The sequence below is a fragment of the Sebastes fasciatus genome, chromosome 15 (genome assembly GCF_043250625.1).
Source record: "Sebastes fasciatus isolate fSebFas1 chromosome 15, fSebFas1.pri, whole genome shotgun sequence".
Lineage (NCBI taxonomy): Eukaryota > Metazoa > Chordata > Actinopteri > Perciformes > Sebastidae > Sebastes > Sebastes fasciatus.
In genome coordinates this window covers 23,075,542-23,300,793 of record NC_133809.1, presented here as the reverse complement: position 1 = coordinate 23,300,793, position 225,252 = coordinate 23,075,542, and the positions used below count along the sequence as shown (strand labels likewise).

The window sequence follows — 225,252 nt, the reverse complement described above, 5'->3', positions numbered from 1 at the left end:
CTGTACCCCGCCTTCGCCCAATGTCAGCTGCGACCCCAAATGGGATATGCAGTTACAGATAATGGATGGATGGAGAAATACAGTATAGAGTCCTAATCCCAGAGTGTAGAATGTAAAGTCTTCCTCAGGCTGTTTAAATTCCTATTAACAATACTGAGCATATGACCTTTGGATTAGATGAGATTTATTTTGAACATGTAACAAATAATAAGAAAGCAAAACAAGAATAACCAATAAAATGAACAGTAAACATAAACAGAATCATCTGAATATTATAGCCTATGTTTGAAAATGAGTAGGCTGAAGTAAACACTTGCTGTATAGCTGTATATATAGAGTGCTACAGGAATCAGTCCTAAAACCCAGAAATGAGTTAGCATTTTAGCACTTCCAGTTCCCTCCTCTAGAAGTCACTGGGATTTTTGAATGGGTTTTTAGTTACATGGCTGAAATAATAGCTGTGGTTAACACAAGCGGGAGAGATTTTAATGTTTTGTTCTACAACATAAAATACATACCCCAACTAGAATGGCACTTGGAGAGCGCAGACCTCCGATTTTCAAATTTCAATCTCTCTCTCTCTCTCTCTCTCTCTCTCTCTCTCTCTCTCTCTCTCTCTCTCTCTCTCTCTCTCTCTCTCTCTCTCTCTCTGAGGGAAAGAGGCAGGGTCATGCGGCATCAACGCGTCATCAGTTACACTGCGCTGTGTTATACCCAGAGGTCTTAATGTTCTGATTGGAATCCTTAAAAAAATTCCTGAATCCGCCACCAAAATCTAATGGATTGTTCGTTGTGCCACACCACACCCCTCCAAAGAATTTCATTCAAATCATCACGGACTTTTGGAGTAATCCTGCTAACAGACAAACTAACGCCGGTGAAAACATAACCTCCTTCCTAGGCCTTCGGCCTTGGCGGAGGTAATAAATACCCCACTTGTTAATTTTTAAGCCTTTGTGTCTTTGAAAAGGCGTTTGCTAACAAGCAGCTAAATGAGACTACTAACAGTCATCACGCTGACTCGTCCGCCTTTACAGTCTCGTTGTTTATACTTACGTTCGTGCGACTGTGTTGTAGTTCGTTCGTAGCCTAACGTTAGCCTCTTACTTCTGGCGTTTACATTTACACTTCAAAAACCATAAATGCGGTGCTCATTTGTGGAGATTATCTTGCTGAACAAAATGTGAAAGTATCATAAACGTGTGTTTGCTACAGAGCTTATTTTCTGCAGTAATCCAAAACCCAATGGAAAAATCCCATTGGCTTTTTTGTTGAGAGAATCAAGGCAATGCTGACTTCTTGGTTGGCCTACAAACATGCGTCATCCCTGGAGCACTCTATAAGATCCTAGCCCTTTCAAGCCCTGGTGTCCTCAGGTACACCTGCCTGCCTGGCAATTCACATCTATCATACCCTCATGTGCTGGAGTACCTTAATTTACCCTGAAGGGTTGAACTGCCATTCAAAAAATGCCAGCATATGTTATCTGAGCTCAGTGAAACATTAGTTCACCCCTGAGCTTCATTACTATGATAAATTACACAATTATGCAGCTCATTAACTATAATCTGATATCATCTTAAAATAAGGAAACACTTAGTGTATTTAATTTGTAAAGTGGCTTATTTAACAAATGAACTGTCTTTGTGCATAAGAAATACACTGTGAAATGTGTTATTGTTTTAATGCCCTGTCATGATGGTTCATGATGTTCTATTATTAAACAGAACTGCATGAAAAATGTAATTTCACTGACCATCTGTAACCTGTGGCCTCGGTGAGCTGAATACCAATTAGCCGTGTGTTTTTAGCTTTGACACCGTCTAGTAGTGATTTATTCAAAGGCATCATTAGGCAACTTTGAGTTAAAAAAAAAAAATTGTATGCATATAATGGAATATTTGAATAACATAACAAACTACAGTAGCAAAAATGATCATACATTGGATTAACCCATTTGTGCCTGCAACTGAATGTATTTATTTCCTTTGGTGGAAGTGTTCTCTGGGCTTGCCCAAGGACAAATGTGAAGACATTTTCAAAATCAGTCAAACTGGCTGAAAAGTGTGTTTTTTCTTATCATACTATATCTAGTATTTGGGCACTACTGGTTTTGCAATAGACTCAATTTTATTAAAAATATATTATATTATATTAAAACAGTAGTACAATGTACCCAAATACTCGATATAGTATAAAAAGAAAATGGCTATATTTCGAAACTACAAGGAGCACAACCAAGTATTTAGTATTTATGAACTCATAACAAGTCCAATATCAAAGATATGCAGTGTAAAAAACAATATGGAAAACGTTTAATAAACACAATGATAGCGTTTTTCCTAATTTTTAAAAAATCCTGACTTTTACTATTAATAAAAGTGTGATTTTTCATGTGATCTAAACCTTTAAAGTTATACCGTTAGATACTTTCCCGAAGTACAGTATGTATGTACCAAATTTCAAGACTTAAGACCAATCAGAACACATGTTGTGGCATTTTTCCTTATCATATTAAACATAGTCTTTGGGCACAAATGGGTTAAACACCTATTAACAGTGAAAAACTGAACATTGCAAAACTATATTTTACAGGTGTTGGTTATTTTGTGTATCCTCTATTTAACCATAGTTAAGCATATACTCTGGTCTCCCTGAGACCACTATGAGCACAAAATATTCCTATATATGTCATACGTTTTTCTTTGGATGTCACTCGCTTCATTCTCTACAAACTCTGGTACTCATTTGTTGAAAGTTTTGTCTGAAACAGTTTTGCGTCGAAGCTAAACCAGTCACTGTGACAAGAGAGCATAGAGAGCCACCGCTGCTGAAGTCACTGCCGGCTGCTGCCACACACACAGCATCATCAAGTTGCATCAGCACCATGTCAAGCATGAATTTCAAGTGCACTGCTCAACTGTCAATGGGCCGTGACTCTCACAGTCGACTCCGCTGGCGCCATTGGACCCTGAATGCTAACTGGAGTATTTGTGATGAGGAGAAGTTTCCAGGGCAACTTCGGGACCGCTGCCATGGCCTTTTCCTCACTGTTAGTAATCCCTACAGTCTGCATCTAAAACTTTGAAAATAGGCCAGGGAGGATGGAGGCACAGCGAATGAAGCAGGACCACAAACCAATTAAAAGACCACAATGACTGCTGCCGATACCATGTTCTTAAAGAAACAGTGTGTAGCATTTACGATCTATTGGTAGAAATAGGAATGTAATATTAATAAGTATGCTTTCTTTAGTGTTTTAATTACCTGAAAATACGAATTTAGTTTTTGTTACCTTAGAATGAGCCGTTTATATCTACATAGAGAGCGGGTCCTCGTCAGAGCCGGCCGCCATGTTTCTACAGTAGCCCAGAATGGACAAACCAAACACTGGCTATAGATTGGGCCTTTTTTGCGTTTTCACATTTTTGTGCCGGCCACCGTAGTTCTCCTACAAACTTGGCACATGGGAGAAGTGGTTGGAATCTGCAACCTCACCTCTAGATGCCGCCAAATCCTACACACTGCACCTTTAAATAGTTGCACTCAAAAGAGTTGTTTTCTAGACTGAGGTCTAACACCACATACGGAGCAGGCCGCCATGTTCCTAGAGTAGCCCAGAACGGACAAACTAAACACTGTTAACTTTTCCTGCATAGGGCGGAGTCGATAACGTTACTCGCTCAGGAGTTAACCCTGGTCACTCCACTCAGCCGCCGGGAAACAAGACTCGGGAAACCTCTGTTGGACTTGAGTAACTGCAGCATTATTTCTGCACAAACTTCAACTTCCACTGTGCATTCACTTGATATTCTCAAAGCTAAACTAACTCTGCATCACTCACTTCCCATGTACACACACACACTACGAACTGGCTCTGCCACTATATACTCCAAATGACCTATGATACTCTTACAACAGCTCTAGATAAGGTCATTTGCGCTTTCGCGTCAGCCACTTTAGTTCTCCTACACGCTCGGCATACGGCAGAAGTTTCAGTTGGTTGTAATCTGCAACCTCGCAGCTAGATGCCGCCAGATCCTACACACTGCACCTTTAAGCAAAGACTACACTATTCAAAGTCTACAATATTTTTGACTGCTTGTTTTTAATGAATTTAATTAATGGGAGGATTGTATTTTAATTTAAAACAGTGGAATTTTGATGCAAAATCAATTCATTCTCTTGGAATTGCTGCATTTGTTGGATTTGCTCTTTGAATTAAATTCACACCAAGTCCAAATATTTGCATTGTGTTCAACTTCAGTGATCTTTCACCTGCTAATTTGGGCTGCTGACAAATAGCAAGCCGTCTTGACAGGTCAAGGAGAGCTGGAAAGTCTGAACTAGAGGATTTTTTTTGTAGTTTAGAAGCTGTGTTGCACCATCTGCTTTAATTTAATCTCCTCTGTCGAAGTATAAAGTGCTCCACAAATGAGGAAAGGTACCAGGCTTGCTAGCTCAGAGAGGGTTTTTTCCACTTCAGTAACTCTTCATAGATTGAAATGTACAATCCTGAGAACAAAATACCAGGGGGAGTAAACGTCCCAATACTGAGGAAATTGAAAGAAAGAAGCTCTTGTAACTGACTGGATGGGTTAGCGGTTACCTCACCAGCTAACTACAGTTTACAAACTGATTGCCCAAGTTTCTACTACAAAATATTAAATATTTAATATAATAAATATTTCTGACAAAACTGGCAAAAGCTTAACATAAAGAATGTGAAAGGGAAGGGTAATTCATCGTATATTCTTTCAACATGGCCGTAAATAAAGGCCATTATAGCACAAACTTAAAGCAATAAACTTTACGTGGTAACAGAAAAAAGAAAAAAACTATATTTAATCCCAGTTGTACACTTGACAATGTCAAGTCCTATCCTAGTCAAAATATTGGGAGTTATGGTCATGGTGTAGGCTAGCCTTTCTACAATTCCCAGTTACATTGACCTCTGGGCTCCTTGTTATTATTTGATTCGACTCTTGATGATCCAGTAATACTGATTTTATTGCACTTATTATCAGTCGCTAGTCCGGGACAACACTGTCATTAGGCTACACATAGGCCAACCTAAAATGAATTGTAATATTTTAGATGAAAATTCATTACAGCTTAATTTCCTACATTGCATATGATTATACCCTTGTTTATAAATGCCCTATACAATGTGTCCGTATTTTCTCTGGGATTGTTACACAGAGTTCCAGGACCTACAGATACCCAAGTGGCCGAGATAATGGGCAAGAAAAAAAAGTTATTTTTCAAACCAGTCAACCAAGGACAAGAGAAACACTGGATATCTGAGTTCCTCTAGTGTGGGCTGGTTTACTTAACCTTTCGCAATGGGCTCCCTGCTTTATCTGAATATATAAGGACAGGTTTGACAGTGCATACAGCACTAAGATAAGTCTTTATTGTTAGTGTGAAAATCTTTGATTCTTATGGTATAAACTGCCCACAAAAATGGCTTGCTATTTCAAGTTAATTGCTCTTGTTATGTTGCTATGCATTATTCTCCCAAGGTTTTCAACTGATGACGACAGACATTTCAACTGTAAGTAAATCCTTTTTTTATGTTTTTGCTTAAATCTCTTTTCATCTCTGATGTTTGATCATCTATGATAATAGTTGAAATATAAGGATTGGAAGAATTGATTGTCATAAAGAAAATAGTGATGCAAAATTTAAAAACTAATATTTTATTTTTAATCATATTTGGTTATTACTCACCTGCATCTGTTCAGGGAATAAGGTATACCCATGGAAGCAGGATAGTCAACATTCTTATGTCTCATTGAACCTTTTTTCCTTTATACATCTTGGAAAATAAAACAGCATTAGTTGCGAATACAGCATGTCCTTCTTTTGTATTCATACATCTGTTTTGCTTTAAAGCAATTCAGCAGATTTACTACCAAATCTGACAACGTGACTTACAAAAGAAAATGCTGCATGAAAGGCCGGGGAAGCTCCCACTCTTTTGTGTATTGAAAGTGATGATGCCTCAAATACATTAAAATATTAATTATTTGCTGACATTTAAAATCCCAATAAATTCAGAATCACCTTTATTGGCCAAGTGTGTGTGCACATACAAGGAATTTGACTCCCTGTGTTGTACAAAATTAGTGAATAAATAGGTATATATGTAAATAAAAAGCACCAATGACCAACAATAAATACGAAATAAAACATCTATATACAAGTCAAGTGTTCTGTAAGTTGTAAACATTACACAAAATGCTAAGAAATAAATACTGAATGGATATACATGGACTTAATTATGTGCATGTATGTATGTGTAATGATGTCTACATACTGTATATACAGTGTGTATTTATATTTACAGTGATAGATATGCATATATTTGTTTAAATTGTGAAGTAAAAACTGTAAAATTACAATCTATAAAGGCAACAGTGGCTTTTTTGCAATAGACTCTAATATACAGTCAGTGGTGGAAGAAATACTCAGATCCTGTACTTAAAAGTAGTAATACAACTATGAAAAATTCTCCATCATAAGCTTTTCATTCAAAATCCTGCTTATATAAAAGTAAGTAAGTATTAGCAAAATGTATCTAAAGTACTCAAACCAAGTACTCTAAATTTGTGTTCACCTATATTTTGTTTTTGGTGAAATATTGGCTATTTGAGCCTCAAACTGATTTTTTTTAATTAAACCATAGAAACAACTCAGACTTCTGAAAACATGTGACAAGGGACACCAAATAAGGATTCACAAGCCAAAAAGGTTGGGAACAACTGGTTTAATATATAACAATGCATTGTATTTTATAAACTTATTCAATGTTTTTTAATAAAGGCTAAAATCATAATCTGATAGTAAAAAATTACTATATAAATGCAGAGTAATAGCAAACAGTAGCATAAAATATCTCAAATTCTCTCTTCAAAATTGTAGTTTAACTACTGTAATTGCGTAAATATTTACTTTCCACCATTTTATACCACAGACTGTATATAAAGATGGACGACATGCCAGCTTCCCAAAAGTGAAGCCAAAACATCTTGATTGCCCCCTGGTGGCTGGCTGCAGTATAGCTCATAAATCCCACCCCCTCCATGTTAGTGGATGGGACATGAACCAAACTAAATCGTCAAAGTACATGTCAAATAAGTTTTTCCCAAAGATGTTTTTTGTCATTTTAGGTAGTTTCTATCACGCTGATGTATGTTCAAGTGTTTGCGCGTCGTCCATCAATATACAGCTTTATACAGATGATATTCTAGTCACAGATTTTCATGCTGTTCTGTTGTGATATTGCATATCTTCCAGCCACATCTGTCAGAGAACTGCTTTACTCCTCACATCAAGAAAGCCTTCAAATGTTACACGAAGCCTCACTCCACTCTAGACAACGGTAATGAACTATCAAATTGTCAGTCTCTGTTTTAACAAAAACAATACCTGTTCAAGAAGGAACAGATGGGAAACACAGCTTTTCCTTTAATCTGTCAATTTTCTGTGCCCAGACGAAGCTCACCCTCGTCTTCCACGCACTTGTTTACATTCCTTCGGCAAACCGAGCCTGAGACCCTGGAGATTTCCCGAGCTGCAGAGGTCTTTCAAACAACTCTGCAAGTCCTAAAGAACAGAGCCAGACAGAGATATAAAAGGGATGTCACGGCACCAGGTAGAATTGCTTTCTTTTTATTAAATCCAGAGGACCTCACCTTGAAAGAAATCTTTAGAGGCAGTTGGACATCAAAACAACCTTTACACAACCAACACTTCTAATTGGTCCTCTGTCACTGCTCTTGCCGTTTTAATAGTCTACCCAAACACTGGATCATTTAAACTTATGGATCACCAAAGTCCTAATAAAAGGAAATTTAAACAGACAGAAAGAGAGGCATTTTCAATTACAGTGTGTGTCCTTTCTGGTTTGATATGCTCCAAAGGTTAGCAAGATTGAATTCCATTCATTATTTTCTTGCTTTAACTTTAATTTGTCTCAATGCTAGAGCTGCTTTCCTGGGAGGACGTGGAGCTGATTGCAGAGCTGTCTCAATGTCCTCCTGTAACACATCCGGCCATCTGTCTGCAAAGTCATCTCAACAAGTACCGCTCCATATCTGGCGTCTGCAATAACAGGTATAGCTTAATGACTTCTTACTGTACCTTTCGAAAAAGTCAAAGAAGCAGAGCTATATTGTTATGTAGGTCAGCTCCCTGGCTCTGGAACTCCCTCCCCCAAGACATTAGAGACTCTGTGTCTCTCTCAATTATCCTATCCCATCTCAAGACTCATCTCTTCTCCCCCTCATTCATCCTTGTCTTGTCTGTTCTTTGTCTCACCACTGCTCCTTAGTGTTAAACAACTTTGAGTTCTAGAGAAGCGCTATACAAGTTCAATTTATTATTATTATAATCATTTATTACATGGCGTTGCTGAATACTCGATTCTGATTGGTTAATCATGGCGTTCTGCGTTGTGTTATTTCTATACAGCAGACCGTTGCTATGTATAACAGACCGTTACTATGGGCGCTGTTCGGATGTTTTTGTCAAATTATTGATTTCTTAAGTAAGTAGCCGTGTAATAAGCGGGATAACGTACAGCTAGCGGGTCATTGTTGTGAAAGAAACCCTTTCAGGGCGATAAAAGACCCCTCTGCTTCGCGTCAGGGTCACCCTGTCGGGGTTTCTTTTATAACAATGACCCGCTAGCTGTACATTATCCATTACAAAGTTAACAATGTACAGTACAGGAACCAGTGATGCAAGCAGACATTTTTTCCAAGGACCCCCCTCATAATCATAACAATTAATCGTAATCGAAAACCGTAATAATTATATGCTTACTTCCATTTGTACTCTCAGCCATTAGATCTATTTGTATTGTAAAATGTTTTAACATAAATACTTCAGACCTATTTCATAGTGATAAATAGAAACACATGTCAATTTGAATCATTTTAACACCTAATGAATCCAGACATTTAAAATGACCAGTTTAATGCTGACTTTCTGTAAGCGCTCCAACTTTAAAACAATAAACGTATTGTTCCTTAATTAAATCATTGGCAGAAAGCTCTGAACAAATCATAATAGAAGTTGTCATAACAGTGTTGCAAAACACATCATAGTACCTAAGCATATTACTTCAGAAAATGTTGTTGGAATATTTGCGTTAGAGTGAGTGAAGTGACTGATTCATGACAGATTTATATGATGTGTCACAATCATAACAGAGTTTCTATTGGCCCAAAGCTAACGTGGGTGGAAGTAATGGACACAATATGCTTGTTTTATTGATGCAAATGGTCCCCATCTATAGATACGCAATTTTTAATGATACAGCACAATTTTATAATTTATAGCAAATTATTTTGCGGATCCGCTGGCAGAGTGCCACCCGGGACCCCACTTTGAGTATCACTGCTTTACGGAGCTAGATTCAAAATAAATCACAAACAAGACATTTGAGAACGTCATCTTGGGCTTTGGGAAACTCTGATCAACATTTTTCACCATTTTCTGACATTTGATAGACCAAACAGCTAATTTATTAATCGAGAAAACAATCAACAGATTAACCGTCAATGAAAATTATTATTAGTTGCAGCCCTAAATTTAGTAAAATGTTCATTGACAATGTATCTCATTTGTTCAGCATCAGCTCTTAGCAACTAAAGGTTAAGGTTTAGGGAAAGATCATTGTTGTAGTTTAATACAGAAAAACTCCACAGTGATCTGATGACATGTTTATTAAAATTTAACCAAAACCCCATTGTTTTTCCCTAATTTTCAAAATCCACCAAAATGCTTTTGTTGCCATAACCACAACACATAGGACACAGAAACCTGTAAATTAACTGACTACACCCTGGATCACTATTCTATCAGCCAGTGATAGAGAGTATATCCCTGAATTAGCTCATCTAAGGTAGCATATTGGTCAGAATGTAGTATTCTAAACTCTTGATGACCTTTTTGGAGGAAAACGAATGATGTTGCATTCAGTGGCGGCATACACTGTTTCGTATTGCAGTATTTTTGGACACGCTTCATGATTCTTTTTGTCAGGCAAAATCCTCTCTGGGGAGCAGCCAACACTCCCTTGGTCAGGTGGCTTCCAGCTGAATACGAGGACGGAGGGAGAGAACCCAAGGGTTGGAACCGGGGACGGCTCCATAATGGATTCCAACTTCCCCCGGTAATCTACAAAATGCTGGTCCGACGGACACAAAAGTCTTGGTGGACGAAATTAGAAATGAGGACGAGCTCACCCTGCAAACCCAAGTTAATGTAGCTTTCCATTTATTTTTCTAACCTGTTTTACAGCAGATAAAGTCCACGGTAATTTAGGAACAGCAGAAGTGTGTGTGAGATGACACAGATAACAGTCGCATTTGAATATTGTGGCCCGAGACACTATTTCCCTAGCTTGAAAGGAGTTGTGGATAAACATTATTTCATTTAAACAGAAGATGAAACTGTTATGCTGATATTTGCATTGGATTTCAGTGTTAATTTATGCACTCGTTACACAGGGTGAGGTCCTTTTAGTGGAAGAACTCATCAAATATGCATCAGTTGTATCCAGCATGCAGTTTACTTCCATGTATAAGAGCTATAATTTACTAAAGTACTTTAGGTAATTAAGAAACTTTGATTCTTACTATTCCTTTTCTTAGAAAAACGGGTCAAGTAAATAATATCTCGGATACTTCATGTATTTCACAACTCATCTTTAATCAGTTGCCAAAGTCCTTTTTGTCGGAGGAATTAGGATATGAAAGAAAAGGCTTGCCAGAACATATCACAGCCCCTTCGTTGAGCTTAAGCCATTTATAACACGACTTAATAAATTAAAGAATGAACTAGTTCACACAAACAAGAATGCTATCAATCATAAACCCTGACTGGGACACGATAGGCCTTCCCCAGAAAATATGTTCATTTCCGTTAATGATGAGATAATAAAAACACTGACTGATAAATGGAAAGTCACTGCAGAGATGGCTGGGGGAAAAATGCAATTACACACTGTAAAAAGTTGTGCTCACTGTCATCCAAAATAACAAATCCTACTGTGTTAACAGCCATGGGAAGTCAGCAAGAAAATAGTGAGGAGCTCTACTAAACAGTCAGATGACGTCTATTCTCACATGCTGATGGAGTGGGGCCAGTACACCGACCATGACATAACCTCTACCCCTCAAAGCAATAGCAATGATGGTTCTTGGACTGGGGCGGATTGTTCGAACACATGTCAAAATGTGCATCCATGCTTTCCCATTGAGGTAAACTAAAACAGTCTTTGGACATTTTGCTGTCCCGTACTATATCTTGCTTGCTCTCTTGTTACAATCCTGTATTTTAAAGCAGTGGTTCCCAACCTCGGGTCAGGGCCCCCATCAGGGCAACGCCAAAGATCACAGGGGGTTCACCATGCAGTCAAAATTGTATTTGCTCATGTATAACTAAAATCATAATAACACAAACTGTATAATTTATACAAAAGTCTGGATATAAAACTATTTGAAATCAAACAAAATATTCAGCTTCAATCCTTATTTGTTGGCGTTTAGCCTTTCAATAACAACATTTTCACTCATTTGCCCTCCCGCTTCACACACACACAAAGGGGGAACCCGCCTGTATTAACTGGGCGGTCTAGCAGCAACCTAACAGCACCATAAATTGCAATTATTTAACCACAATAACTAAAAATCAATTTCGGCTCTAACACCATTATCGTAAATGAATTAAGGCGTTTCAAAATTAAAAGTACCTATTATGTATCTGCATTCGCTTGGTGAATCCGTCAAGATGTCATAACTTTATTTATGTTGACAAAACCGATGAGTTAAATTCAAGAAAGAAAGTTGATTTAATAAAAAAAGATGAACTCATTTAATACTCTGAATCAACTTATTCAAATTGAGGATTTTGTTTGAGGATTTGTAATTTTCTTTTATGGTGAGATTGTCAGCTTTTCTTAGACATAAGTAGAGGGGGCTTCAAGTAAAATAGGTTGGGAACCACTAAAGGAACAGTTCCACCTTGCAGGAAGTAGGCTTATTTGCTTTCTTGTTGAGAAGTTCGATACCACTCTCATGTTTTAGAATGGAGTCAATCTCCTCAACTCGGCAACAAATCAAATTCCCAAAATGTCAAACTATTCTTTTAAAATTCTACAATCACAAAACCAATACATTTGATAGATGGATCAGAAGAAGTTAAAGATGCTATTGAAGCAGCTTGTAATAATTACGTTTGTGTTCTCCACAGACAGATGATATTAAAACTGGTGCACAAGGCTGCATGCCTTTTCATCGCTCCAAACCGGCCTGCTATGTCAATTTTGGGTCTGATATTCGACAAGCCCTGCAGCGACAACAGATGAACGGCATCACATCGTTCATGGATGCTTCGGTTGTGTACGGCCACACTCCGAGGCTGGAGAGCTCCCTCCGTGACCTCGCTGGCCTCAACGGGAAACTTGCTGTCAACGAGCTATTCAGGGATCCCAAAGGAAGACCCTACCCTCCATTCGTATCCACTCTGCCATCAGCCTGCTTACAGAACCCGCACATGGAGAGAGTGGAGTGTTTCAAAGCTGGAGACAGTCGGATTAATGAGGGTCTGAACCTGATCGGTTTGCATACAGTGTGGCTGAGGGAACACAATCGGATTGCAGAGGCACTGAAAAGCATCAACGGTCACTGGAGCCCGGAGACTATTTACCAAGAAACTCGCAAGATTATCGGAGCTCTGCATCAGGTATGTGACTACAATTGTTTCAGCATGCCAAAATAAAAACCTCTCTAAGCTGATTTAATAAAAAACATGTTGACATAATTTGGGTAGCAGCTATACATTATTTTCATTATCTATTAATCTGTAAATGATTTACTTAATTGATCGTTTTGTTTATAAATGTTTGAAAAGTTGTCAAAAATGTTGACACACGTTAACGCATTTAAAGGAACAGTGTGTAGCATTTTATTAATATATTATTTATAGCATCATATTATATTAATAAGTATGATTTCATTAGTACATAATCACCTGAAAATACATATCATGTTTTTGTTTTTGAATGAGCCATTTCTATCTACATATGGAGTGGGTCCTCTTCACAGAGCTGGCCACCGTGTTTCTACATTAGCCCAGAACGGACAAATCAAACACTTTTTTAGATAGGGCCATTCAAGTTTTTGCATCGGCCACCGTAGTTCTCCTACACGCTTACCACACGGGAGAAGTTTCAGTTGGTTGCAATCTGCAACCACACTATTAGATGCGGCCAAATCCAACATGCTGCACCTTTAAAAGAAAATTAGACATAGAGAGGCGAAATCCCTCCCCTTCCAGTGGACTACCATGGGACTTTATTTCGAAAAAAAATATGGACGGTAGTCAACGGTGAGAGACAAATAATGTTTTGATCCCATTTGAATAGCGCCATGACATACACATATGATGTTTGGCAATTTAAAACATAATTTCGCAAGTCAAGAAAGTGGCAGTTTGTCATAGGTTTGTCGTAGCATCATTTAGTTTTGTGTCAAACCACTCCGTGATCTACATCTCTCGTCTCGCACAATATACGTCACAAACATTAGCTAGCTAGCTGGCTTAACTACGTTCCAAGCACAAATGAAATGTTATCTTCCCTGATGTGTTTCGTCCAGCGACTCCTGGTCTTTTTATCAGCCGGGAAGCGAAAGAATGAGCGAGAACCGTTGATTGTGTGAGTAAATCCAAGTATGAAACACTCTCTTCAGCGAGAGAAACGTTACTTACGCGACTTTTGGGTGTGTAGTCTTTCTAAATACGTATTTTCTTCTTATACTTCAACAGTTTTACAACAAACTGCAACTTTTTTTGACTTGCAAAATTATGTTTTAAATTGACAAACATCATATGTGTGATTCATGGCGCAATTCAAACGGGATCAAAAAAATATTTGTCACTGGCCTTTAACTACCATTCGTGTTTTTTCTGAAAAAAGCTTCTGTGGAAAGAACTCTTACATTTATTGCTGTGATTCGAAACTGCACAGTGATGAAATAAAGCTTTAAATCAATGTGCTGATATGCGTTGAATTTATAAAGCCGGCTATTCACCCAGTTTTTAATAGGGGTCAGGTACTTAACACATTAGATCCCCAGAACATTATATAAACATTTAAAGGAAAATTCAAAAGGAAAATGCATATGAAAAATTCTCTATATTTGGTTTAGCCTCAGTACATTAAGTCAGAAGAGCATCTTTGTCTCAGTTACTTTCTGCAGTTTTTGCGAGAGCTTCTGTTTGAAGATGTGTTAACGTCTGATTTAAGCCATTTGGGATGAATAATGCTGTAATAATGAATAACAAAATCAGTCACAAATTCAAATGACAGCAGCTGCATTCAATTAAAGGAGCACGAGACGAGCCATTCCACATAACAAAAATTGCATATCTGAAAACAGTCTAACCACAACATCTATTTAGTAGCTGTTCTGGAGCTTTTGATCATATCGCATACTCTTCATCAGCAGACGGAGTTTGTCAAGTTGTTGTGGAAGAGTAGATTTGAACCTCAGCTTTTGAGCCAACATGGACGAGAAGAAGTACTTAAAGTGCTCATGGAAAAATGGAAATTTAACCATCTACTATTCCGTGACAACTGATCATCTACTGAGGAAGATCATATGATATGATCAAAAGCTCTAGAGCAGCTACTGAATGGATCCAGCCCATTTGCACGGAAAGGCGTATAAATGCCACAATAATGCACAAGGCGTTTAGCGTGCAATAAGTACGCCTTTCTTGATTTCCACGTGTCATTTGTACACCATGTATCCTGTACTGACCGCAATGTAAACACATCCGCGTATAAATGCTACAGTGAGAGTTAAAATGTAGTCTAAAAAGCAAGACTTTTAACCAGGAGACCCGTGTTCGAGACCTTTGTTGACAGGTGTTTTGTTTTGTAAGTTACGTTAGTGACATTTGTCCCGTGACGATTGTTACTTGTTTTTTGTTGACGTTTGTGTCGTGTTTTCCGTAGTTGTTTCCATACGTGTTTTACTTAGTTCATTTACTTATTTTAAGCCCAAACATCACGTTGTCCCTTACCCTAACTAAGTAGTTTTCTTGCCAAAACCGCAGACGTTTGCGTGGCGTACAAATGACACACGAGAAAGCTAAAATGTGTACTCATGACACGCGTAATGTCTATGTAATGTCGTGGTATTTATACCTATATTTATGCCTTCCTATGAGACTGGGTTGATGGATTGCATTGTTTCTCAACTGTTTCCAAGGTCAAGAACTTTGAACCTCAGATCTTTGCTATTGGATGTAAAATATGTTGTCTAGATGTTGCAAAGCTGCACTTGTAAGCTTTCAGTGTAACAAACTGACACACTGATAAATATGCTGGCTATAGTGACTGAGGAATGGCTGCTAGTTTTAGTAACATGTATGTATAAGAATTCCCATGTCAGTTGAGCAAGGCATGATAAAGATAGAAGGGAAAAACTGCTTGGAAAAAAAAAAAAACCTTAGAGCTGAGGCTGTAAGAATCAACCAGCCGATGAATCCACTGCTTTGCTGTCATTGCAAACTCTCAGAAGGATCTTTTACAAATCACCTGAGTGGTGATGCTGTAGTTTCCAAACTTAGAGGCAAAGTTGGCTTCCGACTTTTCCTCAGTGAGCCCATTATTGTTTAAAGCAGCTGTAATCGATATTTTTAAATTAAAGGGAAAATTCACCATCTTTTATGTGGATGTTCAATCAGTGCTGATGGTAAATGTAGTGGATTGAAGCTATAAATTCCTGTGTGTGCTATATTGACAGAGAAAGCTGCGTTCGGAAATTCAGAAATTGGTTGTTCTTCTTGCATCTTAGGTCATCGTATGATGGTTGCAAAAAGAAGTCTGATTGTATAGAAGTCTATGAGAAAATGACCCTACTTCTCACTTGATTTATTACCTCAGTAAACATTGTAAAAATGAGTTTATGGTCTCTATCGCTAGTTTCAAGTCTTCAATACTATTTAGAGTCAAATAGACCATAAAGCAGGGTATGCTTTAGGGCGTGGCTACCTTGTGATTGACAGGTTACTACCACAGAGTTGTCCTGTCTGGGCATTGTCTGTGTTTTTGTCTTAGAACTTCAACCCTTCCACAGTTTGTTTTCAGTTAATCAAAGTTAATTATCACCTTTTTTGGTTGCTTGAAAATGTCTTATTTAGCATTTGGTTGTACTTAGCTCCACCCTCTCGTGTCACTTCTGGTTGCGAAAAAACAAAATGCCAATCTCAAGAGCTTCAAAATGGCAGTCCACAAACCAATGGGTGACATTGCAGTGACTACATACACTTCTTATATACAGTCTATGATTTGAATGGTGTCTTCTTCTTAGCTGATATCCATTTGAACCAAAGTGCAGCTAATGTGGTTCTGATTGGCTCAGTGCAAACCCTAGACACCGTTTCTGTTGATGGATGACACGAGGCTCTTCATAGCAGGCATTCATCCATCAGAGCCAAGCGGAAAAAATGTGTCAAATGATTGACAAGTTATGATAACAGTCTCATGACTGAGTCTCAGTCTCATTTCTCTATTGTCTGTGTGTGTTTAGTTTGTAATGTAGAAAGTGCGGTTTTGTTGCTGCGGTTACCTTTTTGTAGTTGTCAACAGCGATGCATGGTAGGCAGGATGATAGCAGCTATTTCTATTAGCTGGGATCATTATTAAAGGTGAAGGAAATGCTGGGTACATACTGTTTATTCTACATGAAAAAATAATTAACCAAAATATTTTTGAATTGAAATGATTCATTGCTTCTAGCGAAGGAGAGGAGTGGAACCTGGTGCTAGGCTGTAAAGTTTCTGACGCATTTCTGAGCAGAGGGAAAAATAGTCTGTAATCTGTCAGTATTCGGGGGCTGACATTTGACCACAGCAGCGGATTAACAGCTGCTATTTTCAGGTGACTCAGGGACGATGACAGAGAAAAGAGATTTACAGTATTAAAAAGAGATGGGTCCGAGGTGGATGGGTTCTTTAAATAATTTTTGAGGATGAAGTATAAAAGGCAGGTAGAGGATTTACATACTGTAGCTGTAACCATGACCAGCTTGGAAAAATCCCCTGTACTGGAAGTGGAGTGAAATGTGAGGCACTATCTGGTCTTACCAGCCTGCAAACCAGCAGACTGTAACATTATCGATTTTTTTCATAGAGAAAAAAAAAAAAAATCTTAAAGCTGAGATGAAGAATTAAAGAAGCACTAAAGCTCTGTGTTCTTTTCATAATCACATCTTCCATTTTGTTACACTATTGCCTCTTAGTCTTCCCCCTCCACTCTGTATATATATATAGGTCAGGGTCAGATACAGAACAGTGCCCTGCCCTTTATGGCTGTGCATGGCATGCAAATTTCATTGTTCTGGCACGCAATGATACTGTAACACAGGAAAGGTCATAAAAAAGGCGTACTGGAGATATAGAGTTAGAGAAATAATAATGAAAACCGCATGTCAGACTACTGTAAATTGGGATGTGTAGAGAATACAGCTTGTCTGGAATTAGATCCATTAATGTTATATGTAAAATGATTAAGTAAATTCCATTATGTGATGATAAAATGAGCATAACACAGTAAACGGCCTTGCCTTTAGCCTTACTATTTGATTTACAGCTTCGGACGAGTTAGCTCAATAAGTTTGAGGACTCTTTGTTTAGCTGCTTAGAACAACAAAATCATTTAGAGAAGCAAAAGAATGTTATCATGTTTTTTGCCCCATTAAGCTGTGGTAATGTGATACATGGTATTTTATGATTAAACTACAGGCAGGCATTATTTTTGCGTCTGCACTTCTTGCCCTTCATTATCTTTTGGGACAAGTATATGCTTTTTTTTTTTTTTAAACTAAAATGATAATATAAAGGATAATATGAAATCATATAATTTTAGCTTTAATGTACAAGTCACCATGATGTCACCCATTAGATTGTGGACTGCCGTTTTGAAGCCTTGAGTTCGCCATTTTGGCATACCCTGCTTTATGGTCTATTTGACTCTAAATGGGACCATAATTTACTAAATGAACATCACGCTGTATTGAAGAAGACTTGAAACTAGCGATTGAGACCATAAACTCATGTTTACTTCTGTACAATCTGACTTTTTGCTACCAGAGGAGTCTCCCCCCTGCTGGCTATTAGAAAGAATGCAAGTTTAAGGAACTTCCGCATTGGCTTGACTTTTCAGACCCGGTTTTTGCCCAGTGGTATGTACATAAAACCATGCGGCAAAAACAGTGCCAAAGTATGTAAAATTTCATTCTAACTCAACATTAAACCAGGTAACTCATTAGTGGAACAGCATCTCTTCTGCAGCTCTACTAATTAATCACTGTAATAACCTGCCTGTATATGGCTGGAATAACAACCTGCATAGTTTAACTTGGCATACATGGTGGTCACCCACAAAGCCAAACCACCATTTATGATAACAGCATGCCTAGTATAATCTAACTATACCATTGATAGTGGGCGCCAATCAGAAAGCCTTCTCATGTTTATGAATTAACAGTAGTGGAGGAGTTTATTGCTCTTCATAACATAACAAAATATTAGATGTATATTAGATGGTTATAGCTTAAATGAATGCCTAATGCAGCGTAGTTGTGTTATATTTTAATATTAATGTTGAAATGTCTGCCTGTAATGAGAAAAGTTTGCTAGTTATCCAATCCCACTTAGAAAGAAAACATCCAACTCTGCAGCCCTGTACAGCTCTCAGCAGCTTCCAGCTCATTGTTGTGGCTTGTCGGTCCATATGGTTGAATCCCAACAGCTCTCACCAAGCCCCCCATTTAAATCCTCCGGCAGCTGTTCCCAGCAAACAAGCTCACGCAGGGCGAGTGTAATGTAGGATGCTGTTTTCATACAGCATTATTCTTGACAAGTCACCGCAAAAGTACTGCTTTAATGCATTAAAAGATGTGCTATGGCAGTAATTACTTACAAAAAACCCCACTTCCAGGCCAAGGGTAGTGTGCAATTAGGCAGGAAATGAAACATAACTGTTAAAGTGTTTTCAAGCTGGTGCTATGAGGTGGATGCCAGTGAATGTGTACCTGTTTAAGGAATTTGCTACTGTGTATGTCAGACACAACTTTAACTGTTTACTGTGTGTCTATGTCAGACACCTTCTGCTTTTGCAAGAATGTAGTGGTTGATATTCCATTCCCTTCTGCTTGGAATGCGAGATATATTGTACTATAGAAAAAAATTACAATCTCATTTATCCACATGGTAATACAGATATTTTGCTTTCTTGTCACATTGTCAAACAGTAACATCTAAATATCACGTTGTGTTGCTTTTATGATTGGATATGGCATAATTTACAAAGAGACAGCTGCTTTGTTTAAATGCACTTAAAGTGGAAGTAGGCAGAATGTTTTTGGCATAGTTGAGCAAAAATTCCATTACAACCTTTCAGCATATTGTAATTCAAGTATTCTGAGCGAAAACTGGTCTTCACCTCCTCATGGCTCTGTTTTCAGGCTTAAAAAATGTAGCCCTTGATGGGAGACTTTGGCCAATCACAGGTCATTTCAGAGAGAGCGCTCCTATTGGCTGTTCATTCAATGGAGGCAGCTGTCAATCACTCGCAAACTCCGTCAAACTAGGCAGCGCTAATCATATATGAATTCATATTCTGTTACTGTAATGCCTATTTCTTATGTAAAATGTTTCCAGAAACATCTTGTAGTGTACTGTTTAGCTGTAAAATTAGAAAGTTTGCTCCGACTGGTGGGCGGTGCTTTGTATTTCCTCAACTGATCTCAACATGGCGGCTGGGTCACAGACTTTCTCATTTTACAGCTAAACAGTACACTACAAGATGTTTCTGAAAACATTTGAAGTGAGAAATAGGCATTATGGTAAAAAAATCTGAATTCATATTTGATCAGCGCTTAATAGTTTGACCGTCTGATCGGAGTTTGCGAGTGATTGACAGCTGCTCATAGACGAAAAAGGCTCCAGCTTGGCTCTGATTGGTTGTTTTCCTCCAGTCTGTGAAATCTTGCAGATGCTATAAGGAGCACCGGAGGACACAGAGACACATGATTTCTTTCAGATTACCTGCACTACTGTCAGGATATAGCGACCCTTTTGTAAAAATAACTTTTTTTTTAATCATATTTGCTCCAATCTTTCCTACTGCTGCTTTAAATAGGTTACTGTAAGGAAACATTTTAGTCTATTAGTGCTTGTTTTGTACTTTATGTAAAAATTTCCACCTGAATAGCACTATGGGTCCACTTTCGTGTCAGCAAGAAGCTTTCTGTTATTATTTGAATCATTATCTATTTCCTGTGTATAAAAAGTCCTCCTGCCCAGTCAGAGAGGGAGGCAGGCAGGTGAAACTATTCATACTTTCTTTCCAACTGACTGTCCGTGGGCAGCCACTTGAAAACAGTGGGCGAATGTGTGCTCTACATGGCTTGCCGAAAAAAATGGAAAGGTCAGAAGCCATTTCAATACACAGTGAAAGCCTATTATTTGCAGGAAACAGGAAATAGATCAACTAACAGCATCTGGTTTCATTCTGACTTGCATTTCAACCTCAGTGCACAGCAGTCAAGGCTGTTGCTTATCCAGTGTGTTGTGTAGGGGGATGATATCATTATGTTTTATTTAGTTTTTAAGTGGTCTGGACACAGCATCAGGAGAATTGTAAAGAGCTTTAACAGTTTAAATCTGCTCTGTTTGGAGTGTTTCAGTCCATTAACTAAGAGACATACAAGACATACAAATGTTTTCGCAGGTTGAGTAGCACTCCCTTATGATGAGTAAACTGAATTAATGTTTAAAATTGGTGGAGTGCCCCCATTAGAAAGTTTGGTGTTTGACAGCTGATCATCAAATCTTGTTGTCACATAGTCCTGGCTTGAAACTACGAGTCTGTTTTATATTGTAGCTAAAATAAAGAGACTAGAAGGAAGGTTGACATCACTCTAAAAGATTTCCACTGTGTTCCACTTTATAAAATGGTTACCAGAAATGTAGAATATATAGGATTTGTAGTCAACGGGTTAAAATGTGTGTACATGCGTGTCATGCAAGTAATTACTACATGGGTGTGGCGGTGGAATAAGTATTCAGATCCTTTACTTAAATAAAAGTAACAATACAACAATCTAAAAATGCCATATTAAAAGCATCTACAAAATCCTACCTAACTAAAAGTAAAGAAGTGTTATTAAAGCTAGGGTTGCTAATGAATTGAAATACATCCCAACAGCAATCAATAAATTAAATACTCTGACAAAAAGAGAACAAAAATCCGGTATATGTGGCTCTCCCAGGACTGTAATAAGCCTGTTTCTCAAAATTATCAACCCAAGCTTTAAAGTTTGAAAAGTAAAAGTACTAAATATGCAGAAAGATTGCCCCAGAAACTGATATATTACTATATATCACATTCACATTATTAGATTGTTACTGATGCAGCATTTAACTTTTGTAGCCGCTCGAGGCAGTTTATTCCAGTGCTTCCCAACCCAGAGGTCGGGCCCCGCCAAAGGGTAACAAGATAAATGATCATTGAAAAAACTAAGTTCTGATACAGTACCTACATTTGTAATGACATTTTGGACTTTTCCCTGTTTTTATTTTTTTGTGAAATATAGAACATTTTCCCTCTTTGGCCAGAGGGGAAATCACTCTTTGTTGGAACAACTATCAACTCATCTGCGATGTAACAAACAGCCCTAACTAGACATGACATTTTTGTAAACTGAAGCTTCCAACTGAAGCAGCATACTATTACAGTAATATACTCAAGTAAAGTACAAGCACATCAAAATTTTACTTTAAAGTACAGTGTTACAACCCGGAGTGGGGTAGGGGTAAAGGAAGTAACATTTGAGCCGATGTTATCAGGCAATCACTTGTTTATTAATTAGTGATTGAAATTAAAGCAATATAACACATACAATGGATGGAATTAGTACAACTGAAAACGAGGGTTTAGGGGTGGCCGAAACGGAGGAAACAAAAAGGCACACACCCTAGCCCTGAACGAGCCTAACCAGCAGACAACTCAAACAACTGTTCTACTCACAGCAAAATATACTAAACACGAGTACCTCAAACTAGTTAACAGCTAATATTACAATCTAAAGTCCACTGACTCCAGTGGACTTATACACAGGTTCTAGTTAACAGTTTCCACACACACAGTCGAGAGGCACGGGGAACAGATCAAATGAAATCACTGCCCGCCTTGGTCTGGTCACAGCTGGCCTTTAATTATTTCCCCCTCGGCCCAGCCGGCTGGTGATTGGCTAATCACTTGTGTCGTGGCAGAGGCAGGACCACAAACGGCGGGAAACAAAGGGCATCCCCCTGAGAGCGTTCCGGAGGCGTGGCCCCGAAGGGAATCTCCAAGACGTGACGTCGTCTTGGAGCGACGGGACAGCTGGACGCACCAAGAGAAAAAGAACACAGGGAACAGCGCCGCACAGCAACATACAACAATACAATACTAACAATACCGAACGGTCACCTCGGCGACCGTAACACCCCCCCACATAAATACAAACCCACCGGAGTTGTCACAACCTCACATCCAACCAATACTCCTTACCCTCTGGACAAGGCGTCGGCCACAATATTTTCTGAACCCTTTTTATGTTTAATCACAAGGTTGCGTTCCTGTACCAGCAGGGCCCAGCGCATGAGCCGCTGGTTGTGGTTATACATCCGCGACAAGAACACGAGCGGATTGTGATCTGTGTAAATCACCAGGGGCAGAGTACAGGAACCGAGGTATACATCAAAGTGTTGCAACGACCACAACAACGCTAACGTCTCTTTCTCAATCGTGGAATAGTTGAACTGATGCTGGTTAAATTTTCTCGAAAAATAACTGACAGGGTGCTCTATCCCATCTGCATCCTCCTGCATTAACACAGCCCCTGCGCCCACGGCGCTTGCGTCTACCTCCAACTTAAAAGGTCGGGCAAAATCGGGGGCAGCGAGGACCGGCGCGTGACACAAAAGGGATTTTACACTTTCAAATGCACGCTGGCACTCCGGAGTCCATTTAAACTCTACCTTGGGACTCGTGAGACTAGTCAGTGGGTGGACCACGGCAGAAAAGTTCCTACAGAAGCTTCTGTAGTACCCTGCCATGCCGAGGAAACGCCGCAATGCACGTCGGGTGCTTAGAACGGGGAACTCGGCTATCGCACTAACTTTAGCCTCGATGGGCCGGACCTCACCCTGACCCACTTGACGACCCAAATACGTGACGGTGCCTTTCCCGAACTCACATTTGGCTAAGTTCAGTTTGAGAGAGGCCCGCGCAAGACGACTGAGCCCTTCAGTTAAGCTGAGCAAGTGTTCAGACCAGGAAGAAGAGTAAACCATCAGGTCATCGAGATATGCGTTGCAGTTGGCCACACCAGCCAGAACAGTGTTTACTAACCGCTGGAAAGTGGCAGGAGCGTTGCACATACCAAACGCCATGACAGTGTACTGAAGAAAGTGGTCTGGTGTTACAAAGGCGGAGATTTCTGACGCGCGCTTAGTCAGCGGCACCTGCCAGTAACCTTTAAGTAAATCCAATTTTGTGACAAATTTAGCAGTGCCTAAATTATCCACGCAATCCTCCATCCGCGGCAACGGATATGAGTCGGGTACGGTGACGGCGTTTACTTTACGAAAATCAGTAATGAACCTGGGTGAACCATCTGATTTAGCCTCCAGCAAACAGGGGGAGCTCCACGAACTAGTGCTGGGCTTGGCCAGGCCATTTTCCAACAGATATCTTACCTCTTTTTTCATCAGCTCTTTTAATCTGGTTAACACGATAAGAGTGCTGCTTAATTGATCGGGCATCTTTTACATCTATGTCATGTTCTAGTACCGTGGTACGAGTGGGAACATCACCAAAAAGACACGGATACTCAGCTACTAAGTTAACAATGTCCTGCTGCTGTTCTGCGTTCAGATGATTAAGCAGATGTGGTAACTCTTTCAGCATCTCTGAATTTGGTAACCGCGCACTGTGCTGTGAGGAGGGGCGTACAGCCAAGCCATCCTCGTCACCAGGACTTTTTTCGGCTACAATGAGCGCGGAGCAACCACTTACTGGAGAGGGGTCCTGTCTTGGGGAGCGAGTTTTCACGTCACGAGAGTGATAAATTTTTAACATGTTCACATGGCAAACACGAGTTTTGCGCTTTCGGTCAGGAGTATTTATCACGTAGTCTGTCTCACCAAGTTTCTTTTGGATACTATACGGTCCGGAAAAACGCGCAGAGAGGGAAGAGCCCGGAATGGGTAACAGAGCCAACACTTGGTCACCCACTTCAAAGTGTCTGGCAACAGCGGATCGGTCGAACTGTTTTTTCATCTCCACCTGGGAGCTGGCGAGTGCGTCTCTCGCCAAACTACGAGCGTGATGCAAACGGTCACGGAATCTACTTACGTAGTCAAGCACATTACTCTCCTCGGACAACTCAGCCACGAGGAATCTATCTTTCAGCACCTTTAAAGGGCCGCGAACGGCGTGCCCAAAAACAAGCTCCCCTGGGCTGAATCCTAGAGATTCCTGTACGGATTCACGGGCGGCAAACAACGCAAACGGAATACCCTCATCCCAGCTTTTGTCTGACTCCAGACAGTATTTACGCAGCATGGATTTCAAGGTCTGATGCCAACGCTCCAGCGCGCCCTGTGACTCTGGGTGGTAGGCACTGGAGATCACATGTTTTACCCCTAAGGACTGAAGAATCTGTCCGAAGAGCTTGGATTTAAAATTGGTGCCTTGATCAGTCTGTACTACTTTTGGTAGACCAAAGGTAGTGAAAAACTTGGTCAGCGCTTTAACTATGGAACTGGATGTTATTTGGCGCAGCGGCACTGCTTCAGGGAACCGAGTGGAGGCGCACATAATGGTAAGTAGATACTGATTACCTGACTTCGACTTCGGTAGTGGCCCAACACAGTCTACTATGACTCTCTCAAATGGTTCACCGATAGCAGGTATCGGGCGCAGCGGTGCCGGCGGGATGGTCTGGTTTGGCTTACCTGCTAATTGACAAACATGACAAGTGCGACAATGGTTAACGACCTCAGATTTTAACCCTGGCCAGAAGAAGTGTTTCAGAATGAGGTTGTACGTCTTGTTAACTCCCAAATGCCCAGCCCACGGGCTTTCGTGTGCTAGAGTTAAAACATGCCCACGATAACTAACAGGAACAACAATTTGGTGGATGACATTCCACTCCACTCCAGCAGTTATCGTGGGAGACCATTTACGCATGAGAATGTCATCGTCCACATAATACTAGGCATCAGGGTTACTGGATGCATCACTTACCGTGGCAGACAAACATTTCCTCAGGCTTTTGTCTGCCCTTTGAGCAGCGATGAGCCGCTCCCGAGTTACAGGCAGCCGGAGCTCAGGAGATGCGGTGCTAATATTTACCTGTTCTTTTACCTCCTTAGGAGGAGAATGGGACGTCACAATGGCGTCTAGTTCGGTCTCACCTGCAAGGACTTTCAACAGCACACTGTCGGTTAGATCAACATCATTACTCCTGTCACTCTCTGCAGCACGCTTCTGTTTTTGAGCGCGCGTAATTACGCACGACGGGAACAAAGCCAGCAGCTCCGACTCATCACTGTTAGCGGCGAGTCTTGGGCTGACAGAGAGTATCGGTGCCCTGTCTAACACCTCAAGCGTAGGCGTCACCTTACCCCCGGCAATGTCATTCCCCATTAACATTACGATGCCACGGATTGGCAACGCCGGGCAGACCGCTACCGGGAAGAAACCGCTTATTAATTTGGACTGCACATGCACCCGGTGCACTGGCCGCGGAACACAACCCATTTCGATTCCACTGAGCATCGTACTGTAGCCACACGCCGATTGCTCTGAAAATGGTAACGATTTTGCAATTATAACAGACTGGGAACCCCCGGTGTCGCGCAAAATCTGTATGGGACGCTGATCACCTGGCGCGCCGGTTAGCGACACTAAGCCCTCCATAATAAACGGCCTGAAGCAGGGATCAGGACTATCATCATCACACGGGTCTGTGGGATTTCCAATACGCCCTGATTTAATTAAGCCGATGCCTTTAGGCTGGCGCACAGCCGGAGACGGCTGCTGCTCCTCCTTACGTTTCAATAACAAACAATTTGCAATGACGTGTCCGGCCTTGTGGCAGTAGTAACACTCCCTCTCCTCTCTGCGCACGAGAGGAGCTCTGCTAGGACCTCTATCAACAGAGGCAGCGGGAACGAAACGAGGCCTGTCAGAAAAAGAGGACGAAGTGAACGTAACCTTGTGTGTAAGCATATACTCATCCGCCATAACAGCTGCAGCAGACAGAGTGTTTACTTTCTGCTCATTCAAATGCACAACCATGCGCTCAGGCAAACAATTTTTAAACTCTTCCAACAACATTAACTCACGAAGGGCAGAAAAATCATTACATTCCTTAGCGGAACACCATTTGTCAAAGAGACTTCCCTTATCCCTCGCAAACTCCACATAAGTTTGGGTGGCGGACTTTTTCTGGGCTCTAAATTTTTGCCTATAAGCCTCTGGCACCAATTCATAGGCGCGCAGAATGGCGGCTTTCACAGTGTCATAATCTTTACTAGCCTCAAGAGGGAGCGCTGCTACTACCTCTTGGGCTTTACCAGATAACCTACATTGTAGTAGTAGGGACCACATCTCAACAGGCCATTTAAGAGCCAGCGCAATGCGCTCAAAGGCGCTAAAGTAACAGTCCACTTCGGTTTCTCGGAACTGTGGGACTAAAGTGATGTTTTTACTAATGTCAAAAGCTCTTGGTGAATAACTAGCGAGCATTGAGGGTGAGCCAGCTGACGCAGAAGCTGCCTCTGCCGTAAGAGTTTCCCTCTGTAAATCAATCTCCATCTGACGTAACCTTACGTCTTTATCTGCCTCTATCTCCAGTTTTTTAACTTGCAGGCGGAAGTCAAGCTCTGCCTGACGTTCCTGCGCATGAGTCTGAGCCTCGAGGTGGAGACGAGCAAGGCGTACTTTTAAACGTGCCTCGTCTCGAGATCCTGCAGAACCAGGCGATAGGGGATCGTATCGAGGGAGAGTAACCGGCGTCTTAACCCGGCCCTCCGCCTCGAAGGCAATACCCGGGGCTGGTTTCGGCTCTCGCTCAGCCACAGTACTGGGAGTTCCACCCTCAGCCAGAGCGACTTCCTCCTGCATACTGGACTCTGCAGGCGCCAACATCTCAATCACCCTCAGCTCAACAAGTTTATTCACCACTAACTGCTTTAGTTCTTTCTTAATTAGCTGCCTCGATGCCGAGAAACCGAAGTGGCTGGCTATGCTTAACAGGTCGTCCTTTCTACACAGCGCAAGTTGATCACGGGTGGGGGTTTGAAGAAAACGCTCTAAATTGAACGCCATAGCACCCCCGGTGCAAACAATCAATTAATTAATTTAAACAAGAAATTCTCGGGAATAATTAATATCCCGGGACGAGCCCCCATTTATGTTACAACCCGGAGTGGGGTAGGGGTAAAGGAAGTAACATTTGAGCCGATGTTATCAGGCAATCACTTGTTTATTAATTAGTGATTGAAATTAAAGCAATATAACACATACAATGGATGGAATTAGTACAACTGAAAACGAGGGTTTAGGGGTGGCCGAAACGGAGGAAACAAAAAGGCACACACCCTAGCCCTGAACGAGCCTAACCAGCAGACAACTCAAACAACTGTTCTACTCACAGCAAAATATACTAAACACGAGTACCTCAAACTAGTTAACAGCTAATATTACAATCTAAAGTCCACTGACTCCAGTGGACTTATACACAGGTTCTAGTTAACAGTTTCCACACACAGTCGAGAGGCACGGGGAACAGATCAAATGAAATCACTGCCCGCCTTGGTCTGGTCACAGCTGGCCTTTAATTATTTCCCCCTCGGCCCAGCCGGCTGGTGATTGGCTAATCACTTGTGTCGTGGCAGAGGCAGGACCACAAACGGCGGGAAACAAAGGGCATCCCCCTGAGAGCGTTCCGGAGGCGTGGCCCCGAAGGGAATCTCCAAGACTTGACATCGTCTTGGAGCGACGGGACAGCTGGACGCACCAAGAGAAAAAGAACACAGGGAACAGCGCCGCACAGCAACATACCACAATACAATACTAACAATACCGAACGGTCACCTCGGCGACCGTAACAACAGCGTGTAGGATTTGGCGGCATCTAGTGGTGTTCAGTACCCCTCCACTCATTCATCCCTTTCCAAGACTGCGGTAACGTGAGCCGCTGAGTGCAAAACCGTGGTAACCCCTTTTGCATCACTCAGAGGCCATCCTTACCATAATAACACTACTTCAGGAGCAACGGAAGTCAGACATCGGCTGGCGGTACCACGGTTTTGCATTCTGCGAATCACGTTATCGCAGTTTCACAAGCGTGTCGGAGAACTACAGTGGCCTTCAGGTAACGTAAAACACGAAAGGCTTTCTATAGAGCCAGTGTTTGGTTTGTCCGTTCTGGGCTACTGTAGAAACATGGTGGAGCAACATGGCGGACTCTGTGAAGAGGACCCGCTCCCTATTTAGATATGAAGGACTCATTGTAAGCTAACGAAAACACAATGATGCTTAGTTTCAGGTGATTATTCACTAATGAAAACATAGTTATTAGGGCTGTCAAAGTAACGTATTAACGCAATTTGCGATTTTTAGGTTGTAGCTGGCTCACTTTTAAAGCTAAAGTGAAGATATTGGTATCAAATGAAACTAGAAAAACCTACGGAATCCATTGCTACCATGTCATACTAGCTTGTCGCGAAGGAGGCTAAATAATGCTCCAAATTTGCTCTTAATTTTGGTAAAGAAAAAACGTATTGGCCATTTTCAAAGGAATCCCTTGACCTCTGACCTCCTTTATGATAAATGCAGTACCTGTGAGGGTTTCTGCATAATAGTTGTCATTGTTTTGTGTTATTAATCGATTTCCAGTAATAAATATATACACACATTTGCATAAAGGAAGCATATCTGCCCCACTCCCAGGTTGATAAGAGTATTAAATACTTGACAAATCTCCCTTTAAGGTACATTTTGAACAGATAAAAACGGTGCAATTAATTTGAGATCAACCCCAATTAACTATGGACAATCATGGGATTAATCACGATTAAATATTGTAATCGATAGTTATGAATATTATATTCCATTTCTGCTCATAGATCCCCTCAAAATGTTACACACTGTTCCTTTAAGTACAGTATTTGAGTAAATGCACTTTGCTACTCTCCACCACTGCATGGATGACTGTTCCCCTAACTTTAAGTCGTGAAGAGAAAGACTGCTCATCTCAGAAAGACTGACGTTGCAGCCTGGTGACTGCTCCTCAAATGGGACCAGGATTATCTCCAGGACTGTGGTTTAGGACTGAGTCAGTCTAAGCTGTGTTTTCTTGTCACAGTTGATATGTTGTGGCTCAGCTTCGGTTTATGCAGAATGCTGCTTGCATTCCACTAATACATAATAAACTCACATTAGAGTATTATATTTTAATGTGAGTGTTTTTCAATTGTTAAGTGTAAAGGTTGAAGTCAGCCCTCAAACCCTTTTTTAGAAACTCTTGCTCTTCAGTGAGTCGATTCAGCTAATGAAGTTAAATTATCCAGTCTACGCCATCATTCTTGCCTTAACAAGTTCATCTTAAACAGACTGTCTTTACACTAAAGGCAGATGTTGTTACATTAGTATCATCGATGCAACAAAAAAGTTAAACGTCGATGGTTCCAATGCTCCGTTTTGCATCGAAAACGAGGAAGCCACATGTGATCCCTCTAATGTGTGTCTGTGTGAGTGCATGCATGGGTATGCATTTGTGTGATATGTGTTAAGATTCAGGTGGTGAACTGAGGCCTTTATAAATAGTGATGAGGACAGATGAAATTCTCTGCGGTTAACTGTGAGGGAACAAATGTGCAATCATTTGTCCGAGCTCGGGATATTACTGAAACACTCATCTCACTGGAAGACCTATGGGAATTCCTTTTAGCTCGATGCATACACATATATCGTTAATAATTTCCAAGTGTCCAAATATGTCGTCGTAATCTCTTACGTTCTTATTCAATCTCTTGTGGCTTCGTGGCATGCTTGTGACGCACGTAATCCTTACATTTGAGATTTTCTTTCATGACTATCTAAGAGATTCTTTTTGCTCCTTCTCTTTTCTGACTCCCAGATCATAACCATGAGAGATTACGTTCCAAAAATCATCGGCCAGGAGGCTTTTGATCATTACATCGGACCCTATGGGGGATATGATCCCACCACAGACCCCTCAGCCTCCAATGTGTTTGCCACCGCTGCATTCAGGTTCGGCCACGCCACCATCCCTCCGATCCTCTCGAGACTGAACGAGAGCTTCCAGAAGCATGAGCACTTCCCCCACTTGAGACTGTTCAACACATTCTTCAGTCCATGGAGAATAGTCAAAGAAGGTCAGTACACTCTTATGGAGCTGCCTATTGGAACTAATAATGTCTCCTGCAAGCACACTAAACAATACTCTATTTAGGTCAGCTTCAGCATGACTTTGTTCGGTATGAATGTCTGTCTTGGTGTAATAATTACTTGCATGCAATTCAAGAGACTCCTGTATGTTAGACCACTGAATAGACATCTATAGTTATCTAGAGAATGAAAACTGTGTGTCATATATCTAGTACATGACATATCCAGTGTGCCCCTATAGTCCCAGGAGACTCGTTGCACAAGGTGCAATAATCCATTTGACACACTGCAGGGAACTTTTCCATTAAATATCAATTCATTACTTATTCATTACTTATTTCATACTTATGTGTTAGATAGTACTTCTTGTTCTTCTGTCATATACAGGAGATGCACAGTTAAAGGCGTACTTATAGCTAACAAATCAAAAGCAAACTTTGGTATTTTTCAATTTTATTTCTCGTTTTTGTAACCAAACCACTCGCCACCTCTGCTGCAGAGATGCAGCAAAACAACTTATATTGTGGCTATCAATGCAAACATCTAAAAGCTTCCCAAATAACCCTCCACCTCCAGCAAGTTTCTTGCTTATTGTTATTTCACTGAAGGATGTTTGAGGTTCACTGTGCAAAATGATGTAGCTTACTGTATGTGCAGAATTTAGTAGTATAGTATATCTATTTAATGCATTAACGGAACTTGCGAGGGTTGTAGCAGGCTCAGTTTTAAAGCTAGAGTGGATGTCATACTATAGTTTGTTGTAAAGGAGGTTAGATAACGCTCCAAACTTGGAAAAACATGGCATGGCCATTTTCAAAGGGGTCCCTTGAGCTCTGACCTCAAGGTATGTGAATGAAAATGGGTTCTATGGGTACCCACGAGTCTCCCCTTTACAGACATGGCCGTTTTATGATAATCACATGCAGTTTGGGGCAAGTCAGCATAGTCATAGTCAGTCAAGTCAGCATATTTTATGCTAAATGCAGTACCTGTGAGGGTTTCTGGACAATATTGTAATTTTTTTGTGTTATTAATTGATTTCCAATAATAAATATATACGTACATTTGCATAAAGCAAGCATATTGGTAAGCCTTTTAAAAACTTGATAAATCTCCCTTTAAGGTACATTTTGAACAGATTAGAAATGTGCGATTAATTTGCGATTAATCATGATTAACTATGAACAATCATGTGATTAATTGCAATGAAATATTTTAATTGATTGACTGCCCTAATAGTATTTTTTAACACCATTTAACCGTTTTTTTTGCCAACCTCCAGTGGCTGAAGTTTTTACCTTGCTGTAAAGATACAGAGGGATGTGTTCAGTAACCGTACCACCGAGCACAAGTCTATTCCTTTTATGAAACTGTGTGTTGTTATGATAAACAGAGTATTCATCCCCAACAGTCCATTCATCCCGTTTGCTCAAATAAAATTGTTTGGACACCGGTGAGCCCAGGGGAAGCAGAAAATCCAAGCTTAGGAGTGATATACAAACCTGTTTTTTGAACAGTATAAAGAAAGCAAACCATTCAGAAAAAAATTTACTCACCTCAACCATATATATATATATAGTATTCAGTTTTCCCTGTCTGCTTGGGATAAGGGATTACAGGCAAAGTAAAGGTGAGCATTCTGTTAAATTATTAAATGTTAACAGGAATCTTGTTATGCTATCTTGTTTTGTGCACTAGAGTATTCCTGCATCCGACAGAAATAAACCTGTGTCTTATATTGACTACGAAAAAAATAAGCAATGCTGTTTTCGTGTCTAGGTGGAATTGAACCAACCCTGAGAGGTGCATTGGGAACTGCAGCATCAGCTATTAGCGCAAACATGCTGTTGACAGAGGAGTTAACGGACAGGCTGATCATTTTTAAAGAGCCACAGTTCATGGACCTGGCTTCACTGAACCTGCAGAGAGGACGAGATCATGCTCTCCCAGGTAAGTGCTGGGCTGAGTCAGTGCTATGCAGATAAGCCTGACAAATCAGAGTGACAATCAACAATCAATTCCCTGTTTAATCCTAAAAGTTTAAAAAACAGTTCCCTTGTTCTTTCCTTTGTCAACTCACTCAAACCTGATGTAGGCAGAATGTTTTTGGCATCAAAATTCCATAATAACCTTTCATTATATTGTAATTCAATGTAGGCACCAGGTTTTGACAAGGAAGAAGAATGCATTGAATAAAAAAATAAGTTATCCATGATTCTGCTGCATCGATATTGATGAGCCACTTTTAAGGACATTTCGCTTGTCATGTCACACATTTTAAGCTTTTCGCGTGCCATTTAACGTTGTTCTCATTCCCAACTCGTCACATACGGACGCAGGGTCGCATTAAATACGTGGTTAACGTTGTGAATTCAAACAAAACTACTTGGTTATGTTTAGGCAACAAAAATACTTGATTAGGTTTAGGAAAAGATCATGGTTTGAGTTAAAATAAGGACGTTTGTACGTAAATTAAGTTCTGTATATAACTTAAGAAGTCAACGCTTGACTTTTGATTTCACACAGGACATGAATAGCGGTCTCCTGAGTGAAAGTTATTTGTTTGTTTGGCCCGTCCATCCACCTCATCGTCCTCCCTATGCAGACTTTCCCGTCACCTGACTTCCGGAACACTTGCTCTGAGCGTGAAATGACACGCAAAAAACAAAAAATGAGTAGTAATAACACGCGAAATTGCTTAAGAAATTGCCGTGTTATTCATACGCCATTTGGTGAGACCAGGCTGCTGTGCTAGCCAAGAATTAGTCCAGCACATAATCCTCTCTGAAAACAACTTGTCGTTTGAATGCTTATTTTATTATATATTTTATTCTAGTCATTTGTACAGGTTAAAGAAACGAGATATAGCGTGTTAATTAGTGAACTTTAGAGGTTCTGGTAGGAAGTTTGTCACCTTTGGATAGTTAGCTAACTGTTTTCCCCTGTTTCCAGCTAAGTTAAGCTAACCCTTTATTAACTCTAGAGATATGAGAGTTGTATCAATATTCTAGTTTAACTGTCAACAAGAAAGAAAAATGCAAATGAGCATACTGTTAAAGGGACTATTTGTAACCTTCAGAAATGCTTGTTAACAAGCGACACCTGTGGCTGTGAAATCAACGAAAGTCAGCGTCGAGCTCGCGCTTGCTCGCTCTAAATATACCTGAACGAGCATCGTTCAAAACAGTGAGACGACACACGTCAGCTAAAAGCACAATATAACTCTATATTTCACCTGCTTGGCAGTAACGATAGCTGACCAGACCAAGGTCTCTCCATGAACATGATTTAGATCTGATCCTAGTGTTGGCTTTTCCTGCCTCAGCCTGGGCTCTGCAGCGTGTCTCCCTGCTCTCTCCGCCCGCAGCCGGAGAGAGCAGAGGAGACACCGGCACCCGGTCAGTAACGAGACGATAACGTGTCTCTCTGTAGAGCTCCGTCACTTCACAAGACACGGGAAACCTCTGTTGGTCTGGAGGAGCTGCAGCATTTATTTCTGCACAAACGTCCACTGTACATTCACTAGATATTCTCAGAGCTACTAACTCTTCTGCAGTGTGTAGTGAGCGCGTTCACGTCTATAGGTGCAGCGAGCTGAGCGAGAAAGACGCGCTGTCTGAGTGAAGGCAAGCAGGCAGAGGAGGAGAGGCAGCGGCCACACGCGAACGCACATATGCAAGCGCGCATGTGTCCCGACCCGGTACATTTATACGCTTAAAAAGTACAAACAGTCCCTTTAAATTATATTGTTCTGAAATTACTTTTCAGGATACAATGATTGGAGAGCCTTCTGTGGACTGGAGCGTATTAACACACTGGATGGTTTCCAAGAGGTTATGAGGAACTCAAGGGTTGCAGAGAAGATAGCCCAAATCTACAAACATCCTGACAATATTGACGTATGGCTGGGAGGGCTGGTTGAATACTTGTTGCCGGGCTCAAGAACTGGTCCCCTCTTTGCTTGCCTGATCGGAAAGCAGATGAAAGCACTTCGTGATGGCGATAGGTACTTTCATATTTGCTTGATTTATGTATCAATATTATGTACCTCACCTTGGACCACAATGGCACGATTTAAAGTAAATGTCTTGGTCCAACTTTGAAGACTTTATTTAGTTATTGAAATGTTTGATTTGAAATTTTTTCAGGTTTTGGTGGGAGGCTGAAGGTATGTTCAGCCAGCAACAGAGGGCTGAGCTTTTAAAAGGTTCTCTGTCTCGGATCATCTGTGACAACAGCGACATAAGAGAAGTCCCTCCTGATTCTTTCAAGTTCGGGAACTACCCTTACGATTACGTCCCTTGTGATCATATGCCATCAATTAATTTGGAAGCTTGGAGAGAGGAGAAGAGCCGAGGTGGGCTTGAGAAACTGTCGGGCTATAGTCCTGATCCTGATATTTGAAAAATCATCCAAATTCCTTTGAGTTTTATTGTTCCTCTACACATTAACATGAAAAACATTTATCTCTCAATTCCAGATGTGGAACAGTGTGGCACTCCAAGAAAGATAAAGAACGGGGATTTTATTTTGTCCTCTACAAATGGCAAACTGGTCGCTCTGTACTCCTGTTACCATGGTTTCAAGTTAAAGGGTGCCGCTGCAATAGTTTGTGAGGGAAATCGATGGAGTGATCAACCCCCACAATGTACAGGTACGTGAACTATTTTTGCCATGGATTTGTTTCATGACATTTGTTTGTGATGACTATTTCATGTTGTCTATGTGGACTAGTTTAACATTAAAAGGGAGATTCCACTGTCAGCTGTTAATATATGTATTATCCTGATTGTATGAACTGCTGCATATTGAACCATACACATGGTACACATTATAAACCACAGACATCACCCAGCATATACTGTATCTATCCTTGGACATGCAGTACTGTAGTGCTCTTGTCTGACTGGAGCTTTACTGCTATCTGCTGGTACTAATGGAGAAATGGTCCAATAGGAAATATATTGGGGATAGGGTTGATTTATGATTTGAACCATCTGCCAGTGAGTCAGAGTCTGCATTTTTTAAGTCCCACCTGCAGCATTTGAATGCCACTCATTTACTATGTAGACAACAGGTTGTGAATGAGTTTAACCACCTGTCAAGCAGCCATTTATATCAGAGTATTCTATAAATCCCTGCAGAGATGTGGGTCTTTGTTGAGTTTGGTAATATATCACAGTGAACAGAATTTGTGAAAGTTTGATCATTGAGTGACATTGCAGTTAGGAACAGGGACTGATTTGAAAACTTTTTCTCAGTGGTGTGTTCGGGTGTTTGCGGGAATGTGGAAAAATTACATTCATCAATCAATATCAAAACCTAAGCACTGCATTCACTAAAGAGACATATTTCATATTTTTGACCAAACAACTTGTAATTTTAAGAAAATGTTTCCAAAATTATTTCACATATTTCTGAGAACACCTTCCTATAATTCTGCAGAAAAAATATGTTTCTATGAAATTTAACTTCATGTTATATTTCAATGATAGCCTAATGATAAGAAAAGGAAAAGCAAGCAATTTCGATTGCTTGCTTTGATGAGCTTGTACTTACCCCTTGGTCTAAGGCATTGTTATTGATGACTGATTGTCATTGATGTCACTGAGAAATATAGGCAGATCTTTAATATCTCAGCGATGATTGGGTATCTGAAGTCACTCAAATTGTTGCTGCTTTTGATCTACTTGAGATTGCTCAGTTTATTCCGGTAGATAATTATACAACAAACACCATCAATGGCTCCAAGTTGATTTCCTGTTGAACTGTTGCTATTATCAACAGCTGGCATGAAGTTAACTTGGATCCAAGGGCTTCCTCAGCAACACCAACCATCGAATGGGTCAATAATGAACACCATTTTGACAGATCACTTATCACTGATAATTAAATTATTCTTTTCTCAAAATTACAAGATATTTTATCTCACAACGTTGAGTGAGAAAATTCTCATATCTCTCATAATTCAGTGTAAGGTTTCTCTCAATTATGAGATGCTAAGTCAGTCATGAAAGTCACCAACAATGTACTGTGTATAGCAGGTTTCACTATTCTGCTGTTACTGAATCTCCCCACACACAGGGTTATACGATGCAATAAATCAAACGACAGCGAACATCTTAATGCGTGGCACCAGCACATTCTCATCCCAACTCATCATATAGCTACTTGGCATTCACACTGGAATTTTCCCCCTAAACATTCTGAACGTCACATTCGGAACATCATGTGCATGCTTCATACAAAGCATTCAGTTGTTTAGCTGTGATTTGTTTGCTCCACCCTTTGTAATGTACACCTGCAATCCTCACTTTTCTTTGACAGAGAGACAAAGGAGATAGGAGAGAGTTGAGCTCTATCTTACTGCCTTGGCGTCACTTTTCGGTCGCAGTAAACGTCCTTAATGTTGAATTAAACAAAAACACTTGCTTAGGTTTAGTTCAAGTTTAGTTTATTGATCACATACACATTGACATGGCAGTGAGATTCTTTGTTCCTGTTTGGTACTCTCTCATCCCTGTATAATAGACAATCGATCTCTCAATCAATTGAATAACAATAATAGGCAACAAAAACACTATAGATATAGCTTTAGGAAAAAACTACATGGTTGGGCTTAAAAGTACTACAATTGCACAGTGAAAATTAACGTTGGGAACACAGGACATGCACGAACAGCTGATTTTAACGTGACGCACAGGACACAAACAGCGGCCTTTTGGATGAAAGCCTTGTGTTTGTTGGACCCACCCACCTTGCCAATGGGTGCCTTGTGTGATGGTATTTAACGCCTCGCTATTTGGCGCCCTGGGAATGAGAACGGGCTGGTGAGACCCAGGGACGAAATGTTGTCCGATAGGGTGACTGTGGCCTAATATGTTTCTTTGACATGGCAGTGGGACAGTAGAAAAATAATCTCTTTTTATACAGTATTATATCCCTCTATATTGTGAGTGTATATCACTAGAACTTCAGAATCCAGTATGTCAAGATGTGTTAAGAGACAGGACAACATCATGTATTTTCCACTTTACTGAAGTAAGTTGGGTGTTGCCATTACAAAAGGACCTGCCAGTCTTTGTGAGGGAGAGGTATGAGACATGTCTGTGGTATGGCATGGTTGACTGCTATGTTGTTTTTGTTTTCACAGGGAATCATCACTAGGTTGTTCCAGCGGATCCAGAAATGCTTCATAGTTTTAAAACCAAGCTCAGGGAAATATTGCTATTCTTGCTCTTTTTTTCTCTACAATTTATGATTTTCTTGATTAATGGTAATGTTTTTTGAAAAATGTAATGAGACTTTAATTTTTTTAATTTTAAATCAAACTTATTTTAATGAAGATGATGATTTTATTTAACTGGTGATAATCTGTAACCTCTTTGACATTTGGTAGACCTTTATATTATCAATAATTGCAGCAAGTTGAATTTTGTTCAATAAAGATATATACACTAAACGAATGAGTCATATGTGCCACCTGTTACTGAATACGCACAAAGTAGAAAGTTGTTGAGAACATGATTGACTTCCTCTCTGCCTTGCAGTGTAACCTGAGAGCCAGTTAACAAAAACAGTGTGTATGTTGTTGGGCAGTACATGTGATGGATGCTTATTCAAATTACACTAGAACATCGAGGAGCCCTGGGAATTAAACTGAGAAATAAGTCACTAACAAAAACACATTCCTGCAAATTAGATCAGTAAAAGATTTAAAATTTTGTTTTGGGGGCAGTTAAGTTTTGTTTCTCGTTTGCTCACTCTCTAATTGGCATACTTTCTGTATCTTTATCTTGCTTTTTCTCTAGACTAGTCAGGAGACTGTCTAATTAGATGACATTATAAGAAATCCCATCCTTAAACTGGTACCAGCAACATCAAGAGCTGTGCAAACTAAGATTACCAGTATCTGCAAACCATTCGAGTCAAAATACCATTTGTGTTTCTGCATGCACCAGACAAATACTTTACTTTTAGTCCCTATAAAGTAGTATAAGGGCCATCTTAGCGTGCTTTCACGTCTTTAGTTTGGTTTGTTTGCATTGTTGCTTTTTAGTTCTGGTCTGGTTCCTGTTCACTCTGACTTTTACCAAGTGGAGTAAACATGATATCATATGGACTGAAAGGCAATTCATTGATTGGACAGTTTGGGAAATTGTCATCCTGCATCATCAGAACATCACTATAAATTGATGTGACTCCAGTGTTAATTTTAAAACAAATCAATACATACTGTATGTAAAAGGCACAACCACTTATTACTTTTCCAAACAATTTGGGTCAGTGGTTTTGATCAGTTTGCATTTATGCACAATGCACGAATACGTCAAATTGTTAAGGTCAGAAATGTACTCAAGTGAATACATTTGTTACTGCTTGACTTCATGCAGATGAACATTGTGGAATAATGATGAAAAATTATAATGGAAATGTCATGATTTAATTGTGAGTGGTGACGTAAAAATTTTGCAGAGCCAAACCATTTGGCAGGTCAGGTTATACGCCTATAGCATCTTTTTCTAAATAGATAAAGCCATTTTTCTCCAATTTAGAATACCTGTACACCTATTTATAGCTAAAATGCTTTTTGAGGCATTCAATTAATCATTCATTTATTATGTAAATTGGTGGAAGAAGTACTTAATTAAAAGTAGGGTAAAAGTCCTGCATTCAAATTTTTACTTGAGTAAAAGAACAGAAGTATTATCAGCAAAATTAACTTTAAGTATAAAGAAGAATAATACAAAAAATACCCCAGTTTATATTATTATACATACTACGGTATTGGATTATTACTGTTGACGCATTACCATGTAGGTTTTAATGTTAGAAATGGTTGACCTCGAGCAAATTTTCATCTATAACAATGCTTCATATTTTGTAAGATATGTTTTGTATTAAAACTTTGGAAAGAAAGTGTTGAAGTAACTGGTAACTATACAGTAGCTGTGAGATTTAATGTAATGAATTAAAAGTACAGTATTGTCTTCAGAAATGTATTGGAGTAAAAGTATAAAGTAGCATAAAACAGAATTACTCAGGTTATTACAAGAACTTGAGTAAATAATTCCACCACTGGTAATGATGGTGCACTCATTATGTAATTAGGATACATGAATGTTGAAAAAAATAAAATAAATCATGACATTTTAGCTTTCAATAATTCAATAAAACAGGAGTCCTTTAAAGTAATACTCTGCCTATGTATCTTTCAGTATCAAACAGTTGCTCTGTTTAGGCTTCCCAAAGAATAGCAGCTGTGTTCAGCTTACACTAACATCAATTACAATTGTTTCTAATGGCGATGAGTTTTACTTGGTGGAATAAAATACAAAAGCATCCAGCGAAACTTAAATCACACATAATCAACATTGCTAATTCACTTTGCCCATTTGTAGACCTCTAAACAAGCATTGTTTTACTTGATGTACCTCCAGAGTTACAGACAAATGTTAAGAAGAAGAAGAAGAAGGCATGCTTTCCAACAGGCCTTATACACATGCATTACGGAGAGATGTCAGAGCAAGGGAGGTGCCTCATAGGCCAGCGCTTCAAGCAGTTCGGGGTTCGATGAGGTGTGACCTACATGAAACCTGCCTTGGCGCTTGGTGCTCTCCGAGTGCACTTCTAGTTTCTATGAGTGGGACACCCTGTTTCTTTTGTTCCTCATTAATGTCAGGAACATTCTGGTCTGACTGCAGTTTTTATCTCGGGGTGTGTCAGATACACCATCAAGCAGGTGGTGCCATAGGGGATTATCAAACGGTGTATTCAGTGTTGACTGGCTGGTTGACATTCTCTTCATGTACTCAGCTGAAACTCTGAATCTTACATGTTTTGTTTTTCATGAACTAGTGTCATGGCATAACCTCCACATGCAGTGGCACAGGGCCAAATAGTGTGACTAAAACTTGTGTTAGTGTCTTCCAACATATAGACAGGGAGTGTCTTTTTTCTTAAAAAACAATAATATAGCTTAAATAAAGTGGAAATATGTTCCTTCTGTTCTGACCCATCTCTCAATCGCAAATCAGAAATGTGATGATTGATATTGCTAGTATTTACCTAAGTTAGTTAAGAGTTATAAACATGCAGCAAGACACCAAAACTCATCATTCTGGTTGTGCCAGCTGTGTCACATGAGAAACATGGCCTTGTGGCAGGTTTCTTTCTTCAGAACTGCTCTGTAGGCAAGAATACACAATTAGCTGAATGAATGAATCACTAAAGAAAAAGTTGAAGCCCAGTGAGAACAGGGCAGGGTAAGGGCCTGTCAATTCAATTCATTACCTTTCAGTTAAGAGGTTGTTTTTTTAACTAGAGAATTATGTCATGTGTGTGGGATCCTTTTAACACTATGGCATGATTAAGGTGTGACTGAACCTTAAGCAACAAGTCCGCAGCAAAACAGTAACAGAACTGCAGTGTTCGTTTAGTGTCTACATTTATTAGCCAGCCACTGTGCACTCAGAAGCATTTTAACAGTAATATAGCCCAAGACACAATGTGTGCACAAATATGTGTAGGTTGAAAGACACTAGACTGGAAACTTAAGAAATAGTGGCAGTTGTTCATGTAAACCATTTGTGAAGTGCAAGCCAATGTAGACAGCTGCACTAATAAAAAATGTAGTATTTGAACAAATGAGCTGAAGTACTTGGTCTGTCAGAGGGAAAAGGTCTAAAAGATTTTTATTTTATTTATTTATCAGTTTATTTGAAAGGGACAATACATAGACATTGTTACACTTAATTAAAGTGCAACCGATACAACGTATATAGGACTTCTAGCCATAGCTAATTTGCAGTCCATGTCCTTGGTTAGGCTTTTAAGAAAAAGAAAATAAATTAAAAAAATACAGAATAGCACATCATACATAAAATTACATAATACAACATCATACATTACAATCAATTTACATATGTAAGTTCCCAATCAATAATCAGTGATCACAGGTTTGGTTTAGTTTCAGCCAGTGTTTCACCTTTTCATTAAACGTTTTCAGATAAGGTTGTATTTTTATTTCCGTTGGTAGGGCGTTCCAGAAATGTGCTCCTTTTACTTAAAAAGATGACTGACTGAAGGTTGTTTTGCGCTGTGCCACTCTGCAGTTACCATGCGTTGATCCCCTGGTTGCAATTCTATTGGTATTCATTTTTGTGACATATGGACAAAGTCCAGCTGGGGCGAGATTGTTCACACATTTAAAAATCAATTTGATAAAAGAAAACTTGATAAAACTATCAAAACTGAGCAGCTTATCCTTTTTCAGAATTATACAGTGGTGCCATTTCATTTGTTTTTGATCCATTATTTTCAGAGCTGGTTTATATAGCAATGCAACAGGTTGGACAGTTGACTGTGAAGCTAACACAGTAACACAATAAGACAAGTGTGTGGTGCAAGGCCCAAAACAGTGGCCCACATTGCTGATGTGGTAGGCTTTGTGTTTATCCAAGTATAAAATGGAGTGGCAGGTGTTCACACTGGCATTTTCCTCATTAACATTCTGAACATCACATTCTGCACGTCATGTGCATGCTTCATACATACATGAAATTCAGCTATGATTTCTTTGCTCCACCCTATGTACTATACACCTGCGATCCTCACTTTTCTCTGACAGAGAGACAAAGGCGATAGGAGAGAGGTGAGCTTAATTTGTTGTACATCATTCTATGTTGAATCTTACTGTCTTTTTATTGTTTAAGCATTGGTAAAATTGTTTGTTCCAAGAAACTTGAATGAAAGATAATAAATATATAAATATATAAATATATATATATATATATATATATATATATATATATATATATTTATATAAATATTTATATAAAATGCCAAGGGATGCACCTGCTTCTGACTATTATTATTTTCCTTTTCCCTTGTATTCTTCTTCTTCTAAAATGCCAGTTAAATAAATTGAAGATCACTTAAGGTGTACAAAATTAAAAGGTGAGCAGAACAGCGTTCTCACGATGGGTGGCCCCAGAACGTCAGCGCAAGTTCTGCTACTGTCAGCTGTCGGGGTTGGTAAGTGTCCCCCTCTTTTATTTTGCACTATATCAACATTTTGATCACTTTTTTGCCAGTACAGATGATAAATATTTAAATTACAAATGTTTTTTTTTTTCATTCCCTCAGTCTGTATATCAACGCTGGTCTCTGCAATCGTAAGTCAATTTGCTTTGATTGTAGCACTATAAATGTTATACTCAGTTTCACATCTGTACAAAATACTGAATGAATATGCTTTACTTTTGTATTTCAGTCAAATACTACTTCAGGTAAGGAGAAACCTGTCTTTCTCCAACTTAATCTTTAATTTTGAAATTAATTATGTCCTTATAGTGTAATGACACTGTTCAAATTCTATGTAATCATTTATATTTTAATATTTGTAGTGCCAGGTTCGGTGACATCTGAAAACAGGTCAGTATGCAAATTAATAATAAAACTGTTATTTAACATTTAACCTAACACATTCACTCACCAATTTTCATCAGGAATATCATTTCAATAATAATTTCCATAATGTTCAATGTAATGTTCATTTTTGTTTCACCATTTTATTTTGTTCTTAAAGCAATGCAAGCGATGGTTTCCAGGAAACGTACCATGCAGTAAATCTTCGAAATGCCAGGAACATAGTGAGTCTTTCAGAATTCACATTAGTAGTAATTTCAAAAAGCCTAATGTAGCCAATGATGTGTGTAACTTAAGTCACCACCAAGCAATGGTGGTAAATTACACCCTCTTGTGTTCACATGCCAACATTAACCCATGCCCATCCCAAATACTGTACAGCTCCTATCAATGGTTGCAACTTTGTTTTATAACAGGGCAACAATGAGTCTGGATTCAATATCCTGGATACATTTGGAGACCTGGAAAGTCTAAGCCTGGGTAATCAGAGTGACCCAAGATTCGTCAGACTGTGGTTCACTATAAAGATGGCTCCTCTTTTGCCCTATGTCGACGAAAACTTCCTGATCAAGCTCAGCAGTCAGAACTTCAGCTGCAGTTCTTTCCAAGAATTGTAAGTGAATTTTAATCCATTTTACTGATGCATGCAGATGAATGCTGAAGTCTAACTGTTATTAAATTAACTTAATTGTTGTCAATGTAGGTAAAATAATGAATCGTTGCAGAAATATGTAAATATTTTATGTATGTTGTTAAATGATAAACATGCTGACAAGAGTTAAACATGCTGGAAATATAATTTTACCTTTTTAGATCATCTCTGATAAATGGAATTTTAACAGTGTCTGGTAAAAATGCTTGTGGATGCATTATTCTATTGTGGAAGAATAAAGAAATAGTATGAGGGTGCATTTATGCAAAATATACACTTGTTTTAAGGCTGCCTGGCAGATTTTATATCAATGTCCCCTCCAACTTTTAAATGCACATGCAAAAATGAGAGAAGGCCACCTTGCAAGCAATCACAAAAATGACATGTAAATTGCAACTCCTCTCTGTTTGAAAAATGTGTTTGGGACGGAATGCGTCAAAAGCCTTAGTTCATCTCATACTCACTGTACTCTTGTTTTTTCAACATGTTATTTTGTACTTGTACAAAATAATGACACTTGTGAAACCCATCAAAGAAGGAGGTGCAGTGTAGCACATCTGGTAAAATGGCATTTTTTTAAATGAAGGTTGATGATGAGTTCAGCAGTGTGCAGAAATGAAGAAAGTCCTGTAGATATTTAATTGAAAAAAAGAGTGCACATTAGCATATTAGCTTGCCCATGTTACCACAAATTATGACAAATAAACTAGCACAACAAATACATAAATTAAAAAAATCATCATGGATCAAAACAACAAAAATGCATCAAAGGTCACAGTGCTGAATTTGTGTGGTTAACGAAAAAGTCTGATGAACGAAATTATTTTCTTGGAAAGATGCGTCTTATTTTTCCTGACTGATGACTCATGATTAAAAATGTTGTTGTTGTAAGAAAAACATTGATGAAAATGTATTTTCAAGGATTGAGGCTATGAGCGATGAACTGAGGACATCTCAAAGAATTGATGGAAAACTAATCTACACGCACTTCATTCATGCCTACCTATCAAGAAAGGACTTACCAGGTAAGTCCAGGAAAAAGGACAAGAATATGTGCTAAATGGGACAGAGATAATTAATCAAGTGGTATTTAATGAATGACACAAACTAAGAACAATCAGAATTGAATGCAAATTAAATACTACTATGACCATATACCACTCATAATTCACCTCGTTGGCATACAAACATTTTTTTGAACTCTTTAATCTTATGGCTACATCTTTATCCTATTAAATAATTCACAGAGCCTGGATGCACACAAAATGTGAATGGAAGTGCAAAATGGCTGAAAAGAAATCTTGGAGATTTTTCAATCTTTGCAAGTCTTGAGGATCTTCAAAAAATTAACTACGATTTCTCTGCAGTGAGTAATACATTAATCTATGAATTCACAATATCAATATATATATATGTAATACCAGATATTGACGTTTGTATTTCCTTCTCTGAAAATAATGATGTATGAGTGAAAACAAAATAATTTCATGTTGTCACCAGAAAAAGGTTCTGGACGCCCTCTCACCAAACCAGAAAGCTGAGCTGATCCTGGATCCAGACAGTGGCGCTTTGGAGGATGAGGCCTTCGTAAGGGAGGTGTTGGCAAACTTGACAGAGTCCCCTGATGATGAGCAGCTCAATCAGTTTTTCCAGACTTTTGCAAACATCAACAAGCAGGTGAATGCATAACTTTAATATGGCCATATTTTCCCACAAAGATGGCTGGCAAACCGGCCATGTGAAACTTGTCCTGGGCTGGATTAATTTTTGCAGAATCGAATAAGGGGCAGAGAATTCACTCTAAATGATACATTTCTGATATGCTACTTGAATGATTGGCCAGCGATGATGGCTTGAGTGATGCCCCTGATGCACTAATTTCCAAAGTTGTGTCACTGAGCGGGCTCTCATTACAATGATTTCAGAAATGTCAAATGTCTCCCTGAACTGATATTTGAATCTTTTTATTTCCAGAAAAACATCACCCTCATCAAAAATCCAGATGTTCGAGACACCATCTTGAACCTGACCTTGACAGCCCTTGCTCCTAGATTTGAAACATATGAGCCTGAAGACTTTGAGCTGTGGTTCCAGGTCAATTTGTTTACTGTGATGGCAAGCCTCCACCCTGGCAGCTTGGTGGTGATCCCCAGTAACATCAGCTGTGCATCCTACGCAGCTATGTAAGAGATGATTTTTCTGAAGTCCACAGCTAGACATTTTGGGTTTGCATGATGATGTTAAACTTTGGCTCCAGACAACTCACAAGGATTTCTGTTTTCTTCCTTTAGACTCACTGGTCTTCAGCGCAGATTGGAATCCCTGCAACTCCACCTTTCCCAGGGTGTGAGATCAAGCATAAAGTCATTCAAGGAGACATTCACACGTACGTGGCAAAACGCTCCGATGACAACTTTTTTCAGAAAAGACGATTACCACTACTGTGATGATAGCTGTACTGATGCCATGCCTTCATTTCAATTTGCTCTCAAACAGGTTGCTCAGTCCCAGATTCCTTCATGGTGAGTTCATTTCTATGGGTGTATTACCTGGATTATACAATATTTGATCAAGATTTACAAGACACACGTTTGGCACATTAACTTTGTTAAGGAGAGCACATTAAATATTTTAACTTTAAGTAAATTTTGCCACTAGACTAACAATTATGCTTTGCTTGTCTCCAGTGCAAGGAGACCCCGGTTCGTGGTAAGTCTATAAATTACGAGCAATTTCAACTTTGATGACAAGATTGCATTCTGAAGGTACAATATCTGATACACAAATATTGTCTTTTCACAGAGGCCCTCATCTGTGCTGCAGTCAACAGGTAGGTGTATTACTGTTTTGTCCAGTGCTGGGTTTGCGTAGGTAAAGTTCTTTTACCCAATCTAACTAAGGTGACAATGGTTTACTTTTTTATTGTTCTCCTCAGATCACAACTTGAACAAAGCCTGTCTGTTGGCAATTCCTCTGAAGCCCTGTGCAATTTTAACATCACTGAGCATGCCTGTTCCTCGGTAAGATTGTTTTTTGTAAACTGTGAATCCCAGAGAAAGATTTTGCTTTTGCAACATTACCATCCTGATATAAATCTCCATAAGCTCTGAGTGTTTGCTTTATTTCTTTTCAAATTTTTTCGCCAAGGCTACACATCTCACAGCCAGAAACTTGGTCACACTACTGAACTGCTCACTGGAAGGCCAAAGGACATACCCAGTAGAGGTCTGGAAGCTTTTCTTCCAAAAAGCTTCTGCTGCACTAGACCAGGCTCTTGAGACATTCGCCACCATGGTAAATCCAATCCCACAATTTCACACAAAGTTAGCATTTCCCCATTGGAATTCTGTGTCAAACCAAAACGATTTTTCCAATTCCAGGCCCCCAACAACAGCAACCCATCCTTGTCACATGCGCTTGAGGCTCTTGGAAATGTGAGAATTGCCAACTTCAGCCAGGCACAACTGCAGAGTAATGCCTTTGTCAGCAGCTGGTTCCAGACAAAGATTCGTCCATTTCTGGCCTCTCCATCCCCCAACTTCCTATTCTGTCTTAGCTCCAAAAACTTCAGCTGCCATACGTACCAGACTGTGTAAGTAAATATGTGATATACTGTATTGCTCCAATGTGAAAAAGATTGCAGAGGAACCTGCCGTTTTCTAGTTGTTTAGATGTTAAAATCCTTCTCTCATATTTTAGCATCCAGGCATTCAGCAGCCAAAGGGCATCCATGGACAGAGAAAGACAGCAAGCAGTCTTCACTCATTTCATCAAGCCATTCCTTTCAAGGAATGACTCATCAGGTAAAGGCAGGCACTCGGGCTCAAATTGGTAAAGTCTTGATAGCATGTGGTGTTTATAGCTTGCCAATGTCTTAATTTCTGTCTTCTTTGCAGATCCTGGCTGTGTTTCATTTATCAGAGGTAGTAAAGAGTGGCTACAGGCAAACCTTGGCAACTTCTCTGGTTTTGCAACCCTGCAGGATCTGCAAGCCCTCAATGCCAACTTCTCCAGTGTAAGTGGCGACTGCGGTTGTAGTATTCCTCTCCCAAACTGAAATGTCTAACCTATGTTTTTGAAATTATTGCTGTTTGATTTCATAATGATTCCCTTTTGTAGGACGAAATATTGTCAGTGCTCACTCCTACTCAGATAGCACAGCTGACACTGAGCTCAGGGGCCTTGAATGACACAGACCTAATCGACGTAGTGTTTGAGCAACTCGAGGAGGGCGATGCTCTGGAAAATGTGGGTGAATTCCTGAACGAGCTGACAGCAAATGGAAAGGTAGGCTACTCTTGAGACCAGGTGTAGATGGACAATCCTGGGCTTTTAACCGAGCATAGTCTAGATATGTACCTAACCCTGTACATCAGTTGTAGGGGACTCATTCATATCAAATATTTTTTTTAAATCCGTTCATGCATCCAGTATGGTGTACCATGGTGTTTAAATCCTTTCATGTCCTCATTTGACAGGTCCCTGATTTCTACCCTGCTGTGAGAGATCGTGTGATGAATAGGACCTTCACTGTCATCGGTCCTCATTTCCCACGCTTCAAGGAAGACGACTGGTTTGATTGGTTCCATCTGATACTGGTTCCTGTCCTCCCGAGTTTCCGTCCAACGATGCTCAAGAATGCGACTGCAAACATAAACTGCACAAACTACCACATTGTGTGAGTAGCGTTTTACAAACAAGCAAGATTGCATTGCAGCAAAGCACAAATTGCTGATGAGAAAATGTATAAGAATGTTTCTTTTCGCCCTTTGCAGCGTGAGTGGGCTAGCCAAAGCTTACCCTGCATTGACATTGCATAGACGACAAGCAATCACAGAAGTTCTGCTGGGCTACCTGAGACAATCTGCCAGCGTCATCAACGAACCAGGTAGGGCTGACGCAGTAAACTCCACTATGTGGTTGCTTGTGTGGGTTTTGCCCATGGACTTGAAATTGTGAAAAAATATGTTGAAATGGCACTGAGAAGCAAAATGGCCCTTGACTTGATCCATGTATATCAATGAAAATAATGCTTGCTAAATGGAATGTATGCTAACGTCCATCTACGTGCCTTAGTTTGCAGGCAGGGAATTCAGAATGATGCCCAATGGCTTGAAGCAAACTTGGGTCCATTTTCCAAATACACAACATACTCTGTCCTCAAAGTCTTCAACCTCTCTGTGGTAAGTCATACATTTTCCTACCAATCTTTCTTGAAAAGAGCAGCACAATTTTCAGAACTTGGAAAATCTTCACATAGGGGTGGTTTTGCTATGTCAAAGAGAAATGCAATTCCTATATGCTCTTTATTTGTGTCATCAGGTGGACATTTTGGACCCCCTCTCACCAAACCAGAAAGCTGAGCTGATCCTGGATCCAGACAGTGGCGCTTTGGAGGATGAGGCCTTCGTAAGGGAGGTGTTGGCAAACTTGACAGAGTCCCCTGATGATGAGCAGCTCAATCAGTTTTTCCAGACTTTTGCAAACATCAACAAGCAGGTGAATGCATAACTTTAATATGGCCATATTTTCCCACAAAGATGGCTGGCAAACCGGCCATGTGAAACTTGTCCTGGGCTGGATTAATTTTTGCAGAATCGAATAAGGGGCAGAGAATTCACTCTAAATGATACATTTCTGATATGCTACTTGAATGATTGGCCAGCGATGATGGCTTGAGTGATGCCCCTGATGCACTAATTTCCAAAGTTGTGTCACTGAGCGGGCTCTCATTACAATGATTTCAGAAATGTCAAATGTCTCCCTGAACTGATATTTGAATCTTTTTATTTCCAGAAAAACATCACCCTCATCAAAAATCCAGATGTTCGAGACACCATCTTGAACCTGACCTTGACAGCCCTTGCTCCTAGATTTGAAACATATGAGCCTGAAGACTTTGAGCTGTGGTTCCAGGTCAATTTGTTTACTGTGATGGCAAGCCTCCACCCTGGCAGCTTGGTGGTGATCCCCAGTAACATCAGCTGTGCATCCTACGCAGCTATGTAAGAGATGATTTTTCTGAAGTCCACAGCTAGACATTTTGGGTTTGCATGATGATGTTAAACTTTGGCTCCAGACAACTCACAAGGATTTCTGTTTTCTTCCTTTAGACTCACTGGTCTTCAGCGCAGATTGGAATCCCTGCAACTCCACCTTTCCCAGGGTGTGAGATCAAGCATAAAGTCATTCAAGGAGACATTCACACGTACGTGGCAAAACGCTCCGATGACAACTTTTTTCAGAAAAGACGATTACCACTACTGTGATGATAGCTGTACTGATGCCATGCCTTCATTTCAATTTGCTCTCAAACAGGTTGCTCAGTCCCAGATTCCTTCATGGTGAGTTCATTTCTATGGGTGTATTACCTGGATTATACAATATTTGATCAAGATTTACAAGACACACGTTTGGCACATTAACTTTGTTAAGGAGAGCACATTAAATATTTTAACTTTAAGTAAATTTTGCCACTAGACTAACAATTATGCTTTGCTTGTCTCCAGTGCAAGGAGACCCCGGTTCGTGGTAAGTCTATAAATTACGAGCAATTTCAACTTTGATGACAAGATTGCATTCTGAAGGTACAATATCTGATACACAAATATTGTCTTTTCACAGAGGCCCTCATCTGTGCTGCAGTCAACAGGTAGGTGTATTACTGTTTTGTCCAGTGCTGGGTTTGCGTAGGTAAAGTTCTTTTACCCAATCTAACTAAGGTGACAATGGTTTACTTTTTTATTGTTCTCCTCAGATCACAACTTGAACAAAGCCTGTCTGTTGGCAATTCCTCTGAAGCCCTGTGCAATTTTAACATCACTGAGCATGCCTGTTCCTCGGTAAGATTGTTTTTTGTAAACTGTGAATCCCAGAGAAAGATTTTGCTTTTGCAACATTACCATCCTGATATAAATCTCCATAAGCTCTGAGTGTTTGCTTTATTTCTTTTCAAATTTTTTCGCCAAGGCTACACATCTCACAGCCAGAAACTTGGTCACACTACTGAACTGCTCACTGGAAGGCCAAAGGACATACCCAGTAGAGGTCTGGAAGCTTTTCTTCCAAAAAGCTTCTGCTGCACTAGACCAGGCTCTTGAGACATTCGCCACCATGGTAAATCCAATCCCACAATTTCACACAAAGTTAGCATTTCCCCATTGGAATTCTGTGTCAAACCAAAACGATTTTTCCAATTCCAGGCCCCCAACAACAGCAACCCATCCTTGTCACATGCGCTTGAGGCTCTTGGAAATGTGAGAATTGCCAACTTCAGCCAGGCACAACTGCAGAGTAATGCCTTTGTCAGCAGCTGGTTCCAGACAAAGATTCGTCCATTTCTGGCCTCTCCATCCCCCAACTTCCTATTCTGTCTTAGCTCCAAAAACTTCAGCTGCCATACGTACCAGACTGTGTAAGTAAATATGTGATATACTGTATTGCTCCAATGTGAAAAAGATTGCAGAGGAACCTGCCGTTTTCTAGTTGTTTAGATGTTAAAATCCTTCTCTCATATTTTAGCATCCAGGCATTCAGCAGCCAAAGGGCATCCATGGACAGAGAAAGACAGCAAGCAGTCTTCACTCATTTCATCAAGCCATTCCTTTCAAGGAATGACTCATCAGGTAAAGGCAGGCACTCGGGCTCAAATTGGTAAAGTCTTGATAGCATGTGGTGTTTATAGCTTGCCAATGTCTTAATTTCTGTCTTCTTTGCAGATCCTGGCTGTGTTTCATTTATCAGAGGTAGTAAAGAGTGGCTACAGGCAAACCTTGGCAACTTCTCTGGTTTTGCAACCCTGCAGGATCTGCAAGCCCTCAATGCCAACTTCTCCAGTGTAAGTGGCGACTGCGGTTGTAGTATTCCTCTCCCAAACTGAAATGTCTAACCTATGTTTTTGAAATTATTGCTGTTTGATTTCATAATGATTCCCTTTTGTAGGACGAAATATTGTCAGTGCTCACTCCTACTCAGATAGCACAGCTGACACTGAGCTCAGGGGCCTTGAATGACACAGACCTAATCGACGTAGTGTTTGAGCAACTCGAGGAGGGCGATGCTCTGGAAAATGTGGGTGAATTCCTGAACGAGCTGACAGCAAATGGAAAGGTAGGCTACTCTTGAGACCAGGTGTAGATGGACAATCCTGGGCTTTTAACCGAGCATAGTCTAGATATGTACCTAACCCTGTACATCAGTTGTAGGGGACTCATTCATATCAAATATTTTTTTTAAATCCGTTCATGCATCCAGTATGGTGTACCATGGTGTTTAAATCCTTTCATGTCCTCATTTGACAGGTCCCTGATTTCTACCCTGCTGTGAGAGATCGTGTGATGAATAGGACCTTCACTGTCATCGGTCCTCATTTCCCACGCTTCAAGGAAGACGACTGGTTTGATTGGTTCCATCTGATACTGGTTCCTGTCCTCCCGAGTTTCCGTCCAACGATGCTCAAGAATGCGACTGCAAACATAAACTGCACAAACTACCACATTGTGTGAGTAGCGTTTTACAAACAAGCAAGATTGCATTGCAGCAAAGCACAAATTGCTGATGAGAAAATGTATAAGAATGTTTCTTTTCGCCCTTTGCAGCGTGAGTGGGCTAGCCAAAGCTTACCCTGCATTGACATTGCATAGACGACAAGCAATCACAGAAGTTCTGCTGGGCTACCTGAGACAATCTGCCAGCGTCATCAACGAACCAGGTAGGGCTGACGCAGTAAACTCCACTATGTGGTTGCTTGTGTGGGTTTTGCCCATGGACTTGAAATTGTGAAAAAATATGTTGAAATGGCACTGAGAAGCAAAATGGCCCTTGACTTGATCCATGTATATCAATGAAAATAATGCTTGCTAAATGGAATGTATGCTAACGTCCATCTACGTGCCTTAGTTTGCAGGCAGGGAATTCAGAATGATGCCCAATGGCTTGAAGCAAACTTGGGTCCATTTTCCAAATACACAACATACTCTGTCCTCAAAGTCTTCAACCTCTCTGTGGTAAGTCATACATTTTCCTACCAATCTTTCTTGAAAAGAGCAGCACAATTTTCAGAACTTGGAAAATCTTCACATAGGGGTGGTTTTGCTATGTCAAAGAGAAATGCAATTCCTATATGCTCTTTATTTGTGTCATCAGGTGGACATTTTGGACCCCCTCTCACCAAACCAGAAAGCTGAGCTGATCCTGGATCCAGACAGTGGCGCTTTGGAGGATGAGGCCTTCGTAAGGGAGGTGTTGGCAAACTTGACAGAGTCCCCTGATGATGAGCAGCTCAATCAGTTTTTCCAGACTTTTGCAAACATCAACAAGCAGGTGAATGCATAACTTTAATATGGCCATATTTTCCCACAAAGATGGCTGGCAAACCGGCCATGTGAAACTTGTCCTGGGCTGGATTAATTTTTGCAGAATCGAATAAGGGGCAGAGAATTCACTCTAAATGATACATTTCTGATATGCTACTTGAATGATTGGCCAGCGATGATGGCTTGAGTGATGCCCCTGATGCACTAATTTCCAAAGTTGTGTCACTGAGCGGGCTCTCATTACAATGATTTCAGAAATGTCAAATGTCTCCCTGAACTGATATTTGAATCTTTTTATTTCCAGAAAAACATCACCCTCATCAAAAATCCAGATGTTCGAGACACCATCTTGAACCTGACCTTGACAGCCCTTGCTCCTAGATTTGAAACATATGAGCCTGAAGACTTTGAGCTGTGGTTCCAGGTCAATTTGTTTACTGTGATGGCAAGCCTCCACCCTGGCAGCTTGGTGGTGATCCCCAGTAACATCAGCTGTGCATCCTACGCAGCTATGTAAGAGATGATTTTTCTGAAGTCCACAGCTAGACATTTTGGGTTTGCATGATGATGTTAAACTTTGGCTCCAGACAACTCACAAGGATTTCTGTTTTCTTCCTTTAGACTCACTGGTCTTCAGCGCAGATTGGAATCCCTGCAACTCCACCTTTCCCAGGGTGTGAGATCAAGCATAAAGTCATTCAAGGAGACATTCACACGTACGTGGCAAAACGCTCCGATGACAACTTTTTTCAGAAAAGACGATTACCACTACTGTGATGATAGCTGTACTGATGCCATGCCTTCATTTCAATTTGCTCTCAAACAGGTTGCTCAGTCCCAGATTCCTTCATGGTGAGTTCATTTCTATGGGTGTATTACCTGGATTATACAATATTTGATCAAGATTTACAAGACACACGTTTGGCACATTAACTTTGTTAAGGAGAGCACATTAAATATTTTAACTTTAAGTAAATTTTGCCACTAGACTAACAATTATGCTTTGCTTGTCTCCAGTGCAAGGAGACCCCGGTTCGTGGTAAGTCTATAAATTACGAGCAATTTCAACTTTGATGACAAGATTGCATTCTGAAGGTACAATATCTGATACACAAATATTGTCTTTTCACAGAGGCCCTCATCTGTGCTGCAGTCAACAGGTAGGTGTATTACTGTTTTGTCCAGTGCTGGGTTTGCGTAGGTAAAGTTCTTTTACCCAATCTAACTAAGGTGACAATGGTTTACTTTTTTATTGTTCTCCTCAGATCACAACTTGAACAAAGCCTGTCTGTTGGCAATTCCTCTGAAGCCCTGTGCAATTTTAACATCACTGAGCATGCCTGTTCCTCGGTAAGATTGTTTTTTGTAAACTGTGAATCCCAGAGAAAGATTTTGCTTTTGCAACATTACCATCCTGATATAAATCTCCATAAGCTCTGAGTGTTTGCTTTATTTCTTTTCAAATTTTTTCGCCAAGGCTACACATCTCACAGCCAGAAACTTGGTCACACTACTGAACTGCTCACTGGAAGGCCAAAGGACATACCCAGTAGAGGTCTGGAAGCTTTTCTTCCAAAAAGCTTCTGCTGCACTAGACCAGGCTCTTGAGACATTCGCCACCATGGTAAATCCAATCCCACAATTTCACACAAAGTTAGCATTTCCCCATTGGAATTCTGTGTCAAACCAAAACGATTTTTCCAATTCCAGGCCCCCAACAACAGCAACCCATCCTTGTCACATGCGCTTGAGGCTCTTGGAAATGTGAGAATTGCCAACTTCAGCCAGGCACAACTGCAGAGTAATGCCTTTGTCAGCAGCTGGTTCCAGACAAAGATTCGTCCATTTCTGGCCTCTCCATCCCCCAACTTCCTATTCTGTCTTAGCTCCAAAAACTTCAGCTGCCATACGTACCAGACTGTGTAAGTAAATATGTGATATACTGTATTGCTCCAATGTGAAAAAGATTGCAGAGGAACCTGCCGTTTTCTAGTTGTTTAGATGTTAAAATCCTTCTCTCATATTTTAGCATCCAGGCATTCAGCAGCCAAAGGGCATCCATGGACAGAGAAAGACACCAAGCAGTCTTCACTCATTTCATCAAGCCATTCCTTTCAAGGAATGACTCATCAGGTAAAGGCAGGCACTCGGGCTCAAATTGGTAAAGTCTTGATAGCATGTGGTGTTTATAGCTTGCCAATGTCTTAATTTCTGTCTTCTTTGCAGATCCTGGCTGTGTTTCATTTATCAGAGGTAGTAAAGAGTGGCTACAGGCAAACCTTGGCAACTTCTCTGGTTTTGCAACCCTGCAGGATCTGCAAGCCCTCAATGCCAACTTCTCCAGTGTAAGTGGCGACTGCGGTTGTAGTATTCCTCTCCCAAACTGAAATGTCTAACCTATGTTTTTGAAATTATTGCTGTTTGATTTCATAATGATTCCCTTTTGTAGGACGAAATATTGTCAGTGCTCACTCCTACTCAGATAGCACAGCTGACACTGAGCTCAGGGGCCTTGAATGACACAGACCTAATCGACGTAGTGTTTGAGCAACTCGAGGAGGGCGATGCTCTGGAAAATGTGGGTGAATTCCTGAACGAGCTGACAGCAAATGGAAAGGTAGGCTACTCTTGAGACCAGGTGTAGATGGACAATCCTGGGCTTTTAACCGAGCATAGTCTAGATATGTACCTAACCCTGTACATCAGTTGTAGGGGACTCATTCATATCAAATATTTTTTTTAAATCCGTTCATGCATCCAGTATGGTGTACCATGGTGTTTAAATCCTTTCATGTCCTCATTTGACAGGTCCCTGATTTCTACCCTGCTGTGAGAGATCGTGTGATGAATAGGACCTTCACTGTCATCGGTCCTCATTTCCCACGCTTCAAGGAAGACGACTGGTTTGATTGGTTCCATCTGATACTGGTTCCTGTCCTCCCGAGTTTCCGTCCAACGATGCTCAAGAATGCGACTGCAAACATAAACTGCACAAACTACCACATTGTGTGAGTAGCGTTTTACAAACAAGCAAGATTGCATTGCAGCAAAGCACAAATTGCTGATGAGAAAATGTATAAGAATGTTTCTTTTCGCCCTTTGCAGTGTGAGTGGGCTAGCCAAAGCTTACCCTGCATTGACATTGCATAGACGACAAGCAATCACAGAAGTTCTGCTGGGCTACCTGAGACAATCTGCCAGCGTCATCAACGAACCAGGTAGGGCTGACGCAGTAAACTCCACTATGTGGTTGCTTGTGTGGGTTTTGCCCATGGACTTGAAATTGTGAAAAAATATGTTGAAATGGCACTGAGAAGCAAAATGGCCCTTGACTTGATCCATGTATATCAATGAAAATAATGCTTGCTAAATGGAATGTATGCTAACGTCCATCTACGTGCCTTAGTTTGCAGGCAGGGAATTCAGAATGATGCCCAATGGCTTGAAGCAAACTTGGGTCCATTTTCCAAATACACAACATACTCTGTCCTCAAAGTCTTCAACCTCTCTGTGGTAAGTCATACATTTTCCTACCAATCTTTCTTGAAAAGAGCAGCACAATTTTCAGAACTTGGAAAATCTTCACATAGGGGTGGTTTTGCTATGTCAAAGAGAAATGCAATTCCTATATGCTCTTTATTTGTGTCATCAGGTGGACATTTTGGACCCCCTCTCACCAAACCAGAAAGCTGAGCTGATCCTGGATCCAGACAGTGGCGCTTTGGAGGATGTAGCCATCGTAAGGGAGGTGTTGGAAAACTTGACAGAGTCCCCTGATGATGAGCAGCTCAATCAGTTTTTCCAGACTTTTGCAAACATCAACAAGCAGGTGAATGCATAACTTTAATATGGCCATATTTTCCCACAAAGATGGCTGGCAAACCGGCCATGTGAAACTTGTCCTGGGCTGGATTAATTTTTGCAGAATCGAATAAGGGGCAGAGAATTCACTCTAAATGATACGTTTCTGATATGCTACTTGAATGATTGGCAAGCGATGATGGCTTGAGTGATGCCCCTGATGCACTAATTTCCAAAGTTGTGTCACTGAGCGGGCTCTCATTACAATGATTTCAGAAATGTCAAATGTCTCCCTGAACTGATATGTGAATCTTTTTATTTCCAGAAAAACATCACCCTCATCAAAAATCCAGATGTTCGAGATACCATCTTGAACCTGACCTTGACAGCCCTTGCTCCTAGATTTGAAACATATGAGCCTGAAGACTTTGAGCTGTGGTTCCAGGTCAATTTGTTTACTGTGATGGCAAGCCTCCACCCTGGCAGCTTGGTGGTGATCCCCAGTAACATCAGCTGTGCATCCTACGCAGCTATGTAAGAGATGATTTTTCTGAAGTCCACAGCTAGACATTTTGGGTTTGCATGATGATGTTAAACTTTGGCTCCAGACAACTCACAAGGATTTCTGTTTTCTTCCTTTAGACTCACTGGTCTTCAGCGCAGATTGGAATCCCTGCAACTCCACCTTTCCCAGGGTGTGAGATCAAGCATAAAGTCATTCAAGGAGACATTCACACGTACGTGGCAAAACGCTCCGATGACAACTTTTTTCAGAAAAGACGATTACCACTACTGTGATGATAGCTGTACTGATGCCATGCCTTCATTTCAATTTGCTCTCAAACAGGTTGCTCAGTCCCAGATTCCTTCATGGTGAGTTCATTTCTATGGGTGTATTACCTGGATTATACAATATTTGATCAAGATTTACAAGACACACGTTTGGCACATTAACTTTGTTAAGGAGAGCACATTAAATATTTTAACTTTAAGTAAATTTTGCCACTAGACTAACAATTATGCTTTGCTTGTCTCCAGTGCAAGGAGACCCCGGTTCGTGGTAAGTCTATAAATTACGAGCAATTTCAACTTTGATGACAAGATTGCATTCTGAAGGTACAATATCTGATACACAAATATTGTCTTTTCACAGAGGCCCTCATCTGTGCTGCAGTCAATAGGTAGGTGTATTACTGTTTTGTCCAGTGCTGGGTTTGCGTAGGTAAAGTTCTTTTACCCAATCTAACTAAGGTGACAATGGTTTACTTTTTTATTGTTCTCCTCAGATCACAACTTGAACAAAGCCTGTCTGTTGGCAATTCCTCTGAAGCCCTGTGCAATTTTAACATCACTGAGCATGCCTGTTCCTCGGTAAGATTGTTTTTTGTAAACTGTGAATCCCAGAGAAAGATTTTGCTTTTGCAACATTACCATCCTGATATAAATCTCCATAAGCTCTGAGTGTTTGCTTTATTTCTTTTCAAATTTTTTCGCCAAGGCTACACATCTCACAGCCAGAAACTTGGTCACACTACTGAACTGCTCACTGGAAGGCCAAAGGACATACCCAGTAGAGGTCTGGAAGCTTTTCTTCCAAAAAGCTTCTGCTGCACTAGACCAGGCTCTTGAGACATTCGCCACCATGGTAAATCCAATCCCACAATTTTACACAAAGTTAGCATTTCCCCATTGGAATTCTGTGTCAAACCAAAACGATTTTTCCAATTCCAGGCCCCCAACAACAGCAACCCATCCTTGTCACATGCGCTTGAGGCTCTTGGAAATGTGAGAATTGCCAACTTCAGCCAGGCACAACTGCAGAGTAATGCCTTTGTCAGCAGCTGGTTCCAGACAAAGATTCGTCCATTTCTGGCCTCTCCATCCCCCAACTTCCTATTCTGTCTTAGCTCCAAAAACTTCAGCTGCCATACGTACCAGACTGTGTAAGTAAATATGTGATATACTGTATTGCTCCAATGTGAAAAAGATTGCAGAGGAACCTGCCGTTTTCTAGTTGTTTAGATGTTAAAATCCTTCTCTCATATTTTAGCATCCAGGCATTCAGCAGCCAAAGGGCATCCATGGACAGAGAAAGACAGCAAGCAGTCTTCACTCATTTCATCAAGCCATTCCTTTCAAGGAATGACTCATCAGGTAAAGGCAGGCACTCGGGCTCAAATTGGTAAAGTCTTGATAGCATGTGGTGTTTATAGCTTGCCAATGTCTTAATTTCTGTCTTCTTTGCAGATCCTGGCTGTGTTTCATTTATCAGAGGTAGTAAAGAGTGGCTACAGGCAAACCTTGGCAACTTCTCTGGTTTTGCAACCCTGCAGGATCTGCAAGCCCTCAATGCCAACTTCTCCAGTGTAAGTGGCGACTGCGGTTGTAGTATTCCTCTCCCAAACTGAAATGTCTAACCTATGTTTTTGAAATTATTGCTGTTTGATTTCATAATGATTCCCTTTTGTAGGACGAAATATTGTCAGTGCTCACTCCTACTCAGATAGCACAGCTGACACTGAGCTCAGGGGCCTTGAATGACACAGACCTAATCGACGTAGTGTTTGAGCAAATCGAGGAGGGCGATGCTCTGGAAAATGTGGGTGAATTCCTGAACGAGCTGACAGCAAATGGAAAGGTAGGCTACTCTTGAGACCAGGTGTAGATGGACAATCCTGGGCTTTTAACCGAGCATAGTCTAGATATGTACCTAACCCTGTACATCAGTTGTAGGGGACTCATTCATATCAAATATTTTTTTAAAATCCGTTCATGCATCCAGTATGGTGTACCATGGTGTTTAAATCCTTTCATGTCCTCATTTGACAGGTCCCTGATTTCTACCCTGCTGTGAGAGATCGTGTGATGAATAGGACCTTCACTGTCATCGGTCCTCATTTCCCACGCTTCAAGGAAGACGACTGGTTTGATTGGTTCCATCTGATACTGGTTCCTGTCCTCCCGAGTTTCCGTCCAACGATGCTCAAGAATGCGACTGCAAACATAAACTGCACAAACTACCACATTGTGTGAGTAGCGTTTTACAAACAAGCAAGATTGCATTGCAGCAAAGCACAAATTGCTGATGAGAAAATGTATAAGAATGTTTCTTTTCGCCCTTTGCAGTGTGAGTGGGCTAGCCAAAGCTTACCCTGCATTGACATTGCATAGACGACAAGCAATCACAGAAGTTCTGCTGGGCTACCTGAGACAATCTGCCAGCGTCATCAACGAACCAGGTAGGGCTGACGCAGTAAACTCCACTATGTGGTTGCTTGTGTGGGTTTTGCCCATGGACTTGAAATTGTGAAAAAATATGTTGAAATGGCACTGAGAAGCAAAATGGCCCTTGACTTGATCCATGTATATCAATGAAAATAATGCTTGCTAAATGGAATGTATGCTAACGTCCATCTACGTGCCTTAGTTTGCAGGCAGGGAATTCAGAATGATGCCCAATGGCTTGAAGCAAACTTGGGTCCATTTTCCAAATACACAACATACTCTGTCCTCAAAGTCTTCAACCTCTCTGTGGTAAGTCATACATTTTCCTACCAATCTTTCTTGAAAAGAGCAGCACAATTTTCAGAACTTGGAAAATCTTCACATAGGGGTGGTTTTGCTATGTCAAAGAGAAATGCAATTCCTATATGCTCTTTATTTGTGTCATCAGGTGGACATTTTGGACCCCCTCTCACCAAACCAGAAAGCTGAGCTGATCCTGGATCCAGACAGTGGCGCTTTGGAGGATGTAGCCATCGTAAGGGAGGTGTTGGAAAACTTGACAGAGTCCCCTGATGATGAGCAGCTCAATCAGTTTTTCCAGACTTTTGCAAACATCAACAAGCAGGTGAATGCATAACTTTAATATGGCCATATTTTCCCACAAAGATGGCTGGCAAACCGGCCATGTGAAACTTGTCCTGGGCTGGATTAATTTTTGCAGAATCGAATAAGGGGCAGAGAATTCACTCTAAATGATACGTTTCTGATATGCTACTTGAATGATTGGCAAGCGATGATGGCTTGAGTGATGCCCCTGATGCACTAATTTCCAAAGTTGTGTCACTGAGCGGGCTCTCATTACAATGATTTCAGAAATGTCAAATGTCTCCCTGAACTGATATGTGAATCTTTTTATTTCCAGAAAAACATCACCCTCATCAAAAATCCAGATGTTCGAGATACCATCTTGAACCTGACCTTGACAGCCCTTGCTCCTAGATTTGAAACATATGAGCCTGAAGACTTTGAGCTGTGGTTCCAGGTCAATTTGTTTACTGTGATGGCAAGCCTCCACCCTGGCAGCTTGGTGGTGATCCCCAGTAACATCAGCTGTGCATCCTACGCAGCTATGTAAGAGATGATTTTTCTGAAGTCCACAGCTAGACATTTTGGGTTTGCATGATGATGTTAAACTTTGGCTCCAGACAACTCACAAGGATTTCTGTTTTCTTCCTTTAGACTCACTGGTCTTCAGCGCAGATTGGAATCCCTGCAACTCCACCTTTCCCAGGGTGTGAGATCAAGCATAAAGTCATTCAAGGAGACATTCACACGTACGTGGCAAAACGCTCCGATGACAACTTTTTTCAGAAAAGACGATTACCACTACTGTGATGATAGCTGTACTGATGCCATGCCTTCATTTCAATTTGCTCTCAAACAGGTTGCTCAGTCCCAGATTCCTTCATGGTGAGTTCATTTCTATGGGTGTATTACCTGGATTATACAATATTTGATCAAGATTTACAAGACACACGTTTGGCACATTAACTTTGTTAAGGAGAGCACATTAAATATTTTAACTTTAAGTAAATTTTGCCACTAGACTAACAATTATGCTTTGCTTGTCTCCAGTGCAAGGAGACCCCGGTTCGTGGTAAGTCTATAAATTACGAGCAATTTCAACTTTGATGACAAGATTGCATTCTGAAGGTACAATATCTGATACACAAATATTGTCTTTTCACAGAGGCCCTCATCTGTGCTGCAGTCAATAGGTAGGTGTATTACTGTTTTGTCCAGTGCTGGGTTTGCGTAGGTAAAGTTCTTTTACCCAATCTAACTAAGGTGACAATGGTTTACTTTTTTATTGTTCTCCTCAGATCACAACTTGAACAAAGCCTGTCTGTTGGCAATTCCTCTGAAGCCCTGTGCAATTTTAACATCACTGAGCATGCCTGTTCCTCGGTAAGATTGTTTTTTGTAAACTGTGAATCCCAGAGAAAGATTTTGCTTTTGCAACATTACCATCCTGATATAAATCTCCATAAGCTCTGAGTGTTTGCTTTATTTCTTTTCAAATTTTTTCGCCAAGGCTACACATCTCACAGCCAGAAACTTGGTCACACTACTGAACTGCTCACTGGAAGGCCAAAGGACATACCCAGTAGAGGTCTGGAAGCTTTTCTTCCAAAAAGCTTCTGCTGCACTAGACCAGGCTCTTGAGACATTCGCCACCATGGTAAATCCAATCCCACAATTTCACACAAAGTTAGCATTTCCCCATTGGAATTCTGTGTCAAACCAAAATGATTTTTCCAATTCCAGGCCCCCAACAACAGCAACCCATCCTTGTCACATGCGCTTGAGGCTCTTGGAAATGTGAGAATTGCCAACTTCAGCCAGGCACAACTGCAGAGTAATGCCTTTGTCAGCAGCTGGTTCCAGACAAAGATTCGTCCATTTCTGGCCTCTCCATCCCCCAACTTCCTATTCTGTCTTAGCTCCAAAAACTTCAGCTGCCATACGTACCAGACTGTGTAAGTAAATATGTGATATACTGTATTGCTCCAATGTGAAAAAGATTGCAGAGGAACCTGCCGTTTTCTAGTTGTTTAGATGTTAAAATCCTTCTCTCATATTTTAGCATCCAGGCATTCAGCAGCCAAAGGGCATCCATGGACAGAGAAAGACAGCAAGCAGTCTTCACTCATTTCATCAAGCCATTCCTTTCAAGGAATGACTCATCAGGTAAAGGCAGGCACTCGGGCTCAAATTGGTAAAGTCTTGATAGCATGTGGTGTTTATAGCTTGCCAATGTCTTAATTTCTGTCTTCTTTGCAGATCCTGGCTGTGTTTCATTTATCAGAGGTAGTAAAGAGTGGCTACAGGCAAACCTTGGCAACTTCTCTGGTTTTGCAACCCTGCAGGATCTGCAAGCCCTCAATGCCAACTTCTCCAGTGTAAGTGGCGACTGCGGTTGTAGTATTCCTCTCCCAAACTGAAATGTCTAACCTATGTTTTTGAAATTATTGCTGTTTGATTTCATAATGATTCCCTTTTGTAGGACGAAATATTGTCAGTGCTCACTCCTACTCAGATAGCACAGCTGACACTGAGCTCAGGGGCCTTGAATGACACAGACCTAATCGACGTAGTGTTTGAGCAACTCGAGGAGGGCGATGCTCTGGAAAATGTGGGTGAATTCCTGAACGAGCTGACAGCAAATGGAAAGGTAGGCTACTCTTGAGACCAGGTGTAGATGGACAATCCTGGGCTTTTAACCGAGCATAGTCTAGATATGTACCTAACCCTGTACATCAGTTGTAGGGGACTCATTCATATCAAATATTTTTTTAAAATCCGTTCATGCATCCAGTATGGTGTACCATGGTGTTTAAATCCTTTCATGTCCTCATTTGACAGGTCCCTGATTTCTACCCTGCTGTGAGAGATCGTGTGATGAATAGGACCTTCACTGTCATCGGTCCTCATTTCCCACGCTTCAAGGAAGACGACTGGTTTGATTGGTTCCATCTGATACTGGTTCCTGTCCTCCCGAGTTTCCGTCCAACGATGCTCAAGAATGCGACTGCAAACATAAACTGCACAAACTACCACATTGTGTGAGTAGCGTTTTACAAACAAGCAAGATTGCATTGCAGCAAAGCACAAATTGCTGATGAGAAAATGTATAAGAATGTTTCTTTTCGCCCTTTGCAGTGTGAGTGGGCTAGCCAAAGCTTACCCTGCATTGACATTGCATAGACGACAAGCAATCACAGAAGTTCTGCTGGGCTACCTGAGACAATCTGCCAGCGTCATCAACGAACCAGGTAGGGCTGACGCAGTAAACTCCACTATGTGGTTGCTTGTGTGGGTTTTGCCCATGGACTTGAAATTGTGAAAAAATATGTTGAAATGGCACTGAGAAGCAAAATGGCCCTTGACTTGATCCATGTATATCAATGAAAATAATGCTTGCTAAATGGAATGTATGCTAACGTCCATCTACGTGCCTTAGTTTGCAGGCAGGGAATTCAGAATGATGCCCAATGGCTTGAAGCAAACTTGGGTCCATTTTCCAAATACACAACATACTCTGTCCTCAAAGTCTTCAACCTCTCTGTGGTAAGTCATACATTTTCCTACCAATCTTTCTTGAAAAGAGCAGCACAATTTTCAGAACTTGGAAAATCTTCACATAGGGGTGGTTTTGCTATGTCAAAGAGAAATGCAATTCCTATATGCTCTTTATTTGTGTCATCAGGTGGACATTTTGGACCCCCTCTCACCAAACCAGAAAGCTGAGCTGATCCTGGATCCAGACAGTGGCGCTTTGGAGGATGTAGCCATCGTAAGGGAGGTGTTGGAAAACTTGACAGAGTCCCCTGATGATGAGCAGCTCAATCAGTTTTTCCAGACTTTTGCAAACATCAACAAGCAGGTGAATGCATAACTTTAATATGGCCATATTTTCCCACAAAGATGGCTGGCAAACCGGCCATGTGAAACTTGTCCTGGGCTGGATTAATTTTTGCAGAATCGAATAAGGGGCAGAGAATTCACTCTAAATGATACGTTTCTGATATGCTACTTGAATGATTGGCAAGCGATGATGGCTTGAGTGATGCCCCTGATGCACTAATTTCCAAAGTTGTGTCACTGAGCGGGCTCTCATTACAATGATTTCAGAAATGTCAAATGTCTCCCTGAACTGATATGTGAATCTTTTTATTTCCAGAAAAACATCACCCTCATCAAAAATCCAGATGTTCGAGATACCATCTTGAACCTGACCTTGACAGCCCTTGCTCCTAGATTTGAAACATATGAGCCTGAAGACTTTGAGCTGTGGTTCCAGGTCAATTTGTTTACTGTGATGGCAAGCCTCCACCCTGGCAGCTTGGTGGTGATCCCCAGTAACATCAGCTGTGCATCCTACGCAGCTATGTAAGAGATGATTTTTCTGAAGTCCACAGCTAGACATTTTGGGTTTGCATGATGATGTTAAACTTTGGCTCCAGACAACTCACAAGGATTTCTGTTTTCTTCCTTTAGACTCACTGGTCTTCAGCGCAGATTGGAATCCCTGCAACTCCACCTTTCCCAGGGTGTGAGATCAAGCATAAAGTCATTCAAGGAGACATTCACACGTACGTGGCAAAACGCTCCGATGACAACTTTTTTCAGAAAAGACGATTACCACTACTGTGATGATAGCTGTACTGATGCCATGCCTTCATTTCAATTTGCTCTCAAACAGGTTGCTCAGTCCCAGATTCCTTCATGGTGAGTTCATTTCTATGGGTGTATTACCTGGATTATACAATATTTGATCAAGATTTACAAGACACACGTTTGGCACATCAACTTTGTTAAGGAGAGCACATTAAATATTTTAACTTTAAGTAAATTTTGCCACTAGACTAACAATTATGCTTTGCTTGTCTCCAGTGCAAGGAGACCCCGGTTCGTGGTAAGTCTATAAATTACGAGCAATTTCAACTTTGATGACAAGATTGCATTCTGAAGGTACAATATCTGATACACAAATATTGTCTTTTCACAGAGGCCCTCATCTGTGCTGCAGTCAATAGGTAGGTGTATTACTGTTTTGTCCAGTGCTGGGTTTGCATAGGTAAAGTTCTTTTACCCAATCTAACTAAGGTGACAATGGTTTACTTTTTTATTGTTCTCCTCAGATCACAACTTGAACAAAGCCTGTCTGTTGGCAATTCCTCTGAAGCCCTGTGCAATTTTAACATCACTGAGCATGCCTGTTCCTCGGTAAGATTGTTTTTTGTAAACTGTGAATCCCAGAGAAAGATTTTGCTTTTGCAACATTACCATCCTGATATAAATCTCCATAAGCTCTGAGTGTTTGCTTTATTTCTTTTCAAATTTTTTCGCCAAGGCTACACATCTCACAGCCAGAAACTTGGTCACACTACTGAACTGCTCACTGGAAGGCCAAAGGACATACCCAGTAGAGGTCTGGAAGCTTTTCTTCCAAAAAGCTTCTGCTGCACTAGACCAGGCTCTTGAGACATTCGCCACCATGGTAAATCCAATCCCACAATTTCACACAAAGTTAGCATTTCCCCATTGGAATTCTGTGTCAAACCAAAATGATTTTTCCAATTCCAGGCCCCCAACAACAGCAACCCATCCTTGTCACATGCGCTTGAGGCTCTTGGAAATGTGAGAATTGCCAACTTCAGCCAGGCACAACTGCAGAGTAATGCCTTTGTCAGCAGCTGGTTCCAGACAAAGATTCGTCCATTTCTGGCCTCTCCATCCCCCAACTTCCTATTCTGTCTTAGCTCCAAAAACTTCAGCTGCCATACGTACCAGACTGTGTAAGTAAATATGTGATATACTGTATTGCTCCAATGTGAAAAAGATTGCAGAGGAACCTGCCGTTTTCTAGTTGTTTAGATGTTAAAATCCTTCTCTCATATTTTAGCATCCAGGCATTCAGCAGCCAAAGGGCATCCATGGACAGAGAAAGACAGCAAGCAGTCTTCACTCATTTCATCAAGCCATTCCTTTCAAGGAATGACTCATCAGGTAAAGGCAGGCACTTGGGCTCAAATTGGTAAAGTCTTGATAGCATGTGGTGTTTATAGCTTGCCAATGTCTTAATTTCTGTCTTCTTTGCAGATCCTGGCTGTGTTTCATTTATCAGAGGTAGTAAAGAGTGGCTACAGGCAAACCTTGGCAACTTCTCTGGTTTTGCAACCCTACAGGATCTGCAAGCCCTCAATGCCAACTTCTCCAGTGTAAGTGGCGACTGCGGTTGTAGTATTCCTCTCCCAAACTGAAATGTCTAACCTATGTTTTTGAAATTATTGCTGTTTGATTTCATAATGATTCCCTTTTGTAGGACGAAATATTGTCAGTGCTCACTCCTACTCAGATAGCACAGCTGACACTGAGCTCAGGGGCCTTGAATGACACAGACCTAATCGACGTAGTGTTTGAGCAACTCGAGGAGGGCGATGCTCTGGAAAATGTGGGTGAATTCCTGAACGAGCTGACAGCAAATGGAAAGGTAGGCTACTCTTGAGACCAGGTGTAGATGGACAATCCTGGGCTTTTAACCGAGCATAGTCTAGATATGTACCTAACCCTGTACATCAGTTGTAGGGGACTCATTCATATCAAATATTTTTTTTAAATCCGTTCATGCATCCAGTATGGTGTACCATGGTGTTTAAATCCTTTCATGTCCTCATTTGACAGGTCCCTGATTTCCACCCTGCTGTGAGAGATCGTGTGATGAATAGGACCTTCACTGTCATCAGTCCTCATTTCCCACGCTTCAAGGAAGACGACTGGTTTGATTGGTTCCATCTGATACTGGTTCCTGTCCTCCCGAGTTTCCGTCCAACGATGCTCAAGAATGCGACTGCAAACATAAACTGCACAAACTACCACATTGTGTGAGTAGCGTTTTACAAACAAGCAAGATTGCATTGCAGCAAAGCACAAAATGCTGATGAGAAAATGTATAAGAATGTTTCTTTTCGCCCTTTGCAGTGTGAGTGGGCTAGCCAAAGCTTACCCTGCATTGACATTGCATAGACGACAAGCAATCACAGAAGTTCTGCTGGGCTACCTGAGACAATCTGCCAGCGTCATCAACGAACCAGGTAGGGCTGACGCAGTAAACTCCACTATGTGGTTGCTTGTGTGGGTTTGCCCATGGACTTGAAATTGTGAAAAAATATGTTGAAATGGCACTGAGAAGCAAAATGGCCCTTGACTTGATCCATGTATATCAATGAAAATAATGCTTGCTAAATGGAATGTATGCTAACGTCCATCTACGTGCCTTAGTTTGCAGGCAGGGAATTCAGAATGATGCCCAATGGCTTGAAGCAAACTTGGGTCCATTTTCCAAATACACAACATACTCTGTCCTCAAAGTCTTCAACCTCTCTGTGGTAAGTCATACATTTTCCTACCAATCTTTCTTGAAAAGAGCAGCACAATTTTCAGAACTTGGAAAATCTTCACATAGGGGTGGTTTTGCTATGTCAAAGAGAAATGCAATTCCTATATGCTCTTTATTTCTGTCATCAGGTGGACATTTTGGACCCCCTCTCACCAAACCAGAAAGCTGAGCTGATCCTGGATCCAGACAGTGGCGCTTTGGAGGATGTAGCCATCGTAAGGGAGGTGTTGGAAAACTTGACAGAGTCCCCTGATGATGAGCAGCTCAATCAGTTTTTCCAGACTTTTGCAAACATCAACAAGCAGGTGAATGCATAACTTTAATATGGCCATATTTTCCCACAAAGATGGCTGGCAAACCGGCCATGTGAAACTTGTCCTGGGCTGGATTAATTTTTGCAGAATCGAATAAGGGGCAGAGAATTCACTCTAAATGATATGTTTCTGATATGCTACTTGAATGATTGGCAAGCGATGATGGCTTGAGTGATGCCCCTGATGCACTAATTTCCAAAGTTGTGTCACTGAGCGGGCTCTCATTACAATGATTTCAGAAATGTCAAATGTCTCCCTGAACTGATATGTGAATCTTTTTATTTCCAGAAAAACATCACCCTCATCAAAAATCCAGATGTTCGAGATACCATCTTGAACCTGACCTTGACAGCCCTTGCTCCTAGATTTGAAACATATGAGCCTGAAGACTTTGAGCTGTGGTTCCAGGTCAATTTGTTTACTGTGATGGCAAGCCTCCACCCTGGCAGCTTGGTGGTGATCCCCAGTAACATCAGCTGTGCATCCTACGCAGCTATGTAAGAGATGATTTTTCTGAAGTCCACAGCTAGACATTTTGGGTTTGCATGATGATGTTAAACTTTGGCTCCAGACAACTCACAAGGATTTCTGTTTTCTTCCTTTAGACTCACTGGTCTTCAGCGCAGATTGGAATCCCTGCAACTCCACCTTTCCCAGGGTGTGAGATCAAGCATAAAGTCATTCAAGGAGACATTCACACGTACGTGGCAAAACGCTCCGATGACAACTTTTTTCAGAAAAGACGATTACCACTACTGTGATGATAGCTGTACTGATGCCATGCCTTCATTTCAATTTGCTCTCAAACAGGTTGCTCAGTCCCAGATTCCTTCATGGTGAGTTCATTTCTATGGGTGTATTACCTGGATTATACAATATTTGATCAAGATTTACAAGACACACGTTTGGCACATTAACTTTGTTAAGGAGAGCACATTAAATATTTTAACTTTAAGTAAATTTTGCCACTAGACTAACAATTATGCTTTGCTTGTCTCCAGTGCAAGGAGACCCCGGTTCGTGGTAAGTCTATAAATTACGAGCAATTTCAACTTTGATGACAAGATTGCATTCTGAAGGTACAATATCTGATACACAAATATTGTCTTTTCACAGAGGCCCTCATCTGTGCTGCAGTCAATAGGTAGGTGTATTACTGTTTTGTCCAGTGCTGGGTTTGCGTAGGTAAAGTTCTTTTACCCAATCTAACTAAGGTGACAATGGTTTACTTTTTTATTGTTCTCCTCAGATCACAACTTGAACAAAGCCTGTCTGTTGGCAATTCCTCTGAAGCCCTGTGCAATTTTAACATCACTGAGCATGCCTGTTCCTCGGTAAGATTGTTTTTTGTAAACTGTGAATCCCAGAGAAAGATTTTGCTTTTGCAACATTACCATCCTGATATAAATCTCCATAAGCTCTGAGTGTTTGCTTTATTTCTTTTCAAATTTTTTCGCCAAGGCTACACATCTCACAGCCAGAAACTTGGTCACACTACTGAACTGCTCACTGGAAGGCCAAAGGACATACCCAGTAGAGGTCTGGAAGCTTTTCTTCCAAAAAGCTTCTGCTGCACTAGACCAGGCTCTTGAGACATTCGCCACCATGGTAAATCCAATCCCACAATTTCACACAAAGTTAGCATTTCCCCATTGGAATTCTGTGTCAAACCAAAACGATTTTTCCAATTCCAGGCCCCCAACAACAGCAACCCATCCTTGTCACATGCGCTTGAGGCTCTTGGAAATGTGAGAATTGCCAACTTCAGCCAGGCACAACTGCAGAGTAATGCCTTTGTCAGCAGCTGGTTCCAGACAAAGATTCGTCCATTTCTGGCCTCTCCATCCCCCAACTTCCTATTCTGTCTTAGCTCCAAAAACTTCAGCTGCCATACGTACCAGACTGTGTAAGTAAATATGTGATATACTGTATTGCTCCAATGTGAAAAAGATTGCAGAGGAACCTGCCGTTTTCTAGTTGTTTAGATGTTAAAATCCTTCTCTCATATTTTAGCATCCAGGCATTCAGCAGCCAAAGGGCATCCATGGACAGAGAAAGACAGCAAGCAGTCTTCACTCATTTCATCAAGCCATTCCTTTCAAGGAATGACTCATCAGGTAAAGGCAGGCACTCGGGCTCAAATTGGTAAAGTCTTGATAGCATGTGGTGTTTATAGCTTGCCAATGTCTTAATTTCTGTCTTCTTTGCAGATCCTGGCTGTGTTTCATTTATCAGAGGTAGTAAAGAGTGGCTACAGGCAAACCTTGGCAACTTCTCTGGTTTTGCAACCCTGCAGGATCTGCAAGCCCTCAATGCCAACTTCTCCAGTGTAAGTGGCGACTGCGGTTGTAGTATTCCTCTCCCAAACTGAAATGTCTAACCTATGTTTTTGAAATTATTGCTGTTTGATTTCATAATGATTCCCTTTTGTAGGACGAAATATTGTCAGTGCTCACTCCTACTCAGATAGCACAGCTGACACTGAGCTCAGGGGCCTTGAATGACACAGACCTAATCGACGTAGTGTTTGAGCAACTCGAGGAGGGCGATGCTCTGGAAAATGTGGGTGAATTCCTGAACGAGCTGACAGCAAATGGAAAGGTAGGCTACTCTTGAGACCAGGTGTAGATGGACAATCCTGGGCTTTTAACCGAGCATAGTCTAGATATGTACCTAACCCTGTACATCAGTTGTAGGGGACTCATTCATATCAAATATTTTTTTAAAATCCGTTCATGCATCCAGTATGGTGTACCATGGTGTTTAAATCCTTTCATGTCCTCATTTGACAGGTCCCTGATTTCTACCCTGCTGTGAGAGATCGTGTGATGAATAGGACCTTCACTGTCATCGGTCCTCATTTCCCACGCTTCAAGGAAGACGACTGGTTTGATTGGTTCCATCTGATACTGGTTCCTGTCCTCCCGAGTTTCCGTCCAACGATGCTCAAGAATGCGACTGCAAACATAAACTGCACAAACTACCACATTGTGTGAGTAGCGTTTTACAAACAAGCAAGATTGCATTGCAGCAAAGCACAAAATGCTGATGAGAAAATGTATAAGAATGTTTCTTTTCGCCCTTTGCAGTGTGAGTGGGCTAGCCAAAGCTTACCCTGCATTGACATTGCAAAGACGACAAGCAATCACAGAAGTTCTGCTGGGCTACCTGAGACAATCTGCCAGCGTCATCAACGAGCCAGGTAGGGCTGACGCAGTAAACTCCACTATGTGGTTGCTTGTGTGGGTTTGCCCATGGACTTGAAATTGTGAAAAAATATGTTGAAATGGCACTGAGAAGCAAAATGGCCCTTGACTTGATCCATGTATATCAATGAAAATAATGCTTGCTAAATGGAATGTATGCTAACGTCCATCTACGTGCCTTAGTTTGCAGGCAGGGAATTCAGAATGATGCCCAATGGCTTGAAGCAAACTTGGGTCCATTTTCCAAATACACAACATACTCTGTCCTCAAAGTCTTCAACCTCTCTGTGGTAAGTCATACATTTTCCTACCAATCTTTCTTGAAAAGAGCAGCACAATTTTCAGAACTTGGAAAATCTTCACATAGGTGTGGTTTTGCTATGTCAAAGAGAAATGCAATTCCTATATGCCCTTTATTTGTGTCATCAGGTGGACATTTTGGACCCCCTCTCACCAAACCAGAAAGCTGAGCTGATCCTGGATCCAGACAGTGGCGCTTTGGAGGATGTAGCCATCGTAAGGGAGGTGTTGGAAAACTTGACAGAGTCCCCTGATGATGAGCAGCTCAATCAGTTTTTCCAGACTTTTGCAAACATCAACAAGCAGGTGAATGCATAACTTTAATATGGCCATATTTTCCCACAAAGATGGCTGGCAAACCGGCCATGTGAAACTTGTCCTGGGCTGGATTAATTTTTGCAGAATCGAATAAGGGGCAGAGAATTCACTCTAAATGATACATTTCTGATATGCTACTTGAATGATTGGCCAGCGATGATGGCTTGAGTGATGCCCCTGATGCACTAATTTCCAAAGATGTGTCACTGAGCGGGCTCTCATTACAATGATTTCAGAAATGTCAAATGTCTCCCTGAACTGATATTTGAATCTTTTTATTTCCAGAAAAACATCACCCTCATCAAAAATCCAGATGTTCGAGACACCATCTTGAACCTGACCTTGACAGCCCTTGCTCCTAGATTTGAAACATATGAGCCTGAAGACTTTGAGCTGTGGTTCCAGGTCAATTTGTTTACTGTGATGGCAAGCCTCCACCCTGGCAGCTTGGTGGTGATCCCCAGTAACATCAGCTGTGCATCCTACGCAGCTATGTAAGAGATGATTTTTCTGAAGTCCACAGCTAGACATTTTGGGTTTGCATGATGATGTTAAACTTTGGCTCCAGACAACTCACAAGGATTTCTGTTTTCTTCCTTTAGACTCACTGGTCTTCAGCGCAGATTGGAATCCCTGCAACTCCACCTTTCCCAGGGTGTGAGATCAAGCATAAAGTCATTCAAGGAGACATTCACACGTACGTGGCAAAACGCTCCGATGACAACTTTTTTCAGAAAAGACGATTACCACTACTGTGATGATAGCTGTACTGATGCCATGCCTTCATTTCAATTTGCTCTCAAACAGGTTGCTCAGTCCCAGATTCCTTCATGGTGAGTTCATTTCTATGGGTGTATTACCTGGATTATACAATATTTGATCAAGATTTACAAGACACACGTTTGGCACATTAACTTTGTTAAGGAGAGCACATTAAATATTTTAACTTTAAGTAAATTTTGCCACTAGACTAACAATTATGCTTTGCTTGTCTCCAGTGCAAGGAGACCCCGGTTCGTGGTAAGTCTATAAATTACGAGCAATTTCAACTTTGATGACAAGATTGCATTCTGAAGGTACAATATCTGATACACAAATATTGTCTTTTCACAGAGGCCCTCATCTGTGCTGCAGTCAATAGGTAGGTGTATTACTGTTTTGTCCAGTGCTGGGTTTGCGTAGGTAAAGTTCTTTTACCCAATCTAACTAAGGTGACAATGGTTTACTTTTTTATTGTTCTCCTCAGATCACAACTTGAACAAAGCCTGTCTGTTGGCAATTCCTCTGAAGCCCTGTGCAATTTTAACATCACTGAGCATGCCTGTTCCTCGGTAAGATTGTTTTTTGTAAACTGTGAATCCCAGAGAAAGATTTTGCTTTTGCAACATTACCATCCTGATATAAATCTCCATAAGCTCTGAGTGTTTGCTTTATTTCTTTTCAAATTTTTTCGCCAAGGCTACACATCTCACAGCCAGAAACTTGGTCACACTACTGAACTGCTCACTGGAAGGCCAAAGGACATACCCAGTAGAGGTCTGGAAGCTTTTCTTCCAAAAAGCTTCTGCTGCACTAGACCAGGCTCTTGAGACATTCGCCACCATGGTAAATCCAATCCCACAATTTCACACAAAGTTAGCATTTCCCCATTGGAATTCTGTGTCAAACCAAAACGATTTTTCCAATTCCAGGCCCCCAACAACAGCAACCCATCCTTGTCACATGCGCTTGAGGCTCTTGGAAATGTGAGAATTGCCAACTTCAGCCAGGCACAACTGCAGAGTAATGCCTTTGTCAGCAGCTGGTTCCAGACAAAGATTCGTCCATTTCTGGCCTCTCCATCCCCCAACTTCCTATTCTGTCTTAGCTCCAAAAACTTCAGCTGCCATACGTACCAGACTGTGTAAGTAAATATGTGATATACTGTATTGCTCCAATGTGAAAAAGATTGCAGAGGAACCTGCCGTTTTCTAGTTGTTTAGATGTTAAAATCCTTCTCTCATATTTTAGCATCCAGGCATTCAGCAGCCAAAGGGCATCCATGGACAGAGAAAGACAGCAAGCAGTCTTCACTCATTTCATCAAGCCATTCCTTTCAAGGAATGACTCATCAGGTAAAGGCAGGCACTCGGGCTCAAATTGGTAAAGTCTTGATAGCATGTGGTGTTTATAGCTTGCCAATGTCTTAATTTCTGTCTTCTTTGCAGATCCTGGCTGTGTTTCATTTATCAGAGGTAGTAAAGAGTGGCTACAGGCAAACCTTGGCAACTTCTCTGGTTTTGCAACCCTGCAGGATCTGCAAGCCCTCAATGCCAACTTCTCCAGTGTAAGTGGCGACTGCGGTTGTAGTATTCCTCTCCCAAACTGAAATGTCTAACCTATGTTTTTGAAATTATTGCTGTTTGATTTCATAATGATTCCCTTTTGTAGGACGAAATATTGTCAGTGCTCACTCCTACTCAGATAGCACAGCTGACACTGAGCTCAGGGGCCTTGAATGACACAGACCTAATCGACGTAGTGTTTGAGCAACTCGAGGAGGGCGATGCTCTGGAAAATGTGGGTGAATTCCTGAACGAGCTGACAGCAAATGGAAAGGTAGGCTACTCTTGAGACCAGGTGTAGATGGACAATCCTGGGCTTTTAACCGAGCATAGTCTAGATATGTACCTAACCCTGTACATCAGTTGTAGGGGACTCATTCATATCAAATATTTTTTTAAAATCCGTTCATGCATCCAGTATGGTGTACCATGGTGTTTAAATCCTTTCATGTCCTCATTTGACAGGTCCCTGATTTCTACCCTGCTGTGAGAGATCGTGTGATGAATAGGACCTTCACTGTCATCGGTCCTCATTTCCCACGCTTCAAGGAAGACGACTGGTTTGATTGGTTCCATCTGATACTGGTTCCTGTCCTCCCGAGTTTCCGTCCAACGATGCTCAAGAATGCGACTGCAAACATAAACTGCACAAACTACCACATTGTGTGAGTAGCGTTTTACAAACAAGCAAGATTGCATTGCAGCAAAGCACAAAATGCTGATGAGAAAATGTATAAGAATGTTTCTTTTCGCCCTTTGCAGTGTGAGTGGGCTAGCCAAAGCTTACCCTGCATTGACATTGCAAAGACGACAAGCAATCACAGAAGTTCTGCTGGGCTACCTGAGACAATCTGCCAGCGTCATCAACGAGCCAGGTAGGGCTGACGCAGTAAACTCCACTATGTGGTTGCTTGTGTGGGTTTGCCCATGGACTTGAAATTGTGAAAAAATATGTTGAAATGGCACTGAGAAGCAAAATGGCCCTTGACTTGATCCATGTATATCAATGAAAATAATGCTTGCTAAATGGAATGTATGCTAACGTCCATCTACGTGCCTTAGTTTGCAGGCAGGGAATTCAGAATGATGCCCAATGGCTTGAAGCAAACTTGGGTCCATTTTCCAAATACACAACATACTCTGTCCTCAAAGTCTTCAACCTCTCTGTGGTAAGTCATACATTTTCCTACCAATCTTTCTTGAAAAGAGCAGCACAATTTTCAGAACTTGGAAAATCTTCACATAGGTGTGGTTTTGCTATGTCAAAGAGAAATGCAATTCCTATATGCCCTTTATTTGTGTCATCAGGTGGACATTTTGGACCCCCTCTCACCAAACCAGAAAGCTGAGCTGATCCTGGATCCAGACAGTGGCGCTTTGGAGGATGTAGCCATCGTAAGGGAGGTGTTGGAAAACTTGACAGAGTCCCCTGATGATGAGCAGCTCAATCAGTTTTTCCAGACTTTTGCAAACATCAACAAGCAGGTGAATGCATAACTTTAATATGGCCATATTTTCCCACAAAGATGGCTGGCAAACCGGCCATGTGAAACTTGTCCTGGGCTGGATTAATTTTTGCAGAATCGAATAAGGGGCAGAGAATTCACTCTAAATGATACATTTCTGATATGCTACTTGAATGATTGGCCAGCGATGATGGCTTGAGTGATGCCCCTGATGCACTAATTTCCAAAGATGTGTCACTGAGCGGGCTCTCATTACAATGATTTCAGAAATGTCAAATGTCTCCCTGAACTGATATTTGAATCTTTTTATTTCCAGAAAAACATCACCCTCATCAAAAATCCAGATGTTCGAGACACCATCTTGAACCTGACCTTGACAGCCCTTGCTCCTAGATTTGAAACATATGAGCCTGAAGACTTTGAGCTGTGGTTCCAGGTCAATTTGTTTACTGTGATGGCAAGCCTCCACCCTGGCAGCTTGGTGGTGATCCCCAGTAACATCAGCTGTGCATCCTACGCAGCTATGTAAGAGATGATTTTTCTGAAGTCCACAGCTAGACATTTTGGGTTTGCATGATGATGTTAAACTTTGGCTCCAGACAACTCACAAGGATTTCTGTTTTCTTCCTTTAGACTCACTGGTCTTCAGCGCAGATTGGAATCCCTGCAACTCCACCTTTCCCAGGGTGTGAGATCAAGCATAAAGTCATTCAAGGAGACATTCACACGTACGTGGCAAAACGCTCCGATGACAACTTTTTTCAGAAAAGACGATTACCACTACTGTGATGATAGCTGTACTGATGCCATGCCTTCATTTCAATTTGCTCTCAAACAGGTTGCTCAGTCCCAGATTCCTTCATGGTGAGTTCATTTCTATGGGTGTATTACCTGGATTATACAATATTTGATCAAGATTTACAAGACACACGTTTGGCACATTAACTTTGTTAAGGAGAGCACATTAAATATTTTAACTTTAAGTAAATTTTGCCACTAGACTAACAATTATGCTTTGCTTGTCTCCAGTGCAAGGAGACCCCGGTTCGTGGTAAGTCTATAAATTACGAGCAATTTCAACTTTGATGACAAGATTGCATTCTGAAGGTACAATATCTGATACACAAATATTGTCTTTTCACAGAGGCCCTCATCTGTGCTGCAGTCAATAGGTAGGTGTATTACTGTTTTGTCCAGTGCTGGGTTTGCGTAGGTAAAGTTCTTTTACCCAATCTAACTAAGGTGACAATGGTTTACTTTTTTATTGTTCTCCTCAGATCACAACTTGAACAAAGCCTGTCTGTTGGCAATTCCTCTGAAGCCCTGTGCAATTTTAACATCACTGAGCATGCCTGTTCCTCGGTAAGATTGTTTTTTGTAAACTGTGAATCCCAGAGAAAGATTTTGCTTTTGCAACATTACCATCCTGATATAAATCTCCATAAGCTCTGAGTGTTTGCTTTATTTCTTTTCAAATTTTTTCGCCAAGGCTACACATCTCACAGCCAGAAACTTGGTCACACTACTGAACTGCTCACTGGAAGGCCAAAGGACATACCCAGTAGAGGTCTGGAAGCTTTTCTTCCAAAAAGCTTCTGCTGCACTAGACCAGGCTCTTGAGACATTCGCCACCATGGTAAATCCAATCCCACAATTTCACACAAAGTTAGCATTTCCCCATTGGAATTCTGTGTCAAACCAAAACGATTTTTCCAATTCCAGGCCCCCAACAACAGCAACCCATCCTTGTCACATGCGCTTGAGGCTCTTGGAAATGTGAGAATTGCCAACTTCAGCCAGGCACAACTGCAGAGTAATGCCTTTGTCAGCAGCTGGTTCCAGACAAAGATTCGTCCATTTCTGGCCTCTCCATCCCCCAACTTCCTATTCTGTCTTAGCTCCAAAAACTTCAGCTGCCATACGTACCAGACTGTGTAAGTAAATATGTGATATACTGTATTGCTCCAATGTGAAAAAGATTGCAGAGGAACCTGCCGTTTTCTAGTTGTTTAGATGTTAAAATCCTTCTCTCATATTTTAGCATCCAGGCATTCAGCAGCCAAAGGGCATCCATGGACAGAGAAAGACACCAAGCAGTCTTCACTCATTTCATCAAGCCATTCCTTTCAAGGAATGACTCATCAGGTAAAGGCAGGCACTCGGGCTCAAATTGGTAAAGTCTTGATAGCATGTGGTGTTTATAGCTTGCCAATGTCTTAATTTCTGTCTTCTTTGCAGATCCTGGCTGTGTTTCATTTATCAGAGGTAGTAAAGAGTGGCTACAGGCAAACCTTGGCAACTTCTCTGGTTTTGCAACCCTGCAGGATCTGCAAGCCCTCAATGCCAACTTCTCCAGTGTAAGTGGCGACTGCGGTTGTAGTATTCCTCTCCCAAACTGAAATGTCTAACCTATGTTTTTGAAATTATTGCTGTTTGATTTCATAATGATTCCCTTTTGTAGGACGAAATATTGTCAGTGCTCACTCCTACTCAGATAGCACAGCTGACACTGAGCTCAGGGGCCTTGAATGACACAGACCTAATCGACGTAGTGTTTGAGCAACTCGAGGAGGGCGATGCTCTGGAAAATGTGGGTGAATTCCTGAACGAGCTGACAGCAAATGGAAAGGTAGGCTACTCTTGAGACCAGGTGTAGATGGACAATCCTGGGCTTTTAACCGAGCATAGTCTAGATATGTACCTAACCCTGTACATCAGTTGTAGGGGACTCATTCATATCAAATATTTTTTTTAAATCCGTTCATGCATCCAGTAGGGTGTACCATGGTTTTTAAATCCTTTCATGTCCTCATTTGACAGGTCCCTGATTTCCACCCTGCTGTGAGAGATCGTGTGATGAATAGGACCTTCACTGTCATCGGTCCTCATTTCCCACGCTTCAAGGAAGACGACTGGTTTGATTGGTTCCATCTGATACTGGTTCCTGTCCTCCCGAGTTTCCGTCCAACGATGCTCAAGAATGCGACTGCAAACATAAACTGCACAAACTACCACATTGTGTGAGTAGCGTTTTACAAACAAGCAAGATTGCATTGCAGCAAAGCACAAAATGCTGATGAGAAAATGTATAAGAATGTTTCTTTTCGCCCTTTGCAGTGTGAGTGGGCTAGCCAAAGCTTACCCTGCATTGACATTGCAAAGACGACAAGCAATCACAGAAGTTCTGCTGGGCTACCTGAGACAATCTGCCAGCGTCATCAACGAGCCAGGTAGGGCTGACGCAGTAAACTCCACTATGTGGTTGCTTGTGTGGGTTTGCCCATGGACTTGAAATTGTGAAAAAATATGTTGAAATGGCACTGAGAAGCAAAATGGCCCTTGACTTGATCCATGTATATCAATGAAAATAATGCTTGCTAAATGGAATGTATGCTAACGTCCATCTACGTGCCTTAGTTTGCAGGCAGGGAATTCAGAATGATGCCCAATGGCTTGAAGCAAACTTGGGTCCATTTTCCAAATACACAACATACTCTGTCCTCAAAGTCTTCAACCTCTCTGTGGTAAGTCATACATTTTCCTACCAATCTTTCTTGAAAAGAGCAGCACAATTTTCAGAACTTGGAAAATCTTCACATAGGTGTGGTTTTGCTATGTCAAAGAGAAATGCAATTCCTATATGCCCTTTATTTGTGTCATCAGGTGGACATTTTGGACCCCCTCTCACCAAACCAGAAAGCTGAGCTGATCCTGGATCCAGACAGTGGCGCTTTGGAGGATGTAGCCATCGTAAGGGAGGTGTTGGAAAACTTGACAGAGTCCCCTGATGATGAGCAGCTCAATCAGTTTTTCCAGACTTTTGCAAACATCAACAAGCAGGTGAATGCATAACTTTAATATGGCCATATTTTCCCACAAAGATGGCTGGCAAACCGGCCATGTGAAACTTGTCCTGGGCTGGATTAATTTTTGCAGAATCGAATAAGGGGCAGAGAATTCACTCTAAATGATACATTTCTGATATGCTACTTGAATGATTGGCCAGCGATGATGGCTTGAGTGATGCCCCTGATGCACTAATTTCCAAAGATGTGTCACTGAGCGGGCTCTCATTACAATGATTTCAGAAATGTCAAATGTCTCCCTGAACTGATATTTGAATCTTTTTATTTCCAGAAAAACATCACCCTCATCAAAAATCCAGATGTTCGAGACACCATCTTGAACCTGACCTTGACAGCCCTTGCTCCTAGATTTGAAACATATGAGCCTGAAGACTTTGAGCTGTGGTTCCAGGTCAATTTGTTTACTGTGATGGCAAGCCTCCACCCTGGCAGCTTGGTGGTGATCCCCAGTAACATCAGCTGTGCATCCTACGCAGCTATGTAAGAGATGATTTTTCTGAAGTCCACAGCTAGACATTTTGGGTTTGCATGATGATGTTAAACTTTGGCTCCAGACAACTCACAAGGATTTCTGTTTTCTTCCTTTAGACTCACTGGTCTTCAGCGCAGATTGGAATCCCTGCAACTCCACCTTTCCCAGGGTGTGAGATCAAGCATAAAGTCATTCAAGGAGACATTCACACGTACGTGGCAAAACGCTCCGATGACAACTTTTTTCAGAAAAGACGATTACCACTACTGTGATGATAGCTGTACTGATGCCATGCCTTCATTTCAATTTGCTCTCAAACAGGTTGCTCAGTCCCAGATTCCTTCATGGTGAGTTCATTTCTATGGGTGTATTACCTGGATTATACAATATTTGATCAAGATTTACAAGACACACGTTTGGCACATTAACTTTGTTAAGGAGAGCACATTAAATATTTTAACTTTAAGTAAATTTTGCCACTAGACTAACAATTATGCTTTGCTTGTCTCCAGTGCAAGGAGACCCCGGTTCGTGGTAAGTCTATAAATTACGAGCAATTTCAACTTTGATGACAAGATTGCATTCTGAAGGTACAATATCTGATACACAAATATTGTCTTTTCACAGAGGCCCTCATCTGTGCTGCAGTCAATAGGTAGGTGTATTACTGTTTTGTCCAGTGCTGGGTTTGCGTAGGTAAAGTTCTTTTACCCAATCTAACTAAGGTGACAATGGTTTACTTTTTTATTGTTCTCCTCAGATCACAACTTGAACAAAGCCTGTCTGTTGGCAATTCCTCTGAAGCCCTGTGCAATTTTAACATCACTGAGCATGCCTGTTCCTCGGTAAGATTGTTTTTTGTAAACTGTGAATCCCAGAGAAAGATTTTGCTTTTGCAACATTACCATCCTGATATAAATCTCCATAAGCTCTGAGTGTTTGCTTTATTTCTTTTCAAATTTTTTCGCCAAGGCTACACATCTCACAGCCAGAAACTTGGTCACACTACTGAACTGCTCACTGGAAGGCCAAAGGACATACCCAGTAGAGGTCTGGAAGCTTTTCTTCCAAAAAGCTTCTGCTGCACTAGACCAGGCTCTTGAGACATTCGCCACCATGGTAAATCCAATCCCACAATTTCACACAAAGTTAGCATTTCCCCATTGGAATTCTGTGTCAAACCAAAACGATTTTTCCAATTCCAGGCCCCCAACAACAGCAACCCATCCTTGTCACATGCGCTTGAGGCTCTTGGAAATGTGAGAATTGCCAACTTCAGCCAGGCACAACTGCAGAGTAATGCCTTTGTCAGCAGCTGGTTCCAGACAAAGATTCGTCCATTTCTGGCCTCTCCATCCCCCAACTTCCTATTCTGTCTTAGCTCCAAAAACTTCAGCTGCCATACGTACCAGACTGTGTAAGTAAATATGTGATATACTGTATTGCTCCAATGTGAAAAAGATTGCAGAGGAACCTGCCGTTTTCTAGTTGTTTAGATGTTAAAATCCTTCTCTCATATTTTAGCATCCAGGCATTCAGCAGCCAAAGGGCATCCATGGACAGAGAAAGACAGCAAGCAGTCTTCACTCATTTCATCAAGCCATTCCTTTCAAGGAATGACTCATCAGGTAAAGGCAGGCACTCGGGCTCAAATTGGTAAAGTCTTGATAGCATGTGGTGTTTATAGCTTGCCAATGTCTTAATTTCTGTCTTCTTTGCAGATCCTGGCTGTGTTTCATTTATCAGAGGTAGTAAAGAGTGGCTACAGGCAAACCTTGGCAACTTCTCTGGTTTTGCAACCCTGCAGGATCTGCAAGCCCTCAATGCCAACTTCTCCAGTGTAAGTGGCGACTGCGGTTGTAGTATTCCTCTCCCAAACTGAAATGTCTAACCTATGTTTTTGAAATTATTGCTGTTTGATTTCATAATGATTCCCTTTTGTAGGACGAAATATTGTCAGTGCTCACTCCTACTCAGATAGCACAGCTGACACTGAGCTCAGGGGCCTTGAATGACACAGACCTAATCGACGTAGTGTTTGAGCAACTCGAGGAGGGCGATGCTCTGGAAAATGTGGGTGAATTCCTGAACGAGCTGACAGCAAATGGAAAGGTAGGCTACTCTTGAGACCAGGTGTAGATGGACAATCCTGGGCTTTTAACCGAGCATAGTCTAGATATGTACCTAACCCTGTACATCAGTTGTAGGGGACTCATTCATATCAAATATTTTTTTTAAATCCGTTCATGCATCCAGTATGGTGTACCATGGTTTTTAAATCCTTTCATGTCCTCATTTGACAGGTCCCTGATTTCCACCCTGCTGTGAGAGATCGTGTGATGAATAGGACCTTCACTGTCATCGGTCCTCATTTCCCACGCTTCAAGGAAGACGACTGGTTTGATTGGTTCCATCTGATACTGGTTCCTGTCCTCCCGAGTTTCCGTCCAACGATGCTCAAGAATGCGACTGCAAACATAAACTGCACAAACTACCACATTGTGTGAGTAGCGTTTTACAAACAAGCAAGATTGCATTGCAGCAAAGCACAAAATGCTGATGAGAAAATGTATAAGAATGTTTCTTTTCGCCCTTTGCAGTGTGAGTGGGCTAGCCAAAGCTTACCCTGCATTGACATTGCATAGACGACAAGCAATCACAGAAGTTCTGCTGGGCTACCTGAGACAATCTGCCAGCGTCATCAACGAACCAGGTAGGGCTGACGCAGTAAACTCCACTATGTGGTTGCTTGTGTGGGTTTTGCCCATGGACTTGAAATTGTGAAAAAATATGTTGAAATGGCACTAAGAAGCAAAATGGCCCTTGACTTGATCCATGTATATCAATGAAAATAATGCTTGCTAAATGGAATGTATGCTAACGTCCATCTACGTGCCTTAGTTTGCAGGCAGGGAATTCAGAATGATGCCCAATGGCTTGAAGCAAACTTGGGTCCATTTTCCAAATACACAACATACTCTGTCCTCAAAGTCTTCAACCTCTCTGTGGTAAGTCATACATTTTCCTACCAATCTTTCTTGAAAAGAGCAGCACAATTTTCAGAACTTGGAAAATCTTCACATAGGGGTGGTTTTGCTATGTCAAAGAGAAATGCAATTCCTATATGCTCTTTATTTGTGTCATCAGGTGGACATTTTGGACCCCCTCTCACCAAACCAGAAAGCTGAGCTGATCCTGGATCCAGACAGTGGCGCTTTGGAGGATGTAGCCATCGTAAGGGAGGTGTTGGAAAACTTGACAGAGTCCCCTGATGATGAGCAGCTCAATCAGTTTTTCCAGACTTTTGCAAACATCAACAAGCAGGTGAATGCATAACTTTAATATGGCCATATTTTCCCACAAAGATGGCTGGCAAACCGGCCATGTGAAACTTGTCCTGGGCTGGATTAATTTTTGCAGAATCGAATAAGGGGCAGAGAATTCACTCTAAATGATACGTTTCTGATATGCTACTTGAATGATTGGCAAGCGATGATGGCTTGAGTGATGCCCCTGATGCACTAATTTCCAAAGTTGTGTCACTGAGCGGGCTCTCATTACAATGATTTCAGAAATGTCAAATGTCTCCCTGAACTGATATGTGAATCTTTTTATTTCCAGAAAAACATCACCCTCATCAAAAATCCAGATGTTCGAGATACCATCTTGAACCTGACCTTGACAGCCCTTGCTCCTAGATTTGAAACATATGAGCCTGAAGACTTTGAGCTGTGGTTCCAGGTCAATTTGTTTACTGTGATGGCAAGCCTCCACCCTGGCAGCTTGGTGGTGATCCCCAGTAACATCAGCTGTGCATCCTACGCAGCTATGTAAGAGATGATTTTTCTGAAGTCCACAGCTAGACATTTTGGGTTTGCATGATGATGTTAAACTTTGGCTCCAGACAACTCACAAGGATTTCTGTTTTCTTCCTTTAGACTCACTGGTCTTCAGCGCAGATTGGAATCCCTGCAACTCCACCTTTCCCAGGGTGTGAGATCAAGCATAAAGTCATTCAAGGAGACATTCACACGTACGTGGCAAAACGCTCCGATGACAACTTTTTTCAGAAAAGACGATTACCACTACTGTGATGATAGCTGTACTGATGCCATGCCTTCATTTCAATTTGCTCTCAAACAGGTTGCTCAGTCCCAGATTCCTTCATGGTGAGTTCATTTCTATGGGTGTATTACCTGGATTATACAATATTTGATCAAGATTTACAAGACACACGTTTGGCACATCAACTTTGTTAAGGAGAGCACATTAAATATTTTAACTTTAAGTAAATTTTGCCACTAGACTAACAATTATGCTTTGCTTGTCTCCAGTGCAAGGAGACCCCGGTTCGTGGTAAGTCTATAAATTACGAGCAATTTCAACTTTGATGACAAGATTGCATTCTGAAGGTACAATATCTGATACACAAATATTGTCTTTTCACAGAGGCCCTCATCTGTGCTGCAGTCAATAGGTAGGTGTATTACTGTTTTGTCCAGTGCTGGGTTTGCATAGGTAAAGTTCTTTTACCCAATCTAACTAAGGTGACAATGGTTTACTTTTTTATTGTTCTCCTCAGATCACAACTTGAACAAAGCCTGTCTGTTGGCAATTCCTCTGAAGCCCTGTGCAATTTTAACATCACTGAGCATGCCTGTTCCTCGGTAAGATTGTTTTTTGTAAACTGTGAATCCCAGAGAAAGATTTTGCTTTTGCAACATTACCATCCTGATATAAATCTCCATAAGCTCTGAGTGTTTGCTTTATTTCTTTTCAAATTTTTTCGCCAAGGCTACACATCTCACAGCCAGAAACTTGGTCACACTACTGAACTGCTCACTGGAAGGCCAAAGGACATACCCAGTAGAGGTCTGGAAGCTTTTCTTCCAAAAAGCTTCTGCTGCACTAGACCAGGCTCTTGAGACATTCGCCACCATGGTAAATCCAATCCCACAATTTCACACAAAGTTAGCATTTCCCCATTGGAATTCTGTGTCAAACCAAAACGATTTTTCCAATTCCAGGCCCCCAACAACAGCAACCCATCCTTGTCACATGCGCTTGAGGCTCTTGGAAATGTGAGAATTGCCAACTTCAGCCAGGCACAACTGCAGAGTAATGCCTTTGTCAGCAGCTGGTTCCAGACAAAGATTCGTCCATTTCTGGCCTCTCCATCCCCCAACTTCCTATTCTGTCTTAGCTCCAAAAACTTCAGCTGCCATACGTACCAGACTGTGTAAGTAAATATGTGATATACTGTATTGCTCCAATGTGAAAAAGATTGCAGAGGAACCTGCCGTTTTCTAGTTGTTTAGATGTTAAAATCCTTCTCTCATATTTTAGCATCCAGGCATTCAGCAGCCAAAGGGCATCCATGGACAGAGAAAGACAGCAAGCAGTCTTCACTCATTTCATCAAGCCATTCCTTTCAAGGAATGACTCATCAGGTAAAGGCAGGCACTCGGGCTCAAATTGGTAAAGTCTTGATAGCATGTGGTGTTTATAGCTTGCCAATGTCTTAATTTCTGTCTTCTTTGCAGATCCTGGCTGTGTTTCATTTATCAGAGGTAGTAAAGAGTGGCTACAGGCAAACCTTGGCAACTTCTCTGGTTTTGCAACCCTGCAGGATCTGCAAGCCCTCAATGCCAACTTCTCCAGTGTAAGTGGCGACTGCGGTTGTAGTATTCCTCTCCCAAACTGAAATGTCTAACCTATGTTTTTGAAATTATTGCTGTTTGATTTCATAATGATTCCCTTTTGTAGGACGAAATATTGTCAGTGCTCACTCCTACTCAGATAGCACAGCTGACACTGAGCTCAGGGGCCTTGAATGACACAGACCTAATCGACGTAGTGTTTGAGCAACTCGAGGAGGGCGATGCTCTGGAAAATGTGGGTGAATTCCTGAACGAGCTGACAGCAAATGGAAAGGTAGGCTACTCTTGAGACCAGGTGTAGATGGACAATCCTGGGCTTTTAACCGAGCATAGTCTAGATATGTACCTAACCCTGTACATCAGTTGTAGGGGACTCATTCATATCAAATATTTTTTTAAAATCCGTTCATGCATCCAGTATGGTGTACCATGGTGTTTAAATCCTTTCATGTCCTCATTTGACAGGTCCCTGATTTCCACCCTGCTGTGAGAGATCGTGTGATGAATAGGACCTTCACTGTCATCGGTCCTCATTTCCCACGCTTCAAGGAAGACGACTGGTTTGATTGGTTCCATCTGATACTGGTTCCTGTCCTCCCGAGTTTCCGTCCAACGATGCTCAAGAATGCGACTGCAAACATAAACTGCACAAACTACCACATTGTGTGAGTAGCGTTTTACAAACAAGCAAGATTGCATTGCAGCAAAGCACAAAATGCTGATGAGAAAATGTATAAGAATGTTTCTTTTCGCCCTTTGCAGTGTGAGTGGGCTAGCCAAAGCTTACCCTGCATTGACATTGCATAGACGACAAGCAATCACAGAAGTTCTGCTGGGCTACCTGAGACAATCTGCCAGCGTCATCAACGAACCAGGTAGGGCTGACGCAGTAAACTCCACTATGTGGTTGCTTGTGTGGGTTTTGCCCATGGACTTGAAATTGTGAAAAAATATGTTGAAATGGCACTAAGAAGCAAAATGGCCCTTGACTTGATCCATGTATATCAATGAAAATAATGCTTGCTAAATGGAATGTATGCTAACGTCCATCTACGTGCCTTAGTTTGCAGGCAGGGAATTCAGAATGATGCCCAATGGCTTGAAGCAAACTTGGGTCCATTTTCCAAATACACAACATACTCTGTCCTCAAAGTCTTCAACCTCTCTGTGGTAAGTCATACATTTTCCTACCAATCTTTCTTGAAAAGAGCAGCACAATTTTCAGAACTTGGAAAATCTTCACATAGGGGTGGTTTTGCTATGTCAAAGAGAAATGCAATTCCTATATGCCCTTTATTTGTGTCATCAGGTGGACATTTTGGACCCCCTCTCACCAAACCAGAAAGCTGAGCTGATCCTGGATCCAGACAGTGGCGCTTTGGAGGATGTAGCCATCGTAAGGGAGGTGTTGGAAAACTTGACAGAGTCCCCTGATGATGAGCAGCTCAATCAGTTTTTCCAGACTTTTGCAAACATCAACAAGCAGGTGAATGCATAACTTTAATATGGCCATATTTTCCCACAAAGATGGCTGGCAAACCGGCCATGTGAAACTTGTCCTGGGCTGGATTAATTTTTGCAGAATCGAATAAGGGGCAGAGAATTCACTCTAAATGATACATTTCTGATATGCTACTTGAATGATTGGCCAGCGATGATGGCTTGAGTGATGCCCCTGATGCACTAATTTCCAAAGATGTGTCACTGAGCGGGCTCTCATTACAATGATTTCAGAAATGTCAAATGTCTCCCTGAACTGATATTTGAATCTTTTTATTTCCAGAAAAACATCACCCTCATCAAAAATCCAGATGTTCGAGACACCATCTTGAACCTGACCTTGACAGCCCTTGCTCCTAGATTTGAAACATATGAGCCTGAAGACTTTGAGCTGTGGTTCCAGGTCAATTTGTTTACTGTGATGGCAAGCCTCCACCCTGGCAGCTTGGTGGTGATCCCCAGTAACATCAGCTGTGCATCCTACGCAGCTATGTAAGAGATGATTTTTCTGAAGTCCACAGCTAGACATTTTGGGTTTGCATGATGATGTTAAACTTTGGCTCCAGACAACTCACAAGGATTTCTGTTTTCTTCCTTTAGACTCACTGGTCTTCAGCGCAGATTGGAATCCCTGCAACTCCACCTTTCCCAGGGTGTGAGATCAAGCATAAAGTCATTCAAGGAGACATTCACACGTACGTGGCAAAACGCTCCGATGACAACTTTTTTCAGAAAAGACGATTACCACTACTGTGATGATAGCTGTACTGATGCCATGCCTTCATTTCAATTTGCTCTCAAACAGGTTGCTCAGTCCCAGATTCCTTCATGGTGAGTTCATTTCTATGGGTGTATTACCTGGATTATACAATATTTGATCAAGATTTACAAGACACACGTTTGGCACATTAACTTTGTTAAGGAGAGCACATTAAATATTTTAACTTTAAGTAAATTTTGCCACTAGACTAACAATTATGCTTTGCTTGTCTCCAGTGCAAGGAGACCCCGGTTCGTGGTAAGTCTATAAATTACAAGCAATTTCAACTTTGATGACAAGATTGCATTCTGAAGGTACAATATCTGATACACAAATATTGTCTTTTCACAGAGGCCCTCATCTGTGCTGCAGTCAATAGGTAGGTGTATTACTGTTTTGTCCAGTGCTGGGTTTGCGTAGGTAAAGTTCTTTTACCCAATCTAACTAAGGTGACAATGGTTTACTTTTTTATTGTTCTCCTCAGATCACAACTTGAACAAAGCCTGTCTGTTGGCAATTCCTCTGAAGCCCTGTGCAATTTTAACATCACTGAGCATGCCTGTTCCTCGGTAAGATTGTTTTTTGTAAACTGTGAATCCCAGAGAAAGATTTTGCTTTTGCAACATTACCATCCTGATATAAATCTCCATAAGCTCTGAGTGTTTGCTTTATTTCTTTTCAAATTTTTTCGCCAAGGCTACACATCTCACAGCCAGAAACTTGGTCACACTACTGAACTGCTCACTGGAAGGCCAAAGGACATACCCAGTAGAGGTCTGGAAGCTTTTCTTCCAAAAAGCTTCTGCTGCACTAGACCAGGCTCTTGAGACATTCGCCACCATGGTAAATCCAATCCCACAATTTCACACAAAGTTAGCATTTCCCCATTGGAATTCTGTGTCAAACCAAAACGATTTTTCCAATTCCAGGCCCCCAACAACAGCAACCCATCCTTGTCACATGCGCTTGAGGCTCTTGGAAATGTGAGAATTGCCAACTTCAGCCAGGCACAACTGCAGAGTAATGCCTTTGTCAGCAGCTGGTTCCAGACAAAGATTCGTCCATTTCTGGCCTCTCCATCCCCCAACTTCCTATTCTGTCTTAGCTCCAAAAACTTCAGCTGCCATACGTACCAGACTGTGTAAGTAAATATGTGATATACTGTATTGCTCCAATGTGAAAAAGATTGCAGAGGAACCTGCCGTTTTCTAGTTGTTTAGATGTTAAAATCCTTCTCTCATATTTTAGCATCCAGGCATTCAGCAGCCAAAGGGCATCCATGGACAGAGAAAGACAGCAAGCAGTCTTCACTCATTTCATCAAGCCATTCCTTTCAAGGAATGACTCATCAGGTAAAGGCAGGCACTCGGGCTCAAATTGGTAAAGTCTTGATAGCATGTGGTGTTTATAGCTTGCCAATGTCTTAATTTCTGTCTTCTTTGCAGATCCTGGCTGTGTTTCATTTATCAGAGGTAGTAAAGAGTGGCTACAGGCAAACCTTGGCAACTTCTCTGGTTTTGCAACCCTGCAGGATCTGCAAGCCCTCAATGCCAACTTCTCCAGTGTAAGTGGCGACTGCGGTTGTAGTATTCCTCTCCCAAACTGAAATGTCTAACCTATGTTTTTGAAATTATTGCTGTTTGATTTCATAATGATTCCCTTTTGTAGGACGAAATATTGTCAGTGCTCACTCCTACTCAGATAGCACAGCTGACACTGAGCTCAAGGGCCTTGAATGACACAGACCTAATCGACGTAGTGTTTGAGCAACTCGAGGAGGGCGATGCTCTGGAAAATGTGGGTGAATTCCTGAACGAGCTGACAGCAAATGGAAAGGTAGGCTACTCTTGAGACCAGGTGTAGATGGACAATCCTGGGCTTTTAACCGAGCATAGTCTAGATATGTACCTAACCCTGTACATCAGTTGTAGGCGACTCATTCATATCAAATATTTTTTTTAAATCCTTTCATGCATCCAGTATGGTGTACCATGGTGTTTAAATCCTTTCATGTCCTCATTTGACAGGTCCCTGATTTCTACCCTGCTGTGAGAGATCGTGTGATGAATAGGACCTTCACTGTCATCAGTCCTCATTTCCCACGCTTCAAGGAAGACGACTGGTTTGATTGGTTCCATCTGATACTGGTTCCTGTCCTCCCGAGTTTCCGTCCAACGATGCTCAAGAATGCGACTGCAAACATAAACTGCACAAACTACCACATTGTGTGAGTAGCGTTTTACAAACAAGCAAGATTGCATTGCAGCAAAGCACAAAATGCTGATGAGAAAATGTATAAGAATGTTTCTTTTCGCCCTTTGCAGTGTGAGTGGGCTAGCCAAAGCTTACCCTGCATTGACATTGCATAGACGACAAGCAATCACAGAAGTTCTGCTGGGCTACCTGAGACAATCTGCCAGCGTCATCAACGAACCAGGTAGGGCTGACGCAGTAAACTCCACTATGTGGTTGCTTGTGTGGGTTTGCCCATGGACTTGAAATTGTGAAAAAATATGTTGAAATGGCACTGAGAAGCAAAATGGCCCTTGACTTGATCCATGTATATCAATGAAAATAATGCTTGCTAAATGGAATGTATGCTAACGTCCATCTACGTGCCTTAGTTTGCAGGCAGGGAATTCAGAATGATGCCCAATGGCTTGAAGCAAACTTGGGTCCATTTTCCAAATACACAACATACTCTGTCCTCAAAGTCTTCAACCTCTCTGTGGTAAGTCATACATTTTCCTACCAATCTTTCTTGAAAAGAGCAGCACAATTTTCAGAACTTGGAAAATCTTCACATAGGGGTGGTTTTGCTATGTCAAAGAGAAATGCAATTCCTATATGCTCTTTATTTGTGTCATCAGGTGGACATTTTGGACCCCCTCTCACCAAACCAGAAAGCTGAGCTGATCCTGGATCCAGACAGTGGCGCTTTGGAGGATGTAGCCATCGTAAGGGAGGTGTTGGAAAACTTGACAGAGTCCCCTGATGATGAGCAGCTCAATCAGTTTTTCCAGACTTTTGCAAACATCAACAAGCAGGTGAATGCATAACTTTAATATGGCCATATTTTCCCACAAAGATGGCTGGCAAACCGGCCATGTGAAACTTGTCCTGGGCTGGATTAATTTTTGCAGAATCGAATAAGGGGCAGAGAATTCACTCTAAATGATACGTTTCTGATATGCTACTTGAATGATTGGCCAGCGATGATGGCTTGAGTGATGCCCCTGATGCACTAATTTCCAAAGTTGTGTCACTGAGCGGGCTCTCATTACAATGATTTCAGAAATGTCAAATGTCTCCCTGAACTGATATGTGAATCTTTTTATTTCCAGAAAAACATCACCCTCATCAAAAATCCAGATGTTCGAGATACCATCTTGAACCTGACCTTGACAGCCCTTGCTCCTAGATTTGAAACATATGAGCCTGAAGACTTTGAGCTGTGGTTCCAGGTCAATTTGTTTACTGTGATGGCAAGCCTCCACCCTGGCAGCTTGGTGGTGATCCCCAGTAACATCAGCTGTGCATCCTACGCAGCTATGTAAGAGATGATTTTTCTGAAGTCCACAGCTAGACATTTTGGGTTTGCATGATGATGTTAAACTTTGGCTCCAGACAACTCACAAGGATTTCTGTTTTCTTCCTTTAGACTCACTGGTCTTCAGCGCAGATTGGAATCCCTGCAACTCCACCTTTCCCAGGGTGTGAGATCAAGCATAAAGTCATTCAAGGAGACATTCACACGTACGTGGCAAAACGCTCCGATGACAACTTTTTTCAGAAAAGACGATTACCACTACTGTGATGATAGCTGTACTGATGCCATGCCTTCATTTCAATTTGCTCTCAAACAGGTTGCTCAGTCCCAGATTCCTTCATGGTGAGTTCATTTCTATGGGTGTATTACCTGGATTATACAATATTTGATCAAGATTTACAAGACACACGTTTGGCACATTAACTTTGTTAAGGAGAGCACATTAAATATTTTAACTTTAAGTAAATTTTGCCACTAGACTAACAATTATGCTTTGCTTGTCTCCAGTGCAAGGAGACCCCGGTTCGTGGTAAGTCTATAAATTACGAGCAATTTCAACTTTGATGACAAGATTGCATTCTGAAGGTACAATATCTGATACACAAATATTGTCTTTTCACAGAGGCCCTCATCTGTGCTGCAGTCAATAGGTAGGTGTATTACTGTTTTGTCCAGTGCTGGGTTTGCGTAGGTAAAGTTCTTTTACCCAATCTAACTAAGGTGACAATGGTTTACTTTTTTATTGTTCTCCTCAGATCACAACTTGAACAAAGCCTGTCTGTTGGCAATTCCTCTGAAGCCCTGTGCAATTTTAACATCACTGAGCATGCCTGTTCCTCGGTAAGATTGTTTTTTGTAAACTGTGAATCCCAGAGAAAGATTTTGCTTTTGCAACATTACCATCCTGATATAAATCTCCATAAGCTCTGAGTGTTTGCTTTATTTCTTTTCAAATTTTTTCGCCAAGGCTACACATCTCACAGCCAGAAACTTGGTCACACTACTGAACTGCTCACTGGAAGGCCAAAGGACATACCCAGTAGAGGTCTGGAAGCTTTTCTTCCAAAAAGCTTCTGCTGCACTAGACCAGGCTCTTGAGACATTCGCCACCATGGTAAATCCAATCCCACAATTTCACACAAAGTTAGCATTTCCCCATTGGAATTCTGTGTCAAACCAAAACGATTTTTCCAATTCCAGGCCCCCAACAACAGCAACCCATCCTTGTCACATGCGCTTGAGGCTCTTGGAAATGTGAGAATTGCCAACTTCAGCCAGGCACAACTGCAGAGTAATGCCTTTGTCAGCAGCTGGTTCCAGACAAAGATTCGTCCATTTCTGGCCTCTCCATCCCCCAACTTCCTATTCTGTCTTAGCTCCAAAAACTTCAGCTGCCATACGTACCAGACTGTGTAAGTAAATATGTGATATACTGTATTGCTCCAATGTGAAAAAGATTGCAGAGGAACCTGCCGTTTTCTAGTTGTTTAGATGTTAAAATCCTTCTCTCATATTTTAGCATCCAGGCATTCAGCAGCCAAAGGGCATCCATGGACAGAGAAAGACAGCAAGCAGTCTTCACTCATTTCATCAAGCCATTCCTTTCAAGGAATGACTCATCAGGTAAAGGCAGGCACTCGGGCTCAAATTGGTAAAGTCTTGATAGCATGTGGTGTTTATAGCTTGCCAATGTCTTAATTTCTGTCTTCTTTGCAGATCCTGGCTGTGTTTCATTTATCAGAGGTAGTAAAGAGTGGCTACAGGCAAACCTTGGCAACTTCTCTGGTTTTGCAACCCTGCAGGATCTGCAAGCCCTCAATGCCAACTTCTCCAGTGTAAGTGGCGACTGCGGTTGTAGTATTCCTCTCCCAAACTGAAATGTCTAACCTATGTTTTTGAAATTATTGCTGTTTGATTTCATAATGATTCCCTTTTGTAGGACGAAATATTGTCAGTGCTCACTCCTACTCAGATAGCACAGCTGACACTGAGCTCAGGGGCCTTGAATGACACAGACCTAATCGACGTAGTGTTTGAGCAACTCGAGGAGGGCGATGCTCTGGAAAATGTGGGTGAATTCCTGAACGAGCTGACAGCAAATGGAAAGGTAGGCTACTCTTGAGACCAGGTGTAGATGGACAATCCTGGGCTTTTAACCGAGCATAGTCTAGATATGTACCTAACCCTGTACATCAGTTGTAGGGGACTCATTCATATCAAATATTTTTTTAAAATCCGTTCATGCATCCAGTATGGTGTACCATGGTGTTTAAATCCTTTCATGTCCTCATTTGACAGGTCCCTGATTTCTACCCTGCTGTGAGAGATCGTGTGATGAATAGGACCTTCACTGTCATCGGTCCTCATTTCCCACGCTTCAAGGAAGACGACTGGTTTGATTGGTTCCATCTGATACTGGTTCCTGTCCTCCCGAGTTTCCGTCCAACGATGCTCAAGAATGCGACTGCAAACATAAACTGCACAAACTACCACATTGTGTGAGTAGCGTTTTACAAACAAGCAAGATTGCATTGCAGCAAAGCAGAAATTGCTGATGAGAAAATGTATAAGAATGTTTCTTTTCGCCCTTTGCAGTGTGAGTGGGCTAGCCAAAGCTTACCCTGCATTGACATTGCATAGACGACAAGCAATCACAGAAGTTCTGCTGGGCTACCTGAGACAATCTGCCAGCGTCATCAACGAACCAGGTAGGGCTGACGCAGTAAACTCCACTATGTGGTTGCTTGTGTGGGTTTTGCCCATGGACTTGAAATTGTGAAAAAATATGTTGAAATGGCACTGAGAAGCAAAATGGCCCTTGACTTGATCCATGTATATCAATGAAAATAATGCTTGCTAAATGGAATGTATGCTAACGTCCATCTACGTGCCTTAGTTTGCAGGCAGGGAATTCAGAATGATGCCCAATGGCTTGAAGCAAACTTGGGTCCATTTTCCAAATACACAACATACTCTGTCCTCAAAGTCTTCAACCTCTCTGTGGTAAGTCATACATTTTCCTACCAATCTTTCTTGAAAAGAGCAGCACAATTTTCAGAACTTGGAAAATCTTCACATAGGGGTGGTTTTGCTATGTCAAAGAGAAATGCAATTCCTATATGCCCTTTATTTGTGTCATCAGGTGGACATTTTGGACCCCCTCTCACCAAACCAGAAAGCTGAGCTGATCCTGGATCCAGACAGTGGCGCTTTGGAGGATGTAGCCATCGTAAGGGAGGTGTTGGAAAACTTGACAGAGTCCCCTGATGATGAGCAGCTCAATCAGTTTTTCCAGACTTTTGCAAACATCAACAAGCAGGTGAATGCATAACTTTAATATGGCCATATTTTCCCACAAAGATGGCTGGCAAACCGGCCATGTGAAACTTGTCCTGGGCTGGATTAATTTTTGCAGAATCGAATAAAGGGCAGAGAATTCACTCTAAATGATACATTTCTGATATGCTACTTGAATGATTGGCCAGCGATGATGGCTTGAGTGATGCCCCTGATGCACTAATTTCCAAAGATGTGTCACTGAGCGGGCTCTCATTACAATGATTTCAGAAATGTCAAATGTCTCCCTGAACTGATATTTGAATCTTTTTATTTCCAGAAAAACATCACCCTCATCAAAAATCCAGATGTTCGAGACACCATCTTGAACCTGACCTTGACAGCCCTTGCTCCTAGATTTGAAACATATGAGCCTGAAGACTTTGAGCTGTGGTTCCAGGTCAATTTGTTTACTGTGATGGCAAGCCTCCACCCTGGCAGCTTGGTGGTGATCCCCAGTAACATCAGCTGTGCATCCTACGCAGCTATGTAAGAGATGATTTTTCTGAAGTCCACAGCTAGACATTTTGGGTTTGCATGATGATGTTAAACTTTGGCTCCAGACAACTCACAAGGATTTCTGTTTTCTTCCTTTAGACTCACTGGTCTTCAGCGCAGATTGGAATCCCTGCAACTCCACCTTTCCCAGGGTGTGAGATCAAGCATAAAGTCATTCAAGGAGACATTCACACGTACGTGGCAAAACGCTCCGATGACAACTTTTTTCAGAAAAGACGATTACCACTACTGTGATGATAGCTGTACTGATGCCATGCCTTCATTTCAATTTGCTCTCAAACAGGTTGCTCAGTCCCAGATTCCTTCATGGTGAGTTCATTTCTATGGGTGTATTACCTGGATTATACAATATTTGATCAAGATTTACAAGACACACGTTTGGCACATTAACTTTGTTAAGGAGAGCACATTAAATATTTTAACTTTAAGTAAATTTTGCCACTAGACTAACAATTATGCTTTGCTTGTCTCCAGTGCAAGGAGACCCCGGTTCGTGGTAAGTCTATAAATTACGAGCAATTTCAACTTTGATGACAAGATTGCATTCTGAAGGTACAATATCTGATACACAAATATTGTCTTTTCACAGAGGCCCTCATCTGTGCTGCAGTCAATAGGTAGGTGTATTACTGTTTTGTCCAGTGCTGGGTTTGCGTAGGTAAAGTTCTTTTACCCAATCTAACTAAGGTGACAATGGTTTACTTTTTTATTGTTCTCCTCAGATCACAACTTGAACAAAGCCTGTCTGTTGGCAATTCCTCTGAAGCCCTGTGCAATTTTAACATCACTGAGCATGCCTGTTCCTCGGTAAGATTGTTTTTTGTAAACTGTGAATCCCAGAGAAAGATTTTGCTTTTGCAACATTACCATCCTGATATAAATCTCCATAAGCTCTGAGTGTTTGCTTTATTTCTTTTCAAATTTTTTCGCCAAGGCTACACATCTCACAGCCAGAAACTTGGTCACACTACTGAACTGCTCACTGGAAGGCCAAAGGACATACCCAGTAGAGGTCTGGAAGCTTTTCTTCCAAAAAGCTTCTGCTGCACTAGACCAGGCTCTTGAGACATTCGCCACCATGGTAAATCCAATCCCACAATTTCACACAAAGTTAGCATTTCCCCATTGGAATTCTGTGTCAAACCAAAACGATTTTTCCAATTCCAGGCCCCCAACAACAGCAACCCATCCTTGTCACATGCGCTTGAGGCTCTTGGAAATGTGAGAATTGCCAACTTCAGCCAGGCACAACTGCAGAGTAATGCCTTTGTCAGCAGCTGGTTCCAGACAAAGATTCGTCCATTTCTGGCCTCTCCATCCCCCAACTTCCTATTCTGTCTTAGCTCCAAAAACTTCAGCTGCCATACGTACCAGACTGTGTAAGTAAATATGTGATATACTGTATTGCTCCAATGTGAAAAAGATTGCAGAGGAACCTGCCGTTTTCTAGTTGTTTAGATGTTAAAATCCTTCTCTCATATTTTAGCATCCAGGCATTGAGCAGCCAAAGGGCATCCATGGACAGAGAAAGACAGCAAGCAGTCTTCACTCATTTCATCAAGCCATTCCTTTCAAGGAATGACTCATCAGGTAAAGGCAGGCACTCGGGCTCAAATTGGTAAAGTCTTGATAGCATGTGGTGTTTATAGCTTGCCAATGTCTTAATTTCTGTCTTCTTTGCAGATCCTGGCTGTGTTTCATTTATCAGAGGTAGTAAAGAGTGGCTACAGGCAAACCTTGGCAACTTCTCTGGTTTTGCAACCCTGCAGGATCTGCAAGCCCTCAATGCCAACTTCTCCAGTGTAAGTGGCGACTGCGGTTGTAGTATTCCTCTCCCAAACTGAAATGTCTAACCTATGTTTTTGAAATTATTGCTGTTTGATTTCATAATGATTCCCTTTTGTAGGACGAAATATTGTCAGTGCTCACTCCTACTCAGATAGCACAGCTGACACTGAGCTCAGGGGCCTTGAATGACACAGACCTAATCGACGTAGTGTTTGAGCAACTCGAGGAGGGCGATGCTCTGGAAAATGTCGGTGAATTCCTGAACGAGCTGACAGCAAATGGAAAGGTAGGCTACTCTTGAGACCAGGTGTAGATGGACAATCCTGGGCTTTTAACCGAGCATAGTCTAGATATGTACCTAACCCTGTACATCAGTTGTAGGGGACTCATTCATATCAAATATTTTTTTTAAATCCGTTCATGCATCCAGTATGGTGTACCATGGTGTTTAAATCCTTTCATGTCCTCATTTGACAGGTCCCTGATTTCCACCCTGCTGTGAGAGATCGTGTGATGAATAGGACCTTCACTGTCATCAGTCCTCATTTCCCACGCTTCAAGGAAGACGACTGGTTTGATTGGTTCCATCTGATACTGGTTCCTGTCCTCCCGAGTTTCCGTCCAACGATGCTCAAGAATGCGACTGCAAACATAAACTGCACAAACTACCACATTGTGTGAGTAGCGTTTTACAAACAAGCAAGATTGCATTGCAGCAAAGCACAAAATGCTGATGAGAAAATGTATAAGAATGTTTCTTTTCGCCCTTTGCAGTGTGAGTGGGCTAGCCAAAGCTTACCCTGCATTGACATTGCATAGACGACAAGCAATCACAGAAGTTCTGCTGGGCTACCTGAGACAATCTGCCAGCGTCATCAACGAACCAGGTAGGGCTGACGCAGTAAACTCCACTATGTGGTTGCTTGTGTGGGTTTTGCCCATGGACTTGAAATTGTGAAAAAATATGTTGAAATGGCACTGAGAAGCAAAATGGCCCTTGACTTGATCCATGTATATCAATGAAAATAATGCTTGCTAAATGGAATGTATGCTAACGTCCATCTACGTGCCTTAGTTTGCAGGCAGGGAATTCAGAATGATGCCCAATGGCTTGAAGCAAACTTGGGTCCATTTTCCAAATACACAACATACTCTGTCCTCAAAGTCTTCAACCTCTCTGTGGTAAGTCATACATTTTCCTACCAATCTTTCTTGAAAAGAGCAGCACAATTTTCAGAACTTGGAAAATCTTCACATAGGGGTGGTTTTGCTATGTCAAAGAGAAATGCAATTCCTATATGCCCTTTATTTGTGTCATCAGGTGGACATTTTGGACCCCCTCTCACCAAACCAGAAAGCTGAGCTGATCCTGGATCCAGACAGTGGCGCTTTGGAGGATGTAGCCATCGTAAGGGAGGTGTTGGAAAACTTGACAGAGTCCCCTGATGATGAGCAGCTCAATCAGTTTTTCCAGACTTTTGCAAACATCAACAAGCAGGTGAATGCATAACTTTAATATGGCCATATTTTCCCACAAAGATGGCTGGCAAACCGGCCATGTGAAACTTGTCCTGGGCTGGATTAATTTTTGCAGAATCGAATAAGGGGCAGAGAATTCACTCTAAATGATACATTTCTGATATGCTACTTGAATGATTGGCCAGCGATGATGGCTTGAGTGATGCACTAATTTCCAAAGATGTGTCACTGAGCGGGCTCTCATTACAATGATTTCAGAAATGTCAAATGTCTCCCTGAACTGATATTTGAATCTTTTTATTTCCAGAAAAACATCACCCTCATCAAAAATCCAGATGTTCGAGACACCATCTTGAACCTGACCTTGACAGCCCTTGCTCCTAGATTTGAAACATATGAGCCTGAAGACTTTGAGCTGTGGTTCCAGGTCAATTTGTTTACTGTGATGGCAAGCCTCCACCCTGGCAGCTTGGTGGTGATCCCCAGTAACATCAGCTGTGCATCCTACGCAGCTATGTAAGAGATGATTTTTCTGAAGTCCACAGCTAGACATTTTGGGTTTGCATGATGATGTTAAACTTTGGCTCCAGACAACTCACAAGGATTTCTGTTTTCTTCCTTTAGACTCACTGGTCTTCAGCGCAGATTGGAATCCCTGCAACTCCACCTTTCCCAGGGTGTGAGATCAAGCATAAAGTCATTCAAGGAGACATTCACACGTACGTGGCAAAACGCTCCGATGACAACTTTTTTCAGAAAAGACGATTACCACTACTGTGATGATAGCTGTACTGATGCCATGCCTTCATTTCAATTTGCTCTCAAACAGGTTGCTCAGTCCCAGATTCCTTCATGGTGAGTTCATTTCTATGGGTGTATTACCTGGATTATACAATATTTGATCAAGATTTACAAGACACACGTTTGGCACATTAACTTTGTTAAGGAGAGCACATTAAATATTTTAACTTTAAGTAAATTTTGCCACTAGACTAACAATTATGCTTTGCTTGTCTCCAGTGCAAGGAGACCCCGGTTCGTGGTAAGTCTATAAATTACGAGCAATTTCAACTTTGATGACAAGATTGCATTCTGAAGGTACAATATCTGATACACAAATATTGTCTTTTCACAGAGGCCCTCATCTGTGCTGCAGTCAATAGGTAGGTGTATTACTGTTTTGTCCAGTGCTGGGTTTGCGTAGGTAAAGTTCTTTTACCCAATCTAACTAAGGTGACAATGGTTTACTTTTTTATTGTTCTCCTCAGATCACAACTTGAACAAAGCCTGTCTGTTGGCAATTCCTCTGAAGCCCTGTGCAATTTTAACATCACTGAGCATGCCTGTTCCTCGGTAAGATTGTTTTTTGTAAACTGTGAATCCCAGAGAAAGATTTTGCTTTTGCAACATTACCATCCTGATATAAATCTCCATAAGCTCTGAGTGTTTGCTTTATTTCTTTTCAAATTTTTTCGCCAAGGCTACACATCTCACAGCCAGAAACTTGGTCACACTACTGAACTGCTCACTGGAAGGCCAAAGGACATACCCAGTAGAGGTCTGGAAGCTTTTCTTCCAAAAAGCTTCTGCTGCACTAGACCAGGCTCTTGAGACATTCGCCACCATGGTAAATCCAATCCCACAATTTCACACAAAGTTAGCATTTCCCCATTGGAATTCTGTGTCAAACCAAAACGATTTTTCCAATTCCAGGCCCCCAACAACAGCAACCCATCCTTGTCACATGCGCTTGAGGCTCTTGGAAATGTGAGAATTGCCAACTTCAGCCAGGCACAACTGCAGAGTAATGCCTTTGTCAGCAGCTGGTTCCAGACAAAGATTCGTCCATTTCTGGCCTCTCCATCCCCCAACTTCCTATTCTGTCTTAGCTCCAAAAACTTCAGCTGCCATACGTACCAGACTGTGTAAGTAAATATGTGATATACTGTATTGCTCCAATGTGAAAAAGATTGCAGAGGAACCTGCCGTTTTCTAGTTGTTTAGATGTTAAAATCCTTCTCTCATATTTTAGCATCCAGGCATTCAGCAGCCAAAGGGCATCCATGGACAGAGAAAGACAGCAAGCAGTCTTCACTCATTTCATCAAGCCATTCCTTTCAAGGAATGACTCATCAGGTAAAGGCAGGCACTCGGGCTCAAATTGGTAAAGTCTTGATAGCATGTGGTGTTTATAGCTTGCCAATGTCTTAATTTCTGTCTTCTTTGCAGATCCTGGCTGTGTTTCATTTATCAGAGGTAGTAAAGAGTGGCTACAGGCAAACCTTGGCAACTTCTCTGGTTTTGCAACCCTGCAGGATCTGCAAGCCCTCAATGCCAACTTCTCCAGTGTAAGTGGCGACTGCGGTTGTAGTATTCCTCTCCCAAACTGAAATGTCTAACCTATGTTTTTGAAATTATTGCTGTTTGATTTCATAATGATTCCCTTTTGTAGGACGAAATATTGTCATTGCTCACTCCTACTCAGATAGCACAGCTGACACTGAGCTCAGGGGCCTTGAATGACACAGACCTAATCGACGTAGTGTTTGAGCAACTCGAGGAGGGCGATGCTCTGGAAAATGTGGGTGAATTCCTGAACGAGCTGACAGCAAATGGAAAGGTAGGCTACTCTTGAGACCAGGTGTAGATGGACAATCCTGGGCTTTTAACCGAGCATAGTCTAGATATGTACCTAACCCTGTACATCAGTTGTAGGGGACTCATTCATATCAAATATTTTTTTTAAATCCTTTCATGTATCCAGTATGGTGTACCATGGTGTTTAAATCCTTTCATGTCCTCATTTGACAGGTCCCTGATTTCTACCCTGCTGTGAGAGATCGTGTGATGAATAGGACCTTCACTGTCATCAGTCCTCATTTCCCACGCTTCAAGGAAGACGACTGGTTTGATTGGTTCCATCTGATACTGGTTCCTGTCCTCCCGAGTTTCCGTCCAACGATGCTCAAGAATGCGACTGCAAACATAAACTGCACAAACTACCACATTGTGTGAGTAGCGTTTTACAAACAAGCAAGATTGCATTGCAGCAAAGCACAAAATGCTGATGAGAAAATGTATAAGAATGTTTCTTTTCGCCCTTTGCAGTGTGAGTGGGCTAGCCAAAGCTTACCCTGCATTGACATTGCATAGACGACAAGCAATCACAGAAGTTCTGCTGGGCTACCTGAGACAATCTGCCAGCGTCATCAACGAACCAGGTAGGGCTGACGCAGTAAACTCCACTATGTGGTTGCTTGTGTGGGTTTTGCCCATGGACTTGAAATTGTGAAAAAATATGTTGAAATGGCACTGAGAAGCAAAATGGCCCTTGACTTGATCCATGTATATCAATGAAAATAATGCTTGCTAAATGGAATGTATGCTAACGTCCATCTACGTGCCTTAGTTTGCAGGCAGGGAATTCAGAATGATGCCCAATGGCTTGAAGCAAACTTGGGTCCATTTTCCAAATACACAACATACTCTGTCCTCAAAGTCTTCAACCTCTCTGTGGTAAGTCATACATTTTCCTACCAATCTTTCTTGAAAAGAGCAGCACAATTTTCAGAACTTGGAAAATCTTCACATAGGGGTGGTTTTGCTATGTCAAAGAGAAATGCAATTCCTATATGCCCTTTATTTGTGTCATCAGGTGGACATTTTGGACCCCCTCTCACCAAACCAGAAAGCTGAGCTGATCCTGGATCCAGACAGTGGCGCTTTGGAGGATGTAGCCATCGTAAGGGAGGTGTTGGAAAACTTGACAGAGTCCCCTGATGATGAGCAGCTCAATCAGTTTTTCCAGACTTTTGCAAACATCAACAAGCAGGTGAATGCATAACTTTAATATGGCCATATTTTCCCACAAAGATGGCTGGCAAACCGGCCATGTGAAACTTGTCCTGGGCTGGATTAATTTTTGCAGAATCGAATAAGGGGCAGAGAATTCACTCTAAATGATACATTTCTGATATGCTACTTGAATGATTGGCCAGCGATGATGGCTTGAGTGATGCACTAATTTCCAAAGATGTGTCACTGAGCGGGCTCTCATTACAATGATTTCAGAAATGTCAAATGTCTCCCTGAACTGATATTTGAATCTTTTTATTTCCAGAAAAACATCACCCTCATCAAAAATCCAGATGTTCGAGACACCATCTTGAACCTGACCTTGACAGCCCTTGCTCCTAGATTTGAAACATATGAGCCTGAAGACTTTGAGCTGTGGTTCCAGGTCAATTTGTTTACTGTGATGGCAAGCCTCCACCCTGGCAGCTTGGTGGTGATCCCCAGTAACATCAGCTGTGCATCCTACGCAGCTATGTAAGAGATGATTTTTCTGAAGTCCACAGCTAGACATTTTGGGTTTGCATGATGATGTTAAACTTTGGCTCCAGACAACTCACAAGGATTTCTGTTTTCTTCCTTTAGACTCACTGGTCTTCAGCGCAGATTGGAATCCCTGCAACTCCACCTTTCCCAGGGTGTGAGATCAAGCATAAAGTCATTCAAGGAGACATTCACACGTACGTGGCAAAACGCTCCGATGACAACTTTTTTCAGAAAAGACGATTACCACTACTGTGATGATAGCTGTACTGATGCCATGCCTTCATTTCAATTTGCTCTCAAACAGGTTGCTCAGTCCCAGATTCCTTCATGGTGAGTTCATTTCTATGGGTGTATTACCTGGATTATACAATATTTGATCAAGATTTACAAGACACACGTTTGGCACATTAACTTTGTTAAGGAGAGCACATTAAATATTTTAACTTTAAGTAAATTTTGCCACTAGACTAACAATTATGCTTTGCTTGTCTCCAGTGCAAGGAGACCCCGGTTCGTGGTAAGTCTATAAATTACGAGCAATTTCAACTTTGATGACAAGATTGCATTCTGAAGGTACAATATCTGATACACAAATATTGTCTTTTCACAGAGGCCCTCATCTGTGCTGCAGTCAATAGGTAGGTGTATTACTGTTTTGTCCAGTGCTGGGTTTGCGTAGGTAAAGTTCTTTTACCCAATCTAACTAAGGTGACAATGGTTTACTTTTTTATTGTTCTCCTCAGATCACAACTTGAACAAAGCCTGTCTGTTGGCAATTCCTCTGAAGCCCTGTGCAATTTTAACATCACTGAGCATGCCTGTTCCTCGGTAAGATTGTTTTTTGTAAACTGTGAATCCCAGAGAAAGATTTTGCTTTTGCAACATTACCATCCTGATATAAATCTCCATAAGCTCTGAGTGTTTGCTTTATTTCTTTTCAAATTTTTTCGCCAAGGCTACACATCTCACAGCCAGAAACTTGGTCACACTACTGAACTGCTCACTGGAAGGCCAAAGGACATACCCAGTAGAGGTCTGGAAGCTTTTCTTCCAAAAAGCTTCTGCTGCACTAGACCAGGCTCTTGAGACATTCGCCACCATGGTAAATCCAATCCCACAATTTCACACAAAGTTAGCATTTCCCCATTGGAATTCTGTGTCAAACCAAAACGATTTTTCCAATTCCAGGCCCCCAACAACAGCAACCCATCCTTGTCACATGCGCTTGAGGCTCTTGGAAATGTGAGAATTGCCAACTTCAGCCAGGCACAACTGCAGAGTAATGCCTTTGTCAGCAGCTGGTTCCAGACAAAGATTCGTCCATTTCTGGCCTCTCCATCCCCCAACTTCCTATTCTGTCTTAGCTCCAAAAACTTCAGCTGCCATACGTACCAGACTGTGTAAGTAAATATGTGATATACTGTATTGCTCCAATGTGAAAAAGATTGCAGAGGAACCTGCCGTTTTCTAGTTGTTTAGATGTTAAAATCCTTCTCTCATATTTTAGCATCCAGGCATTGAGCAGCCAAAGGGCATCCATGGACAGAGAAAGACAGCAAGCAGTCTTCACTCATTTCATCAAGCCATTCCTTTCAAGGAATGACTCATCAGGTAAAGGCAGGCACTCGGGCTCAAATTGGTAAAGTCTTGATAGCATGTGGTGTTTATAGCTTGCCAATGTCTTAATTTCTGTCTTCTTTGCAGATCCTGGCTGTGTTTCATTTATCAGAGGTAGTAAAGAGTGGCTACAGGCAAACCTTGGCAACTTCTCTGGTTTTGCAACCCTGCAGGATCTGCAAGCCCTCAATGCCAACTTCTCCAGTGTAAGTGGCGACTGCGGTTGTAGTATTCCTCTCCCAAACTGAAATGTCTAACCTATGTTTTTGAAATTATTGCTGTTTGATTTCATAATGATTCCCTTTTGTAGGACGAAATATTGTCAGTGCTCACTCCTACTCAGATAGCACAGCTGACACTGAGCTCAGGGGCCTTGAATGACACAGACCTAATCGACGTAGTGTTTGAGCAACTCGAGGAGGGCGATGCTCTGGAAAATGTCGGTGAATTCCTGAACGAGCTGACAGCAAATGGAAAGGTAGGCTACTCTTGAGACCAGGTGTAGATGGACAATCCTGGGCTTTTAACCGAGCATAGTCTAGATATGTACCTAACCCTGTACATCAGTTGTAGGGGACTCATTCATATCAAATATTTTTTTTAAATCCGTTCATGCATCCAGTATGGTGTACCATGGTGTTTAAATCCTTTCATGTCCTCATTTGACAGGTCCCTGATTTCCACCCTGCTGTGAGAGATCGTGTGATGAATAGGACCTTCACTGTCATCAGTCCTCATTTCCCACGCTTCAAGGAAGACGACTGGTTTGATTGGTTCCATCTGATACTGGTTCCTGTCCTCCCGAGTTTCCGTCCAACGATGCTCAAGAATGCGACTGCAAACATAAACTGCACAAACTACCACATTGTGTGAGTAGCGTTTTACAAACAAGCAAGATTGCATTGCAGCAAAGCACAAAATGCTGATGAGAAAATGTATAAGAATGTTTCTTTTCGCCCTTTGCAGTGTGAGTGGGCTAGCCAAAGCTTACCCTGCATTGACATTGCATAGACGACAAGCAATCACAGAAGTTCTGCTGGGCTACCTGAGACAATCTGCCAGCGTCATCAACGAACCAGGTAGGGCTGACGCAGTAAACTCCACTATGTGGTTGCTTGTGTGGGTTTTGCCCATGGACTTGAAATTGTGAAAAAATATGTTGAAATGGCACTGAGAAGCAAAATGGCCCTTGACTTGATCCATGTATATCAATGAAAATAATGCTTGCTAAATGGAATGTATGCTAACGTCCATCTACGTGCCTTAGTTTGCAGGCAGGGAATTCAGAATGATGCCCAATGGCTTGAAGCAAACTTGGGTCCATTTTCCAAATACACAACATACTCTGTCCTCAAAGTCTTCAACCTCTCTGTGGTAAGTCATACATTTTCCTACCAATCTTTCTTGAAAAGAGCAGCACAATTTTCAGAACTTGGAAAATCTTCACATAGGGGTGGTTTTGCTATGTCAAAGAGAAATGCAATTCCTATATGCCCTTTATTTGTGTCATCAGGTGGACATTTTGGACCCCCTCTCACCAAACCAGAAAGCTGAGCTGATCCTGGATCCAGACAGTGGCGCTTTGGAGGATGTAGCCATCGTAAGGGAGGTGTTGGAAAACTTGACAGAGTCCCCTGATGATGAGCAGCTCAATCAGTTTTTCCAGACTTTTGCAAACATCAACAAGCAGGTGAATGCATAACTTTAATATGGCCATATTTTCCCACAAAGATGGCTGGCAAACCGGCCATGTGAAACTTGTCCTGGGCTGGATTAATTTTTGCAGAATCGAATAAGGGGCAGAGAATTCACTCTAAATGATACATTTCTGATATGCTACTTGAATGATTGGCCAGCGATGATGGCTTGAGTGATGCACTAATTTCCAAAGATGTGTCACTGAGCGGGCTCTCATTACAATGATTTCAGAAATGTCAAATGTCTCCCTGAACTGATATTTGAATCTTTTTATTTCCAGAAAAACATCACCCTCATCAAAAATCCAGATGTTCGAGACACCATCTTGAACCTGACCTTGACAGCCCTTGCTCCTAGATTTGAAACATATGAGCCTGAAGACTTTGAGCTGTGGTTCCAGGTCAATTTGTTTACTGTGATGGCAAGCCTCCACCCTGGCAGCTTGGTGGTGATCCCCAGTAACATCAGCTGTGCATCCTACGCAGCTATGTAAGAGATGATTTTTCTGAAGTCCACAGCTAGACATTTTGGGTTTGCATGATGATGTTAAACTTTGGCTCCAGACAACTCACAAGGATTTCTGTTTTCTTCCTTTAGACTCACTGGTCTTCAGCGCAGATTGGAATCCCTGCAACTCCACCTTTCCCAGGGTGTGAGATCAAGCATAAAGTCATTCAAGGAGACATTCACACGTACGTGGCAAAACGCTCCGATGACAACTTTTTTCAGAAAAGACGATTACCACTACTGTGATGATAGCTGTACTGATGCCATGCCTTCATTTCAATTTGCTCTCAAACAGGTTGCTCAGTCCCAGATTCCTTCATGGTGAGTTCATTTCTATGGGTGTATTACCTGGATTATACAATATTTGATCAAGATTTACAAGACACACGTTTGGCACATTAACTTTGTTAAGGAGAGCACATTAAATATTTTAACTTTAAGTAAATTTTGCCACTAGACTAACAATTATGCTTTGCTTGTCTCCAGTGCAAGGAGACCCCGGTTCGTGGTAAGTCTATAAATTACGAGCAATTTCAACTTTGATGACAAGATTGCATTCTGAAGGTACAATATCTGATACACAAATATTGTCTTTTCACAGAGGCCCTCATCTGTGCTGCAGTCAATAGGTAGGTGTATTACTGTTTTGTCCAGTGCTGGGTTTGCGTAGGTAAAGTTCTTTTACCCAATCTAACTAAGGTGACAATGGTTTACTTTTTTATTGTTCTCCTCAGATCACAACTTGAACAAAGCCTGTCTGTTGGCAATTCCTCTGAAGCCCTGTGCAATTTTAACATCACTGAGCATGCCTGTTCCTCGGTAAGATTGTTTTTTGTAAACTGTGAATCCCAGAGAAAGATTTTGCTTTTGCAACATTACCATCCTGATATAAATCTCCATAAGCTCTGAGTGTTTGCTTTATTTCTTTTCAAATTTTTTCGCCAAGGCTACACATCTCACAGCCAGAAACTTGGTCACACTACTGAACTGCTCACTGGAAGGCCAAAGGACATACCCAGTAGAGGTCTGGAAGCTTTTCTTCCAAAAAGCTTCTGCTGCACTAGACCAGGCTCTTGAGACATTCGCCACCATGGTAAATCCAATCCCACAATTTCACACAAAGTTAGCATTTCCCCATTGGAATTCTGTGTCAAACCAAAACGATTTTTCCAATTCCAGGCCCCCAACAACAGCAACCCATCCTTGTCACATGCGCTTGAGGCTCTTGGAAATGTGAGAATTGCCAACTTCAGCCAGGCACAACTGCAGAGTAATGCCTTTGTCAGCAGCTGGTTCCAGACAAAGATTCGTCCATTTCTGGCCTCTCCATCCCCCAACTTCCTATTCTGTCTTAGCTCCAAAAACTTCAGCTGCCATACGTACCAGACTGTGTAAGTAAATATGTGATATACTGTATTGCTCCAATGTGAAAAAGATTGCAGAGGAACCTGCCGTTTTCTAGTTGTTTAGATGTTAAAATCCTTCTCTCATATTTTAGCATCCAGGCATTCAGCAGCCAAAGGGCATCCATGGACAGAGAAAGACAGCAAGCAGTCTTCACTCATTTCATCAAGCCATTCCTTTCAAGGAATGACTCATCAGGTAAAGGCAGGCACTCGGGCTCAAATTGGTAAAGTCTTGATAGCATGTGGTGTTTATAGCTTGCCAATGTCTTAATTTCTGTCTTCTTTGCAGATCCTGGCTGTGTTTCATTTATCAGAGGTAGTAAAGAGTGGCTACAGGCAAACCTTGGCAACTTCTCTGGTTTTGCAACCCTGCAGGATCTGCAAGCCCTCAATGCCAACTTCTCCAGTGTAAGTGGCGACTGCGGTTGTAGTATTCCTCTCCCAAACTGAAATGTCTAACCTATGTTTTTGAAATTATTGCTGTTTGATTTCATAATGATTCCCTTTTGTAGGACGAAATATTGTCATTGCTCACTCCTACTCAGATAGCACAGCTGACACTGAGCTCAGGGGCCTTGAATGACACAGACCTAATCGACGTAGTGTTTGAGCAACTCGAGGAGGGCGATGCTCTGGAAAATGTGGGTGAATTCCTGAACGAGCTGACAGCAAATGGAAAGGTAGGCTACTCTTGAGACCAGGTGTAGATGGACAATCCTGGGCTTTTAACCGAGCATAGTCTAGATATGTACCTAACCCTGTACATCAGTTGTAGGGGACTCATTCATATCAAATATTTTTTTTAAATCCTTTCATGTATCCAGTATGGTGTACCATGGTGTTTAAATCCTTTCATGTCCTCATTTGACAGGTCCCTGATTTCTACCCTGCTGTGAGAGATCGTGTGATGAATAGGACCTTCACTGTCATCAGTCCTCATTTCCCACGCTTCAAGGAAGACGACTGGTTTGATTGGTCCCATCTGATACTGGTTCCTGTCCTCCCGAGTTTCCGTCCAACGATGCTCAAGAATGCGACTGCAAACATAAACTGCACAAACTACCACATTGTGTGAGTAGCGTTTTACAAACAAGCAAGATTGCATTGCAGCAAAGCACAAAATGCTGATGAGAAAATGTATAAGAATGTTTCTTTTCGCCCTTTGCAGTGTGAGTGGGCTAGCCAAAGCTTACCCTGCATTGACATTGCATAGACGACAAGCAATCACAGAAGTTCTGCTGGGCTACCTGAGACAATCTGCCAGCGTCATCAACGAACCAGGTAGGGCTGACGCAGTAAACTCCACTATGTGGTTGCTTGTGTGGGTTTTGCCCATGGACTTGAAATTGTGAAAAAATATGTTGAAATGGCACTGAGAAGCAAAATGGCCCTTGACTTGATCCATGTATATCAATGAAAATAATGCTTGCTAAATGGAATGTATGCTAACGTCCATCTACGTGCCTTAGTTTGCAGGCAGGGAATTCAGAATGATGCCCAATGGCTTGAAGCAAACTTGGGTCCATTTTCCAAATACACAACATACTCTGTCCTCAAAGTCTTCAACCTCTCTGTGGTAAGTCATACATTTTCCTACCAATCTTTCTTGAAAAGAGCAGCACAATTTTCAGAACTTGGAAAATCTTCACATAGGGGTGGTTTTGCTATGTCAAAGAGAAATGCAATTCCTATATGCCCTTTATTTGTGTCATCAGGTGGACATTTTGGACCCCCTCTCACCAAACCAGAAAGCTGAGCTGATCCTGGATCCAGACAGTGGCGCTTTGGAGGATGTAGCCATCGTAAGGGAGGTGTTGGAAAACTTGACAGAGTCCCCTGATGATGAGCAGCTCAATCAGTTTTTCCAGACTTTTGCAAACATCAACAAGCAGGTGAATGCATAACTTTAATATGGCCATATTTTCCCACAAAGATGGCTGGCAAACCGGCCATGTGAAACTTGTCCTGGGCTGGATTAATTTTTGCAGAATCGAATAAGGGGCAGAGAATTCACTCTAAATGATACATTTCTGATATGCTACTTGAATGATTGGCCAGCGATGATGGCTTGAGTGATGCACTAATTTCCAAAGATGTGTCACTGAGCGGGCTCTCATTACAATGATTTCAGAAATGTCAAATGTCTCCCTGAACTGATATTTGAATCTTTTTATTTCCAGAAAAACATCACCCTCATCAAAAATCCAGATGTTCGAGACACCATCTTGAACCTGACCTTGACAGCCCTTGCTCCTAGATTTGAAACATATGAGCCTGAAGACTTTGAGCTGTGGTTCCAGGTCAATTTGTTTACTGTGATGGCAAGCCTCCACCCTGGCAGCTTGGTGGTGATCCCCAGTAACATCAGCTGTGCATCCTACGCAGCTATGTAAGAGATGATTTTTCTGAAGTCCACAGCTAGACATTTTGGGTTTGCATGATGATGTTAAACTTTGGCTCCAGACAACTCACAAGGATTTCTGTTTTCTTCCTTTAGACTCACTGGTCTTCAGCGCAGATTGGAATCCCTGCAACTCCACCTTTCCCAGGGTGTGAGATCAAGCATAAAGTCATTCAAGGAGACATTCACACGTACGTGGCAAAACGCTCCGATGACAACTTTTTTCAGAAAAGACGATTACCACTACTGTGATGATAGCTGTACTGATGCCATGCCTTCATTTCAATTTGCTCTCAAACAGGTTGCTCAGTCCCAGATTCCTTCATGGTGAGTTCATTTCTATGGGTGTATTACCTGGATTATACAATATTTGATCAAGATTTACAAGACACACGTTTGGCACATTAACTTTGTTAAGGAGAGCACATTAAATATTTTAACTTTAAGTAAATTTTGCCACTAGACTAACAATTATGCTTTGCTTGTCTCCAGTGCAAGGAGACCCCGGTTCGTGGTAAGTCTATAAATTACGAGCAATTTCAACTTTGATGACAAGATTGCATTCTGAAGGTACAATATCTGATACACAAATATTGTCTTTTCACAGAGGCCCTCATCTGTGCTGCAGTCAATAGGTAGGTGTATTACTGTTTTGTCCAGTGCTGGGTTTGCGTAGGTAAAGTTCTTTTACCCAATCTAACTAAGGTGACAATGGTTTACTTTTTTATTGTTCTCCTCAGATCACAACTTGAACAAAGCCTGTCTGTTGGCAATTCCTCTGAAGCCCTGTGCAATTTTAACATCACTGAGCATGCCTGTTCCTCGGTAAGATTGTTTTTTGTAAACTGTGAATCCCAGAGAAAGATTTTGCTTTTGCAACATTACCATCCTGATATAAATCTCCATAAGCTCTGAGTGTTTGCTTTATTTCTTTTCAAATTTTTTCGCCAAGGCTACACATCTCACAGCCAGAAACTTGGTCACACTACTGAACTGCTCACTGGAAGGCCAAAGGACATACCCAGTAGAGGTCTGGAAGCTTTTCTTCCAAAAAGCTTCTGCTGCACTAGACCAGGCTCTTGAGACATTCGCCACCATGGTAAATCCAATCCCACAATTTCACACAAAGTTAGCATTTCCCCATTGGAATTCTGTGTCAAACCAAAACGATTTTTCCAATTCCAGGCCCCCAACAACAGCAACCCATCCTTGTCACATGCGCTTGAGGCTCTTGGAAATGTGAGAATTGCCAACTTCAGCCAGGCACAACTGCAGAGTAATGCCTTTGTCAGCAGCTGGTTCCAGACAAAGATTCGTCCATTTCTGGCCTCTCCATCCCCCAACTTCCTATTCTGTCTTAGCTCCAAAAACTTCAGCTGCCATACGTACCAGACTGTGTAAGTAAATATGTGATATACTGTATTGCTCCAATGTGAAAAAGATTGCAGAGGAACCTGCCGTTTTCTAGTTGTTTAGATGTTAAAATCCTTCTCTCATATTTTAGCATCCAGGCATTGAGCAGCCAAAGGGCATCCATGGACAGAGAAAGACAGCAAGCAGTCTTCACTCATTTCATCAAGCCATTCCTTTCAAGGAATGACTCATCAGGTAAAGGCAGGCACTCGGGCTCAAATTGGTAAAGTCTTGATAGCATGTGGTGTTTATAGCTTGCCAATGTCTTAATTTCTGTCTTCTTTGCAGATCCTGGCTGTGTTTCATTTATCAGAGGTAGTAAAGAGTGGCTACAGGCAAACCTTGGCAACTTCTCTGGTTTTGCAACCCTGCAGGATCTGCAAGCCCTCAATGCCAACTTCTCCAGTGTAAGTGGCGACTGCAGTTGTAGTATTCCTCTCCCAAACTGAAATGTCTTATATATGGTTTTGCAATTACTGCTGTTCAACCCTTGATCACTTTCTGAATGATCCAGGAAATTCCCTATACTCACATAGTAACGAGAGTATGTGTTACCATTATTACCACATATATGATGCTAATACAGATTGGTTACAATTTCACTTCTATTACAGTTCCTAATCAGCCAATTTAACAGTATCTTAACTTTAGAATTCAGGTTAAAACCCCACACACCAGAGTTTGGTTTAAAAGTGAACCAACTAGGTACAGTTTTATAATCCGCACAAGAGTTTAACTGTCTGAGTTCACATCAGCCCATACAATCTGATTCCAACAGGCAAAAGGGTAAAAGTGACGGAGTTACTTGAACTCATTGGGCCCTTTTTGACACCCGACTCACAGCAGCGCACAGCACAGCACAATGCGACTGTCATTGCTAGTTTCAGACCAAAGCATTTGTCATTTTCACGCCCAGCACCCAAGTTGTGTAAGTAGTAAATGTACTTGCGCCCATCTGTGAGCCCATGGGCATGTTGGTCTTAAAATTAGGTGTTGTCAGGTGCATTGTTGGTGCATTGCTATCTTGAGGCAGTAGTAAGCCATTGCATCATTGAGCAACAAAAACCTTGTCTAAAGACAATGCTGCAGTATTTTCCTGCTATTTAAAGGGTGCATTATTCAGATTGTAAGATGCGCCTACTTGTGTTCTCAACACGTGTACACACTGCTTGTTACTCACACAGAGACACGCAGCCGCGTTTTCCTCCTCAGTTTAATAAGTTATCGGTGCATTTTCTCATATGTATTGGGAGATAGCGGAGGCAGAGGGTCCACTGACCAAGGACCACATACCTGTCCCTTCCTTCCCTTCACAATATACCCCGGCAACATGAATTAAGCATACCCTGTCAATGGAGAGCAACAAATAGTAAATACAGTGCCCTCCTAATCAGTCCAAAAAATATAAAACTAAGACAATTCTATGACTTTACCGAATAGTTATACTATTCATTTCTGCACAGTTGCTGATAAAGATTAGTGTACACTAATATTAGTAGTATCATACTATTTGATTAGATTAGATGTAATCATTTCCAAAATTCAGTGTTTTTTATCTCAGGAAATGTTCAACTTCAATCCATGTTTCTTGGCATTTAGCCTTTCAAAAACAACATTTTCACTGCCGAAAACCGCTTCTGCCACCCTAAGCTCCAAGGTGCAATAAAGAAACATACAGAATAGTCTGCCCCTGTATCACCCAATACATCCTGATTAAGTAAACACAGCGGCCGACTGCAAATAGTAAGACAAACAGTGGTAATGTTATACCTCTCACTAAGCATTAGTTTAGTTAGCAAACCATTGCATGCAAAAATCTTCAAACCCCCCACACACAGAACAATCATAACAACAAATCAGCAAGCAATTGATGAACAGCGTATGCTTAAATAGTTGATTGAAAATTGATTTAATTTATTTTATAATAGTAATTTTCTCACCACTTTTCCTTGATGTGAGAGGAAGAAATCCTCAAAGAACAGAAACTCCAAATCTTTGCCAGTCAGCTAAATCCCTAAAGAGCAGAAGCCAACAAATTGGAGAGTGTTAAAATATCTTCCATATTATACTCTTTGTATTTTCCAAGAGCAACCAAAACACACAGCTAAAATGGTTAGCTTTTTGGTAAGTGTGTATGTGTGTAGATCAGGAGGGTGGACAGAAATTCTGCTGCAGTCAGAGTGTTGCATGTGTGTAAGAGGAGACAAGAAATTACAAAATAATGATAAAATATCCAAAGCTACATGCAATAGAAATATTACACTTAATAATTTTACATTTCAGCTGCAACAGTAACTAACTCATTACTCAGGTCTGCATAGTAACCTTTCGATTAAAGGGTGAAATTGACTGACTGAGGTAAACATACCATCACTTGCCTTTATTCCTTCAAGGCAAATTATATGTTACATTATTAAAAAGGTCCAAGTCAGCTGATTAGCCTGTGTGACTACCATGGGAGGTCCAAAGCTTAACCTAAGCACATAACTGCATGCTATAATAGGTAAGAGGTCCACTGTTGGTGTTCACTTACTGAAATGCTGCTTGTCACTTTCAGGTGGAGATTGCAGATCTTCTCACTCTCCATCAGCTGGCCCAGCTCGCAGCAACTCCCTCACAGCTAAAGACGATGGAAGATGTGACAGAAATCATGACAGTCATCGACCCTGTTGACTTTGGTGCTTTCTTTGACATAGTCTCACCGGCCATTGAGGTAAACATCTGTAGCCTGTAGCTGACACTTTCTTTTTTTGCTTAATAATACTCAAATTAGTTCATTTTTCACTGTTTAACAGACGGGCTTTACTAGATATAACTTTGCGGTTTTGGTTCTTCCCTGTAGTTTGTGTTGGAGTGTGAGTCTGAACAGCGTAGCCACACGCGAGCGCACATAGGACACCGACCCGGTGATTTATTCATGTAAGAAGTTACAAACAGTCCCTTTAAAGCTAACATTAGCAAACATTGGCAAAGAAAAATTGTACTAGCTAACATCATTTTGCAGGCTAATGTTGGATAGTAATTCAACTAACATTAGCCCACTAATGTAGCAATTTATACAGGTTTTAAAAAGAAAAGTTTGGTAATTTTACACACATTAAAGTTGAACTTAAACACACTTTTTTCCAACATTACACACTGAAATATCAGTTTGTTATATTTACCTAGCTAAAATAATGTAGTGCACAGCTCTGCAGCTCTTACTAATATTTTGTCCAGCCATTTATATCACTTATAAAACTATTTTTGTAGCAGTAACTGTTAGCTAGCTTTAGTCTACTAGGGGCTCGTTGAACAAGCTAGTAAACAGAAAGTATGCTTGAACATAATTTTTGTCCAGCTCATTAAACTGTTATGTTGTAGCAGTAACATGAGTAGGACATTACCTGTGAACAACAGCGAATATTAGCGTTCTAGATATAGACACATATCTTGTCTTGCATCATGGCCTGTTGAACACACTGGCAAACACGCGCTAACATCATTTTTAAGGCTAATTTAAGATAGCAAAGTTAACTAACCAGCTGCTGTAGCAATTTAAACAGCTTTAAACTTACCTGCAAATGTCAAGGTTGGTTATTTTAGGTGCAGAATGGACTGGTCCTGTTTCTTCAGCACCGCATGCAGCTAATATTACACTGCAAGTCGGCTAGCAAGCCTGCTCAACTCTCATGGTGCCTTCAAATGAAACTCGTGAGCTTGTGTTTACATCATGGGATGTCGTGTACACGATTTGCTTGGCGTTTAAGTGGTTAAGTCGTGAGAACATTGCTGCTAAGCAACGGCAATATTAACGGAACTGTCGGCATTTAGAAGCCACAGAGGCTAACAATTTAGCAAGCTTGCAAGTGGTAACATAATGCAGTAAATGCAAAGGCATGATGACAGAGGAAAAAGATTAGTCAGTTGGGAATATCAACATTTTCCTCAGACATATTTAAAAAATGACCCAAGATAAACGATATACGACTAAAATTACAATATATTCATTTATTATGTACCAAAAAAATTAACTTCCATGGCCTCCACCGTTTCTGACAATGTCAACAAACGCGTCACAACTCGTGAACTCTGAGCTTTTAGAAACTTTATACTTCTTTCACACAGGTCATGAATGCCACATAAGAGGGCGTTCATATGGACTCTTCTTGTGAACACGGGAAACACGACCCCATTTGAAGGCACCATATTTGACTTGTCACTGTAGGAAAAGCACAGGTGTAAATAATGAAAGTAATCATGGCTGAATTCCATTTAGCTGCTTTGATTTCCGATTTTCTGGTAATACTGCTTGTTCACGATCATTCTCACCAGAACACTTGAATAGAACAGAGCCAATAGAAACACCTGTGCTTTTCCTACTATGACAAGTCAAAATGTCTGCTTTGAGCAAGGCCTAACAACCTCCCCAGAGGCTTAAAGATAAAGGGGTATTACTGGATATATCCGCAAAAAAAGGAGTTTTGTACAGTATCTTCAGTTGGATTTTTAAAAGCAACAAGGAAACACATATTTGGCTTTATAGGCTATAATTTGATAAATGACACATGAATGGTAACATGATTTACAAGATAAAATTTTTAGTATCATGTCATCAACCATTTAACTCAAATCATAGACTGTATGAATGACGCATCTCCACTTCCTCCCACTGTACAAAAGTTTAGGCAAAATATCCCGGATATGGGAGCTGCCATCTTGCGCTTCTGACGTCATTTAGAGCCATGATCTGCGCAGTAGTGATCGGTGGGTGGAGCGTATTGAGGTCCCACCAGCCACCTTCTACGTTAGCACCACAGTCGTTGTTTGGCTAGAAAGACACATCTTACCATAATATCTCTGTGCATTTATTATCAGATTGATGAATGTCCTATTACACAGACTTGTGATTCGTGTTTCAGAAACCTCATCTGCATGTCTGCTGACACTGATATGAAATGCACTCGATGTGCTCCGCGACTACATCAAGCTGTCAATCAAAGTTGTCAATCATGATGTCAAACCCCCTTTTTATAGCATCAAATAACTTATTAAATCTAAACTTATCAGAAAAATTCACACTTGAACATACATCAGTGTGATAAGAACTACCTAAAATGACAGAAACCATGTCTGGGAAAATTGTATTTGATGTGTATTTCGATTTTTTTAGTTTGGCCCATGTCCCATTCGCTAACATGGAGGGGGAGGATTTATGAACTATACTGCAGCCAGTCACCAGGGGGCAATTGAGATGTTTTGGGGTTAGGCATTGACCTCGAATGGTTAAGGTTATGATTGATCGTCGGACAGCGAGTCTCACAAGAGTTTTTGCAAGTTTCCGCAATTTGTGAGTTACCCTCTAGACACAACCATGTTTTGCTGTTATGTCGTCCATCTTTATATAGCCTACAGTCTATGGTTCAAACTCTTATTAATGCTATGTAAAATTCCCCCAGATCCACCCAGACAACTACACAGTGGAGGTGAAATCTGCCTTCCTCCAGGCAGTATTTGACAGAGGCAATCTATCCTCTCCAGCTATCAATGACACAGAGTTCCTGCTGTGGCTCAGGGTTCGGCTGAGCCCTCTCCTGGTTAACCTCTCTCCCAGCCTGGTGACACCTTTATTTGACATCGCTGAGAACAGGAGTTGTAACAGCACACAAGAGATGTAAGAATTTCTTTGGTCAGGGTCATGAACATTGTGACGATATGTTTTTTTTAAATTGACTGATTTTAATCTGAATTTAGGATTACATTGTTGGACACACAACACTTGACACTCAGCAACAACACCCAACGGGAGATCTACGAAAGCACCCTCCTCTTCCTCCAAGGTTTGTGCGAGAGATACACATCTATGACACTTTGTTGTGAAGTGGTTGTATGTATTTCAGTTTATTTTTTTCTCTGGCAAAATGTTCCCAAAATGAATAATGATTATTCTGTATCAGTGAACACAGTGATTTAATTTGTGTTTAAAACAGGTCCAACACCCCTCAAGTGTTACAGTGGTGGAAGCTTCTACATCTATCTGAGAAACACTTTCCTCAGCTTTGGTTTTCCAGATTTGTCCACGTTCACGTCTCTTCTGCCACAGACACGCGAGTCAGAGGTAAAAATACTTAAAACAATACTTACTTAAAGCCTTCTTTTTAAAATCCCACACAGGGTGAAATAAGAGTTACCGCCTGGTGATGGCTGTGATGCAAATGCCCACAGATGTTGTGCTGTGCCTGCAGTAATATCAATGTATATATAACTTTTTCAATATTTTTTTTTTTCTTCCAGCTCCTAAGTACCATTAGCACCTCAGAGCTGCAACAGTTCCTCAGTCAACCCAATGTGATCGATAACAACTCTGACATCTGTGTCATCTTCGACAACTACAACAACACTCCTGCCTTCCTAGAAACTGTATGTCCCTCTTCTGAATGGTGCCATAACACACATTATTACTAATGAGAGATACACCACTTTTACATTAGTAAAAGTGCTGATTTTGTCACCATATAAACAGTATTTATACTGTATATAATACAGAATTTGATCATCTGTTTAAAATGATAGATTTTACACAGGCCTCTCATTAATCATGTAAATACATGTGTATGCCATTAGGAGGATGTTCCAGATGATGTGAAGATGGTGACCCTTCCCTGTGTTTGGCCTTTGGCGCTGAGCAGCAACAGCATGTCTGAGGTTGATTCCTGGTTCGACCTGCGTTTGACAAATTATCTCAGATTCCTCAGCAAGAGCCTCATCAGCTCCGACGAAGTGCAAAATGCTTCATGTCTTGCCTTCCAGAAACTGTAAGTCTCTTGTTTTCACAGTGTGGGAAAGCTCAGTGACAGTATAGGGCTGTCATGAATTTTGTGTTTTTTATTCCTTTCAAAAGGGTCTCTGTAATGGGAAATAACTTCACATACAATAACTCAGAGTTTGGAAAGGGTGATGTATACACCACCATCAGCACCTACTTGAGAACTGGTAAGATGCATTTTTGGTCAAATGTACAATGGGTGTGGATCTAATTGTTTCAGTGTCAGCTCCGCTGGTCTTTAAATATTTGAGACATTATAGATCATATAAAGATATTAAATGATTGTTATGTTATGTTATTGTTACATACATTACATTGTTTGTTGAAAATGTTGTGGGTTTCTCCTGTTTCATAGGCCCTGACGCCAGATGTTACAATGCCAGTGATGCAGAACTCAATTCTACTGCCTGGTTTGCTAATTACATTGGCAGCTTTGTGACATTTATCACTGTGGATGATCTCACCACCTTCACCTCCACCAGTCAAGTATGTCCTGATATCCGTTCTATATAATGTATTTAAAGGTGCTACTTAAACTTGGAACAAAATATAGAGGTTGTTCATTTAATAAGACTAGCCATAGATTTCACAATTGCAATCAACTCATAATTAACTTATTGACATATATTTTTTTAAGGCTGAAGTGTTCTTGGTGGACCAAGCCAACCTGGAGCTCTTTAACAACACAGCACTCGCAGAAGATGTAACCGACTACTACATCTCACAGCTTTTTGAATTCAACCCATCCTTCAACCTTCTGAAGTGAGTATCCTATCCTCTAATTTGACAAAATCTGTAATTGTGACATACATATCATACATATCATACATATTATTAAGTGGGTGATTGTTTGTCATTCCATGAATTAAAATGGTTGATATTGATTTTTCATGTAGGGTTCCAGGCTTTTTCCTGTGCTCTCCTGAGGTCCCAATTTTTGCATATTCTTCAGTGAATGAAGCTGATGTCATGCTCATCTTGCATGAGCTGACTGAATTCTGCAACGGAACAGCGGATCCTGAGGTACCAGCTCCGATTATTTATACACAAAAACAGAATTTGAGTTTAACTTTTTCAAAACTGTCTTTCTATGGGTAAAACAAACAATTTCACTTATTACATCATTTGGCATTTTGCACATCACAGCATTTACAGCTTAAACTAGCTTGAAATGGCCGCCCAGTTGATGGGCCTTTTAATATACACCAAAGGGAACAAGATAACAGAACAAACACAAACAATGAGACAACCAATTGACCACAAATCTCAATTGCAAACACCAGATTATTACATTAATGACTACATGACAGTTTGAACTTGAATTTAAAATGATCCCAGTCATGATACATTTTATAGTGCTGTGGGTAAGGAGTTCAACTTATTGATCCTCTAGACATAGGAACACCTCTGTCCAAGGGAGGATTTAAAGACACGTTACAGTTCCCCAAAAGATGCACAGTGAGTTACTGAGCCGGAAACCCTGAGAGGAACCACCATGTCACACAGCACCGTAGATTCCTGGTTATTTAGGCATACATGGATGAGTTTAATATAAGCTTATTAATTGAATTATAAAAACGAAAAAAGGATATTTAATTTCTTAAAGGGGAACTTCAATATTTTTCAACCTGGACCCTATTTTCGCATGTTTTTGTGACTAATGGGGACAACAATTTTTGAAATTGGTCCAGGTTGAGGGATAAAGCTATAAACAGCGGCCGCTAATTGAGCTGCTAGGGCAGGTGAGCAGCGTCAATGTAATGTTATGTTCACTAAAAGTACTTGTTTTTGCCACTGACAGGCTCAAATTGTTATTATAAGAGTCTGACAACATTATGGAAAGCGAAGAGAAATAACCTTTTTGCTTGATCCGGTCTGTTTGTTACAGTGTCAAAGTCGGAATTAGATAAATGTTAAGCCATGACATTGAAAATGTTTTACACTTTCTGTACTCCCAACACAACAAACTCTGCCTGGCTGGCAATCGCGTTTCCACCATGGATGTATTCCACTATTCCAATACGTCCCCTCGCCATATTTCAGAATGAGATTTCTCCTTGAGCGAGACTCTTTCTATAATGTCAGACACTTTTAATAACAATGTCAGTGGCAAACCTGTCAACCTGTCAGTGGCAAAAAAAAGAACATTTAGTGAACATAAATTGATGGTTCCAAATTGCCCCAATATGATTTCATTGCAGCCTGTGAGCAGCTGCCTTCTACAGCGCTCTCGCTCAATGTTGGCCCAATTTCAGTAACTGTTGTCCCCATTACTCAGTTAGACACAAAAACATGGGAAAATAGGTGGAAAAAAAGATCATGAAATGCATAAAACTGCTTGCAGCATAGAAGAGTAAACAGTCTCTAATACGTCTAAATGTATGTACGCTTGCCTTTACAACCTTGCTCACCATTTAACTTTAGCTCTATGCCTTTTTGATAATTGTGCATGACTTTCTCATCTTTCTCTGATGTATCATTAAAGCTATATTGTCCTCCGTTGATTTTTTTTGTAGTAACCAGGTGTATTTTATTCTATAGGTATCTGCTGCTCTGGCAGCCAACATCCAGACACTCTCAGCAGAGACATTTGCGACCCTGGGCAGTGCCAGCGCAGGCCTGACCAGCAGCCAGATCACTTCAGTTGACCCGTCAGTGCTGGTTTCCTCTTTGTCCACCCTGAGCTCCGTCAGCACCTGGAACCAGCAGCAGGCCACCACAATCATCCAAGTCATGACTGCCTCAGGCAGCTTCCTGGTAAAGGCCTTAAGCACCGGTTCATTTTGAGATTTTGGGCTATTTTGCTTCCATAATATGTCTTCTTTCAGACTAGTGAAAAGAAAACATCTGAAATACACATTTAAGTGTTTATCTTACTATACACTTTGTTTATTTGCATGTGTAGATTTCTCCTAAATTCACCAAAAGTTAGCATTAGATAATGCCTCATTTGCATATTTAAACATAACATTTCAGAAAACTGTGATTCATAAAAATAATTGTCTTAATGTAAGTAATCAATTGGGGAAGTTTCATGGTGAAATCTATTAGTTAAAATTGTTTACCCTGTTCACATATAGTGTCTTGCTAAATGCATAGAATTTTACAATACATATCTCTAAAGGTCATTTTCTCAAAATGAGGTTTCTCTCAAACTCTGAGCTATAAATCTCCACTTAAGTAGCACTTATATACATCAAACTTTCCAGTTTCATTCCAATCTATATTCAGTTTTTTTTTACAGAGGGGTTGGTTTATATATAATTCATAGCCTGATTTATCGAATATTTTATTCCTAAAAACAATGGCAAAAATTAGTTTTTTATGTCTATTTCTGATTTATGGAGTGATAAAAAGCAATATCCAAACTTCCCTCAGTAAAAAACCTTTACTCGAATATGTCAACAAAATTAAACAAAAATTATGAACCTTGCTTTATCCAATGTTCAGATTTTTGTTCTGGAAATGCATGCAAATTAGCACACATTTTATAAGGTAATGCCTCATTTGCATATTTAAACATAAAATTTCAGAAAACTTGTAATGCAAAAAATATTTTGCTTTGATGTAAATAATCAACTGGGGAAATTGCATGGGGATATACAATATATTAGTTAAAAAATGTACGCTAGTCACCTGGCGTGTCTCCCCTTAACATGGCTAATAATCATGAGATATCGAAGCATGTGCCTCACAGTGTTCTGTATTTGGTACAGTATGGTTTTATGAAATATGAAATCACCCTGTTGTACTTTGCATATGCCACTTTCCTGACCATGGTTTTGATAAATGCAAAACAGATCAACAGTGGATCCTCCCTGGAATCCCTCGGCACACTTATTGCTGGAGTTCCTTCACAGTCAATTGACAACATCCCAGCGTCTGAGCTATTCAGCCTCTCCCAGAGCAGTGCTTTTGTTTCCAACATGCTGGCCGCCCCAACAGTCGTCCAACAGACCTTCGTCCAAAAGGTACAAGTTGACTTTTCATTATATCTCAACATTGCAGCCATTGCTGATCTAAGATTATGTTGAAAACACATTTGATACCTATTTTACTGGATTATTAGACACAGCACATACAAGTAAACGAGTGTAATTTTCACTTCTCAAAATCCCAAACACTGCAGATACTGCTAAGCACTCACTGTGCTCTTCTCAGCATATTTTTTTTTTGTGTATGAAATTGTATTATAATGTGTTATATGCCAGCTTTATATAAATGTATGTAAATGCAGAAAAAGCCATTCAAGAACCCCAGTGCATGTTTTGTATGTATTCACTAACAGGAATTTTGAGATGATTTCTGATTTTGGTTTTAAATGTATTTAATCCCCTGGTAGATCATTTCTGTGAACTCAAATGCAGCCAGTGTGGTGCAGAATGTCCCCGATGCCATGGCAACTGAGATTCCACTGTCCCTGCTGGACCTCTCAGCGGGGACTGTTGACATCAGTGTGCTTAACGCAAAGACATGGACGGGAGATCAGGTCAGTATGTGGCTATGCACACAGAACAGAGTTAATTGGAGACACGTTTTTGAAGCCGATATGTTCAGACATACCCATTACCATCCCAAAGGAACTCTTCAACAACCGATAGACTCCCTGTTACATTATAATCCGCTAGTGGGGGCTAAAATATATATGTCTAAATCTAATCCAGGCTTGGAGCGCCTTGGTAGCCGAACATTTTCAGTGCATGTATGTATAATCGCAATGTCCCCGGACGATTCCAGCAGTGGGACCTTTCTTTCGTGTCATACCCCCTTCTGTCTCCGTGTTTCCAGTCTGCCTCTACACTTTCATCTGTCCAATAAAGACGAAAAATGCCCAAAAAATAATCTTAAAAAAAGTCCAATCCAGGGTCAATATGAGGTCAGTTTTAACAGTTCAATACACAGCCGAAGCACACAGGAACTGTCCTCAAGGTGCTATGTTTCTACCCAAGGTTATAAATCTGGCTTGTTTACAATATCGGATGAAAGCTATAGGTTCCTTTCTATAAACAGATTCTGCATTTATGTCTAGAATCTGAAGGCAACGGCACAAGATTTTGGTACTGGAAGCATTCTGGTTTACGTTTGTAGTTTGAGTAATATTGACCAATCACTTTTGAGCGGGCTTTGGTTGAATGTAGGTAAACGGTCCATGTGGAGAGCAAAAGAGGCACAATGCATTGACCGAAATGCAATCTTGAAACCCACCAGCCTGACGATGATTTTTATTTGTTTATAATTTGCTTGTAAACTGGCTACTTGTGAAACAATCCGGTTGTACACGTTGTCTCTCAACTCCAACTCCAGTCTTGCATCTCAAGTTGCTAATCAGACTGTAAACAATGAGCAGCGCACGGAAAAAAAAAGGTCTTTGCCTGGATATCCACTAGCTACACCAGAACCCCAGAAATATAGACCCTTTGGCTATATGTGGACTAAAACACATAAAATTACCTATCACAAAAAATCAACACCAACAAAGTCAATCACACCATAATGTATGATCCAGTGTTATATACCACAATTATATTGTTGCTGTACGATATAATTATTCAAGTTTTATCTGTCTGTCTTCTAGGCCGCCATGTTTTTTGGGACACTGGCTGAAACCAACTTTGACATTGAGCAGTAAGTGTACAAATTCCACAACTATTGTTAATCCCCATGGGAGATTTTTCATGGCCTATTAACCTTTTTTTGTGGTTTTTCCATTATCCCCCACAGGCTTAATCCGTCTGTTCTGCAAGGCTTCACGTGCACGTCAGTTCAAAGAATGACAAAAAACAGGATCCGGAGGCTGATCCATGCCTGTAGGCCGAGGAAAGGCAGGGCCAAGGTGCAGCTGAAGGAATCACAGGTACATTCGAATGAAATCTACGTGAAACTTTATCTGATGTTAATAATTAGGAGTCATGAATACAAAAAAAATGTATGTTCTGTTATGAACTACTGACTTGTAGTATTATTCTGTGTCTTTTTGCATCATTTTCTATAGCTGACATGCATGTTAGGCCAGTTCAATGGAAACATCTCCCAGGATTTCACAGATTATCCCTCAGACATGCTTCTCTACTTAAAGTGAGTCTGTCTTCTAGCATTTTATTGCATTGACCTCATAATGTGCCCGTGCTTTAAAATAGTATACATTTGCTTACTTATTTTCCCTCTATGTCTGTTTATTATAGCAACAAAGATGTCAAGAGTGCCAACTGCAGGTCATACTTTTCTGCAGTTGGCGCTGCAGACTTCTCTGTAGCCTCCAGTATTTTGAACAAGGACTCGCTGCTACTCAGTGAAGCCATTACCTGCTTGGTAAGTGCCATTCAAATTAAGGTTTGCTATGGGTCTGCTAAGGGTAATAGGGTAGGCTGCAGCTTGTTATAACTGTTTGTTTTCATTGCAACAATAGTTTGTATTCCGCCATCTTGCTCCACCATGTAGTAGCCCAGAACGGACAAACCTTTCACATTTTTACGTTACCTGAAGGCCACCGTAGTTCTCCGACATGCTTGTGAAACTGTGGTAACGTGAGCCGCAGAGTGCAAAACCATAGTAACGGTACCACGGCGGCTCATGTTACCGCAGTCTTGGAAAGGGAGGAGTGGACAGAGGTATACTCAGTTGGTTGCAATGTGCAACCACAACACTAGATGTTGCCAAATCCCACAAACTGTACCTTTAAAATGAAATACTGTGTTTTTAACTGTCTAGGGTATAAGTGATGTGAATCTGAGCAAAGACAACGTGGAAGTTCTGGGGAACATGGCCTGCACCCTGAACAGTTCTTACATTCAGAACGCTGATCCTCTCATTCTGGAAAAACTCCAAGCCTGCAAGGACTTCTCTGACAGCCAGGTGGCTGCCATTGAGACGCTGCTGCTGTCTGGGAAAACACAATACGGGTACAAGAATTAGATAATTTAATAGCCATTCAGACTGCAGTTTAAAGGATAAGACTGGTGATATTGTATATTCCTCTTATTGTCAACAAATCTCATGAAAAACCAACAATGAATTGATTATACGAGCAAATGTGTGTATGCCACCGAACTCCATTGTTAGTCCAAAAACTGTTAAAAGCACATCAGTGAGCCATATCGTTGCTTACGGTGACATGATCCCTCATTATCATGAACACACAGCATAGTGGTACTCGCTACCATATTCTGAAAATAATGGCCAACAAATTTTTCTAAAAAAAAATTCTACAGATTGAATAACTTTTCTTACAAACAACAGTGCCCAGCTGTTTTCAGAAATTTGCCTTATTTTAAAACTGAAACTATATAGTTGTGTTCCATTTCTAAAGATTTATGACTTCAGTAGAAACAAATGGACTTGGGGCAGAGTGCCGCACAGTTTTGGTTTTGCTTTTCTCATTGGATTTGTTGTCAATAAGAAAAAAATGTTGGCAACAAGAAGAAATGAAGAATAACACCAACCTTATCCTTTAACTGTCTGAAATACAACATTGCATTAACGACAAATCATTACCACCTTTATTTAAAGGCATTTTATATATATAAGATCTTTGATGCCCAATTGCCCATGCACCAAATTTTGCATCCTATCCTACGCAACCAAGTTGGTGTCAAGGTAGCAAGCCGGACAATATTAATATATCACATTCTGTTTTCAGAAATGTCAGCACCTGGAACAAGCGAACACTGGATAACCTTGGGATCCTGCCTCTATATTTAACAAGACAAATCTGGGGCCAGTTAAAAACAGTATGTCTTTTACTTTTACCGGTTTCTTCATATTAAATACTCCAATAATATACATTTAATCTCAAGATTTTGAAGTAACTTGTAAGAGACATGGTATTAAAAAACAATTTCTGGAATGTTAATTTGCAGTCAACAAAGAGACGTTTCCTCAAGACTTTTATGTACAAACTGAGGAAAACAAAGACAAAGAAGAGCAAGCTCAAGGTGCTGTTTCGAGAGATCAGCGCTCTCAGGACGAAACGAGGAGCAGGTAAAGATCTGTTTTATTACATAGCAGCTGTTGATACAGTACAATATTTTACAAAACTGGTGAGCATGACTTACTTTTTTTCTCATTGGTCAATTATTCTCAAGGCTGCACCGTGGGCAACATCACCCAGGTGACAGTCAGCGACAATTCCTTCCCCTTTGGCTACGACCAGACGCAATTTGACCTTTGCCTGGACATCCCTGTTCTGAAGGAGAACCTCAACTCTATCTGCGAGAAAGTGGACGCTGAGGACTTTCAGAAAATCATTCTGAAGAAACTCAATCAGGTTATTTTTGTGTATGGAATGTGAAATTGCCTGAAATATTATCGATTGCTCAGTATGAGGCATACAGTGTTTCTATCTTTTTGAATATGTGTGATTGAGACATTCATTCACCATTCAGCCTTGCTGGTAATGGAGTTCCAAAACATATCCAGAAATCCTAAGAAATAACCATAGACTGTATGTAAGAAGTAGACGTAGTCACCGTGATATTACCCATTGTTTTGTGGACTATCATTTTGAAGCCTTAAGTTTGACGCAAGTACAAGACATTTTTAGGCGACCGAAATGTTACAATTAACTTTCATGAACTGAAAACAAACTGAAAGGGTTAAAATTGTAAGATGAAAACACGAACAACTTCTAGACCAGACAACGCCGTGGTAGTGACCTGTCAATCAGAAGGTCGCCACGCCCTAAAGCATCCCCTGCTTTATGGTCTGTTTGACTCAAATTTTGACCATAATTTACTAAATGAACATCATGCTGTATTGAAGAAAACTTGAAACTAGTGATTGAGACCATAAACTCATGTTTACAATGTTTACTGAGGTAATAAATCAAATGAGAAGTAGGGTCATTTTCTCGTACACTTCTATACAATCAGACTTCTTTTTGCAACCAGAGGAGTCGCCCCCTGCTGGATATTAGAAAGAATGCAAGTTTAAGGCACTTCTACATTGGTTTCACTTTTCAGACCCGGAGGTTGCCCACTGGAATTGACTAGACAAGGAACATTACGGGAATATACCAGGATTTGTTTCACATCTTTTGAGACATATTTATTGTGTAACATGGTTGTTTTAAGTTATGTGTGAATGTGTTAATCAATCATGAGGTTATTATGGTACAGCAGTCGTCATGTCATGTGGCACAGGCAAAAGTGGTTCTAATGTACAGTATTTATTGATAGGAAAATATGGTGGGATTTTTTTTAATTTTACACTACCATGTTCTTCCAGGCATACCCATCGGGTGTTTCTGATGGGGAAGTTCAGGTGCTTGGTTCAGTGTCTCGTGTGGCGTCGCTGGATGACATCTCCAAGTGGAGCATCACCAAACCTGACACCCTGGCAGCACTCATGAAAGCTAGTGATGGATCATGGGAGGCAGCTAAGGTATAATGTAGAGGGATTATCAAAACTACCAAATGACAGAATTTTGAATCTTAAAAGAGTCTTATATACAATAGTATGAAATATTCTCACACTTGTATACAATTGTTCACTTGCGGCGTTTTCTTTAATATTGTTTAGAGCAAAGCAATCATCACCGAGTATCTGAGTACTTCTGGGAACTCCCTGGGCAGCACTGAGCTGAACAGTATTGACTCCAACCTGTGCTCATTAGACACCAGTACAGTGAGCACCATCACCCCAGACAGTATCAGGTGGGTGGTAGCATGTATCTTTAAGATGCTGACCGCTGTGAGTGACGATACAGACTTAACACTGTATGTTACGTTCTTCTTGCAGAAATGTCAAACCTCTGGATGTGGCGTCGTGTTCATTGGCGCAGAAGAGAGTCCTGTATGAGATCAGTAACTCCTCCTTCAGCTCGCAGCATTCCAATTCCATTACCTTTTACAATTTAATGAAGTCCTACCTAGGTAAGACATACATACATACATGTTACCTGTCTCTCCGGCTGTTTCTCTCCTCTCTAATTTCCCGTTTTCCTTTCTACTCTGATAGGTGGGGCACCTCTGCAGGATTTAGTACCACTGTCAACCCGGAACATCAACATGGACGTTAACACTTTCCAGAGTCTAGATCCCAACGTGATCAATGTAAGGATACTAGAGTTGACAACAGAAAGGGTTTGGGACATGTATTTGGTTGTTTTATTATGAATATACGGCAACTGAACTGAGGCAATGCTTTAGCACAACTTAACTGTTAACATTGTAATGGATTTGGGAGAGCCTAAGGGTTAGAAGAACCCATTAACCCATTTTGAATCAAAAACTTAAAGGAATAGTTTAACATTTAAGGAAATACGCATATTGGATTTCTTGCCGGGGGTTAGATGAGAAGATCAACACCACCTTCAATTTACCTTTTGACATAAGGTTACAGCCAGCAGTTGGTTAGCTTAGATTAACACATTTTATATCCTTTGTTTAATCTGTACAAAAAAATTACAATTTGTGGTTTTAAAGGGGTTTAGCTAGATGTTTCTCCCTGTTTCCAGAGTGGTATTGATCTTCTCATCTATCTATTCCATTAATGGATGTGAAGAGCAGACACCCATCACTGGCAGTTGTCTAATGTGAGACGGTTAATGACTCAATAGTTACTGTACGTCTTCAAAATCAAAATGACCATAGGCTGCAAGGTGATGGGTTATATCAGTATCTCAAAGTACAGTATGTGATCCTAAGCAATTTGTCATTCTTTCTATTTAACAAAGCATACTGTGTGTACTAGCATAGCGCAAAAGAAGTTGTGAAATGTGTGATATTCTTTATTGTGAGTACTTTTCCTTTGGACCAACAAGCTGTCAGGTGCTGGGGTTAAAAGTAACAATTTCTAAATCTGTGCTGGAATTTGAAATTTTTTTGAGAATGGTTTATGCCAAAAGTGTTTCTAGGTAAAGAAATGATGCAACTTCCTTTCAAATCTATGATATTGCCATTGTCGCTTATGTGTTCAGACTAATTCTCTGTACTGTTTCATTTGAAATGTGCAGAATTTGACTGTGAACGATGTGAAAGGCCTCATGGGTAGCCAAAAACAAGATCTGAAGTTGTTTGAGAATGCTAGCAGGGTTGAGACCTGGAGAAACTTGCAAACGCAGCGAGACCTGGACACACTGGATGTGGGCCTAACCACCATCAGAATCGACCCGACCACTGCAACACCACCGGGTAAAAATGCTTACCTTTTGTGTACTGAATGACAGTAGGTTTTATGCTCACACCTAAAGCTACTACAAGGAACTTTAATTTTGTGTTGATTTTGGCAGTCCCTGTGGACAAAAGCAGTAGTGTTTCCAAGCACCAGATTCCCTTTAGAAAACTTCTCATTTTACTGCAGCAAGGTCTAACAGTCTGCCCCGCGCTGTCCTGGTTCTGGTTCTCCCGTGCCTCCCTTCCGTCCAGCGGGCCCAGCAATACAGCCTGGGCCTCCAGCATCGTGGTGTCGGTGTTGGCTCCCAGCGGAGCCGCGAGGCGAAGCGCTACTCCTGGCCGGAGGAGGAGCCGCTTCTGCCGGGTGCAGAGCTCTCCCAGGACAGGTGCATGCACTTCTGGCAGGTGCATGCACTAGGCAAAAAACAATCATGCTGCCCCTCTATTTGCAACATACCATACCAGCAACAACATAGAAAGTAGTACCAGTATACAATACAAATAAAGCAAAAACCAACAACAACACACAAACTGTAATATTCTATGCACAATACGCAAATAGCAATGCTAGTGTGCTCACAGTGTCAACAATATTAAAGTATGCAGGCATTTTGCTGATCCATATACAAATAACGCACCAAACAGGTCTGCATAATAACTCCAACAATCTGGTTCCAAATTCTTTACAGCAGTCATGACAGCATCATGTATAGCTATTTACCAAATAATCCAGTTAATAATACCAGTGCAAACCTCTACTGCACCTCTTTCTTATGTGTGTCAAACACACACATAAAATGTGCGCGAGCAAAAAAGCTTACCTTTTCATATCTGACATCTGAGTGCTAGCACGTGCTGCCTCTTCTCTTTTGGAGCAATGGCGGTCAAGGCCTATTGAAAGAGGCATCATCAACTCGTCATATCTTTGGGGTACAACACATGCGCAGTTAAATCTGGTCTGCATTCGCCGAAATTGAGCCAATCGCAACGCACGACCGCAGCTTCAGTTACACTACGCATGTGTCATACCCCATACCCAAAGACTCGTGTCAGCCTCCTTCAATAGGCGGTAACCCTATAGGGCTAACGATGCTAGCTGTCTTTTAGTTGGTTGGCCAGACTTGAAAGTGCACTGTCATCCTTGCAAACACTCCCGGGATCAACAACGAATCCCTCTGTTTTTGGTGTACTTGCTCCTTCAGTCTCCACTTTTTCTATCTAAATAATTCCGCGAATTTCGGTTGTTTAGACATGCTGCAGTATTTCCCTATCCTCTCACAATGCATTTGTTTTGCTTGAAGACAATCCAACTTGGCATCAGTAGGCCAGGGTACCATTAACTTGTGAAAGCTGGGAGCAGGAGGCAGCTGCATTGATTGACACATTCCCCAGCAATTAATTTTGCTCAAAGAACATGTAACCTGAACATGAACTGATATTGGTTACTCCGTAATTTTGCTCATTAATAGTTGGCCCATATTTTGCTGCCCTTGCCAAAGTGCCACTCAAGGCAATAGGGTCTGTCTGGAGTCTGAGCTGAAGGAGTTTCTGGTGAACCTGCATGATTTCATCTGATTTTGCATGGAATCCAACCCAGTTGCACCGATGACAAGCATTAAGAATAACTACATAGAAATAGCCAATCTTCTCGCTGATGGTCTTGTTTACTTATGTAGGTGATGTAGAGGCATCAGCATGAAATTGAGACTGATTCATAGCCAGTGAAAAGTTCCATACAGTAACTTTAAGCATACAGTATTTCTAGTGATAGTGAGCTACTTGCATTATTATATTATGGAATGTAAAAATTAGAGATTGTAGCAGCTCTACAGCTAACTGATAAGGGATCATTGTAAATGGTCTGTGGTCAAATTGTGTGAAATATTTGCTTCCAAAAGACAATTTGAGAACTGGTAGAAAATATATTTTTTTATAATTTTAGCCAAAGTATATGTTCCAATTGTATATCAGTACTGTGTAAAAGTTAACAAGAACAAATTTACAACCCTGGCCATTACAGTGACAACAACACCAGCTGCAACCCCGGACACTACAGTGGCAACAATACCAGCTGTAACCCCAGCCACTACAGTGGCAACAACACCAGCTACAACCCTGGCCACAGTGACAACACCAGCTACAACCCCAGCCACTACAGTGGCAACAACACCAGCTACAACCCCGGCCACTACAGTGGCAACAACACCAGCTGCAACCCCGGCCACTACAGTGGCAACAACACCAGCAACAACCCCGGCCACTACAGTGACATCACCAGCTACAACCCCGGCCACTACAGTGGCAACAACACCAGCTACAACCCCGGCCACTGCAGTGACATCACCAGCTACAACCCCGGCCACTACAGTGGCAACAACAACAGCTACAACCCCGGCCACCGCAGTGACATCACCAGCTACAACCCCGGCCACTACAGTGACAACACCAGCTACAACCCCGGCCACTACAGTGGCAACAACACCAGCTACAACCCCGGCCACTACAGTGACATCACCAGCTACAACCCCGGCCACTGCAGTGACATCACCAGCTACAACCCCGGCCACTGCAGTGACAACACCAGCTACAACCCCGGCCACTACAGTGACAACACCGACTACAACCCCGGCCACTGCAGTGACAACACCAGCTACAACCCCGGCCACTGCAGTGACAACACCAGCTACAACCCCGGCCACTACAGTGACAACACCGACTACAACCCCGGCCACTGCAGTGACAACAACACCAGCTGCAACCCCGGGCACTACAGTGACAACAACACCAGTTGCAACCCTTACCACTACAGTGACAACAACAGGTGAGCAATAAAGATGTAACGATCCGGATCGATTCAGTGATCAACGAATCAATATCATCAATGCAAAGTAAAAACATTGATATATCTTCTTTAAGATATGCCTTTAATTTGAAATTCCCATGGCACGTCGGTTTCACCATTTCCGTTCAAGCGCACCTCATTCCTAAACATCCTGCTAGCAGCATTGAGCTTCGGTCATGCTTTCCGCGAGAACGGCCACACAAACATGAGCTGGAAGAGCCCGGTAATAAAATAGTTTACAGATATTTTAGTAGCTTTTTGTGAGTTAATTGAACGTAACTGATCGTGTTAAATGGGCATACGATATTGTCTCACATTGATCGCAGACCCGTGAATTTAATCGAATCGAAATCGTATTGTGGCAGACTGTGATATCTGCAAATATCATACCGTTGTCCAGAGAATCAATATAATAGTGTATCATGATGAAACCATCGTGATTTACACCCCTCATGAGCAACTACAGCTGGCTTCTAATTTACCGTACCAGTTTACCACTTTTAAATACATGATGTGTATATATATTGCATATATAACTGGTATTTTAGTTGCTTAATCCTTGCTTTATCTGTTTTTCAAACATGTGAATAACAACAAGAACTGTTGAGAATACAATTCTGCCTCTGTGATGAATGTAATTATAATATAAATGTACTATATGTTTCTTGCTTTGATTTCTAGCGAATGCCACAAGTGGGGGAGCACTGCTTTCAAAACACCCAACATCCATACTCGTGGCTGCTCTGCTGACAATTGTTCTGCAAATACTACAACAACTAGCCTAAATAGATTTGTGACTTACTAATCATACTAATCAATAATCAGTAACTATTAAATAATTTTTTTCATTAACACTCACATTTTAAAAGACTGAGATTTGTTAATATTATTGCTAGTTATTTATCCATGCCTAAAGAAAATTGCCTCATTGCAACTGATTGTAAAAACTATATGTTAGTGAACAATCACAGGAATTAAAATATTACATAATAAATATAAATAATATATGTTTTAAGTGGTGATCTGGGTTATACTCTACATGCTGGGATTTTGAAATTAAAGTCCGGGGAAAGTAAAATCAGAGATTTGTTTCTGATCACATTACATGTTAGTGCCCTCAGGCTGGGGCTCATTCACATGAATGGAGGAACGGAAATAACTCTGGATTCGGCTGTTAGTGCATTTTACAACATTTAGGACCTAATGATTTAAATAAGGGCTATTCAAGTGTTCGTACTGGGAAGTCGATTAACCTAAAAAAATAATAATGATGTGCTGAGTTACAGACGTCCCTTTCCCTATGTAAATCTATGGGAAAAGTATTTTTGGGCCCAATGGCATTACTTGTCTCTCTTCCCAAAGGCTTGGGACACACCCCAGCATTTCAGAGCAGAATACTGCTTATTTTTTCACAACTTTGAAACCTAATTTTAAATATTTGGCAATTTTTTTAATCATCCAAATTTGGCTGGGTGGTTAATAACACATTTTGCTGTGGTGTGACAAACTCAGAACACATATTTATTTTTGCTTTACCCAGACTTTAAGCACTGTTAATTTTAACATTTATGTTCAATCATTATTAAAAGATAAAGTGAAGGAAAAATAAATCTCTCAAATTTACTGTGCTATCTATTAATGTAATTAAACTGCACTGCTATTCCTCAAATTAATAAATGCATATCAATACCTTCTGATGTTTGTGTTTCTGCCTCTTAAAACAGATTGAATCAAATTCAACATATGATATGTACTGATTTCTATGGATTTTACCTCACACTATCCAAATCCAACACTACTCTGGAATAGTCTCCAAATTAGCAGGAGTGTGCATTGAAAAATAAAAACATCGTCTTCCTTGTTAAGTTTGGACTCATGTGACAAACAAAAAGATTGAGGATCTGGGTAATGTTAAGTCTTAATATTTTATAAAGAGCACAAAGTACTGATCGAACGAGTTCGTTTTTTAGTCTTGACCTTTATGTTGAAAACGGGCTACACATCTCCAAAGCCATGATGCAATATTTATGTCGCCCATTTCAGAAGTAAAATACATTTCAATTTATCTGCAAAGCATTTATAAGGTATGGAAAAAAATACTGATATACTACAACTGTTTGAATAATGTCTTTATTTTATAAAAGTACAAATTCCATTCCTACCTAAAACAGAAAATGCTTTATTAACCCACTTAAAATGTAACCATATCCCATCAGAGAGACTAGCTTATCACTTATCAAGACTAGTCTACAGCCATGCTAACAGCTGTGTGAGGCTCTACTTCGGCAAATTGGTACTTTGAGCTAAATGCTAATGTCAACATGCCAATATGCTCACAATGTCAACGCTAACATGCTGATATTTAGCAGGTATAACGTTTACCATGGTCATTTTAGTTTAGTATGTCAGGATGCTAACGTTTGCCAATTAGCCCTAAATTAATTAATGAAAAATTATTTATTGTATTGGACAAATTAATTTTTTGACCTGATGATGGCACTAAATGACAAGTCAAAGGCACATCAAAGTGATTACAATTCATTCTGAGGGGAACATACATGTGTGAAACAAATGTCATGACAATCCAACCAATAGATATTAAATGGTGGGCTGACTGACGCTAGCATGGCTAAAAAAACAAAACAAAACATTCCCACCTTACAGTAAAACAGAAAACGCAGGAGCTATGGCTGCAACTAATGATTATTTTCATTGTCGATTATCAACTATTTGTATGCTCTATAAAATGTCAGAAAATATTAAAAAAAATTTTACTCTTTTTTGTTAAACAATCAACCCTCAAACCAATTAATTGATTATTATTATTAAAAAAAGTAATCCACAAAAGAATTAATGAAGTACATCAGAGAGTCTAACAAGTAAATTTAAAAAAAGTGGAATAGGTTACATTTTCGCATTTCTCATTACATTTACTAGGGGTGTAAAAATACACATAATTATTGATTCTATATTTTTTTGTGTTCATGATCCAAATGTGTTTTTGATACAGCTGTGCTCTAGTGCTCTAAATCTATTTTAAATTCTAACTCAAAAAAATAAATGTAATGAGATACAGTCTTAAACTGTTATATTTCATTGTATTCAAGGCTATGCATATTTTGGCCACTATAACAGGTAAGCAAAGTTGCCATTGTCAACAACTTTGCAGTGGGAAAGTTAGAGACAGGAAAGACAAGTGGAGAAGGGAGGACACAGTTTTTCTTACACCCCTAACATTAGCATTAGCAAAGTTACAAATAGCTAAATACCCTGTTTCATACCATGTAAGCTCATTTGCAAAATAACACCTTTTGTATTTATTTTCTCTCACATCATCTGCTGCTGTAATTCCAGATGAATCCTGCAGTTCATCTTCTCTGTCAGCTTAAGTGTACATCGAAAGGTACAGCCACTGCAAATTGAGGAGGGATAGATTATTATTAGATTACTATTGGCTTCAGTGTATCTGTAGCACTGGTTAAAAGCATGATCATTTCATCACAGAAAACTAAACATGTACAAGAATGCCATATTTTCAACAGAAACAACACACTAGGGTAATGGTATTTGAAACAAAGACCTTTTTTGTTGTGAATGGTTAAAAAGTTAAATTCTCAACAAGAAATTCAAGAAATTTCGAACACATTTGAAGAACTTTTATTACCTCTGATTCACGAAGAGTGATGTTCATCGATGCATTAGACAACTGCCTGAAGATTTCTGTTGAGAAAGACACAAATTCGTATTACTTCAGAAACTGAAAGCAAGGAGCGTCATTAGAAACGTATTTGTGATACGTCAAAAACAAATGTAATCTGTGACAAAATATGTTAATATTTTATACATGATATATAGTATTTATATTAATATTCTCTCAAAACGTAATTCACAATGCAGTTTTTTTGTATGGGAACATAATTTTTAGGAGACAAGGCTGCCAGATTACAATTTATCCTGAAAGGAATGTGAATGTACATACATACCACATTTCATGGCAAACCATCCACAAGTTGAAAAATGTCACTTTAAACCATGTTGGCCACGAGAAGTCGGGACAGACACTATCTCGGTCGTGTCTAGAAGGGAGCCCGCAAACTGCGAAATCTGATCTGAGATCTGCAAAAACTTGCAAAAATTCTTACAAGACTTGCTGCCCGATGACCTATCCTAACCTTAAACTTTCGAGGCCAAAGCCTAACCTTGTGAGAGTTTCCCTAGTTTGCGGGCTCCCTTCTAGCCACTACCCACTATCTCCATGATTTGTCCATGGAATGACAAAGGCTGCGTTCACATTACAAGCAAATGTGGCCCAAATCATGTGACAGTAGTGTGGACACAAATCAGTTTTTTTCCCAATCAGTTCTGGGCCACTTTCATATTTGGTCCTAAATACGATACAATAAATCAACAGTTATTAAACTGTGTAAACTTCTTCGTTAAGGCAGACAGGCTTTATCTGGGAAACATCACGTTTAATCACTTTACATGGAGCTAAAATTGTCAAATCATGTTCGCTAAATGAGTTAGTGTCATTTTATGAGTCGTAAGAAATCATAAACTCTCTTTTAGAAGGAGTAGATGTTGACCGGTAAGCTGTGCTCCGTTAAATTTAAAAATATGTCAATGGAGGTTTACCTCCGACAATAGGAAACAGTTAAAGACTATATGCCTCATCGTCAGTCATTTTAAATGTAAATTAACTTATCAAACAGACTTTTCACTCAGTTCTTCTAATAAATGTGTTATGTTTCCCAAAGCAGAATTCTGTTTTAATGAAATCCCATTTTACAAATTGCGTGGACATGCTAACTGGCGGTGTTTCGGGATGTGGAACAGTAACGTCACACATCTTACCGTAGGTTATTAACTTAGTTCACAGAAGAGCTGTTAAAGTTAACTATCAGCCAAAATGAAAAGTCTTTCTTTAGGAGTCATACAAGGTCCTATGTTATGATGTATGAGGATCATTTGTGTAACGGTGAACTCCAATCTGTTAAATTGAGCAATATGTTAACAGAGTCTGGCAGTCACTGGACTCCAGCAACCCTAGCGTGTATTTTCGGAGCAGTGGGTTATTGTTTTTGGGATAACGGGCTGTCGGGGCAGATATCTGTTCACACTGATACAGATATGGGTCACTTAAAACATGAATATGAATAGTCGGCATCTGCAGCATTTAGCCCAGCGATGTGAACGTAGCCAAAATTAATGAATGTCTGGATCCATTGATGTTTGGGTGTCAAATAGGCTTTAATATAACAATATTCAGTGACATTTCACATGACCTTTCTTTTGCTACGTCCTATCACTAATTAACGTTGCACAACTATCATGGCGACAGCTGCTGATAATAACATGCAGTTTGGGGCAAGTCATAGTCAAGTCACCACACTGACACACTGACAGCTGTTGGGCTGCAGTTTGCCATGTTATGATTTCAGCATATTTTGTATGCTAAATGCAGTACCTGTGAGGGTTTCTAGACAATATATGTCATTGTTTTGTGTTGTTAATTGGTTTCCAATAATGAATATATACATACATTTGCATAAAGCAGCATAATTGCCCACTCCCATATTGATAAGAGTATGAAATACTAGACAAATCTCCCTTTGATGTGCATTTTGAACAGATAAAAAAATGTGTGATTAATCACGATCAACTATGGACAATCATGCGATTAAATATTTTAATCGATTTACAGCCCTGGGATTTATGTATGTTTAGTGTTGTCTACTGCCATCTGCTGCCCAAATGTACTTACGGTTCATGCAGTCGAAGCGAAGGATGAGACTGATGAAGCTCTCCAGTGTTATGTGTCCAGAAGAGGCACCGTAGCGCAGAGCCATCAAATTCAGCATGTCATCGTTGATCCTCTTTCCTGACCAACATAGATAGGACAAAAGTTTAGGTAGGATTTATACTAGGGCTGCAACAAACTATTGTTTCCATTAATGATTAAATGCAGATTAGTTTTCATTTCATTGAGCAATGACACTGTCATACGTTAATGGCTTTCTGGGACACATGAATAGAACAGACCCTTAATTAGTGTGATTAGTAACAATAGTCAACAATAGACAAGGGTTCTTGTACTTGGACTCTTTGTTTTTGCATTGGATAATTCAAGTTTAAATGTGGCGGGGGCAATGGGAAACGCAATACTAGTCACACACTGTTACGGCTGGTAATAACAGGGATAAATCCCAAGATGTTTCAGTTCTGTCTATCATAGAAAAAGAGAAGTGGCTGATCGTCTACCTGAAGCCATGATTGCGTTCCTCAGCTCACTCAGTGACAGTGATCCAGTTTGTGAAACGTCAGAACTGAAGAAAATGTCCTGGTAAAAGAGAAAACAGTTATGTACAACTCTGAGCTCAGAACAGCAAGAAAACACAAACTCTAAATCAGGACGCACCCTAACCAAAGAACGTATATTGCTAAGTCAATTGATCGTTCCATTGCAACGGCAGCGCCCAGCAGCAGAGCTACGCTTCCGCCATTTTGGACTGAAAGCGACTATTGGACGACAGTAAAACATCCGCCCAAAAATGTGCCGCACAAAAGTAAAATAAAAGTTATTTCTATTCTATTGTCAGAATTTCAATATCTCTACCGAAATGGCCGGTGTTGAACAATGAAAATATAAATATGTACAGTAAACTATTATAACTATTTACTTACTTATTTATTAAAACATTTTGCCCGGCCGCTTGCCAGGACCATAAAGATTTTGAGAGCAATCTCAAACTCAAAATCAATGTCTAATAGACCACAGACCATGGATGTATAAGAGGTTGCGCCTTGTGCTTTTGCCCTGCGTGTTGGTAAATAGCCTACAACTACATTTAATTCTGTTGATGTCATGCTACTAGCACTACTAGCTACTGGCCAATTGCCGGTTGTTTGGGAACAGAGATGTTAATACATCCACCACGGTACAGGTTTACAGCATACAGCCCATGCGTGTATTATAAGATAATAAAAGTGATGAATTACAGCCAATATATCCATTATTGCAGCCGCATACAGCTAGCAGGAAGCTGGCAGAACCGGATATGTCATATAAATGTGCAGGACGGTGCAGTCCTGTGGGTCTGATGTACGTTCAATATGACGAGGAAAATTAATTAATTCAATTCAACTATAGCTGAATTCAGCTATTAGTTAATTTGTCAACTTTTAGGACATAATGATTTAAATGAGGGCTATTTAAGTGTTTGTACTGGGAAGTTGACCAGTTGATCTTCTGGTTTACAGACGTGTCTTTATACATCCATGGCCACAGACTCATTGGCATTTTTAGTCCGAAATGACTGCAGCGCCATCTAGCGGCTGTTTGCTTCTGTACTCTTTGCCCCAACAATAACCCTGCATTTATGGTAGAATGAGGAGACTCATACAGTCATGTCCATAATTATTAGGAAGACACCAGTGATCTATGTTTTATTATGACATTTTTAACCTTCAATTGGTACCTTGTATGTGACGATCTTCTTGCACAGACGGACAAATTCCTCACCGTTCAGTTTGCCGGAGATTGATGTCTAAGCCAACATTAAGGTATCTTGTACATGTTATTTCATGTCCTAGCCTGATCTTTAAAAATCTACCCATGTGAGTGAAACCACCGAAAGGGCAGGCAGGTTTTGGCATGTACACGTATGTAACTTCATTAACTGTGAGAGACTTGTCCTTAAGCAGACTGGCAGCTGAGATGGAGAAAAACACAGAGTACACCGAGTCACAATGATTATCACATCAGAGGATACGTCCATCAGAGCAACCATGCTGCGACAGGCATCGATGCTGAAGCCTCCAGATTTCAAGTCTCCTAAATAGAAATAGAAAAAAATAGCACTTAATTTGGCTAAACCCCAGCAACATAGCAGTGCTACACAAGATTATTACATTTGAATAATTTTTAGCTCATATGCTGTCTTGGAGTTTTACAGTCCAAACCTTTCAGGATGTCTTCATTAAGGAGCCTCTGGAGCTGCTCAGCATCCACTTCTTCATACTGGAAATTAATGAAAACAAATAAGGACTTATACTGTATGTGGCTCACATGTTTGCCGTTGTAATCTCTGTTATCTTTATATAGAGGGAAAATAATAGCATGCTACACCTCATGGATTTGATTCAAATCACAAAAGTGTAGTTAAAATTAGGGCTGTCAAAGTTAATGCGATAATAACACGTTTACGCAAATTCATTTTAACGCCACTTATTTCTTTAACGCAAGAATGCAACTTGTGATTTTTTGGTTGTAGCGGGCTCAGTTTTAAAGCTACGTGAAGATGCTGGCATTATATGAAACCAGAAAACCTAAGGAATCTAATGTCATAATAGCTTGTAGTGAAGGAGGCTGAATAACGATTCAAACTTAGGCTAAATTTTGGCGAGGAAAAACTGGCATGGCCATTTTCAAAGTGACCCCTTGACCTCTGACCTCAAGATATGTGAATGGAAATGGGTTCTATGGGTGCCCACGAGTCTCCCCTTTACAGACATGCCCACTTTATGATAATCACATGCAGTTTGGGGCAAGTCATTGTCAAGTCAGCACACTGACACACTGACAGCTGTTGTTGCCTGTTGGGCTGCAGTTTGCCATGATATGATCTGAACATTTTTTGTTTACTAAATGCAGTACCTGTGAGGGTTTCTGAACAATATCTGTCATTGTTTTGAGTTGTTAATTGATTTCCAATAATAAATATATACATCATTTTGCATAAAGCAAGCATATTTGCCCACTCCCATGTTGATAAGAGTATTAAATACTTGAGAAATCTCCCTTTAAGGTACATTTTTAACAGATAAAAAAATTTGCAATTAATTGTGATTAAATATTTTAATCGACTGACAGCCCCAGACTAAAAAACACACTTTAAAACATGTTTCCATGAACACTTAAAATGTTTGATCCAAAAGAGCAGTACCCCCAAAGAAAAAAAGGAACACTAAAAAGAATAATGACATAGCTCAAATAAAAAATACAGCACAGACATGAAAGCGCAGTTCTATTTTAATTAAAGGAATAGCACAAAGACTGGGATTATGGGGATACAGCTACCTACCACAACCTCTAAAGCTCGCCAACAAACATGTGGTATCTAGTTTGCTTAATCTCTATGAAGATAACAATTCTCTGTACCTGACTGTTACTTGGCTGGGACCAGTAACTTCTGTGAGTCTACACCAGTGGAGAATGCAGCAAAGCATAGAAGCATATTTTCCAAAACCTTTAAATTTGAGACAGACAGTTTACCTTGTCAGCGATTCGACGGAACGAGATTCTCTTGTTTTCGTCGTCTCCATCCTCTCCATTTTCGATTCGCATGGGCTGCAAAAGATTGAAAGCTTTCAGCTCCAGGTGAATTAATGCGCTGTTCAATGTGTATGTGTCATATGCTATCAATGTAATCAACATAGTAAACATGAAACACAACAGCAATACCAAAATAATATGAACATCCACACCTCTCCTTCTTCTTCGTTATCTGAGTGGTTATGGCCATCAGAATTCTCGCTGAGAGGAAAGACAAGAGATGTCAGACTTGTGGCCACAGTTCTAAGCAGTAATGCATTACAGTAGTATAAGGGATTAATATTTGAAATTCAATAATTACATTACAGTTACTAATCCCTGTAATGCTCCATTACTTCGACATTTTGGGGATCAGCTTGTTTGCCGTCATAACAGGAGTTCACGAAGGCAATGCGGAAGTGCCTTAAACTTGCATTATTTCTAATAGCCAGCAGGGGGCGACTCCTCTGGTTGCAAAAAGAAGTGTGATTGTAAAGAAGTCTATGAGAAAAAGATCCTACTTCTCACTTGATTTATTACCTCAGTAAACATTGTAAACATGAGTTTATGGTCTCAATCGTTAGTTTTAAGTCTTCTTCAATACAGCATGATGTTCATTTAGTAAATTATGGTCCATTTAGAGTCAAATAGACCATAAAGCAGGGTATGCTTTAGGGCATGGCTACCTTGTGATTGACAGGTCACTACCACGGCGTTGTCCGGACTGGGAGTTGTCCGTGTTTTCGTCTTACAACTTTCACAGTGTGTGAAAAGGTTAAAGTTAATATTAACGTTTTGGTTGCCTAAAAATGTCTTGATCAGCGTTTGTTTGTACTTAGTTCCACCATGTCGTGTCGCTTCTGGTTGCAAAAAAACAAGATAGCAACAGCCAAAAACCAAGATGGCGAACTCGAGGCTTCAAAACGGCAGTCCATAAACCAATGGGTGACGTCACGATGACTACATGCACTTTTTATGTAGGCTACTGTCTATGGATGGAGGGTTATAATCACTTTGTTGTCTGTGCTTTGGAGTTGTTTAAAGGCCTTTTGATGCATTCATTTTGCTGCTGAGTAATTAGTAAAATAATGCAATTATGTTTTTAATGAGGAATGTGAGTAATTGATTACAGTTTTCAAGTAACTTCACCAACACTGCTTGTGACACTGCAGTGTACTTTTTTTTTTTCCTTAAAAAGGTTTGTATTATGTGGTGTTTGGCATATAGATTAATTATACAAGCTTTTAAAGATTAATTAATGAGTTGCAATTGACTTACTGGACGTGGGTCTCTGCCTTGGAGATGATGGTCAGGATGAAGGAGGCCGTCTCATTGGGACTGAAGGTGGACGGCACAATCAGGTATTCAGCAGGCTTTAGCATCACGAACTCCATCACCTCACGCCCATTCAGGTATTTTTTAGTTTGGGCAACAGGTGCGTGGCTTCTGAAGAAAGAGGCTGGGAACTTCCCCTTCTGTGCCTTGAACTGTAATACCGGTAATAAATAGATAGTTAATTTCTATGCAGTTTAGCTGCACATTGCAGGTGGGCATATACGGTGTATGAGGATTGGGATAAAAATGTTACTTACTTCTTCGGTTACCTTGGAAGAAATAAGAGGAAAATAAAGTTAGTGATAGGGACAAAAAAATAGTGAATACTTGAAACTTGGAATATGCTGCATTCAAAATGACTTTAACTTGTTTTTTTGCAATTTGTTAAGTGACATGAGCCACAAACATATAAATGCTAACTTACTGGTTTAGCACTGATACTCGTTCACCACAATAACAGTGGCTGAGACTATTTTCAACAGCTACTTCCCATGTCTACGCAAGATATATCCATAATAGTCCTCATACTGTGAAAAAATAAAAATAAAGGGTGATATTTACCTCAAACACAGAGAATCCAATGTGGATATTTTGGACCAGGCGTCTGTTCCTCTTGTCAGGCTTTTGCATGAGAGACACCAGCATGTTTTTATCACCCTGTTGCTCAGAACATTCACTGAGTAATTCTTCAATCTTTACCCGATACTGTGGATTAGTCCAAAAACTGTCTGCAAGGCAAAGACGGAAACAATTTAACATTTTGTAAAGGGAAGGGTGAATCTGTTGATAATTTCAAAAAGTGCAACTAAATTATTTTGATGCTGAAAAATTGAGCAGAAAGCAAACAGACGTCACATCAATGCTCTTAACCGCAATGTGGGATTGGATGGAACCTTAAAGCTTTTTTTGTTGTATTTGTTGAAATTCTCATTACATCCCAACAGCAATCAATTAAAATATTCTGACAATTTTTTTTTTTTAAATCCAGTATGTCACCCGAGTCTTCCAAAAGCTGTTAGCTTGACAGCTGTGACTACTAACAACAGCCATTCATAATGATATATTGGGGGGAGTGGCTTTAGAGTGAGGCCTGAAGGGACGAGATGTCAGTGTTGCCGACTTGGTGACTTTCTCGCTAGTTTTGGCGACTTTTGGAGCTAGTGCTGCTAGCTACGTTCATTGGAAAAGAGTTGCCAACACTGGGCTGGGTTTTTCGATTGGATACTTTCAAAATCTAGCATACTCTTGCTGGTTTCTCCAATGTTGCCAATTCAAAAATAAATACTCAATATGTACCGTTTCTGTAATGTTTATTAAAAACTGCATTTACTTTCGGTTTTAGTTGTTAGAGGCTTTTTTTTAATTGATACATACATTTATAATTTTATATTATATTATAAATGTATTAATTAAATTTACATTTGAATAACTGGTGCAGTGCTCATTTGGAAAAAAATGGGGTCGTAATAGCAGGAGATTATGACATAATTTGTAATATAAGCCCTGTCTACATCATTTGAGCTAAATTTGAGGGTCAGCTATAGCAAAACTGTATGGAACATCAAAAATTAAAAAAAGTTATTTTTTCCAACTTGGTCCAGAGATGGTCTGTACCTGATTTGATGACGATTGCTAAACATTTTTAGAAGTGGAAAAAAAAATTATTTTGACAAAATTCAAAATGGTGGAAAATCAGTCTAGACACAAATCTTGGATAGATTCGCGGGGAAAAAAATTGTTTCTAAGACTTGCTGGTAAAAAGTTACAGACCAAAACGTAAAGTTCATTGTGATAGCGCCACCATCTGGCCAAATTGCACCACATTTGACACTGCACTGACACCTGCCAAGTGTGAAGTAGATTGGATGAACGGTTTGCGAGATATGCAAATAACACAGAGCGACAGACAGAGAGATTCCTTGTTTTATAGTTATGTAAAAATCTCTACATTTTAAAATTCGCACACGAAAATGCATGTACTGCTTTTGAGGGGACAGTTTTGCATATATATCCTGGAAGTACCGAAGTTATTCATGCATCCTCCAGCAGTTGTTCCTGCAACCCAGCGGCCCTCATAGAAGGAGGTCTTCCAATGGCAAGAAGTGCTTCCGTCAAGGAAGTCGGGACATAGGCAGCAGATGTCAAGATCTGAGTAGAACTTACAGAAGTCTTCCAGGTTCATCCTGTTGACATCAGACATTCATTTAGATAACACATTGTTGATTTAGTCTGAGATTCACTTGATCCAGCAAAGAAAAAAAAAGTTATTCTGTATCAATCAGTTGAGGTAAGACGTGTAAATGCAATCTGCATAATTGTTTTATAGCGGTTACTGAAATTATAATCAAAGTGAAAATCGTACATAAATAAATGTAAAAATAAATAAATAATATAATTACTAAATTTATTTTTAAGATTTTTGGTACATTTAATAACATATTTATTTATTGAGTCATTTATTTATTTATATTTTATTTTGGCAGGTTCCGTCTTCCATATTTAGTGAGTATATGTACCTACTTACTTATATGTAAAACTGTGGTTTCCAAATACAAACTACTTTTTAATCCCTTCCAAGTATACATATTATACAATCAGTTTTAAGTTTTAATCAGAGTGCACTTTTACACAAAAGTTGTTGAGAAAACAAATATACAATTTGGTAGTTGCTGCACTGTAATTGTATGAGTACGTCACAAAACAGAAATGACCGTTAACCTTTTGTCAAATTTGGATTTCAGCATGCTTACCAAAACTCCCCATCATCACCCACTGCAAGGCACATCTCACGATCTTGAGGACTCACAGTTTGCCAACAAGGCGACCTTTAGATGCAACGTTTGAACGGAGTGTTTCAGACGGAGGGTGAATACAGGTATATTCAGACAGACAGTATGAGAAAAATAATGTTGGTTTTTTTTACATTAAAGTACTGTATGTATACATGTTCTAGTAGAAAACCAAAATACAAGTATGAACCTGAAATGAGCATGATAGGTCCCCTTTAAATCCGCTCACTATAGTTTCCATGACATGGCATGAAACTGAAGAACAGGTATTCTGCTGTCACAATATCAACAAGCTGCATTTGCTGTCCAACGAGACTTGTCTTGCCCAGACTGAAAACTGTCAACACCAGTTTTGTGCAAATTGGCAAGACAACGACTTCTCATGGGCTGTTCCAAACATCGTTAGCATGCTTTGCGCTGTCATGCAAAAATAAAACTGTACATTTGGGGAAAAGCACACAGCAATCATTTAACATAACTTGGATGTCATGTATGATCATTATATAATTTTAACTTGGGGGTTTACGCAAGTAATAATTGTACTAGCATAGATTTACATTCACTGATATGAAATAAATGACATTCTTTTGCATTCATTACAACTGATAAAGCCTCCAAGATAGCAATGAAGAAGACCTGTCAAGTCCTGGCTTCCCATGTCATGCTTCGCTTTTAACTGGCACAACCAGTTTATAATAATGAGAAGGTTATTATAATAAGACAACTACCGAAAGGCTTGCCATGACTGTTCAAGATGTCCTCAACCCCTTTATACTGTACATTAGGGCTGTCCCTGCGGTAGCAATGATTGGCCCAACAGTGTGATGTGCAATATTATTGCCTTTTTTTCTATTTTTTTTGCAAATTAATTCATTTATCCTGATTTTAGTGCTATATTAATACACTTTATTTTAAGGCTATTATTAGGTATATTTTTGCTTTTTAAATATGCTATGATACAGAATATCCACGGAAGTAAAAATGTCAGCACAAGGTAGAGTAATCGGCTCTGGATGAAGGGAAGGCTGAAGCACGTAGGGAGAGGGGACAGACCCGCCAGTCTATTTCTCTTCTATTGTTGTTGTTGAGCAATTGTACGTCTGGGCAAAAAGTGACAGTGACTAGCGCAGCATTTTACCCAGAGTTGAACTTTTTTCAACTCTCTGCGAGCAGAAAAAAAATACTCCAAATGTGCAGCGCTCAGTGCAGAATAGACGCTCTGCGCCTCATCATGCTGCTGGCACTTGTAGCACAGTGTAAATACGCGGCGCTCCCATTGCAAAGAATTTAAAAAAGAAAAACATGAACATAGCGGTTGTGGCGGTTACGTGCCATCCCCTGCGGTTGGCTTGCCAATAGTGCGGTAGTGCAATATTGTGGTTATTGTGACAGCCCTGCTGTACATGAGCTACAAAAACATTAGAGATTATCCACAAGAAGCAGACACAAACTGTTGACAAAGCATTCCTATGAAATGTGCCTGTGTGCGACAATGAATACATCTGCAATGTACTATGTTGTGATTGGAAAATAATCTCGGTGTTTTATCACTTGAGGTAGCAAATCAGAGCAGTTTCTCTTTGAAACAGTCCCTGCACTCAGTGTGGTTCTTACCGATCACTCCAGTCTCCGTTGTACTCTCCTTTGCCCCAGGGGTTCCACAAACGCACCAGGTTCACCGGTTGCCCTTGGCTCATCATCTGACCATCAATTACCAGAGAAAACACAATTGTTATTTGCCATTAAAATAACTACACTTCACTATGTGCTAAATATATACAAATGCAATTCTTCACCTGTCTCACACCCGTGACAGTGTAGGCATGACCTTGGACCACTCCATTTGGTAGTACAGTGTTGGCAGATGTGTCCTACAAGATATAGATACCGTATATGTTATCATCGCAGGTTGTCTTGTGCAACATACTTCTCTTTAACCACATACTAAATGAAGTTAACAGAGGACCAACATTTGATTTTGTTTACCTCTTTGATCACAGAATTGGAAACAGCAACTCCATATATAATATTATAAATGTAGTTAAAATTCTAAAATGTATAAAAGAGTTAAGCATCAATATGTGTAGTAAAAGAATACTTATTTTGCCAAGTAATATTAGACCAGCTAAACAAAGAAGGCAAGTATAAAAAGGGGATAGGTAGAGGCTCATCAATGCTACGAAAACATTGATGCTAGTGAAAAACATTAAAACATATTAATTTGTATAATTTAGCTAGATAGCTAGCAAACAAAACATAGTAGCAAAAAGCTGTTACTAAGGCTAGCACGTTGACCTGCCTACATCAATCAATTCCAATTAGACAACTCTATTATATCAACACGTCTTATGACGCTTGCGCATGTAAAATGAGCCGAATATGATGTGAAGACTCATTCAAATTGCACTTGATTATTGTTTGTGACAGCTGCATCCACTACATTAACCACTTTCACGTATAGTGCCTACTACCACTTTAACCATTTGGGGTCAATGCCTAACCTTAACCATTGGAGGTCAATGCCTAACTTTAACCATTGGAGGTCAATGCCTAACCTTAACCATCTCGCAAGAGTTTTCCAACTCCTGAGTTACTAGATACGCACCTTTCCAAGCCCCCGGCATCAAAGCAATTTTGCATATTCCTAACATATTCTCATGTAATGAGCCTGATTTATTGAGAGCTGGCAGCCTCACATCTTGGCAATTTTCCAGTCTTTTAGTCCATGTATGAATAGAGATGAATATAGAGTTATTGACACACCTACTGTAAATGGAACCATGCCATCATAATGTTTTTAGTTTCCTCCTATGACAAGTAAAAATGCTGGCAGCCAGAAAGGTCAACACATCGAATGCTAGTGAAAAACATATGAATTTGCATAATTTAGCTAGATGGCTAGCAAACAAAACATAGCAAAAAGCTGTTACTAAGGCTAGCATTTTGACCCGCCTACATCAATCAATTCCAATTGGCCAACTCTATTATATCAACACGTCTTATGGCGCTCATCACGTAAAATGAGCCGAATATAATGTGAAAATGATTTGAAGACTCATTTAAATTTAACTTGATTATTGTTTGTGACAGCTGCATCCACTACATTAACCACTTTCACGTATCATTACAGTGCACTTATTCAAAACCTTGACCACACCCTATCTTCCATCACATCATTTCACTAAAATGTCACAGCTTCCAGCACTTTTCATTTGGGGAAAAGCTGTTTTTCTCACCGTTCATGACAGGAGCATGAACTATCATGACCTTGAGGTCAATGCCTAACCTTAACCATTGGATGTCAATGCCTAACCTTAAACCATCTCACAAGAGTTTTCCAACTCGTGAGTTACCTTCTAGACACGCCCCTTTCCAAGCCCCCGGCATTAAAGCAAATTTGCATATTGCTAACATACTCTTATGTCATGCGCCTGGTTTATTGAGAGTTGGCAGCCTCACATCCTGGCACTTTTCCAGTCTTTTAGTCCATGCATGAATAGAGATGAATAGAGAGTTATTGACACACCTACTGTAAATGGAACCATGCCATCATAATGTTTTTAGCTTCCTGCTGTGACAGTTAAAAATGCTAGCAGCCAGAAAGGTCAACACATTGAACATCCTTCTATCAAATACCAAACATTGAGGGTGATGTAACCATGTACTTTGGCAAAGATCTTAGCCTCAACTTCTTCCACTCCTTGACGGCGCCGTTGTCCTTGGCCGACTTTACTTACTTTTTTCAGAGGCTGTAGCCGGCTCAGTTTTAGATCTAACTTTATTGAAGTTACTAGAAAACCTAAGGAATCCATTGGTGCTAACCATGTCAAGCATGTCGGAAAGGAGGCTAAATAATGCTACATCGGTGAATAACTGGAATGACGATTTTCAAAGGGGTCCCTTAACCTCTGACCTCAAGATATGTGAATGAAAATGGGTTCCATGGGTACAAATGTGTTATTTTCACCTATTCTAAAATTTTGTGTTTGAATATTTCTGTATACCGGGGTCCCTAAACAGTCTTGGAATTACATAAATTGGATATCACTGTGAAGCTGTCCATCCAATCGCCGAAAAGACAAAAATGGGTCTATGAAAAAGAGGATGGAGTGGAAAAGGTTGAGATATGTTTCAACATATAAAAGTAAAAAGAACCAGCTAATGCTGGTTGTTTTGTGTGGTATATCTGTGCTTACCCCCTGTGGTGTACCACAGCCCATCAGTGACTTGGATTGGCCAGCCCTGGACATCAGCTCCCACAGGTTTTTGGGAGGGTCTGTCAGATCGATACACATGTGAACACCACCGGTGAAGTCCACCAAAGCCTCGGAAGGAGTTCCAGAACTCATGTCCGAGTAGGAACCACACACTCTGAAATAAGTGGGTGTGAAATTACTTACACAGATACTCCCAAAATAAGGCAAAATATCCCACTGAGAAAATGCATTTCATGACTGAGAAACATTGTCTTTTCATACTTGGCATAGGCTTTCTCCAGCAAAGCAGGCCAGAACTCAGTTGGGTCTTTGGAGTGAGCGAAGATCGGTCTGCCATCAATTGTTGGTAGCTTGTCATCAATGATGACATCTACCCATCTTCCAAATCTCCAGAACTGAGTAATTGAGGAAGGAGAGAATATGAAGAGTTTTGTTGCAAAATGAGATATTAAGACAAATATATAGACCAACACTTCTGGCAATGATTGTTGGTTTACCCTGAAGTGGAACAACCCGCAGTAGTCATCATCAAATTTTTGGTCAAGAGGAACAACTTGCTGAAGGATGAATTTCTGGAAAGTCAGAGCTCCGAGAGACGCAAGAAACCAGCAGTTTCCTGGATGAAAAATGGTCATTGAGCTGTCAGAAAGGTGTACTATGCAGGCAAAGATGTGACAGTAAAATGTGTACAGAAGGGTTTCCGGATCACAAACTATTAATACGAGAGGGCAGGAAACATATTGGTAAAATATCGTCTTTGCCCTACTTTAGTCTGTTTTCTGCACGTTGAATTGCTGGACAAACAATTTATGGATATTTATGAATGAAGCAATTTCCCTACCGACCATGCCTTGACCGAAGTCAAACCTGGAGAGCCCATCAACTTCAAAAAATGGATTGGAAACAAGTTTCTGAAAGAGAGGAATTGTTGACAGCACTTCGTATAAAATCTTATGAAGCGGCTGCTAGCACACAAGCTAAGTGTGTCCAACATTAACAAGGATCAAAATTAAACAAGTGACAGATGAACAAAGTTGTACTTTTAGCAAAAGCGAGACATTTTGGTCTCAGGAGATGACAGACCAAAAACTTTGTAAGCCTGACCGCTGTTTCACTTTAATATTAGTTTGATTGGGAAAACATGCAGGTTTACCACACAACAGAGATCCTGTATCTCTAATTAAAGTAATCTTAGCTTTCTGCTGATTGAAGACTATGCTCACTTACATGCTTGTTTAACCTATCAACATTTAATGTGATATGGGATCAACAACTAAAACACTCACCGCTGGTCTTAGCCACACCACTCTCTTCAGGTCAGAAGGGCTCAGTAAGCCTTCGCCGATGGACCGTCTGTCAGGGGGGAACATGTCGTCGATGTACCTTACCCGTTTGAAGACACAATACTTTTTCAGCTGCTCAAAGTCTTGGTTGAGAAACCGCTCAGGGTTGCTGGCGGTCCCGTAGCCATCTTTCGTGTGACGGGCATTGACGATGTTCATGCACACGCCCGGTGCAGGCATTGCTGCAGTGTTTGAACTCTGTTCAGAAAAAGGAGATCGAAAGCAATTTTGACATTAAAAATTTTGATTCTAAAATACTACAGACTGAGATAACCTCAATCTTCATCTGTACCTGTTTAATTTCCCCTTTTCCATTATTCCTATGGGCTTTTGGGTGACATAAACAGCAGATTTAACCACATAGTTAAAATTGAAAGAAGGTATGGAAAGATGTGTGAACACACGCTGAGCAAATTATTTGCGTGCTGACTTGACTATGACTTGCCCCAAACTGCATGTGATTATCATAAAGTGGGCATGTCTGTAAAGGGGAGACTCGTGGGTACCCATAGAACCCATTTTCATTCACATATCTTGAGGTCAGAGGTCAAGGGACCCCTTTGAAAATGACTGCCAGTTTTTCCTCACCAAAATTTAGTTTGGAGCATTATTTAGCCTAGTTCGCCACAACCTAGTATGACAGTATGGTACCAATGGATTCCTTAGGTTTTTTCTAGATTCATATGATGCCAGTATTTTCACTGTAGCTTTAAAATTGAGCCCGCTACAACCTTCGAAACATCGATTGCAGACAAAATTGCCAGTTTAATCTGTCAGTGTGCACTGCAGTTTTTATGCATGGCCCAGAAGGTTGCTGGCGATCAAGAGCCACCGGAACTACATCACTGAATCACACTGCAGCACATCGAAAGGCCAAAAGTGCAGCGCTAAAAGACAAACAGTCTCTTGAAACCGAGAAACTCAGATCAGTTTTTTCTTAAATGTACAGTATTTTTCAGCATTTCTATTTGTATTAAATATTGTCAATTATGCCCTTGATTTAATATTTGTTTTTACAGTCGTAGTCTATATATTTATTTATTTTGTATTTGCAAACGGTATCTTTATCCAACTAAATTCTCCGTTCACTAGTTAGCAAGGTGAACTGAACATTCAGCTTTGTTTTAGTTCAGTGAATGGGACTATACGTGCAGTGCAGTTGGAGCTCCAGTCAAGCACTGAATGATTTGGTGAATAAATCTTTTTACTGAACTGATTCAGTACACTGAAAAGAACTGCTTTGCCCATCACTGATGATAGTTTGTAGAAATGTGTTTCCCAAATGAAATAAAGAAATCCCATCTATTTAGGAACCACGGTATGTTATTGTTGCTCTTGCCCTCATTAGGTTACTTAAAGTGACAGTGCACTAGCTCATTGTTGTTGTCTTTGATACAGTGCCAGACTGTCTAACTTTGGTTATCATGGAGACATTAGCTATGAAAGACTGTATTTCACAGCCATAACATGCAGTCAAGTCCAAGAGGAGGTGAGATTTATCCAGTTTTTTTCTGGACCACAAATGTCAAAATAACCCAAATGAAGTAAAAGAGTGCAGACCTTTTGTACCATTGTCAGTGTCTCAAATGTAACAACATCAATTACACACTGCACACTACAACTGTGCCTACAACTATGCCGCAAGTTGCGAAACTGTGAAAGTGTAAATCGACCTGTTTGAAATGTTACTGGCATATGAAGATGTTAATCTTACCTCTCCAGTCAGATATGGGAAGTGTTGAGTCTCGGTGGAACAGCAAGTAGCCTATGAGAGAAGAAGCTCCCCGTTCTTATATAATATCTGCAAACGCCTGAGGCTACTGTCAGCATGGGATGGGGGCGGTGGGCATTCCATTCTGTTTTTTTCATTCAACACTTCATGTTGCCCGGGCTTGTTAGTAAGACATTAAACTGTCACAAGAACAACAGTGGCTGCTTGCAAAGTAAATCTGTCACCATTGTCTTTGTGTGTAAAGACAGGAGCCTAATCTCTCAGGGCTTTTCACGATTCAAGATGCTTATTGTCATGCAGGTTATACACGCACAATCGTGTTAAATGCTTTCCCCGGGAGGCTATACATAACAGAAAGTAAATTAATAGTAAATATAAAAAGCGAGGCTGTCAAAGTTAACGCATTAACACAAATACATTTTAACACGACTAATTTCTTTAATGCATTAACGCAACTTGTGATTTTTCAGTTGTAGTGGGCTCAGTTTTAAAGCTAAAGCGAAGATACTGGTATCATACGAAAATATAAAACCCATTGGTACCAATCATGTCATACTAGCTTGTCGCGAAGAAGACTAAATAAGCTCCAAACTTACACTAAATTACAGTTTGCTATACGTTTACTGTTCAGTTTAGCTGTTGTTCTTGTTTTGTTTTTTATTTAGGTATTTGTTACATGTTTGAAATAAATAATTAAAAATAAAGTGAAATGAAATGATTGTCATTGTTCACTCATATTAAACATGAATCCTAATTAGTATATGAAAATATGCGAAATAAGCATATCGTTTGTTATTATGAACGGCCAAATGTTGCATCGCTTTAAATGCTGCGAATTGTGAGATGTTATTCTCTCCTTCCCTTTGGTAAAGGATGGTCCAGCGTATCCTAGGCTAAAGGAGATAGGAAAGGAAGCATTGAAGCACCTTTCCTTACCATTTAGAGAATTGAAACACTTGTTATCATGGCTGCTACTGAGATACTTCCGGGTCATTTCACTCCGTTAGGAACCTTCCTATGAGAAAAGGACTTCTCGACCGCAGCCATAGTCAAGTCAGCACACTGACAGCTGTTGTTGCCTGTTAGGCTTGAGTTTGCCATGTTATGATTTGAGCCCATTTTTGTGTGCTAAATGCAGTACCTGTGAGGGTTTCTGGACATTATATATATATATATATATATATAAATATATATATATATATATATACATACATACACACACACATTATTGGAAATCAATCAAGTCGGAGGGCTGGTAGGCTGCTCTCTGTCATCGTGCTGCATCTGTTGTGTAGTCTTTTAAAGACTCAGGCACATCATAAGGCCCACAGGAGTAGGCTTGGCCAAGGTTATACTCCCTCATCGTTCTGTTTGGATGTCCAGATCTCTGGCTCAAAGGACCATTGTTAAGGTGACCAAAGTGGCGAGGGCTGGAGAATCTAGACATTTAGACCATGGGCGTGAGGCAACCACAATTATGTTAAACATGGGGCCCTCATAAAGTGAACAAAGGCATGAAGCACAACTCACTATTAACTCACTGCTTGAAGGCAGGGAACAGGTATGGCTGGTACACGTAGCAGGGCAAACAGAGAAATGTTCTCGTCCCCTTCTACTTATAGGAGTCCTGAATGTCTTCTGATTGGGCTCACATGTGCCTAGTTGACTCTGAACAGCACGGGTGAGCCTGTGGCTCCGCTCAGAACTAATTAGGATAAAGGCCGACATGATACAGTCTCTAACATACTTATTTATTTATTAAACTTTTTGCTGGCTGCTTCCCAAAAGGAGCATAAAGTGATTGATGGACATAAATGGAAGTTAGATAAATCCAGCACACGGAGTTTGAGCGCAATCTCAATCTTTTTCATGTCAAAGACTTCCAAAATCGATGTCCAATAGACCACAGACCATGGATGTATATGAGATTGTGCCCTGCGCTTTTGCCCTGCATGTTAGTAAGTAGCCTACAACTACATTAAATTCTGTCAACAACTACATTATGTCATGCTACTACTAGCTGGCCGATAACTGGTTGTTTGGGAGCAGAGACATTAATACATCCAACTTGCAGCAGGCTTACAGCATACAGCCCATGGGTGTATTATAAGATTATAAAAGTGATGAATTACAGCCAATATATTTATTTTTACAGCCGCATACAGCTAGCAGGAAGCCGGCAGAACCGGACATATGAGCGTGCAGTGCGGTGCAGTCCCGTGTGTCTGATGCGCATTCATTATGCCAAGGAAAATAACTCTGAATTCGACTAATAGTTCATTCAGAGCTATTTAAGTGTTCCTACTGGGAAGTTGATTTACCTCAAAAAAAAAATAAAAGATCCTCTGATTTCGGCTATTGGTTAATTTGTACAACTTTTAGGACATAATAATTTAAATGAGGGCTATTTAAATGTTCATACTGGGAAGTTGATTTACCTAAAAAAAAAAAAAAGTATCCTCAGATTTGATCCTCTTTATACAACTATGGCCACAGACTCATTGGCGTTTACAGTCCAAAATGGCGGCAGCGCTACGTCAGGGACATCTAGCAGCTGTTGTCAAAAAAGCACCAGAGTTTCGCCTCTTTGCTTCTTTGAGGAAACTGTCCGACTTGACTGCAGCTTTTTGTCCCCGCCCCCTTGCTGCTGCCGCTTCGTCCACTTTCCAGGTTGATCCCTCCCCCACAGCTCTCTCTCGAGCCAATCATAGCCTGGCCTACTGACAACATGTCTGATTGTCTTCGAGAAAGCAGCATGTCAGATATGAAAAGGTCAACTTTATTTGCTCTCTAGTCAATGTTTAAGTTGCTGAGGAAACTTGCTTGCGCATATTTGATGTGTGTGTGTGTTTGACACACATGAGAAAGTGGTATTATTGGTATTATTTCATTTGAGGAGCCGAAATGGGGTAATTTGGAAAGAAAATGTAGGCCTACATGATGCTGTCATGACTCTGCTAAAGTCATTCCTGCTGACATTACTGAAGTTGGAGCTGACAGTTTGTGCAATCCAAACTGATGTTGTTCTCACAGTATTTATAGTGGCATTATTGTACAAATGTAACATCTGTACAATTATTTCACCTTTTGTCTCATGTTTATCTAAGAAATGTTCTATGATGGCTTGATTTTGTATGATAATATCAGATAATCATATTTCAGATAGCTCTTGTATTCTTATAATAATTTCATGTAAACTTTTAAATGTTTTCTATACTTTTCATAGGTTTTGTGTAACTGAAGCATGTCTGCATTTCTCATCTAATTGCCAGAAATATGTCCATATTGATGAGGAGTTGAGCCCCAAAAAATTATCATTCTATATTTGTGTCATGTTAATACAGTATCTTGTTGCTATTTTAGTCTACGTAGATCTTTGTGAGCAAGTCAGCTGACCAGAAAAAAACAGCAGATTAATAAACTAAGTAGGGCTCACTTACTGGATGTATTCCAGTATGTGCAGTTATTGTTTTCAGCCATAAGAGGGCAGAAGTGCAACGCTAATCTGTGAACATTTGAGTGGGAGAAATTGGAACAGGTTGTATATCCTGGATTATATTATTCTGTATACCCTACAGAACACTGTACGCTAAAACAACCACACACAAAAACAGTATTTTCTTAACACCACTCACTTAGTGTCAAGATGGAACAATCCCTGTGTAATAACCCTGTAACACTAAGCATCAACTGGACCTGCACATTAGGATATATGTTTTATAATTTAGGTTGGCCTATTGTTTTTTAACATGTAAATATCATCACTGTCAATATAAATCTAAGTATGTGGTATACACTGCAGACTATATACTGTCATATCCACCTACGGCATGTATATAAAGCAACCTGTTACATTATTCCAGCACCATTTGCACTCCGTACACAGTACACAGTACTGTACTGAACTTTGTTATTGTCATCTATAGTGGTTATTTGCATAAAAACACACAAGTCAAATGATTTGGAAATAAATTATTGTATATTTATTTCAATATTTGTTTTGATTTTAAAAAAATCTTGTAAATTTTTGGTTTTACTTGTGTATTAAAAGCTGCTTAGAGCTAGTGTTAGGAAGTTGAACAGGTCAAAACTCCCTCTCCAATATCTATTTTATATTGCTGTGAAAACATCTCCGTCAAACAGCTGGATTTATTCAAGTTTCACACACCCAAAACCACATTTTACAAGATAACATTTGAACACATCATGATAATGTTAGAATTTCATTTACCTTCGCCCACTACTCAGAGCGTTCAATAGAGCTTGAACGCAACAGATTGCTGTACTGTTTTCAGCCACAGGGCAGCAGTGCAATACTAAAGTCTTTATGAAAACTTGAATTATACACCTTTTTTTATGCCAACCAGGCTGACATCCTCCTCAAAATGGTGCATCATTAATGCTACATTTTAATTAACATTCAACCTTTGTTTGCAACATCTAATAGTTTGAGAGGAGTACCTCATATTTGCTTTTTGCTGAAGGAGCAGGCACAGTTAAAGGCACATTTTTCTATGTGGTTTTAATTTACATAGTAACACTTTGTGATCGAACAATCTCACGGAGGAAGAAATTAATTATTAATAATACTTAAATCATAGTTTACCTATTACTGTCAAGTCAAACATTACACCCTTTGATATTTATTTGATTAGTAAACTGGACCTCAGGGTGCGTTTCCAATGAGAATATAATATATACTTTTGTTTTCTTTAAGAGTTTTGACTGAAGTCATAAATATGTGATTAAAGGTCCCATATCATGCTCATTTTCAGGTTCATACTTGAATTTTGTGTTTCTACGAGAACATGTTTACATGCCATAATGTTAAAGAAAACCTTTATTTTCCTCATACTGTCAGCCTGAATATGCCTGTATTTACCCTCTGTCTGAAACGCTCCATTTTAGCGCATTTTGACAGAATTGCAACAGAATTACATTGCTAAGCAACAGCTTGGGTCCATGTGTACTTCCTGTAAGCGGATGACATTCACATACACTGCAACAGGAAATAAACTGGGACACATTTAGAATGTTTACGTTTCAAATTATGTCAAGGGTCTAAATATTGTATATTTGTGACATCACAAATGGGCAGAAAAAACTTGTTTCAAATGCAGAGTTTCTGAACACGGGCTGTGTGTATTTCCCTGTGGATTGAGTGTTTCGATACTTTCACAGTATTTATATAAGACTTAAGCCTGTTTTATAATAAAAAACTTTAAAATCTCACTTTTTTATAATATGGGACCTTTAAAGGTCGATATGTTCCTCTGTGATAAAACCAATTGTTACTAAAGAGCTATTTGTACTAATAATAATTAATGATTGGAATTGGCAGAAAACAGACAGTTGACATGTGATAAAAGTGCCCAGCACAAAATAACCATTTACAGGTACACACATTCTTACAGAACTTTTTTATTTTTTAAAGTTGTAGAAAATGGTGTTTTTTTGCAGTTAAAATGAGCCCATGTCATATACTGAAATCTGAAATGTGTCTGTGTAATGTCTTCATTTTATAAAGCACAGAGTGATATGCCTACATTATAACTAATAATAATAACACAAAAAAGTTCAGCAACTCAAATCATTTAAACATGTAAGAAGATTCCATCTCCAGTCTAACTTGAATTCTACTAAGGTGCTTCATGTTGTAGGATTGGTTGTGTTACGTTTTCACATTAATGTAAAGTAAAGCAAAGTAGTAAAAAAAGAAAAAGAGAAAAATAGTTACAGTACATACTGTGTAATGGCTCATGCGCAGAATACATCTTTTATGTATTATGCAAATTGGCAAATTAAAAGAAAACACAGTTTTGAAATATCTACTCCTGTATTTCCTGATGAATTGTGCCATCCGTCGTCCTCGTTGGTTTAAGTGTACATTGAAATGTACATCCACTGAAAATAAAGAAGAGACAGGTTATTCTAAGATGAGTATTTCTTTTCTGTGTCTTCTAGTCTAGATCAACAGCTGTGGTGTGTGAAAAGTTCAGACAAGAAGAATAGGGTTAGTAAATACCCCTTACCTCTGACTCTTGAAGTTTCATGGCTTTTCCATCAGACAATTGTTTGAATATTTCTGATGAGCAACACAACAAATTGTAAATAAATTGTATCACCATAAGCCATAAACGTTATGAATTGTATATCTAGACTAGACCGACTAACTTATTTTTTAAAGTAGTCAAATATTTATGTTTACCAGACAGTTACTTCTTATATAGTGTCATCATTTGTCCCCCACTGGACTTCACTTACCGTGCATGCGGTCCAAGCGGAGGAGGAGAGTGATGAAGCTCTCCAGCGTCATGTGTCCAGCTGAGGCACCGTAGCGCAGCGCCATCAAATTGAGCATGTCATCCTTGACCCTTATTCCTGTTCAACATACACACAGCAAGAGCTTAGGAGGAGTTTCGTTTAGGTTACATATATATATATATATATATATATATATATATATATATATATATATATATATATATATATATATATATATATATATATATATATATATATATATATATATACGTATATCATCTTGGCAGTGCGTCCTCACTCCCAACTCATCAAATGCGGCAGCTTGGTCAGTGGCCCTATGCTTCAGACTATGATGCTCTAGGTACCCTTCGAGCGCCAGTTTTGCATGTGTCAATTTCCGCTCATTACATACTGTACACTGTCTTTTCAAAATAAACTTCCGTTTTCACAGGAAACAGCTCGGATTAGGTTTAGACTTGCATAGCCAGACCTATCTCCAGAGCACTGTGTCAGCGCTAAAGAAAAGTCCAGCTCCACACATTATCATTTTAGTATAGGGGGGAAAAAACGCTCTGGCTTGTTTGTATTTCTTTAAACCAATCACAATTGCTTTGGGCAGCGCTAAGCCCAGGAGGCAGCGACGGTGCCTTTGCAAAATAGATAGCGGAAGGGGAGGAGAATGCCACGTGAGATACGTGGCAGCTTATACCCACAGTCTACATCCTTTGAGTCAGACTAGGTTTAGGCAACAAAACTACTTGGGTTAGGTTTAAGAAAACACAGTGATTTGGATTAAAATAACTACGTTACCCCCCCACTCAGCTATCGTATTGTCTCAAACAGTGACTAGAGCTGTATGTTTACATTACAGCTAATGTCAATAAATGTAACAGCCACCAACTGGTTAAAACTATGAATCAGCACAAAAATGACAATTAGGCCTACCAAATCACCATGTTCTGAACAGACATTACAAACACTAACAAAAAAATAATATTTGCATTTTGGAACATAAAATAGCAAATTTAAACTCAGTCCAGCACTAGGCATGATGGGAAAAGGGGGCCGTCACTACAATATTGTAGTACAAATCCTCGTTTTAATCATCTCCCGTGTTTCAGCATCACCTCCAATAGACATCGACAGGCAGCAGATAGCTGTCGCTGTCTACGCCCGTGCCACACCAACTACCTTAGCGGCGTGTGTGCGCCGTGGAACCTCTTGCTTTTCATTTCGGCGCCCATGTTAACAGGTTAAGGTAGCCATACGGCCCTTGAATGCAGCTCATCTAGAGTCAGCATGTCACCTATTTGTGCACACACGCGATTAACAGCAAAAAATGGACAGTGAAAATGATCTGTTGAGTCATATTGACATCATACCAGCAATATTACACCTTTCACTACAGTTTTAATGTCTATATTTGTATAATATGTCACAGACGAGAATATATATATAATATACACCGATCAGCCTTAACATTAAGACCACTGAGAGGTGAAGTGAATAACATTGATTATATATATGTATATGTGTGTGTGTGTGTGTGTGTGTATTTCTTGTTCAGAACAAGCTTGTCTGACAAAGTGGCTTCACTGTACATTTTCTAAGACAAAGGCTTGCTTGGCTCTGTGTTTATAGATAGGATATATCAGCTATGTTACAGTGGTGAATTTTAAAATGACTTTATCAGAAGGGGCCCCTCGAGAATGCTCCACCCCCTCTGTGCTGAGAGCCCAGCTCCGCCCCTACATAAATCAGACTTAATCTGTCTTTGGTCTGGCATTTTGCCAGTCCCAGCAATAATTCCATGGTCTTGCAGTCACAGCTCATAAATGCCTTCCGGTTTCACAAACAGCTGCAGTTTCTTGCATGCAAATTATCAGCTTAAAAACACTCTCAGTCAAATTCAAATCAGGTCTCAGTCTTCAAACAGAAACTTCATTGTAACAATAGTGGGAAGGACTTTGTTTCCCTAGCACTTGTCATGTCAGACAGTGATTGCTCGGCTATGTGTCGCTCCGATTGACCATTATTCCAGTGTGCCTAGAAGCACAAGGCAAAGCCTTGTGCAAAGCACACTGGTCTATTATTCGACGCGTTTATTTCTTATTCAGACTTCTGCTTAAACTTTGCCGCGCTACTCCTCCTGCAACGTTGCCAGCACAGGTACAAAAAGTACATCGAAACGTGCGGAATGAACAGGAGATCCCATCGTAAATGCTGAACATGTTTAATGTTTACGATTTGAGATCGGTGCGTCCAGGATGGACTTCCGAGCCGATTAGGGGATGTTTAAAACAATCTTAAAGTGTCAGAAGGCAGTATATTTTTGGCATCATTGGGCAAAAATTCCATAATAACCTTTCAGATTATTGTAATTCAATTGTTCTGAGAGAAAACTAGAGTTCTGCACGTCCTCATGGCTCTGTTTTCAGGATTTTAAAAAATCTAGCCCGTGATGGGAGACTTTGACCAATCACAGGTCATTTCATTGAGAGAGCGTTCCTATTGGCTGTGCTCCGGTCATGTGACCAGAACTTGGTGTTCCTTCACCAGATTTTAAAATGGCAGTGGCGTCACAAACTTTCTCATTTTATAGCTAAACCGTGCACTACAAGATGATTCTGAAAACATCTGAGGAGAGAAATAGGCATTAACATAACAGAATATTGATTCATATTTGATCAGCGCTGCCTAGTTTGACCGTTTGGTCGGAGTTCGTGAGTGATTGACAGCTGGCTCTCGTAGATGGCAGCTGGACAGCAGACCTCAGATCAGCTCTTACTGCTTGTTTTCCTCCGGTCTGTGAAATCTTGCAGATGCCGTTAGGAGCACCGGAGGACTCAGAGGAACATGATTTTTTTCAGGTTACCTGTTTCATGCACTACTGTCACGATATAGCAACCGTTTTATAAAAATAACTTTTTATGTAATTAGCTGATTTTCCCTCCCAAAAGTATACGTAATTTTCTTTAATATAACTTATCCTTACCCCTCCAAGTCAAAATAAAGCTAATAGAATTGGTGTACATCATCTGAGCTGGGAACCTGACGATTAATTTGAGATGCAGCTCAGACGCTATCCCATCTTGGATAACCTCCCAATCCTGCAGAAACCTCCTTATTGTAAACCTAGCTAGGAAAGCCATCCATGCTCTGAATGCTCCAGGTCTCTAGTTTGTGGTCAAGTTTCAAAATGGGGACTAACATCATCACACATGAATACAGATGGGCTATTGGAGCTCAGGAGGTAGACACAAACACACACACAAGGCGTGGTCCAAGGTAGCTTTGGAGCTTCTTTTCCTAGGAAGTCGGAGGTTGAGAGTGACGCATTTACTTAGAAGTAATCCTGATTTTAATCCGGTTTTGTAAGGTAGTTTATTCTTTGGAATATTCCCCACCACAAGAAGTGATTACCCAATGACATTCAACATCTCTGTCCTCTATCTATATCTATATATATATATATGTTTTTTCCCCACACTTGCGTTGTTTGTCTGAGAGGCCGTAACATATTTGGGGGCTCGTTCACGCGTTTTTTTCCCACACTTGCGTTGTGTTGTTGTACGCTTGTTTAATCTGTTTTCATCGCATCATTTGTGCTTTCCTGAATAACCAATTCGGAAATGGGTACATCCTTAATATAAATAAAGTTGTCTTTACTTTGCTATGATGTTCATGACAACAGTTATTGTCTCTTTATCTGGATGGTTATATTGTTTTAATTCTAAACACTTTTAGACAAGATAGAATTATAATAAATATATAGCACCAAAATAATCAGTTTGTAGCTAAATGTCTGCAAAGAACTTCAACTACTGCAAAAAATACGTGTTGTCATGAAGGTGAATTCATAAACTTTAACACACATGCACATGCCCACACAGGTTCCCATTTAGTGTTTTGACAGTTCTGTGTAAGTCACGCCTGCTTTGAGTGAAATAGATAACTGTGTGCTTGGCGGGACTTTTAGGAGAAGGTGTGTCTCAAGAAAATAATGTTTTTCTTAATACTTCTTTCTCATGGGAACAAATGTGTGGGCGTGTGTGTGTGTCTTTGTGTGAACTGATTGTGTGTGTGTGTGTGTGTGTGTGTGTGTGTGTGTGCACTAATTGTGTAAGTGTGTGTGTGTGTGTGTGTGCGTGTGTGTGCACTGATTGTGTAAGTATATTATAAGTGTGCCTGTATCGTAGAAATCTAATCCTAAATCTAATTCTAGTTGTAGTTTCTTTTCTCCCTCTTCTCACCTGCCCAATTGCTAATTTAGTAATTTCTTCCTGACACTCCTTTATCTCAAGAGTGACTTATTCCAATGCTTATTTAGCACCTCACTCCATCACGCTGTTTCGTACACAATAGTATACTTATTCAAGCAACTATTGTTTCAGAACTCATTTATTCCTTTCAGTGGTCCACAGACAATCGTACCCCGTCCTCCAGATCACACTGCGTGCCAATCCGGTATAGGATATAGAGTACGACCTTCTTGCTAGTGATCAGAATACACTCACACACACACACCCTCAGTGCAAGAGGAAATGCGTCTTCTCTTTCTTGCGAAATTTTCTAGTTAGACTTATCATTTCAAATCTAATACCTAAAACTAATCATTTGCTGAATGGAGTTTACTGGTAGTGAATACATGGCATGGTAAGGGGCACTAAAATAATCTTATTTTACTGGAAGTTGTTACATACTATGATCAGTAAGTTCTTTAAAGCTGCAATTACTGATTTTTGGCGAAAGCTGTGAACACATTACTGGCAAACAGTTTCCTACACATTGAGCATATCTGGAGCAACATTAGCAGTTATTTGGAGTTCTGGCCACCTGGCACCTATCAGTTTCTTAGTTGAAAATGTTCTCTCTTTGTGTGTGTGTTTACACACTGTCATATTTTATTTCCCAGTTTTGTTTGGGTCTCACTCGTAAATGGCACAGTTCAAGTTTTCAATGTATGCCATTCAATGAATTTATAAATCAAGGGAATGAAAGAATGGTCTTACCTGAAGCTACGAAAGCATTCCTCAGCTCACCCAGTAACAACGTTCCGGTCCGTGAAACATCAGTGCGGAAGAAAATGTCCTAGTAAATGACAAAAAAACACCAACAATGATCAGGCTCGCCGAAACCTCTGATTTAGATGCATAGTATGGTAGAATGAAGAGGCTGCTATACATTAATGTGTGTGTGAATATAACAAAATACTTTCAATACAGTTTTACCTTGTATGCGACGACCTTCTTCCACAGATGGAGAAATTCCTCGCTGCTCAGTTTGCCGGTGATCGATGTCTAACCCAACATTAAGGTATCAGAGCTGTGCGTTTGTCTTAGCTTGACCATGTAAATATGTATGTAAATGTATATATGTATGTATATATCTATCTACAGTATGTACTGTAGATAGATACACACACACACATATACTGTGTATATATATATATACATATATATATAACATTCAAGCAGCTTGAATAGAGGAAAAATTTATGCCTCTGTTATTTAGAGTGTGTAAGTTATACCAAAATCATAATCGATGTCACATGCATCACAACAGGATACATCCATCAGAGCAACCATGCTGCGGCAGGCATCAATGCTGAAGCCTCCAGATTTCAAGTCTCCTAAAAAAAGAAGTAAGAAAATCGGCATGAACCCTACAATATAGCAGTGCACATATCATTTAAGATTATTACAATGTATTTCAATGTTTACTGAGCTTTAATGCTGTTTGTCAATAGTAGTTTGCAGTCCAAACCTTTCAGGATGTCTTCATTTAGAAGCATCTGGAGCTTCTCAGCGTCCACTTCTTCATACTGGAAATTAATGAAAACAAGATATAATAGACTGTAGTCAACTTTCTCAAAAGCTTTCATTAATGAGTTCTGTCAGCCACATGTTAACAGAAAAAAAAAACTCTGCCCACACCCAGCTAGAAGACTGCTACTGTATTTGGCAAACTTATGGGTTGCTTGAGTTGTGTTCCGGTCCACCTGACGAATGAACATCCAATGTTCACTCTCCTTTAAGCTCTGTTTTGGTCTCCACCAACTTCTGAGGTAAATAGCTGGCCCATTAGCCACTAAATGCTCCACTATGTTCACCATCTAGCTGCTAACTTTGACTGTTTGCTGTTTGGTGCTGGGAAAGTGCGTGTTACAAAATAAAAAAAACATATGCGGCTGAAAATGAGGTTGATGAGGACGATAAGAGAGACCCAAACTGTAAAATTGTGGTTTGTTAAACCAAAAGAATGAGTTGAAAAAAAACACTAAAATGCTCCATAGAGTGCTCCAGGGATGACATATTTTTGTAGGCTAACCAGTAAGTTAGCATCGCCCTGGTTCCCTCGACAGAAAGCCAATGGGATTTTTCCATTGGCTTTTGGATTATTGCAGAAAATAAGCTTTGTGGCAAACACAGGTTTATGATACTGACACATTCTTTCCAGCAAGATAATCCAAACAAATGATAACCACGTTTATGATTTTTGTAGCGTAAATGCAATCGGCAGAAGTAAAAGGCTAACATTAGGCTAACCGGAAGTGCTAAAATGCTAACTCATAAAGCCAAGGGGAACTGCAGAGTCATGTGATAATTGCTATTATTAATGCTATTATGTTTGTTACTATGACCCCTCTTACTCTATACATAGTTATTTGACCCATAGTATAAAAATATTGATTACTGCAGCTTTAAAGTATGTGAAAAGGGGTGGATTTTTAATAAATTAATAAATCAGTGCAGTTATGCTAGTTATCGAGTATACAAATATTACCTTGTCGGAGTATTGCTTGAAAATGGTTCTCCTCTTCTCGTTTTCCTGCACATTTGGGACCTTTTTGAGCTGGGAATTAAAAGAAGAGAAAGCGTAATTTTACCCCAAATGAAATTTGTCAAAACATATTTCACATAGTATAGTTAGAACACAATATATTATAATAATATGAACACCAAAAACACTGATATTATTAAATCTTGCATACCGTTTCAACTGGCTCATTTTTGTAGTCAACCGAATTCTCACTGTCGGGAAAGACCAAAGATGTTCCACGTGGGATTAGTGTACTTTCTTGTTTCTTAATATGAAACACCAGTAATGTGTGACACACGCCATGCAGATTATTTCGGAGAGAGTGAGCATACTAGCCGTGGGTCTCTGTCTTGGAGATGATGGTCAGGATGAAGGAGGCCGTCTCATTGGGACTGAAGGTGGCCGGCACAATCAGGTATTCAGCAGGCTTCAAAAAAAGGAACTCCATCACCTCACGTGCATTCATGTAGGTTTTAGTTTGGGCCACCGGTGCGTTGCTGCTGAAGAACGAGGATGGGAACTTCCCCTTCTGTGTCTTGTACTGTAGTAATAAATATATATATTTCAATCCTCTGCAGTTTATATATTTTACGTGAGTTGCAAAATGTGGATGGAGAAGGTTTATTGTGGGATTGGGATCAAATTATTTCTTACTTGTTCCTTCACCTTGAGGGAAATCAGTGGAAGATGAGTTCATGTTGGGGACAGAAGCAATTCAATAAATGAGTGTCAAACTTTTCAGTTAAAATAATATATCATTACATGCATATATACAGTCACTCAAAATGAAAAGCAGACTCTGACCAAGACTTTAACCTGCCTTGCTGCTATGTTGTCTAACCTACAAAACAGGTTGCATGGACTTTGACTGTGGTCGTCCATTTACTGTGTTTACTTTGATTTACTGCGACCCTCCTTTGACTCCTTGGAATAAACCTGAGATGTTTTGTCAATGGTTGAATGTTGAAAGCCCTCTAAAAACCTGATTAAGTCACTTATCCATTCTCTTACCATTTATACTTCTAAAGTTCTTACAAGCCATAATTATTATTATTGAGTTATAGCCACACATGTGGAATCATACAAATGAAGCTGGCATTTTGTGCCAGAAACATTGGATCTGGCTTTGTGTACTCAATTACTTTTGAATGTGCAATGTCAGCCTCACCAATGGAGCTGCAACAAGTAGGAGTGGGGCATACCAATGTTATAGTCAATAGACCTCCGACAAGGCAGGGTCGTGTAAGTCGCTTCCTCATTTTTCGTGCGTTTTCCTACAAATGTCCAGAAACACGTGACGCACGTGTCAATTTCCGCTCCAGTCTTTTCAAAATAAACTTCCATCTTCGCAGGAAACAACTTAGTTAGGTTTAGTCAACTAAACTACTTAATGAGGTATAGTCTACGAAACTACTTAGTTAGCTTTAGGAAAAGATTGCGGTTTGGCTTAAAAACACCGGAAGTAGTGTTATTTGAGTACGGAAGTTACGTGACAAATAAATCAATGTTGACATCTGGTTTCACACGGTGTACAAACTCCTGGGCAGAAGTCCAGTGTTTTTTAACCCACCCATCCACACCGACCTACTCCCTAAGCGGTGTTTGTCGCTCTCCATACTTCCTGGTTCACGTTTACGTGGATTACGGGATATATATACAAATTATCTATAATAATATAATATAAAATCTATAATAGTCCTCATACTGTGACAGAGACAATAAAGGGTGATATTTACTTCAAATACACAGATTCCAATGTGGAGATTTTCGACCAGGTGCCTGTGCCTCTTGTCAGACTTTTGCATGAGAGATATCAGCACATTTTTCTCGCCCTCTTTCTCCAAACATTCACAGTCAATCTTGACCCGATACTGTGGATTGGTCCAGAAACTGTCTGAAAGACAAAGAGAGCAGTAAGATTTATTTTGCGTTGTATCATTTTACAAAGAGTAGGGTGAGTGATTTGATTATCAAGATTAAAATCAAATGTTATTGGGTGTTACTGATGAACTAAAAAATGAAGTTGAAAGAAAGGCAAGTGGAAACCGTCATCAACCTCATCAAGTCGGACCTGACCTCAAACGTCAGTTTATCTATTACTGAATCTACAGTATCATAGCTTGTACAACCAGGTCTCACAGGAAGGCGTATACATAGCATGATATTACACAGACATTCCGTGACGCATTTTAGGCTTTTCGCGTATCATTCTTACGCCGCTCTTAGCGTGTCATTTGCCACAATAACAGCCGTAGTTAAGTTTAGGAAAAACATCATGATTGGACTTAAAATAAGTACAGAAAACAATGTACAGAAAAGTTCGGAAAACCCATCACAAACGTCACTAATGTAACCAAGAAAACACCAGTCTCGAACAACGGTTTTCTGGTTAAAAGTCCTGTGTTTGTTGGACCCATCCACCTCCCCTCTCGCCCACCCACCGTGAGTGGTCTTTCTCGCTTTTTATTCTACGTCACTAGCTCTGATCGGACCATATTTATTGTGAATATGTTTATATTGCAGTCAGTACAGACTACATGGTGTATAAATGATACGCCAAAAGCAAGAAAGGCGCTCTTATTGCACATTAAATGCCTTGCGAATTATCGTGGCATTCATACTCTTTTTTCGTGCGAACGGGCTGGCTTGTAGCAATAGAGCATTTGTGAAATATTTGCTTATTCTGTACCAAATAACCTGCAAAGTCAAGTTGTTGCATGACTTGTGAGAGTTGTTGTGAGAGTTGTTGTGTATTAAAGTTACGTAAGCATGACACAATTCTTTTTATTGCAAATTTTAACTGTCCTACTTTTACTGCATGATGTAATTGCTGGTGTGAGCAAGATAAGGTTCTGTGTTAAACAACGTTACAGACAAGTCTTATCTCATCATAACTGCACTTTGCACTGTTTGCGGTGCTTTTGTGACTTTATCTTTCCCAGTAACAAGGAAGAGCTCTGCTACGATATTTTATCATTCTCTCTTCGCTGGAAGTGGGAATATGATGCATTGTTTTGTGCTTGTGACCATCTTGTGCCTGAGTTTTAGCAAATATATGATTAAGAGGTCATATAAAGTAGCCAGCTCTATAAACAGCCACATCAACCACACCATCCATGCAATACACATTCACAAAAGAGCATTTGGCTTTTCTTTCAGTTCGTTAAAACTTGAACTCAGATTTAAGATATAATTTGAGCGGGATTATTAATTAAGCAAATTATGTTACTCTGGTGAGTACAAAGCTATGATAACGAAAAAAAACAATGGCTGGAGCTAAAACAAAATGTAAAAGTCGCACAGTTGCACTGATAATTTCTGTAGAGATGTGCTGTAGAGATGTCCTGGCTGACACATCACATTCTACAGACTTAAGAAAACATCTTGTTCGGTACAGATCACACAATAATCATTTTAATATGTTTTTCAGCGAAAATGAGAATAATGATGTAAAAATGATCATTCCCTCTATTATCATAAAATCATATCGCAATTGCAATATCAGTCAAAATCATGTTGCCTTAATATATTATGAGATAAAAAAGGGAACTGGGGTTTCCATAAATGTTAAGTGTGGATAATGGCTCTGGCCCAAAACACCTTGGTGTTTTCAGAAATTCAACATTAATCTTTTGGTTCTGTACAAATATAATGCTTCTTTTTCATTATTATGTTATTATTATTATTATTAGCAATTCTCTCTATTGTTTTTGATTATTGTTTACTCTAGTGTTTAGTAATTTTTTTCCCCTGCTGCATTTTGCTATTACATTTTGATCCGTGACTTTCTAGACAAAAGGGTAATAAAAAAACTAAGGGGGGCGGGGGGAGGATATTCTCGTCTGTTGCAGTGCCAAATTGCCAAATTGTGCATGGTATGACAGGAGCCACTTGCTAGTATTTTAAAGTATTATCAATCACACGGTATAGCAAATAATATCTGGTCTTATTAAATTTAAGTCCAGATCTCCTGGAAGTACCTCCATTATTCATGCATCCTCCAGCAGTTGTTCCTGCAACCCATCTGCCCTCATGCACGGAGGTCTTCCAGTGACCAAAGGAGTTTCCACCAAGGAAGTCGGGACACGTGGAGCAGATGTCAAGATCTGTGTAGAACTTACACAAGTCCTCCAAAGTCATCCTGTTGACAACAGAGATTAATTTGGACGTGATGCTGAAACTATGAAGCCCAAAGAAATACAATGCAAGATTCAAATAGGAAAATATATTCCTTCTGTATCAGTTGGGAAAAGAAGCACTTTATTAACTCCTCTTGGGGAAATACATTTTTCCAACTACTTAACGACTAACAGCTCCCTCTGTGTATTTGTGAATTAGTGAGTTTGTGAAGTAACTACAAACAAGCCAGTTCCTCGAGCTGCTTTGTGTCGGAAAAATATGTTTACAATCCTGCAACAGACAACTGTCGTTCATTTCAACACAGTAAGCCTGTTGTTGTGTTTCGCCTTGCATCCTAAAATATAACCTAACCACCGCAGTGGAATTTATTTAAAATATGATTTTGTCTCAATTTCTTGAATGTTCAAATATGGTTGTTTTTTTTATAATGCTGCATAAGTAGTAGTATTCTATTTGTTGCCATTGTAAAGCATAGTTGTAAATATCTTACGTTTTAAATCTATAACACTTTAGGTATCCACTGCATTGTAGTTTTTACTGTAGTTGCTACAGTGTAGGCAGACAGAACACATCAAACACAAACGTTTCTTACATTTGATAAAACATTCTTACCAAAACTCTCCATCGTCAACCACTGATAGGCACATTTCCCGATCGTTTGCACTCACGGTTTGCCACAGAGATGACCTTGAAGACAGTTTGTCAAGTGAGAGGGGAGACAATATCTTATTATCAGTTCTTTCGAGGAATTCAGAGGCAAAGTTGTAACCCGTGTCCCGAGGCTTAGAAACAGGACCTCTCCCTCAACACACATGCAAATACAGCGCAGGTGGTATTTTCTGTGAATGAAAAGCATATGTTATAAGTTGCCTTTAAGGCAGGACAATACAGCGGCTTACTTCACTGGCAAAACCAGTTTAGAATAAACTGGGGAGCTTTTCAGAGCACTGTTTTGACAGGCTTCTCACACTCCTTTTCCAAATGACCTTTTTAAGCCCTTTATGTGCTACCTACAGGAATATACCGTAAAGACAAGGGTGTAAGTTTGCAGTTGGAGGATAGAATTGTCCCTACCAATATTTGAGCGAAGTCATTTGCATTATCCTATCAGACAGAACAGACAGAACAACCTGTAATTATTTCTTACTGCATCTGAATGACGTGAAGTCGCTGGAAACTGACAGCTATGAATAAGACAGCTATCTGTGTGGTTGAGGTGACTGAGAAGGCAGATGAAGTGTATGGAATCAGATCAATCTCAATATTAACTAATGCACACAGAATGATTCACAAATTTATTTTGTGATTTATATAAAAATGATTCTCTCCACAAATTATTTTTCAATGCACTCAAAAATAGTATGAATGTAAAACAAATAAAGTCCAAGGCTTTAGAGATTAATTAAAATGAAATAATGTATCATTGATGTGAATAGGTGCCATATGCACATTTAAAGAGGTTACTTCCCCAAACAAAAGAAAAAAAGAGGATGGAAGAGTAAATCGTGCCTGCATGCAGAATGTCTGAGAGCCCTACTCCATTATATTCCATTATATTTTGATAGTTTGTCACCTGCGCTTGAATTTTGTGTTGTCCTTTATATAAATAAAGACATTTCCACCATAAATTGATAGAGAAACATTCATCAGAATGCAGGAAATGAAGTGTTTGATGCTCAAAATGTTATGGGGGGACGACCCTCCCAGTCCCTCCACTTAGTATTTGTCCCCACCGATGTTGAAATGAAACCTACGCCTTTGCGTAAAGACCACTGAAGTGATTATATTCCAAAAAAGCAAAAGACCAGGTTTACTTATCTCATCATTGGAAAATAATCTCAACATTACTGCAAATCAGAGCCATGTCTCTGTGAAACAGTCGCTCTTACCGATCACTCCAGTCTCCGTTCCACTCTCCATTGCCCCAAGGGTTCCACAAACGCACCAGGTTCACCGGTCGCCCTCGGCTCATCATCTGACCAGCAATTATCACGGGAGACAGCACCATAGTTATGTAACATGAATGTAAAAATGCAACAAATGAATCCATAAATCATTTGCAAAGGTAAAAGGTACAAAACCTAATTGCTAACTGTTGGTAATATACTCTTTATGATAACTATTAGACAAATGATTGTTGCGTTGTTACTTCCAAATTCCAAGTGCAATAAATGAAGTGTAATTTTTCACCTGTTTCACCCCCGTGACAGTGTAGGCATGAGCTTGGACCAATCCATTTGGCAATAGTTTGTTTTCAGGTGTCTCCTAAAAGCCAAAAACATTGATCAATAAGATAAAGTTGACTTACCTTTGATAAAAAAAATCTACAATATTTTGACATTTTGGGAAATATGCATTTGTACTTTAGAGATAGAGAGTAGATCTACCACCACTCTCATGTCTGTACGGTAAATGTGAAGCTACAGCCAACAGCTGATGCTAGCTTAGCACAAACACTAGAAATGTGATGTTCTTGACCATGACTGGATACTGAACTTCAAGATGGCGGTCATTCCATTTGAATGAAAAATGCTCGCTAAGCGCATAAGTCAAAAGTTTTCTATAGCTTCCGGGTTTGCTACCCACTGCTATCAGTAGTGTTTCCAGCTGGTCCCACCTGTTCAGTCCATAGACTTTACATTAGGATGATAATTTGCAAATATAAATTGCTTAGGCTCTGGGAAAGTTTTTCAAATATAAAACCTCCATGGCTTAAAAAATCATAATACAAAGAGTAAACAGTTTTACAGACAGACCACTTTGACCTGCAAGGAGAGGATCACATGACCGACAGAAGTAGCCGAACTAGCCGTTTCCCACTGTTTCCAGTCTTTGTGCTAAGCTAAGCTAACACCAGCTCCTGGTTGTAGCTTCATGTTTAATAGACAGATACGTCCAGTGTGCGCTCAAATCCTTTGTCCCCCTTGTCCACCAAAGCCCTAAATGGCAAGTTAGCCAGATCCGAACACCTGTACAACGCTGCCTTTTATCTTAATTGTACACATGTACATTTTATGTTATTCTATGTTGATGACGCTGCTTTATTTTACTGCACATAGTGAACTACTGTGAATGACTACAGTGTGTCATATGACGGTCAGTGTGCAATTTGTTGGTTAGTGGCAGTCTATGCAGGGCTTATCAGTCGGTTAAAGTATTTAATCGTGATTAATTGCAAATTAATTAATAAAAATGTTTTAAGTGTTCCAAATGTACCTTAAAGGGAGATTTGTCAAGCATTTAATACTCTTATCAACATGGGAGTGGGCAAATATGCTTGCTTTATACAAATGTATGTATATATTTATTATTGGAAATTACTTAACAACATAAAACAATGACAAATATTGTCCAGAAACCCTCACAGGTACTGGATTTAGCATAAAAAAAATATATGCTCAAATCATAAAATGGCAAACTACAGCCCAACAGGCAACAACAGCTGTCAGTGTGTCAGTGTGCTGACTTGACTATGACTTGCTCCAAACTGCATGTGATAATCATAAAGTGGGCATGTCTGTAAAGGGGAGACTCGTGGGTACCCATAGAACCCATTTTCATTCACATATCTTGAGGTCAGAGGTCAAGGGACCCCTTTGAAACTGGCCATGACAGTTTTTCCTCGCCAAAATTTAGCACAAGTTTAGAGTGTTATTTAGCCACCGTGACAAGCTAGTATGACATGGTTACATTACTTAGGTTTTCTAGTTTCATATGATGCCAGTATCTTCACTCCAGATTTCAAACTGAGCCCGCTACAAGCTAAAAATCGCAAATTACGTAATGCGTTACAGAAATTAGTGGCGTTTAAAACAAATTGGTGTTATCGCGCTAACTTTGACAGCCCTACATCATATATCATCATCATGATAAATGTATATATTTTTCGTGTGGGATGCACCCATCCACCACTTTGACATTTCTTTCTTTCCGCCACAGACCGGTTAGTCATGTATGTAATTATATGTTGAAACCTGTTTCACTAACATACTGTTAACAATTCATGCAGGAAAAATATGAACCCATCATCATTTCCACTTTTCAAGCGACCATGCTTGCTCTGCTCGTGGATGCAATGAATTATTTTTTTTTGCCTCCAGTGAAGCTCTTCACTTGAGAACTTTAACTTATTTAAACCTGTCTTTTTGTTCAAGTTGAGGTTTAGTTTATTGTACAGCATCTATAATCTATGTGCAGTTTACAAAATAGTTGAAGAAGAACCAGTTAGTGCGTGGTTTTGTATGGTATCTTTGTACTCTTACCCCTTGACGTGTACCACAGCCCATCAGTGACTTGGATTGGCCAGCTCTGCACATCAGCTCCCACAGGTTTCTAGGGGGATCTGACAGCTTGATACACATGTGAACGCCACCAGTGAAGTCCATCATAGCCTCTGCAGTAGTTCCACAGCTCATGTCGGTATAGGAGCCACACACTCTGGCACAAGTGGATGTGATATTATTGTTACAGATACTCCACATATAAGACAAAACTCATGCTAAGACAACACATTTATGTCTGAGAAACAATATAGTTTTCTTTATATACTTGGCATAGGCTTTCTCCAGCAAAGCAGGCCAGAACTCATTTTGGTCTTTGGAATGAACAAAGATTAGTCTCCCATTGATTGTCGGTAGCTTGTCATCAATGACGACGTCCAGCCATCTTCCAAATCTCCAGAACTGAGTGGTTAAAAAAAGGTTTCTTTTGAAATAATATGCATTTACTACCAAGTGACTTTTAAAAGTAAAACATGGCAGAGTATGTGTCATGACTTAAGTTTTGTGTCAATGTGTGGTCAGTAATTATTTTTAGGTGTGCCAAAATATTCCTTTTTCCCTTTAATATTCACAGTAAACAATATATTTAAAAGCATTTTATTTCCAAAAATGTAAAGTGCGGTCCACAAGAATTTTGAAAGTGACATCACACAGTCATTAAGTCTGATTTGAATCAGTGTTCAATCAAAATACACCACTAAAAATAATAACCAGCTGTGCTGTTAGTACTTACCCTGAAGTGGAACAGCCCGCAGTATTTCTCATCAAATGTTTGATCAACAGGGACAACTTTCTCGAGGACATCGCTCTGGAATGTCAGAGCCCCGATAGACGCAAGAAACCAGCAGTTTCCTGGGTAAAAAATTGTTATTGAGTTGACAGAGAGATAAGGAGGCCCAACAATAAAAAAAATTATGAATGAAGAAATTTCCCTACCAAGTTTTCCTTGACCAAAGTCAAACCTGGAGATCCCGTCAAGTACGAAGGCTGGATTAGGAGCAAATTTCTGAAACAGAGGGAATGTTAACGAGTCAAAAACTATTATAATATATTATAATAAAAATATTTAAATATATATAAAAATATTATTAAAAAAAATGTCACGTTTATCTTAATGCAATTCCTAATGGTATTTGATTTGCACAAATGTACATGTGAGTATTGTATTTAGATAGGTTCAGATTTTCTTCAATTTCTATCAACTAATATTGAAAACGTCACATATCAATGCAGTAAGGGACTGTACAAAAATGATTAGCATGGAATGGTGGGATCAGCCTACCTTTGTGAGATTTATTGTGTATAAAACCCCAAATACATAAAATACAACAGAACAGATTAGGACTATACTCATATCGCTGTTTCAAGGCCTTATTTTTCCCATTATAATTAACCTGTGGTTAATAGGACAAATATATCTATTTTAGAAACACAGAACACACAACAATCTTTATTCATTAATGATTGATTTATCAAACAGCACAATAAAGCTGAATGTGTCATGTGAAGCTATAAGCCAAATTACTATGGTCTCATGGGTGATCTGACCACATACTTCATCGTCTGTTCTTCCAGGGCTAGCTAAAATGTAATCAAGACACTTATTTTAATTATTAATGAATCGATATTATTGTTTATACTGTTATCGTTTTTGGATATCTAAGGGGAGGATGTTGAAGTCAGAGGAGTGTCCAAAGAAAATTTAATAATCCTGGGCAGGGCCATGACTTTTTAAAAAGTGAAATATAATGTTTAGGGATGTCACGGTGAGGACATTTTCCAGAACGGTTAATAAATTTGTGACAACACCGGACATTTTTATAAGAACAGATGTGAGAGCTTACTTTGATCTTTAACGTTGTCTGGCCTCTCCGGTCGAGCTTTCGCGTACCCCGATTGTGAGTGCTCCGTCCTCCGCACAGCGATTGCCTCATTAATGTTATGGTTCCCTTTTATCATTGGGTTTAAATCCCAAATATTTCGAAATAGGTACTTTTGCTTTTCGCTTTGACAGAAAATCATCGGCCATCGTCTATTCTGTCAACTCTCTCGTCCCGTGTGTGAAATCTGACTCCTGCTACTGTGCATGCGGAGCAGACACTTTCACTTGCTGTTCGTAGTGTCCGTCGTCCGACTGATAACATGGCGCTGATATGCGAAAATTAACTAAATGGGTTTTATTTAAAAAAAAAAAAGAAAAGCGAAATGACGGCAGGGGCGGTGGGCAAGTAATGTAATCGGTGAATGCCCAAACACTGGTAACACAGACTACTGCGGCAAGCCTAATAAGGCTTAGCTCCCCCTCCCGACTCCAATCATTTTTGTACAGTGCCTAAACATATACCCTCAAAATGTTGTGTTGAGAATTGTCAGGTTTGTTTTTGACTTCTAATTTCTATTCCAAAATAATTCATGAAACTGTAAATATAGCCACAACCAGCAGCTGGTAGGACAGAAATAATTTAAAAAAAAAAATAAAAATAAAAAAAAAACTTTACTGCACATGTTGCTACACACGCAATCAGATACCTGGCATACCACTTTACTGTAACCTGTCAGTCAGGTTGAGTTTGAACACAGAGTCTTATTGTGAGTTGAAAGTGCTACAAGGGCTACAATTAAAGATGAAAGGTTTTAATCTTGGCTGTATCGGTTTAGCTCCCTGCTGATGACAGACTGCTATAAATGATATCCTTTATTAATCATTAACATGTGATACGGGTTCTTTTCTGCTTTTGTTTAACCCTTCCAAAACACTCACCGCTGGTCTCAGCCACACCACCTGTGCCATGTCAGAAGGGCTCAGTATCCCTTGGCCGAGGGAGTTCCTGTCGGGGGGGAACATGTCATCGATGTACCGTACTCCTCGGCCGATGCAGAACTGTTTCAGCTGCTGGTAGTCTTGGTTGAAGAACCTGTCAGGGTTGGCGAAGCTCCCATAACCTTCTTGCTTCTGGCGAGCCTCCATAATGTTCAGACACACGCCGGGAGGAGGCATTGCTGAAGCGTTTGGGCTCTGTTGAGGAAAATGAGATCCAGAACTATTTTGGCATTTACAATCATTTTGCATGCAAATTTGAGAGATGCAGATAAACGAGAAATGAAAGGCCAACATACAGTAAAAATAAGGTTTTCGTCCACCACAAGCGGTCCAAACTCTCCTATCAGTGAGGTCGAGATCAGCGGTGGTGGAAAGTAACTAAGTACATTTACTTACTGTACTTGAGTACAATTTTAAGGTACTTGTACTTTACTTGAGTATGTCCATTTTCTGCTATACGTTCTTCTACTCCACTACATCTCAGAGGCATTTTTTAACTTTAGTTAATTTGCAGATTCAGATTAATAATACAAAATATTATCAACAAATAAAGTATGACGTATTAACTTGGATAAAGATAGGACTTTGTTGATCCCTTTGTGAAATTCACAAAATACCCAGCAGTGTATATAATAAAAAAATAAATTCCACAAGTAGTATACCTTTTAATGCATCAATAATTATAATTCAATAATATAATATATGTTATTGTGAAATTCTTTAAAAACATTTTTTTTTAACTTTTTACAGGTATAAATCTACCGGGTCGGGATCCCATGCGCGCTCGCGTGTGGCTACGCTGTTCAGACCGCTCCTCTACCTGCTTGTCTTCACTGACACAACGCGCGCGTTCTCGCTCCACCTCACGTTCATGCGCGCTCACTACACACTGCAGAAGAGTTAGTTTAGCTCTGAGAATATCTAGTGAATGTACAGTGGACGTTTGTGCAGAAATAAATGCTGCAGCTCCTCCAGACCAACAGAGGTTTCCCGTGTCTTGTGAAGTGACGGGGCTCCTCAGTGAGAAACGTTATCGTCTCCGACCGGTGCCAGTGTCTCCCTGCGGGGGCGCTCGGAGACGGTAACTGATGCAGGAAAAGCCAACACTAGGATCAGCAGTGATTCATGGAGAGACCTTCGTCTGGTCAGCTAACATTACTGCCCAGCAGGTGAAATATAGAGTGATATTGTGGTTTTAGCTGACATGTGTCGCCTCACTGTTTTGAGCGATGCTCGTTCATGTCTACGTAGAGCGAGCACAAGCGCGAGCCCGACGCTGACTTTCATTGACTTCACGGCCACAGGTGTCGCTGTTAACAAGCAATTCTGAAAGTTACAAATAGTCCCTTTAATTGATGTTAATACTTTTTTACTTTTAATTAAGTAACATTTTGAATTCCAGAATTTTACTTGTAACAGAGTATTTCTACACAGGGATATTGCTATTTTTACTTAAGTAAAACTTCTCAGTACTTCCACCACTGGAGATCAGAGCCCATATTTATCAAACTTCTAAGAATTACACTTAAGAAAACTCAAAAGAGCCAAGAAAGAAGGTGCAAAAACGTGAGCAGGAATCACAAGTTATATTATTTTGTAATGATATAATTGCATTCATTTTAAAAGTTTGTTTTATTTGTACGAAATTCCTAACGTCTCCAGTAGCATTTAATGTCCAATGAAAAATTTGCAATATATAAATATGAATTTGGCTTAAAATTAATCAAAAAGAAAATTATACTGTAGCAGGAAGCAAATTCTGCTGCTGGTAGATTAAATACTGGATGTACAAGACAGACAATGAAGACGAATGGAAAGTGATTGCAAATTAAATCAATGTTGTTTGCACTCTTCAAAAATAAGATAAAATAGAAGACAAATGATGTAACATCCTATCAAATCTACAAATGCAAATAATATGCTAAAACTAGCATAATTTGGAAATACTATTAATTTCAAATCAGTATTTGAAAGTAATACATGAGCAATAATATTATTTGTCTTAATATTATTTTGATGGTATGGTAAGTTTTTTTGTTGTTATCTTTTACTTAGGTTCAAGATTTCAGTCTTAACAGTTTGCTAAATACAGGCCAGGCGATTATAAAGCCCATAGTACATAATTTACATTATTTTAATACTCATCCAACCATTCAGAGACCCTTTGTGGCCTGTATGGAAGCATGTGCATTTCCTTCTCCGATTCACCTGATTGTTGTTGTTATTGTTTTATTTTAATTTATATGTTGCTATTTTATTACTTTTATTTTGTTATAGCTTTGTATGTTTGTTTTTTTTTATTTGTTTTTATGTGAAACACTTTGTAACTTTATTTTGATATGTGCTATATAAAGATATTATACAAAAATTACAGCAGTCTAATAGAAAACCTATTCTTCCTTTATGTATTATAAAACATATTACCATTTGTAGAAATATTAATATTATATTTAGGAGCTCAAAAAATATCTTCATACCATATCACTACACAGTGTAAAGTAAAAAAGTACAGCATTTATTCTTAAGACAACTTTGTCACTAGAAACCACATGTATACAGTCTCTTAAAGTGTAAACTAGAACATGTAAACATGTAATGCTTTGTTGCCTACAGCAAAAGGCATTGCACTAGGCTAGGCTGAATGTCAATATGCAGCAATAAAATGTGAAATCTGAATCAATCTTTAAAATATGATTGTCTTTTGAAGCTCTTACCTCAACGGCTTGAGAGAGAAACTGTGAGTGGATCTGCAGGTGAGAGCCGGAGAGGCTTTGTCACTTTTAAAATGCTGTAAATGCCAGAGGCTACCGGGGCATGGAGGGGTGTACCTTTCTTAGGAAAATATGTAATTTACCTTTGAACAAAGCTGCCTGTGGTCACGTGCAGCGTAATCTTGTACCGCTGTTAGCTACAGTATGACATGCAGAGAGAGAGAGAGAGTTTCATTTTGAACTGGTTTGTTTATGTTTTTATTATAGGCATATTTATCTTCAGAGCTGATCTTCACAGGGGTTGTCAATGATTAATCAAGACAAAAAGCTTTCACATTAACCATCTGGCTTTTGACTGTCAGTGTTTACCAAAGGTTTTGATACTGTGGTTAAAGTCAGGTCCGTTTATCTTCACATAATATCTGTGGTGGCATTAATAAACCGAAATTACCCGGGTCGGTGTCCCATGCGCGCTCGCGTGTGGCTACGCTGTTCAGACTCAGACTCCAACACAAACTACACGGAAGCACCAAAACCACAAAGTTATATCTAGTGAGGCCCGTCTTGCAAAACAGTGTTGGACGTGGTTGGAGGACACGGGGGAGACCATAGCTTTGGTCTCCAGGGCCGGAGTCTCTGCTGTACTCTGTTCCTCCGCCTGCCTGCTTGCCTGTACTCAGCTCGCTCCACCTCACGTGCATGCGCGCACACTACACACTGCAGAAGAGTTATATCTAGTGAATGTACAGTGGACGTTTGTGCAGAAATAAATGCTGCAGCTCCTCCAGACCAACAAAGGTTTACCGTGTCTTGTGAAGTGACGGGGCTCCGCAACGAGTTACGTTATCGTCTCCGACCGGGTTCCTGTGTCTCCCCTATTTCGTCCGCGGTCGGGAGGCTGAAGCAGGAAAAGCCAACACTAGGATCAGCATTGATTCATGGAGAGACCTTCGTCTGGTCAGCTAACATTACTGCCAAGCAGCTGAAATATGGAGTGATATTGTGGATTTAATTGACGTGTGTCGCCTCACTGTTTTGAGCTATGCTCGTTCATGTGAGCACAAGCGCAAACCCGATGCTGACTTTCGTTGACTAAACGGCCACAGGTGTCGCTGTTAACAAGCATTTCTGATTCTTACAAACAGTCCCTTTAATAATTAAACGTTAGTAACTTCTTAAATTTTTGAAACTTCTTACATGTATAAATCGGGTTGGTGTCCCATGCCCATGCTCGTGTCCCAAATGAAAAATGTAACGCGTTATATTTTGAAAGGGCAAAGGATGAAGTAAAAAAGAAGCCTTGATGCATGTGGGAAAAATAGGTCACTGCAGCAGTCTTTGTGATGACATCCCTTTTACACTGTGTAAACAAAGATGCACTATCTCGCTGTACCGTACTCTTTTGTCTGCAACTTGTCTTGCTGATATATAGCTTGATGTTTGGCTTCATTTTTGTGCTTTACATATCAAAATTAATTCATTTCAATAATCCACGCTTCTCCTAAGTGTTTTTACTCCTTAATTTCACCATTGATAAGGATAATGTTGTTTGTCGTTTGTCTCCATATTACTGACTGAAGTCTTCCAAGGTAATGCTTGTTCCTTGTGCAAATAGGAAACACACAAAGCTCAGCAAACAATAGACAACAATAGGATTTGTTTTTTAATGGTGTGGTCAAGCCATGTTGTGCCCCTGGGTCAAGTGTTTGACTGCTGCTTATAATGTCAGGAGATATTTGCAATAAGATTAGAACACTTCTCAAGAAGTGGCGCCCCAATTCTCCAGAAGGAGAAACTCCTTTGGGTTCATTTGAATTTTAGTGGTTAACACAGTTGCTGGGTGATATCAATACATGTTTTCACACGTACAGGCTGACTGCCTCCAGCTCTCAGTGATACAGAAGCTGCTGTGCCACTAGTGTAAAGCCCACTGCCCAGGGGGGGTCTTCACTATTTTCCCCCCCCATGGGAGCCACACTGTCAATAGGAGAGACACTTTTACAAAACACCAAAAACCACACAATTTTGGGTGCATGATTTTGGAAATGGCAAAAAGTTACTTTGCTTGGTACCGGAGCGGGTTTGGTGGCACATTAAACACAAATGGTTGGATCCGCGGAGGACGAATAAAAAAAATATTCGTTCATTCCTCTGTTCATCTTGTATGAACTCATAACGTTCTTTTGTTTTTTTTACTCTGACCACCTGTCGTCTGCCTGCTATAGGCCACTCCCTCCATCTGATTTGCAACTTTGTTTTATTAGATGTCCATCAATTTGTATTGTTTGTACACTACATGCTAGCCAGCATGAGACCTTAGCCGAGCTAACGCTACTCGACGAGTAGGGATGTCACGAGAACAGATACTTCAGTACCAACTCGGTACCAAAATTCTAAAAATGTGGCCGTACTCGTTTTCTTCGGTACCAAAGGTACCAAACGATGCCTGTAATGGTAATTTGGTACCGGGGCGGAGGTACTGGAAATGTGATTGTTCCGGATCTAATGGGGGTGCAGTAACGGTGTGGTCGTACTTTTCTTTCCAAAGGAGGAAATACTTCCAATTTAGCAAAGCACCTCAAAGACAGACATCCAGACAATATTGTTTGTTTTAAATACTCGAGGGCTTCATGCCACTGTTCTGTTTTGCAATGTTAATAGACATTTCTTTCTATTTATTACTTAAAGGCTACATGCCTCTGTTTTTTGTAATGTTCAAATGTTTTAATAAAGGAGTGCGTGTTGAATTACATGGGATTTATTGTTTTTTTTTACCATGGTATCGAATTGGTATCGAGAATCGTGTAAATTCACTGGTATTGGTATTGACTATTAGATTTCTGGTACCGTGACATCCCTAGTCCTGCAAGCTGATTCTTGTATGGTAGTCCTCTCCCCTGCTCAAGGCATGTTGAACACTGCGTGAACTGTTGGACTTTAATTGGACGGTTCACAAAACCGATTTTCTCACATGACCCCCTGTGGAGATAGTTTGGGTTTTATTTGCCCAGGTTGTGAGATTTCTGTCTGAAATTTCCTCCACCCCAATACATAGGAAGTAAATGGAATTCTATTTGTAGGATTCACAACATTAAAAAAATAAAAATTAGAAAGGTCCTGTTTATTCTGTATAATCCACATACCCCATTGTGAAAAGGAACTACTTCCTTCTGAAGCAATAATCCCTATAAATGTGAACATTGTTGTGCATTAACTACCACTTGGCTGGCTTGCCATAGCAGTTGGCACACGCATTTATTTGATCTTTTATAATGTGCTTCTTTGGCACTTGGTTTCGATGTTTTTAATGTTTTATGTAAAGCGCTTTGAATTGCATTGTTGCGTAAATGTACTATATAAATATACTTGCCTTGCCTTCTCTATATTCAGTTGAAATCATTGATGCTGGTTAGAATGAATGGATGAATGTCTGTAAAAAACGTCATGGAAATCCAATAGTTTTTGAGATATTTTAGTCTGGACCAAAGCGACTGACAGATCGACATTGCCATCCCTAGAGCCTAAAAACTGCCAAGTCAAACCCGTCTATGCAGCTTTACTTGCACACTTGTAGATTACACTGAGAAATTCAGTGGTGGAAGAAGTATTCAGACTCTTTACTTGAGTTAAAGGAGCGATACAACCATGTACAAATAGCTCATTACTGTACAAGGAAAAGTCCTGCATTCCAGAGCTGATGTCTATCTTGTTTATTGCTGCTGTGTGTCGTGGCTCCAGTTAGACTCTGGGAGGATTTGAATGATTTTACCTTGTCTGGAAATTCCTGAAAAACACATAGGACACAGAGGATAATAAGGTTTTAACCTGATATGATATTAGATAGAAATGGAAGCATCTGTCTGTAGGGATTTCTTTGAAGTAACTGTGTGTGTGAGCTCAGTGGGTGGAGGACTGTCTTACTCTGTTTCCTGTGATTGTAGTTGGGGTACTTCCTGTGTTTAAACAAATGCAGGAAATGTTGTCTGGATTCACATGAATGTCCTTGGCAGTAGCCTTCCAAAACAGTACATTCAGGGTACTTAAACTCACACAGGTGATACACATACAAACATAATAAAGCGTACCCAACGCCATAATATTTTAGACTTGACTGTTCGACTGTTTTAGTTCAGTTTGCATGCCTGTCCATTCACCTGAAGGGCAAACAAAGCCAAGGGTTAGTAAAGCATGGAAAAACTGCATTGTTACTAGTTCTTGTATGTATTTATTAAGTAAATATAAGGAGTTTATTTTTAATTTTTTTTAAAAAGGCACCTTGATGACTAAATTGTTATTTGAAAGAACAATCATACTTTCTTCTGTTTTTATGCTTGCGCGCCTGTGGAGTTGTTCGTCCATACGTCTGTCCGTCCATACGTCCATTTGGTCCATCTGGTCCATTCTCGTGAATGCGATATCTCAGGAACGCCTGGAGGGAATTTCTTCAAATTTGGCAAAAAAGTCCACTTGGACTCAATGGATGGACTGATTAGATTGTTGGTGGTCAAACGTCACTGTAACCTTACATCCATCCCATTCTTGTGAAAGTGCCAACTTAGGAATGCCTTGAGCAAATTTCATCGATTTGGCACAAAAGTCCACTTGGAATCAAGGATGTACTGATTTGATTTTGGTGGTGAAAGATCAAGGTTACTGTGACCTTAAGTCTGTCCCATCCTCGTGATATCTCAGGAACTCCTTGAGGAATTTCTTCAAATTTGGCACAAAGATCTACTTGGACTCAATGATGACCTGATTAGATTTTGGTGGTCAAAGGTCACAGTCACAGTTTGTGACTCACAAAACACATTTTTCGGCCATAATGCAAGAATTCATATGCTAATTATGTCAATTTCACACAAATGTCTAATAGGATAAAGTGATGAAGTGATGACATTTTTGACAGACATGGATATAAACTGGTTGGCGGAGATAACAACAGCAAGGCGGTAATTCTAGTTTTACTTTCTGTAGTCATACATAGCTTATACACTCCCACATCTCCCATAATTTCCGCAAGGAAGTCTCTGTACCAATCTTTATGAAATAAATCCATACCTTATCTCTCAATTTGGGTACTACTACAGAAGTAAATCATAAAAGGTTTTATCTTTACTGATGATCAAACAGTTAGAGACACAATAAATAAATGATTAAACTTTACACACCTGTATGCAGATATTATTGGAAATAAAATAATAAATGATTTATGACACTGACTGGGTGATATTAAATAATAAAGTGTGGGTGGACTGTAGTCCCTGTGGCAGCAGGGTGGCAAAGGTCACAGGTTCATTCCCTCCAGCAGCTATTGTGCGTCCATCCACAGCGTCCATTTGTAATGTCAAAGTGTCTCTGAGACTCTGACCCCTGCATGCTCATGCATTGTAAGGCACCACAATCAAGGGAGTCAGCTTAAATGCCAAAAGCCTACTGGGGCCGGAGACATCTGGAGAAGCAGTCAAAACACTGCGGAGCCTGCCATTGTTTTTAATTTCAAAACGGAAGTGGTCAGCGGGGGAGAAAAAAAAAGAACCCATAACTGCTGCTAAACATGGTTTCCGTCTTTAGTTTGTGTTCCAAACAGGATGCATGAGCATGCATGTTAGTCTGAGACCCATACCACTTGTTTTTGGCTGCGAATGGACGACCACGTATTGGTCACATTTCAGCTCCAAATCTCCCAGGGACCTTCTGTATATATCAGCTAATTTGCTGACCTCTATGGCAATTATGTTGTGGATTTTTCTGCTGCAGCTCATCAACAGCTTTGAGGGTTTATCTGGAGCCGAAAATGCAACGCTGTGCACCCACAATGCCTGTTTCACCCTGCATATGGACAAGCGGAGCTTTGAGGATGCCCATAAGCACTGTGTCGAAAAAGGAGGTCATCTGAATACAGTGAGAGACGGAGAGGAAGAGGATGTGCTGCGCTCGCTTCTCTCGCGGATCCAAAGACAGCGTCCGGACAGGGCGCTTAAATTTTGGATTGGATTAAGACTGCACAGAAGGGACTGTGTGCTGGCTGACAAGACTCTCAGGGGGTTTAAGTGGGTATCTGGGGAGGAAGAGTCCCACTACTCCAACTGGGAAAAAGAACCTGTCACCACATGCACAGAGGAGAGATGTGTAAAGGTTCATTACACCGTATCAGGTCAGAACCAACTGAAATGGACTGCTGGAACTTGCAAAAGCCCTGCTTTTTATGCATGTAAGTTTTATTTTAAGGGAATGTGCAAACCTTTGGCTCTGTTGGGGCCTGGACAAATCGCCTACACAGCGCCCTTCTCAGAAGAGTCACAAAGAAGTGAAATGCAATTATTTCCCCTTGGAACATTCGCTGATATTTCATGTAATGACCAAGCGCCTCAATACTCCGTGTGCATGCCGAAAGATGGCATCTATCGTTGGACTGTCCCTGGTCCATTTTGCAAAACAGGGAAGCAAAATTGCAAGGTAAACAATGGCGGATGTGAATATTTGTGCCACCAGGATGCGGATGAGGTTCGATGCTTTTGCAAAGAAGGTTACGACCTGGATGAGGATGGACTCACTTGCAGGATAAAAGACTTGTGCGGCGCCGACACCTGTGAGCATCGGTGCGTGATGAGGGAGTCTGGGTATTCCTGCAAATGTCCAGATGGGTTCGAACTAGATGCAAACCAGCGGAACTGCTCTGACATAGATGAGTGCCAGTCACAAGCTTGCGGGCATCATTTGTGCGTAAATACGCACGGTAGTTACACGTGTGCGTGCAAAGGCGGCTACGAAATGGTCAATGGTAAATGCACCGATGTGGATGAGTGCACGCAAACAAGATGCGAGCACGGCTGCTCAAACAAAATCGGATCCTTCTCTTGTCACTGCAACGAAGGCTTCTCTTTGTCCGACGATGGCAACTCCTGTGCGGACATTGACGAATGCGTCAGTAATCTCTGTCAGTTCAAATGCGTCAATACCATAGGCAGCTTCTTGTGCACCTGCCCGCAAGGCTTCCACATGGAGACCAATGGATCGACCTGCGCCCCAGATGTGACAGAAACATCAGCTGCTTCATCAGATGACCCAGCTGAGGAGGAAACACAAGAAAACTTCACTGAGTCTTTAACCAGAACCACAGTGGAGCTCCAACACCAGTCGCCTCACACTGACGCGCCACTTCCAGACCTTGTTAACGTTACGCACCGTGGTCATCAGGGCAACACATCCTTGGTGACAGCCAAGTCAGTTAATTCCAGGGTGATCGTCTGCGTCCTCGGTTCAGTCATTCCTCTGCTGCTTTTGGTGGCGGTGACTCTGGCTATTGTGATTTTTCGATGCAGTCGCACCAAAAAAGAAATCAAGAAAAACGCCACTACTGATGGCTACTGTTGGGTGCCCTCTGGTTTGGATCCTCGTTTAGAGAAACTGTATGAGTCCATCTTGACTGATGACCTATGACCTGATAGTGATGGAGAAGACTGTCTGCATGGATTATCATCATTATTTATGTAATTTATGTTCACACAACCTCTCTAGGTTAGGCTGTTGTAAAATCATTACATATCAAATCAATAGTAAAAAATATGGTGACTTTGGCATGAAGTAGCAAAGTGCAAATCTGCGTAGCCTATAGGTGCTGTTTTGCAAAAGGGCTGTTACAGTATGGAGGGGATGTGAGGGGCTCTGTATAATGAGGGTGACTGGGTGTAGAGTACTGATAGTTTAAACTGCGTGCCAGATTGTCCAAGAAAGTTTTGATTTGAGTTTAAGGAGACACACCCCTGGCAAAACATTGTTTTTCATGCACTGATCCATTTTGAGATTTTGTGATATTTTGCTTCCATAGCATGTTTTCTTTTAGACAACTGTAAAGAAAACATCCAAAATATACATTTAGGTGTTTATTTTACTGCACTTTTTCAATTTGCATCTGTAGATTTCTCCTAAATTCACCAAAAGTTAGCATTAGATAATGCCTCATTTGCATATTTAAACATAACATTTTAGAAAACTTGTAATACAAAAAAATATTGTTCTTAGTCTAAGTAACCAACTGGGGAAGTTCATGGAGATATATTAGTCAAAGATTTTTACCATATTCACCTGTGGTGTCTTGCGAAATGTATGAGATTTTACAGTACATATCTTTAAAGGATGAGTTTTATCTCCACTTCAGTAGCACTTAAATGTTCATTCCTATCTATATTCTGAATGTTTTTACTGAGGAGTTTGTTCATATATCATTCATAACTTGATTTATTGAACATTTTATTCCTAAAAACATGGCGGAAATGTTTTTTTTATGGCTGCTGACAGTATTTTCTGATTTATGGAGTGATAAAAAGAGATGTTCAAAATCCCCTCTGGAAAAACCTTTGACTCTGATATGTCAACAAAATGAAACAAGAATTTTGAACCTGGCTTTTTTTCAATGTTCGCATTTCTGTTCTGGAAATGTATGCAAATTAGCACAAATTTGATAAAGACAGTGCCTCATTTGCATAGTTAAACATAACATTTCAGAAAACTTGTAATGCAAAAAATACTTGTGTTAATGTAAGTAATCAATTGGGGAAGTTTCATGGTGATCTATTCAACCTGTGATTAACTCCAGGCCCAACAACATTGTTGTCTTTACCGCATCATTCAGATGACATAAAAAACATTATACAGTACGTTCACCTTTAAATACCACATGGCAGAGATGGAATCAGTATTCAGATAGTTTACTTAAACCTGTAATAACTGACTTTACTTGCTGAATGGAGTTTGCACATCTGATGCTGGTATAAATATAATGTAATGATAAACACATGTACGTCAGAGTATCAAATGAATATACTGTATATTATGTGATAACAAAAACGAAATAAATAGTTTGTTCTGAAATATGAATAGGTTTTGTTCCTGTATTTGCATATGATGATCGTTGCTTTCACCAACATAGGAAAAGGGCCAGTAGTCTAACTTTATCTCATTTCCTTCCTGCCGTTAACTCGGTCATTGTCCTTATGGGGTGTTGCTTCCGGAGTTCGGTAGCCCTAGGCTCTAAGTCCTTCATAACTTTAGTCAGCCAACATTATCAGATGATCTCCTGCACGACATCATGGCCTGCTTGCAACTGACTGTGCTTGTGCCAGCGAAGGTAATGACTATTTTGATGTCAGTGATGTTTTTCTCGTCTATTAAGACAGGATTTGGCATGAAACAAACTGATGTCTGCAGGCCTTTTTGTACTGGGAGTGACTGCATAACTATAAACCAAGACAGCGTGGATTTTGAAACTGCTGAGGAAGCATGCCGTGACAGGAGCGGGGAACTAATGACATTTCAGTCTGAGACAGATGAGAGCACCCTTGACATTTTGAGTCAAGAATTATATGGGAACTTCTGGATTGGACTGCATTTACCAGCTGCCGCCTGCAGCGACCTCTCAGCGCCACTGAGAGGCTATGAGTGGACGTCTGGTAGTGTGCACAGCAGCTTTATTCCATCCTTCAGCACCTGGAAAGACAGTGTTAAAGTGTGCTCTCCACGCTGTGTATCCATTTCAAACAACCACAAGTGGACAGAGAGGCCGTGCTCGGACAAAACTGACGGGTTTCTGTGCAAAACAAAGCACAAAGATGCATGCCAGGCACGGGGATTATCAAATCCAGATGTTATCCCAAGCTCTGAAGGCTGTTCAGGTGGTCATTGTGAGCATACATGCACAGATGCAAGAGGAGGTTACATATGCTCTTGTTTCAGAGGTTATATCCCAGACAGAAAGGACCCCAAGCGGTGCAAATTGCACTGTGCACAACAGAAATGCCCCGCGGTATGTGAGAGAAACGCCGACCCATGCTTCTGTGCTGACGGCTTTCTATTGATTGAAACATTTTGCGAGGACATCGATGAATGTTTCAACGATGGATGCGATCAAGAGTGCAGCAACACTTTTGGAAGTTTTGTGTGCTCCTGCCAAGAAGGATTTGTACTGAAAGATGAAGTGAAATGCATCAAAGCGAAGGGCGGTGAAGGTTTTGTACGCACAACTCCTGTCATAGGTTTTGTAAAACCAGCCCCCAGTAATCACACACTGAAGGGTTCTTCTGCGCCTGCTGGTGGTTTTCTCTGGATATGGATTTTACTTGTCGTGGCTGTGGCAGTGTTTGTAATTATGTTAAGGTTTTATGTTGTTAAGCGTCAGAAGCGCAGAGAACAAAACTCCAGTCAGCAGTCTGCTGCTCCTGTGGACAATATTGAGGGTTAATCCAGTCCAAACAATGATGATCACCAACTCCACCAACTAGAGTTTGGGAGTCTCCATTATCATTTATCAGGTGGCTGCAGTGGGTAACTTCTCAGGATAAACTCTTTTTAGTAACTGATTTTTGAATCTAGGTGATGCATTATAAAATATAACTAATATGCATTAATATGAATACATTTTAAATGAAGCGGCAGGGCTATTAATACACTTTCAGAAGTGGCTGGACTGGTCCACTCAGTTTCTCATATACATAATTAAAAGCAAAAGGAAAACACCTCATTAAGTCACTTCAAATTTTGTCTCGAATAAAGCACATACTTGTGTATAAATATACAAGCGGTATTATGCAATTGCAGCATTAACATATCAAACATGTTTTCATGTTTCAGTTGATATACTGTTTGGTTGTTGGAAAATCTTGACTGTTGTCATTTTATGAGTTCAACATACATGTTTCATAAACAAAATGCTAATCTGCAAAGCAGTTATTGAGTGAAGCTGTCAGATAAACAGTCAGCAACAGTAGAGCAAAAAGTAAAAATGGAGTTGAGCGGAGAAAAGTCTCACAAAAATGGAAATCCTCAGGGAGAGTTCTCCTTAAAATGTAAAACTAAATGTGTTCTTTTCAACACTGACTTTTTCTTTGAACATGTGTAATATGTGTGCATTTAACTGTTTGTAAAATATGAGTTTTGAAGTACATATGAATTGGTCTATAATATGGGACACTGTGGGTGATTTGAAGTGTCATTTTGTGTTGATTTTATGTATCATGGCATGAAATTAAAATCTGAATTCATTCATAACAAGTCATTGCTTTCGTCATTCTTGCTGTTAGAGTGCCACCTACTGCTCTGTTGTACACATTGGTGAAAAGGGGGGGAAACAGTTACACAACAGTCACATCCTGTATATGTGGCTTCCTGATTTCCTAACAAATATTTGTATTTATTAAACACATTAACTGTTAGGCGTGCATGCTTGCTTGTAGTGAATTCTTATGTTGTTAATGATTATTTAATGAAAAATTATTTCTCAATTTCAATACTTGAAGACCATTAGACAACCAGCATTTTTTTCCCAGACAATACATTTCCAAAAGCAAAATAGGCTGGTTTCATTGAAGACATTTTGATACGCCACATTGGGGAAAGCACAGAAAACAAATAATAGAATGATTTATGCTAATTTATTGAAATTAACATTTTATTTTATTAAAATAAATTGAAAACATGGTTTACGGGTCCTGGTATTGTATATGCTGGCTCACTGTTGCACTGCCACGACTTACTGGTACATCTGAATAGAACAGAGCCTTCCTTAATGTTATTAGTAACACCTTTGTTATTATGATGTCATATTGTCTTCTGTGAAAACAAGGCCTGTTGCATTATTTCTGTATTGTTAAATGTTGTCATCTGGTTTAAATTTTCCATTTAATCCGCCTTCCTTCCAAAACCTAAAGGCAGGGTTGACGATGTTCTCCAGTATACACTATATGATATATTGTTTGAAATGGTCTTTACACCCCGACAGCGATCCATTACTGATGAGCTCTGAAAAAGGTACGGGAAAGGGCCGTCATCTGTAGCTGCTGTAATCCTGTAAAAACGTCTACCAATCACTGCCTCGCGGTGCGCTTGGAAAGAACCAATCAGATGCCTCCCTGCTCGTACTCTACCCTTGGCGTGCACCAGCCTGAACTCAAAGCACGTCGCCGCCGCGAGTTTCCTGGAGAATGGAAGAGAAAACTCAGCCAAAAGTAGCACTGCCGCGGTTACTTGTCATGAGGTAGCGTTGTTGAGTTGAGGTCCTCTCTCCGCTCTGTGTGCTCGTGCATGTGTGTGGAGGGCGTTGCCTTGGAAGGAGCCCCAAGGGGACGGGGTATCTTCAAATAAAAAGTCAGTCAGTGGTTTTCTGTAGAAATTTAAAAATAAAGCCAGATGACTATTGAACCTGCAATATTTTTTAAATGTATGTTCCTACTGTCCACTATTAGAGTCTCAAAAAGTGCCATCAGTTCAAAAGTTATGATCAATTTGCTTTTTTTTTTGCTGTTTGATACAAAGATAAATGAAGTTCCTTATCCAACAGAATATAGGGAGTCCATTATGCCTGGGCTCACTGGGGATTCAAATCCTATGTGGTTGTACATGCTGCAGTATAACAAAGTTTCATGCAGATTTTAACAGTTTAGCATCTTATTTCCAACAAAGCTATAGAGTCTCTGCTGACCAGTGGTACCAGGTCACGGCTCTGGATCAGTGTTACTGTTGAAATTCATTCTAGTATCTCCTCACATGAGGGCCCTGTGTACTCCATCACCTTATTCCCCCAGTCCAACTATGACTTTCATTTACAGATTCAATGCATTGTTCTTAGATAGTCAGATATTTTCTCATTAGTTTTGCATTTCAAGATTTCTTATACTATTTTAAGGATGGAAAGACCTGAAAATGAAAGGAAGAACAGCTCAAAACAGCCCATATAGTTTGTCTTTGCTTCTCCATCTCTTCCTTGTAGGATGCCCACGATGAGCTGCTAACTGTACAGTTTTACAAAGCTGTGCAAATAGAGTATTTATTTTACAGTTTACACTTTTCTGGACTTGTTGGACCCCTCTCCCTCTTCATCTGATGCTCCCCAATATCCCTCATCTCCTCGACATCATCATCATCACTCTGGCAATGTAGTCTGACACCCCTGAACCAGTCCTCCCTTTGTGTGGGTGAATTTAGTCACCAGTCTGCCAGCTGAAGGTAGTTGACAAAGTCATTCGGTACACTTTGGTCACAACAGTAACTTTTGCTACGGATATCTTGTTGCAGTTCCTAACAGCTGCCACTAGATATTACTATTGAGACATATTTTACTGATAGTCACTAATTACCTTACTATCTATTCAAAATGACCTACAGCAGAGGAGCCACTCCCTGTAGTTCCAGAAACAAAGAGTACTGACCATTACAGTTTTTCTCAATTGCTTTGGTTAATTTTTTGAAACAGCCTTAACCTTCTCTAAACTGTGAGTGCTATTGTCATAACTGTTTCATGTGACATCACAACTCATTGCATGTTTGCAAAAGGTAGTAACTCATCCAAACCACATCATTAATGCTTCAAAACCTAGTTATTGTGACAGTAAATTGGCCAATGCTACCAAAATTAAAACATGTTTTGTCATGGTGTGAGCCCTGGAAATATTTCTTATATAGAACAAATTTCTGTTTTGTTCTACTTATTTGTTGACACTGACTTCTTACTGTATTATACCGGATTGTCAGTTTTGCTATTGTGTATCGCAATGAGCTTTTTAGATTCCTATTGAATTTTGCATGTGATGGCTCAAACAGTGAAAGAATGTTCTGATCAGCTATAGCCATGTGTGTGGTTAAGTTTTGATTGTGTACATTGTAGAAAATTGTACTTACTCTTTTCCACACACACATGCTAAAAAACGTGCAATTTCCTTGAATGGGTGAGAAATTTAAATCTGTTGTGAACAACAAACTTATTGTTTAGAGATTTCAACTTATTGTTTTGAAAAAAGAAAGTATTTTCATTCAAGAATTGAGCCAAAGCGAATGAGAAAAAAAACTGTAATATGGTACCTCATGGCAACTGGGACCTAACAGGGGTTAACCTGATTTTTTTACAAGTTAAATGGTCAACCAGATCAACTCTGAGATGACCTAGAAAATCCCATTTGTAGACTCCCAGTAATATATCCAATCGGGAGAGTGCTGCCCTTATCTCATTGGGTCTGTTAAGTGTGTTTCTTTTTCTCTCCCAGAAAACAAGCACACCAGATAAGACTTGCTGAAAAACAGGAATTCCAGCATTTAATCAGTGAGAAAAACACCCAGGCTGTAAATGAACATAGAAAACATGACAGGAATCTCATAAGGTGATTGAGAAATTGGAACAAAACAGACCAATTCCTTATCTTTCATAAACATTATGATACTATAATGAAAACAGTGATTACAGATATATAAAGGCATGGTCTAAATCATTCTGAATAAGGTCCCATTGCAGTCAGGAAGTATTTAGGACAAACACATTTTAGTTGAGTTGGTTCTGCACTCCAGTACGTTGACTTTAAATAGTGACTATGAAGTTAAAGTGCTGACTCAGCTTTAATTTAAGGACTTGTTTAGGGTTAGGGTCAGAAGGTCAACAATGGGTCAGTGTAGAAAAGGTCAGATGAATAGTTAAGGAGTTGCAGCCCTCAGTCCTACAAGTTTTCAAGGACCAAAATACATTTAAACGATAAATGTAGATAAAATGAATTCATCATATTTCCCTTGATAATGATCTCTCAGGCCTGCCCATCTTTACTTTCTGCCTGTTTTGGGCCCTTTGGCCTGCAGTCTAGTCTTCAGCAAATAAAATGCATGCTCACCTTAAAAAATCAATATCCACTTATGTGTATGCTGGGGGCATGCCGATTGTCATCTATTGTAGGTAATACACTGAATATGGATAAGTACCTCATACAACCCCACTTCAGAACCCCCAACTATGCTTTTAAGTTGGCCAAATTCATTCAAAAACAAAACACTAAGCACCAAAATTGCAGTTTCGCCTGCCCTGCAGTATTATTTCATATTTTTTACTCATTAAGAGTTTTTAAATGATAGCAAGATAAAACATTTTGTTTGCTTGACAAGCCCTGAAAACACATAAAGCTCAATTACCTAACTGTAAGTTCAACAAAGGACTCTCTGCACAGACGCGTGCATTAATTAGTCTGGGATCCCAGTTTAACCTGTTGGACAAGTCAGCGTGCATCTGTCCTGACAAGATAAATGATTTTGTCAACATTATTAGTGGATTTGGAATAGCAGGCCGAACTCCGTGACCTCATTCTGCCGTGGTTTGTGTTCTCTTGAAAACAAGTCTATGTGACTAACAGACAGCATATTGTAAAGTGGGAGTGCAGAGTTGATAAGACCGGGTGGTACAAACCTAACCTGGATGGCACCGGTTGTGGCTGACACAACCTCACCTCTGTCCGTAAATACATGGTCCTTTGTGAACTTGGTCAGCCAATCACAACAGGAGGAGTTCCTTTTTTGGAAGTGAGCAAAAAAAAAAAAAGCTTTGGTTGTCTCTTATGTGCTGATACCCTCTGAGAGAATTTTAGTTTGGCTATACATTTGTGTTGCTTTGTTCTGAATTTGGTTTTATGCATTGTTTTGCAACCTGTTTTTTGTTTCAGATATATTATTGTGTTTCATGAGTTCATGTCCTTGCACCGAGCGTTTAGATAAGTGATAAGATAAGATAAGATAGAACTTTATTAATACAACAAAATTACAACAAGTTCAAGTGTATAAAATAGCACCAGTGCCTAACAGAATACAAATTAAGTAAGATACATTTAGTAAAATTAGTAAATAAGATAAGATAAATCAAATAAAAAAGGTAAAGTAAGCTAACAAACAGAAACATAAGTAATATTGCACATGTTGGACATTAATATTGCACACAATGAACAGTGATATTGCACATGAGAATGTAAAAAGTAGTATTGCACATGATTTGATGTGCACTCAAGTTGATAATTATTGTTGTTGTGGCATAAAATTGCAATTACATTTCTGCTAACTTCATTGTTATAATTTTGTAAAACTTTTGCATACATTAAATCAGGGCTTTCCAAAGTTGGCCCGCCATCAGGTTTGATTTGGCCCGCCAGATGTTAGCAATTTTTTATTTTATCAAAAGACCCGACCGACTTTTCTGTCTTTTGGAGGCCGTACCAGGCTCGGGTTTATGGTTAGAAGATAGTGGCATCATATGAAACTAGAAAACCTAAGGACTCTATTTGTACCATATCATGTCATATTAGCTTGTCAGGAAGGACGCTAAAACCCTTAAGTTGGGCTAAATGTTGGAGAGGAAAAACTGTCATGGCCATTTGTCAAAGGGTCCCCTGACCTCTGACCTCCAGATATGTGAATGTAAATGGGTTCTATGGGTACCCACAAGTCTCCCCTTTACAGACATGCCTACTTTATAATAATCTTTTGCAGTTTTGGGGGAAACATGCAGTTTTTTTAATGCAGTATACATGTGTTATTTTTGCCTATTCTAAAAAATAGTGTATTTTAATATTTCTACATACTGGAAATGCAGTCTTGGAAATGCATACATTGCATAAATGAGCCCAAATGTATTCAGCAGGTGGGTTTTAAGGGGCTAACTATGTAGGGGAGAGTGGGGTAAGATGAGCCAATTTTTACTTATGCTGTCCTCGAGGTTAGGAAAAATGAGACAGAAGTCAAATGAAAACATGAACCTTAAATTCAGGATCTCTCCTATCAAATGAAATGATCAGCATGCATCCATCACAAAGCTGTCTGAAAAAAATGACCTTCCCAAAAAAAGTGCTCCTGTGGCTCAACTTGCCCCAGGTAAGGGGTAAGTTGATCCGAGTCAGTGGGTAAGTTGAGCCATCGTGGGGTAAACTGAACATCTGAGTTTTTAAGTTTAAACCTCAGCATAAGTGTGTTAACAAACAGTTTCACAGTTATGAACTTGTGAGAACAAACCACCTGTGAGTTTCAAGACCATTGAACAATCAAAATATCATTCAATATTCGACTATATCCCAGTCGTCAAGGTTGCAGTGAAATATGAACTGTTGCTCCCTCCTTGCAGTTCCTCCAGTCTTTTGAGGTTGAGGTAGCTCCTTCAGCACATCACTCAGTGGAAAAGATGCCTCATCCTTTTCCTTGAATACAAAGGTGGGCTTCTCACGTCAAGTGTTCCCCCGGATTCTTCTGAGAAATCTTGCACTCACTTCGTTGCCCTCCAGGCTCTCAACCAAGCCAATGTAATGGTAGCTTCTGCCTTTGGATACAAAGTTTACTATGACAAAGTCACCAACTAACAGATCTGTGATGTCTGATTCACTTCTCTCATCATTAGAACTCTCATGCTCAGAAGTGTCATCAAATGGGATGGCATCACACTCTCCTCAGAACTGCTGTACGCTGTGATTTTCGTCTTGGTCTTTGGTTTGACCTAGGCCTACCTGCTAAACCCTGCTCTTTCCAGTTGTTGGGGACGGGAAGGTTGTTCTTTCTGCCAATTCCAATGCCAGTTCACAGCATTTCTTTGGAGTAAGGCCGTGGAACTGTTCAGCCAGCTTCTTGATATGGTCTGCAAGCTCCTTCTCTACCACCTCTGTGAGGACCCTCTTTGCCTCTGCTGTTCCACTGTAACCAACTGTTTTTACTTCCTTTATCTCCCTCTTCTATAAAGGTTAACACATAAAAAAATCAAACCAAGTTGTGTAACACTCAACAGTAATACCATTTTATACTTCAGAGAATTCATTTGGTTAATTTATGGTGGGGTAAATTGAGCCAGTGGCTCGGAATAATAGTAGAATATTAGTGTGCCAGTGGCTCAACTTACCCCATAGCCTTTGGCTCACTTTGCCCCATAGCTACCATTTTGGAAAAAATGGCCTAGCTTAGCAATTCAGGCTAATCTTTAGCGAAGGGATTAACATGGTGTTATATCTTAGTAAATCACCAACGTGTATAATATATTTTTTTAGACCTGGATACATTTGCTTTGACCTAACATTCATTATTCCTGACATGCAGAAAATTTACTTTGACTGGGAAAAAACTGTTTTTGGTGTAAAAAAGTACTTACTACTTCTCCCATGTGCTTAACTCCATCACAGCAAGATAGAAATGATGGGTACTTCCTAAAATAATGGTCACATGACAAAACATAATCACAGTTGCCAAGATAGAGGGGGTGGGTCAACTTACCCACTGGCTCATCTTACCCCACTCTCCCCTACAACATATTCAATTAAGGGAACTTGGGATCCTAGTACCATTTTGCATCTTAATAATACAATACAATAGGGGTTTAATTTTGGCCCGTGGCCCTCCATTGAGTTCTGGTTTTGGCCCTCCAAGGGAAAGGTTTGGGCACCCTTGCATTAAATATTTCACAAGCACTGTGTCCAAGCTGTATGATGAAATCATGAATGTTGAAATGTATGAGTTGGAAATAAAATTGAGCATTTTGATGCCCTGAGTTTATCCTCACAGGCAACACCTTCCTCTACGCTTTATGACTACAAATTCTGCCTTCAGCAGGCTGCCTAGCCTCAAACACGTCTGTAACCTAAACACCTGTTACCTAAAGTATCTAATTTACCTGGTTGTACGTTACTATATAGTGCAATATAGTATGTAAATGACCCTGGGAGACGAATTGAGGGTAATAATACATTATGAATCACGTCAGGCACGTTTGGTAACGTAAACACGGAAGTGGTGCGTCCCTCCTGCAGCTTCATCCAATCAGAAAGTAGGCGTCAGCTCAGAGCACAGTGTCATTGGGTTGAAGTTTGTCCCCCTTTATATAAATAATAACAACCGGATTCTGAGCTAGCATGTGGAGAGAGTACCTATCAGCTAAGTAGCTCTCTTTCAGACACATTTGAAAGCAGCCAGGTTGCTGAATATCTCCCTCAAAGCAGCAGCAGTAGCAGCAGCAGCATGTCAGTGGACAGCGTGTTCAGGACCCGCTCTCTCGGTGTGGCCGCCGAGGGTCTGCCCGACCAGTATGCCGACGGCAAGGCAGCGAAAGTCTGGGAGCTGTACATCGGAGACACGCGGAGTAGGACGCAGGAATACAAGAGCTGGGTGGTGTCTTATCTGAAAGAGCAAGGGGTGCGGAAAGTGCTGGATGTAGCCTGCGGAACAGGGTAATGTCAGAGAGAGGGGTTTAAATTTGGGGCTGGTTGTGAACGTCTCACCAAACTCCATTCAACTTTTGTTCAAGTTAACGTATACCCGTGTATATCAGCGAAAGTAACACCTCCAGTCCATGTTTTTATACATTTTATATATTTGCACAACCCAATCTTTAATTCGGCATTACTTCTATACATTAAATCTAGGCCGACTCAGTAGTTTTTACACTGAGAGAGGGGGGGTTTCAATTTGGGGCTGGTTGTGAACGTCTCACCAAACTCCATTCAACATTTGTGCAAGTTAACGCATACCCGTGTATATCAACAAAAGTAACACCTCCAGTCAACATTTTTTATACATTTTTTATATTTGCACAACCCAATCTTTAATTCGGCATTAGTACTATACATCAAATCTACATTATTTCAATAAGTGTGTTCATATTTTTTAGTTGTAGCAACAGTATAGAGCGAGATCTATTGACAAGTTGCAATGCCAAAAGATGTGCAGAGTTGTTATTAAGTGTGTGTCGAATATGAAGGCTACACAATGGTGTACTAGTTGTGTATTTAAGGAGTTATGCAACGTGCTGATCAAAATTGGGCTCCCATAATTACCCACCAGGCTGGTTGTGAACGTCTCACCAAACTCCATTCAACATTTATTCAAGTTAATGCATACTCTTGTATATCAGCAAAAGTAACACCTCCAGTCCACTTTTTTATACGTTTTATATATTTGCACAACCCAATCTTTAATTCGGCATTAGTTCTATATACATCAAATATATTATTATTATTTCAATAAATTCACAAGTGTGTTCATATTTTGTTTATAGCTTATTTTGTATATTGTATATTGGTAGAATTTTTTTTTTATTATTATTTTATTCTAACATTTTTATCTATTCTTTTGTTATTATACTGTTTACTTGCAACAACAAAACCAACGGAAATTCCTAGTGTATACCTCTTACACCTGGCAATAAACACCATTCTGATTCTGATATTTTGAGTTGTAGCAACAGTATAGAGCGAGATCTGTTGAAAAGTTGCAATGCCAAAAGATGTGCAGAGTTGTTATTAAGTGTGTCGAATTGAAGGCTGCACCCAAATGGTGCACTAGGTGTGTATTTAAGGAGTTATGCAACGTGCTGATCAAAATTCGGGCTCCCATAGTTACCCACCAGGTTTGTGAATGGGTGTGACCATGCTTGAAAGTACAGAATGCAATCCTGCAGCTCCAGAGCAGAGTCTAAAAAGATGTGATTCTTTGCCACGTTTACACTGTTTCTCATTTCAGTTTGTTTTTTTTAATATACAGTATATTTTTTGACTTTCTTGTGCTTGATGGAGCCATATACAAATATATAAGAAAGTTTTTTAAACCTGCATAAAAGAGTTAATTTCAGTAAAAAATAATTAATTCTGAAAAAAGTATTCAATGTGGCTTTTTTGTTCTGTAATAAATAAGTTGGATTATCTATCTCTTTGTAGATAATCAAGTTAGTCTGACCTTCCTGGAATTTCAACCCCGCTGACCCTTTTAACGCTGGACAAAATCCGGATTAGGCCGGAGAGTAATGAATGAAAGTGCAGAGTTGCACCGGCCACTGTGCCAGTTCCTGCCTCCGGCTGCAGTCTGGAGCTGGGACCATGAGCTTGATTAAAATTGGCTTTATGTTACAACCAAGACGGCTTATATGGCCTGAACAAAAGCCTCAAGATACAAATTGTTGTTGTGCAGATCTATATACATGTTATGTACTGTTTGTTAAAGTGGATGCTATCTGCTGAATGAGTGCGAGATAGTAGAAGGTGGGTTCAACTCGTTCTGGGTTGCTGCATTGAGTTTTGACTGGTTCCATGCAGTCTGTTTACCTCTGCTGATAGTGTATCTGTGTGCTGGAACAACAGCAAGGCCACTGGCTGAACTCAGACAAGAGGACAACATACTTTAACCTGTCTGATGTAGCCCCTCAATTCACCTCAAATTGGTCTTTCTGTCAGGGAGATGCAATATTATCATTTATTTTGTCATCGAATGGCATTTACAACAGGATTTTACGCCCTCTATTAGTTTAGTCGAGCCATCTGCAAAATGGGCTACTGAAATGTATTTTTTATATCACCTAAAAGCCGTTATTACAGCCACTTCTATTTGGCTGATAAATATTACAGAACCTAATAATCTTTATCATAATGCCCTCCACTGTTGGTTGACACCACTATCATTTGCATCTCAAAAATAGACATTGTGAAGCTCTATATCGCACATATGGCTGCTATGGAGGAACCACACTCCATAGTAGAAGTGTGCATCGGCTGCATAACCATCTGGGGCGATGTAAACACGCTCACAGTGGAATGAGGTTACAAATGGCCTCACTATTTTTGGCTGTCTAAATGTGACTGTGATGCCGGACTCTCCAGTTGTTCTGCCGTCAGAATTTAGCGGCGGCTTATGCAAGAGCAGAAGCTGCAGATCACGCTTTCAATTAAGGCTACAATCGTCATTACTTAAAGATGTATTACCTTGATCTGAACCACAGAGGATCTTTTCGGTGCTTTTGTTTTGCCTGAGATTTATATTGCGTTATTGCAAGTGAACCAAAGCTTGTAGAAAAAAATGTTGCCTTAACCTCAAGAACAATGTTTAATTTGAGCTTGTAGTTGTACTCCTCTGTCTGTATTCTTACTGTCAGTTTGCTTGGTCTCACTGTTGTTTTTGTATTTCCATGCTGTTGTATATTATCTTGCAGTTACCCAGTTGCTGTTAATGATTGCAGGTTTTTTTCAGGTCATTTTGCAATGAATCTTGCTCATGTGTTGCTTTTTAACGTGGACCAATTTGATTCAGACGTTTGAATTTTTCCATTGCTCTTGCATATTGCTTAACATTAACTCTCAACTAGTAACTATTTGGAAAGAGTTCAAATTGCACAAGAGGCTTCAAAAGGACGATAATCCAAAGAAAACTCCACAGCCTCATTTCAGACTGTGTTTTGGCCAGAGTTCATGTTGTTCTGTTGGCCAGGCTTTCTAAGCATGAGGAGCTACTGACTATCACATATCAACCATCTCTATATTCCTGTAAAACATTAAGAAGTTGATGACATTCTGAAGAAACTGTGTTGCTGTTTTAAGACGAGGAAAGGTTATTTCTGTTGTCACCAGCTAAAATTAGTTTAGGAGCACACATTCTTGTTTGACCACAACTGACCTCACTGTGTATGCGCTGTATGCTCACTGTGAACATACATACAGTCGTGTCTTTAGTGTGTTATAAGCAGAGCTTTTGAGGTTATGCTGTTATTTTTATACAGAACTTGTATTTACAGAGCATACGTGTTTTATTTTGTAGAGTTGACTCCATCATGTTGGTGGAGGAGAACTTTAACATGGTGAGCGTGGACGCCAGCGACAAAATGCTCAAGTACGCGCTGAAGTCGAGATGGGAGAGAAGAAAAGAGCCAGCTTTTGACCAGTGGGGTACGGCATTTTTCATTTTGTTAATTGTCATGTTTGAATGTTGAAAACACTTTTAAAGTTACTTAAACCGTCGTCTTTGTTGGATAAGCTGAGCATGATATTTTAGATCATCAGGTGACATCCTCATTAATGTCCTCTTTATGTTTCCTTCTTATCCCTCAGTGATTGAAGAGGCCAACTGGTTGACGTTATCAGAGGATATTCAGAAACCAGGTGCTGGCTTTGATGCTGTTATCTGCCTCGGGAACTCATTCGCCCACTTACCAGACTTTAAAGGTACGTGAGAGATAAAGCGACAGAGTCATTACTTAAAGCAATCAATTTTTTCCAATGACATCTTTCACATTGTTCTTGAGTTTGCTAGGTAAAAAAAAAAAAAAAAAAAAAACTTTTGCTGGATTCTCCTCAATCACAATAAGAACCAAAGATATATTGGTATATTGCAGTCCATCTCCAACCAATCAAAATCTCTCCTGGAATTGATGCCAATGATGAATTAATGTCAAGCTATTAATAATCTCTTATTCAAACAATGTGATTTAATTGAGCATCTTTCCATTGATGCTGTATGATCATGTTATTGCTCTTAGGGGACCAGAGTGACCAAAAGTTGGCCCTTCAGAATATTGCCAGTATGGTCAGACCAGGAGGGATCCTCATCATTGACCACCGTAATTACGACTACATCCTGGAGACCGGCATGGCACCACAAGGCAAAAATATCTACTACAAGGTACTAAACTTAATGGAGTTAGGAATGTTTTTGTTTTGACAAAGGTGCAAATTGACATGTCGATGGTTCATTTTGTGACCCATCCAACCTTATTGCCCTGTATCTGATTTTCACCAGCAACAGCTTCATCCTCCCTCTGCATTTACACACGATGTGTTCAGGCACAGTATTGAGTGTAGGTCACCTGTGTTTTTTGTCCAACACACAATCACTGTAGTTACATGCGTAAAACAGAAGAAGATGGACTTCAGGAGTAAAAAAATGTACTTTGGGTAACTTTTATGCGCATATATTGCGAGTGAAATGTGAGCCGTTACGCAGCCGGTATAGACAGTTGGATTGATTAAAATAGAAGCAAATCTGTTCTGTTAGACGCCAATGAGACAGAATCAGAGTCAGAAATACTTTACTGATCCCGAGGGGGGGAAATTGGGAAGAGACGGACGACTAAAAAAACACGGCTGAAAGGCCTCCTGTATGAGGTGTGCTGAAGGTCACAGCTGGTGTACTGTTTACTGACTCTTCATAATCGGACCATTAACATCTACAATTGCCTTGTCACCTACCCGCTTAGCATGAAACCTCCTCGTCATTAAGGTGGTTTCATTGAGTCTGATAACTTTTATAAAAGTGCAAGTGCCCAGGGCTTAATACCTGCTAACTATATTTCTAGCTTGGTCAAATTCTCCAACAAACAGGCTGCGTTTGTTGGTGGGAAACCAGTTGGTGGCCCCATGTGTTTCAAAGAAATCATGAGTCTGTCTACATCCTCCTCAGGCAACAGTGTCAGTTAGCAGCAACAACGACTGCAGTAAATGGGGAATTGAAATTGAAACTGAAAAATGATGCAAGGACATTGGTTTATTTCAATGTAGCACATGTTATGTCAAGAATTAATATATTACCAGGCGTGACAGCGTGTGGCTGGTATTGTTTTCACCTTGTGAGTCTGTGTGCGAGTCATTATGGCGAAATGTGGTCGTAGAGAAACCTACTGCAGCGGGAACTACCACAGATGCGGTTTTGAGTACTTTGCCAGGTGTTTGTATTTCTGTCTGTCTGTGGACAGATTTTTGTCAACGCGATATCGTCACAACCGTGAAAGATGTAGTCATGAAGTCAGTCTGTAGATTAAGTGTTGTTTCTCAACCATTTTGATTATGAAGTTCTTCTTATTTCATTCTCTCATATATGAAACTAGCCTGTTGAATGAACAGGCTAGTTTTGGGAATGATTCCTCAAGAAAAGTGAAATGCATTACAAGCCTGTTAAGAGACTACTTAAATATGTCAAAAGAAGAACAAAGCCATCAGCCTGAACGGCACAAAAAAAGACTGTTTTTAATCTAGATCTTTGCTCTATCTGACACTTCATTGCTTTGAGAAGAAGAGTTGGACAGACAGAATTGTTTATGAATGGTTTATTTACACCATCCCTAGCAGCAGCTGAGTTTAAGACCTAAATCTCTATCCAGAGCCTGCCGGATATTGTGAGATTTCCAATGAAATGGCCCTGGAGAAACAGAAGGAAATGGGGATGAAATTGTCAGGTTTTAAGACTATTTTGGCAGTCGGGGAGAAAAACAGGAGTACTGCGGAAGAAATTCCATTTGGGAAGATGGGGAAAATAACCTGTGTGTGTTCATATGTGGCTTAAAATGACGTGTAGCATCTACTTTGTAGCTCAAATGCGCATTTATTTGCATAGAGTATAGTACCATGACGGCATACGTCTGGGTTCAGTTATCTAAAGTTGAATTAAACAACCAAACCCTGCAATTTATTATCCGTCTTATTGGCAAAAGCTGAAAGATATGATACGGAAATATAAAGATATAACAGCAGATGCCAACAGCAATGAGCTTATATTTGATTTATTTTCCACAAAACAAGCTCCATATTCTTTAATCCAGCCAAAGCAGGAAGTAACCAGCTGGAAGGCCTAAATAGAAATACTAAGTCAACAGTCGTGTGCTCGAGCAAAATCCACTTCTGATACCTCTGTAATCCCAGAGTCTGCTCTCGTGGTCCAACTCCTTACTACTCCATAACAGTGAGAGCTACCTTCTGGTTTTTGTTCAGTCACTGCTCACTCTCGGTCACTACTGAAGAAAAGAGGAAAAGGTCATGAGAGGTGATTTTGACGCCTAATACTCAGCAACGTGTTTCATAAATGTGTGTGTTTGTGTTGTAGAGTGATCTAACTCAGGAGATCTCCACTTCGGTGCTGTGGGTCGACAATAAGCCCCATATGATCACTTTGGACTACACCATCCACGTGCCCAAGGCCACCCTTCAAAGTCTTCCTGAAGTCAGGTAGGTCAGCCCTGACAGCAGCATTAAAGTGTCAAAACCCACTGCTACTTACTAGGGCTTGATAATATGGAGGGGAAAAGCCTCTACTATGGTAAACTGTATATCATTTTATGTTTTGATATCTCGATATAAAACATTTTCTGGAGAATTAATTGAATAATTGCTAATGCATTAAGAGATAACCGGAAATTGATTTCTGTCAAAGTTAACGCAATAATAACGTGTTAACCATGTCATACTAGCTTGTCGCAAAGGAGGTTAAATAACGCTCCAAAATTACGCTAAATTTTGGCGAGGAAAAACTAGCATGACCATTTTCGAAGGGGTCCCTTGACCTTTGACCTCAAGTGGAGCAAGTCACAGTCAAGTCAGCACACTGACACACTGACAGCTGTTGTTGCCTGTTGGGTTTGAGTTTGCCATGTTGTGATTTGAGCATATTGTTTTGCTTAATGCAGTACCTGTGAGGGTTTCTGGACAATATTTGTCATTGTTTTGTGTTGGTAATTGATTTTCAATAATAAATATATACATACATTTGCATAAAGCAGCATATTTGCCCACTCCCATGTTGATAAGAGTATTAAATACTTGACAAATCTCCCTTTAAGGTACATTTTGGACAACATTTTTTATTAATTAATTTGTAATTAATCCAGATTAAATACTATGCAGCCTTAATAAGCCCTGCATAGACTGCCACTAACCAACAAATTGCACACTGCCCGTCATATGACACACTGTAGTCATTCACAGTAGTGTACTGTGTGCGATTAATCCCGCTTAAATATTTTAATCGATTGACAGCAAATCAAATACAGGCCAGTATTGACAATAAGCAGTTTTGTTTAATAATTTGCATGGCCTCATACAGTACACCCAGAGATGTTTAGGGATAGTTAGAGGGCGGATACAACATGCACTGAAATTCTCTTCGGTTAAAATTGAACAACAGCCATTTTTTAAAAAAGTGATATTATTCTGGAGGCTATATAACATGATGAAAGAAATACTGCAGGGCCTTGCCCTAACTGCCTATTTGTTCAAGAGCTACAATAAAACGTGTTTGGCAGAAGATAAACATTGATCTGCTGGATTTCAAGCAGCGATTACTACCCGACTGCAAAGAGGTGCTATGAGACAAACTTGCGAAAGAGTAATCACACTTCAAGATATCTTTTTCAAGCTTCCGAACCGTAATCGTTAGGATCAGGACACAAATTGACGACACAGTAATAACTCTCCTATAACAGCCGCTGTCGAAGTTAACCAGTATCCTGTCATCTTACAAGCAGTTTTACCGTTTTGCCGTGACATACAGTACTTGTGACAGATAATGTTCTGACACCTCCTGTTTTTTTTGGTGCATATTCAGAGCAGTGTCAACTTTGCATTCAATTTATTAAATTACTCTTCAGGCATCATTAAAATGCATTAGTTAGGATATAATAATGACGAAGATCCTTTGGAATAAAACGTTACCTCAGAAGCATTCTCTAGTGTTTAGTGAGCATACAAGACTCTCTTGTAATGTTGTTTTCTGAACTCCCTTACAGTCAAGGTCGATGAGCTCTCTCACCAGACCATGTTAGACACAATAGAGAGTTACCTTTTAAAGAGTTGAAATCTAATGTGTGCGTGCATTATTTGTCCTCCACAGTAAATTCCGTCTGTCCTACTACCCTCATCGTCTGGAGAGCTTCAAGGGTTTACTGAACGAGGCCTTCAGCGGCAAAATGGAGCACAGCGTCTACGGAGATTTCAAGACGTATGTCCCGGGCCAGACCGAGGCCCCGTGCTACTTCATCCACGTCTGTAAAAAAACAGCCTAAGAGCCCAACTTGCTGCGCACAAACACACACATACACACACACACACACACACACTGCTAAGAAAATAATAGCTTTGAACATGCTCCCATTGTCCTCCAGATTTGGGCAAAATTCTATTTGAATATGTTTTAAAAGATATTTCATCTTAGATCGATGTAACAAATGGTGGAATGATAATCATTATATAAGGAAATATATTAACAGAGATTTTTTTTTCTATGCTTCTGGAAAGTTGTAATTCATACAATTTGCTACAAGTTTTCATTTTCTCTAATGATTTTAAAAAATGATGTACGCTAAAATGTTAAAGCAGCAGAGCCTCTTTGGCTTTATCAGGAACAATTGCTTGATTCTAATCTCTATTTTGACTTAAAACCCAATTCCTAAAATGCTCCAATAGTAACAGTCTAACGCCGAAAAAACACCAAACAGCGCAATAATTTTTCTGCGGCCGGGAGGCGTGTTCGTGTGTTTCATGTCACAGGAGTCACAGGACTCAGTTAACTGATTGGCTGTAGGTACTCTCTGGCCGCACTTTGCCGCTAAAAGTTATACTATCCCCAACTTTTAGCGTGGCCACACTTTGCCGTAGAATCAAAAGGCCGCAGCTTGCTGAGCTCGGGGGAGCGGCCGACGCAGCTTTCCATAGACATTGCATGGCAGCTCGCCGCAGTTCAACGCTGCCCTGGTGTGGTTTTTTGGCGTAAAAAGGTCAAAGCTAGTTCGAAAAAATATATTCAAAATACATTGGACCACTGTTTTGCCCATATCTGGTTATTTTCCCCAATGTACCGTGTGCTGGGTTTTTAACCTTGCTTCCTCCTCTCTTCCCCACCTTTCTGAACTTCGACATACACAATGAACATGTTTCAAAATGGTGCTGTACATTAATGATATTCCTCATGATAGAACACTTGATATTAATCACCAGTAATGTACAAAAGTGCTAAGATATATTCTTAGACTTTCATATTTTGTAAGTTTACCACAAGGGTCTTAAAAACACAGCTGTGTTTTGTGAATACGGTAGCCGTTCTTTTGCTTGTATTTTTTGAGCTGGAAAAGGAAAAAAAAGCGGATCTCATTCTGGCACTACTGCCTTTAAGTTCAGGCAAATCTGGCACAGCACAATGGCAGTTTCTATTCATTACTTTACTTTTATGGCAGCCCCCCCCCCCATGTTCAATAATAATCTTGCACACCTTGGTGGACGTCACTTAAATAAAAGAACAGCAAGTGAAGATTGTGAATCACCCTGACACCTTAAAAAGGCCTGGTTATCAAACAACCAGAACCTGACTGTCAGTCCGATCAACAATCCTCCACCCTAAAGTGTCCTTGGCTATCTCATCAATCCCCTCCAGCTCCAGAGCTAAATGACCTCCTCTGAAGCTGAAAAAAAAATAAAAAATTCTGCTGAAGCCTGCTCCTGAGAGAGTGGCTTCTCATGTTTGAATGAAATTTGCCTTTTTTTTGAGTAGCAATTTAGGTTTTAACTGGTTTCTAATTTCTCTTATTTTATGGTACAATTAAGTGTACTTTATTTGAGCCAAAAAAACAGTTGCATTACAGTAATAACCTGGGAAACCCAACAGTCTTTAAAATTGTTATCAACCAAAGATATTTGAAAATTGTTATTATTTTGCTTCAAAAGTAAGAGAAACTTGAATGTAATTAAATTATGCTGCACAGTACTCAAATAATTGAGTTTACCCAAGTAATGAGGGGAACATGATGGAAGAATCATTTATTTCGCTGTATTATCCAGGTCCAAATTTGCTTTGCTTTGACAACCAAATTAAAAAATGTGTTTTTCACTTGAATGAGGAGAGAAATCAAATATTATCACTATCCCTGCTGTTCGCCTAAACAAAGAGCACGCGGCGCATTCAAATGCGGTGCCAGTGCCTCTTGTCGAACTAAATGTACGGTACGCAGTAGTTTGTGATTGAGATCAACAGCAGGTTCGGAGTGTGCTAAGAATGGCTGGATGTTTGAGTGGCTTTGAAATTTTATGTAGAGATAAAAAAAACTATTTCACAAGTCTTATTATGTTGCCAATTCTTTTAAAACAAAGTGTAAACATTTTATAATGAACAATGATTACTGGAATTCTTTTGCATGAAATAAAAAAATATTTGAAATAAGTAACCTGGTTTTTATTTTTATTTTTATTTTCAGTGTCTGTGACCTGATTAATACTACTTATATTTTAAGATTCGTCTGTTATCATCTCAAGCAGATTACTGACACCAAGTAAACATTTATGTTTGAAAGGTTGTGGCAGTTGGCTCATATATTTAGTATTTTGAAGTTTTATACAATAGACATGTTGATGAGCATATCTGAGAGTTACACAGTCCATTAGAAAAGCAGCTTCTGTGATCATGCTGATTAAGATATTTATTACACGGCTTTGATGAATACTCGATTCTGATTGGTCAATCACGGCGTTCTACGATCTGTTATTTCTTTATAGCAGACCGTTGCTATGTATAACAGACCGTTGCTATGGGCGCAGTTCTGATCTCAGACTCTGGCGGACCATTTTTGTGTCAAATTATTGATTTCTTAAGTAAGTAGCCGTGTAATAAGCAGGATAATGTACAGATAGCGGGTCATTGTTGTGAAATAAATACCGTTCAGGGCGATGCAAGACCTGGCGCCCTGTCGGGGTTTATTTCACAACAACGACCGGCTCGCTGTACATTATCCCTTACTTGTACATAAACATTTTAATTCTGCATGAAAGCAAAACAGAATGTGAGAATTTCCCTCAGTGTTTTCAGAATCATGATTATCATATGACAACTGTGCCAAAGCAGCTGATAAAAACTACTGTAGATCATTTCTAGACATTATATGACAGCAACTGCCATGTTAGCCCATCAAAATGTTAACTTGATACCCACAATAAAAGGCATCAGTCATTGTCCTTTAAGTGCAGAATACATGGTGGACACAAGAGGGCAGTATTTCATTACATGTAACTAATGAAAAGCAGTCAAAATCCTACAAACAAGATCCAAACTCCATTAGTAAACTTCTGCTTTTTGTCTTTCTGCTTGATAAATTTTATCATTGTACTGATGCGATTCTTTTACTTAATCTAAGTTTTAAATGTCTCATTTAATTTTAATGATACTGGACTGGTCTCAATTATGTTTATTGTGATTGCTAAACTGTTTGATATCTTGCTTTAAAGACCCAAGGCCTTCAAATTGTGTTTACTTTGTCTAACTTTATTCTTTGTGGAAGATTGAAACCCATAAGAAGAAATGTTTTTACCTTCTAGCTCTCTTTCTAGACATTGCTGCAATACATTAAAATTCAAAGAACAGTAGTAACAGTTAGCCCCAATAAAACAAAACTGCTTCTTCACTGATAAGTCTGTCAGTGAGTGACATTTCCTGCCTTGTCCGTCTGACCTCTGAACATGAACTTGCTCACCATCATCCAGCTTCTCTTCCCCGGAGTGGAGCGTCTGTAGCTCATCTCATCTCATGTCTCCGAGGTATGCGATCAGACTCTGTGGTAGACGGCCGTGCAAGGAGCTGATACACAAACCAGATGTGAGAGCCGTTTGCCAGATGTGGCTGCTCTGCTTTGCTTTGCTCCAGTTAGGGGAGTCAAAGTGGTCAACCGTGGCTGGCGTTACTGGGGAGGATTGCTTTCACAGCACGTCATTGGCCAAATCAAACAAAAACAGAGAGAGCTGAGAGAGACAGATTGGCTGGAAAGAAGGAGATGAGTAATTATGATTAATAATGGTTATACTGAAGAGCCTTTAAAGGAGATGAGAAAAGATGTTCAATCAAGCGTTAATCCCACACAGTTTGTTCTTATTACGAAATATTAGTGGAAGTATTTCTGGGAACTTCCACATTAGATTCACTATGAAATTTAGATTTTCTGGCCCTAGTATTTGATAAGAAGGTGTTAATACATCCCCTTCAGAAACCTACAGTATTTGTGACATCACTGACTGTTTATTTCAATACTGTATCTCTACGCCCCGTCATCCAGCTATATTTTGCGTATCAAAACTCTCCGTGTATGATCAGTCGTCGAAATGACACTATGGAGGACATACATAAACAGTATGTGCAGTTTCTCTTGAGGTATTGTCAAATTTACAGCCAATCAAATCTCTGTCAGGATTTTCAACGTCATCCAGATTTCTTTTTTTTCTAGATGTTTCCTCTCTTAATAAGACAAATTCAACACAATTCTCCTTTTAGCTATCAATTATAGTAGTATAGTTTATAAAGTATACTATTATTAGTCTGGCTTGTGTCCATCCAGATAACAGAGTGAAGACTTGTGTTTCATCTGACCCGGAACATCACTCGCCAATAGTCCTTAAATTGACATTTTTGCATTTGTTGGATTCCCTTTCTTTATCCAACGAGAAAGTATTGATGACATATTAAGTAAATATTTAAAGCTGCATTGATCTATATTTCAATTGAAACACTGGACAAATGACTAATGTGAAAGTGGTTATACATAGTGACAAATGCAGAGAATTGGCCCCTGACTGCAGTTGCCCTCAGCTCCGCAGATTGTTTTAGCCACTTTCAGCTAGTTGTTTTGGTTTTACAGCCCTCAACTTTACTGTTTTGGTTTTCACTCTCACCCACAGAGTCTGAACTGCTCTTATCAACCTTACTTCCAGACACGGCAGGCACCTGTTTTCAGACAAAAATCTCTGATAAAGTCATTGTACGCTATACCTGCCCAACATCAAGCTATAGACAGACAAAAGTTAGCAAATAACTGGTGAGCGTGGAGCATTTAGCAGCTAAAGAGCCAGATATTTGTATGCCTTGGTGCCAGTGACAGCCGTGGTTGGGATGCATTATATTTTCGGGTTGTCCGTCAGTCCAGTCCATTCTCATGAACGTGATATTTTAGAAACTTGAAAATTTGGCAAAACGTCCACTTTGACTCAAGGATGAAGTGATTTGATTTTTGTGGTCAAAGGTCAAGGTCACTGTGACCTCACAATACATATTTTTGGCCATAACTCAATAGTTCATATGCTAAATATGACAATTTGACACACGTCTAATAGGATAAAATGATGAAATCATGACATTTTAGGTAGATTTAAACTGCAACTTGACTGGTTGGCGGAGGCATACAGCCATGAGGCGGTAATTCTAGTTTCTTAGGAGTTGGTGGAGATCAAAACAGAGCTGAAAGAGTGAATGTTAGATTTGTCGGATGGTCACAAACGCAGCTCCAAATAAAATGCTTATGTTACTCTGCGTCTGTTGAATGTGTAAATAGGCAACAGTTTGCTAACTTTTTAGCCAACTTATTATTAAAACAAATGAGAGTATTTCCCAAATTGTCAAACCATTCTTTTAAGTGTTACTATTATTTTCCAATAAATTTGCCAACCTAGTTTGAGTAAGACTCCTAGGAGAATAGAGGGGAAATAGAGGATCATCTATGATGACTTTCTTAAAATAGAAAAGGACATTGGAGGAAAAGAATAAAAGGTGAGAAACAAGAAGTAATAAAAACTTCTACATCTTTGCCAACAAAACCACCCAACAGAGAAGCGAGGAGAAATCAAAAGACACGTAAAGAGGTGAAACCGTTGAAGTTAAAGTGGAAAAAGGTGCAGCAGGAGTCCAGAGGTGCTGAAAGAGAAAAGCTGAGAAGGGGAGGGGGGAAAGAAAAGTCAGACAGTATCTTACTGGCTTCAGTTGCTTCCACTGTATGCTGCCAGATGAGGGTTTTCCAGATGTTAGAGGTAGGGGAAGGATAGGGAGTGGATGTAGAGGGGGGGGAAAAAAATCCAGATTTTTTTTTTTACTTCTCTTTTTATTTGTCTTCCTGTGAGTTTCCAAGGCTGGTCAGAGCACGAGGTAAGTGGCTGCAAACACTTGAAGGTGAAGACCTCTAGAGTGCTTTGATAGCCACTATTAGCCTCACAGCGCTCGCAGAAACAATAGATGTCGAAAAAAAAACTGTCGAGCTTGATGACTCGCTATAAACTCACTGAACTGCTTTCTTTTTCCCCTCCACCTCTCCCATCTTTTTACTTCTTCCTCCCACATCACTGATCGTTTTCTTTCCAGGGCGCATGAGAAATGATGTTTTTATGTGTGTGTCATGTGATTCCTTAGCACTAAAAGCCTGGCTCTCATTTTTCAATCCCCCTGTGTGTGTGTACACGTATTTGTGTGTGTGTGTGTGTGTAGAGGCAGAGGAGCAAGACTAAGGAGTCCCAGCTGTCTCTTTCCCAGCTGCCACTGCTTGACTCCTGATGAGAAAAGTGGACACAGTGATAGAATAGATAGCTTGTGTTGTTTTGTTGTATCTTCACCTCTGTTTGTTGAGTCCTGCTTGTATGCATGTGCACTTACTGTGGTGTGTGTACATAATGTGTTTGTGTAACGGGACTTTCTTGAATCCCCTCCTCGGGACGGGCCAAGTTGAGGGTCTGTAAGCATTTATAGAGTCGTTATAATAAAAGAGTGGGTCACAGCAAAAAACTCAACAGCAGCTCTGGGATTTTCCAGCCCTCCACTCAGCCGGTGCCAAGACACTGTTTAGACAGAGAAGGCTGGAGATATTGAATGCCTTGTCTAGTGTTACGCAGGGGAATAGCCTAATCCAGACTGGGCTCATTCTTTCCCACATGAATGGTGTGCGCTTGTCTGTACTCGGTGCATGTGTGTGTGTGTGTGTGTGTGCGTGTGTGGCGAGAGGGGCCGGTATGAGAATCAAGAAACAGACAACATCCTCATGCTGCGCAGAGAGGGCCTGAAGAACAATAAAGCCTGGCAAGTGAAGGAAGCACTCTGGCTAGAGGCCCGCGACTGGACAACGCTTAGCTTGTTTTGGGTCCTGAAACAAATAAACGAGTTCCTCTCAGTTTCACAAGCTCACGCGCACACACACACACACACATGCAGAGGAAAAACATATTGAAATCAATATGGTTTACTTACAACAAATGGATTGAACGAGGACAAAACAAATTCAAGCTGTAATCAATCTGCAAGATTGTAGCGCATGCAGAGACAGATTTGTAAGCGCAGTAAAAGTTTGAGCTCCATTTGTTTTGCACACTCCACACAATATTTTTCTTGTGATGTCTAAACAGGAACATACTGTATATGAAAAGAACATACCTGAATGCAATGGTTAGGGAAATTGCCCAATGTTCAGGCAGGATCTAACAGGATGACTCTTCACTTCCAGGTTATATCCCACGAGTATTTTTCAGTGGGCCTTCAAGCACCTTGTGAGCTTAATTTATGCTTCCACGCTTATGTTTGTTATGATAATCAAAAAAACACGAAGGTGTGTCATGATGTGATATACTAAAGTACTGGATGACTTTTTAGTACATGTTTAATGACATACTATGCTATGACTTTTTATGTCATGTTTTAGGACCTATTAGGCTATGACTTTTTAATGGCTTTTTCATGACATACTGCACTATGCCATACTATACAATGACATATTTATAACATACTATAATATGGCTTATTAATTACTTTTTTAAGACATACTATACTGTGGATTTTGTATGACTTTTTATGACATACTATACTATGGATTTATTTAAAATGTTTGGACATACTGCACTATGGCTTTTTGTGACTTTTTTTCAACATAATATTCAATGTCTTTTTTTGACATACTATACTATAACGTTTTTTTACTTTTTTCGACATACTATATTATGACTTTTTTTTTTACTTTTTTCAACATACTATACTATGACCTTTTTTTTACTTTTTTTGACATACTACACTATGACTTTTTTCAACATACTATACTATGACTTTTTTTACTTTTTTTTGACACACTATACTATAACTTTTTTCAACATACTACACTATGACTTTTTTTTACTTTTTTCGACATTCTATACTATGATTTTTTTTTACTTTTTTCGTTCAAACTATCCTATGACTTTTTTATTGCTTTTTTAGATATACTATAGTATGACTTTTTTCGACATAAAAAAAAGTCATAGTATAGTAAATCGAAAAAAGTCATAGTGTAGTATGTCAAAAAAAGTCATAGTATAGTATATCGAAAAAAGTCATAGTGTAGTATGTCAAAAAAAGTCACAAAAAGTCATAGTATAGTATGTCGAAAAACGTCATAGTATAGTATGTCAAAAAAAGTCACAAAAAGTCATAGAATAGTATTACGAAAAAAGTCATAAAAAAGTCATAGCATAGCATGTCGAAAAAAGTAAAAAAAAGTCATAGTATAGTATGTCGAAAAAAGTAAAAAAAAAAATCATGGTATAAGTCGAAAAAAGTCATAGTATAGTATGTCGAAAAAAGTAAAAATAAGTCATAGTATAGTATGTCGAAAAAAGCCATAAAAAAGTCAGAGTGTAGTATGTTAAAAATGTTTTCGACATACTATACCATGATTTTTTTTAACTTAATTCGACATACTATCCTATGACTTTTTTATTGCTTTTTTTTGACATACTATACTATGATTTTTCTTTACTTTTTTCGTTCATACTATCCCATGACTTTTTTATTCTTTTTTAGATATACTATAGTATGACTTTTTTTTACATTAAAAAAGTCATAGTATAGTATGTCGAAAAAAGTAAAAAAAATCATGTTATAGTATGTTGAAAAAAGTCCTAGTATAGTATGTAAAAGAAAAAGTCATAGTATAGTATGTAAAAAAAAAAGCCATAAAAAAGTCCTAGTATAGTATGTCGAAAAAAGTAAAAAAAAAAAAATTCATACTATAGTATATCTAAAAAAGTAATAAAAAAGTGATAGGATAGTATGTCAAAAAAAAGTCAAAAAAGTATATAAAGACATACTATACTTTGGCTTTTTTTACTTTTTTCGACATACTATACTATGACTTATTTCGACATACTATACTATGATTTTTTCATGGCTTTTTTATGACTTTTTTCGACATATTACACTATGCCTTTTTAGATTTTTTTCGACATACTATACTTTGGCTTTTTTTGTTTTACTTTTTAGACCTACTATGCTGTGCCTTTTAATTACTTTTTTTTTTACTTTTTGTAAATTAAACATCATGTGAAACGGAGCACATCAGTATTTGCTTCCTACTGGAGCACCATGTTTGATCTGATTTTATCGCAGCATATGCTGTGCACATTTCAAGACAGCTAGCATCAGTATGTTTACAGGTTAATGCCGAAGTCCTGAAACTGGGAGAGGGCAATGAAAAGCAGGAAAATTGGGAGTGTTGGCAAGTATCGTGACACACTGTATGTGACCAGAAGTAAGGGTACCAGACGCTCCCATGCCAGCACATCTTGGACCTCAGCTTGTTTTTCAGTTTTATTTACAGCTGAATTGTCCACAAGTTTTTTTCACATGCAATTTAAAATTTCACACACAATTCATCCAAGTCACAACTGGCTGTATCCAGATAAGTGTAAATAAAGCCTCAGTCAGAGCTCTCAGTCTGCCAGCATATTAAAACTATGACTCAGATGGCCCTCTGAGTCATTTCTACTGCTCCTCTCAGCCTCAGATAACCTGAAACTCCAGACTCTAATTGGCACGCAAGCTCAATTCTTATTAGCTGGCTTCTTTGTCTCATGTGATTTTGCAGTTTGGTTAAGAATTATGGTTCCCAGTGTAACCAATTAGAGTCCGGACAAACAAGGAGCTCTCGCATCAGGATATAGGTCAAAAGAACCATATACAATAACATCATGGTGAATCTGGAAAAAAACAATGATGTGGAGTTGTCATTGCAACACTTTCATTTACCACTGTTAATAATAATAGAACCAATGAGAATTCAAATGTCCAAATTCCTTCACAGCAACTTGAACCAGTTTTTTGTTTTGCTCTCTACCCAAACCTCTAACTTTGCATTCATTGGAAGTAAAAGGCAGGATACATGTGCCATTTAGCCTTATCACTGTTATCACTCCCACTCATAACAACAACAACCCAGGGCTTGAATTAGAGCCATAGAGAAAATACCTCCCACGTATTAATTTACCAGTTCAAAAGCATTTAATAAGCAATGTTACCTAAAGAAAAGAGGAACGAGATTAAAAACAGCTCTAATGTGATTTTCCAGTGGCTTTACGAAATGCATCAACAAAAAAGGGGGCTTTGTTGACAACACCCTCTGCACATTCAATACAAATGTAGTTTGGTCAAATCAAACCAAAGTTTCTGGCCTTTGTGGGAAGACAAATCATGCTTTTAATTTCCAATAAAAGGAGAGCTTCTCATCTGGGCTAGCAGAGTCAAACAGAATAACTTCCCACAGTCCAAACAAACATGAATTATGACAAAAGAAGTCCAAGTTCTAACTACAACTCTAAATTTATGGAAGATGGTAGTTGAAATAATACCACAAATCCCTCTACAGTTCTTTCCTCTGGTTGTATAACTACATAGCAACCACACAGTTAGATGAAAACATTCAGTCTGCTTGTTGCATGTTAGAGAGAAGATGACATCTTCTAAATGACACTTCAACCAACTGACGCTAAACATTATGAACAAACATAAAGTAATGTATTATACTGATAGAAAATAATGAGACAGGTATGGGTTTTCCGGCCAATAAAGATCTGAGGACGTCTCTCTGTCTGGGATAACACTATAAGCAAATTTGCTGGTTGATTTATGTGTTGTGCTCTCTAGCAACACTAAATCAGTCAGTCAATCAGAAACAGTGAAAGAACAGATTCATTACTGTCTGCAGTCGCCCCCTCCAACAGATGAACAGCCTTTGTTAATGTGGAAGTTATTCAGTCGCAAAACACTAGCCTTCAAATGGAAAACCTTGTCCAACCTCCACAGTCTGGATAAAGTTCTGTAAACATAGCCAACATTACTTGCTAGCCTCTGATTATGAATCAACCAACTTGAAGTTGTTCATTATCACATTACATATATTATTATTTCAGTAGCATTGACTATTTCTCGGCAAAAGCTGTTAAAAAGTAGAATCCTTTTTTACTGTGCAGGTGCGGGTACAAGTGAGATGCCACAGCTGTAATTGCAGCTTGTTCACTTCCACCTACAACTAAGATAAGTCTGTAGAGAAGATCCTGTAGAGCGATGTATTGCTTTAGAATATTATCTAACTTCAGCTCTATTGTCTAGAGATTTGAAACAAAAAAAGTTGTCTTCATGTCCAGATTGCAGAATTTTGATATTTACATTTGTAGATGCCAGAAAATCGTTCCTACCTATTTTGGTGACCCTTTGACCTTTCTTATAGCACCAGTTTCAGATCAAAATTTGGTAACACTTCATTTTACAGGTCCGCAAATTTCATGGTAATTAGGTGATAATTGGAAAGTAACTTATTTCTTTGCAATTACTGCCAAATTACCTAAATATTTACATCAAATTTTAATTTAATTTTAATTTATCAAATTACTTTATTATAAACATTATTTAATAATTATATATTAAAATAGCATATACTCGTTAAAATGGGGCCCTTAGGCTTGAGAAGCGGCTGTGCGCTGCTCTTCATCGGAGGTGGAAAACCAAAACTAATAGAAGACACTTCTGATCAGGCACCAATCTCACCATTGTGTGACTTATTGTCTACATAAATGTAACCTGGTAGCTAATGTAATGATTCAGGGAGTTTTTAAAGAAATTTCAAATAAGTTATTTGCTAATTATTATCCATTTATCAGCAGACATGGAAATAACGCATATCAATTAACTTTGTATATTCTAAATGTATTAAATAAATTTACCGGCTATTGGGAAATAGCAAAATATATTTAGTAAATGTTTATAATAGAGTCATTTTCGATAGATTTTTAGGTAAATATTGGGGTAGTTTCAAAGAAATTTCAAATAGGTTACTTGCTAATTATCAACTAATTACCATGAAATTTGTGGACCTGTAAAATTAAGTGTTACCCAAAATTCCCCTCAAGCAACTCAACATGTTACGGTGAAAACTAATGGCAAGACTTGAATAAATTACAATCATTATTTAATTTAATATTCATGGTATGCAGGCGGTGAATCATACGGTTTTTGGTGACCCAAAATACCTTCTCTGCAACATCATGAAGCCAAAATTTCCCTTTGGGCACAAATAAATTAAATTTACTGAGCACATTCATGTTCCCCAAAGGATGATCCATTTCCATGTTGGGCAGTGAGGTCAAATTGACTTTATACATGTGAAATATTAAATTTGGATGGAAAATACTATATGAGTATTACTTTACTTCATGGCAGGTTAACACACTTGACTCACTTTAAAAGGTTTAATGGCTTAAGAGTAAGCATTACCTAAATCCTTAACATTTAAAACCTATGGAAATTTGAGCTTCTGCATGAGTGACCTGCCAGGAGGAAAAGACTTCTCTCCATGAAAAAAGTTTATGTAATAATTGTTCGCCCCACCTTCCCATCTCCCTCTCTTTGGGCAAACACATCACCGCTCTCTTTGGGACCCACTAAGCCTTTGAACAATAGATGCAGTGTACTCAGGGCCATCACTGAAATCACCACAGCGAGAGAGCTCGCCCGTGTGTGTCTCCTTTGTGCGCACAAGAGTTACACCTTCCGCATGTGTGTTTGTGTGTGAAAATGACATCTATATGTTCATTTCTACAGGTTTGTTTGGTCGTGTGTGCAGACTGTGCCATTTCTCAGAGAACTGAAGACACATTCTTTGAGTGGTGGGCGGCCCAGAGGAAGCAGAGGGGGCTTTCAGATGATATGACAAGGTCGCTGTTTAACTTGGAGAGCCTGACTGTTATTTCTGTCTAACCTGTGGCAAGCTGGCAACACTCTCTGAAACGAACCTGGAGGACCACTGGGAGGGAAAACCAAGCGGAGGGCATGAATGGGAAGTTGGGGGCGGAGGGATAGACACCGACAGAAAGAGAGGGAGACCTCAAACACCAAACATTTTTAGAGGCTAACTGTAGAAAAACAAACCATACAGGGTGTTGAGGCCTGTGAGTCATAACTGTCACGGCTCCATGACTGCGTCTCTCTAAAGAACAGTCCCATTGACAAACCTCTGGATTACACACACTCACTGTATGATGGGATTGTATTTGTGTGGTTAATGTGTTTCCAGTGATGTGTCTGTGTGAGTATCTGTCTGTAAATACATGCACATAAAAGGACTGTGTGTGTGTTAATGAGCATAGTAAGGCCACAGCACAGTTTATTGAACTATAACTGGGGATGTGTCCAGACATGACACACACACTCAGTTGCACAAATGTTTCATCAGGTAAAATTACAAACTGGAGTTATGTACGATGACAAAAAATCTTATCCGTACTCAACAACTGGTTTGTCACAAGCTGCACTAGCCATGGCTGCATCTTTTCATCACCTCAACCCCAGCACACACTAATAAAATAATAACATTTAGCAAACTAACACTACTGTACCCTGCCAGATTTGTGTTTAAGGAAGTCCTCAAAATTCAAGTTTTGACTTGCCATAGTCCAGTTAATGCATATCAAGTGAATTTAAGACTACCAGGATGACTATTTTACCTAATCGTATTTATTACAGTTGATTTATACACAAGTACAAGTGTAAAAATGTACTTAAATAAAAGTAAAAAGTAGGTCAGTTAAAATGTATTCTGAGTAAACGGAAATCAACTTCACACCACAGAGCCCTGAAATTCCATTTCTATAGATGGCACCACTTTCCTCGGTGTAGCCTCACTAGAATCAACCGGAAAAGAGAGAAAATTCAGACAATTTAACAAAAATGGCCAACAATATATAAAAAGCCAATGGACACCGAATCAGGTGCAACAAGCATTATTAAGCCTTAGTATAGTATGTCATAAAACATGTCATAAAAAAATCATAGTATAGTATGACATAAAGAAGGTCATAGTATTGTATAACATAAAACAAGTCATAAAAAGTCATAGTATATTATGTTGTGGTGGAGAAAAATCATGAAAATCATGAAAAAAATCATAGTATAGTACAGTATGTCATAACAAATGTCATAAAGAAAGTCATAGTATAGTATTTCATAAAAAGTCATAAAGAAAGTCATAGTATAGTATTTCATAAAAATTCATAAAGAAAGTCATAGTACAGTATGTTATAAAATGCGTCATAAAAAGTCATAGTATAGTATGTCATAAAAAGTCATAAAGAAAGTCATAGCATAGTTGGGGAATTAACTATTTGTACTTTTTACACTTCGTTTTTTGTTCAAATTAAACAAATAAGATAGTGAGCTTCACAGGTGCCTGACAGCAGATTTGTTTTACCTTTAGACAGAGCCAACTGTTTCCCCCTGTTACCAATTTTTGTGCTAAGTCGTTGTAGTTTCTTTTGGTATCCATCTTCTCATCTAGTGAAAAGTGGATGCCTCATTTCCAAAACAGTGAACTATAATGTTCCAACTTTCTCAATTCTATACTGCTGTCACAAGCTGCCAGAGAATTAAGAAGCAGGCATGGCTTTGCCTTGTTAAAGGGAGAGGTAAAGGGGATAAAGGGAAATGTTTGAAGGTGATTTGACCACTGGACAGTATATGTGTAGTTTACAATCCAGTTACTGTTGTGTGTTGTTAAAATGCCTCACTGAATTCCTTCTGTCTGCACCATCTTTCAGCTTGGTTGCACCGCTCACATGCGCTTCAAAACACAATCGCAGCGTTTCGAGTCAAACTGTGCGTTGGGTCGGAGACGAGAAGCCGAGAGACCGGGAGAGTGGCATTAATCAGACACAGATGACCTGGCTTGCCTCGTATGATAAATGCATCCAAATAGGAAAGAAAGGGTTGACATTTGAAAGTCAGAAGTGAAAAGAGTGAAAACGGTTCGTAAAAAGCGGGGGAAGACTAAAAGGGTTAGATCAAAGCTAACATTCTCACATTAAAGGTTGCCAGGTCTTCCTCTATTGTCAGTTTTTCACATTTCACATCACTCCATCCCATCCTTCCTGACTCCCTATCTATGTTACAGTTAAAGAGACCATGGTGCAGAGCAGGAAAGGACGTGACTTGACATAATAGGACAGTGGGCCACGGGTAGAGAGATGTGTAGCTTATATCAGCTGATCCCAGGGGTTGTACAGTTGGTGTGGAGGAAAAAACGGGGGATGCGGCAGGACAGATATAGAACAAGGTTAAAGGAGGACATGTTGTGGATGCTCTCGGGCTGTTCTCTCCTCCTTCTCCAACGTTTAACCTCATTCTTTCTCTCAGGTCCGTCAGGCCTCATTGCCGCTATGCTAAAACAAGGAAAGTGATTCAGGGCCTCGACAGGAGACTTGTGAATTGTTGCCAAAGATATCAGTCTTCAGACAGGGTGTGGCCTTCCACTTTGCCAGCTTCCCCTTCATACTACTACTCTAACTCTCAAACCTCCCACCTGGGTCCTTTACTGCTCACTCACAGTGGAAGATCTACTGACTCTGTAGCTGCAATGTCACACCAACATTGACACAAGTTGCTTTAAACAGCGATTAAACGCTGATGAGAGGAGAAAATAAATGTCACGGGGTTTGAATGTCGAATTAGGTTTGTCTCTTTATTTTCTGAAATGATTATCATGGCAGCACAAAGGCTAATTAACCTTTGTTCAAGTCTAGTTAATGTTACATTGTGATAACTGTGACCTTGAGCGTGAGGTTAGATGACAGTTGTGTTCCGTTTGTGATCTAAAAGTCAGAAAAGTAGCATATTCAGCTATTATGACAAAGAAACATATAAATCAAAATATTAGATTAAACATTTCCTTATCAATTTTTACAAGATGATGAGTGAACAAATTAAGTTGTAGTGAAACAAATGTCAACATTACACAATTGTGTGTAAGTCTGCAGTTTAATTTTGTTTTTGGGCACTTGGGGGCAGCGCAACAAGCTGTAAACACAATTGCCATACCTTAAAAAGTTGAACGCATTAGCCAACTGTTGTCTATTTACACATCCAGCATACTCAAAGCAACATTAGCATTTATTTGGAGTTGTGTTTTCTGGTCACCTGATGAATGTAAGTCCAATATTCACTCTACTTTTGTCTCCGTTTTGGTCTCCACCAACTCATGAGAAAAAAATCTGTCAGTTAGTCGCTAACTTTGTCTGTTTGGTGCTGGGAGCTAACTTATCGTGGTTTTATCAGAGCTTTTTCGCTAAACACTGCTGCTTGCTCTGGGTGGAAACAGGTTGATAATAGTAAAGTTGTGGGCCATAAAAACCAAAACAATTCGCTGAAAGAAGCTAAAATGCTCCATAGAGCTGAGAGGAACAGCAGAGTTGAAGGAAAATTATTTGTAACAGGAGAGACTTCAGAGACCAGGTCTAAAGGACACCATAGCACAGGGATTTAAGGCAATCAACTAGATTACAGACTAACGTTTCAACGCCAACTGCGTCTTCATCAGAGTCAAACAGATCACATCCTCTTAAATAATCTCCCCTAGTTGGGAACTGATTCAGCATAGGCTGGAAAGTGAGCTCCCAACTAGGGCAATCCGTGTGCTCCAGTGTGCTTTGGACCTGGTCTCTGAAGTCTTTCCTGCTACAAGATTGCCCTATTCTGTGAGGCCTACTATTCCTTGTGAAACAGTTGAAGCGCGTTTAACCTCCTTTCTCCATTGAAAGTTATTTGTTATTAGTTATTAGCCTTTGAATTGGAACATGACTTTTTTTGTAATGGAGAAAAACTGATAGGTTTTCATCTTTAAGTTAACGTAGTACATAAGTACAAGCGTCATTGTCGCGCCATTGTAGCGTCTTGGGTCAATCAGTGGGATTTTGTAAATGCAAAATGGGACAATTACACACATTATATTAAATGTTAGTATTTTACTTTTACGTAATTAAATCTGTCTAAGACAGTAAGCTTGTGGGTTGTTTGCATTGCATTTACAAAGTCTCTTGGGACTGTCTTGGGACAGCAAAATGCATAGTTAGACCAGTAAGACAATTTATGGTTCAATCCAATATTAAGTTGAAGACACCACAAATTTGCAAATTCAGGTGTCACAGCCAGAGAAATGCATCTCTTTCATCTCCAGTGACAATCCATACACAACTTTGTCTTGGTGGCGTGAAAGATTCACCGGTGGGGAAAGGGAGTGTGCTTCACAGTCAAGGATTGAGGACATCCACCACATTGCAAGTGTTTATCAAATACCAACAGCTTCTTTCTGCACTGAAAATACAGGCGCATTATGCTGGAGGGAGAGACCC

At 40.1% G+C, this 225,252-nt stretch overlaps 6 protein-coding genes and 1 long non-coding RNA gene across 7 annotated transcripts; 4 read left to right on the top strand and 3 right to left on the bottom strand.

The window, feature by feature from the left end:
* Positions 1-5,425: 5,425 nt before the first annotated feature.
* tpo (thyroid peroxidase) lies at positions 5,426-38,004 on the top strand. The gene is made up of 13 exons (XM_074661394.1): positions 5,426-5,557; positions 7,303-7,387; positions 7,500-7,660; positions 7,992-8,121; positions 10,057-10,186; positions 11,076-11,276; positions 12,268-12,759; positions 30,291-30,549; positions 32,342-32,512; positions 34,331-34,568; positions 34,711-34,919; positions 35,043-35,216; positions 37,716-38,004. The coding sequence occupies exons 1-13, from the start codon at positions 5,467-5,469 to the stop codon at positions 37,727-37,729; spliced, it is 2,355 nt and encodes a 784-aa protein (XP_074517495.1). The 5' UTR covers positions 5,426-5,466; the 3' UTR covers positions 37,730-38,004.
* Positions 38,005-113,379: 75,375 nt separating this feature from the next.
* On the bottom strand, positions 113,380-116,402 carry LOC141783660 (uncharacterized). The gene is made up of 4 exons (XR_012597328.1): positions 115,742-116,402; positions 114,718-114,804; positions 114,125-114,198; positions 113,380-113,530 (listed from the first exon to the last, which is right to left on the bottom strand). It is a non-coding gene; the product is annotated as an uncharacterized LOC141783660 (long non-coding RNA).
* LOC141783659 (uncharacterized) lies at positions 114,764-134,636 on the top strand. The gene is made up of 28 exons (XM_074661065.1): positions 114,764-114,897; positions 117,623-117,837; positions 117,918-118,003; positions 118,154-118,281; positions 118,458-118,583; positions 118,788-118,978; positions 119,065-119,156; positions 119,345-119,475; positions 119,627-119,751; positions 119,886-120,012; positions 121,531-121,746; positions 122,790-122,960; positions 123,332-123,478; positions 124,565-124,614; positions 124,711-124,843; positions 124,982-125,064; positions 125,172-125,298; positions 125,698-125,888; positions 126,626-126,716; positions 126,846-126,966; positions 127,071-127,252; positions 128,212-128,367; positions 128,506-128,639; positions 128,725-128,858; positions 128,944-129,038; positions 129,941-130,118; positions 132,121-132,921; positions 133,624-134,636. The coding sequence occupies exons 1-28, from the start codon at positions 114,814-114,816 to the stop codon at positions 133,725-133,727; spliced, it is 4,419 nt and encodes a 1,472-aa protein (XP_074517166.1). The 5' UTR covers positions 114,764-114,813; the 3' UTR covers positions 133,728-134,636.
* A 1,075-nt stretch (positions 134,637-135,711) lies between these two features.
* On the bottom strand, positions 135,712-153,683 carry LOC141783535 (calpain-1 catalytic subunit-like). The gene is made up of 22 exons (XM_074660906.1): positions 153,654-153,683; positions 151,883-152,137; positions 151,438-151,507; positions 151,094-151,212; positions 150,858-150,991; positions 150,576-150,750; positions 148,176-148,250; positions 147,994-148,079; positions 146,341-146,415; positions 145,613-145,773; positions 144,152-144,318; positions 143,848-143,859; positions 143,534-143,742; positions 142,429-142,477; positions 142,217-142,291; positions 140,905-140,962; positions 140,715-140,776; positions 140,421-140,489; positions 139,204-139,282; positions 138,707-138,823; positions 136,607-136,662; positions 135,712-136,354 (listed from the first exon to the last, which is right to left on the bottom strand). Exons 2-22 carry the CDS (start codon positions 152,117-152,119, stop codon positions 136,328-136,330), a joined length of 2,112 nt encoding a protein of 703 aa, XP_074517007.1. The 5' UTR covers positions 152,120-152,137; positions 153,654-153,683; the 3' UTR covers positions 135,712-136,327.
* Positions 153,684-157,631: 3,948 nt separating this feature from the next.
* Positions 157,632-180,758, bottom strand: LOC141783534 (calpain-9-like). The gene is made up of 21 exons (XM_074660905.1): positions 180,713-180,758; positions 177,939-178,193; positions 176,114-176,183; positions 175,911-176,029; positions 175,446-175,579; positions 175,160-175,334; positions 173,088-173,162; positions 172,787-172,872; positions 171,510-171,584; positions 170,738-170,898; positions 168,494-168,651; positions 167,090-167,298; positions 166,930-166,969; positions 166,722-166,790; positions 165,702-165,759; positions 165,506-165,567; positions 165,167-165,235; positions 164,948-165,026; positions 159,936-160,052; positions 159,704-159,756; positions 157,632-159,575 (listed from the first exon to the last, which is right to left on the bottom strand). Exons 2-21 carry the CDS (start codon positions 178,173-178,175, stop codon positions 159,549-159,551), a joined length of 2,073 nt encoding a protein of 690 aa, XP_074517006.1. The 5' UTR covers positions 178,176-178,193; positions 180,713-180,758; the 3' UTR covers positions 157,632-159,548.
* Positions 180,759-186,274: 5,516 nt separating this feature from the next.
* Positions 186,275-191,757, top strand: cd93 (CD93 molecule). The gene has a single exon (XM_074660672.1). It carries the CDS (start codon positions 186,302-186,304, stop codon positions 188,147-188,149), a length of 1,848 nt encoding a protein of 615 aa, XP_074516773.1. The 5' UTR covers positions 186,275-186,301; the 3' UTR covers positions 188,150-191,757.
* A 7,599-nt stretch (positions 191,758-199,356) lies between these two features.
* On the top strand, positions 199,357-208,218 carry gnmt (glycine N-methyltransferase). Its single transcript, XM_074660077.1, has 6 exons — positions 199,357-199,695; positions 203,048-203,175; positions 203,338-203,451; positions 203,766-203,908; positions 206,102-206,223; positions 207,884-208,218. Exons 1-6 carry the CDS (start codon positions 199,487-199,489, stop codon positions 208,053-208,055), a joined length of 888 nt encoding a protein of 295 aa, XP_074516178.1. The 5' UTR covers positions 199,357-199,486; the 3' UTR covers positions 208,056-208,218.
* The last annotated feature ends 17,034 nt before the right edge of the window (positions 208,219-225,252 follow it).

What these genes read in the sequence shown, in the direction of transcription:
- tpo (XM_074661394.1), top strand. Translation starts at nt 5,467, where the DNA reads ATGGCTTGCTATTTCAAGTTAATTGCTCTTGTTATGTTGCTATGCATT. An exon ending in TGACGACAGACATTTCAACT is followed by an intron (nt 5,558 to 7,302) that starts GTAAGTAAATCC and finishes CATATCTTCCAG; the next exon opens with CCACATCTGTCAGAGAACTG. An exon ending in TTATCGGAGCTCTGCATCAG is followed by an intron (nt 12,760 to 30,290) that starts GTATGTGACTAC and finishes TCTGACTCCCAG; the next exon opens with ATCATAACCATGAGAGATTA.
- LOC141783659 (XM_074661065.1), top strand. Translation starts at nt 114,814, where the DNA reads ATGGAAGATGTGACAGAAATCATGACAGTCATCGACCCTGTTGACTTT. An exon ending in TGTAACAGCACACAAGAGAT is followed by an intron (nt 117,838 to 117,917) that starts GTAAGAATTTCT and finishes ATCTGAATTTAG; the next exon opens with GATTACATTGTTGGACACAC. An exon ending in TGCAGCTGAAGGAATCACAG is followed by an intron (nt 124,844 to 124,981) that starts GTACATTCGAAT and finishes CATTTTCTATAG; the next exon opens with CTGACATGCATGTTAGGCCA.
- LOC141783535 (XM_074660906.1), bottom strand. Translation starts at nt 152,119, where the DNA reads ATGCCTGCACCGGGCGTGTGCATGAACATCGTCAATGCCCGTCACACG. An exon ending in TGGTGTGGCTAAGACCAGCG is followed by an intron (nt 151,508 to 151,882) that starts GTGAGTGTTTTA and finishes CCTCTCTTTCAG; the next exon opens with AAACTTGTTTCCAATCCATT. An exon ending in CTGGAGAAAGCCTATGCCAA is followed by an intron (nt 150,751 to 150,857) that starts GTATGAAAAGAC and finishes CACTTATTTCAG; the next exon opens with AGTGTGTGGTTCCTACTCGG.
- LOC141783534 (XM_074660905.1), bottom strand. Translation starts at nt 178,175, where the DNA reads ATGCCTCCTCCCGGCGTGTGTCTGAACATTATGGAGGCTCGCCAGAAG. An exon ending in GTTGACGATGGAGAGTTTTG is followed by an intron (nt 170,899 to 171,509) that starts GTAAGAATGTTT and finishes TGTTGTCAACAG; the next exon opens with GATGACTTTGGAGGACTTGT. An exon ending in AAAATGAGCCAGTTGAAACG is followed by an intron (nt 166,791 to 166,929) that starts GTATGCAAGATT and finishes TTTAATTCCCAG; the next exon opens with CTCAAAAAGGTCCCAAATGT.
- cd93 (XM_074660672.1), top strand. Translation starts at nt 186,302, where the DNA reads ATGAGCATGCATGTTAGTCTGAGACCCATACCACTTGTTTTTGGCTGC.
- gnmt (XM_074660077.1), top strand. Translation starts at nt 199,487, where the DNA reads ATGTCAGTGGACAGCGTGTTCAGGACCCGCTCTCTCGGTGTGGCCGCC. An exon ending in GCAAAAATATCTACTACAAG is followed by an intron (nt 203,909 to 206,101) that starts GTACTAAACTTA and finishes TTTGTGTTGTAG; the next exon opens with AGTGATCTAACTCAGGAGAT. An exon ending in CAAAGTCTTCCTGAAGTCAG is followed by an intron (nt 206,224 to 207,883) that starts GTAGGTCAGCCC and finishes TGTCCTCCACAG; the next exon opens with TAAATTCCGTCTGTCCTACT.